The 288,358-nt window shown below is 42.7% G+C and overlaps 1 protein-coding gene across 1 annotated transcript; it reads right to left on the minus strand.

The window, feature by feature from the left end:
* Positions 1–70,502: 70,502 nt before the first annotated feature.
* On the minus strand, positions 70,503–209,029 carry LOC126298183 (uncharacterized). Its single transcript, XM_049989491.1, has 6 exons — positions 208,922–209,029; positions 203,567–203,774; positions 198,892–199,011; positions 125,659–125,858; positions 75,097–75,240; positions 70,503–70,774 (listed from the first exon to the last, which is right to left on the minus strand). The coding sequence occupies exons 1-6, from the start codon at positions 209,027–209,029 to the stop codon at positions 70,553–70,555; spliced, it is 1,002 nt and encodes a 333-aa protein (XP_049845448.1). The 3' UTR covers positions 70,503–70,552.
* Between the last annotated feature and the right edge of the window lie 79,329 nt (positions 209,030–288,358).

Raw genomic sequence — 288,358 nt, forward strand, 5'->3', positions numbered from 1 at the left:
AGTTACTCGGGGATGAAAAGGCTTGCACAGGATAGAGTAGCATTGCATCAAACTAGTCTTCAGAGTCAATATACAGGGTGAGTCACCTAACATTACCACTGGATATATTTCGTAAACCACATCAAATACTGACGAACCGATTCCACAGACTGAACGTGAGGAGAGGGGCTAGTGTAATTGGTTAATACAAACCATAAAAAAATGCACGGAAGTATGTTTTTTAACACGAACCTACGTTTTTTTAAAATGGAACCCCGTTAGTTTTGTTAGCACATCTGAACATATAAACAAATACGTAATCAGTGCCGTTTGTTGCATTGTAAAATGTTAATTACATCCGGAGATATTGTAACCTAAATTTGACGCTCGAGTACCACTCCTCCGCTGTTCGATCGTGTGTATCGGAGAGTACCGAATTACGTAGGGATCCAAAGGGAACGGTGATGTACCTTAGGTACAGAAGAGACTGGAACAGCACATTACGTCCACATGCTAACACCTTTTTATTGGTCTTTGTCACGTACACACGTGCTTTCCGTTTTCAATTACGGAGTGGAATAGAGTGTGTCCCGACATGTCAGGCCAATAGATGTTCAATGTGGTGGCCATCATTTGCTGCACACAATTGCAATCTCTGGCGTAATGAATGTCGTACACGCCGCAGTACATATGGTGTCGGGCGACTCGCCGGTTACTCCAACCGGCTTGTTGGAGCACAACTGTACGTCCTCTCGCAAATGCTGACATCTGCGTATATTGTTCACGCACCTGTCTGCGAGGCAAAGTTACTGTCCAGCTGAGTGCACGGAATGAAATACGCAAAGACTTTATGACCGGATATCGATATGTGCCCTGTTTACTATTCTTACCAGATGCGCAGTGAAACTGCACTGCAGCATCACACATTCATCCTTCGGTCGCCAGAGTTTACAATTTTATATTTTTCGCCGATGTTTCTTTGATGTCAGTTGGTGACTAATTTGCAAAACTCCTTTGTGATGCGTGGTTTCTCTTTGTATTAGCTTGTCTTTGTTACTGAAGCCAGTGGTGGCTCATAACCACACGTTGGCAATTACTTCGCGAATGGTTCGTTTGCGGACCCATATTTCTTGGAAGGTTTTTCTTCTATTATCTCGTACATTCAGCCGTGTCGCCATATTACAAGGGGAAGGCCTCAGACACGGCCAACCAATTCGGCTCAGATTTGGCAAGTCGCCTGTGTACAACCTAAAACGAAGGACTCTAAGATATTTTGGCTCAACACCCCTGCAATTTTGAGAAAAGCAGCCCTAAAAGTTATGACAAGCAGTCGACTCAAAATTGGAGGGATCGATAGGTGATTGTAAATAGAGCAATTTTCTTCATCAGGCATGTTGTCGCAAACGCAAACATTTCCAGAGATCGAGGACAGAAACTTGTACAACTGTTGCTTCTGTACCCACATAGTTAACGCTTTTCGCCGCAGCACCGATAACACCGGCACGGTAGTGCATCGTATTCGGTCAGAGAGCTGGTTGGCCTTTGTAATAAAAAAACTGAGTGAAACGATCAACAACGAACTTAGACGGATGTCCTGTGACGTCCTCAACGGCCAAACACAACTATCAACAACGAACAAAATGAAATAAATAAATAAATAAATAAAAAATGAGTCCATCTGTCTCCGGATGGTAGCACCCTGTAAGGGCTCCTGCCTACGGTTACTAGGCGAAACCTGGTCAACGGTCTCAAAGGCGGAAGAGGAAGTTCAGATTCAAAACGGCGAAGAGAGCGGAAGAACTACCTCCAGGACTCACAATCTTGGTTGTATATTTTGTGGCCTTTGGGCCACACCCAAAATAACTTTCATCAATCATGGAAGTGTGTGATGTAAACTATTTTACCCCAGGTGGACGAACCACCGTACGCCAGTACGTCAGCACACATTCGGATTCTGGGGAGTCTGCAACATTGCACAAAGACAAGTCGGAGTGTCTTGGAATCTCATCCAAATTTCAACATAGGCAATCAACGTACCTAGCAACTTTCAATGCAAACCCATTGTTGAAAACGGGAAAACTAAAACATCTAACAGATACGCTAAAGAACCACAACGTACTCATAACAGCCATTCAAGAAACACGATACATGGATACAGATACCTTCGATTCCGAAGGTTTTAGGATATACAAAGGGAAAGTGGGACTGAGAACAATGAAAAATGTACCACATCTTGGGATAGCCTTTATAATCAACAAACAAATCTTGAACTCAATAGTTGGCTTTGGTTCCCAATCAGAAAGAATCTTAAGTCTTACATTCACAAGCACAAACAAAATCTACACAATTATCAATGTACATGCCCCTATAAACGAGGATAACAGCAAAAACAAAGAAGAAATGGAGGCCTTTTGGAATCATCTAGATGACATTATTCAGAAAATTCCAGATAAAAACATCATCATTCTTCTTGGAGATTTTAATGCACAGATTGGTAAAGAAAAAAGATATAAGAAAATAGTTGGAAACTATCCTGCACACTAATAAAACTTTGCCAAGCACACAATTTAATTCTAAAATCCACAGCTTTCAAGAAACTACCACGAAGACAAAAGACATGGGTATCCCCAAATCCTAGCCTTGGGGAATTTCAACTTGATCATGTGGCAATCAAGAAGATTTCTAGCAAAGAAATCATGAATGTTAGGGTACTCAGGGGTGCAAACTTAGATTCAGACCACTACCTCTCTAAAATTAAGTTCAAAGTCATCCCAAACAGGAAACGCAGCATGAAACAAATTAAGGGTCGGAAGTACAGCACAGACAAGATATTAAAATCAGATGAATTCACAAAAGCAACAGAAACCATTCAAACGCAAAGCTGGGGGGATATCAAGGAAAACCTCATTACTACAGCTGAACGGATAGCACCTAAGAAAAAAAGTAAAAAACATGCGTGGTGGTCGCTGGAATGTGATGCTCTCATTGAAACAAGAAAACAGGTATGGCAAAATTGGCAATCACAGAAAACAGAAGGAAGTAGACAGAATTTCATTACAGTTAGAAAACTGGTAGATAAAAATATAAAAAGGATTAAGAAGACACATGAAAACAAAACTCTCCTCCAAATTGATGAAGAATTTGCTAAAGCAACACAAGAAGCTTTTGCAGAACTTTCAAACAAAGGTTATCCAGATACAAAGCACCCACCCTCCAATTTCGAGATGTAAATGGGACCATCGCTCACAACAACACGGAAAACTGCAAAATACTAGCAGGCTACTTTGAGAAACTCTTGAATTGTGAACCCATCCTTGAAAAATTTGAATCCATCCCAAACAACCGTGAGAAGTCGGATTCAGAACCACCGACGACTGAAGAACTACAGAAGGTCATTTCAGAATTTAAAAACAACAAGGCGTCCGGAGAAAATCAAATAGTGGCCGAACTATGGAAAAAGGCTGACAAAAATGCAGTTACATGCCTAAAGTGTGTTTTCGATCAAATCTGGAAAGAAGAAGAGATTCCCGCAGAATGGAGAACAGCTCTCATCCACCCTATCCACAAGAAAGTTTTGAAGACAGACCCCAACAATTACAGAGGAATATCACTGCTGGATATAAAGTACAAGATTCTTTCTAAAGTTCTTTTGAACAGGGCAGAGCAGCAATTGGACCCGCAAATCGGGGAATACCAGGGAGGTTTTAGAAAGGACAGATCATGTTCGGAAAAAATACTAAACCTCAAAAATATTATGGCATACCAAAAATCAAGGGCAAAGACATACGTAATCTCCTTCATTGATTTCAAAAAAGCAGATGATTCGATTGATAAAGAATCTCTGTTATCAGACCTGGAAGAAATGGGTCTGGATATGAAAACAACTAATATTTTAAAAGCGACCCTTACAAATACATTTTCGAAAGTTAAATATATGGGCGAACTATCGGAACCCTTTGAAATCAAAACGGGAGTGCGACAGGGCGATGGGCTCTCGCCGTTGCTGTTCAATTGTGCGCTTGAGAAAGTAGTCAGAGAATGGAACACAAATATTAAGAGTGGTATAAAACTGGGTTGCAAGAAGAAGAACCTTAAAGTAAATTGCATTGCTTTTGCAGATGATATGGCCCTGTTTGCTGAAACAACGGAAGAGGCACGGGAGCAAATCCTTGAACTAAAGAAACAAGCAGCTAAAATTGGTCTTCACATCTCCTTTGAAAAAACTAAGATATTGAAAAACATCAAGCACTCATGTAAATACCTCAAAGTTCAAGAACAGAAGATTGAAATAGTAAAAGAATTCAAATATCTCGGAGAATGGATTAGTTGGAATGCTGTGGAAAGCAAAGCAGTGGAATCCAGAAAAAATATATATGAATTGGCCTTCCAACTAACAAAAAATACATACAACAAAAAATCCCTTTAATGGGGGTCCAAAATTACACATTACAAGACAGTGATTAATCCAGAAGCATTGTATGCAGCAGAAAAACTTAACATGAATTTCAAAGGCCAAATGGAGAAACTTGAGGTAAAGGAAAGAAAAATTTTAAGAAAAATCATTGGGCCAAAATTTCAAGACAATAAGGTTATATACATCAAAAATGAAACTCTCTACATGAAAATTGAAAAACTTTCAGATTCTATGCGAAAAAGGAGAATAAATTTTTATGGTCATCTTCTCAGAATGAATTCCAACAGATTAACTAAACAAATCTTTGACTTCTTCCGGAACCGAAAAACGAAGCCCAACTGGTTTAAAGAAACTGAGAAAGACCTAGTGGAATTAAAGATTTCAGAAAATTCACTTATTGATCGAACTGCTAAATTAATTACTAAAGATGAAAACATAAGGTTCCAAGACAAATCCAAACAAAACTCCAAACCCTTCATCTCGGAAGAAGAGAGGAGAAGAAGATCAGAAAGAAAGAATAAATACTGGACCCTAAGAAAAGAACAACGCACAAAGAAATGATTGATCCAGCGTACCCCAAAGAGGGTGAAACGAAAGAAGAAGAAATAAAAAAAATAGTGCAACGGACAAGGTAAGTGGCTGGGAATCGGAAAACCCGCGTTCGAGTCTCGAAGAAACCTAGCGGATGTTTTTCTTTTCGTTTGTATTTTTCCATATCTCAATTGATAGGGATAGAAGGGTTAATAAGGTAAGTAAATAAATAAGGAATAATAATAATAAGGTAGGGAAACTTATTTCCCAAACGCCGAGTGTTAGCAAAGTATTAAACTTTTAAGCCTTGTCACATGAAAACAACCCTGAGTAAGAGTGCTGCGAATTAGTCACGAGGGATCACAGATAGACAACCCCGCGACGCTTGTTTACAACGAGGCACGGGACAGAATGCTCGCAGGGAGAGTTATGTTGTCCCGGTTGCCTCTTCGTCATATCATAGTTGTGATCCTGGAGGAGTGAAGGTGTCCAGCAAGAGCCTTATAGAAGTCACTCGGAAAGAGTTGTTTTCCGTCATTAGCCTGCCGCGAACCTCGCAGATACAAGTAGTGATTTTTCCATTGTCAATGCGCTGAATGAAATACGTTTTGTGAATGAACACAGTGTTCTTCCGTAAGTAACATATGACGAGTACTGTATGTAGTTTGTAGTAATTAGCTCGTCTGTTTATGCCGTAGTAACTAGTTATTGTTTGTTGAGTCATATATTTCAGGTGTATACTCTGAATAATGAAGGATGTACAGGGTGTAATAGCGCTGCAGTATGGGAGCCTGTCACAGACGATGGCAAGCGGGAAGTTACCGACGCTGTGTTTTGGTTTGTAAAAGTGTTGCAAGACAAACCGGAAGTAGGCACTTCTGTTTCTCGGCGTTCCAGATTGATACGAGCGTCTACCGTCGAGCGATTTTTGGAGCTGACGAACAAAACGACTTCTGTTGATACTGAAGTACTGTGCCATGATGACGACGCAGAAGGTGATTCAGTGGAAGATATCCCTACTAGTGAATCGCAAAATAGTTATAACACTTTGGAAATCTCCACGTCACTGAGTATATGTGCTTCATCTGTTCCCGATGAGTATTACGAACCGGTTGCTAAACGATTGAACTACGGCGCTATACCCCTTGAAGTAAAAGTAAAGGCGGTAACGCTAGACAGGAATCATCCAAATTGGAACTTACAAACACTGCAAAAGAATGGAGCAACAACAGCCCTGAAAAGGAAGAAGGACTTGAAATTGTGGGAAAGCGATATCGTTAAAGGAGGGACAAGATACGACAAATACCAGTGGACATACGACAGATCTGTCCAATCTCGTTGTCGTAACGAGAATGTAACAACGAGAATACTTCAGCAGTGGGCTGCAAGTGCTGCGCTTCAATATACAGCCAACAAGGATTTTACGATTGCTGCATCATTATCGTGGGCAAGAAATTTCAAATCGGAGTATAAAATTAGTTAACGGAACGTCACTAAATGCGTCTCTCATAAGGAGGTACAAAATACAGAAGATATACAGAAAGTGGCGGCTCTTTTCAGCACGCAAACGGCGTCACTTATGACTGGTTTTAATCGTGATTACGTGATCAACACGGATCCAACAGGATGCGAGCATCGGGTGAACATTCGATGCACGTTATCATACAAGGGAGAAAAATGAACTCTTGTCGCAGCTGGTAGTAAAAACAAACTAACACATTCTTACACGGCACAATAGGCCATAACAGCTTCTGGAAAAGTGTTGCCTAAAGTTTTCCTGTGAAAGGAATGTTACATTTGGTCCTAGGATTATGGAAGAAGTCAATCGTTTAACCGACTCGTTGAAAAGAGTTTACATTACCTGCTCGAAATCAGGGAAATTGACGAATGCGATTTACAGAACATTTCTTGAGAATGTTTTAAAACATAACAAGTTTTGTCTAATAAGGGTTCCTGGAGTGGACAAATTAATACTATAATATATGACACGATGTTTATAGATGGAGAAGGTCAGCCGACTTGCACAGTAAAAGTAATACCGCCAAATTGCACACCTGTGTGCCAGCCGTGTGATGTTTATTTCTATCGCCAGGTTAAAAACTTTATTTCCAGGCTTCAGAATTGCAGTATGCTACTGGAAACCCAGCGGGAATTGCACAACCCCACGGATGCAATAGCTATTCACAGCACAATTCATAACCAACTTTCAGCACTAATTTTTCAGGCAATGATATCGTATGACTGGCACGCATCAAAATTAATTCCCGAAAAAGACGGATTTTTAAATGTAAACCAAGTTTGTTTTCCGCCGACTCTTCGGAAGGAACAGTGTAGCTATCGAAAGATTGCATTCATTAGATGTTCTTGGTGCCGTGAGTATATTTGTTTCGAATGTTTGTATGACAAGGACCATCCATCTAGTTGTTCGAAGAAAAGTGAGGACACGTAACAGTGACTGGAAGAGCCATTGTAAAATGACCTGGAGTAACATTTTAGTTGTTAACTATCCCCAGACGTTTGAGAAATTTATTTGCCTACCTTATTATTATCATTCCTTATTGATTTACTTACCTCATTAACCCTCCTATCCCTATCAATTGAGATACGGAAAAATACAAACAAAAAGAAGAACATCCGCTAGGTTTCTTAGATGTTTGAACCCGGGTTCTCCGATTTCTAGCCAGTTACCTTGGCAGCTGCGCAATTTTTTTTTTAATCTTATTTCGTTCTATATGGTCCGTTGGATTTGTTCGTTGCGGACGTCCGATGACACTCGTTCAGGTTGTTCGTTGATCCATTTACTCAGTTCTTTTATTACAGAGGGTATCTACACCCTCTGACCGAACACGCTGCACCACCTTGCCGGCCGCTATCGGTGCTGTCGGCTAAATGCGTGTACCATGTGGGTACTGAAGCGGCAGTTGTGAAAGTATCTTACCTCGGTTTCTGAAAAAGTATGCGTTTTCGGACCCCATACCAGATGATGAAAAATGTTCTATTTACAATTATCTACAGATCCCGCCAATTTTGAGTCGATTGCTCGTCATAACCTTTTGGGGTGATTTTCTCAAAAACGCGTGGTTGTTGACCCAAAATACCTTAGATTCCTTCGTTTTAGATTGTACACAAATGACCTGCCAAATCTAAGCCGAATCGGTTGGCCGTGTCTGAGGCCTTCCCCTCGTTAGAGTGTCTTTGTTACTCAAGCCAGTGGTGGTTCATAACCACACGTTCGCAACTACTTCGCGAATGGCTCATTTGCGGACCCATGTTCATTGGAAGGTTTTTCTTCCATTATCTCGTACATTCAGCCGTGTCACTATCCGCTATTAAATGCGATATACTCTGAATATTCGCTAAAGAGTCAACGGCCGTGCCACGGTGTATACTCCGCTTCCTCTGAGATCTTCGAAGTTAAGCACCGTCGGGCTTAGGTGGTACTGGGATGGGTGGCTATTCGGGTACGTCGTGTACTGTTGACAATTTCCCTTCTCGTGCGCAGGCGCAGGAGACTCGTGCAACTGTCGTACCCTTGTCCAAGGTTCTGTCCGTTTGGTGCTGTTTTATTGCGTCCCACTGTTGAAAGATCCAGTTTCTCTCGCGCATTCAAATTTGTCTTTGTGTTAGCACTTTGTCCGAATCGTCTAACGAGGAACACATAGAATTTGAACAATATTATCGTGTATTTCCTTTTTTCTGGTTGGCACTTTAAATGGATTATAAAGACACCGTGAAGCTATTTAACTGTCTGCTGTTACTCACAAAGAAGACGAATCTGGAAACAACGAAGGCAAACAAGAACGAAATAAACAGCCTTCGTTCGCACTCTCAATGAAAACATGTTGAAGAAGGGAAGCATTCTGTGGCCATTGACATGCCGAACCCTTTCCGGTTGCAATACGCCCTGCTTTCGTTCATAAACAGTTCGCATCAACTAGAGCAAATAAAAGACAATTTAAATATAACAGAAATGTGCGTCCATAAAAATGCATTTTGATTTGCAAATGGATTTGGAAACCCAACATCTAACGACTGGTATACCTTCATACCCTCCATAGGGTCCTTGTATGCTGCAGATCCGTGTACTGGAGAAATGGCTTCCCTCCATGCTTCGCAAATTTCAGCTCCAATCGCGTCCATCCCAGCAACAACGAAATGTCAAGATGTTTCAGATTTTTTCTGATGTCTCAGTCTACGAACTCCAAGTCAAGCAAAATATCCATACATAATATACACATGAAAAAAAAAATTGCATCACCTCGGTACCGAGAATTACGGAACCTGTACAGGAAGTGGAATAGAGATCAACATCACCATCATTTCCACCCTTTTTATTGGTCATAAAAACCACAAATTGCATGTTGTACCACTATACAGCGAGACCTTCAGAGGTGGTGGTCCAGACTGCTGTACACACTGGTACCTCTAATGCCCAGTAGCAGGGCCTCTTGTATTGATGAATGCCTGTATTCGTCGTGGCATACTATCCACAAGTTCATCAAGGCACTGTTGGCCCAGATTGTACCACTCCTCAACGGCGATTCGGCGTAGATCACTCAGAGTGGTTGGTGGGTCACGTGGTCCATAAATAGCCCTTTTCAATCTGTCCCAGGCATGTTGGATGGGGTTCATGTCTGGAGAACATGCTGGCCACTCCAGTCGAGCGATGTCATTATCCTGAAGGAAGTCATTCACAAGATGTGCACGATGAGGGCACGAATTGTCGTCCACGGGGACGAATGACTTGTCAATATGCTGCCGGTATGGTTGTACTATCGGTTGGAGGATGGCATTCACGTATCGTAAAGCCGTAACGGCGCCTTCCATGACCGCCAGTGACGTACATCGGCCCACATACTGTCACCCTAAAACATCATGGAACCTCCACCTTGCTGCACTCGCTGGACAGTGTTTCTAAGACGTTCAGCCTGACCGGGTTGCCTCCAGACGCGTCTCCGACGATTGTCCAGTTGAAGGCATATGCGACACTCATCGGTGAAGAGAACGTCATGCCAGTCCTGAGCGGGCCATTCGGCATGTTGCTGGGCTCATCTGTACTGCGTTGCATGGCGTCGTGGTTGCAAAGATGGACCTCGCCATGGACGTCGGGAGTAAAGTTGCGCACCATGCAGCCTATTGCGCACAGTTTGAGCCGTAGCACGACTTCCTGTGGCTGCACGAAAAGCATTATTCAACATGGTGGCGTTGCTGTCAGGGTTCCTCCTAGCCATAATCCGTAGGTAGCGGTCTTCCACTGCAGTAGTAGCCCATGGGCGTTCTGAGCGAGGCAATCATCGACTGTTCCTGTCTCTCTCTATCTCCTTCAACATTGCTTTGGTTCACTCCGGGACCCCTGGACACTTCCCTTGTTGGTGTACCTCCTTCCTGGTGGAATGACTGGAACTGGGGGTCTGTGGGACCCCTCAGTCTTATAGGTGCTTCTCATGCATGGTTATTTGCATCTTTGGGAGGGTTTAGCGACATCTCTGAACAGTCAAAGGGACCGTGTCTGTGATACAATACCCACAGTCAACGTCTATCTGCATGGGTTGTGGGAACTTTATAAAAAGACGTTACATAGACAGTAATTTGTTGTTTGTTACTTTTTTCTCAGTACAAAGTTTTCTCCTGTTAAGAATTCTTCGTTGTGAGCACACGTTTTACGAGATGAATGAAATACACGTATGGAAACCTGTGACAGAATGAGGTACTTAATGTTCAACAGTCATTTTAAGGTAAAAGAAAGTTATAGGCTGCTAAATTGGCGCAGCCTTCTTTATTACAATATTAACATAAAACAATACGCCATATCAATATTTAGTTACTTAACTTCGCATTTTGATTAAAATATTTGAGAAATGATGATTTCCCTTTTTTGTCCCATTGGTGGAGCAAAATGAGGAATAATATTTGACATACAAAATGATAATCCTAACATCTTATACATACTTCACATACAAAAACTTGTTATAAATGGCATATAAAGCATAAACTTTTATTCTTCACATAAACTGCACACATGGTTTACCTCATCCTCACTGTAGACCCACGCACACGAATTGTGAGCTCACATGTGCCCACGCTTCAGAATATGGATATGGTGTCTGTTCTTTCGGACATGTCCGCGAGTAATGAATCTAACGGGCAGGGGGACTATGAATATAGTGCGGGACAATAAGTTGGGAATATGGGTCTCACGGGAGGCGTGCCAGAGATAAGTCCCTGCAGTCGCACTATCCTCTGTGTTCTCGGTGGCGCAGATAGAGAGAGTGTCTGCCATGTAAGCAGGAGAGCCCGGGTTCAAGTCCCGGTCAGTGGACACACATTTTCACCTGTCTCCGTTGGTATATCAACGCCCGTCAGCAGCTGAAGGTATTAATATATGTAATTCTAATTTCTTACTAGACAGCTGCAGGTCATCTATGGTGTCTGTTCTTTCGGACATGTCCTAAAGGACAGACACCATATCCGTATAAGTATATACACTCCTGGAAATTGAAATAAGAACACCGTGAATTCATTGTCCCAGGAAGGGGAAACTTTATTGACACATTCCTGGGGTCAGATACATCACATGATCACACTGACAGAACCACAGGCACATAGACACAGGCAACAGAGCATACACAATGTCGGCACTAGTACAGTATATATCCACCTTTCGCAGCAATGCAGGCTGCTATTCTCCCATGGAGACGATCGTAGAGATGCTGGATTTAGTCCTATGGAACGGCTTGCCATGCCATTTCCACCTGGCGCCTCAGTTGGACCAGCGTTCGTGCTGGACGTGCAGACCGCGTGAGACGACGCTTCATCCAGTCCCAAACATGCTCAATGGGGGACAGATCCGGAGATCTTGCTGGCTAGGGTAGTTGACTTACACCTTCTAGAGCACGTTGGGTGGCACGGGATACATGCGGACGTGCATTGTCTTGTTGGAACAGCAAGTTCCCTTGCCGGTCTAGGAATGGTAGAACGATGGGTTCGATGACGGTTTGGATGTACCGTGCACTATTCAGTGTCCCCTCGACGATCACCAGAGGTGTACGGCCAGTGTAGGAGATCGCTCCCCACACCATGATGCCGGGTGTTGGCCCTGTGTGCCTCGGTCGTATGCAGTCCTGATTGTGGCGCTCGCCTGCAGGGCGCCAAACACGCATACGACCATCATTGGCACCAAGGCAGAAGCGACTCTCATCGCTGAAGACGACACGTCTCCATTCGTCCCTCCATTCACGCCTGTCGCGACACCACTGGAGGTGGGCTGCACGATGTTGGGGCGTGAGCGGAAGACGGCCTAATGGTGTGCGGGACCGTAGCCCAGCTTCATGGAGACGGTTGCGAATGGTCCTCGCCGATACCCCAGGACCAACAGTGTCCCTAATTTGCTGGGAAGTGGCGGTGCGGTCCCCTACGGCACTGTGTAGGATCCTACGGTCTTGGCGTGCATCCGTGCTTCGCTGCGGTCCGGTCCCAGGTCGACGGGCACGTGCACCTTCCGCCGACCACTGGCGACAACATCGATGTACTGTGGAGACCTCACGCCCCACGTGTTGAGCGATTCGGCGGTACGTCCACCCGGCCTCCCGCGTGCCCACTATACGCCCTCGCTCGAAGTCCGTCAACTGCACATACGGTTCACGTCCACGCTGTCGCGGCATCCTACCAGTGTTAAAGACTGCGATGGAGCTCCGTATCCCACGGCAAACTGGCTGACACTGACGGCGGCGGTGCACAAATGTTGCGCAGCTAGCGCCATTCGACGGCCAACACCGCGGTTCCTGGTGTATCCGCTGTGCCGTGCGTGTGATCATGGCTTGTACAGCCCTCTCGCAGTGTCCGAAGCAAGTATGGTGGGTCTGACACACCGGTGTCAATGTGTTCTTTTTTCCATTTCCAGGAGTGTAGTTCTGGCAATACCGGCTATGAACTTCTTCTTCTATGCGGATGCACACATATTACACCAACTCTTACGGGACTTGACAAGAATGTCTTCCACGAGTAATGAGTGTGTTGGGTAGGGGCACTACGAATGTAGTGTGTGGACATATAAAGTGAGAATGTGGGTCTCGCGGGAGACGTGCGCGAGATAGTCCCAGCAGTCGCACTATCCTCTGTGCCCACGGTGGCTCAGCTGGACAGATCATCTGCCATGTAAGAAGGAGATGACGGGTTCAACTCCCGGTCGGGGCACACATTTTCACCTGTCCTTGTTGATATATATCAACGCATGTCAGTGGCTGAAGGTATTAATATATAATTCTAATTACTGTTCAGAATAGTCAAGACAGTAAAAGCATTCATCGGTCTCTTCTAATGTACCACTATCACTGAACGAATTCGGCTGTTTTAGCTTAGAGAATGTTTTGGAGCTAAGATCACTCTTAATAATTCCTAGCCAGTTATAGGTTTTTTGCTTACATGAGGCGTTTCGTCGACTAATTTAAGGCTCATTTTTGCCGACTTAGCTCTGTTTTTTTGGTTTTCTTCTTTATTTTTTCGTCCTATGCGTTAATTAGCACCGTCCTATAAGGATAAGAGGTCAAAATAACTATTTTGTCTCTATTTTGTGAATCGTATTTGTTTTTCTAAGCTACTTTTGGAATTGGTAATATTGTCTTTGGACTGTAAATCTGGAAGTTACATTCTGGAGACATCGCTACCACACAAGGTGGCGGGTTCGTGAGTTCGGTGTAGCAGTTGTCCCCTGGGATGAAGATTCCAGACCTCCTGTGTTAAACGAGTGTCGTGGCTCTGATAAAGTTTCCTTTAGAATTTTCTACTCAATATCCATGGTAGCTGATGGTGCGAAATCTTCAGTTCTTAGGACATTCTTGTTCATAGGCCAAATTCTAGATTTTTGAAAGCCATTAACAGCATGTAACATAGTTGAGGACTGCAAATATGCATTTTCTAACAAGGTCGCAATTTGAAACATTGTGTTGACTCTTCCAGGATTTGGTCTCAGCCATTTACGAATTTCTTCCTCTTTCTGCGACTAGACTCCAACCATTTTTTACAGAAAACAAAAAATCTTTTGTGTACAAAATCTAAAGAAACGCAGAAATAATTAAAGTGCTGTAGAATGGGGAAGTACTGTTTATTTACTTGTGTAATATTAATTCGTGAATATTACACAAACGTGTAGGAAAAACGCATCAACAGAGAAAAACTTAGGCCACAGCACATAATTTCATCGATGAATTGTTCGGTATTTCGCCTCAACCTCTCGACTTAGTCCTAACAATAACCGATATATGAGCGCATGTACAGGTAAAAAAACATTGTTACCGCATTCTGACTCACTACCCCAATCTGCCATATGTTTCCCTAGTGTAATATTCTTGACCTGTGCATTGTAAATGTTAGGAATCTAGCAGATGTTTTGTTCCTGCCTTTAGGTAGTGTTCACGCTGACGGCCAGGTCGCGATGGGACGGCGAGAATCCAAGGGCCGGGGCAGCTGGCGACATTTGGAGTGTTCGACACTTCCGCCGCGAGCCAGTTGAGCCACTCTTCAATTTCTGAAGTAAATTTATCAGATATCGCCCCTCTATTTTTCCAAAAGTGTCACTGCACAAGGTATTATGTTGTTAAAGAAAGAGGTTTCTTCACATTTCACAATTGGTGGGGAAAAAATACAAATATTGAAACGTCCCCTTTGGAAAATTATACACGACTGTGCGTAAACTGACACACAATATTTTTTAGCGCAACGCAATCTGACTTTCAATAATCCCTACAAAAGAATGGCCCTGACTAACATTAACCTCACCAAAAATCTTCGTTACTCGAACTACTGCAATACAGCGAGCGCCACTACTGCCAGCTAACTAAAAGATTCAAACTACGGAAGTCACTAACTACTGATAGGCATAGTTAGCAAATGAAAGATTTTGATAGAGAACAAACAATGTATTTACCTTAATAATCATAATATATATATCAGTTCATGACATCAATTCTTACAAATTTCAAAACTCCGTCATCTCTCTCCCCACGTCCATCACTGCTGACGGCTCACCTACAACTGCGCAACGCTACGCGCCGCTAACAGCCAGCTGCCGCTGCCCAACACTACAATGGCAGAAAACAATGCAAACCAGCCACAGACTGCACACAGCACAGCCAGCGATTTTCATACAGAGCGCTATGTGACGTTACCAATAAGAAAACCTAAACAGCCTACTTACATAGCCCCCATGCTCCCCACAAAAAAATTTACAAATTGTTTTGGGCAGTGGCCAATACAGATTTGAAAAAATTTTTCATAATTACTGTAAGAATTATATCAAATGCACACACTTATTAATACAATGTTGGTCAAAAGCTAAAATGTTCTCACAGTCCCATAAAGACAGTCATGATCATTCATCACAGTAAAATTACACTGTTTCTTTTTTTTTTTTTTCAAAGTCTGAGTAGTAAAAGAGAATGCACACGGAAGTAGTGGATTTCGAAGCAGTCTTGAAGAAGTAGTGTTGTCCTTCCAACGGGAAGACAGTGCTGACACTTGACATGCAGACAGGTAATGGACCACAACAGAGCAAACCCACAGCAGAGTCAGTCGAAGTTGAAGACTATTGTTAGGTAGGTCATCACAGAGCAGACCCACTGTAGTCCTGGTAGAGATTATGGTATTGGTGGGCCACTAGAGGTGCAGACCCACTTCAGTCCTTGTAGAGATGGCCAGCAGCCATCTGTTGCGACTGTGCAGGTGCACAATCACCATCGAAGAGTCTTGTGGACAATATAGCAAGTCCATAAACCACCACTTGTGCACTCACAATTTTTTTTGGAAATGTCCTTAGAATGAGCAATGCTGTTAACCAGTCCCTTGCTGAATTATTAACACACGTGCAAACACTAACAGTCCCTACTTCTCACATATTGTCCATATACTATGACCCACAGAAACGTGTGCAGTGAAATGTAACTTACAAATTACTTCATTTGATCAACTGGTGTCAATTACAATTTTATAACATAAGAATACAATAACAAAGGTACAAAATACATCATTAAAGAACATAACAATACAGATAACATTTGTAGTAATAGGGGCTTTGCAAAAGAATCGAAATAACAAATACATCAGTGTTACAAAAATTATGACATAAGTACATACATAAAAGATCAGAATAACTTTTGAAACATCAACTTCACACATGAGCATTAGAACAAAACAGAATAAATAATGTGTAAATATCTTTACGAAGTAAATAACATGTTATTAATGCAAATTATATTTGAGGATAACAGAATTCCTCATCATAGTGAATGTAGCTTAGTATTAGAAGAGAAAAAATTCAATGAAACATTACACAGAGACAGGAAGAAAGTAAATACACAAGGGTACACAAACACATAGTGGGATAACACAAAAGGAAAGGACAGGGTTTGTTTTCAGTGTAACATTTGGTACTGCAGTCCAACACAAAACTTCATTCCATAGATCATCCCTCTTATTTCAACATTTGCTCCAGCCAAAAAAAATCCTATCCCAGCATGCTTTCTGCATTCTGTTCACATCCTCTTTCAAAAATAGTTTTTCTCCACTGTACACTACTTTTTTGGCCAAACCATTTTCTTATAGCTTCTCAATGCTTTTCTTCCAATTCATCATGGCTAGTTTCTTATAAAGTCTACCCCCTCTTAAGCTAACTTAAACCTTCTGAGCTCCGTTGCTAAACTAAGGGATGACGCAATGCAGCAGCACAAAACAATTAATACGAACAGCAATGACGAAAAAATGCAAGTAAGCAAAGCAAGCAGCAATAAATGTAATAACTTATACTTAAACATGACAAACCCACAAGCAGAAAAAAATAGTACACTAAAGACAACAACGCAGATAAGGGAAATGTATATTCACATCTTAATGTCTATATATAATTTAAGTGGTGCACCACAAAAACTTATTCTATGAAATAAATTACCAAGAACTTAAAAAGAAAATTATGTATGCAGTTCCTGTGAAGGGAAATATCTTTTTGTGCTCCCTCATTTCTTTGGAAATATATCACGAAGTTATTCTTTACTGGGTCTGTAGGCATAAAATATTTATATTAGTACATCTATAAAATTTTATTTTAACCAATGCTGCAGGGCAGCTAGAAACTAGATATTAAACAAAATAGGCAAAGCAAGGCGTGAAATGTCATTCGCTAGCCATAAGGTATTTCATAATTCAGTAAACAATCTTCCAACTAGCAAGACAATAGACATGAAATGTTTCTCATCATTTCATTTCAGTGAATATCATAAATTAAGAACTCTACAGTGTAATCATGTTTTCAAGTTTGAGGGTGTCGTATTTACGATGCTTTCTACAAAGGAATGTCAATAGCTAGGATAATGGCCTCTTTTTTTTTCTCTCCAACTGTGCCTCTGACAGGCACACACTAATGGCTTTTTTCAAGGCGTCTGTCGCGCAGCTGGGTGCCCAGACGCATTACGTGCAGGTGGTCACTTAACTTTCTTACCGAAATATTTACGACACCAGTTTCTGCTACAGTGGCAGTCTCATATAAGAATATTTTCACAGGTTGAGAATTTGTGTTACAAACGTGTAGAAACAAAATCCTTTAAATATAATAGTGTCAAAAAAATTTTCGCCAGCATAGTGATACATTCACGGATATACACACATTTCATAACTCTTAAAGTACGATTCTCTGTTTCCAACATCCTTTTTCACAAACCAGAGTCCCTAACCACTACCCATTATTCCTTACCTTATTCGTCGACACTTCTTCAATATTTCATCATAACAGATACGTAGCATAATCAAATAACTCATATAGCATCAGCTTATTGATCATAAACATACCGCAACAGCATAATACACATAGTCATCGTAATAATAACATCATAACACCTCAGTCAACTCTCAAAATCGTCGTAGCTTCCTTCAATAATTTCAAAACCTAAAAAAATTCTCTGCTCATGTCAAAAGTGTCATCTGCCTCAAACGTACTTTACAAATCATGATCCCATACCAAATACATCATTCAAAGCTCTCATAGTATCACAATGGTTCCTAAAAAATATAAACATTTCACAAAGTACAGACAAAATACAATTTCATAAGTGTGAAGTTATCCAACAGTATAATTACGTAAACATATGTCACTGATGTAGTAAAAAAAATATTTGTGTCTCTCAGTTTTAATGATCAGATAGCTGTGTAATTCTGTGTTAGAGAAATATGTTACCCATGTGTAAAGTTGTATAAGCAAATACCATATTAGCTAGGGCTGCTTGTGCTTGCTAAACACATGGTACACAAAGTAAGCGTGTACCCCCCTAAGGATTAATGTAATTATATCCTCAGATGTTACAGATTACAGCAACGGAATGAAATGTATCACGGAAAACCTTTGTATCATTGTATTTCAAATATCTTTATAAATAAATGTTTTAAGTACAAAATTAATCACTCAAATACATGTACTGTAGCGCTAACTGTGCGTCTTGTTGTAAGATAATCTCTGTGGAAGTGTCGTAGTTATTGTCCTCCGAAAGCTAAGTTCTACAGAAGTCAATGTACTTACCTCATCATAAACGAAAGTGAAATGCTTTCCGTATAGATATCGTAGTTATCAAGAAAGTACTATACTGTAACGTATTGTTGTGCTACAGAAAAGGCTGTGTCATTGTAGCTATACCACAAAGTTACTACTAAAACATGTTTTCCTTTCCAGAAGAATTCAGAAAAACTGTGTATATATAAAACATAAAACAGATACACCGCAAAAGCACAATGTAAATTGTATCACACATTAGTAGCGTCATGATATAATCGTGTAGCTATCAAAGAAACCAAATGCTAAGTCATCTTTAATCTCACAGAAAGTACTTCAAGCAAAGAATGTCTTTTCAACCAAACCAAAATGTTCAATTAAAATCTCGTTAACAATATATGTTCTAATTATGTAAGCCTTATAGTCGTTACGTAATCGTGCAACTAACAAGCAAGAATGTACAAATAACAACACTGTGTCGTCTGTTCACTATAACAATGCATTCGTAATTTCTGTTTAAAAATGTTCCTTAGGTTCTAGACTGGATAGTTAACTTCAAAAACATTGTTGCATGTTAACAGTTTCTTAGTGTGACAAAGCATACTAGAAATGTGAAGTGAAATGTTTTATGGCAAAGACAAAGTTGAAAAGCAGATTATCTCTCAATAAACGGTTTTACATGTGAAATGTGGTGTAAACCTTTACTCTTCCTAGTACGCAGACTGTCAACTGAAAAGCAATTATCATGTTTTATACGTCGGTAAAGAATACTGGAATTTTTCTCAAGGTTAGCGTCTAAGTTATTTTTCTGTGAGCCAGCCGGGGCACGCGGCTGCCTGCGGTGCGAGTCATTGTCTGTCTCTTTGTTGGCGCGCGTCGTTATTGGGATTAGGAGACCTAACTTCTACAAATTCACCTTGTCGAGAGGGCCCTGCTCTGTTTGAATCCCGCCAGTTCTGCTGCAATTCAGGTCTGTCGTTACGATCATATCGTCTGTCGTCATGTCGGTAGATACCATAGTTTCTTTCTTGTCGGTCACGTGGTGGAGAATTACTCCCTGAATCGTAACTGCACGCTGGACCGTTGCGTCTTAAGTTATTCTGTCTCCCTTGATAATAATTATTTTGGTTTCCATATTGTCTGTTTCTCTGATTGTCTCTGTGATAGTCATTACTACGGAAATGCGATCTTTCTCTGTAACTATTATTACTCCGCCAGTGGTTGTCATATGGGTGGTGTCTGTTTTGGTCACGATTTGCGTTGTAAGAATAGACTTGTGTCAAGTTATTGTTTCTGTCGTCACGCACTTGTGACGGATGTGAACTGTAGTGATTGTTTTCCTGTTTTCGCATCCCACTACTGTCTGCGTCAATTTCTAATTCTTGTAACAGTCCCTGAAAAGCTTCAATGTCGTCTTTGCAATGCCCTGCCAAAATAATATGTCGTAAATGTTCAGGCAATTTCATTATGCAAATGCGGATGAGTTCTGAAGGGCTATATGGGTTTGACAGGTACTGATTCTTGTGCAACATGTCTTCAAAATATTTGAAAAGACTGGAAAATTCAGATTGTTCGAAATGTTTCATCATTATGATCCTATGTTTTACTCGGTCTTGTGTAGCTTGAGACCAATATGCTGAGAGGAAGGCATGATAAAATTCTCCTTCACTGTGACAATCGTGAATGACCGATCGCATTCTTACAGCTGGTTCATTTTCCAAGTAGCCACACATAAATTCTAATCTGTGCTCTAATGACCAGTTGGGAGGAAAACAATGAGAGAATTGATGGAGCCACGCTTGTGGATGAATGTCGTTGCCAGAATTCTTAAATGTTTTGAATTTACGTGCAGTGATGAACAGCTTATAGTCAAAATCATCGTGTCGGCGAGTAGCATATCGGTCATTGTTACGTCGTGTCGGCGGTTCCATCTCAAAATTCGGTGCACCTTGCCAATTTCTTTCATGATTTCCGAAATGCCCTGTGTTATTATTTTGTGGCTTTTCCGTATTTCTAAGTTCCTCTTCCCATGTTGGAGCGCGACTGTCCTCTGAAATATGTAATTCTTGTATTACCTGCGTCAACTGATCTTGTACTTCCCGGAATTCTCTTTTGTATTGCGTATTAATTTGATTCTGATTTTGTTTGAATTTCTTAATTTGTTCATACTCTTCTGTGTCAGTGATGGCTACAGGTCTTGTGTCATTCAGATCATCATCTACCTTTGCAGATAAATTAGTGAACTGATCCGCAAGTTCGGCTGCTTTCTCCGATAGTGAACACATTTCCTCAGTGTGTTTTTCTGAACCAAGTTTCAGAGTGTTCATTTGTGTTGAAATCGAATCTACTGTGTCCTTTAAGTTTTCCTGAGTTCTTGCAAGTTGCGTAACCGAATCGGTGGATGCAACTGAGTCCGTTTTAGCTTGCAAGGTGTCGTGATTTTCACGAACAATAGTTTGCAATTCTTTTATGGCTGCTTCGTGATTCTGTAATGCATTTTCATGCCCCGAAAAAATAGGTTGAAAATGCTCACAAATTTTTATTTTTACGTCATTACAGATTTTTTGACATTTCGATTCAATGTTATGTAACTCAGTAGTTAAATCTTCAAGTGTTTGTTCAAGTGTGGTGTCTAACTTCCGAAGATATTGTTCCATTGTGTCTAACTTTTGAAGATTATGTTCCATTGTGTCCAACTGTTGCTGTGTTTGTCTTTGGTGTTGTTCCATTGTGTCTAACTTTTGAAGCTTTTGCTGTGTTTGTCTCTGATTTTGTTCCATTGTGTCTAACTTTTGAAGATTTTGTTCCATTGTGTCTAACGTTTGAAGCTTTTGTCCCATATGTTACATTAATGGTAATAACAATGCACTGGTGTCTGAAACATGTTCCTTAATGCTATTCGGCAATGCATTTGAACCGGCAACATTCGCAGTTTGAAAAACAGAAAATGTGTCTTGACTTATTTGAGAAAACAGTGAGGACGCAAAACCTGAATCTACAGTATTTGCAAGATTGTGTCCTGTCATTTCGGAATCCTGAGGCGAGCTGTTGCCGACCGATCGATCGATAATGCTTCCCTGTTCACTAATTGTTTCACTGCCTACACCATTATTTGCAGCCCGCTCCATTTCTCTATGCACAATTACCAAATTACTACTTTGAACATTAGTTAATCCATTACATGGTGGCGCTAACACACTACATCTACATCTACATCTACATGACTACTCTGCAATTCACATTTAAGTGCTTGGCAGAGGGTTCATCGAACCACAATCATACTATCTCTCTACTATTCCACTCCCGAACAGCGACCGGGAAAAACGAACACCTAAACCTTTCTGTTCGAGCTCTGATTTCTCTTATTTTATTTTGATGATCATTCCTTCCTATGTAGGTTGGGCTCAACAAAATATTTTCGCATTCGGAAGAGAAAGTTGGTGACTGAAATTTCGTAAAAAGCTCTCGCCGCGACGAAAAACGTCTATGCTGTAATGACTTCCATCCCAACTCGTGTATCATATCTGCCACACTCTCTCCCCTATACTGCTTTAGTCTTCACTGTCATTTCTCAGTTTACTTTGGAGCATAGTATTTCGTTTTTCACACACCATTATTGTCACAATATTTCACTCGATAACACAGAAAAGCACAATTTGAAGAGCAAAAATAGGAGAACACATTATCGTAGCACTGAAAATAACATCTCGTTAATTGCAAGCGCAGCTGCGAAATACTTCGTGCAAAACTACATGCATGCCACAACTGTTTTACTGTGCAACAATGAAAGACTACAACTACAAAGGAGATTCTCTCTACAATTACGCGCTAGCAATAAACAAAATCTGCACTAATTACACAAACTACAAGAAAAAATCAGAAGACCCCAGTGAGGTATCCTCGGCTAAGGGTCGAAATACGAAACGTCCCCTTAGAAAAATTATACACGACAGTTCTTAAACTGACACACAATATTTTTAGCGCAACGCAAACTGACTTTCAATAATCCCTACAAAAGAATGGATGGCCCTGACTAACATTAACCTATACCTTTCACAAATCACTTACCTTATCAAAAATCTTCGTTACTCGAACTACTGCAATACAGCGAGCGCCACTACTGCCAGCTAACTAAAAGATTCAAACTACGGAAGTCACTAACTACTGATAGGCATAGTTAGCAAATGAAAGATTTTGATAGAGAACAAACAATGTATTTACCTTAATAATCATAATATGTATATATATATATATATATCAGTTCATGACATCAATTCTTACAAATTTCAAAACTCCGTCATCTCTCTGCCCACGTCCACCACTGCTGGCGGCTCACCTCCAACTGCGCAACGCTAAGCGTCACTAACAGCCAGCTGCCGCTGCCCAACACTACAATGGCAGACAACAATGCAAACCAGCCACAGACTGCACACAGCACAGCCAGCGATTTTCATACAGAGCGCTACGTGACGTTACCAATAAGAAAACCTAAACAGCCTTCTTACAATATTTTAATGACACCTGCAAAGTTTCTTTCTCAGATTTGTTAGTAGAACAGACATTTTATTAGTTCATTCATTGTCAAAGTTTTTTAGAAATATTGAATTAAAGACATACATTTTCTTACATCCTTTGATTATTATTTCAGTGAAAACGTTGGAATCGTAATGAGAACACCTCAGAGAGAGTTAGAGATAAGAGCTTTTTTTCTCTTTAAAAAAAAACTTAGAAAAGTGAGATTAGGTGAACCAGAGAAAATACCATCATAACATAGTTTCTCTTGGCCTTGGTTTTGCCACACGAAATTCTTAAAAAGTATTTTGATTCCAAAACCTATGTATAGTTTCTTGTCACTGGAAACAGAACTAATAAGCCAAATACGATTATCTCAAGTGTTTTTACTTTTCAATCTGGCTGTCACACAAGATGAAGGTCATTGTGGAAGGACGTTTTTGGCTCCAGTCGATGAGCTACCGCATATGGCAAGTACTGCATCATTAAGAAAACGGAAATAAAACTTGGCAATGAATGTTACGACAAAGAAGGACAAACAAGCTTTGATGAAGACGCTTCAAGACACCATTCAGGGTGACACTTGTTATTACCTGAGAAGTCTCAGAAGTGTAATAAACGCAAAGATAAATATCTGTAAGACTTTGCAATACAAGATCATCTGTATAATGAATGGGACGTAGAGGGTTCTATGCAAAGTTTTCCTTAAAAACAATTACTGTGCACTAATCCTGCTCTCTTTATCGTCATACACAGTTTTATTTGTGCTCAGGCAATGAGAAAAAATCAACATCATAGAAATAAGCACAAAGACACTTCTAACGGTTTAAACTGGTTTGATCTCAACAAGGATACAACACTTCACCTACACCGATCGATAATAATTCGTTCAAGTGATCTGCAGTGTTTGATGCTACACTGAATCCGCCCATTATTCTTTGTGTTAAAACAAGAAAATCGAAACGGAGATACCTTAGAGAAGAACTGAAAGATTTAGCATCGTGAAATCAGATGATCGAGGGAAAAGTACATTAGAATAAAGTTCCACTTGCCCACACTTTCGTCATTTGAATTTTCTAAAGAAATACGACTCCTAAGAGCTGTGCACGGTTCCTTGAAAGTGGAGATAAGGTAATTATTTACAACTTGTGGTACTGCTCTCTACCAGAAATACGAAAGCTAAAATGTTAAACAGGAACGCTATATGTGTTAATCACGATAGAAGTACAAACATCTATAAGTATACTTCTGTTATAGCCAGGTGGGAAAACAATACAATGTTGCAAGCTTTTATTATAAGCGATCCACAACAGAGTCTCCTTTCACATTAATTTATTCTTCGCTGCCAGTTTCCTATACGAAATGTACATTCGACTTAATTGTAAGAAATGGAAAAGAATTAACTGCTTCTCTTTCATGATATAACGTGTACTGTGAGACCATGGCAGGTGACTGTCCAGTGTAATCAGTCGTTGATTAGGGAAACATTTTCACGTATTTGGAGTTTTCTGAACATAGATTATTAACATCACACGAGAGCCCAGTACTACGACTGCATTGTTCGTTTCCTATCCTAAAGTGTTTGGAAATGACGTGTGGCTAGGGCCTCCCGTCGGGTAGACCGTTCGCCTGGTGCAGGTCTTTCCAGTTGACGCCACTTAGGCGATTTAAGTGTAGATGAGGATGAATTGATGATGATAAGGACAACACAACAGCCAGTCCCTGAGCGGAGAATATCTCCGACCTAACCGGGAACCGAACCTGGGCCGTTAGGTATGACATTCCGTCGCGCTGACCACTCAGCTACCAGCGGCAGACATCCAGAAGTGTTTGACACTATTGTATAGCCGAGTGAAAGCGTCAGCTTTCATTCACAGTATTGCCGCCATTCAGTAACTCGCATTTAGTTGTGAAAGAAGACAGATATCAGTGTCACTACCATTTCAAGAGTTTTTTGCACTTTTAGCTACATATCACGTGCAATAATGCATGACTAAAATGTAGCGAACGGAAGCTACTCGCTATCACAATTTATCAGTATAAGATTTTTAAATTAAGTGTACGTCCTTAACAAATAGTGTCTTTTCACCACGACTGTCACAAATTATGAAAAGGTTAATAGTATATTACGAAAGTACTGTCCCACGTACCAGGTACGAAAAGATCAGATCTTTAAAGCGAATACCTCCTTCAAAATCAGTTGAGAAACGTTATGCAGCTAAAAAAATCACGTGAAATGAAAAGTAGCTGTTTTCTTTTTTATAGGGAAAGGAAAGTTTTTGATGGAAAAGTAAGTTCAAAGAACATTATGTGGTAGCCTTAAGTATGTTAAAATGTTTTTGCAGCACAAAATTGGGAAAAGCGGATTTTCCTCCTTCTTCAGGAAGTCGTATGTCCTGGCTAGGTGACTAGTGTGAACACAGGCGTGGACGGGATCACTCGTGCACACCTTTTGAGAAACCGGTAGGCACGTACAGGCTATCATCTACTTGCATGTGGGGCATGTGAAACTGTATGGCGACAAGGCGTAAGATGCACAGCTGTAAATGCACCTTAAATGAGAGCATGCAACACTGCTGGTGGTGATCCATCTATCGGATGGGAGCGTTAAGTTTGACGGTTCCCTTAGTGCTATTTTTTGGGGGATACGCTATGTACCGACACCGGTTTCACCCTCTCTGTTCTGTCATCATCTTTGAACCTTAACGTCCAATGAGCCATGTGATAAAAAATAGTTTAGAACGTTTCTGAAGCCGTTTGCATAATGAATCCTCCACTGCTACTGATGTCACGCAAGCGTCTCTATCTCGCTACCTGGGCAGCACTTTTTTTTTTCTTTATTGTGATTTTATTCCCCTGCCCCACATAGGCAGGGGAGGGCTGTCTGCGGCACAATCCGCCGCTCTTCAACTGAGTGACATGAGAACTAATACAAGAATAAAACGTTACATATAAAGTGATAAAAAAACGGAGACATAAAACAGAGTAAGGGGAGATAATGGAAGTAAAAATGCACTGACATGGAGATGTTCATGGGGGGACAATTTAAAAAGTCGACATAAACTTAAAAAACACAGTTGGCGATTCTTAAAGAAGACACTGAAGGCACACGCTCAGCTTAAAAGTCGGCTACAGTATTAAAAACACTCCAGAACAACACACTTTAAACCCACTTGGAGCACACACAACTGCCCGGTGGGAACTGCCGAGGGAGAGGCCGGAGAGGATGGAAAGGGAGGGGAGAGCAAGGTAAGATGGGCAGAACTGTCAGGCAATGGTCTTTATCCAGACAGGTGCGAGTGTTCGCTATAGCTTACCTATAGTGACACACACAAGTCGTTGGATTCGTTGCCCATCGAGGCGAATCAATTATATGAATATCTGAAAGATCAGGCACCACGAATTCGTGTAGTTGATTTGCCTAGATGCGCAAAAAATCTCCTTCTTCACTGTGGATGCACAAATAAGTCTGCCTTCCTGCCGGAATCTCTGAGCAGCGAGCATGGAGGGCATGGACAGGGGCCGTGTAGGATTAGCAGAGCGGTCTAAGGCACTGCAATCATGGACTGTGCGGCTGGTCCTGGTGGAGGTTCGAGTCCACCCTCGGGGCCGGCCGAGGTGGCCAAGCGGTTCTAGGCGCTACAGTCTGGAACCGCGCGACCTCTACGGTCGCAGGTTCGAATCCTGCCTCGGGCATGGATGTGTGTGATGCCCTTAGGTTAGTTAGGTGTAAGTAGTTCTAAGTTATAGAGGACTGATGAGCTCAGATGGTAAGTCCCATAGTGCTCAGAGCCATTTGAACCTCCCTCGGGCATGGGTGTGTGTTTGTCCTTAGGATAATTTAGGTTAAGTAGTGTGTAAGCTTAGGTACTGATGACCTTAGCAGTTAAGTCCCATAAGATTTCACACACATTTGAACATCTTGAACATAGACAGAGACTACGGATAGGAGGCCCTAGTGGGTCGCCCGAGAGGCGTGTCGAGACAGTCCGCGGGGCTATGATAAACACTGTGTCCGGATCAAGAAAGTGTTTTACTCATCTTCCGTCTAAGTAGCAGACCCTGGGTTCAAATCCCAGTCGGGTATATATGTATGTGAAATCTTATGGGACTGAACTGCTAACGTTATCAGTACCTAAGCTGACAAACTACTTAACCTAAATTATCCTAAGGAGAAACACACACCCATGCCAGAGGGAGGACCCGAACCTCCGCCGGGACCAGCCGCACAGTCCACGACTGCAGCGCCCTAGACCGCTCGGTTAATCCAGCGCGGCCCCAATCCGGTATACAATTTTCCCTCGTCGCCGCAGATTCCGCGTAATGCCCCATTGCATCTGACATCAATAATCCCTATCCCTTCCCTTCTCACCCCTCCACCCTCATTTTACATAACACACAAGCCAGAGATTCCCCATTATAAGTTTTGCGTTGGACTTTTTCTGGTAGTTAATGTCAACCGAAATCTGCAAATTAAGGCCGAGGTGGTGCTTTCCCAGAGGTAGACTTTTTATTTACGCGAAGAACGGGGCTGCAAGGATTGCAGTATTCCCTGAGCCACCTGGAGACGTGCGATGGCGGAATCAGTGCCGTCGGCGTCGGCGTCGGTAGCTGTCACTGGAGTGGCCAGCGCTGCCTGCAAATCCACTCGATAAGTAGCTGTTATTAGACTGCTAATTGTTCGATTCAGTGTGTGTCTTTGGAGAATCCGTAAGACTGTTATTCGTCTCGGCTTATCCACAGACAGCGCGCAAACTCTGCAGCTCTGTAAGGTCGCGTTTTATCGTATAGTGACAGGATTGCCATGACGTCTGTGAGTCTATGACTTTGTACGTAGAAATGGGTTATTTTTACTACACTGTGGCCAGTACTCAGTCTAATTCGGGTGGTGGGGATGTGTATATACCTTGGATTTACAAATCTTATAATAATGTCGCACACTAATATTGCAAGAGCTTATTTCTTGTGTCGTGCCTTTTTATTCTAACTGGGAGCACTGGCAGATCTTGTCCACCGCCAGCGTGTTTGTAGGATTGTATTTGTCATTAAACTTTCCCGACAGGCCCGTATGGTCCACGTGTAGGGGAACATAGCAGTTTCGTCGCATTGCGCCACTCCTGCCCACATTTGAATGAGACTCCAGACTAACCTTACCAATGTAATGACACAGAAGGATTTGCAGCGCTCCTTTTTTTGTAGCTTTTTATGACTCCTCATGTAATGTTCCATATACTCTAATTATGCAATAGTTTATATCGTGTTGTCGTAGGTTACATGCCTTTTTATTCCGCGTGAGAGCTCTGGCTGACCAAGACTGACACCGTCTACACATTTTTTTGTTTGTAACGATAACACCAACCACCTTCAACGGCATTGAAAATTTGGGTGCTTTGTTTCGTGTGTCATCTGATGCTGGACTAGAGTGTAGAATGGACAAGTTTGATTTTTTTAAACCTGAGTTACAGTATCTTGGTCATGTAATCAACAGTCAAGATGTAGACCACCTTCAGTCGCATTTGTTAGTCATACGGGACCTGCCAGTTCCTCGCAATGTCATAGAATGGCAGTCAGTCTTAGGGAAAACAAACTATTATATTCGGTTAATACTGAATGCTGCACAAATCGCAGCTCCATTGCATTGCTAGCGCCGCAAAAACGCCCCCTTTGTTTGCACAGACGAGTGCCAAGAAGTTTTTTAAAACCTTAACTGTGCGTTGCTCAGTGATCATTGCTTGGTTCACTTTGATCCTGACAAACCAGTTGTGTTGCATGTTGATGCTTTCTCTTACGGAATCGGTACACCGCTTTCGCACAGATTTCGTGATAAGGACAGACCTATATCTTTGACATCAAACGTGTTGTCCGAAGCTCAGTATAACTATTCACAAATAGGGGAGGAGGCACTGGCTAATGTGTATGGTGTCACAAATTCCACCACTATTTCTAAGGCAGAAAATTCTACTTAGTAACAGATCACAAGCCATTACAGTCCTTGTTTCATCCGATGAAGCCGGTTCCTGTACGAACTGCCTAAAAATTGCAAAGATGGGCTGTGTTGTTGTCTCGATACCAGCACGAGACTGTGCATCGCCCAACAGCTCAACATGGTAATGCGGACACACTTTCACGTGTTCCGATTGGTCCTGATACAGACTTTGATGCTTCTGCTGCATCTTGTTGTCACGTCGATGCTCAAGATTCAATCCTTTCCGCTGAACTATAAGAAAATTGCACAGACCACGGAAGCTGATCCATATTTGAACGTTTTCCTAAAATAGATTCGCACACCTTGGCCTCACTCAATGCACAGCATAAAAACCTCTGTAGTGCGCCGATACTTTGCACGTCGGCATAGCCTCGCTCTACAGAAAGGGGTGATTCTTGTTCAAAATGACAGTGTGTTGATGCCAAAAGCTTTGCAAAAAGAAGTGTTGCAGTTACTTCACCAAGGACCCTGGGGGATCGTTCGTACGAAGCAGTTAGGGCGTCGACGCTGTACTTGGCAGGGTATTGATACCCAAACCGAACAGATGACGTCACAGCGTCACGCATGTGCGGAAAATCAATCCGCTCCGCCACAAAAATTCTCTGTTTATCCTTACTTGCAGTCACCATGGCAAGTTCACATACACTTTGTGCGACATTTTTAAAACACTCGTTGACTGATTGTTGGAGACCCCTATAGCAAGTTTCCTTTTACTGTGCCAATGATCTTTACAACGTCACGTAGCACAATTCAGGCATTGTCCTCTATTTCCTGCCTCGAAGGTTTGCTTGAAGTCGTAGTATCTGACAATGGCCCTCAGTTCTCGTCAAATGAATTTGAAACATTCTGTAAACCGAATGGCATACAGCATCTAACTTGTGCACCGTTCCATCCACAGTCAAAGGGCGAAGCGGAACGTTTTGTCAGAACCTTCAAGCAGCAGATGGCCAAACTTCGCACCGCACACATCAGGGATCAAGCATTGCAACTGTTTCTCGCCTCCTATCGTTCGCATCCACGAGATGGACCATTGCCGGTGGACCGCCATCGGACACTGCTCCAACTGCTCCACCTTTCTCTGCATCCGGCGTCGAAAGAAGGCCGCAAGTATCGCTTCGCGCCGCTTGATATCGTGTTTTTCAGGGTTTTTAGCGACAGACGACGGTGGGCGCGAGGCGAGGTCCTTCATCGACTTGGCACATGCATATATCTCATTTCAGGCCCAGACGGATTGCAGTACCGACATCACAATCAAATTCACCACTGTCACGTGCACGGTGACCCTTCTGTGTCTCTCCCCACAGATTCACGGCTCCTGAGGACAGCGCGACCACAGCAGCCACCAGAGAGTGTCATCACGACACCAGGGGACGGCCCCATGGAGACGGAGACTTTGCCGCCTCCGCCTCCTCTCGTCCTCCAGACGCAGCTGGACCCACCCCCACCGTAACAGCCGACGCCTTCTACGTCTGGTTATGGGCCTCAGGTGGTGGACGCGTATCCTTTTGGTCGTTCTCCGGGGGACGTTTCCAGCAGAGCGAAGACCAGATGACGGAGTACGACCGGAAGCCTGGCGTTCCCTGCAGCCACAGCTTCCAGTGCAGCGCAGCATCCACACTTCGGCTTCCCCCGCCGTTGTCGAGCTCCTTATACGACGAAGGTCCGTCGCTTTGGGGAGAGGAATGTTCCGGTGTAAAAGTGAAGCGCCGGTACGACGGTGAGGAACGGTAGAGCAGAGAAGGCTGTGAAGAAGACGTCAGCCAATTGTACGCTGACCGACCTCTCTCTAGGACGTCACCGAGACAGCAGCGGCCTCTAGGCGAACAGAACATGAGCACCACACCGACTGCCCGCGGCCCAGTTGAAGACTAGCCGTTCTACGAGCCCTACAGCAGCGACTTAGGAACTGTATTGTTTCACTTGCATTAGGAAGAGATTTTCTTGTTTTGTCTGTCGCCCATTACTTGCGACCACCATTGTAAATTCTCAAAGTTAAGTATTGTCGTTTATCTTGCTGTAATAAAAATCATTAATACGATTTGCTTGCCGGCCGTGTGGCCGAGCGGTTCTAGGCGCTTCAGTCTGGAACCGCGCGACCACTACGGTCGCAGGTTCGAATCCTGCGCGGTCGTTGATGTGTTTGATGTCCTTAGCTTAGTTAGGTTTAAGTAGTTCTAAGTTCTAGGGGACTGATGACCTCAGATGTTACGTCCCATAGTGTTCAGAACCATTCGATTTGCTTAAATTGTTGTCTAGCGATCCGAGAAGCAGATTTTCTTGGCAACCCATATTTGGCGTGTAGACAGAACACAACACTATTAATGACCATATTCTATAACATTGAAAGCTCTTTGTGTACTGCATCCCTATAAAAATACTTAAATTTCCTAATTGTTCACATGCAAGCCCTAAATTAGATTTACATTGAATATATTTTATGCTCCTACATTTCAATCCTTCTGATTGCCGTCTGTGTGAAAGTATATCGGAATGTATACTCATGCTCATAAATTAAGGATAATTGCAGAATGTGGTGCCACACAACGTGACACTACACAGATCTGGTGGTAATAGCGTAGGCACATAGGGAACACACACGACACAGATCTGTAAGTTCACGATATTGGTGAAAAGTTGAGAAAACCGTCCCGAAACACATGTGATACAAAACACCACTGTTTCCTGCGCATTTACCCCGACATCAACATGGGATATGATCACCATGCACACGTACACAGGCCGCAAACGGGTTGACATACTCTGGATCAGGTGGTCGAGCAGTTGCTGAGGTACAGCCTCCGATTCTTACACCAGTGCCTGTCGGAGCTCCTGAAGTGACCTAGGGGTTTGAAGACGTGCAGCGATACGTCGACCGAGAGCATCCCAGATGTGCTAGATGGGGTTTAGGTCTGGAGAACAGGCAGGCCACTCCATTCGCCTGATATCTTCTGTTCCAAGGTACTCCTCCACGATGGCAGCTCGGTGGGTCCGTGCGTTATCATCCATCAGGAGGAAGGTGGGACCCACTGCACCCCTGAAAAGGCGGACTTACTGGTGGAAAAAGGACGTCCCAATACATCTGACCTGTTACAGTTCCTCTGTAAAAAACATGCAGGGGTGTATGTGCACCAATCATAATCTCACCCCACACCATCAAACCACGGCCTCCATACAGGTCCCTTTCAAGGACATTAAGGGGTTGTTATCTGGTTCCTGGTTCACGGCAGATGAAAACCCGGTCACCATTAGCACATCTGAAAACGTTTTGCACACTTACTCGCTGCGTATGTGGACTGCTGCCAGTGCCACCGCGCGACGACCGCAGTTCAAATGAACCACATGGTCATACCCCGAGGTGATTTAAACCCACAAACCGCCCACTAGAGCGTTGTTGAATTCTTTCGGTTTCACATGTGATTTGATAAATTTGCCTTTATGCCTTGCACCACATGGCGCAAACTTGCCTTCTGTGTTGTTCAGCGGTAATCAATCGTGTTCCCTAGAGTGAATTTAGTTTGTGTTGAATGTTCTATGTAATTAATGGATTTTAGTGTATTTTACCGTATGGAATTTCAAATGGATAACGTGCTTGCTTTGTTAGTCTGAACTAGGTGATTGGATGAGCCAATTGAGCCCTCAGCTCTCTGTGTCCATCGAGGAATAAATTTCTTGCAGTTCATTTTATCTTTCTTTGCGCATCCCGTATGTAATTTAACCGTTTTGTGTAAATATTCATCCACCTGGAAAATGTGCTACCTTTTTTAATCTAGTTTCTACGTAGTCCTCTCCCACTTCCCCACCTCGTATCGGTTTTATTTACCTGAGAATATTTTAAGCAATTGCTTATACTTCGGTAGGCAGGAATCTTTTTCCATGACTCTTTGGTGAAGGCCTAATGTGTCTTGAGCTTTGTTCCTTGGTATGGATCTTGCGTAAGTACGTGCACTAATCCTATCCTCATCCAAGAATTTTCATATACTTCCCCTTCATGTCGTCCGTCACCATTCAACCATTTGAAACAGTGTCAAACTTAACTCAGGCAACTGCAAGCGTTATCACAGTCTGTTAATTGTATAGTCTTTAACTTGTGTTTTTGGTTAAAATAAATTGTGTTTATACTTCATGAGTGTCCATCCACGCAGCCAGCCCTTCCGAAATCGATCTTAGTACATCCAACCTGTCGTTACCAAAGAGAAGTATTCTCGCAGGCCCAGATTCTAAAGAATTATGTTTTAATTTAATTAACTGATTTCATTCAGTATGATCACGCTTTTGAGTAGATTAATTTCAGTGTTCATATGATGAGAGTACTGACATTACTTCAGATCAATATTAATTTTAATTTTATCCATTGTTTACCAGTGTTTCGTCCGCGACTGTTTTACTTTCGTAAAATAAAGAACAAACCGCCTTCAGTCACAAGTTGCATTTATTTATTGCACTATGCATTTCGAGCCCTGGAGGCTCATCTTCAGGTGCTTTTTAGTGACTTTATTTCATGTGTTTTAGTTGTTTGCCTGTTGATATTACATTTTTGGTTACAACATGGTATATTGTAAATATAAGTTTGACAGCGTTAATAATATGAAAGTAACTTACAGTTAACATTGTATACTGTCTGCTTCCGTTGTCCAGTGGGTATATACAATACACATCTTTAATTTTACGGTACATACTGGTATATATGTGCAAAAAAGTGTGTGAATATCTATATATACCAGTATGTACCGTAAAATTAAAGATGTGTATTGTATATACCTACTGGACAACGGAAGCAGACAGTATACAATGTTAACTGTAAGTTACTTTCATATTATTAACGCTGTCAAACTTATATTTACAATATACCATGTTGTAACCAAAAATGTAATATCAACAGGCAAACAACTAAAACACATGAAATAAAGTCACTAAAAAGCACCTGAAGATGAGCCTCCAGGGCTCGAAATGCATAGTGCAATAAATAAATGCAACTTGTGACTGAAGGCGGTTTGTTCTTTATTTTACGAATATTAATTTTCTTTTAACCAACAACTTTAGTATTTCCAGGCAGCTTTTCAAGTAAGGAAATTTTTTTAATAAAATGACTACAGATTGACTTAAAATGCAACTCGCCCTTTTTTCACATGATATGTTGCGAACCATGGATGAAGGGTATCAGACGGATGCCATAATCCTTGACGTCCGGAAAGCGTTTGACTCGGTGCCCCACTGCAGACTCCTGACTAAGGTACGAGCATATGGGATTGGTTCCCAAATATGTGAGTTGTCTCAAAGACTTCTTAAGTAATAGAACGCAGTACGTTGTCCTCGATGGTGAGTGTTCATCGGAGGTGAGGGTATCATCTGGAGTGCCCCAGGGAAGCATTGTAGGTCCGCTGTTGTTTTCTATCTACATAAATGATCTTTTGGATACTGTGGATAGCAATGTGCGGCTGTTTGCTGATGATGCTGTGGTGTACGGGAAGGTGTCGTCGTTGAGTGACTGTAGGAGGATACAAGATGACTTGGACAGGATTTGTAATTGGTGTAAAGAATGGCAGCTAACTCTAAATATAGATAAATGTAAATTAATGCAGATGAATAGGAAAAAGAATCCCGTAATGTTTGAATACTCCATTAGTAGTATAGCGCTTGACACAGTCACGTCGATTAAATATTTGGGCGTAACATTGCAGAGCGATATGAACTGGGACAAGCATTTAATGGCAGTTGTGGGGAAGGCGGATAGTCGTCTTCGGTTCATTGGTAGAATTTTTGGGAAGATGTGGTTCATCTGTGAAGAAGACCGCTTTTAAAACACTAATACGACCTATTCTTGATTATTGCTCGAGCGTTTGGGATTCCTATCAGGTCGGATTGAGGGAGGACATAGAAGCAATTCAGAGGCGGGCTGCTAGATTTGTTACAGGTAGGTTTGATCATCACGCGAGTGTTACGCAAATGCTTCAGGAACTCGGGTGGGAGTCTCTGGAGGAAAGGAGGCGTTATTTTCGTGAATCGCTACTGAAGAAATTTCGAGAACCAGCAATTGAGGCTGACTGCAGTACAATTTTACTGCCGCCAACTTTTATTTCACAGAAAGACCACAAAGATAAGATAAGAAAGATTAGGGCTCGTACAGAGGCATATAGGGAGTCATTTTTCCCTCGTTCTGTTTGGGAGTGGAACAGGGAGAGAGTATGCTAGTTGTGGTACGAGGTACCCTCCGCCACGCACCGTATGGTGGATTGCGGTGTATGTATGTAGATGCAGATGTGGAATGCACTGGAAGTGAAGTATTTCTCAAACTATAAAACTGGACTTTAAACACTTTAACTCCACACATTAGAAAGCGATCACAACTACTTTCACAGCTGCCGATTAAGTCTTTCCACAATAAATTGGGACATTTGGAATTAAATTCACAAGGATAGGATTCCTGTCGTGATTTGGGATAATCACGGGTGTAAGATAAGTTTTTAGCAACACCACAATTATTATTGAAGTCAACCAAATTTCACAAATACCTGTTCCATTTACAGAATACCAAATATAAACAATTTAGTGGAAGGCTGGTGGCACTGGTGGCGTAATTTACAGTGGCTCTTAACATGAAGGCGATGCAGTCATTGCAGTACTGTTGGTCTCGCCCTGTTACAGATCTTCTTGGGGTCGAAAATATATTTTTACAGGGTCAAAAATCATGCCATTATAGTAGTATCACTAAATGCAGCATCCGAGGCCCATAAATATTGCCCTTAAGCCCATGTAGCCTCCAAACTCCAAGATATGAATCACAATGATCCGCTACTTCTAGCGACATGCTAAACACAGCACTGCTCAGCCCAGACTCCTTACCCGTCACAAAGGACGAGTTGCCACTAGCGCGCCAACCACACCTTTTGCACTCCGCCAGGCTACTTCCGTAGCTGCAGGGCTTCTCCACATCTTTTACATTCAACCCTACGTTCCCTAACTTTGTACCAAGTCATTTACAGTACATTATATAACAATCATTCAAGCATTTATTTAAATTCACAAGTACAATATACACAACATGGTTCAAAAGTTCACATAGGTGAAATATGTATACATAGTCAAAGAATTTCCGTGACGGATACAACACTCTATATAAGCAACACCACACATTGACATAGAAATATCGATACAGATACAAAATAGGTTGAAAGTAAGTGTTACATGTCTAATAATAAGAATGGGATTGTTGGGTCAGGAGGGGGAGCGTACTTCTTATTGACCCAGATGGAGAAGAGGGAAGGGAGATGAGTGCTTGGCCTTATCTGCAAAGCCGGCCACAGATTTCTGCCCATGAATGCATAGGCGATGGCGTGGTAAGACAAGCTTGGTATTATTAACATGGGCGGTACACCCCTTGCTGAATAACACTGTGCTACAAAAAAAAACCTTTTTTTCTATTTCTGATAAAAAATATTGTGATCCTAATTGTATTTTGAGTGCTGAATTGAAAATTGTTTTTGGTTTTTTTCTGTCAGGGATTGTTTATGAGTAATCGCAATTTTATTTCTCTTTTCATTTTCTGATATAGTGCAGCAAACGTGAGGTGAAAATCGACAAACAAATGCACATCTTTATGGTGTTATAAGTTCATCACATTAATGGAGGGTGGGATCTAACATATAACACAGTAACCTTTGTGTATACACTTTGAAGCATTTATTTGACATGAGAAATTACAGAAAATTGACAAACAATGAGCCACTGCCTTGTAATGTACATCACTTTTTTCTCTTGTATTGTGAATGTTTCTTCTCTCGAATGATATTCCATCAATAATCTGCTAACATAGACGGTACCCACTTCCCTTCATAGCGCCTTTCTATGGTAGAAATGTCTTTATGGAATCTTTCCCCATGTTCATCCGATACGCCACTGCAACTCTCTATGAAGTAGGGCAGATGAAAGTCCTCTCTCTGTGAAGTAGTCCAGATGAGAGTCCATCATATGTACCTTCAAAGACATATTGCACCCCAAATCCTGATATGCTTTGATCATATCCTTCACCATGCTTTGTAGTTAGTAGGTCTTCTTCTTCCGAGGAAGTTTTCCAACACCATCTTGAAATAGTCCCATGCGGTTTTTTCTTTATCAGTTAAACATGCTTCAAAATTTGCATCTCTCTGCAGCTCCCTGATTTGTGGGCCCACAAATACACCTTCCTTTATTTTAGAAGCTGAAAGACGCGGGAATTTGATAGCTAGATATGCAAACCCACAGCCTGTTGGATCCATGGCATTCACGAATTGTTTCATCAGGCCAAGTTTGATGTGAAGCGGTGGAAGTAGTATATATTTAGGAGCTACCAGAGTTTGACGTTGCACATTCTTTTCGCCAACTTTCCATCTTCGCCTAGGCCATTTCTTATTCACGTAGTGAGAATTTCGGTCTCGACTATCCCACTCGCAAAGAAAACAGGCATACTTTGTGTAGCCTTGTTGCATTCCCACTACCATAGTAACTACCTTGAAATCTGCACATATTTTCCATTTGTGTTCATTGTATTTTAATGAATTTAGCATCCTTTGTACGAATTCGTAATTCTCTTTTGTCAGACTAGCGTAAGCTACTGGAACAAAGGGTATTTTATTTCCGTTATGGAGCAAAACACTCTTCAGACTTGTTTTCGACGCATCTACACTCCTGGAAATTGAAATAAGAACACCGTGAATTCATTGTCCCAGGAAGGGGAAACTTTATTGACACATACCTGGGGTCAGATACATCACATGAGCACACTGACAGAACCACAGGCACATAGACACAGGCAACAGAGCATGCACAATTTCGGCACTAGTACAGTGTATATCCACCTTTCACAGCAATGCAAGCTGCTATTCTCCCATGGAGACGATCGTAGAGATGCTGGATGTAGTCCTGTGGAACGGCTTGCCATGCCATTTCCACCTGGCGCCTCAGTTGGACCAGCGTTCGTGCTGGACGTGCAGACCGCGTGAGACGACGCTTCATCCACTCCCAAACACGCTCAATGGGGGCAGATCCGGAGATCTTGCTGGCCAGGGTAGTTGACTTACACCTTCTAGAGCACGTTGGGTGGCACGGGATACATGCGGACGTACATTGTTCTGTTGGAACAGCAAGTTCCCTTGCCGGTCTAGGAATGGTAGAACTATGGGTTCGATGACGGTTTGGATGTACCGTGCACTATTCAGTGTACCCTCGACGATCACCAGAGGTGTACGGCCAGTGTAGGCCCACACCATGATGCCGGGTGTTGTCCCTGTGTGCCTCGGTCGTATGCAGTCCTGATTATGGCGCTCACCTGCACGGCGCCAAACACGCATACGACATACCATCATTGGCACCAAGGCAGAAGCGACTCTCATCGCTGAAGACGACACGTCTCCATTCGTCCCTCCATTCACGCCTGTCGCGACACCACTGGAGGCGGGCTGCACGATATTGGGGCGTGAGCGGAAGACGGCCTAACGGTGTGCGGGACCGTAGCCCAGCTTCATGGAGACGGTTGCGAATGGTCCTCGCCGAAACCCCAGGAGCAACAGTGTCCCTAATTTGCTGGGAAGTGGCGGTGCGGTCCCCTACGGCACTGCGTAGGATCCTACGGTCTTGGCGTGCATCCGTGCGTCGCTGCGGTCCGGTCTCAGGTCGACGAGCACGTGCACCTTCCGCCGACCACTGGCGACAACATCGATGTACTGTGGAGACCTCACGCCCCACGTGTTGAGCAATTCGGCGGTACGTCCACCCGGCCTCCCGCATGCCCACTATACGTCCTCGCTCAAAGTCCGTCAACTGCACATACGATTCACGTCCACGCTGTCGCGGCATGCTACCAGTGTTAAAGAGTGCGATGGAGCTCCGTATGCCACGGCAAACTGGCTGACACTGACGGCGGCGGTGCACAAATGCTGCGCAGCTAGCGCCATTCGACGGCCAACACCGCGGTTCCTGGTGTGTCCGCTGTGCCGTGCGTGTGATCATTGCTTGTACAGCCCTCTCGCAGTGTCCGGAGCAAGTATGGTGGGTCTGACACACCGGTGTCAATGTGTTCTTTTTTCCATTTCCGGGAGTGTATGAAGTCTCCACTTCGGTGAAATATAAGTGAAGTTCAGCACTTTCATCAGGCCAGCAACGTCATTGAAAAATGTCAGTGCTTCGTCAGTTGAAAAATGAGAAGTAAAGGCATGTTCTCTGTGCCTGAACACACTGATTTTAGTACTTTGGTGCAGTAGATTATACTCTTGCAATCTTGAACCAAGCAGCTGCTCCTTTTGTTTACTTAGTCCTAGATCAGGTACTAAATCATTTAAATCTGCCTGTGTTAACAAATGTGGCGATGACTCACTTGTGCAGTGATATAAAGAATTGTCATCTGTGACTTCTTCAGTACTACATATTTCACTGTCACTCGGAATTTGACCTCGAGCTCTTGAAGGTACTGGAAGGTTGTCGGAATGCTGCACTGGCATTCTCGCTGAAGGCAGATCTGGGTAAACAATGTGCCTCTTCGACTTTTTGTTTGTAAAACCCTGAATTTTTGTTAGACAGAAACAATCAGTAACATGGTCCTTAGGCTCCCTCCACTCCATGGGAACAGCAAACAACGCCACATTCTGTTTACCTTTCCACCACTGAGTTAGTTTGCAGTAACATGTAGCACAACAGAAACGTGGTGTCCATTCTGTATCTTGGTCTCCTACCTCTACTCCAAAGTAATGTTTGTATGCTTTCTTTATGACTGAAGAAATTTTCTTCCTACTTCTGGCAAAAGTGAACTTCCCACAGATGTAGCAGAAGTTGTCCGGCTTATATCGACATCCACGACGACGTTGCATTTCTGCAAATTTAAAAATACCAGTTTGGTAATACACCTGTATTAAATTAATAGTAGGGAACTAGAGGAACGCTGATGTGTAAAAACAAGCACTCGTTTTACCTTCAGCACCAGGCTCAATCAGTTTACACACAGGAACTAAAAAATTCAACCGTGCTCGGAAATATGGCAGACAGTTACTTGTCAGCCAAAACACCCACTCGTTAAGACTGACACAAATTGCGGCTAACACCACTGTTGTAAACTCGATGCACGTGCCCCTAGGAGGCGTGAAGCTTTACTGCCGAGGCAGCGACCGGCTGTCGCCGTTCGAGTTAATGAGATGTTTCAGGTGGTTTTAATGACATAGGTGTGACTAGGGATAACCTAATGATGTCTGATTCTTCCCACCTGCTGATGCACAAGAAATTATCACGTTCTATCACTACTGGATGCGGCAACATACCCGTATCTCTCTATAACGTCTCTGTGTTTGCCATGAATTGTGAATATACATATATATACATATTACATAAGAAGTATCCCTGACAATGATATTTTGTTTACATATTTGAATTTCCCACGGTAAAATGGTCTAGAAGTACATACTTTAACATCAGAAATAGAACCCATGTCGGACAGTGTAATTGATGTAGGAACAGTATCTTTTCCGCCAGCAACCAGGTCGATCACGTCGGAGACGATTATGCACATACATAATGCACTTTCTCTAAGATTGCTGGCTAGATGTGTGGGGACATCATTCACCACCTGGGGTCAAGGGCGGTGGCGGCGGGGCAGCCAGACTCCACGCGTCAGTGCTCCAAGTGCAAGTGCACACTTGCCGTGTGCAATCCCCATTTACCAGCGAGTGCCTCATAATCGACGTTTGTATTTCTAGCAGTGAGGGGTATATCTTATAGACACAGTATCTTTGGTAGGAAATCGGTAGAACCGCAGTCCTTGTAGAATTTGCTTTGGCATCGGTAATTTTGCCAGATCGTCAGGGTAATTTTGAGCACATGTTACACTGTGGCTGAGAGCATCGTATTTTTAATGTGAAGTAACACGCCATGATATGACACAATGCGATGTTGATGGAATAATAATAAAATGATGGAATAAAATATGAAATAGCAAAAATGTTGAAAAATATGTAGATTTTGTTAAATTGTGCAAAATATGGAAAATTACGGAAAATGGTAAAAATGTAAAAACATGGAACTGAAAGTACTTGTATGTGTGCCTGGGGGTGATGGCTGGTCTCTGCTGGTGCCTCAAATGACGAAATAAGGGTTATATTAAATTTAATTTGTTGTCTACGAATACCCCCACACTACACCTTTAGTGACACATCTTAACCTAATTACATTAAAATTAATTTGTTATTAACAAATAGCCACTTTCTGATCCTCTCTTCCTATGGGCACAGCTCAAAAATGAAACAACCCACTGAATTCCTCTAGTTATAAAAGCCAGAGGGTGGAATGGTTGCTTGAATCTTATTGGCCCAGGGAGCAGCAGACGGGAGGGGGAATGAAGGAGGGGTTGAGCGTTCTCCTGGATGACCTTGATCAACTGCCAGCGATCGTCTCAGACGAGGGGATCTGGTTGACCATGAATATAACTAGCAGGCGTGTGTAACCTGACACCGGATGTGTAACTGATATACCCTTACCATATCAGTGGCGTTGAGATAAGTTAGTTATTTGCACTCGTTCTCTCTTTCTTTATCTACTTAAGGAACAGGCGTGCTTCTCTAAGGAGCCATCAGAACAGTTATTGATCCCTGTACAAGATCACAACCGTCCTAGCTGTTGAGACACATAGGAGATTTGCAATATGTATGGCTTTACTGTACGAAGTCGTAAGTAATGTAGCTGTCTATAGGAAGATAAAGACGCCGGAAGGATGTAGCGAATTGCTTACGATGGCACAGACACCTGGATTCACGTAAATGTAACTATTGCATACAGTTACATGGAAAGGTCAATTACTGCTCTGTAATAACCACATAATACCTAAATGTCGAGACCAGCCTAAATTAGAATGATTAAATAAGGAAGTGTCATTCATTCACGGTAGAAGAAGTGGCCTACTTATTCAACCGAACTTTTGAATATTTCTTGTGAGCCTGGAGCCTATACCATGATGGAATAATAGAAAATGCAACGTAGAGTGGCACGCATGCTGTTGAATAGTTGCAGGGATATCAGTCAATCCAGCTGATCTAAAGGAGTGGGGGAATTTTGATAACATATATTTTATATCATACATTTACGTAAACGTATTTTAAGGGCACAAGTGAGCAGCTTGCTTACTTTAGAGTGATAAATTAGCTTAAATAAGCAATGCAGTGACTTGCTGGAGTGTAGCTTTCTTACATAAGGAGGCTACGCCAAGTGGCCGGTTTGTTTACATAAGGAGAACAATGGGCGCTTTGTACCCAAATGTACCCAACTCCACTACTCACGGGAGTACCTCAACATCACACAGACAGTTCATAGAGACACACACCATATGTGTAAGAGTATTGTCGTGTTGAAAAGTGGCACCAGGATACTGTTTCACGGGAGGTAACACGCTAGGACGCAGGATGTCCGTGATGTGACGCTGGGCAATCAGTGTTCCCTCAGTCACTGGAATCATACCTGATAGCTCCCCACAAGACGACGCCAGGAGTGACACCCTTATGCCTCTCCAAAACATTGGAACAATGGGACCTCTCCCGAGTTCGCCACCTACGGTGGTCATCTGGGATAATGCAGAACAGCAATTAATTGCTGAACACAATGCGACCGCCATTCGTCAGTAGTCCATGTTTTCCGATCACGACACCACTCGAAAACCCAACGGTTCTGTTGTGGTATTACCGGCAGGCTACGGATGGGACGGTAATTCCCTAGTCTGGCTGCTGCTAGTCTCCGACCAATGGTGGTGGAAGACGCAGAACATTGCAGGGAGTCCATTACTTGTTCTCAGATGACAGGCCGGATATGAGGTGATACAATACGCTTGGTGTAAAATACTTCATTCCTCTCTTGTCGTGCTCAGATGTTGCTGACTGGAACCTTGACGATGAATCTTCAAGTTCCCAAGCAGTCCAACATTGGGCACTGACACAACCGAGTGCCCTACAAATTGCATATTGCACGATTAGCGGGACAAATGGAGACACACAATTAGGCCCCTTTCAAACTCTTTCAGGTGCTGATAACACTTCCTCATACGTGTGCGCGGTTTGTCAGTGTCCTTCACAGTGATCCCTAAAATCTGATGCCGTTCATGCCCCATATACATCCGACAAGGTCTCGTAATAACATTAAACATGAACAACACTAATGCACCCTGGTGGCAGTTCTACCCAGCACAGAGAAATGTACAGAGTGACAATTACTGAACTACATGAAATAAAATCGTCGTAACTTCTGAACGGTTTGCCTTAGGACATTCAAAGTGCACGGTTGGCCGTGAGGCACGATGGGAATAAGTATGCGCATGGATGGTTTGGTTTAGCGACGAATCACAGTTTCATTTGGATGTGTTTGTCAATAAGTAAAATTGCCGCATTTAGGGGACAGAGAAACCGCATTTCGCGATCGAGAAGACCCTTCACAATCAGTGGGTGACTGTGTGGTGTGCAACTTCCAGTCGCGGAATAATCGGTGCGATATTCCTTGATGACATGATGACTACCCAACGATACGTGAAGGTATAGATGATTTCATCCCAATTATCCAATGTTGTTGTTGTTGTCTTCAGTCCTGGGACTGGTTTGATGCAGCTCTCCATGCTACTCTGTCCTGTGCAAGCTTCTTCATCTTCCAGTACCTACTGCAACCCACATCCTTCTGAATCTGCTTAGTGTATTCATCTCTTAGTCTCCCTCTACGATTTTTACCCTCCACGCTGCCCTCCAATGCTAAATTTGTGATCCCTTGATGCCTCAAAACATGTCCTACCAACCGATCCCTTCTTCTAGTCAAGTTGTGCCACAAACTTCTCTTCTCCCCAATCCTATTCAATACCTCCTCATTAGTTACGTGATCTATCCACCTTATCTTCAGCATTCTTCTGTAGCACCACATTTCGAAAGCTTCTATTCTCTTCTTGTCCAAACTAGTTATCGTCCATGTTTCACTTCCATACATGGCTAAACTCCACACAAATACTTTCAGAAACGACTTCCTGATACATAAATCTATATTCGATGTTAACAAATTTCTCTTCTTCAGAAACGCTTTCCTTGCCATTGCCAGTCTACATTTTATATCCTCTCTACTCCGACCATCATCAGTTATTTTACTTCCTAAATAGCAAAACTCCTTTACTACTTTAAGTGTCTCATTTCCTAATCTAATTCCCTTAGCATCATCCGATTTAATTTGACTACATTCCATTATCCTCGTTTTGCTTTTGTTGATGTTCATCTTATATCCTCCTTTCAAGACACTGTCCATTCCGTTCAACTGCTCTTCCAAGTCCTTTGCCGTCTCTGACAGAATTACAATGTCATCGGCGAACCTCAAAGTTTTTACTTCTTCTCCATGAATTTTAATACCTACTCCGAATTTTTCTTTTGTTTCCTTTACTGCTTGCTCAATATACAGATTGAATAACATCGGGGAGAGGCTACAACCCTGTCTCACTCCCTTCCCAACCACTGCCTCCCTTTCATGCCCCTCGAGTCTTATGACTGCCATCTGGTTTCTGTACAAATTGTAAATAACCTTTCGCTCACTGTATTTTACCCCTGCCACCTTCAGAATTTGAAAGAGAGTATTCCAGTCAACATTGTCAAAAGCTTTCTCCAAGTCTACAAATGCTAGAAACGTAGGTTTGCCTTTTCTTAATCTTTCTTCTAAGATAAGTCGTAAGATCAGTATTGCCTCACGTGTTCCACCATTTCTACGGAATCCAAACTGATCCTCCCCGAGGTCCGCATCTACCAGTTTTTCCATACGTCTGTAAAGAATTCGCGTGAGTATTTTGCAGCTGTGACTTATTAAACTGATAGTTCGGTAATTTTCACATCTGTCAGCACCTGCTTTCTTTGGGATTGGAATTATTATATTCTTCTTGAAGTCTGAGGGTATTTCGCCTGTCTCATACATCTTGCTCACCAGCTGGTAGAGTTTTGTCATGACTGGCTCTCCAAAGGCCGTCAGTAGTTCTAATGGAATGTTGTCTACTCCCGGGGCCTTGTTTCGAACTCCAAAGTGTCCCTAAATCTGAATATTGACATTTGCATATCTGCTGATGATGCATACACGTACAAAGTTTCGTTACACTCAGCCATGTCCTCTGTGCACTGCACATTTTTTGCTGGGCAGTGTTCTACTTACAACACGCATTCGGAAAGTTGCGGCCTTTTGCTTGAAAGGTCGATACCTAGGAAGTTGCCGCACAAATGGGCTTGATGTATAGTGCAGCAGCAAGCCCAGTATCCAGACCTATGAGAATTTGCAACAACTCGATCAAAAACTAATTTCAGACCAACGATTGACAGTTCCTGCTCTAGCTGATTAATTTCTTCATGTTTGCGGCAACAGCATTTACACGATCGACATGGAAAATATCAGAGAGTGGAAATTGTGCGCAAAGCGAGTACCGAAAATGCTTATCGGCAAACGGAAAGATTTAACATTTTTCAACGACCCACGTTACTGTTCCTGTCTAGCATCCAACGACTATCACCTGTTCTTTCACTTGAGAGACTGTCTTGGTGGGCAACGGTTTCAAGATGACGAGCAACGCAACACGGCTGTTGGCCAACTGGTCCAGTCCTAAGCAGAGAACTTCTGTGCAGAGGGATAAAATAAGCCGTGCAACGTTACCGAAAGAGCTTAGAAATAAACAACGATTACATTAAAGGTGAAGCAGACTTGGAGGAAATTAAAACTGAAACTGAAACATTTTTAACTAATATATTTGTCTTATGACCTAGAAGCCTTAATTTTCGAATACACCTAGTAAGTAACAGCTCCATCCTTGCCAGAATCAGAAAGCGCATTCTATGAAGCGAGAAGCTTTTTCCTCGAGTCAGCAGCTGTCATCGGTTCCACCTGCACGCATCAGCCGTGTGAAACACAGCTTGCTCTGTTTAGTCATCTCATCCAGAAACCAGAAGACTGTAAAGCTCAAGTTGATGCCGTGTTTCTTTAGTTACAAATAGCTATCCATACAGTTCCGCGCAATCCATTAGTAAATGAAATATGTGGATACGGAGTATCCGAATAGAACATGCATTTGTATTGAAGAATTACTTGTGAAGAAACTCAGTAGGTCATTCTTAATGGAGAGGCATCATCAGAATTGAAGGTAGAGTCCGGCGTACAAGAAGGCAGTGTGTAGAGGAAACAAAATGGGTAAAATATGAGTCGATTTTGGTTTCAGTGTATCATGGAAACAGAACGCTTCCAAACATATGTTTCTATGTATAATTTTATCTACCCAATTTCTACTACAACATCGAGAGGTCTGTAACGTGAATTGAGGAACTCCCTTCAAACAATGTGGGCTACTCAAGCCACTCAATAAGGCACTGAGCGAGGTTGCCAGAGATTGCTGAATATACTTTATACGTCTCAGTATACTCACAGAACATTATGCCTCAGAATCAGTAACCAGGCTTAGTTACTTACATTTAGCACTGACCTCCCTTTTTGGGATTAAGTCTTCTTGGCTCCCTGTGAAATACACTGAGTAATGTTTCTTACACTGTACCGAAAAGTTTACCTTATTTAGTAGCTATAACATCTGCAATTTCCTAGACAGCAGGTTATCTTCCTAGCAGTAGTAGACCAGTAAAATCCACCGTTTAAAATAATGCATTCTCTGTTGCACCAATCGTTAGTAAATCCGCACATATACGTGGGGACTTCAGAAAGTTGCAAACGTCGTCCCTTGCTAAGACCACTGCGTGGCACGTTCTCAGATGAGACTACATGTTCCGGGTTTCCTGCAGACACAGTTCTGTTGCGGTACGGAAAGCAGGTGCAACACAGTGTGGGAGTGAAATGGAGCGGTAACTGGGAATGTACTCCAGAGTAGAAGTACACGGAACAATACGATTCTTGGAGGCAAAACGTCTAAACCGCACACAAATTCACCTTGAAATCTTAGCGGTATATGGACTAAATGCAATGTCGCGTGCAGCCGTAGTGAGATGGTATCAATAATTTCATCACGGGCGAGTGGGCGTGGGAGACGCTGATCCGCCATACAATCCAGAGTGCGATTCACACCTTTTCGGAAAGTTGAAATAAGATATTGAGGAAAGAGATTTTCCTCACCATAGGGCGTTTACACAGCGGTTCTCGAATGGCTCCGTGACCGAGCAGAGGATTTCTGTCATTAAGGACTTGAACAGTTCGTAGAACGTTCTGGCCGTTATTTACAGGGACTGGGTGACTGTGTTGAAAAATAGTGTCATGTATCTGCGTCACTTTGAAGCGTACTGCAGCGTTCAGTAAAAGTTATTTGGCCTGCCATAAAGATATGTAACTTCCTTTTCGAAGTCCCATAGTACCTTCAGCAATCTTTGTCTTTCCATTTCTCCTTGAGGCTACTGCCGTCGAGACTGCCTTGTGTGTGAAGGAAATAACAGGGCCATTACCATCGTTCGCGCCTTCGGCCTGTTCCCGCAGTTGCCCTTGACGATAGGTGTGTTCCGGCATGTGGTAAGGAAAGAGAGAATGCAATAATGAGACAGTTGACTGAGTTCTTCCAGCTCCTGCTCGCTGCCATGTCGCCATCACGTCGCTTCAGAAATGAAACTAGGGAGGGCGGTTCAAGCTTCATTGTATCCTGCTTCTACAGCACTCCCCACACTTTTATATGAACATTTTTTTGTTCTTTTAAACTAATTTGCCCGCCATTGTTTTCTGATGGAGACAGCCCGTTGCATGTAACTCCTTCGTTTTCTGATGGAGACAGCCCGTTGCATGTAACTCCTTCTTAAGTCTGTTACTTTTGAAGCAGTCTCGTTCTACTGTACATAGAGACTGCTGAAGTCTCTTCTTGCAACGTGTACCCGTCGTTTTACATCTGTCGAAGCTGCGATCCTTGAAACAACTAGTTCCTTTTCTTTTTTTACCCACTTTTAGGGTGAGTCCTATCGAGATGTCCCTTCTTTTAATCAAGTCTCGCCAAAATCTGACTTTTGTACCTCCCTATTTGTTATCCGATATACTCGTCTAATATTCAGAATTATTTTCTGACACCGCATTTCACACGTTCCTGTTCACTTCTTGTCTCCACTATTTATCTTCCATATTTCACTCCCAAGCCAGGCTTCGCTCCAGCTAATTATTTTTAGAAAAGACTGAGTAACACTTAAATTCATATTCGATTTTAACATTTTTTTTTCAGAAAAGCTTTCCTTGCTGTTTTTAGCCTTTATTTTATATACTTTCTAATATTACCGTCGTCCATTATTTTGCTACCGAAATATAAAAATTGATCTCGTTCTTTAATTGTATTATTATGTAACTCAATTTCCTCAGCATCACTTGATTTACTTCAACTACATTCCATATCCCAAGTTTTACTTTTGATAATTTTCATATTATAACCTCTTTTCAAGATAATATACAATTGATCTTTGATGTCCTATTACATCTCCACTAGTGTTACAACGGCATAGTTAAAACCTTAAAGAATTTGTTTCATCTTCCTGAACTTTAATTCCCTTAACAAGTTTCTCCTTGGTTTCCTTTACTGATTAATATACAGATTAAATGACATGGGGGATCTGCTACAACGCTGTCTTATTCCCTCATCAACTATTGCTTCGCTCTCAAGTCGTTCGACTCGTAAAACTGCAGTCTCATACATTTTTGTTTCAGTGTCATTATTATCTGCGCAGATAGTAAGCATATATGCTTTTATTAGTGTGGTGGATCTTGTTTGAGTCTATCCTGGCTAAGATAATGCGTTCACTATGCTGTGGTTCACCTGCATTATTGTTTTCTTATAATGTTTCGTATCTCACGACATCGGCTAAATGTTCGAATGATGCAATTACGTAATGCTCGCCGATTCTGCAGCGCCATTTCTGGTGCTCAAAATCGATCATCATTATCATCGATCCGACGTGCAACTGATTCCTCAGTGACTACAAGAACCTTTAATAGGCGGCACACAGAAATGGGTCTGAACTCACGGTGCCCCTTGTGCAGACTAAGATCGACCTTTGCACACCAACAAACCCGTCTGCAGTGGTGTCGGGGACATTAGGTAGGAATCTCAATGACTGGCGTAGAACTGTCTTCAGTGATGAGTCCCACTTCGAAGTGTCTGGAGATGCCCCAGACAGATGCTGGATACCAATCCATACGGCCCGACAAACAGGAGTAATGGTTTGGGCTGCCATTTCATTGCATAGCAGAATCTGTTTGGTTGCACGGCCACACCGGATGCGCCTCGCCTGGCGCCTAGGTACCTTGCGACTCGCCAGGCAATCCACCATGCTAAACAAACAGCTGTGAAATTATGAGACTGGTCGCACTGAGCGCTACGTGACTAAGCTAGTCGCTAGGAGTGTGGCTAGAGGAACGCTCGTGATGGTTCTTCCTGGCGTGTCACCTAATGGCTCCGAAGATTATGCTACCTGATAAACGCTGCTGAATACGCAATTTCGTTGGTTTCTTCCATACCACGGATGAAGATGTATTAATAACGGCAGTTTTCAAATGGGAATGCCGGCCTCGGTGGCCGAGCGGTTCTAGGTGCTTCAGTCCGGAACCTCGCGACTGCTACGGTCTCGGGCATGGATGTGTGCGATGTTCTTAGGTTAGTTAGGTTTAAGTAGTTCTAAGTTCTAGGGGACTGATAACCTGAGATGTTAGGTCTCATAGTGCTCAGAGCCATTTGAACCGAATGGGAATGTTTGTAGTTTTTCTGTAAAAGCCGTGAGGAATATCGAACAGTTTTACAATCATTCGTAGATAACCAAAGAAACTTTCCTAGAAATTCCCGAATTTTTTTATACAACATTTTTAATTCGGAGCGCTCAACTCTCTCATAATTAATGCTATGTACACTTCCTGATGGTAGTTTCCGCAACAGTTTCAAAGAAATATTTTCTGCCAGAAGCATTTCCTGACTCAGCTTTGGAGGAGACATTTCGACGGTGCGAGCAACACGCCTATGGCGGCTGGCATCGATGCTCCGGTATGGTCACCAAGTATCCAAGCGCTGGGCACCAGGTGAGTTGTTAGGAAATTGGACGCGTCAGGTGTGGCCGTAGCCTTACAGCTCAGCAGTATGACGCGCAGTTTCGCTGACCTTCACCTAAAGCCATCCTGGGGTTACATTTCAGCAAGATGATGCCCGCCCGCAAACGGTGAGAGTTTCTATTGCTTGTCTACCTTGGGCAGCCAGGTCAGCGGATCTCTCCCCAAATGAGAACGTCTGGAGTATTGTGGACAGGTCCCCCAAACCGGCTCGGGATTTTGACCATCTAACGCGCCAATTGGAAAGAATTTGGCCCGAAATCCTTCAGGAGGACATCCATCTACTCTATTCATCAATGCCAAGCCGAATAACCGCCAGAGATGGACCAACGCTTTATTGACGTTCAATTTGTGAAGCTCTTTCTCTTGAATAACCCATTCAGTTTTTCTGAAGCTGGGGTTGTTTGTCTGTACACGTATATCACATCTGACGATTTCCGTCAGATTCGGATAATTCCTTCGTGGTGCGTCGTTTATCTTTTTTTTTTCTTAGGGTGTAATAACTACACAGAAACCACTGTTCTTAAGGTAAATTATTAGATTAATAGACACTCTTTTTCATTTCATTTACACTGATATGTTTCTAGTTATGCTTCCGGGATGTGGATTTTGCAGTATTTTACGACATGTAAGTGGCCACTAGAGAGAGCACGAAGAGCTTTTTTTTGTGATTGAAGATTGGTATCATGGTAACCAAGAACACAGTGAGAGAGGGTGCCAGTCAAATTTCGTGAGGTGTGGTTGAGAACTTAGTGAATATCTTGTTCAAGAATTTCACCGGCATTTGGCAAGCATGATGTATGAAATTAAAGGAACCATAGTGCCAAGGCATATGGCGATCGCATGTTGCTGAGATACAGTGTGTGCCAGTGTTAATATGACCTCATTCCTACAGCAACATGTGAAATCACCATGTCTGGCGGAGTATGAAATTAAAGGAACCATAGTGCCAAGGCATATGGCGATCCCATGTTGCTGAGATACAGTGTGTGCCAGTGTTAATATGACCTCATTCCTACAGCAACATGTGAAATCACCATGTCTGGCGGATATTGCAATTATCAGGGACTGGATAAGAAAACTTCGTGGGTCATCGTCTGACACACAAGTTATGCAACAAATCTGCCACCGCTTTCCTAAAGGATACAGAAGACTACAGCATAACACATTCCCTTCAAGGGTTTCTTATCTTCGTATACTATGGTGTCAAAAGAACGTATCGTTCAAGTTGAAGTATGCTTGTAAAAGGTATCTGAAGGCTGTTTGCTACACGGTGGACATTTCTTTTTGAACCAGTAAGCTGCAGAATAATGCCAATGAAACTAACACGACCCACTTATTCAGTACTTGTTGTTCTACATGTGAAGAGCTGAAGCAGTTGTTGCGGACCGCCTTCGTTTCGTATATTCCTGTTGCTTTCGCTTCATAGTGTAATTAGCTTTCCAGCATTTCAAAAGAGCTAAGGACTTTTCGGTGCCGATTGATTATGAGCTGGTATAAGTACGAATAAGCCCTGTCTATACTGAAGCAAATAATTATAATGGTTGTAAAGAATAACGATGTGTATCAAGGCTGCTACGAGGGTAATCCCAAAAGTAAGGTCTCCAATTTTTTTATAAGTACAGAACTCTGTTTGTGTGGCAGTTGGTCACACTGTTATGAAGAGTGCTTCACGCGCTGTGTGTATACACGCGCACGCCGCGCTGAGGCGCTCAGTCTTGGCAGCCGTTGAGAATGGAGCTCCCGTTGGATGTTACCGCCAAGTGCGAATTGCGCGCAGTTATTCTGTTTTTGAACGCACAGGGCACTGCGCCGATTGAAATCCATCGCCAATCGACGGAAGTGTATCGTGAGTCGTGCATAGATGTCAAAAATGTTCGTAAGTAGTGTAGAGAGTTTGCAGCTGGTCGGACCGAAATTCACTACGAACAAAGGAGCGGGAGACGGTCAATTTCTGAGGTGACAGAGTTGAAGCTTGAGCAAAGCATGTATCAAGATCGGCGGATCACCCTGGATGATCTCTGCAAGTTGGTTCCTAGGGTTTCCCGAAGCACCGCTCACAGAATTTTAACGGAAACATTAAACTACCGGAAAGTGTGCGCAAGGTGGTTGCCAGGCATGCTGACTGAGGACCACATGCGGCAACGAGTTGATGCTTCCTGCGAATTTCTTCACCTCCTTGCAGCCGAACAGGACAAATTTCTGGACTCAAATGTCACGGGTGACCAAACCTGGGTATACCACTTTACACCTGAGACCAAGCAACAATCACGCCAATGGCGGCATCCTTCTTCAGCATGGCGGCGAGCTGGTATGACATGGTCATACAAAAACTGCCACAGCGTCTACAAAAATGCATCGACAGAAAAGGTGATTATGTCGAAAAATAGATAATTGTTCAAGCTGTAAACTGATGTAAACCATTGTAGAAATAAACAGGTCTATGTACTTATAAAATAATAGGAGACCTTGCTTTTGGGATTACCCTCGTATTTATACCAGACTCTATTTAAGGTTTGTAGTAATGAAGTTCAGAAATAATGACAAAGGACGTGTGGTAGAATTGGGTGACAAATAGGAGATGATTTTCTATATACACTCCTGGAAATTGAAATAAGAACACCGTGAATTCATTGTCCCAGGGAGGGGAAACTTTATTGACACATTCCTGGGGTCAGATACATCACATGATCACACTGACAGAACCACAGGCACATGGACACAGGCAACAGAGCATGCATAATGTCGGCACTAGTACAGTGTATATCCACCTTTCGCAGCAATGCAGGCTGCTATTCTCCCATGGAGACGATCGAAAAGATGCTGGATGTAGTCCTGTGGAACGGCTTGCCATGCCATTTCCACCTGGCGCCTCAGTTGGACCAGCGTTCGTGCTGGACGTGCAGACCGCGTGAGACGACGCTTCATCCACTCCCAAACATGCTCAATCGGGGACAGATCCGGAGATCTTGCTGGCCAGGGTAGTTGACTTACACCTTCTAGAGCACTTTGGGTGGCACGGGATACATGCGGACGTGCATTGTCCTGTTGGAACAGCAAGTTCCCTTGCCGGTCTAGGAATGGTAGAACGATGAGTTCGATGACGGTTTGGATGTACCGTGCACTATTCAGTGTCCCCTCGACGATCACCAGAGGTGTACGGCCAGTGTAGGAGATCGCTCCCCACACCATGATGCCGGGTGTTGGCCCTGTGTGCCTCGGTCGTATGCAGTCCTGATTGTGGCGCTCACCTACACGGCGCCAAACACGCATACGACCATCATTGGCACCAAGGCAGAAGCGACTCTCATCGCTGAAGACGACACGTCTCCATTCGTCCCTCCATTCACGCCTGTCGCGGCACCACTGGAGGCGGGCTGCACGATGTTGGGGCGTGAGCGGAAGACGGCCTAACGGTGTGCGGGACCGTAGCCCAGCTTCATGGAGACGGTAGCGAATGGTCCTCGCCGATACCCCAGGTGCAACAGTGTCCCTAATTTGCTGGGATGTGGCGGTGCGGTCCCCTACGGCACTGCGTAGGATCCTACGGTCTTGGCGTGCATCCGTGCGTCGCTGCGGTCCGGTCCCAGGTCGACGGGCACGTGCACCTTCCGCCGACCACTGGCGACAACATCGATGTACTGTGGAGACCTCACGCCCCACGTGTTGAGCAATTCGGCGGTACGTCCACCTGGCCTCCCGCATGCCCACTATACGCCCTCGCTCAAAGTCCGTCAACTGCACATACGGTTCACGTCCACGCTGTCGCGGCATGCTACCAGTGTTAATGGCTGCGATGGAGCTCCGTATGCCACGGCAAACTGGCTGACACTGACGGCGGCGGTGCACAAATGCTGCGCATCTAGCGCCATTCGAAGGCCAACACCGCGGTTCCTGGTGTGTCCCCTGTGCCGTGCGTGTGATCATTGCTTGTACTGCCCTCTCGCAGTGTCCGGAGCAAGTATGGTGGGTCTGACACACCGGTGTCAATGTGTTCTTTTTTCCATTTCCAGGAGTGTAGTTCTACTTCTGGATAATCAGCTGATCTTAGCAGCTGGTGGCTTGGATGTAGAATGCTCGATATGAAACTTATTGGAATAATACGACGAGATGGAACTCAAGATAAAATCGAATAGTTGGGTAGTAAGACGAAGGTAGTAAGGTAAAGAAGGAATGGTGGGGAATGTAAGTATTTGGGTACCTAAGTTTCTGAAGAAGAGTGTAGCAAGACAGAAATTTCAGCAACGATATCTTAGGCCATGTAAGCTGTAGCCAGAATGTATCCGCTGTTATAGCCCGACAAGTACTAAGCTTTCACATAAATCCATAACCAACAATCTAAAAGGTTTCTAGATTGTATTTAAAAAATACAGGAAAGTGTAGATAGCAGTTCCAGTGATTCAGATGTTCTACATACTATCTCCCCCTCCCCCTTGCCACCTCCTCACCCGCACACATGACCACAACGCACAGAACGTTCATACAACCATGTTAATCTGTCAGGAACATCCTTGTTTGGGACGTTGTTCATCTCACGCGTCTCATTGGATTGAATGTCAGTTATGTCGTCAAAGCGTTGGCTATCACTGCACTTTGTCGTTGTGGTAGTTTGTATTAATAACATTACGTTTCGTCACCCGTGATGGTATTTTCCAGAAGTCCTCCATGTTTTTAATTTTGATTAAGTTGCGGCAGGCGTCCACCCACCGTTGATATTCTTCTGGAGTCGAGGCGTGCGGACCAACTTTGCACACAGTTTTGTCTCCTTGCGGAGATATTGGGAAATGTCTTGTACATTCGGTTTATAGCTGTTTCTCCAATACAACTTGTGACACAACAATGTTGACACGCTGTGGTAGCACGTCCACTGTTAAACACTGTCTACTTACAACTGACTGTTCGAATGTTCATCTGTTGTTTACATATGTAAGCTCAGGCTGCCACCGTAGTTACTGCGCTGACGTCGCTTGTACACCAGGAATGAAATCTGTCTTGAACCTTTTTGGACGAAAAATTTATGTGACACAGTCATTCAAAGATGTTCATTTCTATGGAGCAGAAACGTGGACACTGACGCAGGGAGCCGTGGAAAGCAATTTAATAGAAAAAGACTTTTAATATCGTGGCTATGAACATATACTATTGAGAAATATGAAGGATGAGGAAAGTGGAAAGATGCGCTTGAAGAAATTAAAAATTATAGGCTGTAATGGTTTTACCACATATGGGAAATGGAGCAAGATTGTTGGCCAAGGAGACAATGTGAATGTTAGTCACAAAGAAGGTGATAAGGAAGACCTACAGCGGACTGGACAAAATAAACGGTGTTATTAACTGAAGAATAAGCATGCAACATCTTTGAAATGACAGAATTCTAGGAATGGCTGGTAAGACTGCAAAAGATTCAGAAACAACTATACTAATAGTAATAGTGACGATATCAATAATAATAATATGAACACTCGCCTAACATGGCGGAAAGTCATCTGTTTCATTCAAATCAGGATACTGAGGAATTACGCGTGCAGATCTTCACGGCAGTCAGTGAGATTTAGTGACAATCTTCCCAAAGAAGCTGCTCAAATTACATGAAACGTGCTTGAAAAGGTTAACTGGGACTTAATTGTGTTTATCATACAGTCCAGAACACTCATTAATATTTAAATCTTTTATTGCAGAGACCTGCAAACGTGTATTTTTTTAGCCTTTGAAACCAATCGTAGACGTCTCTCGCCATGTGAGTTCGGTTAGAATCATCTAACATGAATAGGTCACCGGCAGTGGACAATACCTGTGCAATAGAATAAAGATGAATGGCTAAAACAGAGTCCAAAAGTTGCTGGTTATTTTCTCTTTCAGTGCGAGGGTAGTTAGATAATTTGAGGGTTTCATGGATCATAATCGCCATATCGTCAAGTAAAACATAATGTTAATTTATGAACGAATTACAGTATCACAGTAGAAATATGACAACATGCTGATCTTTTACATGGATCTCACTCCCTCTCCCCCTCTCTCACACACACACACACACAAACGCGCGCACGCACACACACACACACACACACACACACACGCACACGCACACACACACACACACTTGAGTATCAGAAATATGGAGTACAAAGGAATGTCAAGCTACTATGATTTCAGTATGTGTCTGAAGTTAATTTTATCATATTTTAGACCCTTCAAATAAGTGGGTAAGCAGTCCAACAGTTTTACAGCTGAATGCTTACTCCTTTCTGTACCTCAAGAAGGCTGTGTTAATATGCCAAACTTTTTAAAGACCTGTATCGAAGACGTTCTACGATAGGCACCACATGTTATCCTTATCACACGCTTTTGTGCAACGGACATTTCCCTCTCCGTGAAGAGTTGACCCAGAATATGATGCCACAGGTGAGTAAAAAAAGGAAAAGTGAGTCATCCTTCTACATTTTCATCTCCAAAGTATGCTTTTGTCCATAATGTCAGGGCTGTAGAGCTTAGATGGTTCATAAATACAAATGTGCCTTTTGTAATTAATCGGTATTAACGTTAGTACTTTGTTATTATATCCGATTTGCTTAGAGACAACCGCACCTTTTTAAATAAATTACACTGTATTACATACTTCACTCACTCACAGGTTTTTTTATAAGTTATTTTTTGTCTCATTACTAGTTTCAGGCATTAGCCCAGCATCATGCAGATTTCTTGGCAAGTTTCAAGTGTGTGTAATAAAATATAGCTATTTTTTGTGATTACACTGTTTACAAAGGGTTTTACCGTTATGTCCCATAATACAACAAAGTTTTTGTGATTACATGGTTTTACAAAAGGATTTTCATTCTATATAAGCTCTATACATTGTACTTACATTGTGAAACCTCTCCTTTACATATTATAAGAGAGAGATTTGGCTTCCTTTTTCGACCCATGCTGATCCATGAGCTGAACAAAATACAAGATGGCGGATACATTTATTTACATCGCCTGCTGATTTAATGTGCCAAGGAACTTAATATTTCTACAGATATGGCATACTTTTAGAGTTACTGTAAAGATACTTCTTCATGGTATAGATTACTTTACATGGGCATACATGTATTTATTTATGTTTGCTCATAATGGTCAATGAAGAATATTCTCTCTGTCAATTAATTATTATTTCTATCATTTATAACTATAGGAGTTGTATGTAATTTTGGAGGTACATTTGATTTTTTAAAATTCTAGTTGATCATTCGGGATGAAGTCAGGTTTACTGTGAAAATAGCTGTATATTTCTATTCCCTCTAAGAAATTCGTCTGTACTCCTTTTTCGGAAAAATATAATACCTCTAAGTTTTCTTTGATGCTTATTTCTGTGTTGGGCCAAGTGATTAGCAAAAGCTGATTTGTATAGGTTCTTGAAGCTGACCGCACCCATGTGTTCATGGTATCATATGCTGGAAGTTCTACCAGTTTGATCAATGTAAAACTTGTGGTATATAGAAATATTTAGTTTATAAACACCAAACCTGTGGTGTACTTCAGTCTTTACATTTAAGTTAAGAAACTTTTTGTCTAGTATTTTTTTTGGGAATCTTTGTGATTTTTAGCACAGAAATAGTTTACATGTTGGTGCAACAGCTTACCAATGAATGGTATGCAAACATATCTGATAGAGTTTTGAGGAGCTATTGTGCTAAAGTGTCATTTGATGTGTTTGGTTTCGACATAGAACTATCTTCTTGTGTTTTTAATTCTGTTGTGAAGTTTAGTGATGGTATCAGAGCTATAACCATTATTTTAGGCTATTAGTATAACTGTTTTTAGTTCTTGTAGTTTATTTTCAGTGTCCAATGTTTCCATTCTTTTGAGCATTGCCCTATAATATGCCATTTTGTGATGCTTTGGATGATGTGGCGAGCTGCTCATTGTAACATCAATTGTAATGATTTTCTGTGTATTTTAAATTTATGTTTACCACTGTATTTATTAATATTTAACACTGTTCCATCAAACAAAAGAAGTATATCATCAACATAGCATTTTAACATTTTCAATATGCACATTTTTTTCTTTATTGTCATACTGGCTTTGAAAAACGATGTTTGTAAATTATTTATGTAAATTTGGGATAGAGAGCTAGCCAGGCCATTGCCCATTGCAACATCATCTTTCTATTCATAATACTTGTTATTAAACCTGTAATAGTTATGTGCTGGCATCAGGGCTAACTGTTCAACAACCTCATATATTTCAGGAAGACTGATGTTTTCATATTCACTTAGCCAAATTTTGGATTACAGCGAGTAAACATCCTCATTCCGATTCTTTATAGAATTTATGCATAAAGCGGTTTCAAAAGTCTGATTACTTTACACATGAGTTAATGAGTCAAATATTAGACACAAAGCATGTAAGCCATAAATAGTTCATAGAAGGTTTGAAAGTATGCTTAATGTTTGTTGGAAGTCTCGAACGGCTCTAATTATCAAACACCAGGTGACTATAGTCTGAGTTATTTGCACTCCATTTTAAACAAAAGCTAATTTCTGACACATTTCAACGTTAATGGGGTCATTTTTCCTGAATCACGTGTTGTACAACGACACAATTTTGCGTATACATTCAGTGATACATGTAGATACTGTCTGCAAAATTTGTTGCGAACAGAAGTAGTAGTAAATAAGTAATAAATTCAATGTCGTGCCCCATCCTGAAGTTGTCCTATATGGACAACGAAAATGTGGTAAGCGGAAAACTCTTTTGTGGGGGTATCACCGATCAGCGAGAAAAAGCTTCATAAAGTTTGAAATAATGTATGGAAGCTCGATGGTTCAAATGGCTCTGAGCACTATGGGACTCAACTGCTGTGGTCATTAGTCCCCTAGAACTTAGAACTAATTAAACCTAACGACATCACACACCTCCATGCCCGAGGCAGGATTCGAACCTGCGACCGTAGCAGTCGCACGGTTCCGGACTGCGCGCCTAGAACCGCGAGACCACCGCGGCCGGCTATGGAAGCTCGCTGAGTTCTCATTTTCAAATACTGGGTGAATATAGTATGAGGAAATTTGATGGCTGGAAGCTATGCTACCTCAAGACATATACACAGTTTGTAATTGTAACACTTGACTTCCATATTAAGCCTTTAACGTAAGACTACTAATCTTAATGAGTAGATTGTGACAGTATTTTAAATTTTTAAATTCGCTCAATAATTGTATGAAATATTGAAATTCAAATGTTTGTTGCCCCTGAATCTCTTATATAGGTAACCTGCAACTGTGAAGTGTGACTGTGCACCTGGTTACTCGTTTGTCAATATAAAATAGCACAGTCAATATTATTTTAGATTTTTCTTAAATATTACGATTTCCACACAGCACAAAAACTCAATTTTTCATTTTTTTGTGATATGTAATTATTTTGCATAATACGAAAAAGTAATACTTTCTTGTGTAAGCAATCTGCCTCATAGTTTTAGCATCTTCTTTAATTCTATCAACAATATATATGTGTTGAACTTGCATCAAACAAAAGGGAAAAACGGGAAGCTGCAAAATGATAAGCGCTTAAGGGATCGCAATGCCATTGCCTATGGAAGAAGCTGTGGCTACTATAAAAACACGGAGGCTCTTAACTCTCAGCTAGAGGAATATGGGCGAACATCCACGCGGTGACAGAGCCAGCACGTGCACGCGTCGATCGTCCACTGCATTCATTGTTGCTGAAAATAGAGGAATGGAGGCTGCCACGGAAGAACTAAGAAGTGTAGTGCGTTTACTAACAGAGGAGGGAGTGCGGGCAGCGGAAATTCATGGAAGAACGGCCAAGTGTACAGAGTGTATGTTCATTGCAATTCCTGACCTCTCGGGTACTTGCTGCCACCGTAGCTCGGCTGTTTTCGATAAAGAGGGCAATCAACTGTTGGACAATGGTGCTGGCAGTGCGGTGTGGCGTTCTAGATCACACGTTATCGGGCAACGACAGCCGTCCTTTATTGAAAAGCTTGTGCCAAGCCTTGATGCTTGTGATGAGACATGCAGTGCTCTTTGTACACTTGCTCCATTCTTTGATGAATTCCCGTTCTCCGCACTCCTTCCGCTGTCAGGAAACGCACTGCACCACTTTAGTCTTTTTTGGAAGCTCCCATTCCTTTGTTTTCAACACGAATGTGTGCATTGGACGGTCGATGCGTGTCGTTGTTCGCTCTGTTGACATTTGAGTCTGCGCCCATGTCCATTCACCGCTCTCAATGGGGCCACACCTTCTTTCATAGGGAATGACGTCCCGATCACTTTAGTGGGTTTCATTTTACAGCCTCTGGCTCATTTATTTTTGAGTGACCCTGATACACTGTCCCGTCACATTAATGTGACCACCTACCAAAAGCCTAATAACGAACTTTTGCAGCGAGGACGTGCATAAAGAGAGTTAGTGGATGGATGGATGGATGTGGAGCCATGCCGACTCCGGTGACGTAGCGAGCTGTGCTAGGTTTCTATGTTTAGGATCTATTATGGAAACCGCACAGTTGCGGTAATCATACAGATTCCCGATTTGGTTCAAATCCGGGGAGGTTGGTGGCCAGAGGAGTATGGTAAACTCATCCTTATGGTCTTAAAACCACGCAAGTACACTGTGAGCGATGTGACACGTTGCGTTGTCCTGTTGGTAGATGCCATCGTGCCGAGGAAAAATATACTGCATTTAGGGTTGGATATGGTCCCCACGGATCGGAGCGTGGAATGTCAGATCCCTTAATCGGGCAGGTAGGTTAGAAAATTTAAAAAGGGAAATGGATAGGTTAAAGTTAGATATAGTGGGAATTAGTGAAGTTCGGTGGCAGGAGGAACAAGACTTCTGGTCAGGTGATTACAGGGTTATAAACACAAAATCAAATAGGGGTAATGCAGGAGTAGGTTTAATAATGAATAGGAAAATAGGAATGCGGGTAAGCTACTACAAACAGCATAGTGAACGCATTATTGTGGCCAAGATAGATACGAAGCCCACACCTACTACAGTAGTACAAGTTTATATGCCAACTAGCTCTGCAGATGACGAAGAAATTGAAGAAATGTACGATGAAATAAAAGAAATTATTCAGGTAGTGAAGGGAGACGAAAATTTAATAGTAATGGGTGACTGGAATTCGAGTGTAGGAAAAGGGAGAGAAGGAAACATAGTAGGTGAATATGGATTGGGGCTAAGAAATGAAAGAGGAAGCCGCCTAGTAGAATTTTGTACAGAGCACAACTTAGTCATAGGTAACACTTGGTTTAAGAATCATGAAAGAAGGTTGTATACGTGGAAGAACCCTGGAGATACTAAAAGGTATCAGATAGATTATATAATGGTAAGACAGAGATTTAGAAACCAGGTTTTAAATTGTAAGACATTTCCAGGGGCAGATGTGGACTCTGACCACAATCTATTGGTTATGACCTGTAGATTAAAACTGAAGAAACTGCAAAAATGTGGGAAATTAAGGAGATGGGACCTGGATAAACTGAAAGAACCAGAGGTTGTACAAAGTTTCAGGGAGAGCATAAGGGAACAATTGACAGGAATAGGGGAAAGAAATACAGTAGAAGAAGAATGGGTAGCTCTGAGGGATGAAGTAGTGAAGGCAGCAGAGGATAAAGTAGGTAAAAAGACGAGGGCTGCTAGAAATCCTTGGGTAACAGAAGAAATATTGAATTTAATTGATGAAAGGAGAAAATATAAAAATGCAGTAAATGAAGCAGGCAAAAAGGAATACAAACGTCTCAAAAATGAGATCGAGAGGAAGTGCAAAATGGCTAAACAGGGATGGCTAGAGGATAAATGTAAGGATGTAGAGGCTTATCTCACTAGGGGTAAGATAGATACTGCCTACAGGAAAATTAAAGAGACCTTCGGAGAGAAGAGAACCACGTGTATGAATATCAAGAGCTCAGATGGCAACCCAGTTCTAAGCAAAGAAGGGAAGGCAGAAAGGTGGAAGGAGTATATAGAAGGTTTATACAAGGGTGATGTACTTGAGGACAATATTATGGAAATGGAAGAGGATGTAGATGAAGACGAAATGGGTGATACGATATTGCGTGAAGAGTTTGACAGAGCACTGAAAGACCTGAGTCGGAACAAGGCCCCCGGAGTAGACAACATTCCATTAGAACTACTGATGGCCTTGGGAGAGCCAGTCATGACAAAACTCTACCAGCTGGTGAGCAAGATGTATGAGACAGGCCAAATACCCTCAGACTTCAAGAAGAATATAATAATTCCAATCCCAAAGAAAGCAGGTGCTGACAGATGTGAAAATTACCGAACTATCAGTTTAATAAGTCACAGCTGCAAAATACTAACGCGAATTCTTTACAGACGAATGGAAAAACTGATAGATGCGGACCTCGGGGAGGATCAGTTTGGATTCCGTCGAAATGTTGGAACACGTGAGGCAATACTGACCTTACGACTTATCTTAGAAGAAAGATTAAGAAAAGGCAAACCTACGTTTCTAGCATTTGTAGACTTAGAGAAAGCTTTTGACAATGTTGACTGGAATACTCTTTTTCAAATTCTAAAGGTGGCAGGGGTAAAATACAGGGAGCGAAAGGCTATTTACAATTTGTACAGAAACCAGATGGCAGTCATAAGAGTCGAGGGGCATGAAAGGGAAGCAGTGGTTGGGAAAGGAGTGAGACAGGGTTGTAGCCTCTCCCCGATGTTATTCAATCTGTATATTGAGCAAGCAGTAAAGGAAACAAAAGAAAAATTTGGAGTAGGTATTAAAATTCATGGAGACGAAGTAAAAACTTTGAGGTTCGCCGATGACATTGTAATTCTGTCAGAGACGGCAAAGGACTTGGAAGAGCAGTTGAACGGAATGGACAGTGTCTTGAAAGGAGGATATAAGATGAACATTAACAAAAGCAAAACGAGGATAATGGAATGTAGTCAAATTAAATCGGGTGATGCTGAGGGAATTAGATTAGAAAATGAGACACTTAAAGTAGTAAAGGAGTTTTGCTATTTGGGGAGCAAAATAACTGATGATGGCCGAAGTAGAGAGGATATAAAATGTAGACTGGCAATGGCAAGGAAAGCGTTTCTGAAGAAGAGAAATTTGTTAACATCGAATATAGATTTAAGTGCCAGGAAGTCATTTCTGAAAATATTTGTTTGGAGTGTAGCCATGTATGGAAGTGAAACATGGACGATAACTAGTTTGGACAAGAAGAGAATAGAAGCTTTCGAAATGTGGTGCTACAGAAGAATACTGAAGATAAGGTGGATAGATCACGTAACTAATGAGGAGGTATTGAATAGGATTGGGGAGAAGAGAAGTTTGTGGCACAACTTGACTAGAAGAAGGGATCGGTTGGTAGGACATGTTTTGAGGCATCAAGGGATCACAAATTTAGCATTGGAGGGCAGTGTGGAGGGTAAAAATCGTAGAGGGAGACCGAGAGATGAGTACACTAAGCAGATTCAGAAGGATGTAGGTTGCAGTAGGTACTGGGAGATGAAGAAGCTTGCACAGGATAGAGTAGCATGGAGAGCTGCATCAAACCAGTCTCAGGACTGAAGACCACAACAACAACAATGGTCCCCAAGGATAGATCCATACTTGTGTTGATCCATCGAGTCTTCCAGAATGACAAGATCACCCAAGGAATGCTATGGAAACGTTCCCTAGACCATAACGTTCCTTCCTCCAGCCTGGATCTTTCCGACGATAGTTATAGGTCCGTACACGCAAACCGCCATCTATCGGATGGCGCAAAAATCTAGATTCATCTGAAAAGCAACCTGTCGGCACTCAGTGGACGTCCAGTTGCGGTGCACTCCGTATTCAGGCCACAAGTGGCCCATCGGGACCATTCGACCGCCGTGTCATCCTCACCTGAGGATGTGGATAGGAGGGGCATGTGGTCAGCACACCGCTCTCCCGGTCGGTATGATGGTTTTGTATGACCGGAGCCGCTACTATTCGGTCGAGTAGCTCCTCAATTGGCATCACGAGGCTGAGTGCACCCCGAAAAATGGCAACAGCGGATGGCGGCTGGATGGTCACCCATCCAAGTGCCGGCCACGCCCGACAGCGAATAACTTCGGTGATCTCACGGGAATCGGTGTATCCACTGCGGCAAGGCCGTTGCCTCCAGTTGCGGTATCTATGTGAAAATTCCAGCCTTCGTCGCCGATGAACAGCACTCAGCATCGGTGCATGAACCATGCACCTGCTGTTTAGTCCCATACACAGCAACCTTCGCTGAACAGTCGTTGAGGAGACATTGTTGGTAGCCCCTTGGTTCACTTGGGCAGTCTATTGCTCAGCAGTTCCTTTGGACGTCAGATAAATCGCTCTGTTTCCGGACTACGACTGTACCGTTTTCCGCGACCCACATACACTTTATGTATCCTCCACTGCTAATGCTGCCAGCAGCCGTCTGTCAGTGGTTACTGCACGTTTACGTCGAACATCGGCGGTGGTCATATTAATACGACTGGATCGTGTAAATGTGGTTGCGAACTTCAACTGTCATCTGACGGTGGCTTGCGAAGCCGAAATCGGCTTCATGACAAAATAAATATTTTGAAGACCATCCGCAAAGTGTTTCGCATTCAATATTAATGACAGTGATTAACATAAATTAGAAGGAGTCTTACACTCTTCAACAGTGTATGCAGTATTTGAAGCTTCTTTGACTATTAATAATTTGTGTCGCACTAGGAATGAACCTACAACTTGCCTTTTGCTTTGACTAAGCCATTTCGATATGGTATCATATGTTCCATGGGTATTAACCCAGAAAAATACGTAGGGGAGCTTCTGTGAAGTTTAGAAAGTAACAGGTAGGTACTGACAGAATTGGGGCTCTGGGCTGTGCTTGGACAGCTCAGACGGTAAGAGTACTGCTCGTGAAAGGAAAGTTATGGCCTAGATTCCCAGTCCAAGATAAAGTTTTAGTATACCAGGAAGTTTTAAAACATAAATTAGTTTCACGATGTGGGTATACCTTATTGCAAGATGACAAGAATCGGTGTTCCCAATGCAGGCCTTACTAAATCCATCACAGAAAGATTCTATAACGGACACTGCTGACCGTTAAAATTGCTACATCGTGATGATGACATGCAACAAACGTCGAACTGGGATGAAGTAAAGTACGAGTACGTGCTTGGATATGTAAATGATTAGTGTTGCAGCACGACCGCACAAAATAGGTAGAAGTAATATCATCTTCACTGATGAATCAAAACATTGTGATCACCTGTTTAATAGCTTGTTTGTTCGTCTCTGGAACGAAATACATCACTGATTCTGCGTATGGGGATCCGACAGTTTATTGGTAGGTTTGTGGAGGTATGTACATTAGAGGTCCACGCAAAGGTCATGCAATTCGCGTCAATAACGGGCCGCTGGTTTGCGTACGCTGTAATGGCACCCGATAGCGACACAGATGGGTTCCATAGAATTTACATCAGGCTAATTTAGTCGCCGAAACATCAACGTGAGTTCGCTATAATCTTCCTCAAACCACTGAAGCACGGTTCTGGCTCCGAGACGTGGACAATTATACTGCTGCAAGGTAACATCGCCGTCAGGGATAATATAAATCATGAAGGGATGCAGGCGGTTCGCAGCTGTCAGCTTGTCTTTGATCCCTACCACAGGTCCTAAGCAAGCGCAGGAGAATGTCACCCACAGCATAATACTGCTCCCAGCAGACTGTGTCCGTGGCGCTTTGCACGTTTCGAGACGCCGTTGACCTTGCTGATTGCGTTTGTGGAGACGACCTAGTGCAGCAAAAATGTGATTCACCCGAAGAACCGACACATTTCCATTGATCGACAGTCGAATCCCGATGGTCCCATGCCCACTGCAGTAGTGATTGACTAAGTTGTTGAATCAAAATGTGAACATGTAGGGGTGGTCTGTTGGGTGCTCGATGTTCAACAATGTACGCTCTGAAGCGCCTGTGCGGGCATCAGCATTGTCCCCTTTCGGCAGAGATTCCACTACTCACCATCTATCCTACTTTAGAGAGAGACAAGCCTCAGAACCCGACGTTCTGTGAAGTGTAGAGGACGTCCAACCATTTAGCACCTAGTGGTTGTTTCACTGTCCTTCTACCTCTTTCCGTAGATGCTCACGACTGTAGCACGTGAACATTTGACCCGCTTCGCCATTTTCGATATACTTGTGCACAGGCTGTGCGTAATAATAATCTGTCCTTTGTCAAAGTCGCTTATCTCAATGGATTTTCCCATTTGCAGCCCATGTGTTCTCTAGGATGACCCCCGTCCGTGTTTGATTCGCTTCTTATATTTGTTTCCGCGTCACATGCCCGCAAAGCCAGCAGGCGGCATCCCACGTCGCGGTAGGCTGTGTCATGGTGTTTTGGCTTATCAGTGTATATTTTGTATGTAAAGAAAAATTGTACAGTTAGTTTCTCATTCAGAAACCACATCTGAATATTGGTGGTTTGCGAGAAGCTGGTGTTATACCTCGTTCGGGAAGGGGAAATGTCTACCTGTAAATGTCCAAATACTACAGTGGAAAGGTCGTGACATGTCTTGACTATCATTAATCATTCCGCAATACGAACGATCGCATTGGCTTGTATCCCACGACTGTCATACTAATATGGAATATGTGAATGCAGGGGGACATATTTAACACCATATAGGGATAGGCAAAATAATGTGAACAGTGGTAGTAAGGGGATAATTGTGTTTGACGGTCAACAATGCAGGTAAGGCATGTGTTACACTGGATTGTGCGTGTTCAGTACGCACTAGGCATCAGTGCAGGTTGTTTACGAGTAATGCACACTTCTTATTTGCATCCAGAGGCCGAGGTCGACGTACAGTGAAAGACCTAGCATAGTTCCAAAGAGGGCAGATTATGGGGATCCGATCAGTAACCAAGACAGCCAACTTATTGAATGTTTCAAGAGCAACTTAACAACAGTCATGAAAGACTACACAAAACATGGAAAGACATATGTCAAAAGAACACAAAACTACGGCGGCTAAAGTGACTGCAGAGCTCAATAGCATCTTCGAGACCCCGTATCTATCGACACTGTCCCCCGAGAACTCCATAAAGCGAATGTTCACGGACGAGTTGCTATACCGAATCCATTAGTGACGACAAGCAACGCAGAGAATCGTAAAACATAGTGTCAGGAGCGTATATCCAGGATGTCTGATCAGTGGAAACACGTCATAAGGTCCGACGAGTCAACATTTTCGTTAGTTCCAATATCAAGCCGGGTTTACGTCTGGAGAACGCCAAAAGAAACCTGTTTACTTGGTACCAGCAGTTAAGCACGGAGGTAGAAGCGTGACGGTGTTGCCTGCCATATCACGATATTCTGCTGGCCCCATCATTACTGTCAAAGGCCGTGTTACAGCCAAAGATCATGTGAATATTTTATGTGATCAAGTGCACCTCATGATACAAATTTTGTTCCCAACAATGAGGCCATATTTCGGGACGTTAATGCACCCACTCACACAGCCATGAAAGTACGATCGTTGTATGAGGAGCATGCAAGTGAACTGCGGCACCTTCCCTGGCCAGCACAGTCCCTTGTGGGCGGTATTGGAGCGCAGACTCCAGAGCAGATTTCTGCCTCCCTCGTCACTACAGGAGCTAGAAGAGGTTCTGATCGAAGAGTGGCATTACATTCCAGTGGGGACTATTTAATCATTGTTGCTGTTGTTGTGGTCTTTAGTCCTGAGACGGGTTTGATGCAGCTCTCCATGCTACTTTATCCTGTGCAAGCTTCTTCATCTCCCAGTACCTACTGCAACCTACATCCTTCTGAATCTGCTTAGTGTATTCATCCCTTGGTCTCCCTCTACGATTTTTACCCTCCGCGCTGCCCTCCAATACTAAATTGGTGATCCCTTGATGTCTCAGAATATGTCCTACCAACCGATACCTTCTTCTGGTCAAGTTGTGCCACAAACTTCTCTTCTCCCCAATCCTATTCAATACTTTCTCATTAGTTATGAGATCTACCCATCTAATCTTTAGCATTCTTCTGTAGCACCACATTTCGAAATCTTCTATTCTCTTCTTGTCCAAACTATTTATCGTCCATGTTTCACTTCCATACATGGCTACACTCCATACAAATACTTTCAGAAATGACTTCCTGACACTTAAATCTATACTCGATGTTAACAAATTTCTCTTCTTCAGAAACACTTTCCTCCTTCCCACTGCCAGTCTACATTTTATATCCTCTCTACTTCGACCATCATAATTTATTTTGCTCCCCAAATAGTAAAACTCCTTTACTACTTTAAGTGTCTCATTTCCTAATCTTATTCCCTCAGCATCACTCGACTTAATTCGACTACATTCCATTACCCTCGTTTTGCTTTTGTTGATGTTAATCTTACATCCCCCTTTCAAGACACTATCCATTCCGTTCAACTGCTCTTCCAAGTCATTTGCTGTCTCTGACCGAATTACAATGTCATCGGCGAACCTCAAAGTTTTTATTTCTTCTCCATGGATTTTAATACCTACGCCAAATTTTTCTTTTGTTTCCTTCACTGCTTGCTCAACATACAGATTGAATAACATCGTGAAGAGACTACAACCCTGTCTCACTCCCTTGCCAACCACTGCTTCTCTTTCATGTCCCTCGACTCTTATAATCGTTCTATACCAGTATTCTAAGAAGAATCGCAGCTGTATTACGGGCAAATAGGGATCGAACCCCAAATTAGTAAACAAATTCCCAAATAAGTACAGGTGTCCATATTATTTTGCCTGTTCCCTGTATGTACCCTGGGTCAGGAAATGGGATTACTTGCAACAAGATAAATAGCCACTTCACACAACTATGATGTATGGAGCACCACTAATTACACTACTGGCCATAAAAATTGCTAACCCACGAAGATGACGTGCTACAGACGCGAAATTTAATCGACAAGAAGAAGATGCTGTGATATGCAAATGATTTTCTTTTAAACAAACAGCAGTTGACCCGCGTTGCCTGGTAAAACGTTGTTGTAATGCCTCGTGTAAGGAGGAGAAATGCGTACCATCACGTTTCCGACTTTGATAAAGGACGGATGTAGCCTACCGATATTGCGGTTTATCGTATCGCGACATTGCTGCTCGCGTTGGTCGAGATCCGGGTTCAGGGGGGTTATGCGGAACGCCGTGCTGGATCCCAACGGCCTTATATCACTAGCAGTCGAGATGACAGGCGTGGCTATAACGGATCGTGCAGCCACGTCTCGATCACTGAGTTAACAGGTGGGGACGTTTCCAAGACAACGACCATCTGCACGAACAGTTCGACGACGTCAGCTCGGAGACCATGGCAGCGGTTACCCTTGACGCTGCATCACAGACAGTAACGCCTGCGATGGTGTACTCAACGACGAACCTGGGTGCACGAATGGCAAAACGTCATATTTTCGGGTGAATACAGGTTCTGTTTACAGCATCATGATGGCCGCATCCGTGTTTGGCGGCATCGCGGTTAACGCACATTGGAAGCGTGTATTCGTCATCGCCATACTGGCGTATTACCCGGCGTGATGGTATGGGGTGCCATTGGTTACACGTCTCGGTCACCTCTTGTTCGCATTGACGGCTCTTTGGACAGTGGAGGTTACATTTCAGATATTTTACGACCATTCATTCGATCCCTGCAAAACCCTACATTTCAGCAGAATAATGCATGACCGCATGTTGCAGGTCCTGTACGGGCCTTTCTGGATACAGAAAATGTTCGTCTGCTGCCCTGGCCAGCACATTCTCCAGATCTCTCACCAATTGAAAACGTCGGGTCATTGGTGGCCGAGGAACTGGCTCGTCACAATACGCCAGTCACTGCTCTTGATGAACTGTGGTATCGTGTTGAAGCTGCATGGGCAGCTGTACCTGTACGCTCCATCCAAGCTCTGTTTGATTCAATGCCAAGGCCTATCAAGGCCGTTATTACGGCCAGAGAGGGTTGTCCTGGGTACTGATTTCTCAGGCTCTATGCACCCAAATTGCATGAAAATGTAATCACATGTCAGTTCTAGTATTATATATTTGTCCAATGAATATCCGTTTATCATCTGCATTTCTTCTTGGTGTATCAATTTTAGTGGCTAGTAATGTAGCTGTGTGTATTACGCTTCGCACCCTTGTGCCCCCGAATCACCTTCAAATCTAATCTTGCATTCATCCCATTACTCAGTTTACACACAATAAGCAAATTTTCGTTGTTTTCTAGTTGTTCTGGTGTTCGAGTTTTAATGATCAGCAGTGGAATTCCGCTTTTGAAGTGTATATGTGTGGCGGAGGCACAGCTACATCCATCGTGGGATTCGAGCGAAATGCAGATCTGGACTTGCGGCTGTGTGGCAGAGTGCTTTCTTCCAGTTAGTGTACTCGAGGTCTCGTACTGGGGTTCTGGTGCCAGCTAAAGAATGGACACCTCTGGAAAGGATCGTCAGAGCGAACGTAGGAAAGGATGATAAAAATCACGAAGAAAAGAAAGTTTGGTGAGTGTGACGAGCTTTATTGTGTTACAGTTACAGCGTGGCGCCGTCAGGTGTGTCGGTACCCGTGCAGGAAGGAGTGCGAGAAGCGCTGGTTGCGGTCGTACTCCTCGTAAGCGGGCAGCCCGGGCCGCAGCAGCTCCAGCACGGAGTCCGCGACGGGCGGCGGCGACCACACCTGCGGCTGGGGCTGCGGCGGCGGCGGCGGCGGGCTCATGGCCACTGCTGGCCGCTCGCTCTGCTGGGTGTGCGAAGGCTTTCCCAGGTGGCTCTGCCGGAAAATATCAACACTTGGGACGCCTGCCTAGTTACGTGAGGCTCTCTTTTATCAGGGCAACTACAAGTCCCTCTCCATAAATACTTTGACACGACAGCTACAAGATCATCATCCACTAATATTTGCTTCTGTGGTAAGGTAGCGAGATGGCAACAGTTTGTAAGCAAACTGCAATGTCGGGTTTAGTTTTTTGAGCGGCCAGAGCCAGAAGTGGCACCTAGTACAGGGAAAATGGTTCAAATGGCTCTGAGCACTATGGGACTTAACATCTGAGGTCATCAGTCCCCTAGAACTTAGAACTACTTAACCTAACTAATCTACGAACATCACTCACATCCATGTCCGAGGCAGGATTCGAACCTGCGTCCGTAGCAGTCGCGCGGTTCCAGACTGAAGCGCGTAGTACAGGGAGTTGGGGGAGATGGTGGAGAGGGGGGCACCTCTTCAACCAGGAGAAACTGCGTCGTCGCAGTCCCGAAACAATGAGGTGCTTCCCTCTCGAAAGAACTGTTATAGAATGGGCACTGACTAATCTTCCCCCTCACCCCAATCTCCGCATCCTCGAGAAGAGGGAGATTTTGAACCAACGAAGAAATTATGGGAAGAGTCTAGGTTGCGAAATATTATAACTCATCTTAAAGCCAGAGGTATATTTTAGAAATACTACATAAGAAGCCGGTATTTGTAACAAGGGGAGGTGGCATGACTTTGGTGTGGAATCTGGTGAATACCCATTGGCTGAGTTCTTCAAAATAGTGCAGTTAAGTGTGATGTGGATGTCAGCATGCTAAAGCCGCTGTGTAGGATCTCACTCTTGGCTGGGATCTGATAGAGGAAGCCGGCCGCGGTGGTCTCGCGGTTCTAGGTGCGCAGTCCGGAACCGTGCGACTGCTACGGTCGCAGGTTCGAATCCTGCTTCGGGCATGGATGTGTGTGATGTCCTTAGGTTAGTTAGGTTTAAGTAGTTCTAAGTTCTAGGGGACTCATGACCACAGCAGTTGAGTCCCATAGTGCTCAGAGCCATTTGAACCATTTCTTTTGATAGAGGAAGAACATGACTTACGTGCTCCAAGAGACAGGCTGGGTAAAACTTCCATGACACTGCAGCAGCACACATGGACGAGATTCTAGGATTGGCTGTATAGATCGTTTGCTACTACTTATTTACCTGTTTAAATGGCTCTGAGGACTATGGGACTTAACTTCTGAGGTCATTAGTCCCCTAGAACTTAGAACTACTTAAAGCTAACTAACCTAAGGACATCACACACACCCATGCCCGAGGCAGGATTCGAACCTGCGACCGTAGCGGTCGCCCGGTTCTAGACTGTAGCGCCCAGAACCGCTCGGCCACTGAGCTACTGATCGTGTCTCTTGCAGAGTGTTCCACTGGAGTTTATCTATCATCTCCGTAACGCTTTCGCGATTACCAAATGATCCTGTAACGAAGCGCGCTGCTCTCCGTTGGATCTTCTCTATCTCTTTTATCAACGCTATCTGGTACGGATCCCACACCGATGACCATTATTGAAGCAGTGAGCGAACAAGTGTACTGAAACCTACTGCCTTGGTTTTCGGACTGCATTTCCTTAGGATTCTTGCAATGAATCTCAGTCTGGCATCTGCTTTACCGACGATTAATTTTATATGGTCATTCCATTTTAGATCATTCCTAATGGCTACTCCCAGATAATTTATGGATTTAACTGCTTCCAGTTGCTGACTTGCTATACTGTAGCTAAATGATAAACGATCTTTCTTTCTTTGTATTCGCAGCACATTACACTTGTCTGCATTGAGATTGAGTTGCCATTCCCTGCACCATGCGTCAATTCGTTGCAGATCCTCTTGCATTTCAGTACAATTTTCCATTGTTACAACCTCTCGATATACTAAAGCATCATCCGCAAAAATCCTGCGGCACCCTTACAGCATTACAGTACGTCGGTGATATTTTACGCCCCTTCGCTGCAAGCCATCCTGGTCTTACATTTCAAAAAGGTAATGTCCGCCCGCACACGGCGAGAGTTTCTACTGCTTGTCTTCGTGGTTGCCACACCATACCTTGGCCAGCAAGAGTTCGGATATCCCCCAGGTTGAGATCCATTTGGAGCATTTTGGGCAGGGCTGAATAACTGTTTGCATAACGGCCAGAGGTGGACCAATGCATTATTGGCTTGATGAATCTGTGAAGCTCTTTCTCTTGAATAAATAATACAGTTTTTTTCTGAAACTGTAATCATTTGTTTGTCTGTACATTTAGATCACATCTATTGATTTCCGTTCCATTCAGATAATTCCGTCGTGGTGCGTTTTTCTCTTAGAGTATAAATTGTTACGAAAGTTGAGTAACTGCTCTGTTATAGACACGTAGAGCAGCAAAATGTAGTTCTTTCTTTTCTAGGTATTAAAGTCTACTAACCCCTCCCCCTTGGTATTCAATATTCAATTGATTTTTATCATATTCCAGAGCTGCCAGTTGATTTGCAACAGCGCCTTAGTTAAACAATAATGTATAAGGGGGAAGGGGCTATCAAAAAGTTTCTATTTGAGAGCGTTGTTGCAGAGTATATGCAACGTAGCGCGACCCTAATGATGTGTATATACAGGGTGGTCCATCTGAAGTTTCGGATGAGATTATCTCGAAAGCTATACATTGGGTAAAAATAGTTGGTAAGACAAGTTCGCAAGCTCCCCGCCCCACCCCCTTGGGTGGGGCGGGGACAACCTTTAAATCTTAAATGGAAACCCCCATTTTTTTATTGCAGATTCGGATTCTTTATAAAAAAGTAATCAAGTTTTCTCTGAAACAGATGGCGCTGAAATCGAGAAAAAAATAAAATTGGTGAAGAACTCCAATTTATGTAGAATGAGAAGAACACATCAACTCGATACAAAATGTGCACCAATTCTTTCATTACGCCAAATTAAGCTAATTTTTTACATAATGTATCCTACCAGCCACAGTTTTTGATGGAAGGAGGTGGAGTCATAGTTCGCAGTTTGGCCACGATAGCGTGACAGTCGGACGACTAATGCAATTGTGGAGAGTTTCCTAACGAGATTTTAATACCAATCCACCTCCCTCGATCAAAAACTGTGGTTTATCTTCTTCTTTCGGTCTCTGAGAAAGGTCGCGTCACTGTAATGAGGAAAAAGGGACCATCATAACTACAGATGGCACACACAGCTGGCTATACCCCCAAGGACTCTGAAGGACTACACCACCAGAAGAGCGTAGAATACTTCAAATGGCTGTTTGGATAAACAGACGGATGAAAAAAGCTAAAGTCCGACCAGAGGTTACAGGAAAAGTGTCACCACGATCCGCCAGAGGCGTGTTGTTAGATTTGTTACTGGTAGCTTCGATCAGGATGTGGATATTACGGATACTACGCGAACTCAAATGGGAATCACTTGATGGAATAAGACCTACTTTTCGTGAAGCTCTATTGAGAAAGTTTAGAGAAGCGGCATTTACAACAGACTGGAGGCCTAGATACATTTCGCCTAAAGACCGCAAACACAAGATAAGAGAAATCAGGGCTCGTACGAAAGCATATAAACAGCTATTTCTCCCTCCCTTCATTGACGAACGGAACAGGAAAGATAATTATTAGTCGTAGTACAAATTCACGATATGATGGCTTTCAGAGTTCGTATATTGGTTTAGACGTAGATGTAGTTCGGATTGCCGGAAGATGGGTTGAGGGCTCGAGTTTCCCTGTGTCTTTTACCGTTGACTCCGTACCATAGACAACTGAGACTTGCCAGAGTCAATTGGGACATTAAGTGGCATTCTTTGTTGTTCAGCAATGACTGTCGCTTCCGTTTATAGCCGCCAGATAACCCCAACGCGCGCGTAGATGATCTGGTGAAAAGTTGCAGGTGTGGTGGGGGAGATATCGGATATGATAACATCGCTGGTAAACTTTATGTTGCACGGATGATACCTTCAGCTGTATTTACAGGTCTTATTTTATTTCCATTCGATTTCGGCGTTACATTACACAACACTTATGTTTCTGTATGATACCAGATTGATAGGTACAGTAAATGTACAATGGAGGCTGAATGCTTGCCAATATGTGTCAAAAATGTCATACCTTGTTGTCTTACACTTCGTAACGGTCGTACCAAATACCATTTTCCAACGGGATATGCAAGGTCCCACACCGCAGTTCTCACAAGGCATGCTTTGAGGAATGAGCGGATTCTCGAGTGGCCTGCCCGGTCCGCTTATACATGTCTGGATAACCGCGTTCCTAGGAAAGAGGTGAGGATGGGCCAGGTTGACGGGAGAGAAGTGTGCTCACCGGCTTGTCGTGCAGGCCCGCGCCAGAATGCGCCCCAGCGGACTGGACCCGCTGCGCCCACAGCAGCAGCTCGTGCAGCTGGTCTGGGTTGGTGGGCCGCAGCGACGCCGCGGCCAGCGCCACCACGCTCCCCAGCAACAAAACCTGCAACACACACAATCTTAACTCCTCCCCTCACCTACAAATTAAGGCCTGAAGTGCTCACCTCCATCTAATGTTAAGCTGCACACTCAATAACTCTGATCAATAATCAGTTTGAATATGCTGTGTGATACAGGCCTACATATTTTTGATTGTAAGATCAAAACCAACCGTTATAGTTGTGGTATCTCCCAATATTCTAGATATATTTAAAATCTTTTTTTTTCATTTCCGGTCGATTTTATTTTACTTCTTTATATATTTGATATGTAAAAAGTGTCAGTACTAAGTTACATTTTTGCGTTACCTAGTGCCAGTTTGCGTGTACGCACAAATGTAAATCGTTTTATCCAAGATCCAGATGTTCAGCATAACGCTCAACACTGGCAACTGTTTATCTGCTGCATCCAAAAGCAGCTTAGAAGCGACATTTTTGTGTAATGGTAACAAACTTCCATCAGTACCTTTGGGTCATTTAGTGGATAAGAAGGCCATCAAGTATAAATACCATGAGTTTATGATCTTTCTGTGATTTAAAAGTTACTGCAGTGCTTACAGTTTTACAGCCTATTTTCACAAACCGCTTTATTTATTTATTTGACAGTTGAGACCTCAAAAACCAGAATGTCAAGAAATGGTTTAGAAGACATACCCATGTTACAAGAAATGAAACGTTAAGAACAAACCATTACTTTTAAGAACTATTACTTTTGTCCATTAAATTTTTACAGCCTCCGCTCCACATTATATTAGGCCAGACGAAGAATTCTGAAAAAAAACTTCGATAAATCACGTGAAAGGAGTTTTTCCTAGGGTCGCGAAGCCTACTTGGAAGAAAATGTTTTTATGGGGCCACAAACAGAAAATGGTTTATCGATGAGACTGTCGATGCTAAACTCGTGAATCTCAATTTGCATGTTGCGACTTCTTTCAAGGCAATTTTTCATGAATTTTTGTGCAACAACAGAGAAGTGGATTATGTTTCCTTTGCGATTGTACTGTTACAGAAACAAAAAAAAATTGTAGACTGTCACAAAAATACACTTTTTTATTAGTAGTTTAATTTTTTCCTGTGAAATATGGTGGAGGTTACCGATATGGATGAACGTTTCCACCAATATATTTTTACCATGGAATCTGGAACCCTCAATGATGAACGATTATACGTTGTTGTTTAGGGAAACTGATATCTTACAAAATATTTCCAGTTATGATAACTGTTTTGATCGTAATGTGATTTATTTTATTACATGATAATTGTTTAGGTGTTTTATGTAAATGTTTGCACAAATTTCGAGTTATGTACTTCATACTTTTGTTTTATTGATGTTCATCGCCTTTGTATATCAAACATTGGTTTTACTAATGTTCATGGCGTATCTGATATGAAAGCGTTACAATTTTTATTGTTATATTGTGTTTCAGAAATGTAGCGTGATGGAAAAAATTGTCTGCTCTTCTGAAATCCTCGTCCCAAAATTACTTATATACTCATAGTTAGAAACCAGATGCAGAAGCAAAATTTCAATTTGTTGACCAGTATAATTACTTGGATTTGTGTCACTATGCCTGTTGGGTATGAAATTTGCGATGTAAATTTACACCAAATTTCGCTTATTATTCCAGAAACCATTGTTATTGTTCAGATTATATGTATTCTGGCCAACTTCAGTTGCTGGCTTGTTCTGAAATATCCACGCATCGTTGCAACTGTTGCCTTATATCCATTACTTACATCTTCAGTATATTTGGTGAAGCACTGTGAAATGCTAAATTGAGAGTACTTTTCTACTGTATACTTCGCCTTTTGTCCGCAGCTTTTCGCCCGTGCACATGTTTGACACATATATTACACATATCTCCTTCTCCCATCTCTTTTGGTCCATCTCCTCCTCTCACCTCTGCCCATGTCGTTATCCTTCTCTCTCTCTCTGACCATCCCTTCCTTCCTACCATCTTCCGTCCATACCCTTCTCTTTCTATCAGCAGAATCTACCCTGCCACACTCTTACAAACTTTTCAGACTGTTTTGCCTACCCTGAATATACTCAGGTAGAGAAGGAAAAAACTGTGTATGCCTTTGTGAGAGCTGACATTGCTGGACATTTCTTGGAATTCACGTTCTTTGAACTGAAACAGTAAAAGAAGTTTGATGACGATTTCTGCATGGCTGTCGTGCTCTCTAACCGAACCCATGACGAAACATGCTACTCTTACTTGGACATCCTCTACCTCTTCTATTAATCCTAGCAGGTAAGGATCCCAGACTGATGAGCAGTACTCAAGACTCTGTGCAAAAAAATGTTTTATCAACCATTTCTTTCCCCACCATTAGTTGTATGTGGCCATTCCACTCTAGGTCGCTCCAGCTGGTTACTCCTAGGTATTTTACGTTCGTTGCTGTTTCCAGTGATCTTTCGTCAATAGTGTAATCAAACAGAAATAGGTGCCTTCGGCTTACTCATGTCCAATACGTTACATTATGCGTTGGCGGCTAACAGCATCTCCCCACACCAGTTACTGATCCTCCACAGATCTTTCTTTATTTTGCCATTTTTCTAACGTTGTAATCTCCTTACACACAGCAGTATCATCCGCGAACAGCCTCGCGGAGCTAGGTAGGTATCTCTTATTTAATTTCTCGGAAGTTTATTTTAATGCACAAAACGCAAAGGCCATGATTAATACACAATTTTAACGTTATCCGTTTCCTAACAACGGTATGGGGATCTACTCTGAAAGAAATAACATGACAAAGATCGGCCTTGGTCTTTGTGTATGGTGTTCCCAAAAGTGTTGTACACTCAGTGCTGTGCCGAGTGGGTGTGCGATAGTCCCCCACCAAGGGCGTACGCTCAGATGGGACGCAAAAACTTACAAAGAATAAAAAAGAAAAAGAAAGATGGTTTAAGAATTGACCGTAATAGATAAATGCGTTGTTGTTGTTTTTTGGGGAACGAGACCAGACAGCGAGGTCATCGGTCTCATCGGATCAGGGAAGGATGGGGAAGGAAGTCAGCCGTGTCCTTTCAGAGGAACCATCCTGGCATTTGCCTGGAGCGATTTAGGGAAATCACGGAAAACCTTAATCAGGATGGCCGGACGCGAGACTGAACTTTCGTCCTCCCGATATATGAGTTGTTCTAGTCCTCGTGTTACTGCCTTCTTCCTAGGAGAAGAAGCCTTTCCCTCTGTATATGCACACAGTAGTCACAGTGAACTGTTCCAGCAAGAGTGCTCTGAGTACAGGATAAAGAATAATTAGTGAAACTGAAAACAGGTATCACATTATTTCACCTGAATTTAAGTTCCTGTCAGGAAACGTATAGATTGAAAGATGTGTATCTTATCGTGAAAAGTGTTTAGCTGATTTTGGTGTGAAATACAGCAGAGACATTCATACAGCATAGCTACTTAATGATACAGTTGCTTTCAAGTTCCAGGTGAAAGCGGATTTCCATTTAGACATTCTGAAGATTTTTGAAAGAATGGGTTAATAGATGCTTATTCGAACATTAAAATAGTTTTGAGGCAAGTCAGTGACTTAAGCATCTTGTGAAAGCGGTTTCAACAAATTAAATATGATAAAAAAACTACGAAATGTCGAATATGTGTGAAAGCAGACTGTCGAATTCTGCCACCTTGTCTATAAAATACAATGTAGCTGCTGAACGCTGCTACATCAGTGGCACGATCAGTGCCTTCGAAATTCGTAAGATGGCAGGGAAAGAAAGATTACTTGCGATGTGCATTCAGTAAGCAAAGTAACACATTTTTTCTCGGCCAGTTTAGGATGAAAAAATGCGGAAGTTGTTGTGGGACTTCGTAGGATATTCCCATTTCAGTCCCTATTGTTCCATGAAGTTTAGATAGGTGGCGGCACTATACGTAACATCCAAAATGGCGTCTGTAATGAAAGTCCGTTCCAAGAAGAGCGTTGTCATTGAATACCTTTTGGCGGAAAATTATAGCATCGCAGATATTCACAGGAGCTTGCAGAATCACTGCGGAGACCTGGCAGTGAACAAAAGCACGGTGAGTCGTTGGGCAAGGCGTCTGTCATCATCGCAACAAGGTTTCGCAAATCTCTCCGATCTGCCGCGTGCCGGCCGGCCGCACACAGACTGCTGCAATGTTGGAACATCCAGACACTCTCATTCGAGGTGACCGACAGATCACAATCAAACACCTCGCTACACAAGTGGACGTCCCTATTAGTAGTGCTGACACACTCATCCATCAGTTGGGGTGGCCGCTGGATTCCTCCCCACCTAACATTAGAACATAAAGAGCAACGAAGGATCATCTGTCCGGAATTTCTTGCGCCCTACAAGGCTGATTTTTGTCTAACCTCGTCACAGGCGATGAAACATGGGTTCATCACTTTGAACCGGAAACAAAATGACAATCCGTGGAGTGACGCCACTCCACCTCTTCTCCGAAGAAGTTCAAAGCCACACTCTGAGCTAGCAAAGTCATGCAGACTGTCTTCTGCGATTCTGAAAGGGTAGTCAGTTTGATGTCCTCCCTCATAGTGCAACGATAAACTCTACAGTGTATTATGCTACCTTCAGGAAACTGAAGGAACGACTTCAAGCGTGTTCGTCGTCACTAAAATGTAAATGAACTTCTCCCTTTCCATGACAACACAAGGGAGCTCACATAACTTCATTTGACTGTTCTTCCTCAACCACCCTACTGCCCGGATTTCTCGCCTTCCGACTTCCGTCTCCCTGGCCCAAAGAAGGATACACTCCGCGAGAAGCCGCGCACGTGGGTGATGAGGAGGTTATTGACGCAGCAAGACGTTGTCTTCGACGTCGACCAGTGGAGTAGTACCATGCGGGCATTTGGGCCCTTCCAGTGAGATGGTGTAAGGCCGTCACACTGGATGGATATTATTTTGAAAAACAGGATTTTGTACCAAAACAGTGGGTAATAATATGGTGTACTGGAATACAGAATAAAACCAACCATCTTAGATTAAGAAATGTGATGCATTAGGTATTGAACGCCCCTCGCACAACTTGTATAGAAACCAGACCGAAGTTACAAAAATCGAAGGGCATAAAAGGAAATCAGTGGTTGAGAAGGGAATAAGACAATGATGTTATTTAACGAGTACTATGAGCACGTAAAAAAGGAAACCAAAGAAAAAATTGGAGAAGGTATTAATGATCAGGGAGAATAATAAAAAAATTGATATTTGCCAAAGACATTGTAATTCTGCCAGAGACAGTAAAAAACTTCGAGGAGCAATTGAACGGAGAATACAATACGAAAGTTAACAAAAGCATAACAAGGGTAATGGAATGTAGTTGACTTAAATCAGACGGTGATGAGACAATTAGATTAGGAAATGAGACACTAAAAGTAGTAACTGATTGTTCTTTTTGGGAAGGAAAACAACTGATGATGGCCGAAGTAGAGAAGATATAAAATGCAGACTGACAATGGCAAGTAAAACGTTTCTGAAGAAGATGAGAAATTGTTAGCATCGAATGTAAATTTAAGTGTCAGGAATTCTTTTTAACGTATTTCTGTCTAGTGAAATCTTCCACGGAAGTGAAATGTGGACGATAAACAGTTCGGACGAGAAGAGGTAGAAACGTTTTAAATGTGGTGCTACGGATAATGCTGAGGACTGGATGGGTGGACCACATAACTAATGAGGAGGTAATGAATAGAACTGGGAGCAAATAAATTAGTTGTACAGTGTGAGACATCAAGGAATCATCAGTTCAAAATTGAAGGGAAGAGTAGTGGTGAAAATGGTAGAAGGAGACCAAGAGGTGAAAACAGTAAGCAGATTCAGAAGGTCATAGGTCGCTGTAGTTATGATGAGGCCTACACAGGACAGACTGGCATGGAGAGCTGCAGCGACCCAGTCTCTACAGAAGATCACAAACCCAAGCTTCCTTCCCTTAATAACAACAAATAAGAAATATTTTTCAACAATTTTTCATTTTTATTTAATCTTTCTTCCAAAATTATAATATTGGGGTTCAAATCACACTGGTGCGGTTATGTGTTTCGTTCTCTAGTCTAGTTAGCCAAACATGATCTCCAGAGGTAGCCGGCGTGCTCGTGCAGTTTAATGCTCAGCGCGCTATCTTACGAGGATGAGAGATGAGGCAGATTAATGTCCGATGAGCGACTATTAGCCTGGTTCACTGCTCAGCCAGTGTGTGCTTTAGTAGGATGTTTTCCATGTGCCTACAAGATGACTGCGGGTAAACACTGTATATTATACTTACTGGTCGCTTCTGCGTAATCAATACGTCCTTTATAACTGATAAATTACCTCAGAAAATTATTCCACAAGACATTATTGAGTGGAAAATACAAAATATGTTAGGCGGTTGATTCGCTTGTTCCCAAAGTCAGAAATTATACAAAGAGCAGAAGCAGCTGAATGTAATTATTTGAGTAGGTCAGTAATATGCTTCTTCCAGTTCAAGTTTTCAAGAGTATGAACACCGAAAAAATTGGAACATTCTAGCCTTTTTATTGACTCCTGTTCATGTGCTACATCAATTGTTCGTGTGACTTTATATGTTTTACAGACCTGAAAAGAGTGTTCTCTTTTTTTTCAAAATTTAGTGAGAGACCATTTCGCAGAATCACTTAATAATCACCTAATAATTCTTTGAAAAATATCATTAACAATTTCTTCTATCGCTTCTTTTCTAATGGGATTTTTGTAACACTAGTATCATCTACAAAAGAACAATTCTGCTTGATGAATATTAAATGGAAGTTCAGTCACAAATATAACGAATAGGATTTGACCGAATATTTAGGCCTTTGGGGGTCATTTGACGGTTTCTCCGCAGTCATTAAAAGTTTCTTTCCTTCGACCGTTGTATGAATTATGCAGGACAACGTTTTGGAAATCAGTTCTATCTATGTTTCTAAAGCCATCAGTTTGATTAAACTTACGTTTTTCTAAGAGAAATTGTGCTCAGAGAGAATGATTGTTAGCCAGGCACCTTGCGGCCTTGAATCTGCATTTATAGTCGTTTCAATAAATATATGAAAGAAGATGCAATATATTAGTTGACTTCTAGGAACGTACGCTCTCAGAACATTAACAGTAAAGCTTCCCTTGATGCAGAACACCTCTCTTGCAGTGCCTGTAGCAGGACTTCGCTGAGCATCTGCGTGACGTTTTCGAGCTTTCTAAATGAACCTGTGACGAAACGCTCCACTGTTGTTCGGATTTTCTCCGTGTCCTCTATCAAACCCGTCTGGTGTGGATCCCAGACTGACGAGCAACATTCAAGTATTGGTTGATGGGCTACATTTCCTGAGTATACTTCCAATGATTCTAATTCTGGAATCTGCCTCAATTTTATTGGGTCTTTCTGTCTATGTATTCGTAGCACGTTACATTTGTTTACGTTGAGAGTCAATTTCACTACCTGCACCAAGATTCGATCCTCTGCAGGTCTTCCACCATTTCGCTACAATTTTTATTAATGCAACTTCTCTGTATACAGCAACATCATCTTCGAAAAGCCTCGTAGTATTTCCTACGTTATCTATTAGGTCATTTATGTATGTATTTTTTTCTTTCGAAGACTGACTTTTAAAAATAGGGATAAATATAATCTTAAGAAAAACTCTTCACATTAATCATCAAATAATTGTTGTGAAGTACTGAATACTCTTCAATACAGTAGGATTTACCCAAAAAAAAGGTGTTTGATTTAATCTTAAATTCCAGCTCATACAAGAAATTTAATATGCTCCGGCAGACTGGTGAATACATTTATACCCTTACGTATATGACTCCTTTAAGAGTTTGTGCAGACTGTTTTTGGTTCTAGAGGTATATCCATGCTTTCACTACTTTTTGTGAGAAAATAAAAATATTGATGACGATAAGGCGCTTGTTAAAATAGCAAGCTTCTTGAATAATTTTCTGTGGGAAATTATTAAAACACGCTTCTTTGTTATGGAAATCATATGTCTGTAATTTGAGATTCCTGAAGAAGTTCCATAACTTATTATTGAATGGAGATGCACTAAATAAATTTGTTTCTTCAAGTTAAAATATTTTACAATAGTACTATGCGTACTGAAAATGCTGCTGAGCCAAGGCGCTTCATTAATTCTAAGAGGTGTGTTTTTTATTTAATATTATACTATATCTGTTCTCACAAAAACTTAGCACAGTCTACTTTTTATATTTTATTGTTTGAGAAGCCTATTATTATAGCTTGAGGAGTTCTATGAGAAGTACCGATTTCTACGTATTGAGCATTGTAAAAGTTTGATAACAATACTTTTTCCTTCGAAAATATGTCGACATTTTTAATGATTTAATTATCTACCATTTCAGAAAGTTAGCTAACACTAGTTTTATTAATAGACTTTTATCACTTGCGGAAATGACCGAATTAGGATCTTCTGATAATGCAAATGAAAGATCATTTATGTATCTCAGAAAAAAACAGAGGACCCGAAATAAAACTCTACGCCACATCACAATTGCTATGTTAAAATACTGCTGTAGCTATTGGTATATGCTCGACATGGAATCGGCACTTTCTCCCCCCTGTCATACGGTAAGATAAAAACCACTAACCTTCTATATTGTTTGTTTCGTAGTATTTTAACTTTTGCGTGAGAAAATCTTGGTTAGCACAATCGAAAGCCCTACTTACAGAGCGTGGTACTATGACAATTATATTTATGTGAGAAGATATGCACCATACGAAGGAACGATCGAGTACTGGACCACGAAATAAAGAGTGGAGGATTAGAGTTTAACGTCCCGTAGCAAGTTATGTGATTAGAGACGGAGCAAAAGCTCGGATTCCGAAAGGATGGGGAAGGAAATTGACCGTGCCATTTTAAAGAAATCATCCTGGCATTTTCCTGGAGCGATTTGCGGAAATCATGGAAAACTTAAATCTGGATGGCCGGACGGGTAGTTGAACCGCCGTCCTCCCAAATGCGAGTCCAGTGTGCTAACAGCTGTGTCAGCTCGCTCGGTTTGGACCACTAGGTGTGATCAAAGCACATGACGATCATCTTGTTCGCATGAAAACCGAAACCGATAACGCTGGCCCAACACTTGGGTACTGCCAGAGTTGTGCGTGTGGCAGCGTCGGCATTTCGTTGTCTGCTGTGACCTTGGCTGGCGGCCCGGAGTCCACTGCGTCGACTTCCCTTTTTGAGACGCCGTCAAAAGTCTGATTTCTATTGGGAACGTGAACGTCATCCCTGGATTCCTGATTGGTAAAAGTGTAGTGTATATGCAATACTTCCTCTTCATCCTGTCGTACGGACTCTACGATGATGACCGCATTTTGACAACCTGGACTGAGTGGCATAGATGGCAAACGATAAATGTAGTGATTTAGGTCACAATTGGATAAAACATGCGATGTCGACTAGTAAAGTGAACCTAACCTGGAGTTCTTTTGTTATACCAAACTGAGTTTTTGTAGTAGTTCGTGTTGTAACGGTACTTGAATTACGTAACCATTCTGGCACCTAACCTCAATCTCTCGATATCAGCAATATTCTACTGTGTTTCTGTAAAATAGTTAACATATTTCTGTGACAACATTCAGATTTGATTTCTTTAATGTAGAGGTACTTTGATACATCGATATGTATATATTGCAATGATATTATTCTTATGTGTATTCTTTCTTTTGTCACTATAATCTTTGACGTACTTGCAACTCTGATTTTTGGGCATGTAAGCGGTTATTAGAGAGTCAAGCTTTGATCGTCATGTTAAAAAGATGCATATTGTAGTCAGTTTATGAAATGTGAACTTCAACAGTGAGGAAGATATTTTCAAGTATGTTTCATATTGTGAAGTGATGTTTTGGAACGAGTTAAGTGATACTGCAACAAAAATAATAAAAAAAGAAGTGTAACTTAAATTCGGAGTGCTGATTACTGTTTTACATCACCATTGTCCTAAGTTAAAAAAGTTTAATCTTCAAGAATGGTTTATGAAATACATCTATAAAACTTTTGAATATCGCTGAATAATACCTAGGCCTCTTCGCATCCGAGCTTGGAATCATCACTACCTAGATTTTCGACGATTGAGCCATGAGTTCACAACGAGACCAGCGTGGGAAACACGAAAAATGAGTGCCTAGTTTATCCATCATTTCAAGAAATGCTTTATTAACTGTGCTCTAATGACACCTGACACATAATATAACTTTGTTGTTGCCCGAAAATGCAATATTTAGCAGCGTGAGCAACACTACAATCATAATTACTTTTTGAATATTTGTTGTGGTAGGGTTGTTGGAGTGTCTAAAATTATACGAAAGGTTATAGCTGCATTTCTCACTTTACAAAAGGCATAACGTTAATATGCAAATTCTAAGGATACTGACAACTGGAGGAATAAATAGGTGGCGTATAACAAATCCGTTCATGTGAAAAAATTAGTAAAAAAGGTCTCATCTTTGGTATACCAAATTTTAACCGGCCAGTGAACGTAATACATAATTTAAATTGTCTGAGCAGCTAGTCACCTTACAAAATATTTCCCCACTTTTAATTTCGTCCCTCTAAAACGACGGTACGTTTATTTAATCCAACAATTATGTTACAAATAACAGTGGGATAGCTACTCCGAAGGTCACGGTGCGGTGAAAATGGCGCCAGTTTTGTCCATTGGGTGGAAGTATGTTAGGGTTCCCGATAGCCTGGTGCCAAGGGTAAGGTACACATGATGCGTCCGCTAATTTCGACAATTGTCGGAGGTGCTTGCCCTTGGCTTGTGCATTGCAACGGTAGAGGTGGCTCCTTCAGGGCAGCCTCGCTTGAACTGGTATCCTGAGGCAGGCAGTGGGAGAGTAACTCAACGGATAAATTTCAATGACGAAGAAGATCCGTTGTGAAGTCACTCTTAGTCCGCCTCGATCGGTGCTAACGTGTGAGCAATTTCTCAATGTGATGAGACCGTCTCGTCACTGGTTGCTTCGCTGCGTACTCCTTCTCTTAACTCTGGTTAGGCACTACATAAATCAGTGCTTGGGGTGACCAGGCTGTGGCACAGCAATGTGTTCTTTATTTTCAGTTCATCGCTCTCATCGCCAAATGTATCTATAAACTCCTTTTATATTTCATGTCCTTATAAATACGGCTTTTATAGTGTTGAGTAATGGGGTAAAGATGAAGTTAATCTATCCCTTGCAAATAACGACAAACAGTAAATCCACTATCACCGAAGTTACAGGACAACAGCCCGTGCAGCAAGTAGGCAAAGAAGTCCGAATTACTTGTATAACGGACAAATGATATTTATTGCCGTGTGGAATAACTTAACAGCACAAAAATCCTCTTAGAACTCTATTCCTCCTCCAGGTTCGAACGTCCCCTTTCCTCCTCATATCTGCGTTACCGTATGTTCCGACATGTCTCAAATACAGATTCCAACCATTGTGTACAACGCGTTTTGACATATGACAGTGAAACATGGTCTTTCAATGCGAAAGCTGTTCAGCTATTGTCAGTTGCTCAGCAAACAATAGAAAGAGGCATGTTAGAATTACTAGATAACACAGACAACAGCCGGCCGGTGTGGCCGAGCGGTTCTAGGCGCTACAGTTTGGAACCGCGCGACCGCTGCGGTCGCAGGTTCGAACCCTGCCTCGGGCATGGATGTGTGTGATGTCCTTAGGTTAGTTAGGTTTAAGTAGTTCTAAGTTCTAGGGGACTGATGACCTCAGAAGTTAAGTCCCATAGTGCTCAGAGCGATTTGAACCACTGACAACAGCAGGTGTACTGGAAGAGGTAATTGTGACACTAATGTTCATTAATCGGATCTGGTATGCAGCCGGGCGACTGAGATGGACCAAGGAAGTTCTTTGCTGTATTCCAAGATATAGGAAAAGACCGAGGCTACGACATAATAGAAGGTGGGTAGATGGTATTAGAAAACATTTAGCATTCATGTTGCTTCTTCATGTTTTCATGACTCATCTACTCATCTTATGTTACGTCGTAGACTCGGTATTCGTCAACTCGTCACAAAGGAAGAAAGAAAATTTGGGTTTAACGTCCTCTCACAAATGAGATCATTTGAGACTGAGGATTGCTCAGTATGGCAAGGATGGGGAAGGAAATCAGTTGCGCTCTTTTAGAAGGAACAATCCCATGACTCGCCTTAAGATATTTCGGAAAATCACGGGAAACCTAAATCATAAAGGCCGAATGGGGATATGAACCATTCTACATACAGAGTGTTTATAAACTGGTATCCTTACATGTAGGGATGCGTTCCTGACACTAAAATAATACAAAAAGTCCGCATGACCATGGGCCGGGAAATTCTTCGTTATGGAGCTACTGGCCCTGCCTGCATTTTCACCTACTTTTTACTTACTTCTTTAGAGATGATAATGACATTTTTTAGATTTGTGTGACTGTCTTTTCTCTTTTGTGCTATTTTCAAAGTAACTTCCATCACTTTATAAAGCTATGTATTGAGTGCGTGAAATGGTGGGTTGCCACAACATGTATTGCCTTGCATGTGGGAATGCGGTAGCAGCACGCTCGATTTGTTCAGAATTGTACACTGGGAGGCGGTTACCTTGCGTAAAAACGTTTGCACGATTCTACCAACACTGACGAGAGACACATTTTAGCGGAGAGATTATTTCTGTCAACACATTTGTAGCAGTAAGCTGTGTGCATGTATTTCTTAGCATTTACCCTACTCACAGATGAGGCTGGCTTTTCACGTGGTGACATCTTCAACAATTAGAAGAATCGCATCTGGGCGTATGGGAACCTCAATTAAGTACGAGATGATAAACGTCAACAGCGAATCAGTATCAACGTGTGGAATGGATTTATTAACGATTATCGTCCCTGTTTCTTCCCATAGCGTCCTATTGGACAATCATCCCTACTGCTTCTCAGAAATGAGGTGCTACATTTACTTGATAATGTACCTCTAGACGTCATCCAACGCCTGCGGTTTCAGTACGATAGTACGCCATCTCACTGTAATAGTTCTCCTGTTTCTCAATAACCAGTGTCCGAATCGATGGACTGGTCAAGTGCATACATTGCATGGACTGTCCAATCACCAGATTTGAATCCAATGGATTTTTAGGTCTGGGAATATTTCTAATTTTTGGTTTATTTAACTCCTGTACCAGATATCGAAGCTCTGAGGGAGCATATACAAAACAGATTTAATCAAATACGACGCACTCCAGGAATTTTCAACAGAGAATGGGAAAACATGGGACGCAGGCTCAGGGCATTCATCAATTCATTGCAATTTTTGTAAATTTACGTTGTTAATGTATCACAAAACCCATGCAACTCCCTAGAATGTTCAAATGTGTGTGAAATCTAATGGGACTTAACTGCTAAGGTCATCAGTCTCTAAGCTTACACACTACTTAACCTAAATTGTCCTAAGACAAACACAGACACCCATGTCCGAGGAAGGACTCGAACCTCCGCCAGGACCAGCCGCACAGTCCATGACTGCAGCGCCTCAGCCCGCTCGGCTAATCCCGCGCGGCTGCAACTCCCTAACGAAGGGTTTTCGTACCTGTGATGACATGATAAACATCCTGTATTACGTCTGTAGAAATCGTGAAGAAACAGGTATGATAGTAAAAACACACAGATAGGCATTATGTCCTCCAGTCGTGCATTTGTAATGACAATTTGCTATGTCAGTTGGCGAACTTCATGTAGTCCGTTGTTCAATTGTCTCGGAACTTTCACTATACCTTTTGCCTGTTGGTTATGTAGTGACTCATTCCATGACCAACTAGCTTTGGCATACATGGTCCCTCAGAATCTGAAGAACTAAAATTGGAATTACAACAATGAGTACATGTAGCTGGAGATGCAGAAATATTTACAACACAGCGAGAAGTGGTTCCACACGATCGATACGAGTGGATATAGCCCGTGTCGTCGCGTCAGTGACCTACATCGGTGGTATAAAAAATGTGAGTAGTTCAGTTCTATATAAACAAGGGCTCCGAAAAGAAAAATACTTAAGGTGTTCATAATTAAGCGTAACACATTCACTAAGAAATAGCCGTGACACTGTAGCCTGCATTGGTATCCACGGAGATAAACAAGTGTGTCGGAGAGCTAGAGTGCGGTAGGCGGCAGCGGCTGGGCCGTTGCCAGCGCAACTGTTCTCGCCGTTGCCAAGACCACTTAATGAAGTGTATCACAAAACAATCTCGCGTATCCTACCTGCTGGGAATTTCGACCCACACTTGAGACTTATGACACATTTCTGTGTTGCGTAGCACCGATTTCACCAATAGCCAGGCGTCTCCGTTTTCGTGTCATGGGCTACAGGCCACAGCTGACCTTAAGGAATGCAGCAGCTACGTAACTGCTTTCAGCTGTCTCCAGCCGTCCTTACGTAATGGACTCATACAAATCTGTTTTCTGCGGTGCTCATCAGAGGAAACGAAGATACGTTTAGGCGAAGAACGAACCGAGCACAGAAACGTTCTATCATTATTTAAGGGGCTGAAAATACTAGTGGAACCAGTGACATTTCGCAAGAAAATGATCTAAGCGTATATTCGTTAAGTTAAAGTGTGTATAGCTTCGGACTAAAAGATGTACAGGTAATTTGTACCATAGTTCTCCATTTTCGAAAGTACTGCCATAGCCTAATGTGTATGCTTTTAAGATTGCTTACAGCAATGTTTAATGTGTGTTTTAAATAGACCTGTTTTAAAGTAGTGGATGTACATCCTGAAGCAATATCAACATACTTGCACCATATATCACAAGTTCATTGAATCTGGTAGTACGTAAACGGAATGCGATAATTCAAAGAAATCACTTGAAATATGTATTTGTTTCTCCAAGAAGCAGGAAGCAGTAAGGAAAGTAATCCTAAAGCTTACCGTAGTGGCAATGAAAACAGGAAACTTTCTTTCAATTAAAACCGTGGATGTCACAGCAAAGGCAAAGTTGCTGACGACAATCAAGGAAAGAAAATACGACAGACTAATTTTACTAGGATCTCAATTAGCAAAGAAGATCCTCTAACAATTCAGTTCAAGTATTCACGAAAACGTGTTCTTGAGTTTCTTGAAATGGATGTTAGGAGGCAAAGTATTGTTTGTCACACAAAACCTCTTCTGTAGCCTTTACATCAAGATAAGTACGAAATAAAATTTTAGAAGTGGAAAAATCTTCAAGAAATCACGAACTAAATCCCTCCAGTTTATGGTGAGTTCTGTAACAATACATTCCATTCCCAGACTTGAGTTAGCCTGGGTGAAAGAAGAGGAAGTGGAAAAAGAAAGTACGAGGTCAAAGATGGGGACAAAGAAGGCTGAAAAATGCACAACACAGTCTTCAAGGCACACCACAGAAATAAATGATTTTGATTCTATATTAAGGTAGAGACTGTGAGGGGATTATAGGCAGTGACAATGAATAATTCCTCGTACATGTTGGAACCACACCAACATTGATATTTTTATTTTACTTGATATTTCTCTGTTGTCTCTCAGCTTGTTGTATTAAGTTTGCATTAATTACGCACACATTTATCTTTCATAGCGATAATGTATTGTAGTAAGCGTATGCTGTGTGTTGTACCAAAAAATCTTCAGAATAAAGCAGAGTAAAGAAAGTGTTTTTGCACTTGTACCCGATTTACTCTAAAAAGTTTTAAGGTGCAATGAGTATAAGTATTTTTAATGTATTATAAAAATAAATGCACAAGTACTACAGTCTCGAGCCATATCTACAGCTATACACCGGTTAACTGACCATTAAAAAAAATTATCTGATGGTTCGACAGTAACTTACATAATCCATAAACAACCAGCTAAGTTTGGCAATGATTTACTCACAAGCGGAGACCACAGCGTTGGGATCATGGATTTAGTTCAAACTTTGTTCACTAGTAAGGTGCACTACTCTGGCAATTCCGAGAAAATCACAAGAGAAGTTATACGCGCCTATTATGTGTCAAGGGTCTGGCTATAAGAAGGCATTCTGATCAAGTGGTTAGGGGTTGCGCAGGGATAGGGCGTCAGTTCGAATCCTGCTAACACGTATTTTTTAATGTATAATTTTTTCATCACCAGACACATTATTTAATTTAAATAGCATTGAAGAGGTAATATAATGAAGAAGAAATACCACGTGCATTTTCATGAAGTTGTAGCGAAGTTCATGTTATTTGTCTATTTACTACTTTTAATTAAATTTTCAAGGGCGAGGGAGAGGCTTGGTAAGCTCAAGTCAAACCTCTGTAAATAATGATGCGAATGACGTTATTCAGTAATAGAGTAAGTCACAATGGGCCAGATCACAAGAGCAATGTACAATTCCTCGCCGGGTCTGCACTCAGTACCACACAGTATTTGTCATACAGACACGGAAAGCATAAATTGAAACGGCATCTACTACATTGAATGAATGCATTTTTCCAGCATTTACAGGAAATGTTCAGAGTTTCTGAGGGAAAACACACCTTGTCGGCATTTTGAAAAATTTCACTTTCTTCCGATAGTATAGATTAAAAATTACGCTTGAGCGAGAGTCGAACCGTCGCCTCAGACACGTTCGTCTCTTGAGTTCGAACACTAATCACTTGACCATAATGAACACAACCAATCGGTTCCTACTCACAGATATATAATCCACATAATAGACGGGTAAAACTCTTCTCGAGATTTTCTCGAAATTGCCAGAGTAGTATGCTTTATTACTTGCACACTATATTGTTTTAATGGCCTACTAAAGGTCAACAAAATTTGAAGTAAATCTGTGATTCCAACATTCTGGCCTCCCCTTGTCAGTTTGCTTGAAGCCTCAGCTCCTCATTTAGTGCATGACGATGGTGGTTGAGCTTCATGGCTGTGAATTAAATTATTTGTCAGCTGCATTTTAAATGTTACAACTGCCAATTCACCTACGTACTTTTCCTTGGTTGCTTCTTCAGTATTGATAGTTCTCCGTAAATGCACTGTTTCTTACGTCATTTGCGATGTGATAAATATTGCTTCCGGTACCTTCAAAGAATTCGCTAAAATTCAGAACAACAACAAGTAAACGGTACATCTTCGTCTAAGATGTTAAAACTGAAGAAGCACCCGAGAGAACGTGAGTAGAGGGAACACTAGCTTCAAACTGCAGCCGACATAAAAGTAATAATGACGAATATGTAACTGCATTGCGTCAATTGAGGAAGGATGAAACCCCAATATGTGCCATGTCACATGTAAACTTGTAAAAAAGTATAGTCAGTTACTATATTTTTTTAAGTAAAACAAACATTTCTTGAAAGAAGTTTTTTAGTCTTACTACTTATGGAAGATATATATTGATACTTAATCGTAAACGGGGAAATTTGAAAAAAGTTTAACTAGCGAGTTCAGGACTCGCTGAGGAACAAATAGGTTTTAGTAAAGGATGTTCCATGTTGATAAAATACTTTTTGTCCACAGCTTATCGAAAAAGCAACCCAGAGAGAGTTCATTCAAGAAGCCAAGCTCTCAAGTACTTAAAGAAAGCCTTCGACCATTTCATAAGATAAAAAGTGTACATGGGGATACCGTCTGTTTCTCATTTTATCAGTCAAAACTATTTATGAAAATGTAATTCCGATTAATCTTAATTTGAAACTATCGGAGCCAGTTAATTACTCCTCAATGCTGAATTACTTACACATGGAAACGCACGAATTTAACAATATCTGCACCGAATTAAATATGAAAATATCTATGCAGGAAAAAAAGACAATGTTGAGGCAAAAGTTATTTTCTACCAAAAATTATTGTTAACAATGAAATGCTACAGCTTGTGAGATATTTTAATTGCCTTGCTTATAACATTTCCTGTGATTGCTACTAGGACGTACGATATATCGTCAACAAGTTAAAAATTCGTCAAAATAATGGAACCATTTTAACCATCGTAGGCTATTAGTTTTATAGTTTTAATGCACCATGCATGTAAATTACATTACTAGAAAGTTTCGGCCTTAGGCCATTTTCAGATGTCTGCAATGTAATACTAAAAGTACAGTCAATAGGTAAGATACGTTAGTGCTCAACATCATGCTTGCGTATAACAATTGTTGTTTAAATTACTTACATCATATTTGTGATGTGAGTGTCACATTCAAAAATCTTGTTTCTTGTTCTGTTTGGACAGACACTTTTTCCCACATACATAAGTCGAATGTTCCAAATATAGTCTTGCGCATACCAATTAGTTTACACGCACAACTTGTACAACACGTCGTGTGGACAAAAACCTTACTGACATCTAGCTTACTAGTCCTTGGACATTTGTTTAACAGCGCACCGTGTACTTTCACGCAGTTATACATAAACGTAACTGTTACAAATCGCGGTAAACCCAAGGAGTATGCCAAGACCATATGGGTAACATTCAACGTTTGTATGTGTGGGAACAAGTGTCTGTCCCCAAGTAACACAAAACAAGATTTTTACATGTAACACACATTTCACAAATACTATATAAGTAATTTGATCAACAATTGTAATATACAAGCATAATGTTGTTCACTAATGTGTCTTACTTGTTAACTTTAATTTTGGTATTATATTGCAGACATCTGAAAACGGCCTAAGGCTGAAATTGGCCAGTAATGTAATTTACATGCTTGGTGCATTGAAGGTAAAAAACTGACAGCCTGGGTTGGTTAAAATGGTTCCATCACTTAGACGATACATTGAGGCTGTGGACGCGTACATGAAGAAATTAAAATTTTAAAATTGTACCCTTGTTGACAGTTATGTGTAGAAGTGAGTTAAGATATTTCATTAAGAAATAAGGACATCTTAAATGTGCAGATATGAAACTTTAAGGACTATTGAACGGTATGGTAGGACACAAAGAAACAGTGACCCAGAATGAATTTTTCACACGGCAGTAGAGTGTGCGCTGATTTGAAACTTCCTTGGAGATTAAAACTGAGTGTCGGACAGGACTCGAATCTGGGACGCTTGTCTTTCGCAGGCAGTTGCTCTACCGATAGATCTGTCCAAGTACGACTTAGGACCCCCCTCCGCCTTCACAGCTTCACTTCTGCCTACCTTTCGAATTTCACGGAAATTCTCCTATAGTGCGTGCAGGAGAACTTCAGCGAAGTTTGAAAGGCAGGAGATTAGGTACTAGGAGATGAGGTACTGGTGCAAGTTAAGCTTTCTGGGAGGGTCCAGCGTCGCATTTGGATAGCTGTATCAGTAGAGCACTTGAACGTGAAAGATAAAGGTCACAGGTTCGAGTCCCAGCCCGACACACAGCTTTAATCTGCCAGGGAGTTTCAGAAACAGTCATGTTTACGTTAAAAAAGAACGTCTAGGGAAACGGAAGCTGGAACGAACACCTTCAGCGAAAGGATTCCTATACAGTGGCTGCACGTCGGAGATGGTGTGTGCTATGCATCGGGCACGCACGGTCTGGCCGCTGTCAAATTCTCCGATGTCGTACACCTTTCCTATCCTGCTCTAGACTGTCACGCCGACGGCCAGTGCAAGGTACGAGGAATATCTCACTCTCTGTCTCTCACTCTTTCTGTCTGTCTGTCTCTCTCCCTCTCTCCCTCCCTCCGTCCCTCCCAAACACAGCAGCTATCTACTATTCAGTGACTCGTCAACGTATTAGTTGTCTGGTAGCAGGCCTCCTTGAAATACTTGGAAATATCAACTGAACTACTGCCAGGTACCGTCTCTGAGAATTTGTAGGGCAACAGTCACGTGCGTGTCAATGTTTCATTTTGCAGAAGTAATGATTTGCAGAGGATGTGGCATAATATGTCTTGTTTCACGATCATGAATACAATACACTGTGTTGAGTAGGTCGTTGCGTAGTTTCCGTAGTATAAGTCCAGATGTGGCGTAGAACAGTTTCGTGAACATTTTGTTACGGGTAAAGACACTCCTGCAACTCCTATAGCAAGTGACTAAAAGAAAAGCACTGAATAAATATGTGTAACGCTCCTGAAATAATTAAATTAGCTACATTAAACGGAAGTAATACCCTTTTCGCGGTGAAAGTGGAGCAGTAAGTCTAGTACAGTGACACACTGTCAAGAAGAAAAGTACTCAGCATTCAGGAGTAAGAGTACATTTGTCTCGCGCTATGAAACTCGACAGATAAGGTCTGACAACGATCATTTGTCGTCCCTGCAGCTTTGTTAGGGCCAATCTCAGCTTTACAACTTGCAACGAGAAGGATTGGACCTTCCGGTTAGTATCCGATGAAAGCACAAAGACGTCTCCTACATTTTGTCATACTTATTGTGATTAGTCTTTCATTTTCGGTTGCGCTAAAATCACACACATCTACCAGGTTTTCTTGCAGCGCCTGTGTAAGGTCGATAATGGATAGATTCTTGAACACATGAACGTCTTTGTTTTTTAACCTACATTTACGTAATATTTCAGTTGAATTTCGATTGCAGACAACATATATGTCTGACAACATATTAATTTTGTTTGTAATGTTCTGATCTGTCTCATACCAGCCCACTACATGCATTTACTCGTGTGAATATCTGTTAGTGTATCAGTTATGCAGGGTGGGAGAAACAAAAGTGGTCCGATAAATATTTACCTTGGGACTGACACGGGATGCACCCCTGTTAATGAGAACCACAGAAGATGCTTGAAATGACCACCGTTTACGTCGATGTAGCGCTGTGATGTTTAAGACTGTTCGCATACGATGCGGTTGTCTATAAGATAGTAGTAACTCCAGAAGACAGTATCGACTTGCAGAATGACCTGTAGAGGATTGATTAATGGTGCAGGCTCTGGCAGTTGACACTGAACGTACATAAATGTGACATTTGTGCATACATACGAAAAGAAATCCATTACTGTACAACTACACTATTGCTGGAAGCAGCATCGTAAAATACCTAAGTGTGCGTCCTCAAGAGGAATGACCACATAATAAAAATAATAGGAAAAGCAGATGTCAAACTCAGATTCATAGGAAAAATCTTAAGGAAATGTAACTCATCTACGAAGAAAGTGGCTTACAAGGCGCTTTTTGAGTATTTGCATCAATTTGGGATCCTTACCAGGTGGGACAGATAGAATACATAGGACAAGATCTGTTACAATAGAGGCGTTACAATAGAGGAGTTGTGCATCACACAGAGGTTTACTATTGAAACTTCGAGTGAGCGCTTTGCGGGAAGAGTCGGATAACATATTACTTCCTGCCACATACATGTCACGAAATTTCCACGATGAGAAAATTCTAGAAATCAGAACTAACACAGAGGTTTACTGATAATCATTCTTCCTATGCGCCATTCGCGAGTGGAACAGGGAAAGATAGGGGGCGGGGTGGGGGTGGGGGGTCACTTAGTGGTACCGGAAGTAACCACCGCCACACACCGTTAGATGGCTTGTGGTGTATGATGTAAAAAAAGAGAGAGAGAGAGATAGATAGATAGAGAGAGAGAGAGAGAGAGAGAGAGAGAGAGACGCTTAGGACCTCTGCGTAAGGGATAGCGCAAATAGCGCTTTCAATGATGTGCTGTAACTTTAACATTGTGTGAGGACTGTCTGCGTACGACTGACACCTCACACTGCCCCAAAGGTAAAAATCACAGGAGGGGAGACATCAGCTGGCCAGGACACTGTACTTTCTCTGCTGATTGTCCTCGTCTCACCGAACGTCTCTTGCACTCCTGACAAGGTCGTAAAGGCGGCGTGTGCTGTTACTCCGTCTTGCTGAAAATATCCATACACTCGTTTATCTTCTGTGGGTTGATCCACATATAGATGAAACAATTCTTGGACTCCCAAAGTAACATTAAGGGATTGGAGTGGCAGTTTGTACGAATATCATTTAAATAAATAATAATTTCAAGTAAACTGCCTTTTGATTTTCAATAGTCAACGTGCATAGTGCTGCTTTTAGAAGAAAAGCTTCAAGTACAAGTGACAGTTGGTGCTGCGCTCGCTTAAGAACCAGACGTGCGTCTGCTATCGCCGTTTTCTAGGTAATATTTTTTAGAAATTTTGGGTTGGCAACATGTTTGGCAAGATGGCTTGTGTGTATGGTGGTAAGTTCCTATGGGACCAAACTGCTGAGGTCGTCGGTCCGTAGGCTTACACACTACTTAATCTAACTTAAACTGACTTACGCCAAGGACCACACACACACCCATCCCCGAGAGAGGACTCGAACCTCCGACGGGGGCAGCTGCGCGAACCGTGGCAAGGCGCCTAAGACCGCACGGCTACCCGGCGCAGCAAGTGGACTTGTAAGCAAGTGTATGTTTATTTATATGAAAAATAAATATTTAATAAGCTAGCAGTGTTTCTGTAAAATAATGACTTGAAATTCAACATGCCTCCATTTTTCAAACAGTGAACCTGTCGACTTTGAACCCCGGACTACGATATCGAGCACAAAAATAAGTATGTCAAATCGTTATCTGGATGGACTTTCCACTTCTGGTATTCGCCACACGTATGTTCGCTTGGGCCTAAAACGTGTCTGAACTAGTTAACAATTTCGCACAACGTTCTTAACAGCCGTGATACTTTTACGCTTTCATCTTGAATTGGGAAAGCAAACTAAATTATTTATGAACCAGCGAACAGAAGATATACCGAGGAGACAAAAGTCATGGAATACTCCCTAATATCTTGTCGGAACTCCTTTTGCCCGGCGTAGTGCAGCAACTCGACGTGGCGTGGACCCAACACGCCGCTGGAACTCCCCTGCAAAAATATTGATCCATCCTGCCTCTGTAGAGTTTATGCGCCAATTGACCTCTCGATTATGTCCCATAGATTTTCGATGGGATTCATATCGAGCGATCTGGTTGTATTCTTTATCGTGTGTTCTGCGGTGTACCGTGGAGACCAGCCCGGCACCAACCCAAACGACCATAAAGAAACACCCTAAAACAGCATAAAAAGCACCAACAGTGTATTCTGGCTCACCTCACAGAAAGCGCGCTGCGCGTTAAACTACTCGAGCAGGTCGACTGTCTCTGGAGACCCTATTTGGCTAACTGGAGTAGAGAACGAAAACAGTGTCTCGTCCTTGCAGCAAACTAGCAAAGTCGGCCGCCGATTCGTTATGCGACGCAGGCAACAACAGTTTCCATCGCATTACAGTTTGAACGAGTAGTTAATTATTTCAGCGGGGGAATGTGAAACGAAAATGTATCGGCTATAGTTAGCTTAAAGAATACTTGTACCCATGTATTCGTTCAGCGTACCATGCAATATATATTTTTTCTAAAGAAAATTTAATTTCATTGAACTCCTAAATAATTATATAAGAACTAACAACAAAATTTTAAATAAAACTGCTTTCTACAATGGCAATGGCCTTGCCGCAGGGGTAATGTCAGAATACCGAAGTTAATTGCTGTCAGGCTTGGCTAAGTGACCGTCAGGGTCTGCCGAGCGCTGTTGGCAAGCAGGGTGCACTCAACCCTTGTGACGCCAATTGAAGAGCTACTTAATTGAGACCCTTCATAGCCCTTCATGCAAATATTTTCTGGATTGTACAGCTGTTTGTAAAAAAAATTCTATACTATTCCGTCCCTTATGTAATAGTAATTTCTGTAAAGCCTAATAGCTGGCTCTTAGTTATACTTAATATGCTTTACTATTGTCTAGATCTCTTCCTTTACACTTTTTTATATTAACTATCGTTTTTTTCAGTTATTTCTGTTATAATGTTTCAAATCGGCACATGTCGCTATGGGCGGCACAACTGGTATAGTTTTCGTGGCAGCAATTAAGCCACTGGGCCGATTAGTCTAGCGTTTTTCCCAGCAAGGCGCACGTGCAAAGACTGGAACGTTGTATTTTTTTTTTGACTTGAGCATAGCTGCTCTAATTTCTGACCATTGACATTTTACAATGTGATTTTACGTAAGTAACCTTTGTACGTCAAGACAATAATCATCTTGGTTAATGTATTTTTTGTCAAACTAAATTTTCTATTTACTTCATAGGGTTTATCAAAAGGTTCATTCTGATGAAGACACCCTTAATAGATGTCGAAACCTAGATCCAGTGCACCAGGTTGTTATTTGCAACCGGTTGGCTGTATAATCCTATGCTGAACAAAGTTTTTGTAATGTTATCTAGTTTTGGGGACAATAAAGAACATTCAAAGGAAAATTTATTTTACGAATTTATTGGTGAGAATAAATACAGAGCCATATGATGCCCAGCACAGAGGGCACAGCCGTCTGTAACGTCCAGATCGCACACCGTGGTGCGCTCTGTTATGGCGCACTCAACAGTGAAAGGCTTAAGTGACGATGACCACTTTCCTTCCTCATATTTCTCCATCTCAGTAAGTTCTACGTCTCTAACAATGATTTCGTTGACAGGTCTTCACACTAAACTTCATTACAACTGATAATAAAGTCTGTGAGGCACCTACACTTCAAATCGTCACTTCGACTTAAATCAGTAGCTGCTCTCATTCAGTCCATCTCGAAGGGTAAACGACCATCACAGGAGAAAGTTTCTGCCAAAGGCAGCAAGTATTGCTTCCGAATGTGGAATCACTTAAAGGGGAATCAACCCGAATCTGTGATGGACCCATCAGTAAACCTTTGAGTGTTGTCTATTGGTAACAGGTGTACCAGCCTCGAGTCCAATCCGTCTGGAGGATCAACGACGAGGGTCCGAGTGCCACCCTGCCTGGGTGTAGTTTTTAGGCGGTTTCCCACATCCCACATCCCAACTCAGTTACACCATTGGTAAATATTTAGAAAACATTGTCACTCTTTCATATCTATAACACTACGCACAGAGAGTTACGTTACACACATTCCCTCCCGGGAGGTAATGGGGCGGCGATAGGAAGGGCATCATGCCACCTCTTAAAGTAACCATGTCATATCCATTAATAACCACGACAATCCCGTGTAGTTGTGGGATAAATGCACAAGAAAAAGAAGAAGATCTGTTACACACTACAGATTGCGGGAAATTGGTCCCGTAAGACAGACCATAAGCCTAGAATCCAATCACGTAACTCTTTACTATGTAGAAAGCAGAAATCTTCGAATGAGAATCTCCATAGCTTTCAGAAATAAACTTTCAAAACATTAGAAAAAATTGTTTTTAATTGACTGTCAGTAAAATGTGAAGCTGCAATTCTAGCATCGAAATTATTCCGAGGCTGAGATTTCTGGCTGAGAGATTTCGCCGGAGTGAATATTATTGATATTACTGAGACCAGAGAGCAACAAAGGCAATCAACATTCTAGCTCCAGCATGTCTAAGAAATTAACTGACAGAGACGTCTCAATTCTAACGTAAACTGTACGAACCAATCTACAGACATGTCAGTTGTGGCACTGAGGTCACTGACAAAACCACCCATCGATAAGCTATATGGGTACTTCCATCTTCTTACTGCTGTCAATAAGCTACTAATAGCAAGAATGAATTAGTGACGTCGCTTAAAGCTGTGCAGATAACACCTCCATTCGTATGCGTACTCTGTAGATGATGAGTCACGGTGTAGAATGCGGCACTCCGATGAGCGTGTGTGGACAACCGGATACCTGGCGCATGCCATGGCAATTACCTCAGAGTGTTGTCGCTCCAGTGAAATCCGGTGCAAGTATTCGGACTGTCTAGAGCTGTTTTTCTGGTTTGGCCTTAGACTCTGAACCCGTAGAAGACACAACTGGCCAGGTATTTTGCCGATTCTCACCAACAGCCAAAAATACAGTAGTCTGTTTCTGAAGATGTACAGTAAAAACGCTATACTTTCATAAGGAAATGACAGAGGGTAATAGAGGATTTGTTTTGAAATTCCGAGTTGTGAACTGAGAAGGAGACATATACCGAGCGTTCAAAATCTAATCCTACTGTATTTGACTAGCTAGAAGAGGCAGTGTGTTGTTTCGAGCATTCGAGCATCGCACTGAGTTGCAAGGGTTATACTGAAAGGCATGAGGAAACCACTGTTATAAACATTCACTTTTGATTTTTAGACACCCAATGTACAGTCGGTGATAGAATTCGCGGGACTCGTCGCCTTATTGTTATGCTGAACTGCACAGCTGTGCTGCCTGTTATCACAACACATCGTGCAAGAAGACGAAGTGCTACCAACATATTGTCTACATGCTTGGAGTCGGAAAACCATCCAACCACTGTTAGGTTGTTTTGCATAATGTGGGAAAATATATTGCTGCTGATTAATTTATCTCTTATGTTTATCTGCTCTGTTCAATAAACTAATGAAAAAACGCTATCGCTATTTAGTATGCTCCGTACTAATACAACTGAATTTTAACTTATCATAATATTAAGAAAAAGTCTTTCTTAATACAATAAGGTACCCCAAATTATCACGAATTAGCAAGATAATATGAACTTTCGGCCTCGAAACAGTCTGTGTGTACGTCATACTGGAGAACTACCACGGAAGTGTGCAAATATAGCAGTAGGAGTCGATACATAACGGCAACCAGATAGCAAACCATTCAGTGCCACAGGTGAGTCAATATAATCGCCAGAAGCAGGGAAAGCAGGTATCAACAAGTGTGCAATTCAGCAAGTATTCCACCCTTAGAAGTACAGGGTATAGACTTAAGGTAGTGACAAAAGGTGGGAGGGGAGGGAGAATTTCTCTTAGGATTTCCTTAGTGATTGTCGATCTGTGTGCTAGCAGCACTTTCACACAAGATATAGAAATATTGTCCCCAGCGAGATTAGAAACGAAAACTAACGCAAACTTCCGCTTGAACATCAAATACTTTAACGCTAAGGTAGCATATAACAGCGTCAAACAGTGCTCGCATGCTGTCCCAGTGCCAACTAAAGTAGAGAATTTTCAACAAAAATGGCGAAGTAAGCTGCAGTTTCTGTTGGAATGAGGTTTCTGGACTCAAAAACGCAAATTTGTTACCTCTATGTCATCGCGTAAATGAGAATAATTCAGAATATTTAATCTAAATGACAAGAACTTATCGAGTGAATTTACCAACATAACTCTGAACCACTCCATGAAGCAAATCGACGGTCACGTATTTATCAAATGTATTCTGCAATGTTGACAATTCTGCATTAGGCAGGCAAAATATGTTTGCTCAGCCGATGTGTTCATTGAGCCGACTGACACTGGGGAAGATCGCCCTTCGAAGACGCTGTTTCGCAGCTAGCACTGCTTCGTCTGAGAGCAAAAATACTTAACCAACGAGTTTTATTCGCATTTCTGTAACTCTGATCTGGGTCCAAAGCGTAGTTACGAATAATATCCAGATAATCCGTCTGCAACTCGAACATCATAAAGAGCAGGGAAAATTTCTTGGGCGTTTCTCCTCTTCAGTAGCAGTAGTAGATATTTTTGTTTTCGTTGAATATGAGGTGTCTAGGAAACCTGCTTTCTCGGATCGCTAGACAACATTCAAGCAAATCATATTAATGATTTTTATTGCGAAAAGAAAAAAAAAACACAATACTTAAGTTTGTGTTAAACAGATGTGTCACAAGCAAAGGGGGACAGACAAAATAATCAATGTCCTTCAGTATAACAATCCTAATACAAGAGAAGTAATACAGTTGACGCTTTTGTTCAGGTCGCTAGGCTTGTGGCTTTTGTACAATTGGGCAGCAGCCAGTCGGGCGCGACGCTTATGTTTTCTTCACATAGAGGCCGCTGCTTTCGCGTTGTCGTCTTGGAGGGGGTCGGTCAGCGTGCGATTGGCTGATATCTTCTTCACATCCCTCTCTGCTCTCCCGTTCCCGACTCGCGTATAGGATAATGTTTTTAGGGCGTTTGTCATGAAGTGCACGGCGGAAATTCAAAAGCACCTGGATGTTGCGGACATTATGTGTGCGTATTACCATGTTGAAGAAACTCAAACATAATGTAACCCTCTACATCCCAGAAGACGTAGCCCATAACTTTCCCAGCAGTTCGTATTGTCCTTTCTCTCTCTCTCTCTTTTATGGGCAGCCTAGTGATGCCATTCTATACTGCGGCGTTTTATTTCAGTTTCGTAATGGCAGAACAGGTGTTCATCAACTGTCGAAAATATTCATCAATAATTGTCTCCTTCATTTGTGGTGGTTCATCCCAGAACTTCGCACTTTCGGTTAAAAAACTTGGGACCTAAAGACGCAAACTTCTGAACAACCAAGTTCTGAATCATTTTTTGCGCTGTCGCAAGTTTTGTTGCGATTTCATTCACAGTGACACCTCTGTCTTCTCTAATGAACATGTCAACTCTTCCTTTATTGAATTTCGGGAAGGCAGTCAAAGGCGAACTCGAAGACGCTCATCTTGGATTCTCGTTCTTAGGTCTCACATGAATTTTAGCGGCAGCTTTTAACCCTTTAAGAAGGAATGTGACTACAGCACGTTGTCGAAACGAAACATCGATTCGGTCATTTTCTCATTTTCTAAATACAGCCTGTTGTCACTTGATATACTTCAGTGATATTGATAAGTGTCAACAGATAGTACTAAGTTTTTGAATTATGATAATGCAGTCGTAGTATTATATTTTCCGAATTTCAGTTGTAACAAACTGTTGCTAACGACTTTCAGAAAGATCCTAGTGTTCAAACTAAGCGAGGTGGCTTCTAAGATAATTTTCGTGATGAGAACAGGTTGTACCTTGGTGTCAGTAATGGTTGCTAGTGACAGCAACACACTGGACTCGCATTCGGGAGGTCGACGATTCGAATCCGCGTCTGGCCATTCAGATTCAGGTTTTCCGTGATTTCCCTAAATGGCTCCAGATGAACGCCGGGATGATTTCCTGAAAGGGAAGGTTGATTTCTTTCCCTTCCTTGAAACTTTCCGAGCTTGTGCTCCGTTTCTAATGACCTCGATTTCGACTGGACGTTAAGCTTTAATCTTCCCTTCTTTCTTCCTTCCATCCTTCCTAGTATTCAACTTTGCAGAAAATCCAGAGTGCCATCGACGAGCACAATCAGTGCAAATAAATTGATTTCAGCGAGATTGCGTTGTGTGTCAGAAGCAAGGGTTTGAGGGCTGAATTGTAATTCCGAAGAGATAGCCTACTCTTTGAAAATAGAGTGTTAGCTATGAGATGTTTATGAGTATTAGTGCTAGTGGTCTAGAGATAGTGAAACCGTCGTCATCTTGGATTAGGGTCAGAGCGTTATCTAAGACCACTAGAAAGCGACTCCTGGAAGCCTGGCTCCGTAGAAGGTGGTCACTCACCACCCTTTCTGTCACTTTCTCAACGTGTAGTCTGCTACGATGATGCAGCGAAAGACTCAGTTCGAAAGGATAATGGTTCTAAGTTATTTTTAGTGATGAGAACAGTTTATGCCTTGGTGCCAGTAGTGGTCGCTAGTGACGGTAGCATCCATCAGAAGGGTAATAGGTGCTGGAGATCATCAGACTGCGACACACAGGACGAACGCCTGGCATCATGGTTTGGAGAGTCACAGCCTATAACGGTAGTATGTACTGTTGTTCATTACGGAAATGCAGAACAGTGCAGGATACATCCAGAATATCACTCAGCTCATTCTGTTGCCATTCGTACGTGACGGTGGTCTAATCTTCAAGCAGGAAGGCAACACACTGCCTAATTCAACATACACAGACATGTCTCCCAGTTATGTATGGGAGAATTTATGGTATTGTCGGGTATTACTAACAACATCCTCGATCTGCTACTTCAGCTGGTGTAAGTAGCATGAAATGCAGCCTCCCAAGATGTCATCCGACACATCTATGCTAGTCTCTGTACAAAAACTGCCTTTTTAAATTAGTGGGGATATGAAATGGAATGTTCACATAGGCTCAATCATAGGTAAGGCATGTAACACACTTCGATTTATTCGTAGACTATTGGGAAATTGGAGTCAATCTGTACAGGAGAGTGCTTAAAAAATCGTATAACCCACCCTAGAGTATTGTTGTAGTATGTGGGACTCACAACAAATAGAACTAACGGGATATTGAAAGTATACAAAGCCGGACAACATGAATGGCCACAGGTTTGTTTGACCCACAGGAGAGTGTCACGAAAATGCTGAATACCCTGACCTTGCGGACACTTCAAGATTAGACGCCAACGATCCTGCACTAGTCTACTTACAAAGTTTGAAGGACCAATATTCAGTCATTAATCTATGAACATATTACAGTCTTTTACTTATCGCTCCCGTATGGTCCCGAAAACAGAAGTAAACTAATTGAGTGCGCACAGATGTATTTAAGGTTTAAGCTATCTTTCTTCTCGCGCCTTATATCCGAATGAAATGAGAAGAAACTCTAAATCCGTTACATTAGTAAGTGCCCTCTACCATCCACTTCACAGTCGGTTCAAGAGGATGTACATATAGCCAGAGGAGGCTATGAAAGTTGTAATACGTGTACTGTTTTATGGCCATGCTTTCACAATCATGCGCACATTTTTATTTTCCTTTGTGATATCAACTTCTTCATTTTTGCTAGAATCCATACTGGAAAGCTATGCAGATAATACCGTTATTACACTTTTCACGGTAGGCGAGGGGGATAATCATATAGCAACAGACGCAACAGCCATCAAAAGAAACGAGAGAGAGAGAGGGGGGAGAGAGAGGGAGAGAGAGAGAGAGAGAGAGAGAGAGAGAGAGAGAGAGAGGGAGAGAATCTCTGTCAAACAATGGCCTGTTAAATCCAAGCTCATCCAAGAAGCCGGTAATTCCAGTAGAGTGAAGTTTGTAACTATTAATATATTTGGAAATTTTCAATTTACGAGGTATACGTATGTAAGCATGGTCGTGTGTGTGTGGAGGGGGGGGGGGGGGAAGGGGGAACGGGGGGGGGGAAGGAATAGGATAGCGTTACAGGAAGGTTTAACATATAAAGTCGATTAGGAATTGTGTTGCATTCCCAATAAGAATCTCGTTTGCATATCTCTAATGGCCTACATGCTGTCACGTATTGTCCGAATATTTCCATTAAGAATGAGAGTTAATACGGTTTATTTGTACCTCAGTCGACCCACTTCTGAATATATAGCGTGCGACTACGATAAGCAAGCAAAGTAATGAACAGCTGGAGACATGCTTTGACGTCAGTACCCGCCCACAATCCACCAGGTAACACAATATGCGTGGACTGCTAGTGAAAGCCTGTGCCTTGAAGACAGAGGCGCATATATCGACTGAAACTTGCGTCAGAATCTCGGTGCCTCGGATTTGTGCCGTCACAATGGGCTAGTCGAGTTTACAGGGGAAATCTTATACACAGCCAACGTACGGAAATGCTTACGACCCGCAGGCCAAAACAGTGTGTAGCAACGAGAGAGAATCGACTAACTGTGCACGAGCACGGGAACCTAGTCCTGTGAAAACAAAGATAAAGGAGGAAAATACAGTATTTACTCAAGCGAGTTTTTGTGTTATGATGAATTGTTGAAAGCTGTCTTCTTTTTGTAATTACTAAACTTAAAAATGCGATTTCCACATACCGTGCATGAAACGTATTTTTACACTTGTTTTAGGCTTCAGACTAGTTTGAGGAAAGAATCAATATTTTAAACGGAATTCTTAAATGAAATCCTGAAGAAGTGCCAATATCTGCAGAGCGAAATTCTCCTGAGATCACTGTTGGCTTCAGGGTAAACTCTCGGGATAAAAAGCACTTCATTTTCCTGACTTGTTTCTCCCATGTCACTCTGATTTAATTTTGCGTTGATGCCATCAGAAGACGTGTACATAAATGACGCATTACATTGTATGGCAGACAGTCTAGGGTTTAATGGTTTGATCTTTGATGCAGTAAATAAAATTCCACCTCTACCACAATGTCTTGTACTCATAATGTTAGCCGGCCGGAGTGGCCGTGCGGTTCTAGGCGCTACAGTCTGGAACCGAGCGACCGCTACGTTCGCAGGTTCGAATCCTGCCTCGGGCATGGATGTGTGTGGTGTCCTTAGGTTAGTTAGGTTTAATTAGTTCTAAGTTCTAGGCGACTGATGAACTCAGAAGTTAAGTTGCCTAGTGCTCAGAGCCATTCGAACCATTTGAGCTCATAATGTTATATCCTTCTGAGAGTTAATCTTTCATCTGAAGACATCTGCCACACAGAATTGCGTTATTGAGACAGTTCAGCCACAAATAAACCAGAAGTTATTGAAAATAAAATTTATATCACAACGGTAAGACCGTTTTCCACAAAAGAGTAACTTAATGTAACGTAAAAACTTTCAGACACATGATAAAGTACATGCTATTAGCTTAGAATTTACTTGGTCCATTAAGAACAATTAACTGCGAAAGTTCAAATTTTAATCTCCATTACCTTAGCTATTCAATGTACAGTGTGATAACAGAAAAGATAAAGATGGTTCTGGAGGCTTATGATCACATTGTGTAGGTACATTCTAAGAAAAAAAGAAAAGAAAAAAGCCGGCCGTTGTGACCGAACGGCTATAGGCGCTTCAGTCCGGAACCGCGCTGCTGCTACGGTCGCAGGTTCGAATCCTGCGTCGGGCATGGATGTGTGTGATGTCAAAATGGCTCTGAGCACTATGGGACTTAACTTCTGAGGTCACCAGTCCCCTAGAACTTAGAACTACTTAAACCTAACTAACCTAAGGACATCACACACATCCATGCCCGAAGCAGGATTCGAACCTGCGACCGTAGCGGTCGCGCGGTTCCAGACTGTAGCGCCTAGAACCGCTCGGTCACTTCGGCCGGCTGTGTGATGTCCTTAGGTTCATTAGGTTTAATTAGTTCTAAGTCTAGAGGACTGATGACCTTTGATGTTAAGTCCCATAGTGTTCAGAGCCATTTGAAAAGAAAGAAAACGATGCGCCACGAAGGACTTATCCGAATGGGACGGAAATCGATAGATGTTATGTACATGTACACACAAACAAATGATTACGATTTCAGAAAAACTGAATGACTTATTCAAGAGAAAGAGTTGCACAAACTGAGCGAATCAATAATGCGTTGATCCACCTCTGGCCCTTATGTACGCTTGGCACTGATTGACAGAATTGCTGGATGATCCCCTGAGGGTTCTCATGCCAAATTCTGGACAATTGGCGCATTAGACCGTCGTAATCCCCAGATAGTTGGACGGCCCTGTCCGTAATGCTCCAAATGTTCTTAGTTGGGGATAGATCCGGAGCCCTTGTTCGCCAAGGTAGAGTTTGGCAAACACGAACATTAGAAACTCTCGCCGTGTGTGAGCGGGCATTATCTAGCTGCAGTGTAAGCCCACGATGGCTTTACATGAAGGACAACAAAACAGGGTGTCGAATATCATCGAGGTGTCACTGTGCTGTAGGGGTGCCACGGATGGGTTCCTGCTATGAAATGAAATGCAACCGCAGACAACCGCTCATGGCTATTAGGCTGTATGACGTCAGATTGGAATCCCACCGCTTAGTGAGGTGCTCCATCCCTAATGACCTCGTCGTTGACGGAACGTTACTCCCTAATCATCTTTTCTTTCTATTTTGCCTTGCTGCAGCATGGTAATCTGCAAATAAGAGATAAATAAGTCACACTGCTCTGCCCGTACCATTATATGTGGATAGGTAAAGGAGGATCAGCTCTGTTGCCTGCATGTTCTCTGACGTTTACACTTCGTATCTGTGGGATCACCTACAGCAGTTGGTTTATAAGGCAGTCATTCCTAATGCAGAGGCATTTCATCAATCTGTGAGGTAAACTTATGTAACAATGCAGCACTCTCCACCATTAGAAAGGGTGCAACAGCCTACGATCCGACGAGTTACTGCATGTGTAAAACCAAGCGGAGACGATTTAGAATATTTGTTATGGGTTGCTGGTTTCAGAACTTTGTAAAATGTTCTGTCATTTATATATTAAAACTGTATTTTATATGTATGTTTTAATGGAGTAGTTTCCTTAGTTTGCTAAGTAGCATCACTCCCAGAAATAGTATAAGTACAGGTATACTTCGCACCTTTCCAGTAAAGTAACACATTCCCCTTGTACTTTTCGTTTAGTTCTTCGCATCAGTACTTATCAAGGTTCAGCAAAAACAGTATTCTCTCTCAAATTCATCTTTTTGTACACTTCAGTTACTATAGGATAACAGCCATGAAAGTCACATTTTAACCTGACCAGCTTTTTATACAGGGTGTTTGACAAACCCTCTTACAGGGTTTTAGAGGTTGTAGAGGGAACTCAGTTTTGAAAAAGTTTTGAAAAAGTTTTGAAAAGAATCCAAGTCACTCTCAAATCTACCGCTCCACGGTACGCACACAGCGAAGAGGCCGGCCGGAGTGGCCGAGAGGTTCTAGGCGCTTCAGTCTGGAACCACGCGACCGCTGCGGTCGCAGGTTCGAATCCTGCCTCGGGCATGGCTGTGTGTGGTGTCCTTAGTTTAGTTAGGTTTAAGTAGTTCTAAGTTCTAGGGGACTGATGACCTCAGATGTTAAGTCCCATAGTGTTCAGAACCATATGAACACAGCGATAACAATCGCCCTGCGTATTCTACAGGAACTCATGACCTGGGCAATGTTTCACGTACTCCCCGTCAAGTTCTCTTCTACGTTACGCATAACGTCCTCTCTAAAGTCGAGAATGCGGCACGTCTGCGGATAGTTTCAAGCAGCCGTTGTTGTAGTCGGGCATAAATAGTATGGGGTATCATATTTACAACAGAGACTCACGACGGCGCCTTGTTTTCAGTTGGTGTGTGTAACACGAAGCTAGAGATTTGGAAGTGATCCACTCTTCAAACTTACTACACATGCTGTAAACGATCACTGTTTACATCTTATCACACTGATGTAGGAGAAGTCCAAACCAACATTTTGATATAAGATACTTGTTTATCAAGTCGGAAAACAGCCTGAAGTTGGCCTGCAAAAGCCACCAGCTACACTGCATGAGCGTCGAACGCAATTTTGGCTAAATCGTCCTTGACTGTTAAAAATTCCTTGTTCTTGCATTTACAAAAATTTAATATTGACGTTTGTGCACACGATGTTGTGAATTTTACCAGCGTAAAATTAACAGTCATATCGTTTTGTTTATCTGACCTTCTTACTACGAGACAACTGTGCTTCTGAGACCGTGTGCCTCCGTAGCTGAGTCGTCAGCACAGATGAATGCTTCGCGAGGGGCCCGCGTACGCTTACCGGCCGGCTTGGAGCTTTTCTCCGCTCGATACTGGGTGTTGTGTTGTCCTCTCCGTCATCCACACACAAGCCGGGGAAGTGGCGTCAAAGAAAAAGACTTGCACAGGTGCCCGAACTCCCCAAAGGATGCCAGACGCGCATTTCGTTTCCTGCTTGTGAGAACTAATAAATGGCTCAAATGGCTGTGAACACTATGGGACTAAACTTCCGAGGTCAGCAGTCCCCTAGAACTTAGAACTACTTAAACCTAACTAAACTAAGGACATCACACGCATCCATGGCCGAGGCAGGATTCGAACCTGCGACCGTAGTGGTCGCGCGGATCCAGACTGTAGCGCCTAGAACCGCTCGGCCACCCCAGCCGGCGAACTAAGTTTAGATCGAATTCGAAAGGTAATTAACTTTTGCACATCGTGTTCAAAAGTCTTTTCCTTTCATTACCTTCCTAGGAAAGATTAACTTACTAATGCTAACGGAAGACGGTTGCAAAAGACTGTGAGAGGATATTAAAAATCTCGCTCTGCACGCTGCAGCTTAAGTGGCTTTTGTAGACAAATCTGAGGTTGTCTCCCCGCTTGATAGGCTACAGCTGTGTTGAGTCAAACTGTTCGTGTCTACTTACCCTACACCACCTCGGTGCGTTGTATACAGTTATGGTTTATAGACTTTGTACCAAAAAGGGTACATTTCCGTATGCGAGTTCGTTATCAAAACTTTTTCTACTATGTTCGCTCTACAATCTTTATAAGCCTGCAATAGGAACAGTGAAACATTCTGTATATTGGGGTATATAGGAAATACGTTTTTCTTAATCTGAACGACGTAAATTGTTTTTCGGGACTCGGTAAGTCGGGAAATTAGATGAGTAGTGATTTAACCTTTGTGTGCAATCATAGTCGAAGTGGAAAGTCAAATACCTCGATTTAGTCAACTACTTTCACATCAAAGACGAAGCTTTAAGTAAAATCAATAAATTAAAAGCAAGTAAGAATACTTCCATAACTTTCAAAATATACTGCCTTTTCTAAGCCTGATTCCAGATACGCACTCCCCAAATCAAATGCTATCGTTTAACATATATAATAACAACATTCTATTCAGTTTTTAGGTTGGCAGTTTTATAGTAATTGTATTTTTGTTTTTGGCTCTTTTGTCTTCATGTTAAAATGGTTCAAATGACTCTGACCACTTTGGGACTTAACTTCTGAGGTCATCAGTCCCCTAGAACTTAGAACTACTTAAACCTAGCTAACCTACGGACATCACTCACATCCATGCCCGAGGCAGGATTCGAACCTGCGAACGTAGCGGTCGCGCGGTTCCAGACTGTAGCGCCTAGAACCGCTCGGCCACCCTGGCCGGCGACAATACATTATAAACGTGAATTGTATGCAGAGGTACTCCTATTTCATTATGATGCGCTGAACTACATAAACAGCCAGTCGTAATATTAATATAAGACTATATAAAATTTAAATTGAACTAAAACACACCTAATTATGACGTGTGGCTCGACTGAAGCCGTAACAATGACGTAACGAGCCACCATTTCGAAAGAAGCTGACTCAAATGAAGGGGACAGCAGCGTTGGGTGACAGCGTTAAGGGGAGGCTGACATATATTGATTCACACTTATTAAATTGTTCCCGCCTCTTATGCCCTGGTCGAATGAATTTCTTGGAGGAATCCAATGTCTCCTCCCCATCTACGGAGGACACCTGCAAGAGGGGTTGTAGCATCCACGAATGACCGATTCACAGCCTGGCTCGCTACTGACTTCAGTGGCTGTCAATCTTGAACAGTTACAAATAATTTTACAATGGTAACATTGATGCCAGTCTTTTTAAAACATTCACACTGGTTCAGATTCGTCCCTGTTTCTGTTTGACCTGCAAGTAAAAAAGTAAACAACCATTACATAAAGTTTCTTTCGTCATTTTTGGTGATGCAACAGTGATATAACCTCAGACGTTAAGAGAAGAAGTGAAAAATTTACCTGTGACAAAATCAACTAATTAAAAAAATATGAGTATCCGTGGAAGTCGTGCAATTAGGAATCTACAAATGTTTAACCGCGAGGACTGGAATAATTGCCAAAAATAGAGATTACGTAGATGTGAGCGTGCCGTGCCCGAAGTGAGCTGCGGAACGGTAAGGGAGTGCATCTGGCAGCAGACAGGGTGTGCCTTGGCTCGGTGTCCCGCAGCACGCAGTTGGCAGGCAGCGAGCGTGCGCTGCAGGCGTGTGGCTGCTCTGACCTCGGCCGCGGAGCACGGAGGGCAGCCGCCTGGGCGTGTCCCGCAGCCGTTGACACGGAAAAGCTCGCCGGCGACCTTTAGCTTCCAACACTTCGGTAAACAAGCGAGCAGCTCGCACACTTCCTCACGGAGCTAGTTACACAGACCATACACTGATAAGGCATAACATGATCATTGCCCACGGCAACGTTGGATGCTGCATAGTGGCGTTGCGGAAACGTGACTAGGTGACAGAAGCGTGCAAGCGGAGCACACACGGATGGGGATCACCCTAGCGAACACAAGGGCTGCAAAAAGATGGTTCAAATGGCTCTGAGCACTATGGGACTTAACTTCTGAAGTCGTCAGTCCCCTAGAACTTAGAACTACTTAAACCTAACTAACCTAAGGACATCACACACATCCAGGCCCGAGGCAGGATGCGAACCAGCGACCGTCGCGGTCGCGTGGTTCCAAACTGTAGAGCCTAGAACCGCTCGGCCACTCCGGCTGCAAATGGGAAAATTCATTGAGATAAACGACTTTGACAAAGGGCAGATTATTATTACGTGGAGCCTGTGAACGAGTATCTCTAAAACGGCGAAGCTGATCAAATGTTCACGTACTACCGTCGTGAACACCTACGTAAAGGATAACGGACAGTGAAACTATCGTTAGGCATTAAATGTTTGGACGTCCAAGACTCTTCACAAAATGTGGATTCAAATGGCCCTAAGCACTATGGGACTTAACATCTGAGGTCATCAGTCCCCTAGACTTAGAACTACTTAAACCTAACTAACCTAAGGACATCACACACATCCATGTCCGAGGCAGGATTCGAACCTGCGACCGTAGCAGCAGTGCGGTTCCGGACTGAAGCGCCTAGAACCGCTGCTCCACAGCGGCCTGCCAAAATGTGGTGTTCAGAGGCTTGTCTGCTCTGTAAAGTAGGATAGATGTTGATCTGTGGCATCTCTGCCGAAAGAGCACAGTTCTGGTGCACGCAGAAGTGTTTCGGAGCACACCATTCATCGTACATTGTTGAACATCGAGCACATAACAGACCATCCCTACATGTTCACATGTTGACCCAACGACATCGTCCATTACGGTTGTAGTGGGCGCGGGACCATCGGGATTCGACCGTCGATGAATATAAGAATAGAAACGTGTCAAATCTTCGGGTGAATCACATTTTTGCTACTCTAGTTCGATGGTTGTCTCGACAAACGCCGTCATCAAGTTGAGCTGCGGCTCGGCACGTGCAGCGCACCACGGACGCAGGCTGGTGGGAGCAGTATTGTGCCATGAGAGACATTCCCCCTGCGCTTGCATTTGACCTGTGGTAGACACGCTGACGCTACCCACCACCTGCATCCCTTCATGCTTGATGTCTTCCCCGATGTCGTCTTTAAGCAGTATAGTGGTCCGTGTCGCAGAGCCAGAACCCGCTACAGTGGTTTGAGGAACATTGTGATGAACTCAAGTTGTTAACTCGGTACTGGATTGTCCCGATAAAAATCCTATGGATCCCATCTGGGTCGCTATCGGGCGCCTCACCACGTACATAAAACAGCGGCCTGTTATTTACGGGAATGTGCATAGACATCTAATGCCACATACCTCCACAAACTTACTAACAAACTTTCGGGTCCCTGGTACGCAGAGTCAATGATGTATTTCGTTCCAAAGACGGATGAACAAGCTATTAAGCAAGGGGTCGTAATGATTTGGCTTATCGGTGTATATCTATGTCAATACTTCTTTCGAAATGATGTGGAACGAACCATCTAAAAGTACATTACAAGACTTTAATTGATGTATTTATGTTAAGATGTTGATTTCTTGCTTTTGAAAACTACAGGTTATACGACCAACAAAAATTGCTGCACTTCACTGGTTAATACATTCGGTTACACGATTCTTCGAGTTCGAATTTTACTCAATAGTTAACTGTACAACGAAATACTTGTAGCACTGTGACCTGTAAACTCGTGACCCTTCATACTCTTTGTGATATACTATTATCAATTTATTCTGTTAATGTCTCTCTAGCCGAAATAATTATAACAGTCACGTCATCTGCAAAATGTAATCAGCTGTGCTTGATGTATTTTCACGATAGTCATTTACATATATAAGGAGACGGATTGGACAGAAAATTGAATCCTATGGGATTCCATTCGTGATTTCTTACCAGTTGCTAAAGGAGGCCTCTTTTAGGTACATACCTCTTTTTCAAAACAGAGAGACGGACAACTTAAATTCCTTATCAAATGTAGTTATCCACTTGGTCGATAGGAAAACTCAGATTCCTGATATCCTAAATGCAGCTTATTCGGGAAATGTCGAAATGAACTGCGCATTTTTAATTGCATTGCTTCCCGCATCTGGATAGCTGCAGGAGAAGATTTGTTTTTAAGGAATGCTTCCTTTTATTACAAGAAAAGACAGATTAATATTCCTTGTTAAGCTTATTTGTCACCTGCATCTTCGGCCTAATGACTTGCATTGTTATTATTTTTGCTTTGATCTGAAACCTTTTCTCAGCATTCTTTTCATCGCAGGAAATCGCTAGGTAACGGAGGTAAAAGTTCAGTTGCGCGCCAGGTAAAGTGGCTGGCGTACGAGTAAGTCTATCAACATGCCTCGGAGCATCGTTTGAAGTTTAGACGGTGCACCCATTGTCAGTTTAGGTCAAGAAGTGTTGTCAGCACAATAAGTTTCCCCCGTATTAGCGTACATCACAGTGACGTCCTTCGAACAGTCATCCGCTACCGTGAGACTAAAAATGTTGAATACATGCGTCGTAGTGGTCATCGACATTCAACAACGTTAACTGAAGTCCACTTCCTACAAATTATGGCCCCTAGGTACCCCGCGAAGAATACTCCTTCTTGTACGTAATTGGAATGTCTCGTCGAACGAGATAGTACGCCTATGTCTCCTCACGTACTACTTGGCCTTCACGTGTCGATTACCAATAACAGCATAAACCCTCGGGCACCGCGATGCAGGAAGTAGTCGGGAAAGGAACAACTGGAATTGAGCGAGTATCAGTGGCGTCGGGTTCTCTTCATCGATGAGTAGAGGATTTGTTTGACGCCTGATGATCGTCGTAAGATTGTGCAGGCGGCCGGATATCAAATCACGTCTCAGCCTTCAGATATGATGTGCACTGTTGTTGTTGTGATCTTCAGTCTGAAAACTGGTTTGATGCAACTCTCCATGCGATTCTATCCTGTGCAAGCCCCTTCATCTCCGAATAACTATTGCTACTTACATCTTTCTGAATGTGCTTACTGTATTTATCTCTTGGTTTCCCCCTAAAATTCGCCCTCCCCCGCACACTTCCCTCCAAAGCCAAATTGGTGATCACTTATTGACTCAGAATATGTCTACCAATCGATCCCTTCATCTAGTCAGGTTGTGCGCAAGTTTCTTTTCTCCCTAATTCTATTCAACACCTCCTAATCAGTTACGTGACCTGCCCACCCAATTTTCAGCACTCTTCTGTATCACTACGTTTCAAAAGCTTCTATTCTCCTCTTGTCTAACTTGTTTATCTTCCACATTTCACTTCCATAAATGGCTACACTCCACACAAATATTTTCAGAAAAGAGTTCCTAACACTTACATATATATTCGATGTTAAAAAATATCTGTTCTTCAGAAACGCTTTCCTTTCCATTGCCATTCTATATTTTATATCCTCTATTTCGGTCATCATCAAAAATGGTTCAAATGGCTCTGAGCACTATGGGACTTAACATCTGTGGTCATCAGTCCCCTAAAACTTAGAACTACTTAAACCTAACTAACCTATGGACATCACACACATCCATGCCCGAGGCAGGATTCGAAACTGCGACAGTAGCGGTCACGCGGTTCCAGACTGAAGCGCCTAGAACCGCACGGCCACACGGGCCGGCCCGGTCATCATCAGTTATTTTTCTACCCAAATCGCAAAACTCGTCTACTACTTTGTATTATTTTCTAAGTTCATTTCTCAGCATCACTTGATTTAATTCTAATACATTCTATTACGCTTTTGCTGATTTTCCTCTCATATCTTCCTTTCAAGACACTGTCTATTCCATTCAACTGCTCTTCCAAGTCCTTTACTGTCTGACACAATTACGGTATCATCGGCAAACCTCAAGGTTTCTGTTTCTTCTCCCTGAACTATATTTCCTACTCCAAAGTTTTTTCTTGTCTCCTTTGCTTCTTGCTCAATGTACAGATTGAATCACGTTGGCGATAGGATGCAACGCTGTCTCACTCCATTATCGTGCGCCCCCGATAGCTGAGTGGCCAGCGCGACAAAATGTCAATTCTAAAGGGCCCAGGTTCGATTCCCGGCTGGATCGGAGATTTTCTCCGCTTAGGGACTGGGTGTTGTGTTGTCCTAATCATCATTATTTCATCCCCATCGACGCGCAAGTCGCCGAAGTGGCGTCAAATCGAAAGACTTGCACCCGGCGAACGGTCTACACGACGGGAGGCCCTAGTCACAAGACATTTATATTTACTCAGTTCTCAACCACTGGTCCTCTTTCATGCCCCTTGATTCTCATAACTGCCTTCTGTAACTATACAAGTTGTAAATAACCTTTCGCTCCTTGTATTTTACCCCACTACCTTCAGAATTTCAGAGAGAATATTCCAGTCAACATTGTGAAAAAAAATTTATCTACGTCTACAAATGCTATAAACATAGGTTTGCCTTTCCTTAATCTATCTTCTAAGAGAAGTCGTAGGGCCAGTATTGTCACGCATGTTCCTACATTTCTGCGGAATCCAAACTGGTCTTCTCCGAGGTCGGCTTCTACCAGTTTTTTCATTCTTCTATAGAGAATTAGTATTAATATTTTGCAACGATGACTCATTAAATTAGTATTTCGGTAATATTCGCACCTGTTTTCTTTGGGATTGGAATTATTACATTATTCTGGGAGTTTGAGAGTCTGTCTCATACATTTGCCACACCAGATGAAAGAGTTTTGTCATGGCTGGCTTTCCCAAGGCTGTCAGTAGTTCTGACGGGGTCCGCAGCTCGTGGTCTTGTGGTAGCGTTCTCGATTCCTGCGCCCGGGTTCGATTCCCTGCGGGGTCAGGGATTTTCTCTGCCTCGTAATGACTGGGTGTTGTGTGATGTCCTTAAGTTAGTTAGGTTTAAGTAGTTCTAAGTTCTAGGGGACTGATGACCTTAGATGTTAAGTCCCATAGTGCTCAGAACCATTTGAAGTTCTGACGGAATATTGTCTACTCCCGGAGCCTTGCTTCCACTTAGGTCTTTCAGTACTCTGTGAAATTGTTCTCACAGTACCATATCTCCCATCTGACCTTCAACTACGTCCTCTTTCATTACTATGACATTGCCTTCCAGTTCGTCTCGCTTTTATAGACTCTCTATGTACTTCTTACACTTTCAAGTTTTCCCTTCTCTGCTTATTACTGGTTTTCCATCTGAGCTCTTGATATACACTCCTGGAAATTGAAATAAGAACACCGTGGATTCATTGTCCCAGGAAGGGGAAACTTTATTGACACATTCCTGCGGTCAGATACATCACATGATCATACTGACAGAACCACAGGCACATAGACACAGGCAACAGAGCATGCACAATGTCGGCACTAGTACAGTGTATATCCACCTTTCGCAGCAATGCAGGCTGCTATTCTCCCATGGAGACGATCGTAGAGATGCTGGATGTAGTCCTGTGGAACGGCTTGCCATGCCATTTCCACCTGGCGCCTCAGTTGGACCAGCGTTCGTGCTGGACATGCAGGCCGCGTGAGACGACGCTTCATCCAGTCCCAAACATGCTCAATGGGGGACAGATCCGGAGATCTTGCTGGCCAGGGTAGTTGACTTACACCTTCTAGAGCACGTTGGGTGGCACGGGATACATGCGGATGTGCATTGTCCTGTTGGAACAGCAAGTTCCCTTGCCGGTCTAAGAATGGTAGAACGATGGGTTCGATGACGGTTTGGCTGTACCGTGCACCATTCAGTGTCCCCTCGACGATCACCAGAGGTGTACGGCCAGTGTAGGAGATCGCTCCCCACATCATGATGCCAGGTGTTGGCCCTGTGTGCCTCGGTCGTATGCAGTCCTGATTGTGGCGCTCACCTTCACGGCGCCAAGCACGCATACGACCATCATTGACACCAAGGCAGAAGCGACTCTCATCGCTGAAGACGACACGTCTCCATTCGTCCCTCCATTCACGCCTGTCGCGACACCACTGGAGGCGGGCTGCACGATGTTGGGGCGTGAGCGGAAGACGGCCTAACGGTGTGCGGGACCGTAGCCCAGCTTCATGGAGACGGTTTCGAATGGTCCTCGCTGATACCCCAGGAGCAACAGTGTCCCTAATTTGCTGGGAAGTGGCGGTGCGGTCCCCTACGGCACGGCGTAGGATCCTACGGTCTTGGCGTGCATCCGTGCGTCGCTGCGGTCCAGTCCCAGGTCGACGGGCACGTGCACCTTCCGCCGACCACTGGCGACAACATCGATGTACTGTGGAGACCTCACGCCCCACGTGTTGAGCAATTCGGCGGTACGTCCACCCGGCCTTCCGCATGCCCACTATACGCCCTCGCTCAAAGTCCGTCAGCTGCACATACGGTTCACGTCCACGCTGTCGTGGCATGCTACCAGTGTTAAAGAGTGCGATGGAGCTCCGTATGCCACGGCAAACTGGCTGACACTGACGGCGGCGGTGCACAAATGCTGCGCAGCTAGCGCCATTCGACGGCCAACACCGCGGTTCCTGGTGTGTCCGCTGTGCCGTGCGTGTGATCATTGCTTGTACAGCCCTCTCGCAGTGTCCGGAGCAAGTATAGTGGGTCTGACACACCGGTGTCAATGTGTTCTTTTTTCCATTTCCAGGAGTGTACATACATATGCCCCTCTTTTCTCAAAGGGCTGCTTTAATTTTAGTGTAGGTGGTATTTATCTTTCCCCAAGTGAAATACTTTTCTAAATCCTTAGATTTGTCCTCCAGCCATTCCTGCTTAGCCGTTTTGCTTTTCCCATCTATCTCATTTTTTAGACGTTTGTATTCATTTGCTGAATTTTTATATTTTCTCTTTCCATCAGCTGTATTCCGTGCCTCCTGTGTTATTCAAGAATTTCTATTAGGTCTTGTCTTTTTGCCTATTTAATCCTCTGCTGCCTTCATTATTTCATCTCTCAAAGGTAATCATTCTTCTTCTACTTTACTCTTTCCCCCTGTTCTAGTCAGTCGTTGCCGGCCGTTGTGGTCGTTCGGTTCTAGGTGCTCCAGTCTGGAACCGCGCGAACTCTACGGTCGCAGGTTCCAATTCTGCCTCGGGCATTGATGTGTGTGATATCCTTAGGTTAGTTAGGTTTAAGTAGTTCTAAGTTATAGGGGACTGATGACCTCAGATGTTAAGTCCCATAGTGCTCTGAGCCATTTGAACCATTTTGCAAAATTTGTTGATAGCGTTTTCTTAAAGGCAATAAAGAGATGCACCCTAACAACGAAAAACCACGCCTCACCGAAACATGACCACATCCGTACTTCAGTGTTGGCGCTGCAAATAAAGGCAGATAACGTTCTCCAGGCGTTCGGAAACCCAAACCCTTCCACTGGATTGCAACAGGATTTATCTTGATTTACGAATGCAGATTATTGACGGACAGCAGTGATTCAAAAAATTACCGTTCTGATCGACAAAGACCAGAATGGATAGAGATTTCTTCCAAATTAAACATGCTCACTATGTTTTAATGACACAACTAAGTTGAAACAATAACAGGAAGAGTTCTGAATGCGAATTTAATTACATTTCTTCACATTATCTTTCCAAGTTCAAACAGTAATAACAGTAATTTGTAAATTAATTTTATTACATTGCACTTGATTGGACACAGATTCAGTAATAAGACTTTGTGTTAAATGATTTGCTGCTTTGCTAACATGTCAAAAGCACAGGGCATGTATCGCGTAAACATCACACCTCGCTCCTGTTTCTATGTTATTAACGCGCTCACGTCGACGCTGAGGACTATATTTCTCATTACGGGCCGTTGCACGTATTCATACTTTCCTTCACCTAGATCTCGGTCTCTGTCTCTCTGTTTCTCGCGATGGGCGGTAGCTGTAATCAAATTCTCTAGGCTACTGTTTTAATGCATTGCTCTTTTATTTCAAAAATGGCATAGGTCCATTATTTTAAAACAACGAGACATCACATAAAATAATTATACACTAAATTAATCACAAATTTTGGGATATCTCATTTATGCAGAAAGCTCCCTCTTTGAAAGGTCACACAAAATTATTTTCAGAGCTGTTCGTTGTGCCTGGCTGATAGACAATACATAGCGTACATTACTATTTTGAACATGGGTCATGTTTAGGAACCGTATTTAAGTTTCAATGAAGGATAAAAACAGCCACCCTGTTGCACCATTCTTATTGTATTGAATGCAATAAAATTTGTGCAACCGGTTGGCAATTCGTCATTATACATTTGTGTACTGCTGGTAGCATAATTGCTAAAGTCGAGCGTGAGCCATTTGTGGTACACAATGGCGAGTATGTGTCAAGTCATGGCAGTTTCAGAAACAATTTAATTTCCTGTTTTTAATTATGAAGTAGTGAAAGTGGTCTCATTTTTCAGTTCTGCTGTTCATCTGGATTAATTAAAGTGATTTTTTTGTACTAACATCTCTTATTAGGTATTCTCTCTTAATACTTTGCTCCTCGCCTAAATTAATTAACATACCGACAGTAGTTCTGGAGTCGCAATTCGGGTGGACCATGGTTCAAATCTCCGTCCGGTCTGACGATCCAGCTTAATGTTTTCGTGATTTCCCTAAATCGTTTGAAGCAAATCCCGGGATTGTTGCTTTGAAAAAGGGCATGGCCGATTTCTTCCCCCTCTTTCCATAATCGTAGCTTGTGCTCCTAATCTAATGAACTCGTTGTTGACGGAACGTTAAATTGTAATATTCCTTGTTTCCTTCTTCCGACAGTAGCTAAACAATAAGCAGAGGTAATTTTCTGCAATATCCTCTTTATTAATAGTTACGTTATGAATCAAACATACGCATTTTACAGCAATATCAGCAAATGCGTCGATTCCTCCTACGTTTTGTACCGTTTCAGCCTTCACCTAAAGAAAATTGTCGTAACACACAGCTCAGTATTACGTCAGCTGCTAGATAACGACCGCCAGCTGTGTGCGAACTCTAAGGACGGCTCTGGTCATACGACGTAATACATTGTGTTTGTTGTATGACTGCCCTATTTAGACAAGAGCAAAGGTTCCCCTTTTACCCACTGTCAGTCACTGTCAGAGGCAGCGACTGAGTTTTCTACGTTACTTCCTGTTTCCGACTCTGCCGTGTATTTCATAAACAAATGTAATAGAACAGCTTCTGAAATATATTAAGCGTGTCTGACACCCAGAGTCCTTAAAAATATTCAGTACCGGAGATGGAACAAAACAACCAACCTTTATGTCTTTGATATTGTACTGGAATATGTTTCCAGTAAATGAAGGGGACAGACAATCCATTTGCTGTTGGTAAATTCCTATGCGGGCATCCGCTATAGTGAGGCAATTGACGCATTAGGAAACGAGCTGCAGCTGCAGGCACTGTCACTGATTTTAAGTTACTGCACACAGACTACTTACGTGGCATAAAGAGCCACGGAAACATCAATGGCAAGACATGCGTTTGAAACGTGTCCCAACAAACGAAAGGCGGCTAAAAGTGGTGTTACAACCTCGCATTACTACAAGGCGGTGATTTACGAGGACACATTTGGACTGATCAACGATTTCCACCCTTATTCGACTTCGCTTCAAGCATGCTTCTTTTCCTCTCCATCTGCATCATATCAATTTACGATTGTCCTGCATTGAGTGTGAGCCGGAAGCTGCTGTAAACCACATCTCGTTTTCGTGTCCCAGGTTTGACTGTGAACGATTGGACTTCTTGACGACATTGCTGAGTAGAGGGTGTCACCACCCATAAATTAGCTTTTATTTTGTTTATTAAAGACATTTGCCTTTGTAAAGTGATTGCTAATTTCCTTAAGGGTATAGGTAAAGACCTGTAGGTTTTAATGGTATGCGTATTCATTTTTATGTCTTGCTTACGTTTAAAGTTCAGACATGGTATGAACTAATAAATCAATTTACTTATAAATCCATTTCTCAACATTTTATGGAGGACAAAGCTACGACAGATTGAACGCTTACATCTGTATATATGCATTTATGAATTTATTTCACACAATTAAATATAAAATTTAACCACGTGTTTTAGATGTCTCAACAGAGCACAAGCTCTGGAGGCCAAATGAAGACAAAAATAAAATAAAACAACAGGACCAGAGAATGACACAGACACACGACTGTCACTCTTTCCCACTTAGAGCCTACAACGTAGTCTAAGACGTACGTATTATCACAGAGCTGTTCTATTGTCTTTCAGGAGGCAACAAAAAGGGCAAAACAACAATTTTTGTCAAAAAGCACGATGCACCTAGACCGCTGGCCCGTCATCAGACGCTTGACATATTATTTCACAATTATTTGTACGTGACATTTTCTGTTGGTCCTATTGAACAAATACAGTTAAATTTGAGTACGAAATAACTGAGACTAAAATAAACACTTGCATAAAGATTACTTACTGCTTTTGTAATCAGTTGTACAGGTTAGAAGTTCGTATGCTTTATGTTGTAAAAACACAGGTTTTGGCTATTACACGAGTAAATAATAACCATGGTTTTCGAATGAAGGCGGGTGTTTTTCCTTTATATTGTACTAATATAAATCAGTCATGCCTCCAACAATAACCAGTATACTTTAAATTAAAAGATATTCTTAGTGCTCAAATGGTATTCACTCTTTTTTGTTTAGCCGTCCAGATCAAGTTACATACACCGGGAGTAGACCTGATATTGCCTAATTAAACTTTTGGCTGTCTATCTTTGGGTTCAGCCACACCCATCAAACAGCGAACTCTAAATACAGGTTAGCGAAGGCTGGTCTAAACAGTTCTCGACAATTGTTCAACGTTCTGGCATCATTACTTAAGAGAATTAGCAGAAGAAACAAAACATGATTCAGAAAAGAGCTTCTGTGTTACAGAAATGCTCTGCAAAGCTCTTTAAAATTCAGTTTGCAGATGTTTCATGACCAGTCAAAAAATATATTACTTCTCCCCTCTAATATCTATGGTAAAATGATAGAAGTTCAGGTCAAGCAGAAGCCTACGGCCCAGTAGGGAATAAAACTGAAAAGAGGGAATGTTACTGGAGTGGTAAGCATCCTGTGCCATATAAATGGTGGCCCTTCATTGGGAAAACAGCTCTAGAAATGCTTATCAAAAACTATTTGTTTCATTATGGTTTGTTATTCAGTTCTACATTTAAAAATTACAGCTTTTTCATTTAGTATCTCTCAGTTGTTCGCTGTGAATTTAGATACACTTCGTGGTACAATGGCAATACATTAGTGTTACACAGTTGAGAGTTGCGTTAAAAGTTTGTAAGTGGTCCGTACTCGGGAAATTCACAATTCGCTAACAACAAAATGGAACTTAGGAAGATACACCGCATCAATAAGGCAAGCAAATATTTTAGAAAATTGTAGTGTGTAAGCTATATCAATAGTGGAGGCTACCACTCGACAGTGAAATGGGTACGGAAGGCAACTGACTGACAGATCAAACATTTGAACCTAACGTGGAGTGTGGTTTCAAATTTATATGTCTCGCTACATTTCAGAATGCCAGGAGCAGCTATTCCTTAAATCGCTCTTACAAAAAGGGACTGTAAAATCATTTTTCCAATACTTAAATTATAACCTTCAAAGGAAAATCCGCTCCTTTCAGATCTGCAACTGGCTAAAAAATTCCCTGACAGGCATTGCCTAACACATTATCTTAAATGGACAATTACCTACAAAAATTAAAATAACATCCTCTGCTTCACGGAGAGTGCAAATCTGCTGTTGCTTCACATATTGCACATTAATGAATTAGTGTATAGTGTTAGTTGTGATATCAGACTTTTCGTAGATGATGCAATTATCTGCGAGGAAATTCACCTTGATAAATATGTCAGTGATATAAATTTAGATGTTGACTAAACATCAGCCTGGTGCAACTGGCAACTTAATTTAGATAAAGTGTATCTCGACGAAAAATAAATTCGTGGTCTCCTTTGATTAGACGAGTAATGATTCAGAACTAGTCAATAATGCTGCACAAACATTCGAGAATAACAGTTTGTAAAGAAATGATGTGGATGTACTTCGTAGACTCAGCTTGTAGGCAAACTAAGTTCCAGCCTACGATTCATTGACAGGATGCTGTAAAACTCAGTTTGTCTACAAAAGAGATGACCCATACTTGAATGCTGCTCACATGTATGGGATTCTTACCAGATCGCACTAGCAGGAGAGCGGAAAGAAAGAAGGGCGGTGTGAATGGACACAGAATTATTTTACTGGCGTGAGAATGTCAGATAAATATTGTAAAATTTTAACTGGTGGAAAGTCTTGAGAAATTAGTTAAAAAACTTCAGTAATTGGCTTTCTGGGCAAAAACTATGAATGTTCTTTAGCTCCTTCATATCTACCCCTTAGAGTTGGTGCAGATAAAATTAGCCACAGAGGCGTAGAAACAATCATTCTTTCCAATAGAACGGGTAGACGTCTTAATATACAGAAGAAGAAAACAGTATCCTTCGCAACACACTTTACAGTGATTCACAAAGTTTAGATTCAGACATGTGAACTACTTTTCACTAAATTCAAGAGTCCCGAATTGAGAAATATTGTGATATGACCCTTGTTACGGCTTTCACTGCAACTTATCGCGAAAGAGCCCAGGGAAAGTGCAAAATACGAAATCCGTGACTGCCGCTATAGCACAGTTTTAATTGCTACTGCGTAAGCAGCGGGTAAGGCAGCAGCTGTGTTAAACTTTACTTTCTGCCTCTTACAAAGAAGTGCCAGTAGATAGAGTATATTTGTTTTTGACGGGAAGGGTGCACCAGAGTTTACAGACCTTGGCGGCCATTGTGCGGTGCGCTGCGAGCTTCGGCGAAGGCGGCGGCGGCTGCGGAGCAGACCTCACTGCCGGCTGCGGGACTCCGGCGCGCTTAAGAGAAGCGGCCCCCACCACGTCGGTCGCAGCCACAGCCGCCCGGCTACTCCCGCTGCCTAATGGGCAGCGCACCTTGACTCGCTGACGCACTCTTCCCTCTACTGAATACAACCCCGCATCACCACTCTCACAACCGAGATCCACTCATCATTATCTAATTATAAATGGTTCAAATGGCTCTGAGCACTGTGCGACTCAACTACTGTGGTCATCAGTCCCCTAGGACTTACAACTATTTAAACCTAACTAACCTAAGGACATCACACACATCCATCCCGAGGCAGGATTCGAACCTGCGACCGTAGCAGTCGCACGGTTACGGACTGCGCGCCTGGAACCGCGAGACCACCGCGGCCGGCTATCTAATTATATTAAATGCAGAGCATACGAGGCGTATTGGAAAAGTACGGGCCGGTTGCTTACACATCGCTGGTCTTTAAAATACCATCACCAGTGACGGTAGCTAATAACGATATTTTACTTGTAAGCCTGAGATCTTTCCGCGGTGTTTCACACAGTGACATGGAGAGGTCGCAATAACTGTGTCGTCAAGCCCTTACAATAAAAGAATACCTAGTTACTCGATTAGACGTAATAATATTTCAATTCACGGATTCATGCATGGCGTAAAATTACAAATCTTATGACCTTAATCGAGGGTCGATTTCGTGAATATCTGAAAATTCGGTAAACTTAATATGCAAATTAGCAACAAAATATCAATTTTGTTCAGTACTCTGAACCTGAGAATGTCCTGCTGAGACACAGCGCCATTAGATGGTAAAGTAGAAGTACACTACTGGCCATTAAAATTGCTACACCAAGAAGAAATGCAGATGATAAACGGGTATTCATTGGACAAATATATTATTCTAGAAGTGACATGTGATTACATTTTCACGCAGTTTGGGTGCATGGATCCTGAGGAATCAGCTGTAATAACGGCCTTGATACGCCTGGGCATTGAGTCAAACAGAGCTTGGATGGCGCGTACAGGCACAGCTGCCCATGCAGCCTCAACACGATACCACAGTTCATCAAGAGTAGTGACTGCCGTATTGTGACTAGCCAGTTGCTCGGCCACCATTGATCAGACGTTTTCAGTTGTTGGAGATCTGAGGAATCTGCTGGCCAAGGCAGCAGTCGAACATTTTCTGTATTCAGAAAGGCCCGTAGAGGACCTGCAATATGCGGTCGTACATTATCCTGCTGAAATGTAGGGGTTCGTAGGGATCGAATGAAGGGTGGAGCCGTGGGTCGTAACTCATCGGAAATGTAACGTCCAATGTTCAAAGTGCCGTCAATGCGAACCAGAGGTGACCGAGACATGTAACCCAATGGCACCTCATACCATCACGCCGGGTGATGCGCCAGTATGGCGATGACGAGTACACGCTTCCAGTGTGCGTTCACCGCGATGTCGCCAAACACGGATGCGACCATCATGATGCTGTAAACAGAACCTGGACTCATCCGAAAAAATGACGTTTTGCCATTCGTGCACCCAGGTTCGTCGTTGAGTACACCATCGCAGGCGCTCCTGTCTGTGATGCAGCGTCAACGGTAACCGCAGCCATGGTCTCCGAGCTGATAGTCCATGCTGCTGCAAACGTCGTCGAACTATTCGTGCAGATGGTTGTTGGCTTGCAAACGTCCCCATCTGTTGACTCAAGGATCGAGTCGAGGCTGCACGATCCGTTACAGCCATGCCTGTCATCTCGACTGCTGGTTATATAAGGCCATTGGGATCCAGCACGGCGTTCCATATTACGCTCCTGAACCCGCCGATTCCATATTCTGCTAACAGTCATTGGATCTCGACCAACGCGAGCAGCAATGTCGCGATACGATAAACCGCACTAGCGGTAGGCTACAATCCGTCGGAAACGTGATGGTACGCATTTCTCCTCCTTACACGAGGCATCACAACAACGTTTCACCAGGCAACGCCGGTCAACTGCTGTTTGTGTATGAGAAATCGGTTGGAAACTTTCCTCATGTCAGCACGTTGTAGGTGTCGTCACCGGCGCCAACCTTGTGTGAATGCTCTGAAAAGCTAATTATTTGCATATGACAGCATCTTCTTCCTATCGGTTAAATTTCGCGTCTCTAGCACGTCATCTTCGTGGTGTAGCAATTTTAATGGCCAGTAATGTAATTTTAATGTCCGACAATAATATTATTTAAGAAAGTCACAAGATGACGAATATTGTTAAAGAAAGTAGCAGTTTCGTTCTAATTGTCGTTGCAGACGCGCTACTGTGGAATAAGACCTTTTCTTCGCGGAGGTGCCCGACTGGCGCCACTGCAGAATAGCTAACCTCAGCACCAGAGAGCTTCCCCGTTCCACTCCGTCTAAAAAGTCGCAGGAGTGATCAGCGCAATCTGCCTAGTAAATCTGTCTGCAATCACTGCTTTCTACCTGTGTTTGCACTCACTGTGTGTCCACTGAGGGAATAAAACCACGGTGACTCGCTCCCAGGGCACATTCTGATCGAGGCTTTAGACTGTCCCGTTTGGTTGTTATACAGCTAGAAAGAATTACTAGTAATGTGGAAGTTGCCTCCATCTTTCCTTAACGTGTACTACCCTCCGTTACTTTGGGCGCAGTTATGTGTAAAACAACATCGGTAAGAACTGGTTGCACCACGGCAGTACGCTTATACCTACCGCGATCATCGCAACTATGCGAGGACACAGTTTTCTCTGAGCCCTGACTGCACACCACTCACCTACGCTGCTCGTGTAAGGGTTGACGTACTTGGATTTCTTATCTCTTATGGTCAACAATAATTCCCTTATTCCTAGCAAGGTGGTTTTCCGTTTTTTATTAGTTAGGACATTTATTCCTTGTTTGATAATTTTTCTGTTGTATCTTCTGATTGGCCGGCCGGTGTGGCCGTGCTGTTCTAGGCGTTTCAGTCTGGAACCGCGTGACCGCTACGGTCGCAGGTTCGAATCTTGCCTCGGGCATGGATGTGTGTGATGTTCTTAGGTTAGTTAGGTTTAAGTAGTTCTAAGTTCTAGGGGACTGATGACCACAGATGCTAAGTCCCATAGTGCTCGGAGCCATTTATCTTCTGATTGCCTTGGAAGACTGGCAATAAGATGAATCATCCGAAATTGTGGAATGGTATCGTACCATTCCGTGAAGGCATCTTCGCGTTTTATTGTGATTAATTGGTCAAAATATAATTATTAAGTTACTTTTCAGCCTTTCCGTTACGTTTTTATGGTCTTCTCCCTATCCCTTATTCATGCACGTAGGTGAAACAATTACTTAAGTTAGCTTTTATCTGGGGACAGGGAAGCAATCATCATCACATGATCTGATTCCCTTTCTGGAGCCATTTTAATAAGACACTACGCTTCGTTTAACTCTCCATCGTATGTTTTACGCAAAACGACCAATATCGCCACGAACCCATTGTGCGTATACAGTATAGTAGGGAGAAAATATGACTAAATTTGTACAACGTGTGGACAAAGATATGGAAACACAAAACACACAGCCGGCCGTGGTGGCCGAGCGGTTCTAGGCGCTTCAGTCTGGAACCACGCGACCGCTGCGGTCGCAGGTTCGAATCCTGCCTCGGGCATGGCTGTGTGTGATGTCCTTAGGTTAGTTAGGTTTAAATAGTTATAAGTTCTAGGGGGCTGATGACCTCAGATGTTAATTCCCATAGTGCTCAGAGCCATTTGAACCATTTGAACAAAACACACAACACATCACCACCCGTCTCGAAATGTATAAATACATGTCCTGTATGGTTTTCAAGGGAATTTTACATCTTCCTTCCTGCAGAATAGTGGCAAGTTCAGGTAGCGATAATCAAGGCGAATACCGATCAAGGAACCCTCCCTTCAAAGGAGACCACAAGGGCTCAATAATAATGTTGAGACCTGGTGACTGTGGTGGCCAGGAGAGATGCGAAAATTCGTCCTCGAGCTCACAACACCAGTCCTGGATGATGCGAGTTGTTTGAACAGGGCCCCTGTCGTCTTGGAAGACGACATCACCTCTGGGAAACAAACATTGAACCACGGGATTGACCTGATCAATCAAAATGGTCACATAACCCTTGCAAGCAATGCGACCTTACACAATAACCATTGAATACCACGGTAAGAATGCCCAAATCATCACCGGACCGACACCACGTATCACTCTTGGGACACAAACTTGGTCGGAAGTTGGTAGCGGTGTGAAACAAGACTCATCCGGACAAATGACTTGCGTCCATTGCTCCATAGTCCAGCTTTCATGGCTTCGGCACCAAGTTTCTCTGTTACGGGTATTTGCATGACTGTCGAGTGACTTTGGAATTCCAAATCGCCCTGCAATTCCCTGCTTATCTAGCTCCCTCCATGTTGTTTTGGCGCTAAGTGCGACTCTCGGTATTGCAGTGACATTTGCAGCTGTCGTTCCCTTACTTTTCGTCATAAACCTTCTCAATGACTGTACGTCACTATCACTCAACACAAACTTCCGTCCGCGTTGTGTCTTAGCGGGCGATGTTTCCCGCTTTCCCTGTATGCGGTATAAATCTCCGATATGGTGCCTCCTGAAACACCAAATACTTCGACTCCCTTATTTGCGGAAGCACCCACCATACGAGCAGCAACAATTCAAATGGTTCCAATGGCTCTGAGCACTATGGGACGTAACATATGTGGTCATCAGTCCCCTAGAACTTAGAACTACTTAGACCTAACAAACCTAAGGACATCACACACATCCATGCCCGAAGCAGGAGCAACAATTCGCCCACGCTCGAAATCACTGAGGTCCGACATAGCGCACTCGCAACCACACAGAGCACTGTTATGAATGAGACTGACACTTGCAGCTTATTCCACAGGTATCGTTTGTGGCCAAATGCAATAGCATTACCTTCTGGTTTTGCTAGCACCTGCATTTATGTTGAAGCATGAAATTCCCGCTGTGTTTCCGTGTTTTTCTCCATCACCTGTAGGTTTGAATGGCAAGAAATTTAGTGTAGAGGGCGCCACCTCTGGCAGCGCCAACGGCTTTAGCTCGGGTAGGTACCGATCCTAATTGGGATTGGCTGACAGATATGGGTACGTTATTCTACGCTGCAGCAACTTTGTCACAGAGTTCATCAACTGTATTTGCTGGAGAGTGAAGGCGTTCCAGTCTCCCAGCAACACGTGAATATATGTTTCCAATGGGTACTGCTCAACAGAGCAACAATCGAATACTCTCTGTTTCGAAGTAGGAGAGGAAAGTTTGGACATGTGATCATGAGTTATCTTGTTGAAAAATAAGGTCACATAGACCTCGATGACAGGGCACAGCCACCGGTCTTAACACGTCAGATATGCAACGGCTGCTGTTCGAAAAACCAGTGTTATTCTGCCCTTAATGACCTAGATTCCATCACGTTAGGTGCTGGGTCCGTAAGATGGTGATGAATGAAAGCTGGCGAAGGTTCATTCTCCTCCGAGCTTCCGCACGTGGTTATGTCCAGCACGATCCTGTACGCAGAACAGGAAGTTCAACGTGGTGCCATACCTGCGCACAGTGTAATTGTTGGCACAGCACTGTAAGTATCCACATGGACAGCAGTTCGATGTCTGGAGCACCACAGACTGTTAGCTAGGCTGCTATTGTTGGATCTTCCACTGACGAGGCAGCAGAAAGTGTAGTTAAAACTGTGTCGTGCTGCCAATTAATTCATTTATCTGTTCCCAAGAGAGTAATGAAGCAATGTCTGGACTGCCGCAGATACTATCTACAGCTAATATTGAGATATTTACCATTTGTTTTGCATATGTCTCACTTTTATCATCAGCGATGTACGAGACAAAGCACAACATATTTGTGTAGTGGGCAGACTATGTGAGGAACCTGTAAACTCCATCGCAGTAATGCTACTAATTGAGGAAAAGTAATTATTGATATCTTATATAATCAGTATTAGAGTCTTACAATATTGTGATAATAGTAATGATCTTTTGAAAATCACTTAGTTTCGTGACTCAAAACAGAATCGAATCGTTTACTTTTTACACCTTAGAAAATTTCATTTTACCCCTCAGTGCGCAATTACCCCCATTTGGAAACCAGTGATTAAAGTAAAAGAATATGGCACTTGCATGGTTCTGTATTACCATACGTTACTGTGTATATCCGAATCTTAATAAAGTTATTGGAGAATCTAGTAAGCCTAACCTGTGTTTTACACTTACTGAAGGTACAAACTAACGCCTGTGTCTTCTGCATGTTCGTTGCAAACACGTGAAGAAGCTATAAATAGCAGAACAATAAGCAAACCCAAAATTAAGTGAGCTGTTTATTGTTTCAAAAGTAATCGCCGTAACTGTTAATACATTTATTCCACAGTGAGACACAAGGCGGGCAATGCCTTCATGGAAAAGTGTTTGCTGCAGAGCCATGATCGTAGCCCGCTTATATGTTGCTAAGGTTGTTTCAACTATGCTGCAGAAGTGTCCCAGCCTCTTTCCATGAGATTTCCATGTTTCTGGAGCTCCGAAGAAAGATATTCATGGCCTCTTTGCTTAAGATGAAGATGAGCACGCAGATGTACAATCATGGTTCCGTAGAGAACCGCAAGCATTTTTCCATGAAAGCATTGACCGTCTTTCCTCACAATGGAACAAATGTATTAGCAATTGTGGTGATTACTTTTGAAATAATTAACAATTGACTTACGTTTTTTTCATCTGTTGTTTTCATTTGTCTGTCCATTATGCATTACTTCACACGTAATTACTAGTTTCGGTTGCTAAACAACCATCTTCAGATCTGTAGAAGTAACAAGGGATGGAAAATTGCCTTTGCATTAAAATGACTTTCACAATTTTCAAGAACATCTATCATTTTAAATTATTTAACGTTAAGTAGCAAGAACATACCATTCATGGTAGATACTCTGGGGCTACGTACACTTAGGCTAGAATTCCATCGTCTGATGGTGTACCTCGGAGCTGTGTAACTACTTAACATTCATTATTGTGAAATAATGTATGTTATTGATTCTTGTAAGAGTCATTTTAACCTAAAAGCAATTTTTTCTCTCTTGTTGCTTTTAGAGATCTGAAAATGGTTGTGTAGCAACTGAAACTAATAATTAATTGCGAAGTAATGTGTTATTGAGATCAAGACAATTAAAAGATTCTATATAAAATTTTTAAAGCTATAGAATTAAATCAGAACTCATATCTCCGCCACCTGATGATGTCAGGTCTTACTAAATATAAAGTCTCGCAATTAGAGTGAAAACAGAAACAAGATATGCAAGAAACATTATCTACGAACCACACAAATCGGCACACATATAAAATATTTATTGGTTTGTTGCACGATGTAACGTTACCAACATGTAGGCGAGTTATTCGCCCACCTAGGGTTGGTATTGAGGAGAGCTGAATTTGCTTGGTTGGATGAGTGCGAGTAGGCGGGATGAGGCGTCATGCGGCCAATCTGAGCGAGCTCAGGTGCAGAGACAAGGTGCGCGTCGCCGGAAATGGACATCATATTCTCCACGTTTACACAGCAAATGATCATAGCATCAGTTTCACATATTTTGTCACATTTGTGTTATTATTTAATCAGTAGTTTACTATTTTGTCAGTAACTTTATTTAAATGTTGATGGCAAGTGCTATTAAAACACTATGTTGATCTAAAAATGGTCAGTCGCACGTGTTAATGGACTACACCATTCAAAAGAGAACCAAAAGACGCTTCTGTCAAGAAGGCATAGATAATTGTACGAATAAAATTTAATGACAATTCGTTGTCATTTAAAGTGAGCACACTTGCACAAGAATGCGGACTTATTTATTTATGAACCATCTTTTATTTATATTTAATGTAAATGATCTGAGTGTAACCAAATGTTTATGACATTTCTTTATTTAAATATTGTTGTAATACATAAATTTAGTATGGGAAGTGTTCATGTGTCGTCAAATGATGCTGTAGAGTGTAAGAACGACGTGTTTTTGGTGGTGACGGCCTTCAGCCGATGGAAAAGCAGACAGTAGTGGAACACTACGAGTGTGAAATGGAGGCTGCGAATTTTCGGGGACGGCCGGGGTGGCCGAGCGGTTCTAGGCGCTACAGTCTGGAACTGCGAGACCGCTACGGTCGCAGGTTCGAATCCTGCTTCGGGCATGGATGTGTGTGATATCCTTAGGTTAGTTAGGTTTAAGTAGTTCTAAGTTCTAGGGGACTGATGACCTCAGATGTTAAGTCCCATAGTGCTCAGAGCCATTTGAACCATTTTTTTAATTTTCGGGTGAAGAGCACAAGGGAGCGATTATGGTACTTAATGTCGAGTTCTTGAAGAAGAGAGACCTGCCCGAGGTAAGATGCGTCATTCAATTGTATGAGTGACTGATTCTGGGCTGCGAATGGCCGCTGCTATACTTTAACTTCTAAAGGGACTTTATACTTCGTGATGTCTGAATATGCTCCAGTGTAGGAATCAACTTTTTGTGCTTGTGTTATGGAAATAAGGACAGATAGAGTATCAGTTATTATTCTTTGTATCAGGTGTGTTAAGTAGTGAATCATCATGTTGAACCATGAATTGTTTTGAGCTGGTAAATATTTCGTGTACTGTGATTACAAAAGGGCCTTAGTTCTCATGTATCTTTGATAATAATTTAGTTTGGGGATTTTGCTGCCATTATCACAACGCTCTCAAAGCAACTTTACAGCATTTTAAGAGGGTATTTTCTGCCTGTATTTTAACTGTACGGCATAGGACCACTTCCTATTTATCTGAGACGTCGTTCCTTGAATAAACATTATTCAACATAATTCTCTGTTTTCTACGGCAATTACAGATGTTAGAATAGAACTCTTGTTATTAAATTATTCATTTAACTTTTATTTTCTATTTCTGTGAATTGTATTAACTCGAAATTCTAGCCAGTGCATAGACTTTATTACTGCAGGATCACGGCTACAGGTTATTATTTGTAGCGAATTAGCTGTGGGGCATGAAAGCAGATGTGCGCGGCTCGACGCTATAACTACAATGAGTTCTTCTTCTTAAATAGAACTGTGCATAGCACAATTACCTGAAATAAAAGTAAAAGCAGTAATAGGAAAATGGTTTGCTCAAATGCTATTTGGAAGAGCAACTACACAAAAATAGGAACTGTTACGTACGGTCACAATAAATGCTCTCCAAACACACCGTGTGTCATTCTGAGCCAAATAATAAAGAAATGCTTTTCATCTGCAAGGACAACAGTGCCAACCATCCCACATAAACTCGCTATCGAGAATCTGAATAAATACGAAAAAAAGCCGAGAGCCATAAGAAAGAGAGAACTTTATATCGGTTATCAAATGTATGTGGCAGACAAGTCGTGACAATAAGAGGCACTGCATCTTGTATGTCTTCTGACATCACCGAGCAATAACATGTAAATCTACTTCTGAAGAAATAGGCGGATATTTCTCTAGATGTCACGGTAAACATCACAGAGTTTTACACAATCTTTACATGAATTGATATTATATTCACTTCCTTAATATCTAAACATCTATAGTAGTAACCAACAGCAAAATGGAGCTTAACAGCTGATTTGCTATGCAGTGTTCTGATATGCACAATAGTCCAGCTTGAGACATAATCAATAAATTTATGTTTGGAAACATCAGTGATCTAACTATGGATTAGTAATACGATTATTGGCAGTGCTACGATGCAGATCCCCATAACACCACAATCAGTTTCTATGACTCTCGCCGTATCTTCATCAGTGGATGGATATCGACGCCAGACACTGGCGCAATCTCACGCATCTGTCCAATTTAGTAGGACAGCAATATTTTGCTGATCAAACCAATAAATGCAAATAGCAGGAGTCTGTGACGTTTTTCTGGTCAATAAGCCCAATTTTCAAAAAATGGTTCAAATGGCTCTGAGCACTATGGGACTTAACATCTGAGGTCAGTCCTCTAGACTTAGAACTCCTTAAACCTAACTAACCTAAGGACATCACACACATCCATGGCCGAGGTAGGATTCGAACCTGCGACCGTAGCAGCAGCGCAGTTCCGGGCTGAAGCGCCTAGAACCGCTCGGCCATTGCGGCCGGGTAAGCACAATTTTTTGAAGTAATTATAATTAAAGGGTAAATAAACATCACGATAGGCATTTTGTTAAAAAAAACTGCAATCACCGATGTGTATGAATGCAGCAGCGGGCATTTCAACAAAAATGGGCGCAATTTTTGGCACATGCAGTAAGCACTTCGTCTTACACTGAAGTGCCAAGGAACTGCTACACCTGACTAATATCGTGTAGGGCCGCAGCGAGTACACAGAAGTGCTCCAACACGATGTGGCATGGACTCGATTATTATCTGAAGTAGTGCTGGAGGGAATTGACGCAATGAACCCTGCAGGGCTGTCCATAAATCCGTAAGAGTACGGAGGTGAAGACTTCTTCTGCACAGCGCGCTGCAAGGCATCTCAGATATTCTCAATAATGTTCATGTCTGGGGAGTTTGGTGGCCAGCGGGAGTGTTTAAACTCAGTAGAGTGTTCCTGGAGCCACTCTTTAGAAATTCTGGACGTGTGGGTTCGCATTGTCCTGTTGGAATTGCCCAGTTCCGTCGGAATGCACAAGGGGTAAGGATGGATGCAGGTGATCGGACACGATGCTTACGTACGTGTCATCTGTCAGAGTCGTATCTAGATATATCAGGGGTCCCATATCACTCCAACGGTACAAAGCCTCCACCAGCTTGAACAGTTCCCTTCTGACATGCAGGGTCCATGGATTACCATATTCCTGTTATTCACGACATACTCGTCAAAATCCCTACGTCATCGCTACCTCGGAGATGCTGTGTCTCATCTCTCATGCGCCGACTATGACACCACGTTCAAACTCACTTAAATCTTGATAACCTGCCACTGTAGGAGCAATAGCCGATCTAACAACAGCGCTAGACATTTGCTGTCTTATATAGGGATTGCCGACCAAGCCCACCAGACTAGCCGATAGCGCTAACGGGCTGCTTCCTGGACTCGGTAGGCGCGCCGGCCCCGGATCGAATCCGTCCGGCGGATTAACGACGTGGGCCGATGTGCCGGCCAGCCTGGATGTGGTTTTTATGCAGTTTTCCACATCCCGCTAGGTGAATACCGAGCTGGTCCCCATGTTCCGCCTCAGTTACACGGCTCGCAGACATCTGAACACATTAGTATTATTCCATGGATTACACTCGACGCAGACAGTTGGGGTACACGCATTCCGTCCCGGGGGGGGGGGGGGGGGGGGGGGGGGGGGGGGGGTACGGGGTGGTGGCAGGAAGGACATCGGCCACCCCTTAACCATTAACATGCCAAATCCGATTGACGATGGCAGAACCTGCGGAACAAGGCTCAAGGGATAGAATAGATAGGCGTTTCCGACCGCGGCGCCATATTCTGCCTATTTACATATCTCTGTATTCGAATATGTGTGCCTATACCAGTTTCTTTGGCGCAATCAGTTCATTTGTATGTGTGTATTCCAATATAGTGCTGAAACGCTTGGAAAAATTCAGCCAAACTTGGCATGCATATGATCTACTACTTGGAAAATATTCTGTGGAGTAGGTGAACCCTAGCAATTACATGGATTGGATTGCAGTAAGGGGGCACAGGAGGTGATGGCAACATAACTCTGCCAAGCATGTAGATATTTCAGTCAAACATAGCACACATATGGATTACTATATGGGTAAGGTGGCAGTGGTGTTGTACAACTCTGGAATAGCCTCAGCAATGTTGTATGAAATTGCTAGTGCGCTGAAGTAGTTGGAAGATAGTGGCACAAGCCCACTTTTTAAATCAAACAGATATGCAAATTAATTAAATTCATCAATTAATTACCCCCACCGCCTCCTCCCACTCAGCCCGCCGCTACCCCATTACCATATGAAGTCACGTGTTTTCGTCAGCCTGCACGTGGTTCCCCCCTCTCCCTATCCATAACTCTCCTTTTCCACCCCCCACCCCCAACCTCATCCACCCCCACCTAACCTATTGGTGGAAATTTTGAATATTGAAGAGACTTTTCGCGTTCTGGATGGAAAGCTCAAGTGCACCCTCGAACACATGGAAACTGTCCAGATGTAGGTGAGGAAGGTTAGGTTAGTGTACTCCTTTCATTTTGGGTGGGAAATTGAAGTAAAGGTCGGTCCTAATTACGTAGCTAATTATAAAGATCAGGCCTAATTACACACCTACATGCATAGCGCTCAAAATCGCAATGCAGCTAATAAATTGACGATATCATACAACCAGTGTTATCCTGCTGGGGAAAAAGATCACAATACCACTCAAAACTAGTGGCAGACGTACTGAAACACTACATAGGCCCTTCACCTATAGGCTAGCAGAAAAAAGGCTGGAGTGGAAGATAGTGTCTTTATTTTTGGCGGGAATTGTGTTCAACCTTTTTTTCTGCCACCTTGTAGGTGAAGGGATTATCCTATGTGGTTTAGTTTAAGCCGCGAGGGGTAGCCGCAAGGTCTGAGGCATCTTGTCACGGTCACGGTCCCCACGCACCCCCCCCCCCCCCCCCCCCCCCGCGGAAGTTCGAGTCCTCCCTCTGGCATGGGTGTGTGTCTTGTCCTTAGTGTAAGTTAGTTTAAGTTAGATTTCGTAGTGCGTAAGCTTACGAACCGATGACCTCAGCAGTTTGGTCCCATAAGACCTTACCACAAATTTCCAATTTTTTTCAGTTTGAAAAAAAAAAAACTTGAGTCCTGCTTCCGACAACACTCGAAAAAGAGTACGCAAATTGGCAATGTGTTCCTCTGGTGTTAGACCTGAGATGACAATATCGTCAAGGTAGTTTGAACAAAATGGCACTTTTGCAGTCCACTATTCTAACATTGAAAAATGGCGGGTGTGGAAGCACTGCAGAAGGGCAAACGGAAATATCTGAACAATCATAAGCATGTATTTACAACAAACACTTTTTGTGATTCTTCATCCAATGGAATTTGCAAATAAACATCACGCCAATCTATCTTACCTAAATAACACCCTGCACCAGTCCTGTCCATGAGTTCCTCGGGGCGAGGTAACGGATAAGTGTCAACTACTGTCTGTGGGTTGACTGTAGACTTGAAGTCAACATAAATGGGAATGCGACCAGAAGGCTTAGACAACAAAACTAGTGGACTGGTCCACTGACTGGCTTGAATGGGAGAAATTGCACCATTATCTTGCAATTCTTTCAATTCACTGGCTACTTTGCCTCTTAAAGTAATTGGAATGGGACAGGCCAAGAAAAACTTAGGCTGTGCATTGTTTTTCAATGTAACATGCGCTACAAAGTTATTAGCTTTTCCCATTCCTTCTGAAAATAGTTCAGGAAATTCTTTAAGGATGCTATCTACACCGTCTTTTGTTACAAATGGAGAGGCCGACAGTACATTGTCGTGGATGCTAAAGCCAAACAAATCAAAGACATCTAAACCGAAAATGTTGTCATTGTCTGTTGATTTCAAAACAGTAAAATTCACTGTCCTGTTGTGAGATTTGTAGGTGGCAGGCAAATACCACTGTGCAAGCATTGGAATTTCCTGTCCGTTGTAAGCAGTGAGGTGCTTGCTAGATTTAGAAAGGTGTGGTGAGCCTAAATGTTCGTACGTGGCGCGATTAAGCAAAGTGCCTGGGACCGCGCTGTCTTGGGCACCTTGCTACGGTTCGCGCGGCTTCCCCCATTGGAGGTTCGAGTCCTCCCTCGGGCATGGGTGTGTGTGTTGTCCTTAGCGTAAGTTAGTTTAAGTAGTGTGTAAGCCTAGGAACCGATGACTTCAGTAGTTTAGTCCCATAGAAACTTATCACAAATTTCCAATTCCCAAATTTTCCGAACTGATTGATGCACCTGTGTCTAACTGAAAGTTCACATGACGGCCAGTAATTCGTGATCAGACAAATAGTTTGTTAGAACAACCTTAATATTACGTTTGTCAGAAACTGTTGCAGGTCCACTGCATGTACACGAGCCTGTTTTTTTTTTTTCTGGGAGCTGGCAAAATTGGCGTATTTGTGCCATTGCAAACAACCTGCTTGGACATGGCCTTTTTTGCACACGTGTAACACGTTGCGTTACGTGATGGGCGATCTTGTGTTTTATGGCGAGCAAAACATCTAGGGCCACTAAGTTCACAGGTCTGATAACCTGTATAGTGGCTGTCCGCGCGGCTGTGTATGCGCTCGCTGTTGTGGCTGCTTGGGGCGCTCGCGAGTAATAGGCGACTCGAGCCGACAAATCAGGGCCTGATCAAACTTATCAGCCGTTATGGCACCCGAATCATATTGCTCTAAGATTTGCAACACTTGACGAAGTGAAAGATCAGAGTTCTTTAGAATCTGTTCCCGTATTCTACTACGGCGGACATTGAATGTTATAGTTTCCGTAATCATTAAGTCGCTGTAAAAGTTGCCAAAACTACATTTAAGTTTACACTTCCTAGTTCAAAATGACTCTGAGCACTATGGGACTCAACAGCTGTGGTCATCGGTCCCCTAGAATTTAGAACAACTGAAATCTAACTAACCTAAGGACATCACACACGTCCATGCCCGAGGCAGGATTCGAACCTGCGACCGTAGCAGTCGCACGGTTCCGGACTGCGCGCCTACAACCGCGAGACCACCGCGGCCGGCACACTTCCTAGTCATGGTTCAAATGGCTCTGAGCACTATGGGACTTAACATCTATGGTTATCAGTCCCCTAGAACTTCTTGAACCTAAGTAACCTAAGGACAACACACAACATCCAGCCATCACGAGGCAGAGAAAATCCCTGACCCCGCCGGGAATCGAGCCCGGGAACCCGGGCGCGGGAAGCGAGAACGCTACCGCACGACCACGAGATGCGGGCTCCTAGTCATGCCCGTTAATTCTGTATACCATTCTACATCTAAATCTACATACATACTCCACAATCCACCATACAGTGCGTGGCGGAGGGTACCTCGTACCACAACTAGCATATTCTCTCGCTGTTTCACTCCCAAGCAGAACGAGGGAAAAATGACTGCCTATATGACTCTGTACGAGCCCTAATCTTTCTTATCTTATCTTTGTGGTCTTTCCGTGAAATAGAAGTTGGCGGCAGTAAACCAGTACTGCAGTGAGCCTCAAATGCTGGTTCTCTAAATTTCCTCGGTAGCGATTCACGAAAAGACGCCTCCTTTCATACAGAGACTCCTACAGGAGTTCCTGAAGCATCTACGTAACACTCGCGTGATGATCAAACCTACCAGTAACAAATCTAGCACCCCGTCTCTGAATTGCTTCTATGTCCTCCCTCAATCCGACCTGATAGGGATCCCAAACGCTCGAGCGGTACCCAAGAATAGGTCGTATTAGTGTTTTATAGGCGGCCTCCTTTACAGATGAACCACATCTTCCCAAAATTCTACCAATGAACCTAAGACGACTATCCGCCTTCCCCACAACTGTCATTAAATGCTTGTCCCACTTCATATCGCTCTGCAATGTTACGCTCAAGTACACTCCTGGAAATTGAAATAAGAACACCGTGGATTCATTGTCCCAGGAAGGGGAAACTTTATTGACACATTCCTGGGGTCAGATACATCACATGATCATACTGACAGAACCACAGGCACATAGACACAGGCAACAGAGCATGCACAATGTCGGCACTAGTACAGTGTATATCCACCTTTCGCAGCAATGCACGCTGCTATTCTCCCATGGAGACGATCGTAGAGATGCTGGATGTAGTCCTATGGAACGGCTTGCCATGCCATTTCCACCTGGCGCCTCAGTTGGACCAGCGTTCGTGCTGGACGTGCAGACCGCATGAGACGACGCTTCATCCAGTCCCAAACATGCTCAATGGGGGACAGATCCGGAGATCTTGCTGGCCAGGGTAGTTGACTTACACCTTCTAGAGCACGTTGGGTGGCACGGGATACATGCGGACGTGCATTGTCCTGTTGGAACAGCAAGTTCCCTTGCCGGTCTAGGAATGGTAGAACGATGGGTTCGATGACGGTTTGGATGTACCGTGCACCATTCAGTGTCCCCTCGACGATCACCAGAGGTGTACGGCCAGTGTAGGAGATCGCTCCCCACACTATGATGCCGGGTGTTGGCCCTGTGTGCCTCGGTCGTATGCAGTCCTGATTGTGGCGCTCACCTGCACGGCGCCAAACACGCATACGACCATCATTGGCACCAAGGCAGAAGCGACTCTCATCGCTGAAGACGACACGTCTCCATTCGTCCCTCCATTCACGCCTGTCGCGACACCACTGGAGGTGGGCTGCACGATGTTGTGGCGTGAGCGGAAGACGGCCTAACGGTGTGCGGGACCGTAGCCCAGCTTCATGGAGACGGTTGCGAATGGGCCTCGCCGATACCCCAGGAGCAACAGTGTCCCTAATTTGCTGGGAAGTGGCGGTGCGGTCCCCTACGGCACTGCGTAGGATCCTACGGTCTTGGCGGGCATCCGTGCGTCGCTGCGGTCCGGTCCCAGGTCGACGGGCACGTGCACCTTCCGCCGACCACTGGCGACAACATCGATGTACTGTGGAGACCTCACGCCCCACGTGTTGAGCAATTCGGCGGTACGTCCACCCGGCCTCCCGCATGCCCACTATACGCCCTCGCTCAAAGTCCGTCAACTGCACATACGGTTCACGTCCACGCTGTCGCGGCATGCTACCAGTGTTAAAGACTGCGATGGAGCTCCGTATGCCACGGCAAACTGGCTGACACTGACGGCGGCGGTGCACAAATGCTGCGCAGCTAGCGCCATTCGACGGCGAACACCGCGGTTCCTGGTGTGTCCGCTGTGCCGTGCGTGTGATCATTGCTTGTACAGCCCTCTCGCAGTGTCCGGAGCAAGTATGGTGGGTCTGACACACCGGTGTCAATGTGTCCTTTTTTCCATTTCCAGAAGTGTATTTAATCGACGTGACTGTGTCAATCGCTACACTACTAATGGAGTATTGAAACATTACGGGACTCTTTTTCCTATTCATCTGCATTAATTTACATTTATCTATACTTAGAGTTAGCTGCCATTCTATACACCATTCACAAATCCTGTGCAAGTCATCTTGTATCCTCCTTCAGTCACTCAACGACGACACCCTCCCGTACACCACCATTGACGGCACATCTGTTCTAGCTTTTTCTGCAAACGAAAAAACTGATATCTGGTTGTTGCTACTTCAACTTGCTTCTCACAGTACTGAGTTAATGCAGCGATTACTTCGGCGTAACTGAATTTATCGGGACATGCAGCTGGGAATAGTTTTTGTATTAACCTGAACACTGGGGACCCTGCAATCGAAATAAAGTATTGTAACTTGACAATACCCTGAAATCGATGAATTGCACAATGAGCTTGGAACTGTGTCAGGGTGCATGTGCAGCCAGGAGTTGTTTTACCGTCGTCAGCAAGGCAGCAATTTGTTGGTTCTGAAACTGAAAACTTTGTGTTAGATCCATCACATTGGCCATCTGCGACTGAGGCGCGGGGGCAGGGGGTGGAAAGGGCGGGGTAGCTATGGTTTACACAAATATGTTACAGCAAAAAAAAAAAAAAATCGAGCAAAACCTCTGAAAAGAGAAATTTGATCAGTTCTGCGGCTCCTCTATTGGAATACATGCAAGAAACAACAAAAATTTTGTGAACACTTCAATATGATCATCCCTGCAATCTGAAACATAAGAGAAGCAAGCAAATTCTTCGTCACTGAAGGATTCTCGTCGCCATCTTTTATGTCGTCCCGTTGTCTCTGTAGAGCTGCGCCCAGGGAAGCCAGTATCCTCTTTCTATAACACAAACTGCACACATAGATTAACTGGGTTCTTTATTCATAAGAATAAAAGTTTACATAACTCAAGCTATTCGTTCTGGTATCAACTCTTCTGTCACTGCTGGTGAAGTACAGAGTCCGATATGTTCACAATTATGGTTGCTATGTGCTACCTGTCTCTGAGTCAGTGGCGGAGCTAACTGCTACAGAGATTCCTACTGGGCTGCGACTGATGACACTGGAACTTACTCAGTAAAACAGACTCGAACTGACTCGCACTCTGGATCGCGGCGGCGATCCTAAAAATTGGCGGCCGAGAGGACGTTGGTGGCGCGTTTCCTGCGAGTCTGTTGTTGGTCTGTATCTATCGCTTTGCAGCCTCTTTGCCACATGGTATGCTGGCGCCAGCATACGCCAGCACAGGTGGTCCGACCGAACAGTGAATCACTGTCACAGCTCCTTCTGTCTACCGCGACTCACTAAGGACCCAACCAAAGCACATAAAATATCACATGCATAACTGACACTAGAAAGAGAAGAACCTAATATAATAGTAGACACCTTAATCCTGGCAGTCACTGAAGCTACTTAATACAAGCATTAAATATTTTTAACTGTCAGGGGTAGAACTCAGACTGATAAATTTAAATCAATAATGAATGAAACTTGAGGCAGGCCTGTCCATCAATGGACTAACATGTAGAGCCATTTTTCACTCTTGGGACGTAAACTCAGCCAGAAGTTGGAAATAACGTGAAACAAGTTTCATCAAGCCAAATGACTCCCTTTCACTGCTCCATCTTTCAGGTTTCATCGTTCCAGCACCAGGTTATACTATTACAGGCATTTACGTCACTGATGTATGATTTTGCAACTACAGCTCACCCTGCAATTCCCTACTCACAGCTCTCCCTTCGTGTTGTTTCGGTGTTGACAAAGGTCGCGAGTGCGACTTTCAGTTCTGCAGTGACGTTTGCAGCTGTCGTCCCCTTATTTGGCGTCTAGTCTACTCCAGTGACTGTCAGTGACGATCGCTCAGCACACACTTTCGTCCATGCTGTGACTTACACTGAGGTGACAAAAGTCACAAATTGGCGATATCCACATATACAGGTGGCAGTAGTGTCATGCACACGAGGTACCAAAGGGCAGTGCATTGGCGGAACTGTCATTTGTACTCAGAAGAATCATGCGGAAAGGTTTCCGATGTGATTATGGCTGCACGACGGGAATTAACAGATTCTGAACGCGGAGTGGCAGTTGGAGCTAGAGGCATGGGACATTCCATTTCGGAAATCGTTAGGGAATTCGATATTCCGAGATCCACAGTGTCAAGAGTATGCCGTGAATACCAAATTTCAGAAATTACCTCTCACCACAACAGCAGTGGCCGACAGTCTTCACTTAACGACAGAGAGCAGCGGCGTTTGAGTGTTGTCAGTGCTAACAAACAAGCAGCACTGCGTGAAACAGCCGCAGAAATCAATGTGCGACGTACGACGAACGTATCCGTTAGGACAGTGCGGCGAAATCTGACGTCAGTGGGCTATGGCAGCAGACAACCGACGCGAGTGTCTTTGCTAACAGCACATCATCTGCAGAGCCTCTCCTGGGCTCGTAACAGTATCGGTTAGACCCTAGATGACTGGAAAACCGTGGCCTGGACAGATGATTGCCGATTGCAGTGGTAAGAGCTGATGGTAGGCTATGTGCGGGGCGCAGACCTCATGAAGCCATGGACGCTGGCTGTCAACAAAGCACAAGCGCAAGCTGGAGGTGGCTCCATTATGGCATGAGCTGTGTTCACATGGAATGGACTGGGTCCTCTGATCCATTTGAACCGATCATTGACTGGAAATAGATTTTTTGGAGACTGTGTGCAGCCATTCATGGACGGAATTTTTGTGGATGACAATGCGACATATCAGTGGGCCACAAGTATTCACGATTGGTTCGAAGAGCATTCTGGACAATTCGAGCTAATGATTTGGCCACCCAAATCACCCGACATGAATCTCAACAAACATTTAAGCAACATAATCGAGAGGACAGTTCGTGCACAAAATCCTGCACTGGCAGCATTTACGCAGTTGTGGACGGCTATAGAGGATGCATAGCTCAATGTACCTGTAGGGACTCGCAACGGATTGTTGTATCCGTGCCATGTCTAGTTGCTCCTCTACGCCTGGCAAAAGGAGGTCCGACAAGATATTAGGAGGTATCCCATGCTTTCATCACCCCAGTGTAGCGGCTGATGTCTTTCCACTTTCATTGTACGTGGTATAAACAACACTTCGGCTCCCTTGCTTTTGGAGGGCTCACCATACGAACACCAACCATTTGCCCACCTTCGACTTCACTTATCTCTCGCATAATGCAACCAGAACACTGTTCTGACCACGACCAACACTTGCAAAGTATTGAGGAAAGTGCACAGGAGCCGTTCACTACCGCAGGCTTGGCTAGCATCCGCATTTTTTGTCAAGCATGCATTTCTCGGGCTGTTTCCGTATCTTTTTCCAACCCCTGTACTGCCAGCCACCAAAAATTTCAACACCATGAAGCTGGCATGCCACAAACGTCAAATTTCCACGACGTCTATTACATATTTGTATATGCATATGATTATCATTTCAGTGCAGTCGCACAAAGTAGGTATGAGTTATGCCATTTACATTCTGTGTATAAGAAAAGACTACTCTGCGTATTTTTCATTCAGAAATCACCTTTTAATGATGATTGTTTGTGAGAAGATCGTGTTCTATTTGTTTCGTGTGTGAGTAAAAAGGAGAAACAGCTACCAGAACGTGTCTGTATAAGACACCGACAGGATCGTGGTCCATGGACACCGCTGATTATCCTCGCTTCCCACGCCCGGGTTCCCGGGTTCGATTCCCTGCGGGGTCAGGGATTTTCTCTGTCTCGTGATGACTGGGTCCTGTGTGATGTCCTTCGGTTAGATAGGTTTAAGTAGTTCTAAGTTCTAGGGGACTGATGACCATAGGTGTTAAGTCCCATAGTGCTCAGAGCCATTTGAACCGTTTTTTGAACTGCTGATTATCGTTCCCGTTATTGCTGATCACGTTTGTCGTTATCCAATGAATGTAATACAAATTTGGAATTGATAGATTTACAAGGGCTATACTCAACTCTACCTAGGGTACCAGCAGTCCTATGCAAGTCGCGCATGAGACGACAGACATATCGTCGTTCGACCGTACAGGATCTTACAGCCCATCCGGAGATGGGTTCATTTGCAACAACCTAAGTACCCACACGGCTCCGGGCGGGAAGGAGCGCCGGTCCCCGGCACGAATCCACCCGGCGGATTTGTTTCGAGGTCCAGTGAGCCGGCCAGTCTGTGGATGGTTTTTAGGCGGTTTGCATCTGCCTCGGCAAATGCGGGCTGGTTCCCTTTATTCCACCTCAGTTACACTATGTCGGCGATTGCTGCGCAGACAAGTTCTCCACGTACGCGTACACCACCATTACTCTACCATGCAAACATAGGGGTTACACTCGTCTGGTGTTAGACGTTCCCTGGGGGGCCCACCGGGGGCCGAACCGCACAATAACCCTGGGTTCGGTGTGGGGCGGCGGAAGGGTGAAGTGTGCTGCGGTAGTCGTCGTGGGGTTGCGGACCACTGCGGCGGGACGGAGCCTCTCCGTCGTTTATAGGTCCCCGGTTAACATAATATAACATAACATAACCCACACGGCAATGCGGCGACAGGTGGAGTACAGCTGACTCCCAGCACTGCGAACATTCTTGCAGCTTCTCCTGACGTGCCAGCAGAAAAAGTCACGCCGACAGTGCTTAGCCCAACAACAACACTGGTTCTGTTTACGGCAACACGATGGACACATCCCTACGTGCAGTCTCCGAGGAGAACGAACGTTGTCAAACTACAGTCGTGATTGTCCCACTAGCCCTGCACCTGACATAATGGTACGGGGTGTCATTTTGTAGACAAGATCATCACCTCTGGTAATTTGGACAGCAGGCGTTACATACCTGAAGCTCTAAGGTCAATGGCTGTAACCTATGTCTCCAAGAAGTTATCTTTCAACAAGATAACACAACACCGTACGCTGCCAGTATCGTTCTGTTTCGTATCGATACAAAGATTGTTCTACTGTTGCCTTGGCATAACGTTCTGCAGAAGGTTCATCCATTTAAAATCTCTGGTCACTGGTAGCCCAAAGAATAGCACGCCACCACTCGCCAGAAACTACTTGTGATGAACCCTGGCATAGAGTTGAAGCGGCTAGTAATTACGTATTTGAGACATCAAAGCTCAGTTCGACTTGATGTCGAGCCTGTTTAGAGTCGTATTTTCCAGTGGTGTTATCTCTGAGGAGACAAAAATCATGGGATGGCGATATGCACATATACAGATGGCAGTATTATCGCATACACTAAGTATAAAAGGGCAGTGCACTGGTGGAGCTGTCATTTTTAATCGGGTTATTCGTGTGAAAAGATTTCCGACGTGATTATGGCCGCATGACGGGAATTAAAAGACTCTGAACGCGGAATGATAGTTGGAGCTAGACCCATGAGAAAGTTCATTTCGAAAACCATTAGAAAATTCAATATTTCGAAATCCATTGTGTCAAAAGCGTGCCGAGAATACCAAATTTCAGGCATCACCTCTCACTAAGGGCAACGCAGTCGCCATCATCCTTGACTTAACAGCAGAGAGAAGCGGCGTTTGCCTAGAATTGCCAGTGCTAACAACCAAGCAACATAGCGGGAAATAACCACAGAAATGAATGTGGAACGTAAGATGAACGCACCCGTTAGGACAGTGCAGCGACATATGGCGCAAATGGGCCGGTTGGACCCTAGAGAAGTGGATGGGCTCATGACCACATCGGTTGGACACTATATGATTGGAAGCCGTGGCCTGGTCAGACGAGTCCCGATCCCAGCTGGTAAGAGCTGATGGTAGGGTTCGAGTGTTACGCAGACCCCACGAACTCATGGACCTAAGTTGTAAACAAGGCACTGTGCAAGCTGGTCGTGGCGTCATAATAATGTGGGCTGTGTTTACATGGAATGTACTCTGTCTTCTGGTTGTGTTTGACTACTTGGAGACCATCTCCAGCCACTCATGGACTACATGTTCCCAAACAACGATGGCCTTCTTATGGATCCAATACTCCATGTCATCAGGCCGCGACTGTTCACGATTGGTTTGAAGAACATTCTGGACTATTCGAGCGAATGATTGGCCACCCAATCGTCCAGCATGAATCCCACCGAACGTTTATTGTACGTAATCGAGAGGTCAGTTCGTGCACAAAATCCTCCACCGGTAACACTATCGCAATTGTGTCCGGCTATGGAAGCAGCATAGCTCAATATATCTGCAGGTGACTTCTAACGACTTGTTGAGTCACGGCTACGTCAAATTGCTACACTACGCTGGGCAAAAGGATCTCCAACGTGATATTCGGAGGTATCCCATGACTTTTGTCACCTCATTGTAAGTTGTGCATCCTTTATAATCCCAAATCGCCTATAAATTTATTCAGATATACATCCTATCGTAGTGCAGCACACAGGAAGTAAAATCTCGTTATTTGCTCCCTGTCCTTGTGTTGCAGTTTCTATAGCCAGCAGTGTGGTTCAAATGGTTCAAATGGCTCTGAGCACTATGGGACTTAACATCTGAGGTCATCAGTCCCCCAGAACTACTTAAACGTAACTAACCTAAGGACATCACAGACACCCATGCCCGAGGCAGAATTCGAACCTGCGACCGTAGCGGTCACGTGGTTCCAGACTGAAGCGCCTAGAACCGCTCGGCCACCCAGCAGTGTGTATCCATTATTGTAGATTACAGCTGTAATTCAGAAGTTGCAAGTGATCAAGTCGCAATGAACAGCCAGTTCTTTAATGATAGTAGTTATAATTGTTGCTCTCAATAAATAGAAATGAGTCATTCCGACTAAGTCAATTACTGTGTAGGGTTTCCTGCAACCTGCCAAACAGATATCCTTAAGACTTTTGTTTATTTTTCAGTTCAGCGTCATCCCTGTAAGAACAATGGAAACAGAAATAAACTACAGAAGTAACCGACTCTCATCAAACGTCAGCTCACGACTCCCTGATGTGTGCCTCCTACGCAGAGCGCCCAGAGTTACGTATTCGCGAAGCAAATCCAATGATGGCGTAAGTACAGCCCACGGAAAATGGAATTGTCAAGCGTAACTCGTATTGGGTATCGTTTTTTTCTGGGAAATTCCTTGCAGCACGCGTGACGACCTTTCGGCTAGAGCTGTTGCGTGACACTTACATTGACGATAAATATTACGTGGGAATAGCCGAGGCAGGAAATGCATAACAGTGGAATTGTGCATTTTATACGTAACGAAAGTGAACGCTTTCGTGAATAATAGAATAATAGCTTCCAGTTGACACTCCAGTGATTTTTAAAATATGCGTAGGTATAAATATTGAAGTGAAATTGCCACACATAATGTAAAATTAAAAAGGAAGATAGCCTGGAACGTTGCGGAAAAGTGGTGACTGTGCATGGAACATAGTATTGCATGCGAGAAAAAAACCGTGACGAGAATAGCAGTAAAAGTGACACGATCCAGTCACATTTATATGACTACCACATATGTTCAACGTGAACGTGCAATAACCACTCACACACGGCAGGTGGCAGCACCAACACTGGAGAGCATAAAAAGAGTGTCTGGGGGTCACGGAAAACAGTAGAGATGGGCAGACTCGTTCATCCTTGGGAACTAGTTCACTGGTGATCGCTCTTTTTTGGGAACCGTTCATTTTTACTCGTTCACCGTTCATTGTGCTTGGTATTTGGTTCTTATGAAAAATTGAAGATTACTAGCATAGGTGACTGAAGATGGAAGGCGCAAAGAGGGGGCACTTGCCTCCCCCCTGGAGTACAGTGTTTTTATTCATAACAGAATTCTCACGCACTTGTAATTTTCGTGACTCTGCAAAACATCTCGTTTAGCCAACTGTAGCGTTGTGTGGCTGATCGCAGTGAAATAATATAAGGTGGCGCACGAGAAACCGGCCCCGAGTACAGATTGCTCGCCAATTACGCACGATTTGTTGATCGCTACGAGCAGAATAGATAAACGTGTAATAATTAGGCAGTGAAGCAATAACAAATAAGCTAATGCAAACAACTTCGGAACAACAGATGACGACTAGCAAGCGACAATAAGCAGTCTAGTACTCATGGCCGATTTTTCGTGCGCCTGTAGGCCTACCACTGAAATAATATTGTAGGAGTTATCATATTCTCTTTACAAAATGTGACGACATACTCTCGATTACGAAGCGCGGGGTTCATTCGGTTGTAAATCGGTCTACCTTTCATAACAATGAACACGCTCTTTTACACTGGATCAAAAAAAGACGGAAAATGGCAACTCGTGTGTGCCGTGCCGCCGTCCTTTGCATGTGTAACAACAAACAATTTTGCCTTTTCACAAGTATTTCTTCTGCTGTCTATCGAAATAGTGAAGTAAGCTGATACGCCGTTTCGTTACCTGAAAAGTGAAAAGATGTATAATTACATACCACGTAATTTTTATGTAAATTACGTAATTATAAAATGTATTTTAATTACCGGTCGTGGAGCTGAATAGAATATAAAAAGAGCCAGAAGTTCAGAGTTCAAAAAGGGTTTCAACCAGATCTAGAATGGGCGTGCGAAGCGAACGAAACGAACAACTCGATGCTGAACTATGAGCTGCGACGAGTGGCCACACGAAGAAGGACAAGTCCGACCGAGGCGAACGGGACCGAAGCTTGAACGAGACCGGCCGACTTGCAGTTCGGGAACGAGACCGACCGTTTCCCGCTCCCGGGAACTATAAGTAGAAAGCCGAGACCGAGAGAGACGGGAACGGGACCGAAGCTGGAGGAGACCGGCCGACGTGCCGTTTTGGGACCGAGACCGACCGTTTCTCGTTCCCGGGAACCATAAGTAGAAAGCCGCGACTACAGTGAAGTATGAAAGACCTTTCCTTAGAATTCGTTCCTCGCTTGTTCCGTTCATCTTGGTGAACCGTTCGTTTGGACCCGTTAGTTCGCGAAAGACCCATCTCTAGAAAACAGTGCACTTTTCGTCGTAATGCTTTATTAACCCTCCTAAACTTACCAGTTTTGATGCGGAAAAAACAAATGAAATAAATTGCAGAATGCAACCGGGAATCGAACACAGGTTCTCTTTTTCCAAACCAGAAGCCTCGGTCGCTACGCCAGCGGCGCTTTTATTTAACAGCGTATACGTTATGGGTACACAACGAGCAGTAGAAAAAGATTCTTTCCTCGCATATAGTTGATGAAAACTGCTCAGGTTTCAATTATCTATCGATCGCGTCAATTGTGAGGCGAATGCGTGTCACGAACTGTAGGGGTAGTTTTCCCAGAAACTGGGTTGGGAGGGAGGACGGTGTGAGGGGCGTTTAGCCAATGTACGCGAGAGAAATGTGAGCCGAATCGGTTGGCCGTGTCTGACGTCTTCTCCTTGTGAGTGGCTCCCGTTTCCCGTTTTATGGCCGTAGTTCACAATGATTCGGCACCAATCTAAGGTTTCCTGACAGATCCTCAAAAATAGTGTGAACAGTGGCTCAAAAGTTAAAAGCATCGGCCAGGACGTAGATTGTGGAGTCCTCAGGCTGGGAGAAATGCACCGCAGCGGGTCGACGAGGGGCCGGAGCCAAGGAAAACCGTTGCTCGCCTGTGGGAAGGAAGGCAACAGTCCAGCACACCTTGCAACTCTGGAAAACGCCATTTTCTGCCAAAATCTTAATCCATGAACTACAGCACTACCTTTAGTGTGTACGTGTTCTAGTTAAAAGGTATCGTATTGCATTAATTCAGGAGAAAGACTCTGATCGTTCACAACATTGGTGTGATTTCGTGCACCATTTACCATGCACAAGCCGGCCGCGGTGGGGGGGCGGTTCTGGGCCCTTCATTCCAGAACCGAGCGACTGCTACGGTCGCAGGTTCGAATCCTGCCTGGGGCATGGATGTGCGTGATGTCCTTAGGTTAGTTAGGTTTAAGTAGTTCTAAGTTCTAGGGGGGTGATGACCATAGATGTTAAGTCCCATAGTGTTCAGAGCCATTTGAACCATTTTACCATGCACAAGCCGTGTTCGCTTTTCCAATTAATAAACAAAAATGATTCAAATGGCTCTGAGCACTATGGGACTTAACGTCTAAGCTCATCAGTCCCCTAGAACTTAGAACTACTTAAACCTAACTAACCTAAGGACATCACACACATCCATGCCCGAGGCAGGATTCGAACCTGCGACCGTAGCGGCCAATTAGTAAACAATTTGTGGCTTAGCGTGCATAGTGTATATAATAGCAAGTAAATTAATAAGGAATAGTAACAAAGTAGGCAAATAAAATTCTCCAAAGCCTTGGATTAGCGAATAATTAAAATTTTAAGTCTCGTTGTTTGAAAACAATTCCGAGTAAGATTTCTGAGAAGACGAACACTCGGTGCACGTTATCGCGTAAGGGGAAAAAACTAACCCTTGTCGCAGTTGGTAGTGTACATAAAATAACGCATTCTTAGACGGCGCAATATTTAAGCAGAGCGTCTGGGAAACTGGTGCCTAAAGTTCTCCTGTGCTTATAACAAACTAAGATATATGTATGTTGCGAAAAGTGGCAGTTGACTCTAAATAATGAAAAGCGTGGCGTCATCCACATGACTACTAAAAGGAATCCACTAAATTTCGGTTACACGATAAATCACACAGGTCTAAAGGCTATTAAATACTTAAGGATTACAATTACGAATACCTTAAATTGTAAAGATCACATAGATAATACGGCGGGGAAAGCAAACCAAACATTGAGATTTGCTGGCAAAGCACTTACAAAATGCAACAGGTCTGCTAGAGGGAATGCTTACATTATGCTTGTCCGTCCTCTTCTGGACTACTGCTGTGCCGTGTGCGATCCGCGTCAGACAGGATTCACGGAGGACATCGAAAAAATTCAAAGAAGAGCAGTTCGTTTTATATTATCGTGAAATGAGCGAGAGTGTGCCCCAGATATGGCATGCGAATTAGGGTGGCAAAGAAGTTTTTCGTTGCGGCAGGATCTTCCCATGAAATTTAAATCACCAGCTTTCTCCTCAGAGTGTGAAAATATTTTATTAGTGTCCACCTACGTAGGAGAAATTATCATCATAATAAAATAAGTGAAAGCAGATGTCGCACTGAAAGCTTTAGGCTGTAAGTAGGCTGTTTAGGTTTTTTTATTGGTAACGCCGCCGCCACGTAGCGCTCTGTATAAAAATCACTGGCCGTGCCGTGTGCAGTCTGTGGATGGTTGGCATTGTTGTAATACTCGCCATTGCAGTGTTGGGCAGCGGCAGCTGGATGTGAACAGCGCGTAGCGTTGCGCAGTTGGAGGTGAGCCGCCAGCAGTGGTGGACGTGGGGAGAGAGATGGCGGAGTTTTGTAATTTGTAAGACTGGATGTCATGAACTACCATATATATTATGACTATTAAGGTAAATACATTGTTTGTTCTCTATTAAAATCTTTCATTTGCTAACTATACCTATCAGTAGTTAGTGCCTTCCGTAGTTTGAATCTTTTATTTAGCTGGCAGTAGTGGCGCTCGCTGTATTGCAGTAGCTTGAGTAACGAAGATTTTTGTGAGGTAAGTGATTTGTGAAACGTATAGATTAATGCTAGTCAGGGCCATTCTTTCGTAGGGATTTTTGGAAGTCAGATTGCGTTGCGCTAAAAATATTGTGTGTCAGTTTAAGCACAGTCGTGTATAATTTTTCGAAGGGGACGTTTCATATGTCGACCCTTAGCCGAGGATACCTCACTGGAATCTTCTGATTTTTTCTTGTAGTTTGTGTAATTAGTGTAGATTTTGTTTATTGCTAGCGCGTAATTGTAGAGAGAATTTCCTTTGTAGTTGCAATCTGTCATTGTTGTACAGTAAAACAGTTGTGGCATGCATGTAGATTTGCACCAAGTATTTCGCATCTTCGCTTGCAATTAACTAGTATTATTTTCAGTGCTATGTTAATGTGTTCTCTTATTTTTGCTCTTCAAATTGTCCTTTTATGTGTTATCGTGTGAAATATTGTGACAATAATGGCGTGTGAAAAACTAGGCTCCAAAGTAAACTGAGAAATAATAGTGACGACGAGCGTCGCTTATCAGCACCACTGTGTAGTGAATTAACAGACATTCTAAGTAGTAATTTGGTAATTGTGCATAGGGAAATGGCGCGGGCGGCAAATAATGGTGTAGACAATGAAACAAGTAGTGAACAGGGAACAATTATCGATCGATCAGTCGGCAACAGCTCGCCTCAGAAATCCGAAATGACAGAACACAATATTGCAAATACTGTAGACTTAGGTTATGTGTCCTCACCGTTTTCTCAAATGAGTCAAGACACATTTTCTGCCTGTCAGAATGTAAATGTTGCCGGTGAAAATGCACTGCCAAAAAGCATAGAAAAACAGATTCCAGACACTAATACATTATTATTGCAATTAATGCAACAAATGGAACAAAATCAGAAACAAATGGGACAAACACTTCAAAAGTTAGACGCAATGGAACAAAATCAGAGACAAACACAGCAAAAGTTAGACGCAATGGAGCAAAAGCTTCAAAAGTTAGGCTCAGTGGAACATACGCTTGAACAAACACGTGAAGATTTAACTACTGAATTACATAGAATCGAATCGAAATGTCAAAAAGTCTGTAATTACGTAAAAACACAAATTTGTGAGCATTTCCAACCTTTTTTTTCGCAGCATGAAAATGCATTACAGAATCACGAAGCAGCCATAAAAGAACTGCAAACAATTGTTCATGAAAATCATGAGACCTTGCAAGCTAAAATTGACTCAGTTGCATCTACCGATTCGGTTACGCAACTTGCAAAAACTCAAGAAAACTTAAAGGACACAGTAGATACTCTGAAAATTGGTTCAGAAAGACACATGGAGGACATTAGTTCATTATCAGAGAAAGTAGTTGAACTTACGGATCAGCTAAATAATTTATCTACGAAGGTAGATGATAATCTGAATGACACAAAACCGGTAGTCAGAGTGAGAACAAATTAGGAAATTAAAACAAAGAGAATTCTGGGAAGTACAAGATCAGCTGACACAGGTAATACAACAATTACGTATTTCACAGGACTCTCGCACACCAATACGGGAAGAGGGACATAAAAATACGGAACTGCCACAAAATAATAACACAGGGCACTTTGGAGATTATGAAAGAAATTGGCAAAGTACACCGAATTTTGAGATGGAACCGCCGAAACGACGTAACAATGACCGACATGTGACCCGCCGACACGATGATTTTGACTATAAGCTGTTCATTACTACACGTAAATTCAAAACATTTAAGAATTCTGGCAACGACATTCATCCACAAGCGTGGCTTCATCAATTCTCTCATTGTTTCCCCCCCCCCCCCCCCCCCAACTGGTCATTAGAGCACAGATTAGAATTTATGTGTGGCTATTTAGAGAATGAACCAGCTGTAAGAATGCGATCGGTCATTCACGATTGCCACAGTGAAGGAGAATTTTACCATGCCTTCCTCTCAGCATATTGGTCTCAAGCCACACAAGACCGAGTAAAACATCGCATCATAATGATGAAAAATTTCGAACAATCTGAATTTTCAAGTCTTGTGAAATATTTTGAAGACATGTTACATAAGAATCAGTATCTTTCAAACCCATACAGCCTGTCAGAACTCATCCGCATTTGCTTAATCAAATTGCCTGAACATTTACGGCATATTATTTTGGCAGGCCGTTGCAAAGACGACATTGAAGCTTTTCAGGGACTCTTACAAGAATTAGAAATTGACACTGACAATCGCGGAACGCGAAAACAGGAACACAACAATTACAGGTCACATCCGTCGCAATTCCGCGATGAAAGAAATAATAACTGGACACGACAAGGCTATTCTCACAACACAAATCGTGACCAAAACAGACACCACCCGTATGACAACCGTTGGCAGAGTAGTAATAATTACAGGCAAATATCACCTCTCCGCAGTAGTGACTATCACAGAGACAATCAGAGAAACAGACAATATGGGAACCCAAATAATTATTATCAAGGGAGACAGAATAACTTAAGACGCAACGGTCTAGCGCGCAGTTACGATTCAGGGAGAAATTCTCCACCACGTGACCGACAAGAAATTAATTATAGAAATTACCGACATGACGACAGACGATATGATCGTAACGACAGACCTGAATTGCATCAGCACTGGCGGGATTCAAACAGAGCAGGGCCCTCTTGACAAGGTGAATTTGTAGAAGTTAGACCTCCAAATCCCAATAACGACGCGCGCCAACAAAGAAACAGTCAATGACTCGCACCGCAGGCAGTCACGTGCGCCGGATGGGCTTGAGAAAAATAACATAAGCTAACCTTGAGAAAAATTCCAGTACTCTTTACCGACGTATATCGCATGATAATTGCGTTAAAGTTGAAACTCTGCGTACTAGGAAGAGTAAAGGTTTACACCACATTTCACATGTAAAACCGTTTATTGAGAGATAATCTGATTTTTAACTTTGTCTTTGCCATAAAACATTTCACTTCACATTTCTAGTATGCTTTGTCACACTGAGAAACTGTTAACATGCAACAATGTTTTGAAGTTAACTATACAGTCTAGAACCTAGGGAACATTTTTAAACAGAAATTACGAATGCATTGTTATAGTGAACAGACGACACAGTGTTGTTATTTGTACATTCTTGCGTGTTAGTTGCACGATTATGTAACGACTATAAGGCTTACATACTTAGAACATATACCGTTAATGAGGTTTTAATGCAACGTTTTGGTTCAGTTTAAAAGACATTCTTTATTTGAAGTACCTTCTGTGAGATTAAAGATGACTTAGCGTTTGGTTTCTTTGATAGCTACACGATTATATCACGACGCTACTAATGTGTGACACAATTTACATTGTGCTTTTGCGGTGTATCTGTCTTATATCTGCACAGTTTTTCTGAATTCTTCTGGAAAGGAAAACATGTTTTAGTAGTAACTTTGTGGTATAGCTACAATGACACAGCCTTTTCTGTAGCACAACAATACGTTACAGTATAGTACTTTCTTGATCAGGGTAAGGTACGTAATAACTACGATATCTATACGGAAAGCATTTCACTTTCGTTTATGATGAGGTAAGTACATTGACTTCAACAGAACTTTGCTTACAGAGGACGATAACTACGACACTTCCACATAATTATCTTACAACAAGATGCACAGTTTATCGCTACAGTACACGTATTTGAGTGATTAATTTTGTACTTAAAACATTTATTTTTAAAGATATTTGAAGTACAATCATACAAAGGTTTTCCGTGATACATTTCATTCCATTGCTGTACTCTGTAACACCTGGGGATATAATTACATTAATCCTCAGGGTGGTACACGCTTACTTTGTGTACCATGTGTATGGCAAGCACAAGGAGCCCTAGCTAATATGGTATTTGCTTATACAATTTTACACATCGGTACCATATTTCTCTAACACATAAATTACACATCTATCTGATCATTTAACTGAGAGAGACAAACATTTTTTTTTTACTACGTCAGTGACAGAAGTTTACGCAATTACACAGTTGGATAACTTCACATTTACGAAATTGTATTTTGTCTGTACTTTGTGAACTGTTCATACATTTTCGGAACCATTGTGATACTATGAGAGCTTTGAATGACATAACTGGGTATGAGATCATGATTTTTAAAGCACGGTTGAGGTAGATGACACTTTTGACATGAGCAGAGAATTTTTTTTTAGGTTTTGAAATTATTGGAAGAAGCTACGACGATTTTGAGATTTGGCTGAGGTTTTATGATGTTATGATGACGATGTGTATTACGCTGTTGCGGTATGTTTATGATCAATAACCTGATGCTATATGAGTTATTTGATTATGCTACTTATCTGTTATGATGGAATATTGAAGAAGTGTCGACGAATAAGGTAAGAAATAATGAGTAGAGGTTAGGGACTCTGGTTTGTGAAAAAGGTTGTTGGAAACCAAGAATCGTACTTTAAGAGCTATGAAATGTATGCAAATGCGTGAATGTATTACAGTGCCGATGAAAATTTTTGGACACTGTTATATCAATAGGATTTTGTTTCTACTGATGTGTAACGCAAATTCTTGAACTGTGAATTTTTTATATGAGACTGCCACTGTAGCGGAAGCGTGTCGTAAATATTTCGATAAGACAGTTAAGTGACCACCTGCACGTAATGCGTCGTGGGCACCCAGCTGCGCGACAACCACCTGACAAAAAGAAAGCCATTAGTGTGTGCCTTTCAGAGACACAGGTAAAAAAAAAAAGAGGCCATTATCCTCGCTATTGACATTCATTCCTTTGTAGAAAGCATCGCAAATACTTGAAAACTTGAAAACTTATGATTATACTGTGGAGCTCTTAATTTATGATATTTACTAAAATGCCTAATGAAACGATGAGAAACATTACACGGCTATTGTCTTGCTAGTTGAGAGAAATGCCATATGGATTGCTTTATATATTTATTTACTCATTTTGTTTAATATCTAGTTTCTATCTGCATTGCAGCATTGGTTAAAATACAATTTAATAGATGTACTAATATAGTTACTTTATGCCTACAGATGCAGTAAATAATAACTTTACGATGTACTTAAAAAAACGAAGGGGCACAAAAAGACTTCCCTTCACAGGAACTGCATACATAATTTTCTTTTCAAGTACTTGGTAATTTTTATGGTAGGATAACTTCTTGTGGTGCACCACTTTAATGACATAGATATTAATATGTGAATAGACATTTCCCTTTTCTGCATTGTTGTCTTTACTGTAATATTTTTTTCTGCTTGAGCTTTGTCATGTTTAGTTATAAGCTATTGCATTTTCTGCTGCTGTGTGCCAGGCGTAATGTTACTGAATTTGACTTTGTATTACTCTGTTAAGCCAGTTTTACTAGGGATTTGTTTTTCTTGTTTGCTGCACAGCGCCTTATATTAGTTGTAATATTGCAATTGCTTTACCAATTTCCATTTTTTTGGGACATTGCTGTTTGTATTAATTTGTTTTGTGCTGCTGCTTTGCCTCGTCCCTTAGTTTAGCATCTGAGCTCAGTAGATTTTAAGTTAGCTTAAGAGGGGGTAGACTATATAAGAAACTAACTATGAGGAATTGGAAGAAATGCATTGAGAAGCTATAAGAAAATGATTTGGCCAAAAAAGTAGTGTACAGTGGAGGAAAACTATTTTTGAAAGAGGATGTGAACAAAATACAGAAAGCATGCTTGGATAGGATATTTTTGGTGAAAACAAATGTTGAGATAAGACGAAAGATCTACTGAATGACGTTTTGGGTTGGACTGCAGTACCAAATGTTACACTGAAAACAAACCCTGTCCTTTCCCTTTCTGTTATTCCGCTGTGTGTTTGTGTACTCTTGTATATTTGTGTTCTTCCTGTCTTTATGTGTTTATCTGATGAGAGTTACATTATAGAATTTTTCTGATAATGTTATTTACTTTGTAAAGATGCTTAGACATTATTTATTCTGTTTTATTTTAATGCTCATGTGTGAAGTTGATGTTTGAAAAGTTATTCTGATCTTTTATGTATGTACTTATGTCGTAAATTTTTTTAACACTGATGTATTTGCTATTTCGATTCTTTTGTAAAGCCTGTATTACTGCAAATGTTATCTGTACTCTTATGTTCTTTAATGATATATTTTGTACCTTTGTTATTGTATTCTCATGTTATAAAATTGTAATTGACACCTGTTCATCAAATTAAGTAACTTGCAAGTTTCATATCACTGCACACATTTCTGTTGGTCATAGTATATGGACAATATGTGAGAAGTAGGGACTGATAGTGTTTGCAAGTGTGTTCATAATTCAGCAAGGAACTGGTTAACACCATTGCTGGTTCTAAGGACAATTCCAAAAACTTTGTGAGTGGACAAGTCGTGGGTTATGGACTTGCTATATTATCCGCAAGACTGTTCAATGGTGATTGTGCGCCTGCACAGTCAAACAGATGGCTGCTGGCCATCTCTACAAGGACTACAGTGGGTCTACACCTTTGATGACTCACCAATACCATTATTTCTACAAGGTCTACAGTGGGTCTGCATCTCTGGTGGCCCACCAATACTGTAATCTCTACCAGGACTACAAGGGGTCTACTCTGCAATGACCTACCTACCAATAATCTTCAAAACTTCGACTGACTCTGCTGTGGGTTTGCTCTGTTGTGGCCCATTACCTGTCTGCATGTCAAGAGTCAGCACTGTCTTTCCGTTGGAAGGAACAACACTACTTCTTCAAGACTGCTTAGAAATCCACTACTTCCTAGTGCAATATCTTTTATTGCTCAGACTTTGAAAAAAAAAACACTGCAATTTTACTGTGATGAACGATCAGGACTGTCTTTATGGACTGTGAGAAAATTTTAGCTTCTGACCAACATTGTATCAATAAGTGTGTGCATTTGATATCTTTGTTATAGTAATTATGAAAAATTTTATCAAATCATTATTGGCCACTGCCCAAAACAATTTGTAAAAATTTTTTGTGGGTAGCATGAGGGCTATGTAAGTAGGCTGTTTAGGTTTTTTTATTGGTAACGCCGCCGCCACGTAGCGCTCTGTATAAAAATCACTGGCCGTGCCGTGTGCAGTCTGTGGATGGTTGGCATTGTTGTAATACTCGCCATTGCAGTGTTGGGCAGCGGCAGCTGGATGTGAACAGCGCGTAGCGTTGCGCAGTTGGAGGTGAGCCGCCAGCAGTGGTGGACGTGGGGAGAGAGATGGCGGAGTTTTGTAATTTGTAACACTGGATGTCATGAACTACCATATATATTATGACTATTAAGGTAAATACATTGTTTGTTCTCTATTAAAATCTTTCATTTGCTAACTATACCTATCAGTAGTTAGTGCCTTCCGTAGTTTGAATCTTTTATTTAGTTGGCAGTAGTGGCGCTCGCTGTATTGCAGTAGCTTGAGTAACGAAGATTTTTGTGAGGTAAGTGATTTGTGAAACGTATAGATTAATGCTAGTCAGGGCCATTCTTTCGTAGGGATTTTTGGAAGTCAGATTGCGTTGCGCTAAAAATATTGTGTGTCAGTTTAAGAACAGTCGTGTATAATTTTTCGAAGGGGACGTTTCAAGGCGTCCGTTTTCCCGCCCGCTGTTTCAGAGTGGAACGGTAGAGAAATAGCTTGAATGTGCTTCGATGAACGTTTTGCCAAACACTGAATTGTGAATTGCAAAGTAATCAAGTAGATGTAGATGAATGATTAATTTGGTACTTGGAGTATACGGAGGAAGAGGTCAATCGTTTTAACGAATAGTTAAAAAAGCTTTACAGCACTTGCTCCAAATCCTGGAAATAGAAGAATTAAATTTACAAAACGTATCTAGAGAAAATTTTAAAATCGGATGTTGCTGCTAATAAGTTTTGTCTGATACTGGATTTCTGGGGTGGACAAACTAACACCTTCATGTATAACAACATATTTATAAATGATGAGGGCCAACCGACTTTCACGGTAACGTAATACACTTGTGTACTATCAGTGTGATTTTTATTCCGATGTTTCAGAATTATCGTCTGACTCTGGAAACCAACGGGAATTGCAGAACAGAGCGAATGCAATAACGAATCACGGCTTAATTCATGATAAACTTTCAGCACAGATTTTTCAGACAATGTTATGGTATGCATGGTCTGCAGCAAAATTAATTCGCGAAAAAGAAATATTTGTAAATGTAAACGAAGTTTATTTTGCACCGAATCTTCGGAGGGAACGATGTACACTGGTGTCCTAAATTAAAGGAACAAACCACTATTTCCCCATCCTGAGTCTAACTCACTATACTATCATACAAACTGTAAACAGAACTTGGTACGATCGTGTCCTGCACGGAATGCGGCATTCCCGTCAACAGACAACCACGCCAACGATGATGTCAGGGCACCTATCAAGCGGGATAGTGTTTGTCGGGTAGTCCCACATCCACAATCGCTGTGTACACAGTCACAAACGGTGCAGTATGGCACAGAAAAGACGCCTACAAGGCCCTTGTAAAAGGATAGCATCTGCAAAATCTAAGTGTCAATATAGGTAAAGCTACCAAAATGACGATATAAATGTTTCTATATGTCATGTCAAAATTATAAAATGCTGAGGTGCAAACCATAGAAGGTCATATTTATGCCATATGCATAATATGAGTGCCCAAAAGATGTCAACGAACCAAATTTAGAATACCACCTATGTCATAACATGTATAGAATATACGAAAAGCCCGCCCTAAGCTACTATTCAGGTTGAACAATGCTCATATGTGAATGCATCCATACATCATGTACTGCCATAAAACAATTATCAAATGAGAACTAACTCGTGTATATGTCAGAATCTAATAATACACATCCACACAACATACAGTTTGAGTCACTAGCTATTGCCGCCAATAATAACTCCGAATGTACGATAGTAGCCGAAACGTTTGTGGGACAAAAGTTGCATGGGACAACGCGGGCCATAAAATGACGTTAGTTTCTTGTTGCTAGGTGGGGTCGCGTCAGAGATATGGTCAACTTTGCTTTTTTTAAAAAAAATGGGATGCTATAGTTTGGTATTTATTTTCTGATAGCGGCCATCGAAACGAATACAATGATGTGTAACAGTAAAGTCTTTGAAGGACAACGAATGTCACAAAGGTAGCATGAACGTCCATTTACAGAAGGTGTTCGAAGTGATGTTCATTGGTATCAATGCAGTGCTGCAATCTTTTTATCATGGACTGAGTCGTATTCCTAATCACAACGGCACTTATTGAAGCACATGCTCTGACAATTCTCTCCCACATATCTTCAGGTGTAGTTGGAACGTCTTCATAAACAATGTCTTTTACGAATCCCCACAAGAAAAAATACAGAGGCGTCAAGTCTGGCGAATGAGCCAGCCACGACACATCTCCTCCGCGTCCAATCCAACAATTTGGGAATTGTCTCTGCAACTCATTTCTAGCCATCAGCGAAAACTTTGCAGGACACCCGTTGTGTTGATACCACATTCTGTTCCTTGTTCGTAAAGATATATCTTCCAATAGCAGAATTAATGTTTCTTGCAAGAATGTGGTGTATTTCCTACCATTAAGATTTCCTTAGATGAAATAGGGGCAACATACCAGCAACATAGCCAAGTAAAGTCAGTCTGTTGGACACGTCCCACCTGGTCCGTTTCACGACTCTCACCCACACAGGCTTACTCTTTTACGTGGTTAGTCTTGCCATAACTGATATTGCACTTCTCAATGTTTCTTGTCTGCAGTTGCACCTTATAATCACGTCACATACATGGTCAAGTCACTTTAATATGAGCACCTGTCAAAAGTACACTACTGGCCATTAAAAGTGCTACACCACGAAGATCAAGTGCTACAGACGCTAAATTTAACCGACAGGAAGAAGATGCTGTGATATGCAAATGACTAGCTTCTCAGAGCATTCACACAAGGTTGTCGCCGGTGGCGACACCTACAACGTGCTGACATGAGGAAAGTTTGCAACCAATTTCTCATACACAAACAGTAGTTGATCGGCGTTGCCTGGTGGAACGTTGTAGTGATGCCTCGTGTAAGGAGGAGAAATGCGTACCATCACGTTTCCGACTTTGGTAAAGGTCGGATTGTAGCCTATCGCGATTGCGGTTCATCGTATCGCGACATTGCTGCTCGAGATCTAATGATATTAGCAGAATATGAAATCGATGGGTTCAGGAGGGTAATACGGAACGCCGTGCTGGATTTCAAAGGCCTCATATCACTAGAAGTCGAGATGACAGGCATCTTACCCGTATGGCTGTAAGGGATAGTGCAGCCCCGTCTCGAACCCTGACTCAACAGATGGAGACGTTTGCAAGACAACAACCATCTACACGAACAGTTTGACGACGTTTGCAGCAGCATGGACTATCATTTCGGGGACCATGGCTGCGGCTACCCTTGACGCTCCATCACAGACAGGAGAGCCTGCGATGGTGCACTAAACGACGAACCTGGTTGCACGAATGGCAAAACGTCATTTTTTCGGATGAATCCAGGTTTTGTTTACAGCATCATGATGGTCGCATTCGTGTTTGGCGACATCGCGGTGAACGCACATTGGAAGCGTGTATTCGTCATCGCCATACTGGCGAAACCCTACATTTCAGCAGGATAATGCACGACCGCATGTTGCAGGTCCTGTACGGGCCCTTACTGGATACAGAAAATGTTCGACTGCTGTCATGGCCAGCACATTCTCCAGATCTCTCACCAACTGAAGAGGTCTTGTCAATGGTGGCCGAGCGACTGGCTCGTCACAATACGCCAGTCACTACTTTTGATGAACAGCGGTATCGTGTTGAAGCTCTATGGGCAGCTGTACTTGTACACTCCATTCAAGCTCTGTTTGATTCAATTCCCAGGTGTATCAAGGCCGTTGTTAGGCCAGATGTGGTTGTTCTGAGTATTAATTTCTCAGGATCTATGAACCCAAATTGCGTGAAAATGTAATCACATGTTAGTTATAGTATAATATATTTGTCCAATGAATACCCGTTTATCATCTGTATTTCTTCTCGGTGTAGCAATTTTAATGGCCAGTGGTGTATCTTTCGCAGTGCGGACCTATAGGGAGAGAGCCAGAGATACTGTGGTGTTTTGAGGGTACCGACAGGGATGTGGAGCCATGCTGACTGCAGTCGGAGGTCAGTTGTGTTAGGTTTCTCATGGGAAGGTGCATGGCGCCAGTAGCCCGATCAACATGGTCTCACAGATTCCCGATTGGGTTTAGTTCTGGGAAATTTAGTTTCAGGGGGAGTACAGTATATTGTCCTGCTCGTAGATGCCATCGTGTTGAGGAGAAAACAAACTGCACTTATTGATGAGCATGGTGCCCAAGGATAGACACATACTTGTGTTGATCCACTTTTCCACCTGTCGCCACTCACTGGACGGACAGTTGCGGTACTGCCGTGCAAATCCCAGCCTTCGTTGCCGAGGAACAGCAGCCAGAATCGGTGCATGAACCAGCCGCCTGCTGCGGAGGCCAAAACGCAGCAACGTTCGCTAAGAGGTTGTTAAGGAGACGCTGTTGTTAGCCTCTTGGTTCTTATGGGCGGTCATCCACTCAACAGTTGCGTGTCTGTTCACCCGTACACATCTACGCAGCCGTCGTTCAGCCCTGCCATCTAGTGCAAGTGGTGCGCCACACTAACGTTGGCGCCCGTTATGAACAGCGCCATTTTGCCATGCACGGTATTCTAGCGGCACGAAAAGTGCACTGTTTTCTAGAGATGGGTCGTTCGCGAACTAACGGCTCCAAACGAACGGTTCACCAAGATGAACGGAACGAGCGAGGAACCAATTCTAAGGAACGGTCTTTCATAGTCTGTCTCGGTCTCGGCTTTCTACTTATAGTTCCCGGGAGCGGGAAACAGTCGGTCTCGTTCCCACAACGGCACGTCGGCTGGTCTCGTCCAGCCTCGGTCCCGTTCCCATCTGTCTCTGTCTACGAGGCCTGGTAACAACTCTAAACGGACACCACTAATGCACTCTGGTGGCCATTAGACTTGACACAGAGAATTGCAACCTCTAAGCATTTATGTACCGGCCGATGGTGTGTACGTGTATGAAGTTACATTGAAAAATGGCTCTGCCCAGGTCATGAGTTCCTGCAGAATCCGCAGGTCGATTGTCATCGCTGTGTTGATATGGTTCTAATGGCTCTGAAAACTAAGGGACTTATCTTCTGAGGTCATCAGTCCCCTAGAACTTAGAACTACTTAAACCTAACTAACTTTAGGACATATCACACATCCATGCCCGTGGCAGGATTCGAACCTGCGACCATAGCGGTAGCTCGGTTTCAGACTGTAGTTCCTAGAACCACTCGTTCACTCCGGCTGGCAGTTACACTGACAGCCGACTGTGTATTCTGGGAGCTTCACTTCTGTTGTCAGACAGTGTAGGTCAGAAAATAAATATTAAGGGATGTTAATTATGAAAATGCATTTCAGGTTTATATGTATTTAACAAAAATAGTGTTAAACTGACTCAGAGTTGCTCATTCTGGGTTGAGAGCCAAATGATGACCTTGACATTCATATGATGGCCACGGATGTTGTTTGACAGGCTTCATTGTACTGTTATGGGTGCATCCGTTGTGCGAATCGATACAGATGTTGGGTATTGATTGTGTTTGTCCAGTACAAAACAGATATCACTCGGCTGATGTCCGCAGGGTGCGCAGTCCACAAACAAAATCACGATACTGCACGCTATACAGAACTGGTAACAAAAACTGTTACACTTCCTTGACATCTGTGGTAATATCTCCCCAGTGAGAACTACCTACCTTTTTCCGTTTGTTCCGCCTAATCATATGTTCAATACTTTCGCTTAGACGATGGACCACTTTACTCAGTTCCTCAGTTGTAAGTGAGAAAGGGAATAATGCCGCACGAGTTTTAAACATTAGCTATTGTCTGACCAGTTATTTACACTTGTACTCATTAAAATTAAGTATGGTTTCATGTACATCTTTACTCCTCAAGCCACCTTACAGTGTGTGTCAGGGGGTAATTTGTGTGCCACTGCTACCACGCCCACTTCCTGTTAGTTGCACGGTCTAGTCACATTAATGTGACCACCACCTATGTTAGACTTTAGCGTGTAATTACACGCTGAAGATGGCAGGTGGCAGAACTAGCAGTGAAGGATATATAAAGCACGTCGGGGAGAAGTGGAAAAACAGTTCAGTCGTTGTCATAATGCGAAAACGGAACGCATTATGTAGAGTCCAAAAGAGCATGATAATTGGCTTTTATGCCAAGGATGGAAGTATTTCCGAAACGGACAAGTTTGGAAACTGTTCGCGTGCCATTGTGATTAAAGCATAGCGCCCACGGCAGAATGGCGCTATGCAAACTTGCGCCGAGACAACTAGGGTGCACGACGGGCCAAAGATGACAGGGGTAACGACAGCTGCGGAATACGTGTTCGGGCGAATATACGTGCAACTGACTGCCCAGATGAACTAAGAGGCTATTAACACTGTCTCCTAAAAGACTGTTCGTGGACGTTGTTGCGTAAGGGCCCCCGCATCTGGCGCCTGGTTTATGTACTAGTGCCGACCGATGTTCATCTGCGACGAAGGCAGGAATTTACACGCCGATACCGCAACTTGACGGCCACTGAGTGGCAACAGGTGGCCTTTTCAGATGAATAACGTTTTATTTCCCATCAGATAGATGGCTGCTGGTATGTAAGGGTCAAACACCCTGCAAAAATCGTCGGAAGGCTCCAGGCTGAAGGAGGATGCCTTATGGTCTGGAGAATATTTTCGTGGTATTCCTTGAGTCATTTCGTCACTCTGGAAGACACAGTGGATCAACAAGAGTACGTCTCTATCTTTATGGACTACGTTAATCCCTTAGTGCAGTTTTCTTTTCCTCGGCACATTGGCATCTACCAGCACGACATTGCAATGTGTCACATAGCTCACAGTGTACCGTCGGCAATGTCCCAGGGAACACGTTACGCCTAGTTATAGAAAGCTTCCAACGCCGCCTATATGAGTGTGTTGTGCAGAGGGGGCATCATTTGACAGGAGTCATATTCAAAAAGTAATCCACGCAATGGACAATGACTTACACATTAGTAAATGGCATACCTTTAACTATTAATTGACACAAGAGGCAATAAATAAATTACAGTTACTGCCTGATGGTGTGTTTTTAATATCCTACTATGAACGCTGCCGCACCCCGTATTTGTTCGTATTTGCTTCTAGAAATCCAATGATTTTAGAGTCCGTTCTATTATTTCATATTTTTAGCCAGCAACCAACTGTATCGGCCTTCATTAAAAGCAAGCTACAAATTAGCACCCAAAATTGCCTGATCTAATAAACCTTTCAGAAATGGCGAGGTCATTAAAAAGTGCGTTGTTGCGGCAGTGCAACTCGTGACGCCATTGTAAGTACAGTAGTTTTCCAAACTTAGTCTCTCGCGAAAAACAGTAACTCGCCGCATAGCTAGTAGCGGAGTACTACAGGCAGTTAATTGGCAATGCCTGCAAGTTCTTTGCATTCTCGATTTCTTTGGATGAGTTGCCCGACATTTCGTACATGACACAACTTGCATTTTATGTTCGTGGGGTCGACAGCAATTTCCACTTGGCAAAAGACCTGTTAGATTCGGTGCCAATGAAAGACACAACGAGAGGGATCGACTTGCTGAAAACTGTTGAAGAGGCAGTTGAAGTTGCTGACATGAATTCAAATATGTTGGATGTTGGTCTCAGTTACCACCGATGGAACGCAAGCGATATGAGAGGCAGAAAATGGGCTCGCAGAAGTAATTTGAATTAAATTTACAGGAATGGAACACGTCATGAAAATCTTGGTCCGAGTAGTGAATTACCTAGTTCAAAATGGTTCAAATGGCTCTGAGCACTATGGAACTTAACTTCTGGGGTTATCAGTCGCCTTGAACTTAGAACTACTTAAACATAACCAACCTAAGGACATCACACACATCCATGCCCAAGGCAGGATTCGAACCTGCGACCGCAGCGGTCGCGCGGGTCCAGACTGTAGCGCCTAGAACCGCTCGGCCACTCCGGCCGGCAATTACCTAGTCAGATGGGATGTTACACTATCTCTTTTAACAGTTTTTGATGGAAATGCAGGAACAATATGATGGCGTGATTAACTACTTCTAAGTACCTTGGTTCAATCGAAGGACATGCCTGGAATAATTGTCGAGCTGTGACCTGCTATTCTTCAATTTTTGAGAGAAAAAGGAAAGCAGCAACCAACGTTAGAACATCCGGAATGGACTGCAAACTTCGCATTTTAGTGGATTTGGCTGCACACTTGAACGTCTTATATAAGACGTTGCAAGGTGAGAAGCCAGTAATATCTAATTTAATGGGAAAGATGGATGTATTTAAAATAAAAATCAGATTGAGGAACAACATCTGAAAAAGAACACGGCCCATTTCTCTAAACTCTCTGCTGTTAAGGAATATGTGAATTTTGAACAATTCATTTTGGTACTGGAAGAAGTACAAGAACAGTTTTCAAATCGTTTTCAGGACATTGGCAACCTCACATTTATTTTTGAGACGTTTGCATGACCATTTGCTGTATCAGTTGAAAGTGCGACTGTACACTTACAGAGGGAGTTTATCCATCTGCAGTGTAATGCCCGATTAAAAGACAAATTCCATTACTTTAAAACTGTTCAGGAGTTCTACAAATGTCAGTCACGATGACGTGGCAGCCTCAGTGATGACAATTTGACAAATTACATGAGCCTGTCAGTGTGCCGGCAGTTTGTACCAAATATCAAGCAAAAGTAGTTAAATATAGATGAAAGTATTGTTTTGTTTGCGGTGTATTTTGTTGAGAATTGTAGCCATGGCACTGTTGCTAGAGAAGTGATACTTTTTTATCCTTTGACATGTAATTATGATAATTTATTCCATCCCTAACGGCATGCTATAGAGACTATTTGTTTCTGTCTCTTTTCCTATAACTTAGTTGAAATATTGTAAGAATTTTACTTGGGACAATGTGGCTCACACAATATTTCTGCTATAATGCAGTTGCAACCACAGCTTTAATTTTTATTTTAATTGTTGTAGATGTACACTTTTATACCAACAGTCAGTAACAGCTTAACGTCACTCTTCACGATACTACACTCCTGGAAATGGAAAAAAGAACACATTGACACCGGTGTGTCAGACCCACCATACTTGCTCCGGACACTGCGAGAGGGCTGTACAAGCAAAGATCACACGCACGGCACAGCGGACACACCAGGAACCGCGGTGTTGGCCGTCGAATGGCGCTAGCTGCGCAGCATTTGTGCACCGCCGCCGTCAGTGTCAGCCAGTTTGCCGTGGCATACGGAGCTCCATCGCAGTCTTTAACACTGGTAGGATGCCGCGACAGCGTGGACGTGAACCGTATGTGCAGTTGACGGACTTTGAGCGAGGGCGTATAGTGGGCATGCGGGAGGCCGGGTGGACGTACCGCCGAATTGCTCAACACGTGGGGCGTGAGGTCTCCACAGTACATCGATGTTGTCGCCAGTGGTCGGCGGAAGGTGCACGTGCCCGTCGACCTGGGACCGGACCGCAGCGACGCACGGATGCACGCCAAGACCGTAGGATCCTACGCAGTGCCGTAGGGGACCGCACCGCCACTTCCCAGCAAATTAGGGACACTGTTGCTCCTGGGGTATCAGCGAGGACCATTCGCAACCGTCTCCATGAAGCTGGGCTACGGTCCCGCACACCGTTAGGCCGTCTTCCGCTCACGCCCCAACATCGTGCAGCCCACCTCCAGTGGTGTCGCGACAGGCGTGAGTGGAGGGACGAATGGAGACGTGTCGTCTTCAGCGATGAGAGTCGCTTCTGCCTTGGTGCCAATGATGGTCGTATGCGTGTTTGGCGCCGTGCAGGTGAGCGCCACAATCAGGACTGCATACGACCGAGGCACACAGGGCCAACACCCGGCATCATGGTGTGGGGAGCGATCTCCTACACTGGCCGTACACCTCTGGTGATCGTCGAGGGGACACTGAATAGTGCACGGTACATCCAAACCGTCATCGAACCCATCGTTCTACCATTCCTAGACCGGCAAGGGAACTTGCTGTTCCAATAGGACAATGCACGTCCGCATGTATCCCGTGTCACCCAACGTGCTCTAGAAGGTGTAAGTCAACTACCCTGGCCAGCAAGATCTCCGGATCTGTCCCCCATTGAGCATGTTTGGGACTAGATGAAGCGTCGTCTCACGCGGTCTGCACGTCCAGCACGAACGCTGGTCCAACTGAGGCGCCAGGTGGAAATGGCATGGCAAGCCGTTCCACAGGACTACATCCAGCATCTCTACGATCGTCTCCGTGGGAGAATAGCAGCCTGCATTGCTGCGAAAGGTGGATATACACTGTACTAGTGCCGACATTGTGCATGCTCTGTTGCCTGTGTCTATGTGCCTGTGGTTCTGTCAGTGTGATCATGTGATGTATCTGACCCCAGGAATGTGTCAATAAAGTTTCCCCTTCCTGGGACAATGAATTCACGGTGTTCTTATTTCAATTTCCAGGAGTGTATCTTACGCTTTTAGAACTTCCTTAAATAGCATGATACGAAACAAAGCCGCATGTGTTATGAGCGCGACTGCTGTGCAACGTGTTTGCAGCTCCCCTCCGCTCCAGTGCGGACAGCATAGCGGACTGGTGGGGGACGTGTGCCGTGAGATGAGGGACTACGGCCAGTGTGCCAAAGAACCACCCGCGTGCAGAATTTCTGGTCACCCCTGGTTTCCAGATTAGCTTAACATATTGCCATATTTTTCTGTCCTAGTTTTTTTTATACAGGCTACCAGTTTTTAAAATAAAAATTAGTCTGTTGAATCGATGGAAATGTCTGGAAGAAATGATTTTAGACTAGAATTAAAACTTGATTTGTCACCAGTCAAACATGTTATGTTGATGATGATCAAAAATTATTGTTGATGCCTACTGAACTCCTTTATGAACCTCTGGTAATTGAACAATGGCTAATATAGGTCATTTTTTCTTTTGGCGTTGTAGGTATAGACTTCGCTATTCTCCTGAAATTGTGATCCGCTATTTATGACAAATTCCATTAGCGTACTTCTCAAAAGGAGCCTTCAAGATGTTTGTGGATGAACACCATATGTTATTCTTACTACTCGCTTTTGTGTAATCAATAACTTCTTTCTGTATGATGAGATACCCCAGAAAATTATTCCACAAGACATTACCGAGTGTAAAATGCAAAATATGTTACAAGGCTGTGTCGCTTGTTCGCAAAAACCAAAATTATACGAAGAGCAAAGCTCAGTGAATGTAACTATTTGAGCTGCTTAGTAATATGTCTTTTTCATATCAAGTTTTCTTCAATATTAACACCCAAAAATACTGAAGCATTCTAGTTAATCACTCTTGCTCATGTGCTACATCAACTGTTGGTATGACATTCTTTGTTGTACAGAGGTGAAAAGAGTATATTTTCTCAGATTTTAGGGTGAGCGCACTTTCGAAAAATCACTTAACAGCTCTTTGAAAAACGTCATTAACAATTCATTGCGGTTCTAATAGGCCTACAGTTTGTATGACACTGGTATCGTCTGCAAAAAGTACCAACTCTGCATGATGAATGTTGCATGGAAAGTCATTCACATACATAAGAAATAAGAGTCGCTTCATGATTTATCCCCTGTTACTAAAATTTCCTTTCTTCCCAACATTATTTGAATTATTCAGCACAACATTTTACATTCTGTATGATTCAAATCAGTTGTTTATATGTACCAGTTCCATAAAACATAAGTTTTTGTAAAATAAATTTTGTAAAATAACAGGTGCTCGTATTGTTAGCAAATCAGCAGATTGTAATAATACTTAGAAAGTGTATTATTGTGCAAACATACACTTTTTTAATGTAACAGTTCTGATTGACACTAACGGAATAAAAGTATGGTAAATTAGAATATCAGTGGTGTTTATTGCAGGATTCTAGTGCGAGTCGTTAACGAGATATGGTATTTTGAAAAGTTCCCACACCAACACTTGTACAATACCTGTGGTAGCAGACACTACAGATCAACGTAAGTACATACACTACTTATGTAGATTCTGACCAGTAACGAGACAATTGACCATCATAGGTAGTGTTCAAAACGACCACCCGCAGTGGCAATACACGCTTACAATCTGGTATTGAACGACTGCTGCGTACTTGCTAGCATTTCAACGGAGACTTCCGAGCAGGCTGTAGTAATACGTAGTTGCATATCATCGGGTGTAGTTGGTATGTGCAGGCAGACAGCGTATTTCAGCTTTCCCCACAAAAAAAAGTCTACAGGCGTCAAATCTGACGGAGGGGTCAGCCAAGGTACAAGTCCTCCGAGTCAAATCCACCAATCTGGAAACGATTCGTGAAGACATCCTGTAGTACTTCGTGCACCATGGGCTGCACAGTCGCCACATTGGTACCACAAGTTCCTCCTAGTCGGGAGAGGAACGTCTTCTAGCATCCGTTAGAGACGATCTGTTAGGAGGCTGCCACACTTACGCTCGTTCAGTGTTCCGTCTATGAACACGGGCCTATGAATTGATAGTTGACTATCAAGCAACACATGTTTACACTCCATGGCCACTGACGTTCCACCTGAAGAAGCCAACGGGGATTATCAACAGAACAATAGTGACTGTTTCGGCGGTTTAGTTGGCCATGATCGATAAATGTGGCTTCATGACTAAACAAAATACATGATACATCTGGAGTACCCGGTGTTAATCCCCGTGTACAGAAGTTAACACGATTCCCATAATCATTTCCATGCACCTCTTTATGGAGACAGGTGTGATGGGGATGGAACCCACGTCAATGAAGAATGCATAGGACTCTTTCCTGACTCATGCCACTTCCTCATGCGATTGTGCTACAGGAGCTAGCGTGCGGATCAGCTGCAACAGTAATTTCACCCTCTTCTGTCGTCACTTGTTTCCTTCTGCTACGTTGTCTAGGTGCTACACTACCACTGGTTGAAGAGGCTGGTAAATAATTGCCGAGATGTTTAACGTCTATGTGGATATCTTGCCACATTCACCGTTCAAGAACGAACTGCATTCTTCCCTCACTCTCCATACACCATGAGCATGTAGGCTTTTTCTGCATTGACAGTTCCGATCGTCCTCTCACGACCTACTGCTTGGACTAACAAGGAGCAATGCACTCACGGAACACACGAGCATACTATAAGTAAACATAACATTGTTCATAGCAACTACGCAGGCTGAATGGTACAAACAAGTGTCGGTGTGGAAACTTTTCAAAATACGGTATCTCGTAAACGACTCTCACTAGAATCCAGCAACAAACACCACTGACATTCTGATTTGTTAATGTCAATAGGCAAAGTTCCATTAAAAAAAGTGAAAGTTTGTACAAAAAATACACTTTATAAGTATTATTACAATCTGTTTGTTGGCTGTCAGTACGATCTCCTGACTCCAATCCATTCTGTGAAAATCACGTGTCAATAGCACTTTCCATTTCCGCAACATTTGTGGTACAAGTTTTAGGTTATTCACCCTATATAATACAATAAATAACATTGGCAGATCCTTAAGACTGTTTGCAAATGATACTGTTGTATAAAGATAAGTCTCGATGTTAGAAAGTTACAGCAAAGTCCATGAAGACTTGCATAGAATCGACACTTGGTGCAGGGAATGGCGGTTCAGCATTAATATAAGCAAATGTAAAGCATTGACGATAAACCGGCGGGAAGATAGGTTATTGTATGATCACACAATTTCTGAACTGTCACTGGAATCTGTGATATCCTTTAAATACATAGAAATTTGTGTATGGAGAAATTGGAGTGCTGTGAAGTGAAACGACGACATAAAATAAATCGTAAAAAAAGACTTATTTGAGACAGAGATTCACTGGAAGCATCCTCAGAAAGTGTGGTCCACTCATGAACGAGGTAGACTATAAAGCTCTCGTTCGACCGATGGTTGAGAACTGGTCGTCAGTATGCGACCCTAACCAGATGGGATTGATGGAAGAAACAGAACCGGTAGATATAATTTTACTTTGTAGTTCGTTAAACGCTTCACGCAGCTCTCTCCTTAAGCCAAAATCAGTGTAAGGAGATTCGCGCGTGAAGCGTTTAATGTGTTCAAAAGTAAAATCCTATCTATCGATTTGACAGAAAACTCTAAGATCTTTTGATCTTATTTTAAATCTGTAAAGCGATTGTAGTCATCTGTCCTGACACTCTGTGACCATAGTGGTATCGGAATGCATTTTCACACTGTCCGAAATACTAAACATCTTTTTCCAAAACTGTTCCACTGAGAAAGATATCACTGCAGTTCCTCCTTTAAATCGTCTTAATCGATTGTCACAAACGGAGTATCTACGGATAGATCTCATCGAGCACTATCGGAGTATCATAGCATATTTTTCGTAAATATTACCTGTTCTTAATTACAGGCCCATGCATTCCACATGTAAAAACATTAATTTATACGTAAATAATGACTGAAATACGAAGAGTAGCAGCGGAATTTCGAATTAGACGCAGGATGTATCTGGTTTTAACTGTTTGTATTTTTTAGTGACAGAACAAAGTACAATAGTTTTCACCTGGATCAAATCATTATTTGTGAACAAACTATATTAGTTAGAGAAAGAACAGCAATGGAAAATCAAAGAAATTTGCAAGCAAATTCATATATGATACACGTATATAACATTCCATTAAAAGCTTTTAATTATGTTTCAGAAGTCGGAGGCGTATGCACTTGACTAATGTCAAGACGAGAGCTTAAATAGCGGCAGCCATTTGGCGCGGGGGCACTTTGCATTCATTTGGTAGTCGAGATTCAAATCTTGAGCAGGGAGTACTTATGAGTGGCAATAGGTCACCACTTGAGTGTGTCGAAATAATTACAATTATTGAATCCTGGATTGTTGATATTCGAGAGTGTCGTTAGTAAATACTGTTAAATATTTTCGCCTTGAGGGCATAGAACATTTCACATCAAGCGAACTTGTTGAGTCGCGAATACTCTGAAATATTTTTAACGTGGGAACTCGGAATATTTTGCGTTTGGTGAACTGGTCTGAACCTTATAAACTTCACTGCAGTTATTTTTTGCGAGTGATACGTACTTGGGATTTAGTTAGTTCGTAATTGTAGAGCTTTAACATTAAACTAGCGCTACAGGAACTTTGGTTATTTCATGTTCATACTCGAACATGAAATACTGTTCCATTCCATTTAAGCCCTCACTCAGATATTAATTAATTCAATATTAAACCATTATTAAATTGTGGCAAATGTTATTGTCATCGGATGAACACAGTATGTTGAAACTGAAAGCGCTTTGAGTAGTGAATATTATTCCTACCTGCATTTATTTGAACTTTGGTGACTACTTTTTTTTAGGGGTTAAAGTGAAAAATGCGTTGTTGGCCCTAGAGTGCAACGCGGTCAACTTTTAGAAATCCAACCATGCATTCGGAGGCCCTTTAAACAGTGACTTACTGATTTACAATTTATTATTTGTGCTGAAGCCCGTGGGGGATCACGAGCTAAATGTTTATTTAACAATATTTTGTGGAATTAACAATACGGGCACAAGTTTTAGATCTCCTTTCACTATCCGTCGCGTTGCAACGTCTTACAAATTACACAGAGAACTGACAGGGCAGCCTGATTTTAAAAATTCAGAATGGCCGTTAAAGTAGCCCACAGTTAGGAAAAGAAGACCAAAAGTTTGTTTTTGCTTCCGAAGTGAGACTCTTTTTATTGTAGCAAAACATCGTAAATGTTTTAAAGGTAGCGACTGGACATCACACACTTCTTGGTGTTCTGACTACCTCAGAGCTGTGTGAAGGCACTGAAAATCTTCCTTACTGGATGGTCCTTATTCAGCACGGTCGTTGTCTCTTGGATCTTCCTCGACACCTCAAGGGTCTTTGTCGTTCATAGCAATAGCAGTTAATTCGTCATCCATCAATATTTGATAGCCAGGATGATCAACATCACATTGAAGCCAGTCTTGAACATTATCTTTCAACATTCTTTTTCAAATCCTGAAGAGTCTTTTAGATACAAACTGGCTGTATGGTGGCTCTTCAGGAGCAGACTCATCTGAATGAAGGAGCTTATACCAAATTTTGTGGCGTGTATAATACCGGCTTTCTTCCATTTTCATATTTTTGTTCTGTGTGTAAGCCTCCATCTTCACTGTCAAATACATTCGCAATGTTATTTTTGATGTTCGCTATTGTTGCACTTCCTCAACACTCCAGACTTACGTTCGATTCACTAGCACCTTTCCTCAATTGATCTACTGTTTTACGTTTATCAGAAACACTAAAACCAACGTCTTTATGTTCACCCCACATTGTAAAAGGCACACCAGCCCAGACCTAGCGGAACGTCTACATGGCGTACACGCAAATTTAAATTTAGCGACTGGAACGCCTTCCAATTTCCAAATTTAAATTTGCGTGTGCGCCATGTAGACGTTCCGCTAGGTCTGGGCTGGTGTGCCTTTTACAATGTGAACTGAACATAAAGACGTTGTTTTTAGTGGTTCCGATAAACGTAAAACAATAGATGAGTTGAGGAAAGGTGCTAGTGGATCGAACGTAAGTCGGGAGTGTTGAGGAAGTATATATAATCGATACTCTACTGCACTCGTAAGAGTGCTCCATTCTCGGATATGTAATTGATTCCTTTCCGTTCGTTATAATTGTGTTCTTGAGTCCTTGATGTTCTCGATTCTGTCCATCACTAAGTTTTGGCACCTCAGCTGTCTCTGGCCACTGGCGTCGCGTGGAATCTGCGCTGCTCCTGTGGCTGCACCTTCCGATGCGCTTGACCTGGCACGTTCATCCTCTTCCACAGGCGAATGGCGAGAGGGGTCACTTACCTCTGAGCAGGAGGCGAACTCCAGCATAAAGCGCGCACTGGAAGCAACGAAGATTTAAGTATAATGCCGCGTCAACTACGAGTTTCTTAGTGAGGGGTTGGGGGAAGGAAATCGGTCGCGTCCTTCTCAGGGGTACCAATGCGGAAGGAGTTCTAGTGCATACTCGGTGTGTTTACCAAATGGCTCAAAATATGCAGGAGGCTCTGACGTCGGTTCTTGAGCTCTCTGTGTGCAGCCGGCTGTAAATCGTAGCTCATGTCGATATCAATAATGTATGACGTACATCAGACAGATGACCCGTGTCCTCACATGAGTCTTGCTTCCATAGCTCAGTAGGTACAGAACTTATCCGCAAAAGGCAAAATACCAAGTTCCGAGTGCCGTTCCGGCATCCGAAAGTTTCAAATCATCACGCACTACGTTGCAGATTGAGAATTGATTGCAGAAACGAAACGATTGCAGCGTGGCATTATAGTAGACAGTTGAAGATCGGATGGATTAATCGAACAAGAGACGAAAATTTCCCGCAACGGGTTAAAGAGAAAAATAATAAAGAGCATAATGAACGGAGACATGGAATGATTGGGGACATATTATGATATGAGACGTTGCTAAAAATTTTAGCTGGAGCGATGGTAGAAAGGAAAAATGTAGAGGCTGACCTAGAAACGAGACAAAATGCAAAATTTCTGCTGAAATGAAGAGGACAACTGGTAAACGTCAGGGACGGAGAACTGCATCAAACCAACCTTAGGATTCGTGACCAAAGTAACAGAACATATTCAGAGGTTCGATGGTAATAGAATTCTGCCTTCACTTAAGCTCCGAAACAATTTCCGTTTTCGCGGCAGCTGATCATCGTTACTAGCTTTGTCCTTCACCGTTTACAACGTAACCCAGACCGTAAGGACTACGCTGGTTACGATTCGGAAAACACGCCGATGTCACATGCGTGCGCCATACCAGTGGGCCACAGCATCGACATTCGCAGCGCTGCGCTCACACGCGAACGTGCGATCCCTCAGGAACTACATTGGCACGAAGCCATTACGTGGTTCGCCTATCGCAATGCAAATGCTTCAGACGGCACGTTACCTCTAAGAGGAACATAGGAAACAGAGACGCAATTTCATTCTTTGTTTGTAAGCCATTCTTCCTCAGATAATCCGTCGGTTACCAAGGCAACTATATTCTCAGAAAGCCAGTGACATGTTTCTAGATTTTTGCGACGCAGTTATGCTCGATCACGATAGCTCATTCGCCGCATGCACTACCTGCCTTCCTGTCGTGTGCGTACTGTAAGACCTTCGGTACACACACCATCAGATTATTTGACTTGTCGCTCTAACGAAGTAGGCGAGTGTCAGCAATATGTCTCGTGGTCTTATCGTGGCGTCTTTATCTTCTGCCGTTAGGTCAAACGATAGAAATGCCACTTGCATGCTTAGAGTAGCAGATTGACGGTGACCAACTTTAAACAGAACTTGATTAATTTTCACACACATTTATTAAAATAATAAAAAACATAGACATTACGTAACTTGATTCTGGATGCTATTTACAATTGACAATCTGAAGTTCCTTTGGTCTTGGTACGTTAATCTTATCCTCACATATCTCTGATACTTGACAAAAGTGTCTATACATTTATCTTCATGGCTATGTACAAGAATATGGTAATCGTATTAGGCGCAGACTGGAACTTTACTTTAGACTGGTAGAGACAAATGCAGACTCGTACAGACTAATGCAGACTGACTAATTGGAGGTCTGTACACTCGTTATACGAGTAATACCTCGCGCGTTCAGGTATCACTGCACGAGTGTGATCCGCGAGGAGGAAAAGTTCTACGTTAGCAGCAATCTCACTGGCTGTGTTACATATTAATACGCGGATCGGCGGAAGCAGAATTTGGTCTGTCTCTAAGACAGCGCCATCTCGTAGTGCGGAGACGGACGAGTGCTGCGCCTGAACGTTGTGCTTAGCGGGGCGCGCTCTAGTGGGAAAGTTGTGTACGCGCTGATTACGGGGAACTATGTACACAACACTTCCTTTATTCTGTCATCTGATCCTCCCAGCACATTACTCTCCGCTAGAGAATGTGGCATTTCGATGCCCAGTCTGGCCGCTGTATTGCATACTTTTTCTGTTGCTTACAGTTTTCCCAGGAGTCCACAAATACTTCTAGCTATATTGACAAAATACAACAGACATCTCCCTCAAAATACACTGCCTGACAAAATAGCGAAGCACCCACAAGGGGAGGAGGAAACGAAATGAGACCTCACGGGGTGAGAGGGTACGCCACGCTCATTCAATGTTTATATAGTATATTCAAATTTACAAACAAGTTTTCAGTGTGTGTCCATTTAACAGTATGACATGGCACCCGCTCTGACCTGGATACAGGAACTGATTCGGTTGCAAAGGGAGTCATAAAGACGTTGTTTCCTATCTTGTGGCAAGATAGGCCACAACTGTTGTTACTGTTACTCGATATCCTGAATAGGAGAATTGGGCTAGAGTTAACATCCGAGCTGGTCCCACACAAGTTCTGTCGGTGACAGGTCTTGGGATCTTGCTGGACACAGGAGTACCTCAACATCACGCAGGTAGTTCATAGAGACACGTGCCATGTGCAGATGAGCATCGTCCTGTTGAAAAACGGGACTACCATACTGTCGAAAAAGAGGTAACACAGCAGGACGCATACCTTTGATAGTGACTGAGGGAACACTCACGGCACAATCTTGACCTGAGCCCATACCTGATGGCTCCCCACACAACATCAGGGGTAACACCGTTGTTCCTCTCCAAAACTTTGGAAGATGGGACCTCTCCTCGGGCGCCGCCTAACTTGCCGGAGATATTCACGCGTTAGTGCAGAACTGTGATTCATCACCGAATACAGTACGGCCCCATTCATCAGCAGCTTATGCTTCCTGGTCACGGCACCACTCCACACAACCGTTTCTGTTGTGGTGCTAAATAGCAGTGTACACGTGGAAGTGGAAGTTCCTAGTCCGACTGCTGCTGTTCTCTGACCAATGTTGTGAGATGACACAGAATGTTGCAGGGAATTCATCACTTGTTCTCGTAAAGAAGTCTCAGATGTAAAGAGGTTACAACATGCTTGGCGCACAACACGGCGAACCTCCCTTGTAGTGGTTAGACGTGATTTACTGGAACCTTCACGAAGAGCATGCCTGCCTTCACGTTCCCATGCAGTCCAACATCTGGTCACTGTGATACCTAAATGCTTCACAAATCTGAGTATTTTACGATTAGTCCTGTTTATCCAATGAAGACCCACAGCGAGGTTCCTTTCAATATCCGTCAGAGGCTGATAACGTTCTCTCATACGAGTACTGTATTTCTACGTGTCGTCGACAGTGATCACTGTACATCTGGTGTTGTCCACGCTTCTTATATACCCTACCAGGCCTCGTAAAGACACTAAATATGGACAACACTAATGCACTCTGGTGGCTGTTCTACTTGTCACAGAGAATGGCAATTCAAATTATTTACATACCTACGGATGCTATGTATGTGTACGAAGTTACACTGACGTCTGACCATGTCTTCTAGTTGCTTCACTTTTTTTCTGGTATCTTTAACCCAATGGTTCCCAGCATGGGGGTAATTACCCCCTGAGCGGCAAAAAGACATTTTCTGGGGGGGGGGGGAAGGGGGGATGGTAATAACAAAAAGGGCTACAGTCAAATAAATAAATTAGTTCAAAAATCAGTTTCACTACCTTATTAGACTAATAACTAATTCTAAAAGTGTCAAAAATAAACATTAACGCATAGCGGTACGTGGTACAGAGAATATATTAACGACAGACATTTTTGGAACTTCGGACGCAGTGGACGATGACAACGAGCTGCAGCTGGCCACTTATCTGTATTGTTGCGGCAGTTCATTATTTACTCCACAGAGTTACCGGCTCGCTCGTTGTTCTTTTGTCGTTAGCCTGTTGTTAGCTCGCCAACCAAGCCGACGAACACGAAGTGAGTGCCTCCAGGTTCACTACCTTCTCAACGTTTTTCGGACTGTGACGAGAAAGCGAAAGAGCTGAGCGAAGTTTTTCCTATTCAAGCGCTAACTGTTGGGTAACAAATTCCTTTCGTTTACTATTGAACATAAATAGCTGAGTCGATAAGTTATAAGCAGGTGTATTAGTTTCTTTTTTTATCTGTAGTTCTGTTGCCACTGAACAATAATCATAATAAGAACACTATAAATGGCGTACACTGCTACAATCTAAAAATTACACTCCTGGAAATTGAAATAAGAACACCGTGAATTCATTGTCCCAGGAAGGTGAAACTTTATTGACACATTCCTTTGTCCGACCGTAATGGGGATGAATGATGATGATGATGAAGACGACACATCAACACCCAGTCATCTCGAGGCAGGAAAAGTCCGTGACCCGCTGGGAATCGAACACGGGACCAAGTGCACTGGAAGCAATAACGCTACCGCAAGACCACGACACACTACCGCAGGTAAACTATTCGCGTAAAATATTTGATTCTTTTGTATCTTAGTATCATATCGCAAACTGATGATGAAGTGACAGTGTTTTCATTATTGGTCATATTTATTACGATTCTTAGAAGTTAAGTAACTCACTTCCTATTGTCCGAAAAATACGCAGTGATTATAAGTGCAAAGTGCGACTGCTGATTCGAGGGAGGCAGAAATTGGAAGTCTGATAACGTTGTCTTTTTGCGAAATACGTCCTCCAACCTTCTCTACAAACTTTTCGAAAACTTTCATAGTCATCTGCAAGTAATTTCTGTACCCCATACCATCACCCATTTCTTAAGTATCCAGAAGGTTGTACCCACCTGTGTTTCTTACTTTCAGAGCCTCACGTATCCACCAATATTTATAATCAATGCTGCTATTTTTCGGTTGTTGCACTTTAGATCACATATTTATGCCAACGAAAATATCTAACACATCGAAATAATTTTTTATGTTCATAATAGACCAGTATCTATTTCTCGTCGGAGGAGATTCGTTTATCAGTCTTATGCATAATTTCACATTGTCCTTAAAAGAATAATCTGAAGACCTTAAGACGCGTCCACACTAAGGGTTCAGCGTTGAACGTGTTCCGTATGTTGTCGGTACATCAAAGGAATGTGAGGGTTCATTCTCACTCAGTTTGGGCGCAACGACAGCGTTTAAATTGGGGCGCAGCAGTCTCCCAGCAAGAGCAAGTTAAGATTGTAAATGCCACATTTGTTGTTCTGTACCGTCATATGAGAAAGAACTGCTATCAGTCTTAATACCAGTGTTAAAAACGAGAGCAATGTACGGTGGGAAGAATCTTTTCATTGAACTGCTTGATGGAAAGGCTGAACAGTGTGAATTTTTTCATCGAATGTCGTTCAAAGACTAAACGTCTATTGCACATGAACTACGAATAATGAACACAGATTGCACAACTGCAATATCAAGTAGACTTCTTGGTGACGGCAGATTCCTTTATGGGTTTCATGTACCTGTTCAACGTAGACAAAATACACTGAAGCGCCAAGGAAACTGGTATAGGCATACGTATTCAAATACAGAGATATGCATACGGCGCTGCAGTCGGCAGCGTGAATATAAGAAAAGTGTCTAGCACAGATGTTCGATCGGTTACTGCAGGTTATCAAGGTTTATGTGAGTTTGAATGTGGTGTTATAGTCGGCGCGCGAGCGATGGGACACAGCATCTCAGAGGGAGCGATGAAGTGGGGATATTCCCGTACGACCATTGTGCATTCCGACGGACTTGGGCAATTCCAACAGAATAATGCGACACTCAACACGTCCAAAATTCCTACAGAGTGGCTTAAGGTTCACCGTACTGAGTTTAAACGCTTCCGCTGGCCACCAACCTCCGCAAACGTGAGTAGTATGTTGATGAGAGTTCTGGACCAAAGTGCGTTTTGGAGTAGCATTTCGAGGTTGCAAACCAAGAATCTAATTTTGCAGTCTTCCCCAACGAAAAAATCTCATCTGTCTATATTGAAAAAAAATCTCATTCCCTCATTTAAAAATTATCAATCTAATAAATTTTATTCTTTATCAATAAGAAACAAAAAAATCTCATTTGCCTGTGTCAAAAAAAAACAAATTCTCATATTCTCATTTTAAAATTTTCAAATGTAATTAATTTTACTCTTTGTAAATAACAACCATCAAACATAAAATCTCAAAGGTTCATTTTAGCCATAAACGTTTTAATAAAATAAAAAACCAAATTTCATATTTATATAAGTACAATGAAAACAAAAATGACCAACAAACATCAACAATTTAAGAACTTAGAGAATTATAGGAAAGGAAAGTATGGATTGAGTTATAAAGATTTAGAAAATTATTGCAAAAAATGGTTATTCAAATTTAAGTAGAGAAGATCTGTTTGAATTTATTAATTATTTTAATAGGAAAGAAATAAAGAAGAGAGAACTAAAATAGGAAACTTTAAAAGAACTTTGATCAATTGGTAAAACAGATAATTAGAAGAAGTATTCCAAACTTAATAAATAAAAAATTAATCAATCTTATTGTAAATCCATTTGACAATATTAACGATAGTGATAATAAATTCAATAAAAAATCTTTAAAATAACCTTCTCAAATCTGTAAAACGAAAAAAATACAAAATTATTTGAGACTTAGAAAAACATAATTGAACTTATCAAAATATCTGAAAGTAAAATTAATAATGATAACAATTGAAGTATAAATTTTTAAATAATCTTCATAAAATTTGTAAAATGAAATATTTAAGAAATTATTCTAATTGTAATAAAGAAGAATTAATTAATCTTATCAATAGATCTGAGAAAAATATTAATAATTATGATCAGAAAAATATTAATAATGATAATAGGAATTATTTGCAAAAACTTCTGGTAGATAAATACCAAGAAATTAAACAAAAAGATTATCAGTAAAATTTATGAGGTTTCAATTTTCTAGATGATCAGCATTTTCTCAAATCATCTAAATGGATTTATAGTAAAGTTTCTGGTTGTAAATCAAGAATAATAGCTTATTCAATTAACACTAACGATAATATTGTTGAACTACAAAAATTTTTTAGTCAAACTAAGGGAGAAATAATCATAAAAGTAAAGAATATTTTAATACAAAAAGAGCAATTAAAGTTAACATGGAATTTTATTGTAATTTTAAAAGACACAGGGAAATACAAGAATTTATTTTTAAAACAACCAATCAAGTTTCATTAAGAAAAATATTAATAATTATGAATCAGAAGATTATGAATCAGAAGATTATTATCAAACATCAACGAATAAACTACTAACTGAAATGGAAGAAATGCAAAGGAAAAAATCTGGTTGATCTTTATTTTATATAGATAATTTAGAATAAAATCTTAATAAACACAAACCAATTTTTGGTTCTTCTTATACTGATTTACCAAAAGTAATTAAAGATAAAAAAAGCTGTAGTTAATGTAAAAAACAAAGATAAAAATGTTTTCTTTATTCAGTGAAATCGGCTATATATCCAACAAATGATCATGTAGAAAGAGATAGTAATTATGAAAATATTGGATTGGAATTAGATGAAAGTTTTGAAAAAGAGAAAATTAATTTTTCATCTCAGAATATATAAAATTCCAGAACTTGAAGAGAAATCAAATTTTTCAATTAATGTTTATGCACATGAAGACAATGAAGAAGAAGAAAAAATTATTGTATATCCTCTTTACCATACACAAAATGAACAAGAAAAACATGTTAATCTTCTTTTAATTCGAGAAGAAAGTAATTCACATACTGTTGGATCAAAATTCTTTCTAGATTAATTAGTTCACTACCAAGTAAACACAATGGAGGAATTTATGTTTGTGATCGCTCTCTCATCAATATACTACTGACGTGAAAATTATTGAGTATATATGGGATGTCTTGTAACATGCTGTTCAGAAGAGATCTCCACCCCCTCGTACTCTTACGGATTTATGGACAGCCATGCAGGATTCATGGTGTCAGCTCTCTCCAGCTCTACTTCAGACATTAGTTGAGACCAGGCCACGTCGTATTGCGGCACTGCTTGCTCTAAGAGACCCTGCATGATATTAGGCAAGTGTACCTGTTTGTTTGACTCTTTCGTGTATATCAGCTATTGTTATCGAAGTATGCATATTGTTCTGTTATTCTAGGTTATCTGTCTTCAGCTGACTGAAATTTAATTAAAAAGAATTACACCAGACACGTTTCGCTTTTATTTGCAAACCATCTTCTGTGGTATTCTATAAATTGAATACACACGTTCGGACATTTATCTTTTGATTCTTTTAGGTTAAAAATAAAAGCGAGACGCGTCTGGTGTAATTTTTTTTAATTAAACTGCAGTCAGCTCAAGACAGATAACCTATAATAACATATGTTAACAGCTGATGCGGAAGATGGTCACACAAACAAACGTACCATGCATATTGTTCTTCGCTTCATCGGTTTCACATGCAACATTATTGGCGACTCGCTGACAGTCAACATTTTGTTTTGTTTTTATGTGATATTTGTTACCCTTAGAATCCCACAATTCCTGCTTTAGTATGGAAAGAGCTATAAGTCGCTTAGTTTCTTTGCTGTTATACTCGATACTTAGTGAGAACACACTGCCGCAGTGCAAATGTAAATACTCACTGGGTCACTCCACCTGCGAATATTAAGCCTTTTATGCAATATGTGGTATGCTGTAAATTGTCAGACTGTACATTGCGTGACGGCACAGTGCAATACTCAATTGTCGCTTCTTTCTGACTCACGTCCGCACTGGCAATCTCCCGCAGTGCTCAGTCTGAGAATCCCAATTTGGGTGGAATTTAAAATGCCGGGGAAATACTGTCCTGCAAGCACCGGCTTCGAGTAGCAGTTCTACGAACTCACATGAGTTGCCGTCCAGAAGTGAGTCGCAGCTTTGCGTCTCAGAGCGTTCTAGGCTTAGCACTACTGCATCGTATGCTTTCATTCTCTCCGTCTGTTTCTCAGACATAAATATGGTGCTGCTACTCCGGTCAGATCTTCTCTTTCCTTTACCAGCCAATCTAGAGAGCTCAGTGGTAAATTACAAATCTAAAAGTCTGTGGTTCGATACCCGGTCAATCTCAAAGTTTTTATCTCTCGCTTATTACTTCTTTCTCCTCTGAAAATGCTGAGTTACACCGTGGTTCTGAATCCACGTTAGACAGTAAGTTAATTCCGACTATAACAGACTAAGTCAGTTCAAAAGTCGGAGGAGGGCAAGGACATACCACCTATAACAGGACAACGTGTAATAAAACACTGTGGGGTTAAAAACACTCTTCGGTTGGGCGAAGCTTTACTTTACTTACATAGAGCAACGATAACATTCGTGTTAAACTTACAATGAACAAAGTTCAGCAGAAGCAATGCTGACACCCATGCTAAACTTACGATGAACAAAGTATAGCAGCACTATACTAATGATTCTGAGGTTACATACGACTGCAGATGAATAAATGGCAGGAGCAGTACGTAAATATGTATACACTTCAGGCTATTAAAGGCGGTTCATCATAAATTGAGGGGAAATGTTTATGGTAATATATAAATTAAGTTAATTCATTTGCAGTTAGACGTAAACCGGAACTCATCAACATCAGTTGCATTACTTTTTTTACTATTAATGCTACATTTTCGTGACCTTTTTTTTTCAAAAATCCACTGTGGTGTGCTTCTTTCTCTTAAATTCCCGCACTTTAGACAACTTTTCGTTCTTCCAGGATCCATGCCATATGAAAAAAAAAGATCTTAAAAGAAGCTTTTCTTACAGTTGGGTTTTACAATGATAGTTGATAACCGTAACGGAAAGTCACAGTTTGTTCTGTGCAGTAAAGTGCTAACAGCAGAGAGTATGAAATCCAGCGAATTGAAAGGCCACTTTGAAATAAGTCATGCAGAGTTCGCTGGAAAAGACATTGAATTCTTCAAACGCAAAGAAGCTGCACTGAAAAGTTCACGCATGGATTCATCTGACTACTTTTTTCAGTCGATAGAAGCTGGTGTTGAAGGTTCATACCGAATCGCTCTTCGAATCGCTGAAAACAATAAACCTCATACAATAGAAGAGGATCTCATCAACCCTTGCTTACTAGACGCAGTGAAATTAGTTCTAGAAGTGCAACATGTAGAAAAGATAAGCCCTTTCTAACAACACGATCAGAAGTCGTATCGAGGACATGAGTTTAGATGTTTTGGACACACGATCAACGAAATAAGATCAAGTAATTTTTTTGCACGTCAGTTATGTGAATCAACTGACGTCCATCTTGTTCCCAGCTGCTTGTCTATGTTCGATACATAAAAGGTGATGGCCTAAAATAAGAATACTTGTACACGGAATCAATGAACACTACTACACGAGGCGAGGATGTTTTCCGATCAGTAAAGAATTTTGTTGAGGGAAATAAGTTGCAATGGTAGAAGTTGGTGGGTGTATGTAAGACGGACCACATTCCATGTTGGTCGTTCGCTCTGGTCACACAGATTGGTGAAAGAAGTTGTTGCAAATGCAACATTTAGACACTGCATTATACATCGCTATGCTTTGTTAGTGAAAACACTTTCACCTGATTTGTTGAAAGTACTCACTCAGGCAGAAAGATTGTAAACCATATGAGAGGTAGTGCAACAAACACAAGAGTTCTCAAAGAGTTGTGGAAAGAGGCCGGAGCGAAATTCGACGTGCTCTTGTTCCACACAGGAGTTCGTTGGCTGTCACGTGGCAAGGTGTTGCATAGAGTACTTGAGCTCCGACCACAAACTGCTTTGTTTATGGAAAGGGCGAGGACAGAAAAGGAGAAAGGCCTTACATACCAGAATAACAGATAATATATTTATTATCAAAGTGGCATATCTTGCGTATTTCTTTACGGAAATCAATACGCTTAGCATTTCTGCCTTCAAGGAAAGATGGTGAATATTTTGACGGCACAAGATAAAGTTGCCAGCACCCTCCGAAGGTTGGAGCTCTACCAACACAGAGCTAAAGTTGAAGAAATTTCGGTGTTCCCCGAACTGACAGTACTGTTCTATGCCAAAAGTGAAAAAATGTTCATATACACGTAAAATAAAACAGCACTTATTATCAGCAACAAATTCTATCAATAACTGTTTCCCTGAACTGGTGAATCGACAAGTATATGTCTAGGTTTCAAGGTCGTTTTCAGTAAACGAAGGAATATTTTCAGAGAGCGTAATTTAAGCATAAGCAGAATTTACTGGACTACCTGAAGACAACATACTGAAAATATATTTCTCCAAAACAGAATTAGCAACATTTTGGACAATGCTGAGCGACGAGTATAGATTATTATCAGAAAAAGAATTAAAATATTGATTCCATTCACTAAAACTTATAGGTGCGAAAGTGGATTTGCTACTATGGTGGCAACAAAGCGAAAGTAAGGAACCGGTTGAATATGGAACATGATTTACGATGTACACTAACCGAGAGCACACTGAATATAAAAAGGTTGTTAAAAATAAGCAATACCAGCCATCTCACTGACTTTCTTTATTTCTTGGTTTAATAATACTCTTAAAAAAACATGTGAGTTTTATTTGTTGAACGTTAATAAAAAGTTGTGTATTTTCATGTACTTTTAAAAATTGGAACGTTCAAAACGTTTTTTTCCAATAATAATGAAGTAAAGATGGGTCCGCCATTTTGCAAGCAAGCAACTGGTATGTTTTACTAACCAGACACGTATCACCACAATTGCGGCATCCTCATTGTGATTTTTGTTTTATATTTTTCTTGCAGTTTACACTATGTGAGTCCTGTGGCTGCCAATGCAAATTGTCTACAGTTGTAGTAGATTAACAGACCATGTCATCCTTCCTGAATCTGGATTGTCCGGAGGTGTGGCTGGATTGTTTTTTGTACGAAACGTATATCTGTTTTTTTTTGTGTATTTGGAATGACTTTTTCTCCTGCTCGTTTGTGAATAACTGCGTCTTGTTACTTTTCTCCACTCTCAATTTTAGTTAGGCACTAAAACCTGTTGGGGGTGTTGGTTTCTATATGTTCTCGTTCAGAGATAATTGTATCAAAAAAGTTGGGAACCACTGCTTCAACCTGATGTAGTCATATTCGTGAGTGTATGCTAAACACAATAATTCGTCTTAATTATTCTGACGTGCACTACTTCTAATACATTTCTGTTAATACACAGATGACTTAAAGATGAGCACTCGACCTTAACTGACTGTCGATAAATAAATACACATAACACCAGCTTTTGGTTGTTTCGTGTAGAGACGTTGTTGGTGCTCGTATGGTGGGTGCTTCTGCAACCAAGATAGCTGAAGTGTTTTTTGATTCGAGAAACACAAATTGAAAATTTGCCGCAACAGGGAAAGCGTAAAAATATCATCCGTCAAATCAAAATGTGAACGAAAATATGTGTTAAGTGATCATGACAGACGGTTATTAAAGTGGACTACAAAACTGCATGTCGCACTCGCAAATCCAGTCAGCACCAAAACAATAGGGAAGGGGCTCCAGTAGCGGGCAACTGCAGCGCGAGCTAGAATTCCGGAAGTACTTGTCAGTGATGCAAATGCCCGTAACAGGAAAACGATGTGATGAAGCTACGAAGCCTGGACTCTGAAGCAATGGAAGAAAGTAATTTGGTGGGATGAGTATAGTTTCACACTGTTTCCAATACCTGGCAGAGTTACGTCTGGCGAACGCAGTCCCAGGACCTGGTTGAAGACTACTTGCTGCCCAGAGTGAAACATGTCGGGGATTCGGTGATGATTTGTGCAGCCATGTCGTGGTATTCCTTGGACCCCATGGTTACTCTGCAGGGTCTCATCAGTGCTAAGGATTATGTAAGCATTTTGGCTTATCAAGTCGATCTAACAGTACAGTCGACAGGACTCCTGCTTGCAAGACAGGACTGGATCTGTGAGCACTAGAATGAATTGTTTAGACTTTGCGGACAACTTAGGAGAGAAGGATGCGTGACCGCTTTCCACATCACCACAGTCGTTACCTGAACTGGCCCCTATTTTGCAGGAAGAATGGTTTACGACTCACTTTAAAACCATACACTTATCCATTCCGAGACGACTGGAAGCCATTTTGAATGCCAATGGTTTTCCTACACCATACTGGGCTTGGTTTTGTCCACTTCTCGCCAAGCTTTCCACTTGCGACCATGCACTGGTACGTCCATAGGAACGCTTCAGTGAGTCGACGCAGTATCGGCTACTCAAGTCTCTGCTATACAGTCACAAAAGTCAGACTGTTAGAGAGGCCTGCATCTCTCGGATGACGCTGTTATATAGTATCCGTGTCACGAATTAACTTATGAAAGATTTCTAAGAAAAGTAAGTGATCCATATCGCAAAAGAACTGTTTCATCACTTCGTTAAACGCTTATTGACAGACATTTAGTATGTGTTTTATATGGAAATGTGAAATAATAGCGATTACAGTATTTCATTATCTGATATTAGGAACTTTGTGTGTTTTACTGTGTGCTTCCTTCCTTTGATACCGCATGGTAAGTGAATCTTTACAAACTTAACCATTTGCGGCTTCTCAACTTTTACTGAACGTAACTGCCGACAACTTTCGATTAGTTGTGCTGAGTTAAGGAACTTCCGTAGCCATTCAGTACCAAGAGTTGCAAGGTGCTGTTAGGAAAATTTTGTAAAGAGCTTGTCTGAGCAGTGAAATTGAAGAAGCGTTGCAGAGTTATTTATACTTGAAGGAGTGCTTTGTAATTCAATTGTGGCATGTTAATAACATCAAAGCCGATTTCATTCCTATTTCGCGTCAAATTATAGAGAAATTTTCTGTACAGTTGCTGAGATGTCAACCAGTAGACAGATGAGTACAGATTATAGGTTTTTGACTATTTGCTAGTTCCAATAAAATATTTCGGTAGCTCATGATGAGTGGGTGGTAAGGAATAGATTGTTTACGTTAAGCAACAACTATAGTTACGACAGAAAACCAATTGAAAAGCGGCGACTCTGTTCCAAAGTACAAAACAATATTATACGTATCCATAGCGAATGACTTTTTTTACATTAATGTGAAAAATTGTCTGTTATTATTGGAAATGTAAATGATTATTTATATATGTACATTTACTGTGTGCGCAAGATATGAAGTTTGTAAGTGAAAAATATTGTATGTATGGTACTCCATAGCGTGTGAGAATTTGATGAAGGACATCTTGCTGTACACCATGAGGTGTATATAAAACATTTAATTGAGAGACCGGTATTCAGGCATAGAACCCATCGTCACTGGCGTACATCATGTACCTATACATCGAATGTAGTGCGTGTCAGCTACAAATTCTCTGTGATGTCAAAATCCATGTTTATCCAACGGTACACAGTTCGTCGATCGTTTGCGTTATAACTGTCAAATGTTAAATGGCGATGTCTGTTGGTCGTTTGCGTTATAACTGTCAAATGTTAAATGGCGACGTCTGCTGGTCATATTGGACACTACTCTCACAGAATGTAAACATGGAACTAATAACCTCTGACAAATATTTTACATGCAGCCCATGGAGCTAATAAGATGTCTATTTACAAAAGTTTGTAAGTGATTGTTATTCCAACAGTTATACGTATCTTTATTGTAGTGTCAATGTTTTTCGTTCAGTGATTATACCGATAACATTATGATTTACGAACGCCATCTGAGACTAAAGAACGATAGTTAAGGGGACCAGAAGCTGCCAGGACACGGCAAGTGAGCCGTGCATGCGAACCTACTAAAGTGTCACAGGGCAGGCACAAAAAAAACACGTCCTCGGGTGCAGCGAGATTATGCGCGTGTATTGAAGTTACGTAATTAACCTGCAACGCTCCGTAGCTATGAAGAAATTGGCTCGGTGGACTACAGTACCTGCGCTAGTTGACGGTCTCCTGCAGGTCATCATCACATTAAGGCAAAGTACTAGTTTTTCTTAGTACTGCATCAGGTCATAGCTCAGTGACACTATTTGGTGTGGCAATAAAGCTATTAAGAGTGAAATAAGAGACAATGTTTCCCATCCGTAATAGGGTTCTGTACCTGGTCCATAAGTACACAGATTTCACCTGTCGAACACAGTTAACTGATAAAAATATACAGTTATCGAAAGTTTTCACTATTATAATCAGTAGATCACAACTTAAATTCGGAGATATTCTAAAATTTATCCCATTTCAAAACATAAGCTTTTACATTCAGATGCGGTGCGTTAAGGTAATAACGAGTATGTGAAATTAGTACTGTTCTAAGTTGATGGAAATGGTGTTGTATCTGTGTTGCATTCTAAGTTTAGTGAATGAGAAAAATATGATTGAGTACGAGTAATCATACATTACGGATCTATTGATAGAATTGACTCCATTTGCGACTCACTGATATTGCAGTCATGAGACAGTAGGTGTTTCAATTTTCTGAACACTGAAACTTACCGGTCTTCCCACCTCTTTCAAATCTTGTCGAGGTGTGAGTAAACATCTGTGCATATTGTTGCGTCCAGATAAAACTAATTTTGTCCGCCATAACTGTAGGCTCTTTGATTGCTCTGGGAGATGTCTCATCAATCTAGAACACATAAAATATTAGTTCACTTCATTACATAAATGAATAAAAGATTTACTTAACTTTGACACATTTCTTTGCAAAAAGAGTACTGGATAATTTACAACTATTATGGAGTAGCAAAACATCAGGAAAGAACATTTCATCAGAAACTTAAACAACTCGTTGGTCCTACACTATGATGTTGACTACTGTAGCTGAGGTCACGCCGATCTCTTGCGTGTTTGACATTATATTAACCTTACCGTGAGGGCATTGTTGTACTGAGAGGGAGGGCGTGTCGTCTGAAGTGCTCCGCATTACAGCGAGCCCTTGCTAATCTCCGTGGTATCGATTCGCATTGTCGCATTTGGTGTGGCACCGCGATATGTCGAAGATACCACACATACTTGAATAGATAGTTCTTCATTTTAGAAACCTGTATCATCTGAAAAACGTCAGAGGTGATTACTGATATTGTCAGTCAGGTCGTATGAAAACATGAACAATAAATCCCCAACACACTTCCCCAGGACAGGCTTGAAATACTTTCTACATATATTGTTGAATTCCTATCGACGCGTCCGCTCTACCATTAAATTCGCAATCATGTCGCAAACTTCGTTTGATACCCCACAGTATTGTATTTTTTAATAAGTGTTAGTATAGTACTGACAACGGAATGGTCCAATATGACATGTCGAAACATACCCTAAAACTATTTACACTGGAAAACGACAACGAAAGAAATGCACTGTCAAAATTTTAGATGCTAAGAGGCACTGCAAGTATTTAAAAAAAAAAAAGCTGAAAATTGTCAAATTCGTTGCGCGCCAGGTGGGGGCAGAAATGTACACCCTTACTGACTCTGAGTTGCATGCGCAAATATGCGCTAGCGCGCGCACACACACACGCACACACACACACACACACACACACACACACACACACACACACAGCCGAGTTCGGTGGTACATCTGTAAACAGGAAACACGACACAACCCGATCCTAATTTAAAAACGACGTTTCAGATTACCATTCGTTGATAGTTTCTCTGACATTACAGTAAACAGTTACTATTCTCTCGAATTAGCCACTCAAGTAACATCTGTTACAAATTCAGTTGCTTTTTGCAGTATTGGTAAGTACTGACACTACAGATAAAGCTGAATTAGTATTTATTGTGCTTCTGTAAGGCATGCCTGCTAATAGTTTCACAGTAATGTGGAACCCAGTTAACATTCTCAATTTAGTAATGACGAAATATGAAGATCGTGGTTTCCAGGCGGAATCACCTACTTCTCCTGAGGACGTACATAATTGTCATTTGTTAGCTGACCTCCTTGACATGCATTCGAATGATATCGACATTTCGTTTGAAATTGTGGATGCGTTAGAAGAAACAGGAAATAACTATGACGATTCCATGAATTGTGCTTCGGACGACGTCAGTTGTGCCAGTAACAGAAGAATCATACCTTCCAAGCCTTTAAAAAAAAAAAACGCACTGCAACATCTTTCAGCGACAAAGAAAAGGTAGTGAATTGTTGGTTGAGCGAAGGAGGGAAGAAACGCTTGAAGTTACGCAATGTGCAAAGACGTTTTCGTTTCGTAAAATCGCAGCATGAACTGTAGAAATAGAAGAATGAATCACATGAGCTGAGAAATATGCGCCAAACGGAAACCCGAAACCATCTGAATGAAAAACTGTTCGAAAGATTTAGAATTGCTCGTGAGAGGCTATGCACCGTTACCTGTGGAGATCTACGAGACCTCCGAATTGCATCTGACATGAACACTGTTAATTTCCAGGCTTCGTCGACCTGGCTACGCAGGTTCAAGAAATCGAACGGAATATGAAGTCGCAAAATTACCAAGATTCCGTCACGTAGCCGTGTGGAGCAGCTGCCAATGATAGAAAATGCTACAGAGAAACTCATAGCTGACTTAAAGTCGAAACATGCTGTTATCCCAGCAACTGCTGTTTATAACGCAGATCAGTCAGGTTTCGTGAAAGAACTGCATGCAGACCGCACTTTATCATTTCATATGGTTCAAATGGCTCTGAGCACGATGGGACTTAACATCTGAGGTCATCAGTCCCCTAGAACTTAGAACTACTTAAAGCTAAGTAACTAAGGACACCACACACATCCATGCCCGAGGCAGGATTCGAACCTGCGACCGTAGAGATCGCGCGGTTCCAGACTGAAGCGCCTAAAACCACTCGGTCACATCGGCCGGCAAACTTTATCATTTCTGGGTTAAAAAGACGGAGTCTGTTGCCCAAGCAATGGATGCAATGACACATTCATATACGACAATGCCAGTGATAAGTATGAGTGGTTTACTGTTTCCGCAGCTGTATATCTGTCTTAAAGAACCGCAAGGTAAATTAGGACCAAAAATTTAAAAAATGGGCTGTTTAGTTACCAAAATCTGTAATCGACATATCAAAATAACGAAAAATGGGAAAGAATAATTTTCAGCATTTCGTTCGAAACGTATTCCCACCAGCTGCAGAAATTAATTCATTGCTTTTGTTGGATTCATGGTCTGGACATAACGACGCCTCTGTTTTTGTGGAGGACGATAAAAAAATCTGTAGATTTAATGTCGATTCCGCATGGAACTACTAGCACCATTCAATCTCTCGCTAAAGAATTTTTTCGACAGTGGAAAGCAGTTTTCAGAAAGTTATCAGACAACATAATTTCCGATACCTCTCTCTCATTTCAAGTTCATCAGCGGAAAAGTATTCTTAAGCTCCAGTCATTTGTGGATGACCGGTTTTCTTCGCCACGCGTTACGAATTTTATCAAGTATGCTTGGTATGCAGCGCAATATGCAGAACAACCGCCGGGACCATTTCTCACTCCATCCCAGTTCTGTCTAAATAAAACTAGTGGTTACTGCGAAGTGCCTGACTGCATCAATTTTTCCTTTGCCGGTGTGCCTGGCGCAAGGAAAATTTTTGGTTTTCTCACTCAAGAGACACTTCGCATTTTTGTGACGACTCCAGGGAATAAACAAAGAACTGTTTTACTGACAGTCAAATGTACAACATTCAAACATTGTCATAAGGAATGGCCTACAGGAATTGTTGTAAAATGTAGTACTGCAAGACACACTTCATTTCAACAAATTCCACGTCCTCATTGATGAATGTTGTCTCTGACATCAAACATTGCCATGATTTTATTTTCTCTGATAGCTACTTTTGCCAGAATTAAATGTGCAAGAATTGAACTGTCGATATGAAGTTATTCTAAAAATGTTTGTATAGTTTAAGCCAGGTTTTCACCGGAGCAAACAAGCTAACAAGCATGAGCAAGAGAGAATTCTGTCCGGAATATCCGGTAGTTCTCTTGCAGGTCTTTCAATTGTAAACCACTGCAGCTATTTAAGTGTCCCTAACGTTCCCCAGTTACCGAATCGGGAAATGGAGACCTGCAGTTTAGCATGGAATCCAGACCAAGTGTCTTTCGAGACCACTCCAGTATCTGTGAGAAGTGAATGCTCGGTTAAGAACGAAAGTGAAACAGTTGAGGTCTGAACGGGATTTGATCCCGCGCTATCTGGATCATGAAGCGTGCGCTTTGCCACTAGACAATTTTTGTTTTAGAGAAAACAAAAAACAAAAAAGAATATTACCAACAGACGTTACACGCGTAGTGGAAACGCTAGCTGTGTCACCTTCTGAGATGATGCTCAACGTCGGTAATTAGTTCTATTTATAAATTTCCCCTCAATGGTAATGAGAAGCCAGGGAAAAATGGCAGCCGACATACAAGGAAAATTTTGGGTCAGTGCTAAGCAGAGATGGAGATGCAATTCCGTGTAAAGTGCACGATCTCCACGCATATCACGCTTCCATACAAATTGAGACACTTAAATTCTTCCTTCCCTGCGCCATTTTGCATACTCCGTCGAGAACAGTGTGCTCGCCATGCAAAATAATCGTCACTGAATAGCAAAGTTTCGCATTGTGACTCTAACAAGACAGAGTTGTATCCTGTATGCCGAATATTAGCTCCAAAAACTAAAAACTAATAACACGGCGTTTATAGGCAATTTTCGCTACCCAGTGTTCTCTTTCATTCCCTCTAGTATAAACGATTCTACCCATACACAAGCGAAAAGTAGTGAATTTTCTGCAAATGCTCATCCCCAAGTGTTTGCTTCCATTCGCTCCATTGTAAACCAGGCTGTAGGTGCTCAAAAATTTGTGTCTGAACTCCGGATAATTCCGGTACGCGGCGCTGCGTGAGTGATTCGCCGAGTCGCGTGCTAGGCGGGCAGGACTATACGAACCGCTGGTATAATCTGTTCTTCGCGGGGCAAAAATGTGTAACTTCAACATCTTTTACAAAGAACTTGCAGTGTCTCTTAGCAGCTAAAATTTTGGCAGTGCATTTATTTCGTTGTCTTCTTCCTGTGTAAAAAACTTCTGGGTAGTTTTCGACGTCTTATTGGACCATTCCCTTGTGAGTCAAATGTTTTTCGCAAGTTAATGAATGCTGCATCTAACTGACCGCCTTCCTCCACAGCTCTCAGCATGTCATATGAGAAAAGTGAAGTGCGAGTTGGATTCCGCGTACCGATGTTTTCGGAATTCATGCTAGCTGGCCTTGACGAGGTCCTTCTGTTCGAGATACCACCCTACATTTGGGCACAGAATGTGTTAAGATTCTACAACAGATTTATGTCAATGATATTTGACGATAAGTTTGCGGATCACTTCTGAGACCGTTCTGTATCTCCCTCTAACCCCTGGACAGAGCGTTTCGTTAGAGGGATCACTGGTATAGGACACTGTTCTGTGTAGTTGTGAGTAGATTACATCAAGGTTAACAGGGGAGGCTGCACCTACCTGTCATTACCCATTTCTTCCAAATTTATAGTATTTGCATGGCTTGGCCAGTAATGAACATGACAGAAGTGTGAGCTCCAGATGGCCACGCGTTTAGAAAAAAAACATGTTTGGCGCAGATCGGGAGAGGCATTAGCCATTTATGTTACCACAGTCGATCTCCAGCGGGACGGGCAACTCCTGCCCAGGGGGCAGCGCGTCGCACCCTGTGCAAGCCAGCTCCCATCTGCCATCGTCGGACGTCCTTCTCACCGTGGTGAATATCCATCCTGCACAGGAGGCGCTATCGATTGACGTCAGAATTTGTGGCGGCGTCTTCACGCAGCATAGTATCTGAACCACAGTGAGTAATGCACCAGTTGGTTATGTTTCGGAGGGTATAATACAGATGAAAGTGATGAAACGTCCCCTTAGAAAAATTTATGAATGACTGTGCTGATAAACCTCTTACGTTATTTGATTTTCAAACAGCTGAGCAGAACTGAACGTACTCAGACATTTCTCTCTTTACTTATTCTGATCAACACTAAACTGACACACAATTTTTCTAGCGCAACGCAATCTGACTTTCAATAATCCCTGCAAAAGAATGGTCCTGACTAACAATAGCCTATGCCTTTCATGAATCACTTACCTCACAAAAATCTTCGTTACTCGAACTACTGCAATACAGCCAGCGCCAATACTGCCAGCTAAATAAAGGATTCTAACTACTGATAGGCATAGTTAGCAAATGAAAGATTTTGATAGAGAATAAACAATGTATTTACCTTAATAATGTTCAAAAATCATATATATATATATATATATATATATATATATATATATATATATATATATATATATATATATATACTCCCGGAAATTGAAATAAGAACACCGTGAATTCATTGTCCTGGGAAGGGGAAACTTTATTGACACATTCCTGGGGTCAGATACATCACATGATCACACAATGACAGAACCACAGGCACATAGACACAGGCAACAGAGCATGCACAATGTCGGCACTAGTACAGTGTATATCCACCTTTCGCAGCAATGCAGGCTGCTATTCTCCCATGGAGACGATCGTAGAGATGCTGGATGTAGTCCTGTGGAATGGCTTGCCATGCCATTTCCACCTGGCTCCTCAGTTGGACCAGAGTTCGTGCTGGACGTGCAGACCGCGTGAGACGACGCTTCATTCAGTCCCAAACATGCTCAATGGGGGACAGATCCGGAGATCTTGCTGGCCAGGGTAGTTAACTTACACCATCTAGAGCACGTTGGGTGGCACGGGATACATGTGGACGTGCATTGTCCTGTTGGAACAGCAAGTTCCCTTGCCGGTCTAGGAATGGTAGAACGATGGGTTCGATGACGGTTTGGATGTACCGTGCACTATTCAGTGTCCCCTCGACGATCACCAGAGGTGTACGGCCAGTGTAGGAGATCGCTCCCCACACCATGATGCCGGGTGTTGGCCCTGTGTGCCTCGGTCGAATGCAGTCCTGATTGTGGCGCTCACCTGCACGGCGCCAAACACGCATACGACCATCATTGGCACCAAGGCAGAAGTGACTCTCATCGCTGAAGACGACACGTCTCCATTCGTCCCTTCATTCACGCCTGTCGCGACACCATTGGAGGCGGACTGCACGATGTTGGGGCGTAAGCGGAAGACGGCCTAACGGTGTGCGGGACCGTAGCCCAGCTTCATGGAGACGGTTGCGAATGGTCCTCGCCGATACCCCAGGAGCAAAAGTGTCCCTAATTTGCTGGGAAGTGGCGGTGCGGTCCCCTACGGCATTGCGTAGGATCCTACGGTCTTGGCGTGCATCCGTGCGTCGCTGCGGTCCGGTCCCAAGTCGACGGGCACGTGCACCTTCCGCCGACCACTGGCGACAACATCGATGTACTGTGGAGACCTCACGCCCCACGTGTTGAGCAATTCGGCGATACGTCCACCCGGCCTCCCGCATGCCCACTATACGCCCTCGCTCAAAGTCCGTCAACTGCACATACGGTTCACGTCCACGCTGTCGCGGCATGCTACCAGTGTTAAAGACTGCGATGGAGCTCCGTATGCCACGGCAAACTGGCTGACACTGACGGCGGCGGTGCACAAATGCTGCGCAGCTAGCGCCATTCGACGGCCAACACCGCGGTTCCTGGTGTGTCCGCTGTGCCCTGCGTGTGATCATTGCTTGTACAGCCCTCGCAGTGTCCGGAGCAAGTATGGTGGGTCTGACACACCGGTGTCAATGTGTTCTTTTTTCCATTTCCAGGAGTGATATATATCAGTTCATGATATCCAGTATTAGAAATTTACTCTTCCGATGGATACACGTTCAGATCGTAGATCGTCCGCCTTCAAAATTCTGCCATCTCTCTCCCCACATCCACCACTGCTGGCGGCTCACCCCCAACTGCACAACGCTACGCGCTGTTCACATCCAACTCCCCATCACTACAATAGCAAATTTCAACAATACAAACCAGCCACAGACTGCACACAGCACAGTCAGTGATTTTCATATAGAGCGCTACATGGCGTTACCAAAATAACAACCAAAACAGCCTACCTACAGTGAGGCTTGACTTTTCTCGTAACTTGAAAGTGACCTTCTTTTGGTCGGTGGAGGGTAGTTGTAGAGAGCAGTATTTGCTGTTTGTAAGGTTTACATAATGTAATTTACGTGGGCAAAATGCATTGAAAATCAATGAGAGTGCTCTAAGTCACAGTTCACAAATATTTAAAATGATCTCTCCTGAAAATCCAGTTTCAAGTATTTTTGGATGAACAATACCTGATAAAGATAAACAAACTACTGTTTATTAGGTTTTTCCCACAGTAATAAACACACATAGTAATCCAAATCCCACATAGGATTGTTTTAAATCTTTGTTTAATTTCTCATGAAGAATATGTTCCTCCAACAGTAGATCATTTGATGAAAATGGTCGTCACAGTGTCAAACTTCAAGATTTTTGCATCTTGTTTATGGATATGCTTGATAGCATCGTCGTTCAATTTCTTTTGCATCGTGGAGTTGTGCAGGTACGTTTCTAATCTTCTAAGGGCGGAGAAAGAAGTTTTTGCTATACATGTAGAAACTAATATATTAAAGCGATTTTTATCAACTTCATTAACTTTGGAATCAATTCGCTGAGGTGCTTAGTAGAGGAAAAGCTGCGCATTAGGTCTTCTGTACTCCCAACAAAATAATTTTTAGATTTATGCGCATCTGATATCATATTTCTGTGCATAGTTAATCTTTCTGGATCAAAGCTATCCTTATAAAATTCTATTACATATCTACAATCTTTAGTTTTGGAAATAAAAATTGTTTCTATTTCTTTGAAGTGAGTCATAGTAGCTTTAGAAAATCCATCCTCGAAACACTGAATCGCAACATCTCATACCTCAAAATAAATACGCTGGTAATAATCATGTGCGGCTGACAAAATCATAAGATAGAGCATCGTTATCAAGTTTCTGAGAAATCTTCCCGATCTTCAACATCAAATTTTTTGGTCATTTCCAAGCAAGAGCTCCCTCCATACATCATCGAAGCTTCCATCAGTTCGAGATAACTTTATAATATCTCTGTCAATGTCAAAGTTGTCTGTGGCTATTTGAAGCTGTAGAGAGGAATTTACCAGAAAAGCATTCAAAATTTTAACTAGATCTAAAATTTTAAAAAGATTTGTAGTGACAAAGATAAATTCAAAAGAACATAGAAAATTTAAGAAATCTTTAGCTTTAGCATCGGCATTAGATTTATCGAGGTAGGGTTCCTCGAACAACAAAATTAACTGTTGGTAAGTCTGAAATATTTTTCAACGCACTTATTCTGCAGCACAACCTGACAGAACAAAAAGGGCGAAGAGCTACAGTATTAAAAAAGCTAGTACTTTGGGCAGTTTGCAGAGACTCAAATAATGCAAGTCACCTGGGGGACCCGCATACAAAATTAGTCATTTGAAAGATAGTTCCTCATTCTGTCTCATTTTGCATTGCTTCCTGAATTACGGGGTTCAAAGAATGGGCCAAACAGTGAACGTGCCAAACTCACGGCTCAATTTCTTTGGTCTTTGCTTTCAACCAAGAAAAAGCGCCGGTCTGTTTGTTGCTCTGTCGGTAGCAAACGCTCTGCATGACTTGATATCTAGAGAAAAACGAGTGAGAACATCCATTAAAAATGTCGACAGTACTTCAGCTGTAGTGGATTCAGTGTTACACAAACTAAAAACATAATTCATTAATTTGAAAATTTTCTCCACTGACACATCGAAACCAAATCGAAAATGATGTGTTTTGCCATATGTCACTAGTTTAGTCCACAATCATCGAATATTATTGGAAAGATTTTGCAAACTTACGAAACTGTGTAAACTTTATTGCTATGTCATGTGGAAGCCATCTGCACTTTGTACGCCAAAGCTAAGAGGACCAATCATCTTCAGCAACTAACTCTAACAATCCATTATAATTAGCATTTTCATCTGTGTGACCACGGATTGTTAACCCCTGCACAATAAGGTAAAACAGTGAAGATAACATTCTCAGCAGAGCCACTCTTGCATACTTCATTCCTCCCTACTTACCCTTAGACGTTAAACACTGCACGTTCACACCTTTATCAACTGCACTTTTCCGACTATAGCAAGACGTACGATAATTTCACTTTTCATGACAAAAACCATTTCTAACACTTTGTTGCAATAAAAAAATTTGACTTCAATGAATGCCTCCATCGCATCTTCGTCTAGTCCAGTTTTATTTGCTAGGTCCGATAAAGGAACTCGTTTCCTTATAGAAAGAACAAAAGAATTTACCACACTTCTCGTCGTATAATATCCAATCATATTTGTCTTTCCTCTGTTTTTGAAAAGAATGGCCACCACGAACACGACCAGTTTTCTTTGTTTCATTCGATACAGCAGCTGAATCAAAGCCGGCTGCAACAATACCTGCATATTTTGTAGCTGAATCACTTTTCGTCATTGACAAGTGAGCACTGAGTTCATCCATTACAACAAACAACTATAACAAATAAATAAACAAAACAAACTGCAATTGTATATAACTGTAAATGATACTATGCTATGCAATAAAAAATGTAAACTAGAACATGCTGCTGCACAGAGAGCAGTACTAAGCGAGTGAATATATATCAGTGCAAAGCAGGAGGTTAAAATCTAATGCGGCCGATGTCCACTGGGCAGAACGTTTCGAAAATTTCGTGACATTCCGTGAGACAGTAGCGCTGAGCACTTGTTAGTTGTTTCTGGACGACTGAGAAGAGCTAGGCCGTGCTTGCATAGACCAATGCAAGAACGTGATGTCAAATTTTGCATAATTTATAGCATTCAAGTTTTCCCCTTTTTTCATTTTTTATTTATTCTGTTTTATTTTCCTCCCCATTCTATGTGGGGTAAGCACGAGCATCGGAGCATCCACAGAATAGGCGCCCCTGGTCATATTTTTAGGCAATGTATACAGTCAAGACGGCTCATGATGTGACGTAAAAAAAATTTGTGATAATTTTTTGGAGTTATGGTTTATTTTTATATTATTGTGTATGTTGTTGTGGTCTTCAGTCCTGAGACTGGTTTGGTGCAGCTTTCCATGCTAATCTATCCTGTGTAAGCTTCATCTCCCAGTACCTACTGCAACCTACATCCTTCTGAATCTGCTTAGTGTATTCATCTCTGGGACTCCCTCTATTATTTTTACCCTCCACGCTGCCCTCCAATGCTAAATTTGTGATCCCTTGATACCTCAGGACATGTCCTAACAGCCGATCCCTCCTTCTAGTCAAGTTGTGCCACAAACTTTTCTTCTCCCCAATCCTATTCAATACCTCCTCATTAGTTACGTGATCTACCAACCTAATCTTCAACATTCTTCCGTAGCACCACATTTCGAAAGCTTCTATTCTCTTCTTGTCCAAACTATTTATTGTCCATGTTTCACTTCCATACATGGCTACACTCCATACAAATACTTTCAGAAACGACTTCCTGACACTTAAATCTATACTCGATGTTAAAAAATTTCTCTTCTTCAGAAACACTTTCCTTGCCATTGTCAGTCTACATTTTATATCCTCTCTACTTCGACCATCATCAGTTATTTTGCTCCCCAAATAGCAAAACTCCTTTACTACTTTAAGTGTCTCATTTCCTAATCTAATACTCTCAGCATCACCCGACTTCATTCGACTACATTCCATTATCCTCGTCTTGCTTTTGTTGATGTTCATCTTATATCCTCCTTTCAAGACACTGTCCATTCCATTCAACTGCACTTCCAAGTCCTTTGCTGTCTCTGACAGAATTACAATATTATCGGCGAACCTCAAAGTTTTTATTTCTTCTACATGGATTGCAATACCTACTCCGAAGTTTTATTTTGTTTCCTTTACTGCTTGCTCAATATACAGATTGAATAACATCGGGGAGAGGCTACAACATTGTCTCACTCCCTTCCCAACCACTGCTTCCCTTTCATGCCCTCGTCTCTTATAACTGCCATCTGGTTTCTGTACAAATTGTAAATAGCCTTTCGCTCCCTGTATTTTACACCTGCCACCTTTAGAAGAGTATTCCAGTCAACATTGTCAAAAGCTTTCTCTAAGTCCACAAATGCTAGAAACGTAGGTTTGCCTTTCCTTAATCTTTCTTCCAAGATACGTCGTAAGGTCAGTATTGCCTCATGTGTTCCAACATTTCTACTGAATCCAAACTGATCTTCCCCGAGGTCGGCTTCTATCAGTTTTTCCATTCGTCTGTAAAGAATTCGTGTTAGTATTTTGCAGCTGTGACTTATTGAACTGATAGTTCGGTAATTTCCACATCTGTCCACACCTGCTTTCTTTGGGACTGGAATTATTATATTCTTCTTGAAGTCTGGGGGTATTTCGCATGTCTCGTACATCTTGCTCATCAGATGAAAGAGTTTTGTCAGGACTGGCTCTCCCAAGGCCATCAGTAGTTCTAATGGAATGTTGTCTAATCCGGGGGCCTTGTTTCGACTCAGGTCTTTCAGTGCTCTGTCAAACTCTTCACGCAGTATCGTATCTCCCATTTCGTCTTCATCTACATCCTCTTCCATTTCCATAATATTGTCCTCAAGTACATCACCCTTGTATAAACCTTCTATATACTCCTTCCACCTTTCTGATTTTCCCTCTTTTCTTAGAACCGGGTTTCCATCTGAGCTCTTGATATTCATACCAGTGGCTCTCTTTTCTCCAAAGGTCTCTTTAATTTTCCTGTAGGCTGTATCTATCTTACCCCCAGTGAGATAAGCCTCCACATCCTTACATTTGTCCTCTAGCCATGCCTGCTTAGCCATTTTGCACTTCCTGTCGATCTCATTTTTGAGACGTTTGTATTCCTTTTTGCCTGCTTCATTTACTGCATTTTTATATTTTCTCCTTTCATCAATTAAACTCAATATTTCTTCTGTTACCCAAGGATTTCTACTAGCCCTCGTCTTTTTACCTACTTGATGCTCTGCTGCCTTCACTACTTCATCCCTCAGAGCTACCCATTAGTCTTCTACTGTATTTCTTTCCCCCATTCCTGTCAATTGTTCCCTTATGCTCTCCCTGAAACTCTGTACAACCTCTGGTTTTTTCACTTTATCCTGGTCCCATCTCCTTAAATTCCCAGCTTTTTGCAATTCCTTCAGTTTCAATCTACAGTTCATAACCAATAGATTGTGGTCAGAGTCCACATCTGCCCCTGTAAATGTCCTACAATTTAAAACTTGGTTCCAAAATCTCTGTGTAACCATTATATAATCTATCTGATACCTTTTAGTATCTCCGGGATTTTCCCATGTGTACAACCTTCTTTTATCATTCTTGAACCAAGTGTTAGCTATGATTAAGTTATGCTCTGTGCAAAATTCTAACAGACGGCTTCCTCTTTCATTTCTTAGCCCCAATCCATATTCACCTATTATGTTTCCTTCTCTTCCTTTTCCTACTGTCGAATTCCAGTCACCCATGACTATTAAATTTTCGTCTCCCTTCACTACCTGAATAATTTCTTTTATCTCATCATACATTTCTTCAATTTCTTCGTCATCTGCAGAGCTAGTTGGTATATAAACTTGTACTACTGTAGTAGGCATGGGCTTCATGTCTATCTTGGCCACTATAATACGTTCACTATGCTGTTTGTAGTAGCTTACGCGCATTCCTATTCTTTTATTCAATATTAAACCTACTCCTGCACTACCCCTATTTGATTTTGTTTTTATAACTCTGTATTCACCTGACCAGACGTCTTGTTCCTCCTGCCACCGAGTTTCACTAATTCCCACTATACCTAATTTTAACCTATCCATTTCCCTTTTTAAATTTTCTAATCTACCTACCCAATTACGGGATCTGACATTCCACGCTCCGATCCGTAGAATGCCAGTTTTCTTTCTCCTGATAACGACGTCCTCTTGAGTAGTCCCCGCCCGGAGATCCGAATGGGGGACTATTTTACCTCCGGAATATTTTACCCAAGAGGACGCCATTATCATTTAACCATACAGTAAAGCTGCATGCCCTAGGGAAAAATTACGGCTGTAGTTTCCCCTTGCTTACTATGGGTTTGAGGTGTGATTACCATCAATTGGAGGTAGTTCCTCAAGACTGTCTGAAGACAGTATTTTCGTTGCCATGGGGGCACTATAAGCTCAAGAGACGCCATTTGGATTGAAAAGTGTACCTGCCTCATTTCAGAGGTAATTAGATGGTGAGTTGAGAGGTTTGAAACCATGCCAGTGTCTAATTTGCCTAGACGATATCATCGTATTCTCGAAGATATGGAGCAGAATAGACAACTTCAGAAGAAAGTATTTAAGAGACTGAGAACTGCACGTCTGATGTTGAAGACAGGGAAGTACCATTTTGCTTTAGAAGCGGTAAGGTATTTAAGCTATGTAATTAGTAAAGATCGAGTGACGATGCAGATAGAGCACGACCACTCACACAGCTGCTAAGGAAAGATGTGTAATTCCTATGGAGAGAAGAGCGTCAAGGTGTATTTGAAGGATTAAAGGGAATTTTGACATATAGCTCAGTTCTAGTACTTCCAGACTTTCATAAGGAGCTTGAGACACGTCTAATCTTACTATGGGATGTGTTTTAAGGCAGCAGGTTGACGGTGAAGAGCATTCTGTAGACTGTGCATCGAGATAGCTGCAGAAGGAAGGAAGATTGTGTTTAACGTCCCATTGACATCGAGGTCACTAGAGATGGAGCACAAGTGGGGATTATGACAAGGATTGGGAAGGAATCATTCTGGCATTTGCCCAAAGTGATTTAGGGAAATCATGAAAACCTAAATCTGGATGGCCAGATGCAGGTGTGAACCATCGTCCACCTGAATGTGAGTCCAATGTGCTAATTGCTGCACCACCTCAATCGGTCTCAAAGCAGTGGAGGAGAACTATTCAACAACATAGAATGGAATGTTGAGCCTCATTTATGGTGTCACATATTTTATATGTTATCTTAATGGGGAAAAATTTAGGGTAGTGACCAACCAGGCTGCTTTAAAGTGACTATTCGGACTGAAGGACTTGTCTAACAGGCTAATATGATGGACCGTGAGACGTATCTATTTTGACTATAAAGTAGCGCAAAAACTGAGGAAGAGGCAGCGGCGGCGGGGGCGGCGGCGGGGGCGGGGGCGGGGGCAGTGGCGCCGGCGCCAGCTAAGGCTTCCGTGCGGCGACTATGGGCGACCTTGTCGGCGAAGCGTGCCGCGCAGGACCTCGCCTCGATGCTGCACCCACTGTTGTTGCTGCCACTGCTGTTGCTGTTCCACCTCGGCCTCTTCTACTACCCGCTAGATACATGTTGAAACTATAAGACATGTATTCAGTACGAAATTCTTAGTGAAAAAATGTTGTCGTTATCGATTTTGATCCATCGAAATCATCTACATATTTGCTGGTCACACCGGTACTACAAAGATGGAATATATATTTACAATGCTTCCGATGCTGCTGCTGCTGCTGATACGATGATGCAGCAGTTGCTGCTACTGTGTTTGCTTTGCACCACAGCATTAATTTCATCCACGATTTGGTATTGATGGATATGCGCTGAAACAATTAGAAGAAGAAAGGTATTCAGTACTACGAAATTCTCAGTGGAAGGGAAAAGTTACAGTTACCGATTTGAATCTGTACTTAGCAGGTAATTCCTCATCCTGCTCCAATAGTCTCTGTCGTTTGCCGGCACTGGCACTACCGATGGTCGTTGATGCAGGTGAACGCTTCATTTCTTGCCTAAACTGGTAAAATGCACGCAAAAAAGGAAGAAAATGACGATAAACGCGCACGAGCGAGAGCAATACAATAGCTCTCACACTGCAGAGGTTGAGGAAAGAATGCCTCTCACTATTTTCAATGCTCCTGTGGGTGATGACAACATCGAAGAAGTGGACGCTGCTGAAGTCTCTGATCAACGTCGACTGCTAAACAAACGCAAGGGTGGAGGCCCTGACCAGTTTACCAATGAAATGAGGACGACTGGATGTAGAGTGGCCTTTATATACCTTCTGTCCCCTCCATCCACCGCTTCCAGCAGGGAGCCAATAGGAACGCAGCATTCTACCCCACCAGCAGGTGAATGCTGGTCTGAGCGCACTGGACAGGTCGGAGCCAGTGTGACCACACTGGACAAATCTGTGCCGGCCTGCGAGCACAGCTGGTTGTGGAATTTTTGCTTTCGACAAAACCGAACGTAAGATTAATTGTAGGTAATGTTCGCCCCCATTTCGCGATAACTTAACGTTCAGCTTTCTATGTATCTTGGGTTGTCATAATATCTGTCTGACAAACCGGGACATTTCTCTCAAACTGATTAAAAATGGACGTAATTTGGGAAGGAGAAATCGGGGGAAAGAGGGCTACTTCCCTTGAGCTTAAAAAAGTGAAAGATTGGAGCAAATACCGCTTCAGTTGCGAACATCTGCAGCTACACAAAAAAACGGAACTTTGAAAGAGCACTGTGTATTTGTTTCACAGTGTCGGGCGCCAACAATTACTTCAAATTGCTGTTGATTTTGTTATGCTTAACGTCACACTTTTTGCGGATCTAGAAACATTAAACAGTTCGGAGCATAGCGTGAAAGTATAATTCACTGATTTCCAAGACATGATGGTTTTATGTGCATTGCTAATTTCGCTGTTGTTACTAGTTGACATTGTTTGATTGAATTTGGAACAAAGTAACTGTCCATTTCTCTAAGTACTTCCAGAGTGCACGATTGATTTGTGCTTTACGTCAGCTAAATGGTATAATATCTGCTCTTCCCCCATCCGCAATAATTTCGTAACACTTACAAATTACACTTTCTGCTTCATAGGCACGCCTCCCTTGATTTATGAAGAACCATTCGTCTGAATATTTTTATAGGAATGAACTCTTTCTCTTCGGCACTATGAATTCACTTGAAGCAATCAAACACCTTATAATAATTAACTGCGATACGACTCAGAGAAACAGAGAATCACGTTGCTGTAGACATTAAATTGAAGTGACACAAGGGACACTGATGTTGGCCCAACGCTCTGGCATCGTGCATTCGAGTCATAGTGCTTAAAGCAGGGCTCATACTTTGAAATAAGTACATCCCTTTTAAACACGCCAGGTAGCATGTATATATATATAGTAAATGTACAAGTAGTGTAGGAAACATCTAGTAATCAAAAGTGACCGCGTGAAGACGACTCTTAGGCAGTTGCATTTAAATATCCGAGAGCAAATTACACACATTCGTGATTTCACCCGCTCAAACACATTCTGTTTTCCCTGCGAATCCTTAGCCCTCAAGGCTAATTGTCGTAAGAGCTGTAGAATATTTATTGTAATGTATGGCTACAGCCCTGTTCTTGGATAAACAGAGTTGTACAGTCACTATCCTCCTTAATAGCGATAACTAAAACATTACCATGCACTCACTACCACTTCTCAAATTCAGTATTACCATTTCAATATTACCATATTCGCAGATATCCTACACACACTGAATGACGATGGATTCATAGTAATTATTCAGTTACATACAGCTGGTGCGGTGAAAAGGAAAAACAGAAGTCTATTACACTCTTGGAATAAAGCATTCTTTGAATTCAAGCCTATAGGAAGTTTCTACATAACATGGTAATCCTTTTAGAAAATTCAGCTCCCGCACACACATGTTATAGGATCTAAACAGATGTGTACCAGAAACTCGCCGTTCCTCGCTAATGTAACAAACAAAAATCTTTGTAAGACGCTCTAATAGACCCTTTTGTTTTTTTGTAACAAACTCAAGTTTGCCAGCTGCATCACCAGATCCATCTCGCGGTGATCCTCTTCCTGTTCCAAAGTGTTATACAGGTACGATGCTTAGCAACAGAAACTTAAAAATGTGCTTAGACTAGAAGAGTTTTGTTGTTTCTCCATCCATCTGCTTGGCCCCTAAAAATTAACTCCTAATGGACGTACTCTACTATACGTTGCACTCGCAATGATTTCTTAGCCAGGGGAAATTTGTACGATCTGGGTGGTGGTAGGGAGATCTACGGTAGCTGTGCATGGAAAGCACTGACATGAAACCGGACTTGGCTGTCTGAATACATAAAAGACGCCACTGTGTGTTGGCTGGATTTACAAGTATAGGAAATACGTAAAGGTTTCGTGGAAGTGATGAACTCGATAAAATAAAAAAAAAGACTCTAGGGCTTTTTAAAAATGTAATTACATCTTTATTCACGGACAAATATATGATGGCGGGAGGTTTTTTTGCTACTGGGCAGTGTGAAAACGACAGCCAGCTGGTGCGAGTGTGGACGTATTATAATTTTTTATACACCTATTATTGATAGAAATGTTATGCTGCTGCTTGAACGTAAAGGTACTGTGGCTTATGTTCCCATATATCAACAGACGTTTGTGGGAAGCAATCAAAAAGAAATAACGCATGTTTAGTCGTAAGGGAAGGATAGATTTGACGTGGTGAATTGTGATTTCAACGCATAGTGGAGTATATCCGAAAGGAAGCAGTGAGAGATTCATTTTGCAAACATCTGCACAATATAGCAATGCACTGGTTCAACTGGACCTGCTATAGTGTACAGAGAAGACGGCTGTAAAAAATGGGCACACAGAACGTCCCCTCATTGGCACCCCTAAGTGTATCCTCGCGTTTTCCTTGCTGCACTATCGACAGTGATGTTGACTACAGTACACCAACCCGTATCGGTGATGTCTTTCGAACCCTTTCGTCCGCGGGAGTGTTGTTGATTAACACATAGTGCCGGACGCCTGTGCTTTATAACACTTGTTTGAGAGAGTCTTTGCAGGATGCAACACCTTCCGGAAGTGCTGACTGGAAAACGTAAACGTCAAATAATTTCCTAGAACTGAAGAGAATCGAGACACGCAGCTGGTGCGAATGTGGTCATAACGTAATTTTTTCGGTTCCTGTACACGTATAAACGATAAATGCACTGCTTGTCTGAAATATGTAAATGTTGCAGCGTAAAGTTACTGTGGGTTATGTTCCAGCATGTCCACAGAAAACGACTGTGTGTCCTGTCGTGAGGGTAGTATAGATTCAGCACATCAATAGCCGTAAGGATATGAGGCAGATTTTACGTGGAAGATTATGTGCGCTATAGATATTGAGATTCTTTCCAGAACCACAGCCGTCATGAGGAGACTTTTCGAATACATCGATCGGTGTGAGACTGCAGCAGCAATCGTAACATTTAATTGTAGTTACACTGGTAAATATTGCCTGGTTCCCAACATCCTTGTGAGTGTGTAGATGTCCGTAGAAAGCATAGCAGCAAGCAAGCAGGTCAGGGTCGGAAACAGTATCTCATCGGACGCCTTTGTTTTGGGCTGAGGCCTGCCCATCCTTTGTACACCAGTCCGCACAGTCCAAGAAAGCTTTCGGCTAAAGACGATTTGGCTCGCGGCTCCGTTTAGTGGCCCTCAGGACCGCGTGCGTCGCGTGTATACTCCGTGGAAATTTGAGAAGATTCAATATGACGAGTGTTTGCGCTGGGAATATCGATAGCGATCGAACTTCTACCACTCAGGTTCTCCTGGGGTGTGGGCCGTCCTCGGCCGGCAGGTCTGTCTCTGGCTGATACGCGCCTCCGCGGCGGTGGCCATGGGCCACGTTTACGTGGTCGTTTCCCCCGTTGGCGCTGTGCTGGGGCGCTGTGCATGTGGGTGTCCGGAAGCTGAGTACATGGGATGTGAGTGTGGTTTCAACAATCTCAGTCAACAAGCTGTGAATGGATCATATTTCTCAATACATCGCAGCTGTATTTGTTGTTGTTGTTGTTGTTACTATTCTTTCACGCGGTTGACCCTTTCCTCCCTCCTTCTTCGTCCTCATGTAGCTAAGAGAGCCAGTCAACTTAGGAATTCTATAGTACTTTCATAAAAGAAAAGTACACTTAGCAGACCTGAATTGGTCGGGGTTTCTGTAACTGTGACGATACAAATTTATGTTGAAATTTGAAATTCCAACTATCATTTCATAAACCACCGTTTCCAATAGCGAAGTCAAATAAGTATACGTTTGGATTATGTAATGAAGTTTCTCGTCAGAAACATGACACTGTTGTTTATGCAAGCAAACTACAGTGCAGTGTCGATTTTTTCTTTATTTCGAGTAGTTTTAAACTGTGTGAAGCATGCTGTTTAAATGCTATATTAACGATATAATTAATATTTCCCGTGGCATGGCTTTTGAAGCACATCTACAAGATTTGATAGTACGCACCAGATTTAATGACTCCTTAAGCAGTTCGTGAAGTGTACCCCGAACAAAGTGCACAGGAAGGCTGAGGGAGTTTAGAGTCCATTTCGGAATGAAATATCTCATGCTGGTTCCTATGTCATCTGCAAAGCATACTACAGATCTCTCTCTCTCTCTCTCTCTCTCTCTCTCTCTCTCTCTCTCTCTCTCTCTCTGTCTCTCTCTCTCTTTCTCTTTCTTTGTATGCAACGATCCTTCTTTAAAAGTGTATTTCGAGTCATTAAGCTTCTAGTTTGATGACATCGTCAATTTGTGTGTATGACATAGCTACTGCGTCCGCCCTATATACCCGACATCACGATTATGTGACCAGAAATTAATTATTTATTAACGTCAGCAGTATTTCTGGATAAATTCTAAGTCAGGCATTTGCCTTGGATGGAAAACGTCTCGCTTGCGTCGATATTCTGCACGGGATTAGAGGGTAAACGCTGCTTTGTTTGCAGTTGGGTCCGAACACAACCGACGGTGGTGCGAGCCAGTACTGGGTGCGGGGTGGTGGACAGTGCATGCTCCGTGATCGAAAGATTTTTAACGGTGTTATTCTGTGTAATGGGTGTTACACTGTGGTATTCCTTGCGGGACCAGGATAGAAAAAAGCGATTGATTTATTTACTTCCTGTTGTTGTTGTGGTCTTCAGTCCTGAGACTGGTTTGGTGCAGCTCTCCATGCTACTCTATCCTGTGCAAGCTTCTTCATCTCCCAGTACCTACTGCAACCTACATCCTTCTGAATCTGCTTGGTGTATTCATCTCTTGGTCTCCCTCTACGATTTTTACCCTCTACGCTGCCCTCCAATACTAAAATGGTGATCCCTTGATGCCTCAGAACATGTCCTACCAACCAATCCCTTCTTCTAGTCAAGTTGTGCCACAAACTTCTCTTCTCCCCAATCCTATTCAATACCTCCTCATTAGTTACGTGATCTACCAACCTAATCTTCAACATTATTCCGTAGCACCACATTTCGAAAGCTTCTATTCTCTTCTTGTCCAAACTATTTATTGTCCATGTTTCACTTCCATACATGGCTACACTCCATACGAATACTTTCAGAAACGACTTCCTGACACTTAAATCTATACTCGATGTTAAAAAATTTCTCTTCTTGAGAAACGCTTTCCTTGCCATTGCCAGTCTACATTTTATATCCTCTCCACTTCGACCATCATCAGTTATTTTGTTCCCCAAATAGCAAAACTGCTTTACTACTTTAACTGTCTCATTTCCTAATTTAATACCCTCAGCATCACCAGACTTAATTCGACTACATTCCATTATCCTCGTCTTGCTTTTGTTGATGTTCATCTTATATCCTCCTTTCAAGACACTATCCATTCCGTTCAACTGCTCTTCCCAGTCCTTTGCTGCCTCTGACAGAATTACAATGTTATCGGCGAACCTCAAAGTTTTTATTTCTTCTACATGGATTTTAATACCTACTCCGAATTTTTCTTTTCTGTTCTTTCCTTCACTGCTTGCTCAATATACAGATTGAATAACATCGGGGAGAGGCTACAACCCTGTCTCCTCCCTTCCCAACCACTGCTTCCCTTTCATGCCCCTCAACTGTTATAACTGCCATTTGGTTTCTATACAAATTGTAAATAGCCTTTCGCTCCCTGTATTTTACCCCTGCCACCTTCGGAATTTGAAAGAGTGTATTCCAGTCAACATTGTCAAAAGCTTTCTCTAAGTCTACAAATGCTAGAAACGTAGGTATACCTTTCCTTAATCTAGCTTCTAAGATAAGTCGTAGGGTCAGTATTGCCTCACGTCTTCCCATATTTCTACGGAATCCAAATTGATCTTCCCCTAGGTCGGCTTGTATCAGTTTTTCCATTCGTCTGTAAAGAATTCGCGTTAGTATTTTGCAGCTGTGACTTACTAAACTGATAGTTCGGTAATTTTCACACCTGTCAACACCTGCTTTCTTTGGGATTGGAATTACTATATTCTTCTTGAAGTATGAGGGTATTTCGCCTGTCTCATACATCTTGTTCACCAGATGGTAGAGTTTTGTCAGGACTGGCTCTCCCAAGGCCGTCAGTAGTTCTAATGGAATGTTGTCGACTCCCGGGGCCTTGTTTCGACTTAAGTCTTTCAGTGCTCTGTCAAACTCTTCACGCAGTATCATATCTCCCATTTCATCTTCATCTACATCCTCCTCCATTTCCATAATATTGTCCTCAAGTACATCGCCCTTGTATAGACCCCCTATATACTCCTTCCACCTTTCTGCTTTCCCTTCTTTGCTTAGAACAGGATTTCCATCTGAGCTCTTAATATTCATACAAGTGGTTCTCTTTTCTCAAAAGGTCTCTAATATTTTCCTATAGGCAGTATCTATCGTACCCCTAGTGAGATAGGCCTCTACATCCTTACATTAGTCATCTAGCCATCGGTGCTTAACAGTTTTGCATTTCCTGTCGATCTCATTTTTGAGACGTTTGTATTCCTTTTTGCCTGCTTCATTTACTGCATTTTTATATGTTCTCCTTTCATCAATTAAATTCAATATTTCTTCTGTTACCCAAGGTTTTCTACTAGCCCTCGTATTTTTACCTACTTGATCCTCTGCTGCCTTCACTACTTCATCCCTCAAAGCTACCCATTCTTCTTCTACTGTATTTCTTTCCCCCATTCCTGTCAATTGTTCCCTTATGCTCTCCCTGAAACCCTGTACAACCTCTGGTTCTTTCACTTTATCCAGGTCCCATCTCCTTAAATTCCCACCTTTTTGCAGTTTCTTCAGTTTTAATCTACAGTTCATAACCAATAGATTGTGGTCAGAGTCCACATCCGCCCCTGGAAATGTCTTACAATTTAAAACCTGGTTCCTAAATCTCTGTCTTACCATTATATACTCTATCTGAAATCTGTCAGTATCTCCAGGCTCCTTCCGTGTATACAACCTTCTTTTATGATTCTTGAACCAAGTGTTAGCTATGACTAATTTATGCTCTGTGCAAAATTCTACCAGTTTCCACTTTTCCCTTTTCCTACTACCGAATTCCAGTCACCCATGACTATTAAATTTTCGTCTCCCTTCACTACCTGAATAATTTCTTTTATTTCGTCATACATTTCTTTAATTTCTTCGTCATCTGCAGATCTAGTTGGCATATAAACTTGTACTACTGTAGTAGGCGTGGGCTTCGTGTCTATCTTGGCCACAATAATGCGTACACTATGCTGTTTGTAGTAGCTTACCCACATTCCTATTTTTTTATTCATTATTAAACCTACTCCTGTATTCGCCTGACCAAAAGTATTGTTCCTCCTACCACCGAACTTCACTAATTCCCACTATATCTAATTTTAACCTATCCATTTCCCTTTTTAAATTTTCTAACCTACCTGCCCGATTAAGAGATCTGTCATTCCACTCTCCGATACGTAGAATGCCAGTTTTCTTTCTCCTGATAACGACGTCCTCCTGAGTAGTCCCTGCCCAGAGATCCGAATGTGGGACTATTTTACCTCCGGAATATTTTACCCAAGAGGACGCCATCATCATTAACCATACAGTAAAGCTGCATGCCCTCGGGATAAATTACGGCTGTAGTTTCCCGTTGCTTTCAACCGTTCGCAGTACCATCAGAGCGAGGCTGTTTTGGTTAGTGTCACAAGGCCAGATCAGTCAATCATCCAGACTGTTGCCTCTGCAACTACTGAAAAGGCTACTGCCCTTCTTCAGGATACCAAGCATTTGTCTGGCCTCTCAACAGATACCCCTCCATTGTGGTTGCACCTACGGTACGCCTATCTGTATGGTTGAGGCACACAAGCCTCCCCACCAACGGCAAGGTCCATGGTTCATGTGGGGATTTACTTCTTATCGATGTATTTTACAAGACCTGCATCTTCTCAAAGAGCAGAGAATAATGAACAAGAGAGATCCTACCCCACCAAATTGAAATTATTATAAATAAACAATATACCTTCTGGTACGTAATTGAATTTCCTATTATGAGATCCATCCTCTCCAGCACAGAGTTACCAGTTTTGAGGTAAAGGGGGTGGGGGTTGGACAGGAGGGTTGGGTTATTTTCCAGAGGGGGAGGGTTTAATTAGTGGAACAATTAAATTAATTAGTCAACCAAATTGATTTCAGAAGTGTGTTAGTATCGGTCACAGCAGTTCCCAGAGAGATGAGGGAGGAGGAGGGGGAGGGGAGGAGGAGGAGGGAGAGGAGGGTGGGTGGAGGAACATCAGGTTTAGGACCTGTCAATGAAAGGGAAGGATTATCCCCAGGGAGCCATAATCCACTCCCCACTTAGCAGAACAATAGGTTCACGTCGTGTCAATCAAAAGAGAAAAATAGGTTTACATCTGAATCTATGCTTCCCTCTGATGTAGGCGCCCGCAATGCGTCCTGGTGCCCCTGTTGACCACTACTTAGATACTTGTGGCTCTTTAGAGTGTTATCAATAAAACAGGTACCAGTGAGGTGATTCTCCTCGAATTGCCTGCACCACACTCTGACAGACAAAGATCGTTGTTTAACCACTTCTTTCGGCTAGAGTGGATTTTCGAATCACGAGTAGCGTATATTGTGAAGACTGAATTGCCCATAGTTGTATATGATGCTTTATCCATAAACAAAATACTGTTTAGAAACACCAGACCTTTTTGCAGTTTTCGTAGTCACCATTAGGAAAATTGTAACGGCTTTTGAAAATCACTGCTGTGAAGCTGTTGACGGAGCGATATGTGAAAAGAATGAAATGCACTGGAATGTACGAGGGTCGGTCAAAAAGTAATGCCTCCCATTTTTTTTCTACTTAAAAAAATTAAGTTAAGTGTAAAAATATGAATTTGGCGCCATTCCTCAAACCTTCTTCTGCAATCCACTGCAGTAGTAACTTTCTGTGTCAACAGGTGGCAGCACAGCAGAAGTTTGTAAGATGGCCGACATCGATGATCGTTTGAGACAGCGTTGTGTGATTAAATTCTTGAATGCAGAAGGTGAAACGCCCATACGCATTCATGAAAGACTGAAGAAGGTGTATGGTGTTGTGACAGTGGATGTCAGCACTGTTAGACGATGGGTTCGTCGTTGTAAGGAAGCTGAAGGGCAAACACCGTTGACTGACGAAAAGCGGAGCGGCAGGCCGGTGAGTGCAGTGACTCCACACAACATTCAGCAAGTTGATGACATCATTCGTGGTGACCGTCGGGTGACTGCAGATGAAGTGTGTCACATTATTTCTCTTAGTAAAGGCAGTGTGATCACGATTATTAAACAATTGGGGTACTCAAAAGTTTGTGCACGGTGGGTTCCAAGAATGTTAACCGATCAGAATAAAGAGGCAAGGAAAACAATAGCCTCCCAACACTTGCAGCGCTTCCGTTTGGAGGGAGATGAGTTTCTGAAAAAAATTGTGACCGGGGACGAAACATGGGTGCATTTTTTTTGAACCCGAATCAAAGAGGCAGTCAATGGAGTGGCGTCACACAAGGTCGCCGAGGAAGAAAAAATTCAAAACTGTGCGATCGGCAGGGAAAGTTATGGCAACAGTTTTCTGGGATACAGAGGGTGTGATTCTGGTTGATTTTTTGGAGCAGGGATGCACAATAAATTCTGTTCAATACGTCACAACCCTCAAAAAACTTAAAGCACGTCTTCAGCGAGTTCGCCCAACAAAATCAATGGCAGATGTTGTTCTTTTGCATGACAATGCAAGACCACACACCAGTCGTCACACCTCTCACGAGATTGTCAAAATTGGATGGGAAGTTTTGCCTCATCCCCCATACAGCCCTGACCTGGCACCATCAGACTTCCATCTGTTCGGGCCACTAAAAGAAGCTCATCGTGGCATTCATTTTGAAGATGAGGAGGCCGTCAAAACATCCGTGCGTCAATGGCTTAGGAAGCAGAAATGTGATTTTTACCGTGCTGGGATACATGCCCTTGTTCAAAGATGGACCAAAACTGTAGAGATGGGCGGAGATTACATTGAAAAATGACAAAATGATCCTCAATGTTGTGGTTTTCAACCTATGTAATTGCAGTTAAATTTCCTGACAATTAAACGTAGAAAAAAAAAATAGGAGGCATTACTTTTTGACTAACCCTCGTAGTATTAGCAGAACTCTCGTTTGGCTCACCCCACTAGGACCGTAAAGCTTCCTCTCAGTGACATATGGATTTTGTGTTATCGGCGCTAAAATATTAGCTGCAATTATTGCATCAGCGGCCGTTCTTTTCCGCTGTTGTATTTTAATCTTCGCACATCCAGAGTCTTAAAATTTATATATAATGTGACAACGACAGATCGTGAGGACCTTTCGGTATACAATCACACCACTGCTCTAGGTTTTGTGACATTCGCCATAAACGAAAACCGTATTGATTTTTGCGTCTGCCGCTTGCATTGTGAAAGTCTGAATAGCTTCTAGAGCAAGTTCTGTGATCCCTAAAACAGTAGAACACAGACTGGCGGCGATGAAGCGTAGAGTACAGATAACACAAGAACCGTATCAAAATTGCGTGTTTGCGTGCATTTAGTACACCAGCGTGAGACTTTTGTGGAACCACTTCTCCCAATGGGGGACTGTACTTTCCGGCGATCTTATGTTGTTACTTTTTGATTAAGTTTCACACATGTTGCATCATTGAAGTACACATCGAAGGCTTTTTCCAATTCCACAGAAAAAAGTATAAGATGGTGGAAATAATTCCAAATTATTCGCTCAATGTGAATTTCGTGACAGCAACTTTAGTGGGTATAAATGTATTACCCAATTATGATATGAAGATTTGTGCTGGACTGGGACACGAACCCTGATTTCCCGCTTAACCACTTTGGCTATCCGTGCACACTTTCAGACGCGACCCAGACCTCCATATGTCACAGTCCACGTCCTTATATCATAACCTCATGTACGTCTCTCCCTTAGTCTCCAGCGTAAAACTTAAATTTTTTTTCGAAAAAAATTAAATGCCTAATTCACGTCTTTGGCGTGTTTACTTGTAGATCCTAAAACGGTTTGGCTGTATTTAAATTACGTATACTTCTAAGACATATTTGAAGTATGGACTGACCGAGGGTCCCTGCCATACTGGCTGCTACCAACGTGGGCATTTGGTCCAAGTGCCCCAAAGGAAAAGAAAATGAAGCTTTTGTGTCTTGTAGAAGTCGTTTCTTATTCAAGTATGGGACGTTTGATGACTCAAGAAGCAGGGTTTATTATCTCCCAAGAAGAAGATCTCCTTATCTGGAGATCAGCGATGCATCAAATAGTCCATAAGAGCTACCCGAAGAAGGAAATATTCAAGAAAAAGCTACCTCATCTTGTCATTACGGTAGAAGTAGCCTTACAGGAAAAGGGAAAGGAAATATATGGTGCTGGTGAATTTTAGTGCGTATATCTCTTGTGCTAGCATTCATTTTTTAATAAAATTTTAACATCCATTTTCCCGTAAGTTTGTTTTCCTAAGTCCGATGCCAACTTCTTTTTATCCAAAATATCATCCAATCTCAAGTAGACTTCTGCAGGAAATAATCCTGAGGAATTTGAATACTTCTGCGCATTAATAGTATCGAAAGAGTAGTTTGCCTATTTTATTATCACGTTTATGCACACATAATTAAAGAAAATTTAAGAGGACGAAGTCTTCCACAACGGCAGTATTGTACAAAACATTCTCGGACTTCTTGCCGTGTCAGTTCAGGGTAAAACCTCGAGCTTTCGCCGATTACCTCCATCGTCTTCGTCAGTAGCAACTGACTGTCAAAACTGCTGCTTTGGTGGCATTATATAGCCCACAGATGGCTTGTAATTGGTTTTTCGGCCATAGATACTAGAAGACTGGGCATTATTTCATTTTCGTGGCTTAGACATCTCACGACTGAAACCATGTGACTACTGGCCAAACATGTTGTTTCGTGTTGTCCTTACGAGTGTTCCGAGAGCTTTGTCCTTCGTAGCGGAATTACATTTGATGTGCAAGAATTGTTATGCAAATGAAAATTGGTTTATTGGAAACTGCTGAATTGAAGCTAATATAGCCGGCCGGTGTGATCGAGTGGTTCTAGGCGCTTCAGTCTGAAACCGCGCGACCGCTACAGTCGCAGGTTCGAACCCTGGCTCGGGCATGGATGTGTGTGATGTCCTTAGTTTAGTTAGGTCTAAGTAGTTCTAAGTTCTAGGGGACTGATGGCCTCAGATGTCAAGTCCCATAGTGCTCAGAGTTATTTGAACCATTTTTTAAGTTAATATAATTTTCACGTACATAATTGCGCTGGTATGTAAATTATTGGTTGTAACTAAAACGTGTGATATCAGATGCACATTACATTTTGGAATGTGTATTTGAATATTTAGTCATGAACCTACATAAAATTCCTTCTTTTTCGTAACAATAGATTCCATAAAGGCGAAGGGAAAAGGCATCTATGGATACAGGTGCTGAAACTTTGGTCAACTATCCACTCGCACTATTGCTAAACATACTTTCAGGGAAAGCGTTTTGACAGGGCCAAAACTGGAAGTAGTTGTCTTCGCAGTAATGCTATTCCAGCACTATTCTATTTTCCTGAGCACATTAAGGCGAAAACACCTAGGCCCCATAAATCACCTAGAATATGGTCACTAGATGAAACCTCGATAGATATTTCTCTGTCCAATACTTGTAAGTCTGAAATTGTGTTAGAACGTGTATTTTAATAAAGGTCTGTTAAAATAATACTGAAGACTATGTAGCACATTTCGTTGCGTGTAACATGCTTTTGGACAGATGTAGAAAATAACTTTCGTATAATACATGATTTCCTTTCCTAAATAAGTGTAGTGGAAAATCTTATTTGTTTTCAGCGATTGAAGCTAACGGCCAGAGAAACAAAAGGTTTTCGGTACATTGGGGACTTTTTAGAATGTGATTTGGCTGCTCCTGGTATAGCCGAAAAAGTAGTAAATGTAACTAAAAGGCAGCTGACAGTTAAATGAAGAAAGTTAAGCAATTTGAAGCGTTCATCTCGCAAGATGAAGAAAAAAGTTTATCTCTTAAGTCTTCGACAAGCGATCTTGATAAGAATGACATTATAACTGAATCTATTTCTGATTTATTCAGGGTAATGTTTACAATGCCTCTAATATCTTGATTCAGTCTGCAGACTAATGTTCGTATGTCCAAACAATTGTGGCTTATTGCTTTCAGATGCTGCCACCTAGTACATCTAAACTGTTACAGCGTCTCAGAAGAGAACATGTAAAAGAAAAGTATCCACAGACACTTCGGACCTTTGGTTTAACACCGGACTTCTACAGTAGGAAAGCATATAACTACGTTCGAAAAAATTTCAGTACATCTCTGCCACACTCACGGACAATTAGGCGATACAGTGTTGTTGATGTGATCCAAGATTTAGTAAAAAGTCATCAATAGCACTTAGGATAAAAGGTGAGGAACTCCTAGGCGAAGACAAGAAACTGCTTCTTGCTATGTCCTTTGATGAAATTGCAATGAGGAAACAAACGGAATTTCGTGGAAATAAGTTCGTTGGATATATGGATTATGGAATAAAACTTGATAATGACAATCTGCTTCTTGCAAATGAAGCACTGACATTCATGCTGACAGCTGTGACTAGCTCATGAAAAATTCCATGTGGGTACTTTTTAGTTAATAGTTTAGGTCCTGTTGAGAAATCCAACCTAATGAATGAGGCTTTTAAGTTTACATCTGTTATTAATATAGAGGTAATATCTGTGGTTTTTGATGCCTCTCATGCCAACACTTCTATGGTAGATAAACTAGGTGCGTCTAGAATGACATATTTTTAAACACCCATTGTGTGGTGATGAAATTAGTATTTTTCTGGAATGAGATTTTCACTCTGCAGCGGAGTGTGCGCTGATATGAAACTTCCTGGCAGATTAAAACTGTGTACCCGACCGAGACTCGAACTCGGGACCTTTGCCTTTCACGGGCAAGTGCTCTACCAACTGAACTACCGAAGCACGACTCACGCCCGGTACTCACAGCTTTACTTCTGCCAGTTAGTATTTTTCTGGATCCATGTCAGATGTTCAGTTTGGTTCGTAATACCTTAGCTGCTAAGGTTATCATTTTGGATGGCTACAGAAAGCCAATAAAATGGGATTAAATATAAAATTACATGAGCTGCAAAAATTGGAGACACTTCTGATTGCCACAAATGTAAGGAACAACATATTGAGTGTTATCGCCACAAAATGAATGTTAGGATTGCTATATACACCTTGAATGATAGCGTTGCTAGTGCCCTAGAAGTTATAGATACAGATTTATACCTAGAAGACTTTGTGACGAGTAATGATATTACAGTGAAATGATAACATTTTAACACCACTTTATCGTAATGATACACTTTATTCACTTCGCGATCACAAACATAACAATACAGAACAAAACTAGACATAAAGTGAGTCCTAGGATCATCATGAAGAGAGATCACACAAATCGATGTATCGAATTGCCTCAACTCTAAAGGGTGTGAACCAATAATGAGAGTTATGAGTATAATTAACAATCCTTTTGATCGTTTTCTTAATAGTAGATATCTGTTAGATAAAGGCTGTAAATCTCTTGTGCCAATGCAGATAGCTGTTAATATTTTGCCATTCCTCGATGAGGTGGAAAATATATATGGGAGCTAAGATTTGATGCAAGCGGACCCTCTATTTCGTATACAAACTGAAAGACTGGTTACCTAGGCTTTATTACTTCAATAAATAATATAAGAAAGTAATAAGTTTCACTGATTAGCATTCTGCTTACCATTAAGCTATTATAAGACCACATTGAAACATTTTTGTTATTCAGTCAGAAGGTAAAGTGGTGATAACAACAACCCCACTGCAGATCAATTTAAAGCTGCCTTCATAAGATTGCTTACACATCAGCAGGTAACAGCGTCAGACTTTGGAACTAGTCTGAATACTGGAGATTGTCCCATACTCAGTGTATCTGCTGGCCTGGGTGCAATGCACACCAACACATTTGTATCATGTATTGATTTTAATGCTACAGACTCAGATGTTGACTCAGTATGCCATGATCACTCTTACAGTATTCCTCCAGTCTCCTTCAGCAACTGTCAAATTATGTAAGAAATGTCATTGTGTACATAGCAGGATTCATAGTAAACAAATTGCATAAAATAATACATTCTGTAGAATGTGCAAATTCTTTATGTGGTGAGTTAGAAAATCAGAATGAACTTCTCACCTCAGAGAATGAAGGGGATTTAGTTAAATCTTCAACAAATGTTATTAAAATGTGTAAAGTATCAGAGCAAGCTTATCGTTTGCAGCTGCCAAAGTGAATGCTGCTGAAGAACAATGCTATGCTTGCTCTTTTGACATGTTCTATGGCTAATGTTGCTAACAATGTAGTTGAATCAGTCAAGAACCATATCATGGACACTGAGCCCACAGAGAATCATAGAAATGCTCTTATTAAATGAATTTTACTTGAGTATTTTAAAATCAGAAACTATCATTTGGGAAAGACAGTAACAGAAATTTTCAATAATGTTGTGTGAGGAGTTTTAATTAAGGGTCTTTAGATTTATTGTACTTTATATTTGTGACATTACATAGCTAATTTCTTGGCTATGTTAACATTATTTCTAATTATTGTGTTGAAAAATAAGTTTTGAGATAAATTTATGTGAGTATTTCTGATGTAAATTGTCAATTTTTAAGCTACAGACTTATGTCTTGCAGCATGCTGAATTGGTGGTGTGTATTTATTGTTTTATTAATTTGAGCACAAAATATATAAAAACGTTAATGTTGAATCAAAAAGGAATTTCATTTATTGCCAGAAAATTATTAAAACAGAGTAGTTCCCTTATGATTCCTCCAATGTCAGATCAAGACCAGATCACTGTACAAGCATTATTTTTTTCCAAATAAAAGCCCATATTCTGTCATAATAAAGATGCACCAAGTTTTCTAGAATGTGCTTTATTTTGAACAGTGTGCAGACTTTCTTTTCCTCATGGAAGATGATCTGTAATGGTTTGGTCCCTGTTGCACAGGTCTTAAAGTAGATGAGGCAAGTGTCTTATGATATTTGAATTTGAAGTCGAAGGTGCCCTTCTGATAGATTGTTGTGCTCTTCCAGTTGGCTATCATCAGACAGAATTGGACAATAGTGTATCGTCCTCAAATCATCTGCTAAGCATCAAGTGAGAATGGGAATGCATATGCTTCAAAACAGACCTCATGCACAAAACAAAGCTCACTTTTCACTTAAGGGAAAATTTTTCCTTGGAGATAAAGTAGGCCAAAAATTCCTGTTGAAGCAGTTTGTTTGCCGGCCGGAGTGGTCGAGCGGTTCTAGGCGCTACAGACTGGAGCCGCGCATCCGCAGGTTCCAACCCTGCCTCGCGCATGGATGTGTGTGATGTCCTTAGGTTGGTTAGGTTTAAGTAGTTCTAAGTTCTAGGGGACTGATAGGCTCAGAAGTTAAGTCCCATAGTGCTCAGAGCCATTTTGAAAGCAGTCAGTTATAATTTCTAGGTTTGCATCTTGAATTCTGCTGCACTGGTAGTATGCGTCTCAATTTGTGCACAAACTACAACGAAAAACATTAATCTATAATTAAAGGAAAGTTTAATGTAAGCCCAGATAATTGTTATACTGCTGTGGAGAAAAATTTCCTCATGGCCCCATGCAAGGTCAGAACAAAAGCAGAATGCTGTGCAGACATCATTTTTGCAAAAATAAGGTCCCATATTCTTATTCTCGTAATAGATTATCAAATGTTGTAGGATACACTTCATTGAGCAAGGTGCAGACTACCTTTTCTTTGTAAGATGAACGCTAGCCTGTTTCTGCCCTGTGACACAGCTCTTAGGCTGGAATAGGTTCAGTATAGTTGTGTGATATTAGGAAGGAAAGGTGCCCTTCAGGTAGCTTTGAGGACGTATTGTCAAAACTGTACTGTCACACTTCTTTATGGTAACGTTTTTGCTCTTCCCGTTACTCCACAGAATGGCTATCTTCACAACTTCAGAAAGAAGTTGACACTTGTGTATTATCCTTATACCCTCTGTAGCATGAGTTACTAAAAAGAGCTTTCTTGCAGATTGTTTTCATTGACTGTGAAAAATGCCTGTAACAAAGTTAAAATGACTGAAAAGGTTCTTGGAACGTTTATTTTCTGGTTTCCTCTGAATAATTTACAGCTGTAACAACTGTTTCAGTTAAAAGTTTACAGGAGTTTCTGAGTCATATTTGGTAGCTCTTACTGCAATAGAAAGTATTCAATTTTGTAAAAAACATCATTCAATTTAAGGCTGCCAGCTGCCAAGTCTTTGAATATAAAAGTCAGAGTCTAATAAAACAAGCATTACAGACTGTGGGAGGTGTAAACATAGCTAAATTTCATGTATATAAGGATAGATTGCTGTTAGATTTCTTTATTTGTAATGATTACATTCTACATAACATTGTCTGCAGTAATAGCCCTACTAATACCCAGTTATTGCTAAGCAGATTTATCAGTAAGTTTACATTTATTTCAATTTCTTTAGTCCTGTGAATCTTATAATGTGGGACATAGTGATTCTATAATCATGGAAGCTGAGTACATCTCAATGTGTAGAATGCTGATAAAGGTACATTCATCTATAGTGAAGATGTATGATGCTGTATTTATACTCAGTACTGTTAATAGAAAAAGTTCAAGACAATAAGAATAAAGAAATTTGTCCACCATAGTTTACGTAAACTGGTCTCTGTACGCATATAAATTTGGCAGAAACAACGTTGTACAGAAATATTAGTGACAAGCTTCCTAAATGACTTAATACTGGATCTATTGTTGGCAGTTTAACTCCTCCTAAAAGTTTTAATACTGGGTATGGTGTTGGCATTTTAACTTTTTAAAAGTAATTGGAGCACACTTACACTAACACACTTTACTTCGGAAGACGATATATTTTTGTGCCCGGTAACTGATTCACTTTGCCACACAAATGTATTTTAATTTATTTAGAATTCCACAACCAAGGTTATCTGAGACCGCAAGCAGTTTGCTATTGGAGTCCTCAGCTTTAGAGTTTTCGGTTTATATATCATTTTGTGTTGCTTGACATAATTCACGTAGAACTTCATATGTTTAGTGTTTTTAACAGTGTTTAACGCTTTTTCCTATTTGCACTTGCCTTATTTTCGCGGACAACTACATCACTTGTTTGTTTTCCTTTATAAGTGTCTAGAGCTCAAAAATCCTTGCCTCCAATGTTTCTAGTTTGGACACAATCTCACTCTTTTTTTAAAAATAAACTTTTTTAGTGGCGTTCACCTGAACTTGTAATTTATCAAGTAATTTCGTCTCACTGACCACACGAATGGCGTCTGATAACTTATATGGTCTAACTGCAATGAACAGTCACGTGGTTTCATTTATCAGCCACGGTTCTGTACAGCATGCCCATGTATTAGTATATATGATCGAAGGGTTGGTCGGTAATTACGAGGTGCTGTTGCAGATAGTGTCAACGTCTGCGCTGGTGGCGCCACCTCTCACGTCATTGCGTAAACATTGCGACGAAAATCTCCGGCTCTTCTCTGCAACGAGAGCACGTTTCCATGCACCGCTAAGATTACGTCCGCTGTCACGGTTGAAGTTCTTCTCGCACATTCTTATTTCTACAGCCTCTCTAGCTACAGAATCCCAGGATGTAGGAGCCTGGGACAAAAGTTTTGTTTCATCAAACAATGTTTTGTGTTTGTTTGTGAGGCTGAGCTCGGCAAATTTCTCCAGTTCTCGATTTTTAATATGCCGTTGATGTTCTGCACAGCGGTTCGAATCGGTACCGACGGACTGACCGATGCAACTGCTTCCGCACTCACAACAGATGTTAAATCTCAGGGATCCTGAGGCCCAGACTGTCCTTAACAGGGCGTAGCACCTCTTTTTAGGAGGTAGGGAAGTAGATCTTCGGCCGTGTCTTCCCAGGACTCAACCCGTATTGCTGGATGTAGCGCCGCAGAAAGGAAGATATGCAATCGGTTGCTCATCACTTGAGCGTTCTACATTTTCACATTTCCTTTTCTTGGAGAACGCTGACTTAATACCACGTGTCCCAAAGCCGTTCTTTCGGAACACGTATTCCAGGTGATAAATTTCGGAATCCAAGTTGTCCTCGTCAGAAAAATTTTTATTCTTTGTGTTAGTGTATTTAAAACGGCTCTATTGTGGCCGCTAAGATATAAGTCAGTGTGTGTCGGTTTGCGGTACACTGAGTGGCCGAGACGTCCGTCCGACTTCTGTTGTACCAAAACATCTAAAAATGGCAGTCTTCCTTCTTTCACTGTATCGACAGTGAACTCGATGTTTGGACGCACACTGTTCATATGTTCATGGAAGTGATCAAGAGCTTCTACGTCTCTTGGCCAGATCACGAACGTGTCGTCAGCATAACGATGAAATGAAGATGATTGAAGTGGAGTCAAATGTAATGCACCTTCCACAATATGTTACATAAAAATTGGCCACTGCTGGAGACAACGGAAAGCCCATAGCCATTATGTACGTAATTTCATAAGCTTTGTTGTCATACAAAAACTAGATGGTCATCATGATATGTCGGAACGCCTTTATCGTTTCAGCAGGAAAATGCTCTGCCAGTAGTTTCAATGCGTCTTGCACAGGAACTTTCGTAAGTAGTGAGACCACACCCAAGCTGACTAAGATATTGTTTGGGCCAACTGTAACGTGTTTAATTTTCTCAATGAACATCTGAGTCCGACGCGGCAAAAAGTCCGAGTATGATTTATACAAAGAAAATGTAAGTCTGTGACTTGAAAAAACTACTGGAAGTAAATTAATAAAATGAATGCATAGGCATGCTGAACAATGTCTTGTGAATGTAGCTGTCTGAGAAATAAAAGTTGGTTTTTCAAAGAAACATTAAAATCATATTAAAAATTCAATACTCAAAACTCAATGTAGTTCTCGACTTCAGAGCTTTGGTACTGCTACATTTTTGCGTGATAGACATGAATTTACAATTCGTCTTAAATAGATAAAGAAGAAGAAAGTTAAATTTTTGGGTAGAACCTACCCTTAAGCTCGCAACATTACTTACATGGGGCATTTCACAGACTTAACAATCCTCCATCAAAACATGTAATGAATAAAAAATAAAATACAACTATTAGAAGATGAGCTCCAATCTTTGAACTGCACAGTACTTTGTGTTACTGAGCACTGGTGTAGAGCCAGCCGGTGTGGCCGAGCGGGTCTAGGTGCTTCAGTCTGGAACCGCGCGACAGCTACGGTCGCAGTTTCGAATCCTGCCTCGGGCACGGATGTGTGTGCTGTGCTTAGGTTAGTTAGGTTTAAGTAGTTCTAAGTTCTAGGGGACTGATGACCTCAGGTGTGAACCACTGGTGTAGAGTCACACAAGTACAACATGTGGTGTTATTATCGTAAAACAGCAAACTCTTTCTGCAGAACTGCTTCAAGTGGTGGAGGATCATGCATTTATATCAGAAAAGGAACACAGTTCAAATCATGAGCTCAGTACAGCAAGTGAAGACAAACACTTTGAAATATAAGCTGTTAAATTAACGGGGCTTGATATCACCAAGAAATTAATCATTTCGTGTGTATATAGATCTCCCAGTGGTAGTGTGAACATTTTTTCAATTAATTAACAGAAGTTCTAGATAAATTCTCAAGTACGAAGGTCAGCGTAATTTGTGTGGGGATATTAATATCAACATTGTCATAAATGAATCCAGTAGCACCCTCATAAATATCCTTCAAAGGTTTGGCATGTCCCTATTGGTCAATAGTGCAACAAGGGTTACTGCAATGACTGTATCAGTCATTGAGCACGTGGCCACAAATATGGACAGTGAAAAATGTGATGTAGCTGTAAAAGATCTCGGACTATCAGACCATCTCTGTCAAATAACAACAGTAAAATCAGGCATCGAATCATTCCCAAAAGCATACAAACGACATCTATCAGAAACAAAATAAAAGATTTTTCAAAAGAACTAGCAAAACAACATCTCATAAGAACAGATGGTTAACAGCAGGTATTAAGAAGTCTTCCCAAACACCTCAGTTCCATGCAAAAGAGTCGCAATGATCCAGAATTCTTAAATTTCTATCATAGATTCAAAAAGATCTATATGAAGGTGCTGATTGCTGCAACAAAGTCATTTAATGACAAAATAATATATAATGTAGAGAATAAAAGAAAAGCAGTCTGGGTTGTTATAAAAAAGGAAACAGGGAGAGGCAAACAAACGCAGAATAACAAACTGCTAAGGGAGGGCAGATAAGGTAATAATAATCCACAACACTTAGCAAACCATGTAAATGAGCATTTTTCAAGTATTGCAGAGAAGTTGCAGCAAAAATTCCCCAAAACCAAAATAACACCTGTAAATAATGATGCACTAAATACAATGATATTCCAACCACAAAGAATGAAGTCTATTGTTCAAAAACTAAAAAGTCAGTAGGCTTAGATGAAGTACCAATGTGTGTACTAAAACAATGCATAGAGATTATACAAGGCCCTTAACAAATATAATAAATGAATACTTCACATTGGGGACATTTCCAGACCAGTTAAAACAGGCAACAGTTGGAAGCATTAGGAATAAGAAGGGTAGCTAATGACTGGTTTCGATCATATCTAGCAGTTAGGGTACAAAGAGTAGAGATATCACATACTTCAAATAGATCCAGACATTTAGTAAAACACTTATCAGAATCAAAATACATCAATATAGGAGTTCTGCAAGGTAGCATATTAGGACTAATACTTTCCCAATAGTGTTACTCATGGTGAAAGAATTCTCTTTGCTGATGACAGCAATATTATAGTCACTGAGAAAACAAGAGAACTCCTTGCAGAGAAAGCAAATGAAGCTCACAAGGAAGTTTGCGATTGGTCAATAAGCAATAAAGTGACATTGAACATAAAGAAAACTAATTCCAAATATTTCAGTTTGAAGAGGGAAAATGACAATGTTAAATTAAATGTAGATTGCACCTCTATAGACTGTGTAAGAAATGCAAAATTTCTAAGAATGAATATTGATTCTTAGTTGAAGTGGTGTGAACACACAAAGATACTTAGATTGCACCTCTATAGACTGTGTAACAAATGCAAAATTTCTAAGAATGAATATTGATTCTTAGTTGAAGTGGTGTGAACACACAAAGATACTTGCAAACAGAATGTCATCAGTGTGTTATACCCTTAGAATCCTATCATCAGTGTGTAAATGCAGTGTCTTTTAGTTACATACTGTTCATGTGTACACTCATTTCTTAGCTATGGCATTCTTTTTGGGGGAACAAATACACAAAATGTGAACACAATTTTCAAACTCCAGAAAAGAGCCTTAAGGGTCATAGCCAAAAATAGTAGTCGAACTCATTGTAAAGATTTGTTCAAAACACTGGGGATTTTAACTACTCCGTTTGAATACACTTACCAGTCAATTTTACACATAAAAAATAACATAGGTAATTACTGCACAGACAATTCTGTCCTTGATCGTGTAACAAGAGCTAGACTCAACTTATATTTGCCAAGAAAAAGTAACCATAAAACTCAAAACAGCATTTGCTACCAAGGAATAAAACTGTACAAATTATCAAAACAGATAAAAGAAATTGCAAAAATACACTCATATAAAAAGGCAGCTAAAAAGTACCTGTTATGCAATACATTTTATACATTGAAGGATTACGTAGATAAAACAGAATAGGGGTGTGGTAAAAAAATGTTATATAAATAAATACTAATAAAGATTATAAAGCATCCAACATTCCACATAACACCTTCACAATATGTTTTTTTCCTTCTTTTTTCCTTTTCTACAAAAACTTACTCCCAAGCTTTGCATTGCACAATACTAACATCTCTTCCTCATTCTGAGCTCAACATCTCACTCATTATAGAAGGATGCTAACTCCGTTTTTCAGGATAGCAAATGGGAAGCTGTGGTACAGAAAATGGCCCAGAAATCACCCGTGTGTGTGTGTTTGTGTGTGTAGTGAGTGAAGTATTATGAAACAATGTGTGTATAGTGTGTGCAGCGACTGATATTGAGATATGAGTGAACAGTGTGGCATTACATTATTTAATAAGTTACCTGTAAAAAAAAATGTGTTGTGTAAAAGGAGTAAATCTAATGATTGCCTCTAACTAGAAGTCTGTAAATGTACGTGTATACGAATTACCTTATTTTAAATTTGTCTAAACGTGTAAATACTTTGACGTGTCCTACATCCTTGTAAAAAGATATCTACGGATGAACAAAGCTACTACTACTACACCACAAGGAATTTACACCATTTTTAGCGTCATATGCCCCGTCTTGGTTTATGAAACTTACATATTATTAATCAATCAGCAGCTGCATGAAATATTCAAAATTATTCACTGAATGCGAATTTACTTCATCGTCTGCAATGGGTCAAGACGTATTTGTATTACCCAATTGTGTCATGAAAATTCATACTGGGCCAGGATTGCTATCGATCGTCATATCATATGTGAGTTTCATAAGCCGAGACGGGGCATATGGCGACAAAAATGGTCTCGATTCCTTGTCAGTCTCCGTGAGTGGGAATCAAGTAATCTTGCGAGCTTAAAGAGAGACGCACATAAGACTACGATACAAGCACGTGGACTGTGACGCATGGAGGTTTGTGTCGGCCCGTGAAGCGTGTATGGATAGCCGAAGCAGTAAGTAGGCCCGCTTAAGATAAGCAGGAAATCCGTGTTCGAATCCGAATCTGGCACAAACTTTCAAGTGTCACAATTGGATATTACATCTACACACACTGCAGACGATGTCTGAAATTCGCATTCGGCGAATAATTTGGAATAATGTTTCACACACTTGCTTATCGTCAAATAATATGATAGTGGGAAATGGTTATGATACCAACATGATAGAGAAACTAAACCAACAAAAGAAACAGAAAAGGAATGAATTGACCACACATACACAACACCTTGTACAACACAGAAGAACACAGCATACAGACAATGACGGTATGCAACACACAACAGAGCAACAAGCCACAAAAAATGCCGCTTACTCATCTAAAATAAGAAAGTAGTTTACATAATAGATAAAATTTTAAAGAAACAGATACTTCAAATAACAAATAGGACAGACAACATAACACAAAAGAAGCTCAGAACACAGGAAACGTCCACAGCCAAATTTAGCAAATGGTTCAAATGGCTCTGAGCACTATGGGACTTAACATCTGAGGTCATCAGTACCCTAGAACTCAGAGCTACGTAAACCTAGCTAACCTAAGGACATCAGACAGATCCATGCCCGAGGCAGGATTCGAACCTGCGGCCGTAGCGGTCGCGCGGTTCCAGACTGAAGCGCCTAGAACCGCTCGGTCAAATTTAGCAGATCAGGCATATATGAAATTACATGCACTACATGTAGAGCAGTGTACATACGACAGACATGCAGGAACTTTAAAAAGAATATGGGGAACACGTCAGAGCACTAAGAAGTAACAGCTGCCATATGCCGTAGCACATTTGCCGACTCCCTAATAGCCCACAACCATCACCCAACTAAAACGGAAACAGATTTAAACTTACTAAAATCCAGCCTCAGCCTGTACCATAAACTTACAACAGAAGAAAAACTTCACAGAAAAAAGACATTACCAGAAGGAAATCTGATTATAAAAGACTACATTACGCTATGTAAAGGCACACTATTTGACACATTAAGGAACTTTACAGAAAAGACAAGACAAACAGCTAAAATAGCACACACACAGACACACACACACGCATACACACTCGCACACAGAGAGGGAGAGAGTAAATAAAAGGCAAATTTGGCGCCAAACTCACTTGAGAACAAGTGAAAGCCAAAAGGCACTAGACACACAATAACAACACTGTGTTTTGACAAAGTGCTAAGTGTTATTTACAAACGTAGTTCCGCAAAACATGTGTAGTATTTATGTGTTGTTCTCAATTGCTCACGGAAACGCAGATGAAAAAGGATTTACCAAAGCTAAACGTAAGTGATGGCAAATATGGGCGCGAAATATCGTCACACACCAAAATTACGTTTAGATTTAGAGTGATGAGTTAACTCGACAACCAGATTTACATTAACATCATCTAGTTGCAGTTGACAAGCTGTCAGTACTTGACAATGTACAGAGGGTCTAGCATACCTCTATAATGTAAAATTAAGGTACATCTCAGTGTACATCTACTTCTGTACTCCGGAAGCCTCCTTACGGTGTGTGGCGAAGTGTGTTTTGTGTACCACTGTCATTTTTCCCTTTCCTTACCAGTCGCGAATAGTTCTCGGGAAGACTATTGCCGGTAAAACGCCGTGTGGGCTCAAATCTAATTTTATCTTCATGATCTTTTTGCGAGATATATGTAGAGGAAAGCAATACATTGGCCTGTTTTTCTAAAAACGTATGCTGACGGAACTTTAACAGTAGACCATACCGCATCTCTTGCAGTGTACACCATTGGAGTTGGCTGAGCATATCCGTCACGCTTTCCCGCTTATTACATGAACCTGTAACGAAACATGCTGCTTTTATTTGAATCTGCTCTATCCGTCCTACCTGGTACGGATCCCTTACTAACGAGCAATATTCAAGTATTGGTCGAACGAGTGCCTTGTAAGCTACTTCCTTTGCTGGTGGACTACATTTCCTGGAAAGTCTTCCAATGAATCTCACTCGAATCTGCCTTACTCGCGATTAATTTTATGTGGTCATTCCACTTCAGATCACTCTGTACGCATACTCGTAGATACACTCATGTTCAGGAAAAAACAGAACACCCTGAACGACTAAAGATAGGACGCTCATAATCGCAGGTCACATTCATTAGAATGTTCTGAAGAAATGATTAGCATTTCAGTCACCTCGGTTCTGCATGTGTCCTGTTGCCTAGTAGGCACTGGGTCCACCATGGGTCCTGATAATTTGTTCCATGTGTGATGGCAGGGACGCGTATAAGACGCAAATGGCACCCTGTGGTATAGCCAACCATACTGCGTTCACTTAGTACATCTGTGGTCGTTGGCCCTGGATCACAGGGCTGCACCTGTCGTTTCACATATCCCACACATTTTCTATTGTTGACAAGCCTGGTGATCTGGCAGGCCAGGGCAAAAGGCTGACATCCTGTGACACCTAGAAGGCACATATTCGTGCAGCAACATGTGGTCGTGCATTGTCTTGCTGGATAATAGCGTATGGGGTGTTGTGCAGAAAGGGTATGACTGTGAGTCGCAGGATGTAATTCACATAGGTTACACTTGTCATAGTGCCATGCACATGGACCGACTGTGATTTGTGGTTGTACACAATAGCACCCCACGCCTTGAGCTGGCGCTGTATGTCTTGTGCGAACGCATTCGTTGTGATGCTGCTCCCCTGCCTGCGACGAACCAAAATGCGGCCATCATTTTCAGATAAATAAAACCGGGATTCATCCGAAAACATTATGTGATGCTACTCCTGTCCCAAGTGTGGTCGTTCCATACAACAGTGCCCATCTACCATGTTCCTGCAGATTTGTCAAAGGGAGGCAGAGAAGTGGGCGATGCGCATGTAACCCATGCCATAATAAACGGCGATGGGCTGCCACCCCTGATAGTGTACGATGTGTTCCACCGTTGCACCAGAGCCGAGAAGGACGCAGAAATGTCCTACAATGCCACGCGGATAAGGTGTCGATCTACCCCGGGCGAGGGGGGGGGGGGGGGGGGGGGCTGGGTGGTACCTGACCCATTTCGTCGTGTTCTACGGCCTTCCGTGAACTATTCTGCACGCACTCATTCTCATTGCACTGCCAAAACACTTCGTCCCACACGAGCAGATTTTTCCCAGATGGATGCATCACATTGCCTCATGCCAATAATGTGGCCTCTTTCAAACTCACTGATTGTAAGATTCGCACATACGTCTGCGAAGCATCCTGCACATCTTCTCAAATCACACTTATCCATTACCTTCGCTTTATAACGAAATAGAGAGCCGCAGGCACATTTTACCGGTATGTGGTGTTTCGCCGCGATATCTATGTTGACTTTGAACCCGAGGGTCTACATGGTTCAAATGCTAATCATTTCTGCAGAACATACTAATGTACATGCTCACGTGAATACGAACGTCCTATCTCCAGTCATTCAAGGTGATCTAGTTTTTTCTGAATAAGAGTGTATTTTATGGAAGTAATACGTCCAGTGATTGCTCTGCACTCGCATAATCATATAATAAAGGATCATTCAGTATACTGATTCGCTGTACATTACATTTCCTTGTGTTGAGGGTCACTTACCACTGCCTGCACCAAGCGTCCATCCTCTGCAGGTCTTCCTGCATTTCGCTACAATTTTCTACCGTCGCGATTTCTCTGTAGACAACAGCATCATCCGCGAAAAGCCTCATGAAATTCCGACGCTATCTACTAGGTCGTTCACATAAATTGTGAAAAGTGATGGTCCTACAGCACTCCCATGGAGCACGCCCCAAGTTCCTTTTACGTCTGAAGACCTCTCTCCATTTACAATGACATGTTATGTTCCGTTTACTCGAAACTCTTCAATCCAATCACACAGTTGGTCTGACACTCCATACGCTCGTAGTTTGTTCATTAGGCGGCAGTGGGAAATGTATCGAACGCCTTCCGGAACTCAAGGAACACAGCATATACCTGGGTGCCTGTATGTATATTGCGTCCTGCCTTTCGTGGACGAACAGAGCGGGCTGAGTTTCATACGATCGTTGTTTAGGAACCAATGTTGGTTTCTACAGAGGCGACTTTCGGTCTCCAGAACTGTTATAATACGCGAGAATAAAACATGTTCCAAAATTCTACAACAGATCTACGTCAGAGATATAGGCCTATAGTTTTGTGCGTCCGTTCGACGACCCTCATTAAAACGGAAATGATCTGCTTTTGTTTCCAATCATTAGGAACGCTTCGCTCCTTCAGAGACCTACAGTACATTGCTGCTAGAAGAGAGGCAAGTTCTTTCGCATACTCTCTCTGAAATCAAACTGATATCCTGTCGGGTTCGGTGGCCTTACCTCTGTTGAGTGATTTCAATTGTTTTCTAATCCTTGGTCATTTATTTCGAAATATCTTATTTTGCCGTTCGTGAGGCGATTTAAATGAGGAACTACAGAAACACATTTGGAAAATATTTAGCATTTCATCCTTTTCCCTAACATTCCCTATCTCAATGCCATTATGGTCACAGAGTGTCTGGACAAATGACTTCGATCCTTTTGCTGATTTAACATAAGAACAGAACTTCTTAGAATGTTCTGTTGAGTTGGTAGATAGAGTTTTACTTTCGATTTCGTTGAACGCTTTACATATAGCAACCTTTATCCTAATTTTGGTTTCATTAAGTTTTTGTTTGTCTGTGAGGGTTTGGCTACATTTAAATTTGAAATGAATATGTATTTGCTTTCGTAGCGGCTTCCTAACACGGTTGTCAAACCACGGAGGGTATTTTTGATGCCTTACAATTTTGCTCGAGATCCACTTGTATCAAGATAATGATATCAAGAAACAAAAACTGTTTTTAGGCTTAATTTTTGTAGATCTGTTATCAGTTAAAACATGCTCACATTTCATAGACTTGAATAAAGAAATCCCAATGACGATGGTACAAAGGTGCTGAAACATATTTAGGTCTACATGCAAAAAAAAAAACAATATTTTGCATAACAGGTGGACTGGTGGACTTTATATCCAGTAATAAGATAGTTTCATCAAAAAAAAGGCTGTGTCATAGTTCGGAAGCTACAAATGTTAAAAATGATATGCTTACGCCAGAAAATTTGCTGCGGTGTCCACTATAGCTTAGTGAAAACCGCAGCTCGTTATATTAGCTCGTTGTGGATATATTTGGCGTGACCTGTCATAGCTGCCGCTCCCTGTTTGTAGAGTGGATCACGGAAACGCCACAACGCTTATAATTTTGTGGGAGGTGGCAAAGTGGTGGTACCCTAACCCGGAAATCCATAGTCTGGGGGCAGCGGATCATCTAATTTTGAGAATGGCTGCGGTAATGTGTCTTCGCATTGATAATATTCTTCTCGGGTGTGCAGCCGGATCATAACGTCATTTTCACACAATATTTCCGCCGTCCAACTGGCCGCCATCTTCAGGTGAGAGTGCTGGTACACGATCTCGCTGGAACTGACTTCTCGGCGCAAGCGGCGGCCCCTATATAGAGAGCCTGTATAGGGAGAGAGTGGCCAACCGGACGATTCGGCGGCCATTTTTCTGCCAAACTGCGGGCGGGGCTTTTGAATGGCCAGTAGTGAAGTAGTGGAGTACACACTCACCCAATCAAAAGCACAGGAGAATATGGCGAAATCATTCGTTAAATGCCTTTCTTCACAGCTATAATATACTCATAGTAGCCTACTACGTACAGCACAGGAACATTTGATACGTGGCTGTAAACATTATTCGTTACTTGCATTTATCTCCTTCAAAGTTCGTTTGCTCGACATATTGCAATGAAAGTAACGTAAATAAAAAAATATAGTGTATAGCATTTGTTTTGTACCGGAATTGCATAACGCTAAAGATTTAACGTACCTGTATTACGTCAGATGAATGAAAGTCGTAAGCAGTTCTTTACTTGTGACATGCAAAAAGTGTGAGACGTATTAGTACTTCCTGTCACGTCTTCAAACTTTTTGCATGACACAACTAAACAACTGCTTACGACTAAACAACTGCTTACGACTTTATAAATGAATACCTCTCGTAGATAACAAATGAAAAAAATTACAAAAATCGGGTAATGTTAAACGTATGCCACTGTAATAACGACCAAATATAACAAGAAAAATACCGTATCCCTTCTACCCCACAGTAAGTAGGCCTATTAAAACTGTCTTCAAGAGTACCTACAATTATTTGCTACGAAAACTGTTTCAGCAACCACGACAACTGTGGAAAACGTGCTTACAACTTGCCTGCGTCAACAGTCAGGCAATAATACTGAAACCAAAATAATGCCTACTGTTCTGATTCGGAACGAAATAAAGTCGAATGAGTATGACACAACAATTACAGGAACTATCCGTTTCCAGCAAGGACTGTCAGATATTGACTTCGAAAAGCTTGTGAGGCTACCAGTATGCACGCAAACGCTAATTACGTACTAAAAACGATATACAACTAAATCGAACATGCATGCACAACGCATAAGTCTCTTTATAATCAAATACCTTTTAATCGTTTCAGAAAGTCCTCTGAACTTCAATTCAACTTAAAAGCACGGCGAACATAGGATGCGCAAGAGACGTTTGGCAGAAAAATGGCGCCGAAGCTAATCAACCAATCACGGGCAACTTCACCTATGACCACTCTCTCTGTATACAGGCTCTCTACCCCTATATAGGGCGCAGAAGGCCCACAACGCATGCGTGAGAAGGTGCCGTAACTGCCCTCTAGCGCAAATAAACATACCGCGCTGCCAGTGGTGGAAACAGGCGAAATCGATATATCGCTATCAAAAATTAAAAATTATTCCGACGATCGAAACACATACCGTTGTTTTTTAATGTCCAATAACACCGGGTTGCAAGTCTTTCTTAAAAGGTAACCCTTGTCTCTATTAATAAAATTATCAAATCAGATCTCTATGGATTCTTTTAAAACACAGTTCCAATATCGAGATGCAGGGGCAACCATTTGTGTCTTGTCATACAGCATTCTGTGTCCCTCGGTGACACAGTGTTCCGCCACTGCAGACTTCTTAGGTTGAAGCAACCGTGTGTGTCGCTGGTGCTCAACACATCGGTCCTGAATGGTCCGGATTGTATGACCAATATAAGCATTCCCACAGTGGCAAGGGGTCTTGTACACACCGGGCTTCCTCAAACCAAAGTCATCCTTAACAGAGCCAAGAAGCGCTCTAATGTTGGCCGGCGGACGAAAAGTACTTTTGATATATCTTTTTAGAATTCTTCATATCTTCGTAGAAAGGCCACTGATTTGCAGGTATCTATGCTCTGAGTAAAAGATAGAAAAGCCACCGATTTGCAGGTATCTTCTGGTGGTTGAGGCGGAGGTCCAAACTGGAAAGTACGACGGATCTGTTTAACTGTATAGCAATTCTGCTTGGACACAACTTAAAGATGGTCCAATTCTTGTGTCCCGCAGGACCCCCGTACGCTGGAACGATGGATGACAGCTATAAGCATGCAGGTAACGGTCCGTGTGCGTAGGCTTTCGATAAACACTGTGTCCCAGTGTTCCATCATCCTTTCTGTACACCAGAATATCCAGAAACGGAAGCTTTCCATCACTTTCCACCTCAATGGTAAACTTGACGCTAGGATACAGGGAATTAAAATGATCTAGGAGGCGGTCAAGAGCTTCTCTCCCACAAAGCCACACAATTAACGTATCGTCGACGCGGAAATATAAGTATAGAAACAATAGATTCTCGTTTCATATGGCAAAGTTCCTCCCCCATCAACCGTGGACCTTGGTGAGGAGGCTTGCGTGCCTCAGCGATACAGATAGGTGCAACCACAACGGAGGGGTATCTGTTGAGAGGCCAGGAAAATGTGTGGTTCCTTAAGAGGGGCAGCATCCTTTTCACTAGTTGCAGGGGCAACAGTCTGGATGATTGCCTGATCTGGCCTTGTAACATAAACAAAAACGGCCTTGCTGTGCTGGTACTGCGAACGGTTGAAAGCAAGGGGAAACTACAGCAGTAATTTTTCCCGAGGGCATGCAGCTTTACTGTATGGTTAAATGATGGTGGCATCCTCTTGGGTAAAATATTCCGGAGGTAAAATAGTCCCCCATTCGGACCTCTGGGCGGGGACTACGCAGGAGGACGTCGTTATCAACTGGTGTACTACGGATCGGACTGTGTAATGTCATATCCCTTCATCGGGCACACAGATTTGAAAATTTAAAAAGGGAAATGGATAGATTAAAGTTAGATATAGTGGAAATTAGTGAAAGTTCGGTGGCAGGAGGAACAGGACTTCAGGACAGGTGACTACAGGGCTGTAAATACAAAATCGAACAGTGGTAATGCAGGAGTAGGTTTAATAATGAATAAAAAAAACAGGAGCGCGGATAAGCTACTACGAACAGCATAATGAACGCATTATTGTGGCGAAGATAGATACGAAGCCCACACCTACCACAGTAATACAAGTTTATATGCCAACTAGCTCCGCAAATGATTAAGAGATTGAAGAAGTCTATGATGCGATAAAAGGAATTATTCAGGGATGCAAATTTAATAGTCAGGGAGCACTGGAATTTGATAATAGGAAAAGGAAGAGAAAGAAATGTAGAAGGTGAATATGGAACGGGGGTACGGAAAGAAAGAGGAAGCCGGCTGGTACAATCTTGCACAGAGCATAAATTAATCATAACCAAGACTTGGTTTAAGAATCATGAAAGAAGGTTGAATACGTGGAAGAGGCCTAGAGACACCGGAAGATTTCAGATAGATTACATAATGGTTAGACAGAGATTTAGGAACCAGGTTTTAAATTGTAAGACATATCCAGAGGCAGATGTGGACTCTGACCACAATTTATTGGTTACGAATTGTAGATTAAAACTGAAGAAATTGCAATGGTGGCATTTTAAGGAGACAGGACGTGGGTAAACTGAAGTAACCAGAGGTTGTGGCGAGTTTTAGAGAGAGAATAAAGGAAAGACTGACAAAAGCGGGAGAAAGAAATACAGTAGAAGAAGAATGGATAGCTTTGAGAGATAAAACAGTGAAGGTAGCAGAGGATCAAGTAGGTAAAAAAACGAGTGTTGGTAGAAATACTTGGGTAACAGAAGAGATAATGAATTTAATTGATGAAAGAAGAAAACATAAAAATGTAGTAGATGAAGCAGGCAAAAAGAAATACAAACGTCTGAAAAATGAGATCGACAGGAAGTGAAAAATGGCTAAGAAGGGATGGCTAGCGGACAAATGTAAGGATAGAGAAGTATGTATCACTAGGGGTAAGATAGATACTGCCTACAGGAAAATTAAAGAAAGCTTTGGAGAAAAGAGAACCACCTGTATGAATATCAACATCTCAGATGGAAAATTAGTTCTAAGCAAAAGGGGAAGGCAGAAAGGTGGAAGGAGTATATAGAGGGTATATACAAGGGGGATGTACTTGAGGGTAATATTAAGAAAATGGAAGAGGACGTAGATGAAGATGAAGCCGGAGATATGATACTACGTGAAGAATTTGACAGAGCACTGATCGATCTAAGTCGAAACAAGGCCCCGGAAGTAGACAACATTCCATTAGATCTATTGATATCCTTGTGAGAGCAATCCATGACAAAACTCTACCATCTCGTGGGCAAGATGTATGAGACAGGCAAAATACCTTCAGACTTCAGGAAGAATATAATACTTCCATTCCCAAATAAAGCAGGTGTTGACATGTGTGAAAATTACCGAACTAGCAGTTTAATAAGTCACGGCTGCAAAATACTGACACGAATTCTGTACAGACGAATAGAAAACTGGTACAAGCCGACCTCGGGGAAGATCAGTTTGGAATCCGTAGAAATGCTGGAACACGTGAGGCAATACTGACCCTACGACTTATCTTAGAAAATAGATTAAGGAAAGGCAAACCTACTTTTATAGCATTTGAAGACTTAGAGAAATCTTTTGACAATGTTGACTGGAATACTCTCTTTCAAATTCTGAAGGTCGCAGGGGTAAAATACAGGGAGCGAAAGGCTATTTACAATTTGTACAGAAACCAGATGGCTGTTATACGAGTCGAGGGACACGAAAGGGAAGCAGCGGTTGGAAAGGGAGTGAGACAGGGTTGTAGCCTATCCCCGATGTCATTCAATCTGTATATTGAGCAAGCAGTAAAGGAAACAAAGGAAAAATTCGGAGTAGGAATTAAAATCCATGGAGAAGAAATAAAAACTTTGAGGTTTGCCGATGATATTGTAATTCTGTCAGAGACAGAAAAGGACCTGGAAGAGCAGCTGAACGGAATGGACAGTGTCTTTAAAGGAGGATATAAGATGAACATCAAAAAAAGCAAAACGAGGATAATGGAATGTTAAATCGGGTGATGCTGCGCGAATTAGATTAGGAAATGAGAGGCTTAAAGTAGTAAAGGAGTTTTGCTATTTGGGGAGCAAAATAACTGATGATGGTCGAAGTAGAGAGGATACAAAATGTAGACTGGCAATGGCAAGGAAAGCGTTTCAGAAGAAGAGAAATTTGTTAATATTCAGAATAGATTTAAGTGTTAGGAAGTCGTTTCTGAAAGTATTTGTATGGAGTGTAGCCATGTATGGAAGTCAAACATGGACGATAAATACACACATCAAAAAAAGATTTGCATCTTCTCGGTTCCGAGAGTTCCGGAATCTGTACAGAAAATTGGAATAGAGATAAACATAAACATCACTTCCCCCGTTTTTATTGCTCATGAAAACAACACATTGCATGTTGTACCACCATACAGCAAGAACTTCAGAGCTGGTGGTCCAGACTGCTGTACACACCGGTACATCTAATACCGTGTAGCACGTCCTCTTGCATTGATGTGTGCCCGTATTCGTCACGGTATACTATCCACAAGTTCATCAACGGCAATTCGGCGTAGATCACTCAGAGTGGTTGGTGGGTCACGTCGTCCATGAACAGTCCTTTTCAATTTATCCCACGCATGTTCGATAGGGTTAATGTCTGGAGAACATGCTGACCACTCTAGTCGAGTGATGTCGTTATGCCGAAGGAAGTCATTCACAAGATGTGCACGATGGGGGCGCGAATTGTCGTCCATGAAGACGAATGCCTCGCTAATATGCTGCAGATATGGTTGCACTGTCGGTAGGAGGATGGCATTCACGTATCGTACAGCCGTTACGGCGCCTTCGATGACCACCAGCGGCGTACGTCGGCCCCTCATAATGCCACCCCAAAACATCAGGGAACCTCTCCACCATTTTGCTCCCTACCACCGTTGGATAAGCAGCTGCAGCAGCAAGTCGTATACCCCTAGCTTACTTATTTGTTACACAGTTTAATTCTTAATTTATTTGCGTGTTTTTAGTACTTCCATTGTTTAATTCATAAATTTCGGGCGTATTTTAGTATTTGAGAGTTGTAGCATCGCGCTTTAGTGTTTACTTGGTAGATTCTTACTTAAATTGCGTGTGAGTTTCGTATAGGCGTTGTAATTTCGAGTTTTAGTTACTGTAATCGTAAATTCAGGCAGATTGTAGCGCAGTCGTTAGGCATTTGCGTGTTTCGCTTGCGTTATCTAGGCACAGACTCGTGTTTCAGTAACTGTTGTTCAGCATCGATTAGAATGGACAGGGACTGCGATTGCTGTGTTCGGATGAGGGCTGACTTGGCATCCCTTCGCTCACAGCTGCAATCGGCGCTGACTTCGGTCGCGCAGCTTGAGGCTGTTGCCAATGGGCACCACTGTGGGGAGCCGGACTTGGGTATCACGGGGATGTCAACCTCGTCCCGTCTGTCCCCAGACCGGTCTGCCGCTGTGGTTGCCCCGGTTGCTGCCCGCAGTGGGGCTGAGCCCTCGCCTGTGGTTGATTGGGAGGTCGTTCCAAGGCGTGGCAGGCAGCGAAAGACGTCCTCGGAGGCTGATCAGAAAGCCTCCCCGGTGCGTCTGACAAACAGGCTTCAGGCACTGTCTCTGGCTGAGCTAGATGCAGCCGCCTGCCCTGTTTCAGAGGATCATTCTCAGCCTTCAAGGTCCGGGCAATCGCAGAGGGTGGGCTTATTGGTAGTTGGGAGATCCAATGTTAGGCGCGTAATGGGGCCCCTTAGGGATATGGCTGCTAAGGAGGGGAAGAAATCCAGTGTGCACTCTGTGTGCATTCCGAGAGGAGTCATGCCTGATGTGGAAAGGGTCCTTCCGGATGCCATGAAGAGCACAGGGTGCAGCCAGCTGCAGGTGGTGGCACATGTCGGCACTAATGACGTGTGTCGCTTTGGATCTGAGGAAATTCTCTCTGGATTCCAGCGGCTATCTGATTTGGTGAAGGCTGCCGGTCTTGCTTACGAGATGAAGGCAGAGCTCACCATCTGCAGCATCGTCGACAGAACCGACTGCGGACCTTTGGTGCAGAGCCGGTTGGAGGGTCTGAATCAGAGGCTCAGACGGTTTTGCGACCGTGTTGGCTGCAGATTCCTTGACTTGCGCCATAGGGTGGTGGGGTTTCGGGTTCCGCTGAATAGATCAGGAGTTCACTACTCTCAGCTGGCGGCTACACGGGTAGCGGAGGCTGTGTGGCGTGGACTGGGCGGTTTTTTAGGTTAGAAGGCCTCGGGAAAGTACGGGGTGGGCTGCAATCTCAAAGGGTGCATGGCAAATACAGGAAGAGCTTGGATCAAGGAACAGTCGGAATTATAGTTGTAAATTGTTGTAGTTGTGCTGGCAAAGTGCCTGATCTTCAAGCGCTAATAGAAAGCACAGAAGCTGATTCGTTATAGGCACAGAAAGCTGGCTAAAGCCTGAAATAAGTTCTGCAGAAATTTTTACGAAGTCTCAGACGGTGTTCAGGAAAGATAGATTAGGCAGAATTGGTGGTGGAGTGTTTGTGTCTGTCAGTAGTGGTTTATCTTGTAGTGAAGTAGAAGTAGATACTCCGTGCGAATTGGTATGGGTGAAGGTTATACTTAACAGCCGAACTAAGTTAATAATTGGCTCCTTCTACCGACCCCCAGACTCCGATGATATAGTTGCGGAACAGTTCAGAGAAAATTTGAGTCTCGTAACAAATAAATACCCCACTCATACGGTTATAGTTGGTGGGGATTTCAACCTTCCCTCGATATGTTGGCAAAAATAATTGTTCATAACCGGTGGTAGGCAGAAAACATCTTCCGAGATTGTCCTAAATGCTTTCTCCGAAAATTATTTCGAGCAGTGAGTCCACGAACCCACGCGAATTGTAAATGGTTACGAAAACATACTTGACCTCTTAGCCACAAACAATACAGAGCTGATAGAGAGCATCATGACTGATACAGGGATTAGTGATCACAAGGTCGTTGTAGCTAGGCTCAATACCGTTTCTTCCAAATCCACCAGAAACAAACGCAAAATAATTTTATTTAAAAAAGCGGATAAAGTGTCACTAGAAGCCTTCCTAGGATACAATCTCCATTCCTTCCGAACTGACTATGTAAATGTAGACGAGATGTGGCTCAAATTCATAGATATAGTAGGAACAGCAATTGAGAGGTTCATGCCTCATAAATAGGTAAGAGATGGAACGGATCCCGCGTGGTACACAAAAAAGGTCCGAACGCTGTTGCAGAGGCTACGGAAAAAGCATGCGAAGTTCAGAAGAACGCGAAATCCCGAAGATTGGCTAAAATTTACAGATGTGCGAAATTTGACACGGATTTCAATGCGAGATGCCTTTAATATATCCAACAACGAAACATTGTCTCGAAATTTGGTAGAAAATCCGAAGAAATTCTGGTCGTATGTAAAGTACACAAGCGGCAAGACGCAGTCAACACCTTCGCTGCGCAGTGCCGATGGTACTGTTACCGACGACTGTGCCGCTAAAGCGGAGTTATTGAACGCAGTTTTCCGAAATTCTTTCACCAGGGAAGACGAATGGAATATTCCAGAATTTGAAACACGAACAGCTGCTAGCATGAGTTTCTTATAAGTAGATACCTTAGGGGTTGTGAAGCAACTGAAATTGCTTGATACGGGCAAGTCTTCAGGTCCAGAACGTATACCGATTAGGTTCCTTTCAGATTACGCTGATAAAATAGCTCCCTACTTAGCACTCATATACAACCGCTCGCTCACCGATAGATCTGTACCTACAGATTGGAAAATTGCGCAGGTCGCACCAGTGTTTAAGAAGGGTAGTAGGAGTAATCCATCTAACTACAGACCTATATCATTGACGTCGGTTTGCAGTAGGGTTTTGGAGCATATACTGTATACGAACATTATGAACCACCTCGAACGAAACGATCTATTGATACGTAATTAGCATGGTTTCAGAAAACAGCTCTTGTGCAACGCAGCTAGGTCTTTATTCGCATGAAGTAATGGCCGCTTTCGACAGGGGATCTCAAGTTGATTGCGTATTTCTAGATTTCCGGAAAGCTTTTGACACCGTTCCTCACAAGCGACTTCTAATCAAGCTGCGGAGCTATGGGGTATCGTCTCAGTTGTGCGACTGGATTCGTGATTTCCTGTAGGAAAGGTCGCAGTTCGTAGTAATAGACGGCAAATCATCGAGTAAAACTGAAGTGATATCAGGGGTTCCCCAGGGAAGCGTCCTGGGTCCTCTGCTGTTCCTGATCTATATAAATGACCTGGGTGACAATCTGAGCAGTTCTCTTAGGTTGTTCGCAGATGATGCTGTAATTTACCGTCTAGTAAGGTCATCCGAAGACCAGTATCAGTTGCAAAGCGATTTAGAAAAGATTGTTGTATGGTGTGGCACGTGGCAGTTAACGCTAAATAATTAAAAGTGTGAGGTGATCCACATGAGTTCCAAAAGAAATCCGTTGCAATTCGATTACTCGATAAATAGTACAATTCTCAAGGCTGTCAATTCAACTAAGAACCGGGGTGCTAAAATTACGAACAACTTCAGTTGGAAAAACCACATAGATAATATTGTGGGGAAGGCGAGCCAAAGGTTGCGTTTCATTGGCAGGACACTTAGAAGATGCAACACGTCCACTAATGAGACAGCTTACACTACACTCGTTCGTCCTCTGTTAGAATATTGCTGCGCGGTGTGGGATCCTTACCAGGTGGGATTGACGGTGGACATCGAAAGGGTGCAAAAAATGGCAGCTCGTTTGGTATTATCACGTAATAGGGGAGAGAGTGTGGCAGATATGATACGCGAGTTGGGATGGAAGTCATTAAAGCAAAGACGTTTTTCGTCACGGTGATATATATTTACGAAATTTCAGTCACCAACTTTCTCTTCCGAATGCGAAAATATTTTGTTGAGCCCAACCTACATAGGTAGGAATGATCATCAAAATAAAATAAGAGAAATCAGAGCTCGAACAGAAAGGTTTAGGTGTTCGTTTTTCCCGCGCGCTGTTAGGGAGTGGAATGGTAGAGAGATAGTATGATTGTGGTTCGACGAACCCTCTGCCAAGCACTTAAATGTGAATTGCAGAGTAGTCATGTAGGTGTAGATGCTGCACTCGCTGGACAGTGTGTGTAAAGCGTTCAGCCTGACCGGGTTGCCTCCAAACACGTCTCCGACGATTGTCTGGGAAAGGCACATGTGACACTCATCGGTGAAGAGAACGTGATACCAATTTGGCATGTTGTTGGACCCATCTGTACCGCGCTGCATGGTGGTGTTGTTGCAAAGATGGACATCGCCATGGACGTCGTGAATGAAGCTGCGTATCATGCAGCCTGTTGCGCACAGTTTGAGTCGTAACACGACGTCCTGTGGCTGCACGAAAAGCATTGTTCAACATGGTGGCGTTGCTGTCAGGGTTCCTCCGAACCATAATCGGTAGGTAGCGGTCATCCACTGTAGTAGTAGCCATTGGGCGCCCTGAGCGAGGCATGTAATCGACAGTTCCTGTCTCTCTTATCTCCTCCATGTCCGAACAACATCGCTTTGGTTCACTCCGAGATGCTTGGACACTTCCCTTGTAACAATCCGGACGCGATCGAACCGCGGTTCAAATGGGTCTGAGCACTATGGGACTTAACATCTGTGGTCATCAGTCCCCTAGAACTTAGAACTATTTAAACCTAACTGACCTAAGAACATCACACACATCCATGCCCGAGGCAGGATTCGAACCTGCGACCGTAGCAGTCGCACGGTTCCGGACTGAGCGCCTAGAACCGCTAGACCACCGCGGCCGGCATACCGCGGTATTGACAGTGGTTGAACTAAAGACAATATGAGCCGTGTACCTTCTTCCTGGTGGAATGGCTGGAACTGATCCGCTGTCGGACCCCCTCCGTCTAATAGGCGCTGGTCATGCCCTGTTGTTTACATCTTTGGGCGGATTTAGTGAGTTAGCTAGTTACGTGTTCCATTGATCAATAGCACGGGAAAACCGTTATGATGTGGAACGTCTCAAATGCACAAGAAATGCGCATAGGAAACAAGTTGTTTTTTCTTTTCTTTTTCACATTACAGTGTTATACCTAAATATTTCTATTATCCATCCCATTCCCTTAAATGGCACAAAATGCAGGTATTATATCTCGAAATTTATTTAGTCATATTCAAGAATTAATGTATGGTATAGAAGGAGTTGTCAAGGAGGTATGATTTCAATTTGTTTTTGAAACTATTACTGCTGTCTGTCAGACATTTATTTTTCACCTGGTAATTTATCAAAAAAGTTTATAGCAGCATATTGTACCCCTTTCTGTGCCAAAGATAGGTTAAGTAAAGGATAGTGTAGGTCTTTCTTTTTTCTGGTATTGTAATCATGATTGTCGCTGTTGATTTTAAACTGGTCCATCTGACATATATGAGATTGTGTCTGTGATACAATATCCACAGTCAATGTCTATCTTCATGATTTCTGGGAAACGGGGTGATGCAAAACGTTTTCTGATATGTGTAAATTAGACAAGAAGAGAATAGAAGCTTTCGAAATGTGGTGCTACAGAAGAATGCTGAAGATTGGATGGGTAGATCACGTAACTAATGAGGAGGTACTGAACACAATTGGGGAGACGAGGAATTTGCGGCACGACTTGGCTAGAAGAAGGAATCAGTTGGTAGGACACGTTCTGAGATATCAATTGATCACCAATTTAGTATAGGGAGGAAGAGTGGAGGGTAAAAATCGTAGAGGGAGACCAAGGGATGAATACACTAAGCAGATTCAGAAGGATGTTGCTTGCAGTAGTTACTCAGAGTTGAAGAAGCTTGCACAGGATAGGACAGCATGGAGAGCAGCGTCAAACCAGTCTCTGGACTGAAGAGCATAACAACAACAACATGGCGATATTAATGGCAAGAGCAGACCTATAGCACGAGTGTAGGCAACTGAGAAAGGACTGCGAGAGACCGGTAATTTGCAATTAGATACAATATTTTCCGTCAGGAGTTTTTCCGAAATAGTAGTGTATGCGTACAGTAAAGTGTGTTTTCTGGACATTTTATATTTTCCTGTTTGTAAAATAGAGTTTTGTGGTATCTGGAAATTTACTGTATGCACGTAAAGCCTTCTGAATGTTTTATCGATTATTCTACATTTCTCTCCAGTATTTGGTATCAAAAACGGATGCCGGTCGTCCACGTACAGTTTGAACGGTTGCGAATTGTCCCTGAACAATGTCTACGTCTGTATCATGAACAGGAAGCACATGTAGTAGTATTTAACTACTGTCCATGATGGGTACCATTGTACAAAGGTATTTACAGCGCTACATATTGCAGCCACCATTCATGACTTTTTTGCTCCTATTTACCGATGACAGCTCGTTCAATTGAGGCAGTGTTTCGATTTGTACAACTCTCATATTGCGTCAAACGAAACTCTGTTTGTGCAGATGGTTAGATGTAACCAACACAAGTTCACTATCAAAGTATGAGCTAGGATAATTTATTATCAGATCATTGTTGCGTATTATTGTCGCCCAGACTAACAGGACCGATCTATTTTGTTTTTCTCAGAAATGTTATTGCCACCATATCGGAAGTGGTGCCACTAATAGTTCGTCAAGTACTGTGGTTGCAAAACGAAGGAGCTGCAGGGAACTTTGATGCAAATGTTCAGCACCATCTGAGCTACACATACCAATATCAGTGGCTTTGTAGGGGAAGACCTGTTTCCATGCCCACCACAGTCACGAGATCTTACACCTCTTGAGTCTTTTCTATGGCGTACTATGAATCAGGACATGGTATATGCTACTGCTGTACTCTCTGAGGATAATATTATGGCACGGATTCACACTGCGCCTGAAATACTTAACGCACAGCCACACTTATTTCATCATGTGCGCTAGTAACTACACCGTCGACCTACAGTGTGTAATCAATTTTGAGAGTAAAATTTTGAATCCCTTTTGTAATTTACCGCATGGGGTGATATTCTTGTTGGATTTCTTAATGGAATGTGGAAAACCGACCGAGCGCCCTACCCACTCCATCCTCTAATATTAGGCAAATTTTAACCAATCCACGGGCGGAGCCTTATGCGTCCACTTAACACTACCTGGTAATGGGTTGCGTAGCGAATTAGGGTACCGAACAGAAACCGAAGAGGCTTTGATGCCACTGTACTGAAACCTCCTATTTGTATTCAATACAGCAATGCAAATGATGACAGTATGCGCTGTACGTCTCGGTTGGAAACATACTTGTGTCAACCACTCACAATACTTGCTGCTGATAGTAGTAATTCCTACTTCTCCCTTTGCCCTCATGTCTGTATTCAGCGCTGCTTGGTTCTGTCTCCGGTTTGTTTTACTAGCAGTATTAGTTATGTTAACAGAGATACACGGCATTGTAGATTGGTTTTTCTGATGAAGAGTATACCGATATGTTTTCACTGATACAATGGAAGAACGGCACACTGACGTCATGCTAAGCTGTTCCCGCAGTGATGCCAACCACATCACATTACACGCTTCTAGTTGCAATACCATGCGTTTTCTCTTGTACATTTCGGTGACTGCATATTGCCTGAATTTTCACTGTTGTGAAGGTACTCTCACAGAAACAGAGGGAACTGGAGTAACAAACCAAATATATCGTAATTACGTTATTACTCTGTAACGAACCATCAGGCAAATTCAAAAAAGGTCCCTCAAACTCCGATACTTTGTCGGTGGTGTTAGGGTTCACCCTCTACATCTACAGTTAATTTCTCCAATTGTACTTTTCCTGAGAAGCCTAAACTGTTTCCTAACCTAGTAAAACGTCCGGCACAACGAAACATATTTCAGAAAGTGAGGTACACTTGTTATGGCGACCGGTTTGCAGTGTTCTTTCTTGATCCACAGCATGGTGGCTTTACTTTACTAGCTTCACTCAGTGCCCTCTGCTAATGCGGTATTTCTACGTCATTCCTTTAAAGGTATTCATTTTTCATTTCCCACTAAGGTATTTTCTGACAGTTGTTTTGTTTGGATGAGACAAACTTTACTGTACATACTCCACAAGCCATTGTGTAGTGCATGGTGCAGACTGCTTTTAACCAACATTAATTATTTTCTGTGCTATTTCATTCGCGAACTGAGAGAAGGAAAATTATCAGTACATATATGTTAATACCAACGCCCAAATCTTTCAAATATTTCATATCTTACTGTCATGATCCATAAGCTAAATACACAATGGTCTTAGCAAACACCGATTCTCTAAATTTAGCGTGAGAATAACATTGTCATTCTTCCAGAAATGCCCATTTAAGCTCTCTGAGGATCTCTGGCGCATTTTCGTTTGGGTTATACCGACCGGTGACGGTCCCCGCAGCGCGTCTGTGAATTATATCAATGTCTGTTTAATGCCTACTTGATTAGTTCTCCAAATACTGCAGCAGTAGTCTAGAATTGTTGCACAAACGTCTTGTATGTAATTCTCTTTGCGGATGCCCTGTACTTTCCCAGAACTCTTGCAACAAATATAAGTCTTCCACAGACTTCCCTACTACAGATTCCAAATTTTGTTCTCATTTCATAATTCCTACGAGGGTCTGCTGAAAATTAATGCCCCGGATTTTTTATGAGAAAATCCTTACAGCTTTTAAAGTAAAACAACTGTTATTAAATTCTACATATTTATTCTTCATGTCTTCAGATACGCAGCCCACTGCCGCTAAAGGACTCCGAAGTGTAGCGTGTATCATGGCGGTGTGTAACGTAATTGAGTCGGTGTGTGAGAAACAGCGTGCTGTAGTCGAGTTTAGAATTCGAAGAGTTGGCCCACACATGGAGCAGCATGACAATGTCAGACCACACACGAGTGCTACTACATCTGCAATAGTCCGACACCTTGGATCCACTGTAATCGATCATCCTCCATACAGTACCCATTTGGCCATATTCGATTTTCATTTTTTTCCAAAACTAAAAGAACACCTTCAAAGACTTCACTTTGAATGGGATGAAGCAAGGCAAGCAGAGGTATGGTTGGGACTCCGCCAACAATGTCAAACATTCTCCAGCGACGGTATCAACAAACTGGTCTATCGTTGGGAGAAATGTATTCATAGCCAGGGTGACTATGTTGAGAAATAAATATGCAGACATGAAGAATAAACATGCACATTGTTAATAACGTTTGTTTTACTCACAAAAAATCGGAGATATTACTTTTCAGCACGCCCTCGTATTATACCTAAAGATATAAACATTTTGATGTGCTCTAAATATTCATCTCTAATCTTGTCGATCAGAGTAATCGGGGATTATCTAGCATGTATCCGCATTTGAAAAGCGCCATAGCCGGCCGAAGTGGCCGTGCGGTTCTAGGCTCTGCAGTCTGGAACCGCGAGACCACTACGGTCACAGGTTCGAATCCTGCCTCGGGCATGGATGTGTGTGATGTCCTTAGGTTGAGTTAGGTTTAACTAGTTCTAAGTTCTAGGGAACTAATGACCTCTGAAGTTGAGTCCCATAGTGCTCAGAGCCATTTGAACCATATGAAGAGCACTATAATTCATTACAACAGGTTGGAATTACCTGTAGTTCTTTCTGTATTTCCTTACAATTATCCAACGATGGTAATTTCTTGAAGAGAACAACATCACCCACGAATAGCCTGAAAATTTTGCTGATCCAATCTTACATGATAAATCTTCTATCTATATTGAGAACATTAGTGCTCAAATTACGCTTCCTTGTGACGCAACTGATTTTATTTTCGTTGCTGTTGCACATTCACCGTCGGGTAGCACGTACTGGGATCTATCACCTAAGAATTCATTGAACCAAGCCTATATCTGCGGAGATAGTCCGTATAAACGTATCTTGGCTATTAGTCCACGATGTGGAAGAGTATCGGAATTTCTTCCTAAGGAAGGAAGGAAGATTACCGTTTAACGTCCCCTCAACATGGACGTCACTAGAGACGAAGTACAACTCGGATTGTTTCAAGGACGGGGAAGGAAATCGGCCGTGCCCTTTGAAAGGAACCATCCCGCCATTTGCCTGGAGCCCTTTACAGAAATCACGGAAACCCTAAAGCAGGATGGCCGGACGAGGGTTGCAGCCGACGTCCTCCCGAATATGAGCCCATTATGCTAACCACTGCTTCACCTCGTTTGGTAAGTTCTTCGATGCATACACCGAGCAAGATTGCGCAGTGGTTCGTACACTGGGCTTGCACTCGGGAGGACGACAATTCAAATTCCCGTCCGACCATCCAGATTTAGGTATTCCGTGATTTCCCTAAATCGCTTATGGCAAATGTCTGAACCTTCCTCATCCTTCTCTAACCTGAGCTTATGCTCCGTCTCTAACGACCAAGTTGTCAAAGGGACATTAAACATATTTCTCCATACCTTCTACGCATTCATTCTTTGAACCTTTTTGTAAATGGGAGTGACCTGCGCTCTTTTTCAGTCACACTGTTCAAGATAAATAAGCTGAGGAAGAGGTTTATTCCGTAACGAAATCAATCTAAACTGTAATAGGAATTCCGTCAGGGTCTCATTCCTGTTTCGGTCTTACCAGTCTTATTCCCCTGTCAGGGGTGCATACCTCAACATGTTCCAATCGTGAGTGTGTGTAGCGGTCTTTCGTTGGCTTGGTACTATCCTCATGCTTGAATAGATTTTAAATGCGGTAGTTAATATCCCTGTATTCTGTCAGCTATTTTGTTCCAACACTAGACTGGTTAGCGAGAGTTTAGTCGGATGATTTGGGTCCGCTCGTTCACTTATAGTTCCGATGTCTAACGACTCGTAACCTTGTTCCTCCACAGTGACTCTTACCGGGGAAAATCATAACGTGCAGGCCCTGTGAGCGGTGGCTGGGGCCACGCGTGGGCAGAACGCAACGATGGGCGCGGCAGCCGGGATAACCACGACCTTCACTGTCACCTCGCAGCACCCACCTTACTCCTTACTCCGGACATGACGCACTAGCTTGTTATACTTGAGTACTTCCGCCCTCGTAGAGGCCGCCGCCTTGTTAACACTCAGCAATATACAACCTGGGACGTACTTATGGTGTTTTTTGGCATCTCAAACGCTTGGCGCGAATACTGGAGCTTATTTTACCGTTGCTTCTTGTAATTTTTTTATAAGGATCGTGTAACATCAAAGGTCGCTTCATTAGGTTCTTTCATCCATTGAATGACAGACCAAAATTGATGTTGGACGGTATTGTCTGTCAGGTTGCTATACGGACAAGCTGAAGAAGCCGTTAGAACTGGATGCATCTCGAGTTGTTGTTGTGTGCAACAGGCTACATAACTTTAAATGGAGCCATCACACGCCCACTCGACAGAATATTAGTGCTACAGAGTTCGTGCGCTGCTCCATTTTGTGTTATGTGGCCTCCTACGCGCCACAGCATTTTCAGATGTATCCAGTTCTAGCGGTTACTTCAGCTTGCCCAAATATACCTGCGCCTTTCAAGCAGCACGAGTGATTATTTTGGCGTTGTGTGATTGATAGCAGACAATGAGGTTCGAATTAACTAATGTCACCTACAGTTACGATTAAATAATACAGCCTATGCAGGAAAAACTGAAGATTTGTTCGAACTAGGGGAATTACAAGGGACTTAATAAGGCAATGAAAGGCAAACGCGGAAAAAACTGTTAAAACTTTTTTCTTAATAGTACAGGCATCATACAGCAATTCTATGTTGCCTGAACAGTTGTTTATGGTGGTAGTGGTCTTGTGGTCTTCAGTCAGAGGACTGGTTAAATGGTTCAAATTGTTCTGAGCACTATGGGACTTAACTTCTGAGGTCATCAGTCCCCTAGGACTTAGAACTACTTAAACCTAACTAACCTAGGGACATCACACACATCCATGCCCGAGGCAGGATTCAAACCTGCGACCGCAGCGGTCGCGCGGTTCCAGACTGTAGCGCCTAGAACCGCTCGGCCACTCAGGCCGGCAAGGACCGGTTAGATACAGCACCTCCGAGTTAGTATATCCTGTGGAAGCCCCTTCGTCTCTAACTTACTGTAGTCTACCCTTAGCACCCTCTACAATTTTTATTAATTATCTGATCTGTTCACCTAATCTTCAACAGATTCCAGTAGCACCACATTTCAGAAGTTTCTATTCTCTTCTTGTCTGCGCTTTTAATCGTCCGCATTTCACTTCCATACGGGAATAGACTTCAAATAAAATTACCTTCAGAAAAGATTTCCAAAATTTAAATTTGTATTCGGTGTTAAAAATATTTCTATTTTTCACAAACGCTATTCTTGCTGTTTATAGTCCGTATTTTATATCCTCTATGTTTCAATCCATCGTCAATTATTTTGTTTCTCAAATATCAAAACTCATCTACTTTTAGTGTCTCCTTTCCTAATCTAATCCCCTCAGCATAGCCTGATTTTATTCAATTGCCCAACACTATCCATGTTTCACTTTTGTCGATGTTCGTCTTATAACTTCTTTCGAAGAAACCACCCAGTCCATTCAACTGCTTAACCAGATCTTTTTCCGCCTAGACAGAATTACAAAGTCGTCATAAAACCTCATTTTTTAATTTCTTCTCCCTAGACTTTAATTTTCTGTTTAATTTTATCCTTTGTTTCCTCTATGCTCTTATAACTGGTCTGGTTTCTATACATGTTGTAGGGAATCTTCCGCTCCCTGTATTTTATCCTTGCTACCTTCAGAATTTCAAAGAATATATTCCTGACAACATTGTCAAAAGCTTTATCTAAATCTAAGAATGCTATTACAGTAGATATGCCTTTCTTCAGCCTATCTTTTAAGGCAAGTCGTAGAGTCAGCATTGCCTCGCCTGTTCCTACATTTCTCCGGATCCCTACACTGAGCTTCTCCGACGTCGACTTCTATTAGTTACTCAATTCTTCTGTAAATAACTTATGTTGGAATTTTGTAACAGTGACTTATTAAACTGTCAGCTTGGTAATATTCCCACCTGTCAGGACACCCCCCCCCCCCCCCTCCTGTGGAACAGGTGTTATTATAATAATTTCTTCTCTGATGGGCCCACAGCTTGCATAAGGTCGTAATATTACTGCTTCTTCATACTTTTGACAAAATTAGCTTCAAATTGCTTATTTCTTGCTCATTACATAGGTTCACAACAAGCTTGTTTGGCATATGTGCCATTTTCAAGTGTTTCTGTTGACATTACACTATATATCATTTTATTCTCATTTTATTCTACGTCTATGTAATAGTACTATGAGATATTATCTTGTATTATACTGAAGTTTAGATAAAGTGATGTCCATAAAACATCTTGGAACGCAATTTCTTTATGTACTATGTGGTTCATATAGGTCTCGAATTTACTTTCTATAAAAGAATAGTAGTGAACTTTGGTATTATTTTTCGACAGTTATAAAATTTTAGATCGTTTCCCTGTCATGTAATAGTGGTATAAGAATTTATATTGTACATAAATCTAGATGGACTGATCCCCATAAATCATCTTATAACTAAGCTCTTTTATGTACTACTTTATTAACCAAAGTCGCGTATTTACTTTCCTTTGTTTGTAAATTATTGGTGCGAAATTCTAGTTGTATTTTCGTATTCCTTAACAATTTGTTTATTTTTTGTGACATATTGCCTATACAGGGTGTTTCAAAAAGGGCTTCGCAACTTTAAAAATTCATATGAATTTATTGAAAAAAGATATAGAGCTGGGTTTAGTGTTATTTTGTAGGGAAACACGTTAAGCTTTTTTATCTTAAACTAACGATGTTGTGTGTGGCTTCCGTTGGTCATCCTGCACACATCGCTTTGGAGGTCAATTTTTTCCGAAACTGGTTGTAGCATTGTAAGTGTAACTTGCTCGGTGGCGGCGTAAATTCTTGCTCTAAGTTCAGGTAGAGAAGCCGGCACAGGAGGTACAAACCGGATGTCGTTGATGAATCCCCATAAAAAAAAATCGATTGGTGTCGCATTTGGCGAACGTAGGGGCCATGCGAGTTGCGCATCACAGCCAATCCGTTGACCTGGAAATCGGTCACTGAGAAAATCCCGGACGTCACACAGGTAGTGGGGTGGTGCACCATTTTGCGTGAAGTTAACATTTCGTTCTTGGTCATCCTCATCGATCTATGGTATCAAAAATTGTCGTAATAATCCAGGTACACTATCCCATGGAAAAAAAGGGGCCGTACATTTTTTTCTTGCTCAATGCACAAAAACCGTTCAGTTTAGGGCTATCACGCACATGTTGCAATGTTTGATGTGGATTTTCACTGCCCCAAATCTTACAGTTATGTATGTTAACCTTGCCATTTAAGTGAAAAGTCCACTCGTCAGAAAAGATGAATTTGTCCAAGAAATGTTCATCCTCACGTAATCGATGTAACATATCTGCACAGAAGTTCTTGCGAGCAATTTTATCAGAGTCTTGTATGTCTTTTACTATCGTTAATGTGTACGGTTTCAAATGCAAACGGTTCCTCAAAACACGCCAAACAATCATACATGGGATTTGCATTTCGCGTGATGCACGTCAGGTCGATTTCGTATGGCTGTAGACAAAACGTTGTCTCACTCGTTCAACGACGTCGTCGGATGTGGTTGGACGACCTGGTAATTTCCCAGGTCTTACCGAGCACCCTGCTTCTACAAAACATTTATGCCACTCATAAATTGTAGGTCTACTAGGAGGAGCTTTAGTGTACTTGGTATGGAAATTACGCTGAACTGTTGTCGCCGACTTCGATTCTGCAAACCAAAACACACAGATAGAACAGTTGGGTCCAGTGGAGGCAGCCACCTTTAACGTAACTGCCGCCAGCGCTCCTTACGGTGCAATTTGGCACTAGCGAACTACGCTAGACAAAACTTGATGTATTGCCGTACAAATTGACACTACAGTTAATTCTGTAGGTACTATGAATTAATTTATATGAATTTTCAAATTTGTAAAGTCCTTTTTGAAATGCCCTGTATATGCTGTTGGTATATACGTCGGTTTGACTTTGCTTTTGTCATCTATTTTCAATGTTACCTCTTTATGTATGTTCTCTTCTTTAGTTTTCGTATAGTTTTGAGTACTATATCTCGGTTGAAATTATTTTTTGTGCTACGTATTGTTGCGTTCTAATTGCTTTTTTATTGTTCGTTCTTCCAGTGGCAAATTTCTGATCCTATTAGTCATCGATGCATATTTATGTGACCTAGGGTGGCATAAATTTTTATTGATGATCATGTCTGCAGTTGTAAGGTTTCTGTTAGTTTCAAGTTTGCGTTGATTATTATCATCGCTTATTTTTAGGTCTAAGAAGCTGAGGGGTTTGTTGTTTTCTGTTTCTATTGTAACTTTTATTTCCGGGTGCAGATTGTTTAATTGCTGGTGAATTGTTTGTACATCCTTGCTGTCTCAATTTATTAGTAGTAATTTATCGTCTACATACCAGTAGTAGTAGTAGTAGTAGTAGTAGTAGTAGTAGTCCAAGGGTACCTCACCAGTCTCACGAATATTGCACATCAGTTGGAGTAGTTTTGTCATGGCTACCTTTCTCAATCATCTCAATAATTCTGAGGAAATATCGTCTACTCCAGGGGTGTTCTTTCGACTTAGGTATGACAATGCTGTCTAATTCTTTCCGTTATAGCATATTTCCCATCTCATTTTCATCTACACTCCTGGAAATTGAAATAAGAACACCGTGAATTCATTGTCCCAGGAAGGGGAAACTTTATTGACACATTCCTGGGGTCAGATACATCACATGATCACACTGACAGAACCACAGGCACATAGTCACAGGCAACAGAGCATGCACAATGTCAGCACTAGTACAGTGTATATCCACCTTTCGGAGCAATGCAGGCTGCTATTCTACCATGGAGACGATCGTAGAGATGCTGGATGTAGTCCTGTGGAACGACTTGCCATGCCATTTCCACCTGGCGCCTCAGTTGGACCAGCGTTCGTGCTGGACGTGCAGACCGCGTGAGACGACGCTTCATCCAGTCCCAAACACGCTCAATGGGGGACAGATCCGGAGATCTTGCTGGCCAGGGTAGTTGACTTACACCTTCTAGAGCACGTTGGGTGGCACGGGATACATGCGGACGTGCATTGTCCTGTTGGAACAGCAAGTTCCCTTGCCGGTCTAGGAATGGTAGAACGATGGGTTCGATGACGGTTTGGATGTACCGTGCACTATTCAGTGTCCCCTCGACGATCACCAGAGGTGTACGGCCAGTGTAGGAGATCGCTCCCCACACCATGATGCCGGGTGTTGGCCCTGTGTGCCTCGGTCGTATGCAGTCCTGATTGTGGGGCTCACCTGCACGGCGCCAAACACGCATACGGCCATCATTGGCACCAAGGCAGAAGCGACTCTCATCGCTGAAGACGACACATCTCCGTTCGTCCCTCCATTCACGCCTGTCGCGACACCACTGGAGGCGGGCTGCACGATGTTGGGGCGTGAGCGGAAGACGGACTAACGGTGTGCGGGACCGTAGCCCAGCTTCATGGAGACGGTTGCGAATGGTCCTCGCCGATACCCCAGGAGCAACAGTGTCCCTAATTTGCTGGGAAGTGGCGGTGCGGTCCCCTACGGCACTGCGTAGGATCCTACGGTCTTGGCGTGCATCCGTGCGTCGCTCCGGTCCGGTCCCAGGTCGACGGGCACGTGCACCTTCCGCCGACCACTGGCGACAACATCGATGTACTGTGGAGACCTCACGCCCCACGTGTTGAGCAATTCGGCGGTACGTCCACCCGGCCTCCCGCATGCCCACTATACGCCCTCGCTCAAAGTCCGTCAACTGCACATACGGTTCACGTCCACGCTGTCGCGGCATGCTACCAGTGTTAAAGACTGCGATGGAGCTCCGTATGCCACGGCAAACTGGCTGACACTGACGGCGGCGGTGCACAAATGCTGCGGAGCTAGCGTCATTCGACGGCCAACACCGCGGTTCCTGGTGTGTCCGCTGTGCCGTGCGTGTGATCATTGCTTGTACAGCCCCCTCGCAGTGTCCGGAGCAAGTATGGTGGGTCTGACACACCGGTGTCAATGTGTTCTTTTTTCCATTTCCAGGAGTGTACTTTCTTTTCCCTTTCTACAGTATTGCACTCGAATCCTTGTACAGCCCTTATATCCATTCCTTGCACTTTTCCCTTGTTTGCTTTGCACTGGCTTGCATTCCGAGCTCTTGATATTCATACAGGTTCTTCTCTTTTTTCCAAAGGTCTCTTTCATTTTTCTATAGGCGGCATCTACACTTTCTAGTCACATTAACTGACAACGGCCAGGTATACTGCAATGGAGGCGTTGATACCTATCAAGAGACGTCCTTCTAGAGGAGTTCCACGCATCTGGACTGAAGCGCTGCAAACATTAAGATGTAAAATAAAAAGATCCAGGAAAAATACCAGAGCAGCATGACCCAAGAAGAAAGAATCGGAAGACTTCATGGATACAGGCACGTTAAACAACGTTTTAAGGAAGAGTTATGGTAAACGACAATGGATCAATGGAAACAACTCGTGGAGACTAACTTACAAACCAATCCCTAGAGAATACCGTACAAAACAGTCTGCGAGAAAATACGATAACTAACAGCCTTGTCCACGCTCAAAAGAAATGGCGAGACGGTAACATAACGTTGGAAACAGTCAGCTGCCCTACGAATGGAAAAACTGCCTCCTGATGAAGAAGAAGACGAGACAAGGAGATTAGTATAGATTAAGAACTATGTTATCCGAAGACTATAGAAACAATAAGCTTAGGCACCTTTCGCACAAGAAAAAAGTAGGCAAATAATTCTCAGGCTGAAAAACAAAAAAAATTCAGGATAGGATGGGATCCCTGCAAAAGTAATACAAGCCGTATGTGACCAAATAGATATATAGTTGTGTGAACTGTACAACGAGCGTCTCTTGCAACGAAGGGTCACTGCACCTTGGAAAGTGCTGAGGTTGTGATTATCATTTTAGACAAGACAAGGATGATACCAAAATCTTCTGAACGTACTTGGTAAGATATTTGAAAAACTATTATCCAAAAGATACAAGATCATAGACTACTACAAGCGATGGCCATTTACCAGTACATGTTTAGAAGACCCAAGCCAACTGAAGACGCAATTAATAAGGCGATTTCGCTAGCGACAGGCAATGATTTTAAGTACGCTCTAGCGATGATGATCGATATTACTGGCGTTTTCGATAACCCATGATAGGCCGTCTTTCTTTGGTCGCCTTAAGGAGGTGAAGTGTCCAGAGGCGCTGTGCAAGTGCCCGAGAGACTATTGCCACGGCAGACGCACAACTTTAATATGTCCAGGAGAGGAAATAACGAATATCACAACAAAAGGTTGTCCATAGAGATAGGTTTGTGGTACAGAGTTTTGTGACATGGCATCTGAACCCATACTACAAAACCTACATGACAGAGGTAACGTTAGCGGACTGGTGGCATTTGCACATGACGTGCTGTTCATTGTGGGCGGTGACTCCAGAAGAATTATAGAAGATAAATGTAATGCACCACTTCACAAAATTAAACTATTATTAGGTTGGTGCATAGGTTTGTAGCCTTTTTCCTTATGTTCAATAAACAAAACAGATACATATAACAGGAACTTTCGTCATCAATAATACACTACTGGCCATTAAAATTGCTACACCCCGAAGATAAATTGCTACAGACGCGAAATTTAACCGACAGGATGAATATGCTGTGATATGCAAATGATTAGCTTTTCAGAGCATTCACACAAGGCTGGCGCCGGTGGCGACACCTGCAACGTGCTGACTGGGAAGTTTCCAAGCGATTTCTCATACACAAACAGCAGTAGACCGACGTTGCCTGGTGAAACGTTGTTGTGATTCCTCGTGTAAGGAGGAGAAATGCGTACCATCACGTTTCCGACTTTGATAAAGGTCGGATTGTAGCCTATCGCGATTGCAGTTTATCGTGTCGTGACATTGCTGCTCGCGTTGGTCGATATCCAATGACTGTTAGCAGAATATGAAATCGGTGGGTTCAGGAGGGTAATACGGAACGCCGTACTAGATCCCAACGGCCTCGTATCACTAGCAGTCGAGATGACAGGCATCTTATCAACATAGCTGTAACACATAGTGCAGCCACGTCTCGATCCCTGAGTCAACAGATGGGGATGATTGCAAGACAACAACCATCTCCACGAACAGTTCGACGACTTTTGCAGCAGCATGGACTATCAGCTCGGAGACCATGGCTGCGGTGAACCTTGACGCTGCATCACAGACAAGAGCGCCTGCGATGGTGTACTCAACGACGAACCCGGGTGCACGAATGGCAAAACGTCATTTTTTCGGATGAATCCAGGTTCTGTTTACAGCATCATGATGGTCGCATCCGTGTTTGGAGACATCGCGATGAACGCACATTGGAAGCGTGTATTCGTCATCGCCATACTGGCGAATCACCCGGCGTGATGGTATGGGGTGCCATTGGTTACACGTCCCGGTCACATCTTGTTCGCATTGACGGCACTTTGAGCAGTGAACGTTACATTTTAGATGTGTTACGACCCGTGGCTCTACCCTTCATTCGATCCCTGCAAAACCCTACTGAAATGTAGGGTTTCCCAGGGATCGAATGATAATGCACGACCGCTTGTTGCAGATCCTGTACGGGCCATTCTGGATACAGAAAATGTTCGATTGCTGCCCATGCCAACACATTCTCCAGACCTCTCACCAACTGGAAACGTCTGGTCAATGATGGCCGAGCAACTGGCTCGTCACAATACACCAGTCATTACTCTTAATGAACTGTGGTATAGTGTTGAAGCTGCATGGGCAGCTGTACCTGTACACGCCATCCAAGCTCTGTTTGACTCAATGCCCAGGCGTATCAAGGCCGTTATACGGCCAGAGGTGGTTGTTCTGGGTACTGATTTCTCAGGATCTATGCACCCAAACTGCGTAAAAATGTAATCACATGCCAGTTCTAGTATAATATATTTGTCCAATGAATACCCGTTTATCATCTGCATTTCTTCTTGGTGTAGCAATTTTAATGGCCAGTAGTGTATATTCTCTTTCACTATTGACAACAGTCTGCCAACACTCGGGTAACTTTTCCGTTCCGTGGTGTAGAAATCATGTGGTTTTGAATTCGTCGTCCCATGTTCGGAGCGCGAGTTTTTCTCTTATCTTTTGGGGCGCTCAACGCTGAGGTTATCAGCAGCGCATTTTCATCCGAAAAGGAAGTTCCTTGCAGATCGTTCGATAGTGAGCGGAAAATATGAAAATCTGAGGGCTCAAGATCAGGTGAATAATTTGGGTGCGGGATGACTTCCTAACTCAACTCCTGTACAGCGTTTTTTGTCAGTCTAGCAGAATGCAGTCGTGGAGTAGCATCACTTCACGCAGTCTTCCTGGTCGTTGTTCTCGAACTGCTTCCACAAGACGTCTCAGTTGTTCACAGTAAATGTCAGCAGTGATGGTTACACCTCGAGGAAGCAGTTAGTAGCACACCACACCGTCGTGCGGAGTGGCCGCCCGGTTAGAGGCGTCATGTCACGGACTGCGAGATCCCTCCCGCCGGAGGTTCGAGTTCTCCCTCGGGCATGGGTGTGTTTGTGTGTGTTGTTCATAGCATAAGTTACACTCCTGGAAATGGAAAAAAGAACACATTGACACCGGTGTGTCAGACCCACCATACTTGCTCCGGACACTGCGAGAGGGCTGTACAAGCAATGATCACATGCACGGCACAGCGGACACACCAGGAACCGCGGTGTTGGCCGTCGAATGGCGTTAGCTCCGCAGCATTTGTGCACCGCCGCCGTCAGTGTCAGCCAGTTTGCCGTGGCATACGGAGCTCCATCGCAGTTTTTAACACTGGTAGCATGCCGCGACAGCGTGGACGTGAACCGTATGTGCAGTTGACGGACTTTGAGCGAGGGCGTATAGTGGACATGCGAGAGGCCGGGTGGACGTACCGCCGAATTGCTCAACACGTGGGGCGTGAGGTCCCCACAGTACATCGATGTTGTCGCCAGTGGTCGGCGGAAGGTGCACGTGCCCGTCGACCTGGGACCGGACCGCAGCGACGCACGGATGCACGCCAAGACCGTAGGATCCTACGCAGTGCCGTAGGGGACCGCACCGCCACTTCCCAGCAAATTAGGGACACTGTTGCTCCTGGGGTATCGGCGAGGACCATTCGCAACCGTCTCCATGAAGCTGGGCTACGGTCCCGCTCACCGTTAGGCCGTCTTCCGCTCACGCCCCAACATCGTGCAGCCCGCCTCCAGTGGTGTCGCGACAGGCGTGAATGGAGGGACGAATGGAGACGTGTCGTCTTCAGCGATGAGAGTCGCTTCTGCCTTGGTGCCAATGATGGTCGTATGCGTGTTTGGCGCCGTGCAGGTGAGCCCCACAATCAGGACTGCATACGACCGAGGCACACAGGGCCAACACCCGGCATCATGGTGTGGGGAGCGATCTCCTACACTGGCCGTACACCTCTGGTGATCGTCGAGGGGACACTGAATAGTGCACGGTACATCCAAACCGTCATCGAACCCATCGTTCTACCATTCCTAGACCGGCAAGGGAACTTGCTGTTCCAACAGGACAATGCACGTCCGCATGTATCCCGTGCCACCCAACGTGCTCTAGAAGGTGTAAGTCAACTACCCTGGCCAGCAAGATCTCCGGATCTGTCCCCCATTGAGCGTGTTTGGGACTGGATGAAGCGTCGTCTCACGCGGTCTGCACGTCCAGCACGAACGCTGGTCCAACTGAGGCGCCAGGTGGAAATGGCATGGCAAGCCGTTCCACAGGACTACATCCAGCATCTCTACGATCGTCTCCATGGTAGAATAGCAGCCTGCATTGCTCCGAAAGGTGGATATACACTGTACTAGTGCCGACATTGTGCATGCTCTGTTGCCTGTGTCTATGTGCCTGTGGTTCTGTCAGTGTGATGATGTGATGTATCTGACCCCAGGAATGTGTCAATAAAGTTTCCCCTTCCTGGGACAATGCATTCACGGTGTTCTTATTTCAATTTCCAGGAGTGTAGTTTAAGTAGTGTGTAAGTCTAGGGACCGACGACCTCAGCACATTGGTCTCTTGGGAATTCACACACACACCACACCGTCGCTGTTCCACCAGATGCATAACATTTTATTTAGTGGATGCGCGCACGTCTTTGTACGGGGCATTGCTGCTTTGTTTGAGTTCAACCATTTCTTTATTTTCCCTGTGTTAGCATAACGTCACTATTTCCCCTCACCAATAACAATACAGGATAGGAGTGGTCGGTGTTGTTCAAGAGCCAGTTGATAACGAGCAAGCAGAGATACACACTTGGCCACGTGTTGATTTTTGTGATTTTGGCTTATAGCATGCGGTATCACGATTTTTGAACCTTCCTCGTTGCATACAAATATCGCACGATAGTGGAATCATCACAGTTCGTCACATTTGCCAGTCCTCGAGTAGACTTACATGGATCATTGTGGTTTAATGGGTTTAAACTATCTTAATCAAGCCGACCGCGGTGGTCTCGCGGTTCTAGGCGCTCAGTCCGGAACCGCGCGACTGCTACGGTCGCAGGTTCGAATCCTGCCTCGGGCATGGATGTGTGTGATGTCCATAGGTTAGTTAGGTTTAATTAGTTCTAAGTTCTAGGCGACTGATGACCACAGATGTTAAGTCGCATAGTGCTCAGAGCCATTTGAACCATTTATCTTAATCAAGCCCCAAATGTCTTCCTGAACGGGGGGATCCACTAATATCAAAACGATCCTCCTTAAAATGAGAAAATCATTATCTTGGTTCAAATGGCTCTCGGCACTATGGGACTTAACTTCTGAGGTCATCTGTCCCCTAGAACTTAGAACTACTTAAACCTAGCTAACCTAAGGTCATCACACACATCCATGCCCGAGGCAGGATTCGAACCTGCGACAGCAGCGGTCGCGTGGTTCCAGACTGTAGCGCCTAGAACCGCTCGGCCGGCAATGACTGTCTTGCCGTTTTCTTTCCAATCGCTTTATCCCCATTCACGGTGCAAATGTTTCTGGCTGCCTCCGCTGAGGTATCTAAAGGTACTCATATACGAACGTCGTAACGTTGCGCATCATATAGATGAGGCGGACGGAACAGATACTAACGTGATAACTTAAATTATAACCATCGCAAATAGGCATTCTCGACTTCCCTTGAACACATCAGAGCATATCACCAAACAATATTAGCATCAGTCGTAGGAAACGGCGCGATCATTTTGGGCTCATAGACTGCAGCTTTTAAAGGCACATTCGTTGGTCAGAAGAGTTGAGCGAGGAGTGCTACTAAGATTAAAAGGCGCCTGCTGCACTACCCCCAATGATGCATTGTCAATAATCTGGTCATATGCCCACGGGACATGGAAATTAGGAAAAGCGGAGCACATTATTCGTTAAAGAAAGGCAATCAAATGTAAGTACGAAGGACAATTTGAACCGAGGCCAGTACAAAAGCTAATACTATACGCATATTGCAGCTGTGGCAAAATGAAGGAGACTCCTCAAGCACCCGAAGAATGACATACAAATTTCTCCCTAACATCAGGGAGAGAATGGAAATGATATTTTTTCAGCCGTCTAGTGAAATGATACATTACCTGGCTGGTTATGGCCCGTATACTACTACCTGCACAAAATCAAAATGCATATTAACGACAGTTGGCGCCTGCGCCAATGTGGTCACTCCAGAGCACACATTGTGGGACTGTGCGGTCTACGATGATGTAGCACATAATAGTTGTCTAGCAATAAGGACGCTGGGTCTCACATCAGAGAAGCGCAGAGGAAGATGCATCTTGGACGATACTGCAGCCGCAGTAGCTAGGAAGGTCAAGGAAGGCTTCACAAGGCAGTATGCTGCCATCCCGACTAGAAGAGGTACTCTACAGATGAAGTGAAGACAAGTGAGATCGGCGACCACTGAATGAAATCGGCTTTCAAGAATTTACATTGCGTTGGTGTAAGTTATTACGGAAGTGTGACTCCAAAGATGTTACATCGATACGTGACATCGGTTTTAAAGCGATCCAAGGAATCCAGCAGACATTAGCTGCTGACGGGGGCAGTGCGAGAGCGGATCCCACACCAGAAACAAATATAACATTTTAGATGCACCGTAATAAATGAACAGAATCTGTAGCACGAAAGTAGTATTAATAGTTGGGTAACTGGTTAAGGTTTTTTTTGTAGTGGTAGAGTCGGAATTTTGTAGAATTATCTTTTCTTTAAAATACTTTTAAGTACCAGAAACAAATAATTAATACATATATTTGTTGCTATCATCAAAAACGTGACTGTGTGGCCTATTTTAGCTTTCTGAATAAAATGTTGTTATGTCAAGAACAAATAAATAAATAAATATGTCTAATCACATTACATTTACCACCTGCCAGACACCTGAGTGATCACATTTTGCAGCGGGAACCGCTGCGAGACGTGCAGGAAGAGAGTCAGTGAGGTTCTGGAAGGTACAGACAGGGATGTGGAGCCTTGCCGACTCCAGTGCCGTGGACAGTTGCGCAAGATTTCTCAGTTGAGGATCCATGGCAGGAACAGCCCGATCGAGGTGATCTCACAGACTCTCGATTGGATTTAAATCCTGGAAATTTTGTGACCAAGAGAGTACAGTAAACTCGCCCAGGTGGTCTTCGGACCAAGCACGTACATTAGAGCTGTGTGACACGTTGCATTATCCTGTTGGTAGACGCCATTGTGTCAAGAAAAAACGAACTGCATGTAGGGGTGGACATGGTCCCCAAGGATAGATGCTCACTTGTGTTGATCCACTCTGCCTTCCAGAATGCCGAAATCACCCAGGGAATCCCCTATGCCCTGGACCATTTGGACGATATTTGCAGTGTGTTTGCTATCAAATGTTTCACGGCGTACACGCCAACGCTCATCCGCCCGATGGGGCATAGAACGTGATTCATCTTAAAGGCTTCCTCCCGCCACTCAGTGGACATCCACTTACGGTATTGGTGTGCAAATTACAGCCTTCGTCGCTCATGGACAGCAGACTGTTTGGTTGCTTGAACCAGGCACCTGTTGAAGAGACCCATATGTAGCAACGTTCTCTGAACGGTCGTTGACGAGACACTGCTGGTAGGCCCTTGGTTCATCTGGGCGGTCAGCTGCTCAGCAGTTGCACATCTATTCACCTGTACATACGTCCACAGCCGTCGTTCACCCCATCTATGACCATGGTGCACCCACTTGCCTCGGCGTCGGTTTTATATAGTGCCATCTTGCCATGCACCGTATTCTTTAACCACGGCGGCACGGAAATAGTTTTCAAACTTACCCGTTTCAGAAATGTTCCTACCGTTGGTCCGAGAAACCAATGCTCATGCCCTTTTGGACGTCAGAAATCGCTCTGTTGCCGGTATACGACAACGAATGTTTTCTGCGTCCTCCCAACACAATTTATATACCCTCCACAGCTGGTGTCACCTACCGTCTTTGAGTGATTACTGCACGTTGACTCGACATAGGAAGTGTTACATCAATGAGACTGGACCTTGTATCTTTCTCCTAGTCATGCATGCTTCTGCTGCCTTGCATTTGTCATCTTATCGTTCCTGCTTAGACATTTTGCGCTTTGTGTTTACCTCATTTTTAGACGTCTTTGTGTATATCTATCAGCCTGTTTCATTTACTTAATGTTTATAGCTTCCCCTTTCGTCAGTTCTACATCTACATCTACGTGATTACTCTGCTATTCACAATAAAGTGCCTGGCAGAGGGTTCAATGAAGCACCTTCAAGCTGTCTCTCTACCGTTCCACTCTCGAACGGAGCGCGGGAAAAACGAGCACTTAAATTTTTCTATGTAGGTGGGTGCCAACAGAAAGTTTTCGCAATCGGAGGAGAAAACTGGTGATTGAAATTCCATGAGAAATCCCGTCGCAACGAAAAACGCCTTTGTTTTAATGATTGCCACTCCAATTCACATATCATGTCTGTGGCACTACCTCCCCTTTCGCGATAATACACAACGAGCCGCCCTTCTCTGTACTTTTTCGATGTCATCTGTCAGTTCCACCTGATACGCATCCCACAATACTCCAGGACCAATTGCCAGGTATCGCCTGACAATACTCCAGAATAGGGCGGGCAAGCGTAGTGTAAGCAGTCTCTTTAGTAGACCTGTTAGATTCCATACCGCCTGTGTTATCCAAGGATTTACACTAGATTTTGTCTTTTTGCTTGTTTGATCCTCTGCTGCCTTCACTAATTAATCTCTCTGAGGTACCCATTAGTCTTCTAATATATTCCTCTTCCCTGTTTCAGTCAGTCGTTGCCGAACTCTCCCTTTGAAACTTCTAGTTACTTCTTGTTCCTTCAATTTTATCCAGGTCCTGTATACTTAATTCCCTACCTTTCTTCAGTTGGACCGATGACCTAAGTAATTTGATCCCATAAGACCTTGCCTTACCTTTATTTAGTTGAATCTGTTTTAATCTGCAGTCCATATCCAATAAACTGTCAGAGTCCAACCTGCTCTTGTAAATGTTTTGCAGTTTAAAATATGGTTCTAAATCTTTATCTTACCGTTACATAATTTGTCTGAAACTGTCCGGTGTCTCCAGGTCAAGATAAAACTTTCAACACCCTTCTGTTCGCTGGTGATTAGGCTATTGCAGCTGGAGACAAGTACGTCGCAAACTACATGCTGCGAAAGCTGAAGGAACAATACGAAGAATTACGACTGGTGAGTAAAATAAGGAAAATTGAATATTTAGCAGTAAGAGAAAGAAATTTAGAAGTCCTAGACAATGGGCTGACAAAATTCAAACAATATGACGCTTTCAGATACTAGGAAGTATTGCTACTTTCCGGTAACAAACGCACAACTGACATAAATAACAAAACAAGCTAAGGAAAATGAGTAATTAAGCAACTAAACTCAGTTCCCTCGGATAGCAGTATCAAAAAAGAACGTAGAAGATCGTCTATAAGTTTCATTACATACATTACAGGATCGTGAGAGACGAGAGAGAGACAGACAGACAGAAAGAGAGAGAGAGAGAGAGAGAGAGAGAGAGATGTCCATGAGACGACTGATACAAAAAGAGAAATTATTGGAGCCAGCAAAACGACAACATTTCTTACATTTCATATATCATGCTACAGACGAGTGACATATTGCAGGGCATATTATGATACTCGTCAACAGATACCAGTGAAATACTGTGGAAAGCCGGAACAGAAGAGAATCGAAGCATTTGAGATTTATTGCTACAGAAGAACGTTGAAAATTAGGGGGACTGATAAGGTAAGTAATGAGGAACTTCTTCGTAGAAACGGCGAGAAAAAGAATATATCGAAAACACTGATGAGAAGGGGATGTGTTAAGACATCAGGGAATAACTTCCATGGCACTTGAGGGAGCTGTAGAGTGTAAAAAGTGTAGAGGAAGAAAGAGATTGGGGTAAATCTAACAAATAATTGAGGATGTAGGTTGCAATTGCTACTATGAGATGAAAAAATGGCGCAGGTGAGGAATCAGTGGCGGGCAGCATGAAAACAGTCAGAATACTGATGACATAAAAAAGGGTCAACAACTACATGTTGTAATCTACCCCCTCCTTCCTACTTGCAGCAATTGTCCACATTAGTCTTTTATTAAGATTTGAGAGTAGCGAATATTACAATAAACTTTCTAGTTTATTTATCTTTTCACATAGCGTTGGCTCCAGTTCTTCTTGTCCAGGGGTCTGATTCTTAAAGCTGAAATTCTCAGATTTTAGGTCCTCATGGTTGAACTGATCTAAATAAATGTGAAAATTGTTGTTGCAGAATTTTTTGTTACGTTAATATACACTATGTGATCAAAAGTATCCGGACACCCCCAAAAATATACGTTTTTCATATTAGGTGCATTGTGCTGCCACCTACCACCAGGTACTCCATATCAGCGACCTCAGTAGTCATTAGACATCGTAGGAGAGCAGAATCGTTAAGCATTCTCCAGGTTTTCCAATCACCAGAAACGCCGCTTGTTGGGTCCTCTCTTAGTGGATATTAGATGGGGGGCTCATCTAAGGCGCAACTTAGGAAACGGCGTCTGGATTTGAGTCTGATGGGGCCACACTCTAGGCCAAATATTGAGTGACGTGCATCAAAGGTTTGTTTTAGCTTCTCGGTATGTTCATGGGCTTTCCTACGTGAGTTAGGGTTTGTGAAACCTGCAGCCCTGTGAAGATTTTCTATGGGGGTTGGTTTCATGCAGCCTGTCACTATCCTGCATGTTTTATTTAAGCTAATATCTACCTTTTTTGCGTGGGCGGATCTGCACCATACCGGGCAGGCATATTCGGCAGTTGAGAAGCACAAAGCTTGGTCTGAAGTTCTGACCACGGTAGGTTTGGCACTCCATTTGCTATTGGACAGCTTTGTTATTAGGGAATTTCGTGCTTCTACTTTTTTGCATCTTTTTTCGCAATGATATTTGTATGTCAATGTTCTGTCCAGCACGACGCAAATGTAGGTGGGAGTATCTGTGTGTTCTAGTAATGTCCCATCCCAGGTAACATTGAGCCTGTACTTTGCCTGCCTCGAGTTCAGATGGAATGCACTCACTTGAGTTTTGTAGGGATTGTGTTTTAGAGAATTCTTTTTGTAGTAGGTTGACATTATAGAAAGGGCGGTTTCTAGTTTCTCCTCGATGGCTTCAAACCTGTTGCCTTGAACTGCTATTCCCAGGTCGTCTGCATATACAAAAGTTGTGGTTTTGTCTGGAGTTGGTTGGTCATTTGTATATATGTTGAATAGGATTGGCACCAACACGCTCCCTTGGGTGGGCCCATTTTTCTGATTCCGCCATCGACCCTTTTTCCCTTCAAGCATTACGAAGAACTGTCTATTTTGGAGCAGGGTAGTCTTTCTGGGTCTGGTAGGTTTTATGCAGTAGTGTCCGGTGATCCACTGTATCATAGGCGGAACTTAGGTCGACTAGTGCCAGCCCAGTGATTAGTTTATTCTCAAACCCATCCTCGATATGTTCCGTCAATGCCAGAATTTGACTGGTACAAGACTTTCCAGGTATAAAACCTACTTCGAGTCAACGATCTTCTCTATTCTGTTGAGGATCAATCTTTCATAGAGCTTAAACATGTGGCAGAGAAGGGTTATGGGTCGATAGCTCTTCGGAGACTCTGGGTTCTTCCCAGGTTTAAGGAGAGCCACCACTTTTGACTTCCTCCACAGTTTCGGGATTTGAAAGGTTTCACGACACACATTAAAAAGTCCAAGTATCCAGTCCCTGGCGCCAAGGCCGAAGTTTTGAAATTTGTTCCACGCAAATATCATCAAACCCAGCGGCTTTCCCATTCTTCATGGTATTTATGCCATTGTTCAACTCTCTCATGGTAAATGGTTTCAGGAAGTTGGTGTTTTCCGTTGGCAGTAGGCGTGTGATTTTAGTTTTCTGACGTTTGGAGTTGAACTTGCCGTTTAGAAGGAGTTGGTTGGCCACCTGGTTTGGAGTTATGTTGGCCGCGGTCTTGCTTAGCCTTGGCTCACCATCCAGTTTCTTAATCAGGTTCTAGGCTATTTTGCTACTGTGGGACATATCCATTCTTTCTAGGGTTGCTATCCACTTCTTGTCGCGTGCCTCGCTGAGGGCTGACATTAAAGCTGTGCCGTAGGTGATGGTTTCGTCGGTGAATGGGTCTTCCGCGAACAATACTTGATACTTCTCCAGGATGTTCTTTGAGGCACTCGAGAGCCCTGGGATATAGTGTTGTCTGCAGCCCCTAGTAATATAGAGTCTAAATACCTTTCGCAAAGTCTCAACAAAGATAAGATAATTATTTGGCGTTGGGGTCAGACTGGCTAATTCCTCATCCAGCGCTTGGGAAGATTCTGACCACCTAGTCTTTTTAAAGTTGAATCTCCTACAGAAAGGTATTTTGGTTGTTTTAATTGTTGAGTAGACTTGGATTCCAATAGGTCGATGTTGTGTCTTTGGGATTGCATCATATACTCTTTTGCAACAGGTGTCGTAGATGCTCCGGCTGATGAAGCAAATATCGGGATTGTAACCTCGCTTCCAAATTTTGCTGTTAAGGAGCAGGGGAGCTTGGGGTCGTGGAGAAGTGAGAGGTTATTTGCCTCAGCCCATTGTTCTAGCAGCTGACCATTGGCGTCTGTCTCGTCGTAGCCCCAGGTGGTGCTGTGGCTGTTAAAGTCGCCCACAACGAAGTGTGTCCCTTGGTTGTTGAAGCTTTCTGGCGTTGAAATGTGTAAGTTCTGGCCGGGGGGTTTATATACGGAGCATATTGTAAAATATCCACTCTCTATGGCTAACACTTCAATGTTGTTGGTGGTTGTCTTACTCGTGGAAGAAAGCAGCATCTCAGGTCTGGTAAATATTGCGCTCCCATATCTTCTGTGAGGTGCTTCTACTGCCAAGCGCATTCCTTTGATATTGGGTCTGTTTCCTGTTTCATCTCTATGCGTTTCCTGCAGGCACATTACGTCCCACTTTCTGATTGGCATAGTTGCGATACTACATCCTCTTTATTCTTGGTGATTCCTTTGACGTTCAGGTTGACGATCGTCAGTGTTGGCCCTGAAGAGGACCTGTTTTTGTTTTTGGCTTTTGATTGCATTGGTTTTCGGTGGTGGAAGGTTTGGCCGTTGTCCGATTGGGCAACGTTTCCGGGGAGCGCCGGTATTTTACTTTCTTCTATATAGCATGTAAGTAAAATGCACACGTGGAGGCACCTTCCTTGCTGCCCATAACTTAAACTAAATTATGCAAAGGACAAGACACACACCCATGCCCGAGGGAGGACTCGAACCTCAGACGGGAAGAAGCCGCGCGGACAGTGACAAGGCGCCCTAGACCGCGCGGCACTAATTAATGTTGTTGCTGCTGTTGCAACTGATCCGCATGTTTGCTCCCACGCAATCGCATGAGCAAGTGGTATGAGTCAGGCAAATGTCCTATGCATTCTCCATCGACATACACACATCAATAAAAAGTTTTCCATCGCCCCGGTCCCCAGAACTTCTGAAGATAGACGTTGATTGTGGATTTTGTATCACAGACGCAGTCTCTTTGACTGTTCATAGATGTCACTAAACCCGCCCAGAGATGTAAACAATCATGCATGAGCAGCGCTTATTAGACGGAGGGGATCCGATAGCCGATCATTTCCAGTCATTCCACCACGAAGGAGGTACACAGCTTGTGTTGTCTGTAGGTCAACCATGCCTAGATGGTCAATACCACGGTTCGATTGCGTCCGCAAAGTTACTTTATGCGAGGAAGGGCTCTCAACAAGGGAAATGTCCGGGCGTCTCGGAGTGAACAAAAGCGATGTTGTACGGATATAAAGGAGATATAGAGACATGCCTCGCTCAGGCCGCCCAAGGGCTAATACTGCAGTGGTTGACCGCTAGCTACGGATTATGGATCGGAGGGACCCTAACAGCAACGACTTGGGCCGACGATGCGGGAGTTGAACCGCTGTGGTTGGGAGTAGGAGGCGGTAATTCGGATGCTCAGGAGAACTACGAAAGTGTGCAACATAACTGGCGAGCAGTTGTGCACGTCTGGTCTGCAATGGAGGAACTCCAGCCTCCATCAGTACGCTGGTCACCGGGCTCGTCCTAAAAGCTCCTGTCGTTAGTCGATCGCCACAGTGGTGTACTGGGTCGAGTAAATGCAACGCTGAGGGCGCCGTCGAACCATAAACCACACTCCCATATTCAAGGCGGGATTGAAAAAGGGCTCTGTAGAGCTGCAGCAGCGTACTGCGATCTACCCCCAGTTGGTATTGCTCAGACAGCGGAGGGCATTGAGGAGCTGCAGCATTTCCGTTTAAGCTGACGAAGATGAGGAAGCCAAGTCAACCGAGCGTCGAAAACGAGTCCTAAGAATCGATATGTCTCCACTACCGTGAGTGGATCGTCATTAAGGTAAAGCTCTGGTTCAGGATGAACGGAACGACGCCGACAGAAGTGCATGACACACCACTTTGCAGCTGAAAACCAGAAGCTGTGGGTTAGAGCCCATGACTGCGCCTTATGGCTCCCTGTAGGCGCCGCTCAGCAACACCAGTACTTGAGGAGCACTACGGAATGCAGAAGTCGTCTGCATGAAGAGAAGGTGAAATCGACGGCCCTACAGCTGCTGCTAGAACGTTTATGGCCACTAAAAATAGAGAGACACTCAATACAGAGTCCTGCGGGACTCCGTTCTCCTGGAGATGGGGGAGCTATGGGAGGCACCAACTTGGACACGGAAAGTACGAAGCGACAGGAAGTTTGGGATAAAAATCGGGAGCCGAAACCGGAGACCCCACTCATATGAAGTGGCAAGGATATGATGTCATACGCTTTCTGTAAATCAGAAATGACGGCAACCAGGCGTTGGCACTTGGAAAAGGCGGTTCGAATGGCAGACTCGAGGGACACAAGATTATCAATGGCAGAGCCACCCTGGGGGAAACCATCCTGGCATGGAGCCAGTAGGCCACATGACTCCAGGATCCAAACCATTCACCGACACACCATACATTCTAGCTGCTTACAAAGAACGTTGCTGAGGCTGATGGGCCAATATCTATCAATATCAAGCGGGTTTTTACCGGGTGTGAGCACAGGAATGATGATACTCTCCCGCCACTGCGATGGAAAGACGCTATAGCACCAGATCCGGTTGAAGCTGACAAGAAGATGTCGCTTGTAGTTGGAAGAGAGGTGTTTAATCATATGACTGTGGATCCAATCCGGCGCAGGAGCTGTGCTGGGGCAATGTGCAAGGGCACTGAGGAACTCCCATTCTGTAAATGGGGCGTTATAGGGTTCACTGTGGCGTGTAGTGAACGAGAGTACTTTCCCTTCCATCCATCATTTGAGCATGCGAAAGGCTGGATAGTGCTCAACAAAGTGCTTGGCAATCGCGTTTCAGTCGGTAGATAACACGCCATGTACGTTAACGTCAGGGACAACTGTAGGGGTCTGGTACCCAAAAACATGTCTGATCTTCGTCCAGACTTAGAAAGGTGACATATGACACCCAATGGTCGAGACATAACTCTCCCGACACTCCTATTTCCGTCTTTTAATAAGCTGGCGAACGCGGGCACAGAGCTGTTTAAAATCTATTAGGTGCGCCAGAGAAGGGTGCCGCTAATGTCGCTGTAGAGCCCGCCTACGCTCTTTAATGGCCTCAGCAATTTCCGGCGACCACCAAGGCGATGTCGTTCGCTGGGGGAACTCTGAGAAACAGAGGATCGTGTTTTCCGCTGCAGAAACAATGGTTCCAATAACCCTCTCAACCACCACATCGATGGTACCCTGTGGGGGAGATTCTTCTGTGACAGCAGAAGTGAAAGCTTCCCAGTCCGCCTTGTTTAAAGCCCATCTGGGCAGGCATCCGTGGGCATGACGCTGGGGGGGGGGGGGGGTCAGGCAGATGGGAAAGTGGTCACTACAACGCCAGTCATCGTGGGCTCTCCAGTGGACAGATGGGAGAAGTCCTGGGCTGCAAAGTGATAAATCAATGGCTGAGTAAGTACCATGAGCCATACTCAAATGTGTGGGGACCACATTATTTAAGAGGCAGAGGTCAAGCTGAGACAGTAAATTTTCTTCGACATCTCTACCGCGGCCAGTAAGGGGTTATGGGCGTTAAAATCTCCCAAAAGTAGGAAAAGTTTAGGGTATTGATGAATCAGTGCAGCCAATACTATCAGGTGTACTGCACCATCTGGTGGCAGATATACATTGCAGACAGTTATTTCCTGCGTCGTCCTTATCCTGACAGCCACAGCTTCAAGAGGAGTTTGAAGTGGCACAGGTTCACTGCATACCGATTTCCGGACATAGACGCAAAATCCACCTGACACTCCATTATATTCACTACGGTTCTTGCAATATCTCTTATAACCGCAGAGGGCAGGGGTCCACATTGCTCGGAATCACGTTTCCCGGATGGCAATGCAGAAAGCAGATCTAAAGCTTAACAGTTGCCATAGCTCAGCCAGGTGGTGGAAAAAACCACAGCAATTCCACTGGAGGATGACGTTATCATGAGGCAGGGAAGGCATGAAGCGCTCAAGGAGGCAGTTTACACTGCACAGCCACCTGCTGCCACCGACTGAGTATCCGTTCTGTCAACATCTGTTGTGTCTGAGGGTCCAGCGAGATCTATGTCAGGGGACACCAGAATCTCCACCTCAAAAAAATGGTTCAAATGGCTCTGAGCACTATGGGACTCAACATCTATGGTCATCAGTCCCCTAGAACTTAGAACTACTTAAACCTAACTAACCTAAGGACATCACACAGCACCCAGTCATCATGAGGCACAGAAAATACCTGACCCCGCCGGGAATCGAACCCGGAAACTCGGGCGTGGGAAGTGAGGACGCTACTGCACGACCACGAGCTGCAGACAATCTCCACCTCGTCCTCAGAAGCAGAGCTTGTAGGTAGCGGTGGTATTGGTGCCACTTCAATGTCTTGCTTCTTGGGGATCTTCTTCTTTTTGGGTTTCTCTCACTGCTCCGTTGGTTTTTCTGACTGGGAGCACTTCATTGAGTCAGTCTCAGGGACGAGTCCGCTTTGCCACTGTAGGAACCTGGGAATGGAGTGATGTAAGGGACCCCTTCCTAACGAGAGGAGCTGAAGAAGATTTACGCTTCTCCAGCTGAGAAGTGGGGACTGATGTTCCTGATGGTTGCGGGAGGGGGGGGGGGGGGGGGGGAGGGTGTTGCTGTCAAAGTGTGTGGTGCAGGAACAACAGGAGGGAGGGAAGTGCCCCCCACCATTAAGGGGGCTGGTTTAGTCTTATGGCTCTGAGAGCCAACTGGAATTGACGCAACGGATGGGGCTGGAACAGTAGCTATAGCGGCGGCATAAGATGATGTCATGCACATGGGATGGAGCCTTTCAAATTTCCTCTTAGCCTCAGTGTAGGGCAGTCGCCGCAGGGTCTTGTATTCCATGATTTTCCTCTCTTTCTCTAAAATCCTGCAGTCTGGCGAGCAAGGTGAATGATGTTCTCTGCAGTTGACACAGATGCAAGGCGGGGCACATGGAATATTGGGATGCGAAGGACGTCCACAATCTCGACATGTTGCGTTGGAAGTACAGCGGGAATACATATGGCTGAACTTCCAGCACTTAAAGCACCGCATCAGGGGAGGGATATATGGCTTGACATCACAGCGGTAGACCATCAACTTGACCTTCCCGGGTAATGTGTCAAGCTCGAAGGTGCAACTTGATTGTCCCTTGGACCCCAATGGAGGCGCTGGACGAAATGAACACCTCGCTGCTCTAAACTGGCGCGCAGCTCGTCGTCAGACTGCAAAAGAAGGTCCCTGTGGAATATAATACCCTGGACCATATTTAAGCTGTTATGGGCCGTGATAGTAACAGAAACATCCCCCAAAATATGACAAGCGAGTAATGGCCGTGACTGGGCAGAGGAGACTGTTTTTATCAAGACTGAGCCTCACCGCATTTTGGACAATCCGTCGACCTCCCCTAACTTGTCCTCTAAATGTTCTACAAAAAACTGAGGCTTCATCGACACACAGGATTCCCCATCATCTCTTGTACGTACTAGGCGCCGGGGCAAATAAGATTCGCTGCCACCCTTAGCCTGGCGTTCGACCCATGGTGTGACCAGGGAGGGGAACGATTTCGGTTCATACTTCTGTGCATTAAATTGAACGCTTGAACGCTTAGAGATGATGTACTACGCTTCATGGCGTGTCATCCACCCTGATGCCACCCACTCCGAGCAGGGGCCATCCCCACGGGCGTCACCCAGCTGCAGCAAAGGCCACCTGGCAGGATGGCCGTTGCCGAGAGCCCTAATGCCCCAGGGTGACGGTCATCTACTCCTTGGATACGTGGGGAGTTAATTGTTGTGAGTTAATGAGCATTTTGCTCTCATTTAAATATATCGCCGAAAGAGTCAGCCTACAGGAATTGTGAAACGAACCCTGTCGTCCAGGACCGTGTGTCACAAAGGGCACAGATTCACCATGAGATGGGGAAACTCACAGGCGTCTATTGTCTCTTGAGACCTAAGCGCTGTAGGGTGCAAGTGAGACAGAGGGGAACCTACATCATAGGGTAACCCAGTAGAAGGCATTTGTGGCCAGGGAGACGTAGCAGTGCTAAATATGGCGGACCCAAGATTGGCCATAAAGGGAAACATTTATGGAAACTATTTAATTCTGTAGTAATTCAGGGAACGAAGCTACAGTAATTTTAATCTGCCATCCTCCATAAATTTTCATGGTGATCCCAATAAAATTTAAATACTAATCATATCTATAATAGTTTAGGATTTACTGTTAAAGTGAAATTCACAAGTTTTGTAACAAAGAACTGAGTGCTAAAATCTGAACGCTTTAGTCGATCGTAATGATCGACATTTCATATAGAATCGCATCATTAAAACGACAAATGTTGTAAATACCAACTCCGTAACTTTATTTGTTTGGAAGATGTAGTAAATTCAAATTATCAGTATTTTCAGTAAGCACTAGATCATCATTTCCTCCACACAAAATATATTGAACGATGACAGCATGAATTATTTGGTAATAGAATATTTGTTGTAAAGTTTAGTGTATAATAGTTACTTTTGTTCTTTATTTATTTATCAGAAGCACAATGGTGTAATGCTACTGACATTCAAAGTTAAGAAGGAAATTGTATTGCTTTTATGTAAAAGAATTTAACAATTGATATTATTGTTATTTTATTTAGAGCGTGAAAGTTGTCAAGCTTTGATTATTAAAACATCTTAAAACGTAAAATAATGTAGAATAAACTGTAGCCGATCAGATGGACGGCTTCAGGAAAGGGAACTGCACTTGTCAGTTGAGCGAGTATGTTGGGCGTGCGGGAAACGCGGCCAGGGACGGGCAGAGGGACATTGGTGGTGCAGACGCGAAAGCTGGAGACAACAAAGTGGACAGTTCGGGTTGAGACGCGAAAGCGGACAGTTGGTCTTTAGGCAGCTAGGAAGCGAAACGATTTAGAAAATATAGCGTCGTGTGCTGTCGTGGGACTTAGTCTCTGAGCGGTGAGCAGCCGCGTGTCTGGTGTGAACTCTTAACTTTTCGCGTCGATAACCTGTATTTCGCGATGAGATTGTGAATGTGGACTGTGTCAAATAGATATGCGCTCGAGTGTAACAGTAACTCTAAATACGACCACTGTTGTTATTATTTTGCTTTCTGAATAAACATTATTCTAACCCAATCGCAGCTGAGTGGTCTACATAATTTATGGATCGTTAATTTAGTTCACGATATTATTATTACTGTTATTATATGTGGTCACAAGTGTCTAATTTAGGGTGTATAATGTGATACATGCGGTTCAATCCTTAGACGATTTTGAGCCAAAACATTTCGATGAAGGGGAACCGCGTGTGAGCCCAAACATCTATGGGATGTTAGCTCGCACGGCGCAGGCATCAGCAGCGCGATCTCTGTGTGGTCAGGGGGCTACATGGCGGGCCTACCACAACGGACCGTCAGCGCAGAAAACAGTACTGCACAGTGAATGGAGCAATACGCACCCAGAATGGTGACCTCGCCCAACGGCTGGAGAATAAGCGGAAGTGCAGATCCACGTCGACGAAGGATGCGAAAGGTCTCAGTGCAAGATGGTCATAATGCACTATGTAAGGCGCCCTTCTCCAGTTGGGTCGCTGTTCGGGTAAATTTAGAAGAATGGAGGTCAAACCCTACAAGGGACCATCACATAAAGGCCGAAACGTGTGATACTCCTTTTAGTCGCCTATTACGACAGGCAGGAATACCTCGGACCTATTTCTAACCCCCAGACCCGCAGGGGGCAATTCGGTGGGTAATTTCCCATGTTGATAACTCTTCTTGTGCGCTCTGCCTACACCTGAAATGACCCTTCGAGGCATGTTGAGACTGAACAACATACACAAACCGTACGGCCGCGTGCACGAATACAGACACAGTGTGCTCTGCTGAACTGCACTGGGAATGGAGGTTTACTTTTACCTTCATTATACAGGTGGCTGTAGGGGCAGCTTCCTACAGTTATAAGAGTTTCCACGAAGATTTTGCAGATATAGAAATACACGAGCTACGCGAGTTATAAGGATGGTGTACAATTTTTTTGAGCAGTTTATAAATGACCTAGCAGATAATGTCTGTGACACTGTTGTGAACAAAGAGACGACTTCGTTAGAAGCTTGTTTTGAAATACAGATACAGCTGCAGATGATCAGCTCCTGGTAGCGCAGAACTGTGATTCATCGTTGAAGACAATGTGGCGCCCGTCATCAGCAACCCATGCTTCCTGGTCACGAAACCATTCCACGCAGCCATCTGTGTTATGGCGCTAACGATAGGATGTGTTGTACGAAATTCCCTACTATGGATGCTGCTAGCCTCCAACCAATGGTACGTGATGACACAGAATGTTGCAGATAATTCATTATTTGTTCTTGGGTGGCACACACAGATGTGAAGCGGTTACAATGTGCTTACTGTACAATATGGCGATGCCCCCTTGTGGTGATCAGATGTAGTCGACCTAATATGCCTATCCTCACGTTCCTATGCAGTCCAACACTAGGCCACTGTCGCATCTGAATGGCCAACATGTCAAGATATTTCACGATTCGATAAGCTGGCCGAATGGAGACCCAAAATGAGACCCTGTTCAAAATGTGTAAAGTGTTGATAACACTGTCACACACGAGTATGCAGCATCTCTGTGTCCTTCACAGTGATCACCCAACATCACTCGCAGTTCACTCCCCTCATATACTCTATCAAATCTGGGAACAACACTATACACGAACAACACTAAGGCAAACTGGTGGTAGTTAGCCTTCTGCCGCCGAGCTGTGTGTCAGCAGTGCGCAAGTAGCAGCAAGTGGCTTATGTAGCGTTCATATAAGCGTTGTAATCAAGTTGAAAATTTGTTTGAGTGTTCTTAGCGCACCTGTTTAGTTAAATCCGCCAAATCATTGTGTAGTTTCGAATTTAGCAGGGGCAGATTTGCATTTTAATATCTGTGACGTGTAAAGTCGCGTAGCCATCTGTCATTTGTTTATTTCTTTCAAATAGTCTTTGTACGTTACTAACAGTACAGTTAGCCTTCTGCCGCCGAGCAGTGTGGCAGCAAGGCGCAAGTAGCAGCATTACTGCATTTACTAGGCAGTCTTCTATTTTAATAACCGTTTAAATTTTGTGTCGAATTGTTTGTGCTCTCTATAGATTAGTTCAGACGTTCTTAGCGCAACAGTATTTAGCATGGATACAGACTGCGACTGCTGTGTTCGGATGCGGGCTGAGTTGGCATCCCTTCGCTCCCAGCTTCAGGCAGTGTTGGCTTCGGTCACACAGCTTGAGGCTGTTGCCAATGGGCATCACTGTGGGGGTCCGGATGGGGATTTGTCGGGGACGGCCAGCTCGTCCCACGCATCCCCAGATCGGACTACGGCTGTGGCTGCCCAGGATACTGCCCACACTGAGGCTGACCCCTCACCCGTGGTAGAGTGGGAGGTCATCTCGAGGTGTGGCAGGGGCGAAAGACATTCCGGGGGGCCAAACAGAAGGCCTCTCAAGTCTTCCTCATGAACCGAGTTCAGGCTCTGTCTCAGGCTGATACTGATCTTCGGCGGGACATGGCTGCTTGTCCTGTTCCAGAGGTTGCCCCTCAATCTGCAAGATCTGGGCGGTCGCAGAGGGTGGGCTTACTAGTAGTTGGGAGCTCCAACGTCAGGCGCGTAATTGTGTCCTTAGGGATATGGCTGCAAGGGAGGGGGAGGAAACCAATGTGCACTCTGTGTGCATACTGGGGGGAGTCATGCCAGATGTGGAAAGTGTCCTTCCGGATGCCATGAAGGGTACAACAGGGTGCACCCATCTGCAGGTGGTTGCTCATGTCGGCACCAATGATGTGTGTCGCTACAGATCGGAGGAAATCCTCTCTGGCTTCCGGTGGCTATCTGATTTGGTGAAGGCTGCCAGTCTCGCTAGTGGGATGAAAGCAGAGCTCACCATCTGCAGCATCGTCGACAGGACTGACTGCGGACCTTTGGTACAGAGCCGAGTGGAGGGTCTGAACCGGAGGCTGAGACGGTTCTGCGACCGTGTGGGCTGCAGATTCCTCGACTTGCGCCATAGGGTGGTGGGGTTTCGGGTTCCGCTAGTTAGGTCAGGAGTCCACTACACACAGCAGGCGGCTACACGGGTAGCAGGGGTTGTGTGGCGTGGACTGGGCGGTTTTTTTAGGTTAGATGGTCTTGGGCAAGTACAGAAAGGGCAACAGCCTCAAAGGGTGAGGGGCAAAGTCAGGACATGCGGGGACCAAGCAGCAATCGGCATTGTAATTGTAAACTGTCGAAGATTCGTTGGTAAAGTACTGGAACTTCAAGCGCTGATAGAAAGCACCGAAGCTGAAATAGTTATAGGTACGGAAAGCTGGTTGAAGCCAAAGATAAATTCTGCCGAAATTTTTACAAAGGAACAGACGCTGTTTAGAAAAGATAGATTGCATGCAACCGGTGGTGGCGTGTTTGTCGCTGTTAGTAGTAGTTTATCCTGTAGTGAAATAGAAGCGGATAGTTCCTGTGAATTGTTATCGGTGGAGGGTAGACTCAACAACCGAGCTAGGTTAATAATTGGCTGCTTTTACCGACCTCCCGACTCAGCAGCATTAGTGGCAGAACAACTGAGAGAAAATCTGGAATACATTTCACATAAATTCCCTCAGCTTGCTATAGTCTTAGGCGGAGATTTCAAATTATCAGATATAGACTGGGACACTCAGATATTTAGGACGGGTGGTAGGGACAGAGCATCGAGTGACACACTGAGTGCACTATCCGAAAATTACCTCGAGCAATTAAACAGAGAATCGACTCGTGGAGATAAAATCTTGGACCTACTGATAACAAACAGACCCGAATTTTCGACTCTGTAAGCACAGAACAGGGAATCAGTGATCATAAGGCCGTTGCAGCATCCCTGAAAATGGAAGGGGAGTAAATAGGAATATAAAAAAAAGGGAGGAAGCTTTATCTGTTTAGCAAGAGTAACAGGAGGCAGATTTCAGACTACCTAACAGATTAAAACGAAAATTTCTGTTCTGACACTGATAATGTTGAGTGTTTATGGAAAAAGTTCAAGGCAATCGTAAAATGCGTTTTAGACAGGTACGTGCCGAGTAAAACTATGAGGGACGGGAAAAACAACAAAGTTAGGAAACTACTGCAAAAGCAAAGAGAGCTTCACCGCAAATTTAAACGCAGCCAAAACCTCCCAGACGAACAGAAGCTAAACGATGTCAAAGTTAGCGTAAGGAGGGGTATGCGTGAAGCTTTCAGTGAATTCGAAAGTAAAATTATATGTGCCCACTTAACAGAAAATCCTAGGAAGTTCTGGTCTTACGTTAAATCAGTAAATGGATCGAAACAGCATATCCAGACCCTCTGGGATGAAAATGGCATTGAAACAGAGGATGACACGCGTAAAACGGAAATACTGAACACCTTTTTCCAAAGCTGTTTCGCAGAGGAAGACCGCACTGCATTTACTTCTCTAAACCATCGCGCGAACGAAAAAATGGCTGACATAGAAATAAGTGTCCAAGGAATAGAAAAGCAACTGAAATCACTTAACAGAGGAAAGTCCACTGGACCTGACGGCATACCAATTCGATTCTACACAGAGAACGCGAAAGAACTTGCCCCCCTTCTAACAATCATGTACCGCAAGTCTCTAGAAGAACGGAAGGTCCCAAATGATTGGAAAAGAGCACAGATAGTTCCAGTTTTCAAGAAGGGTCGTCCAGCAGATGCGCAAAACTATAGGCTTATATCTCTGACATCGATCTGTTGTAGAATTTTAGAACATGTTTTTTGCTCGCGTATTATATTATTTCTGGAAACCCAGAATCTGCTCTGTAGGAATCAAAATGGATTCCGGAAACAGCTATCGTGTGAGACCCGACACCCAATTCGCTTTATTTGTTCATGAGACCCAGAAAATATGAAATACAGGCACCCAGGTAGATGCCATTTTCCTTGTCTTCCGGAAGGCGTTCGATACAGTTCCGCACAGTCGCCTGATAAACAAAGTAAGAGCCTACGGAATATCAGACCAGCTGTGTGGATGGACTGAAGAGTTTTTAGCAAACAGAAGACAGCATGTTGTTCTCAATGGAGAGACGTCTACAGACGTTTAAGTAACCTCTGGTGTGCCACTTGGAAGTGTTATGGGACCATTGCTTTTCACAATATATGTAAATGACCTAGTAGATAGTGTCGGAAGTTCCATGCGGCTTTTCGCGGATGATGCCTTAGTATACAGAGAAGTTGCAGCATTAGAAAATTGCAGCGAAATGCAGGAAGATCTGCAGCGGATTGGCACTTGGTGCAGGGAGTGGCAACTGACCCTTAACATAGACAAATGCAATGTATAGAAAGAAGGGTCATTTATTGTATGATTTTATGATAGCGGAACAAACACTGGTAGCAGTTACCTCTGTAAAATATCTGGGAGTATGCGTACGGAACGATTTGAAGTGGAATGATGATATAAAATTAATTGTTGGTAAGGCGGGTGCCAGGTTGAGATTCATTGGGAGAGTCCTTAGAGAATGTAGTCCATCAACAAAGGAGTTGGCTTACAAAACACTCGTTCGACCTATACTTGAGTATCGCTCATCAGTGTGGGATCCGTACCAGGTCTGGTTTACAGAGGAGGTAGAGAAGATCCAAAGAAGAGCGGCGCGTTTCGTCACAGGATCATTTGGTAAGCGTGATAGCGTTATGGAGATGTTTAGCAAACTCAAGTGGTAGACTCTGCAAGAGAGGCGCTCTGCATCGCGGTGTAGCTTGCTCGCCAGGTTTCGAGAGGGTGCGTTTCTGGATGAGGTATCGAATATATTGCTCCCCCCTACTTATATCTCCCGAGGAGATCACGAATGTAAAATTAGAGATATTCGAGTGCGCACGGAGGCTTTTCGGCAGTCGTTCTTCCCGCGAACCATACGCGACTGGAACAGGAAAGGGAGGTAATGACAGTGGCACATAAAGTGCCCTCCGCCACACACCGTTGGGTGGCTTACGGAGTATAAATGTAGATGTAGATGTAGTTATACACCTCTCACGGGGAATTGCAACTCTTAATCATTTATATATCGGCCGATTATGTGCACACGTACAAAATTCAATTGACATCTGACCATCTCTTCTAAATTCTCCACTTTTTTGTCAGGCAGCGTATTTCCCTGATTTGGAAAATTGACAAGTAAATGCCTGGGTTCTAAGACCATTTCCAGTGGCTGAAGAAATCCTTTCCGATATTAAAATTAGAGCAAAATACCGTCTCTTCAATACCATGAAGACAATACATTGGAAAATAGGTTTTGGGAAAACAGAACAAGCATAATTTAATAATACTCAGTACATTCGCCACGACCGACCTGTCTGAAATCGCATTTTAAACTATGAAAGCAACAACAAAAAATGTGGACCTGAATTAACTTGGAGCATATTTAAATATTTGCATCACCCCAGAACAAACTGCTGAATATAAAAAAAATGTT

The sequence above is a fragment of the Schistocerca gregaria genome, chromosome X (genome assembly GCF_023897955.1).
Source record: "Schistocerca gregaria isolate iqSchGreg1 chromosome X, iqSchGreg1.2, whole genome shotgun sequence".
Lineage (NCBI taxonomy): Eukaryota > Metazoa > Arthropoda > Insecta > Orthoptera > Acrididae > Schistocerca > Schistocerca gregaria.

Bases quoted from the DNA above. Each gene is read 5' to 3' on its own strand.
- LOC126298183 (XM_049989491.1), bottom strand. From the start codon at position 209,029: ATGAAGCGTTCACCTGCATCAACGACCATCGGTAGTGCCAGTGCCGGC. The intron at 199,012-203,566 runs GTAAATTCTTTT...CCTCCTGTGCAG, and splicing joins ATTATACGACGAGAAGTGTG to GATGGATATTCACCACGGTG. The intron at 125,859-198,891 runs GTAACATAAATG...GGTTGTATTCAG, and splicing joins CCCGCTGGAGATCGACTGTG to TAGAGGGAAGAGTGCGTCAG.